Consider the following 220,617-nt stretch of genomic DNA (forward strand, 5'->3'; position numbering starts at 1 on the left):
CCCCCTTCACTTTCCACCCCTATTGAGTTTCTCACTTGCCATGGCTTTTTTTCAGCAGCTAATTATTGGCTTCTCTCTCTGGACTATTCTTCTGTGTGTCTGAGACTTGGATTTTGATCCCAAGCAACTGGAATACATTTCCCCTTTGTTTAAAGCCTCTCTGTAGGTAAAAACATTTTGCAAACTGAAAGAAGACTTAAATCAGCATTCTTTCTGTAACAGATTTCTCTCCTTTTGAGCACTGCTTTGATTTCCACAGTATTTCTTTTAAAGTCTTGCAGCAAGGTCTTGAGAAAATGGCAGATTATTGCTTTTGAGATAAACTTTTATCTTTTTTATAATTTAATATCCCTGCCACTAAGTGGAAAATTTCCCCATCAGTCTCTGTGCCTGTTGTGTAGTCTAGGAAGCAGCAATAACACTTACCCTGTCAGCTCCAAGACAGCTCAGATTAAACCACTTTGCAATTAAAGTGTTTATATATTACAGCCTTTTCCCTCCTTCCTCATTTCGGGCAATTCTATCAATCAACTGTCTTCTCGTTGACTGTTTTTTTGGTAGCTCTCCAGCACTGCCACACTGCTCAGGCTGAGGAGGTTTCTCCTTGGTCTGGTCGAACACCATCCCTCACCGTCAGCATCCTGAACTGCCTCCCCACGCCGCCCGCCCAAGCCCTCGTCCTGGGAGTCAGGTGGACCGACTCATCCTTCTTTGCCGCTTTTAGTCCTTTCTAGACTTGGCTGTTACAGCTTCATTTCAGCCCGAGGCCAACCAAAATTGCAAGCTTGAAACACCCTTTTCAATAAGACACTTTCAATTTTCAGAATTCTGTGGGAGCAAATCTTTTGTCACCCTGTGCTGAGCTTTAAAGAGCTTGATAGCTTTAGAGTGTAAATGAAGTGAGTTTACCTTGCAATACAAAGCTAAACAGAAAATAAACAGCTATAATAGCTAAATAGAAAAAAAGAAGTCTATTTCTGAGCCAAGCCCCATTTTGATGCTCCATCCTCAAATCTAGTAACTGCATGAGGGTGTTTTCAGATAAGGAGAAACAGCCAGCTATTGAGGGGAAAAGCAAAGAAGCATGGTGTGACTGGGCTGTCAAATGTACAAAGAAAACCAAGAGGAAACACCATGTTTCCAGCTTTGATCAGGTTTTGGTACTTTCAACGCTGTTTGTAATGGCCGTGTTCCTTTGCACAGGAGACAGCTCAGCAGGAAACCGTTGTCAAATGGAAACTGCTGAGTGATTGGGGCAGAATCACTTCTGATCTGCTCTGGGATGCACTCTGCTGTCAGAAAAAGCTACATTCCCACTTGCCTTTATCTCAAAGAGTTCAGATACTCAGAGGCAGGGAGGAGATTGAGGGAGACAGGCCATAATTACATTCTTCTTTCTTGTATGATTAAATATGAACAAAGGAACAACTGCAATGCATATCCCCTGCACCAAGATCCTCCTGCAAATGCACAGAGCTGAACTTCGCCAGCAATCTTCCCATTTCATCAGCAAACCGATGTTCTGCACATTAAAGATTGCCCAGGATTAGAAGAGAAATAAACTCCACAAAATCTGAAGAAGGACCTGACTGAGCTCAGCCAGACAGGGGGCTTGATTAATAATTCAAAATAATACTTTGAACACTAAATGGTCTTTTATGTTCCTCTAAGCCATAGTATAAACATAGGCTGAATCTTTTACAACAGGTTTGTGCTGGCTGTGACTCAGAAAAACGCGTCACCTTTAACGGGGTGTGAAGAAAGAGAGGAAACAGGGTTTTTTCTGCATGTTGCCTCTAGTTCCTTGCTGACTGCAAATTAAACCTTAAGGAACTGACATCGCTGCCATGCGTTTGAAAGGGAACCCCCCCACACACAACTGCAGATAACGTGGAGCATCAGTGTGGGGACCAAACGGCTTTGAGGTGACATCAGAATCCAAAATGCGTGGGTTTGGGATGCATTCCTGGCTGTCGTTTTTCAGCTTCTCAGTGCGCTGAAGCGAACAAAAGGCCTTCCCCAAGGCAGTCTGAATTTAAGTATAAGGTGAAACATGGCAGATGAATCCCTCCAACAGGAGGGTACCCTGCTGGTCTCTGTGCCCCAAGCCCCCTTTGCAGGTGTTTCTGGAGAGCACTGCCCAGCTGTGGTGGGCAGGTGTGGAAAACCCACTGACACATCTGTTTGAAATGGTGACAGGGGACAACGCTGGCAGAAAGACTGCTGACAGACTCGCCTGAAGATGGGTTGTAAAGGGTGTTGATGGAGAAGATAAGAAATGTGTTTGTTGCAGGGGAGGAGAAGGAAGACTGAGAAGTTCACAGAAAAGTAGAGTGGTGGAACTGATGAGCCAGGGAAGTGGCACGGTTTATTCTGGACAAGAGCGAAACAAGATTGCATCCACAGAAGCCAGAAAAAGAGCTGTGTGGTTGAGCCACAGAATAAAGGAGGGGCTGGATATGTGATTCAGCTGGGAGAGAGTAAGGAAAGGTTGAATCTTTCCTAGATGTGAAAGGAAAATGTGACTCCCAAGGCTACTGATGCAATTACCAGAGTCATTGAGAAAACCCAGCAAGAGGTCAGGGAAAGCAGCATCCTTTCAAGGCTAAATGATGCAAAACCACACACTCTGAGAAACATTTCTCACAGTTCAGGAATCCTTTGTAAACGCAATTAACCATAGCTTTGATTGTGAGAAAACAGCTAATGACTTGTGGAAAATGCACAAAGAACGGCTCAGAGAGAGTAAGGCCAATATCAGAAATACAAGGATAAATCAAGTAGTAGGGCTGTAGCTGTTAAGTACAGGCAACATTTACTTATAACCAGATATGTTAACATCACCGAGACATAGCACTGCAGCATATGGTAATGTCTCCAGAGGCAAAAAGTAACACTAGACCCCATGAAGCAGGCTCTGCTCTTCTGCAAGAATCAGTGTAAGGCTTAAAAAAAGCAAAGCACTGTTAGCACACAAAAACAGGACACAGAGGCTTGTGTTCAAGAGATGCTATTTATTCAAGGGCTAATTACAGTAGGCAAGAGGCTTCTTAATCCAACAGCGTAAAGGGAGAAAAGATTCCTACAAGAAGTACGGACAAATGACAAGGAAATTACCTGTCATATTGTGTAAATTCTTCTGTCCTTTACCATCTTCCTGCTTCTCAAATTTCTCTTCAAGCACTGTGGATAACTTATGTCCGTGCATCAAACTTTGAACCCCCTCATCTTACTAGCAGTGACACAGATGGCTCTAGTGAAGTCCACAGAACACGTTTGGTGCAGATGTCCATGAACATGGTTGTGATAAAGGGTCTACAGGCTCTTGAAAACTTGTCAGTGTTTTCCCACGGGTTGGGTTTGGTTGCCGGTCTGCTTTCAGGCACACAAGTGGGAGGCTCTGTGCCTCACAGTATTAACACAGGCATTTGCCTATGTAAATTGATCTTTAATCTGCTGCCTACATGACACAGTGTACTGAATGTGACAGTGTAATGCAGCACTGGACCACCCTAAAATCAACGTACAAGATTACCTCCATTCATAGATGCATCTTATAACAAGAGACAATTATTTCTGATGTTGTAATATGCTTGCAGGTCCTGATTATACAAACCAAGAACGGTGGCCTCAGCACTTGCTCCCTTCAGCTAATCCCCTCCCGCTGACATTGTCTTTCCTGCCGTCTTATTGTAACACACAAAGTGGTAAGCTCCTTTTGGCAGTAACCTTGTCTCACTACCTGCGAAGAACCACGCACGCCGGTCACCCTCTCCTAATCCAGACCCAGGCTGCGAGTGCATGGTCCTACACTCATCAAGTCATCTACCTCTGCGCATTCACGTTGCCCGAAGGCCAGGGCTGCCCTGCTTTTTGGGGGGCAGCTGCTCTGAGACAATTTGATGTACCGGAGGCTGCCCATCCAATGTCGTCGAGGCAACGTGGTCCCCGGGGAAGTGGGATGTGTTGCCGTAGCAACGCGATGCTCTTGGCTGCAGCCGTTGCCTCCTCCCATTGACACCACGGAGGGAGAATTTGGGGTTGCTGGAAGCACCGAGTCCTACTGGGGATGAAAAGTCAGGGTGACTGAAGGATGGATACAAATGTGTATTTGTAACCCTAATTATAAAGCAGTTGCATATTAAAGGCTCTGGCTGCTGCCGCGGCAGCTTTGCCAGTGCCCGCACTAGTGCACTGCTCTGAATGAAATTATTTATGTCACATTCCTTCATTGCTCATGATCACATGTTTTGCTTTATAGTTAAATTATGAATAATCTAAGCGGGATACATTTTAATGATGCTTTCACTCCTATTCTGGATATATTGATTCAGCAGGTTCTTTCAATACAGACTCTCTGACAGTTGGGCTAATGTAATGAGTGTTTTTAAATAACAGAGCAGTGAAAGGAGAAATAGGGAAAATATTTGACTATCTATAAAAACTGATGACAGCTACTTTTCCAGAAATTGTGGGAAATATTATATCACCCTCCTCTGACCTTCACAGAAAAAGTTCAAGGCTGTTCTAGCTCTTTTTCAGCAGAAGTTTCCTATTGTTCCAGGGTAAAATCTATTATTTGCACATTAGTAGTTTCCACTAGCTAGCAAGGACAGGACCCTGCTATGTCAGGTATCACCAAACCAGGAGAGAGCTCTTCCAGGGCTCATGAGCTATTGAGGAAAGGTTGGAAAGGGGTGGGTCATAAAACACTGCCAAGAAACGATGGAGTCCCCTCGGAGCCACAGAGTCAGTCATGGATAGGAGCTGTGCTCAGTGTGCATCCTTGGAGCTGTCCTACTCTTCTTCTGAGGCTGTAACACACAAATTTTAGGGCAACAAATCTTGTTAACCTTTCATAACATAATTTATTTGAAATAACTGCCTTTGAAAACAGATTCTAACAATGGAAATGCTCAAAACATGAACCTACAGGGAGTTTTCTAAGTAGGGAAGGACTTTTCCACACCAGTCTAGGACCAAGCATGGTGGGGCCATGATTCTAGTGTAGCTCCTGTGTGCACTATCCCAACATAAGCACGTAAGGCTAGCTGAAGGAGCAGGAGGAAGTACTGCGAAGGTGTTGCCTACGGAGCAAAGTGTACACTAACGACATGATTAATTGCTCACTGTCACCATTCATGATTTTCTAAAAGCAAAACAGCAAATCCTTTTGTAAAAACTTGGAATTTGTACAATATAAATAAATCAATATGAAAATAACTCATCATCATTGTAAAAATAAAGACAGTTCTTTATTAAATAGCTTTTAGTGATATAATGGAGTGTAATAAAGAGGTTTCTATCACTGAAAGACACTCTTGCTTAATTAAAGAAAACTAGAAAATTAGAATAATGCCTGACTACAGAGGTACAATACTTCATAAAATCTGTGTTGAATATTTATTGGTTCACAGTTGCTTGTATGCTCTGAGGAAAGAGAATAGAGATTGAGAGTATTTTGCAGGTATTCACATGATAACTTAAAAAAGGATAATATTTTTGAACGGCAAGGCATTAAAAGGTTTTCCAGAGCCATTCAGAACACAGACATCTACAGATGTCTCTGCATATCACAACGTGTTAAGTGGGTTTTTACCATCAGTCTCACCTACTGGCTGACCTGGTATTATCAATAAGAGGTCTTAATAACTACGCATGGAAAAAATCTTTAAAGATTTAGAGATAAATATTGCCAACAACGGCCGTGAGGAATCTAAAGATCTTTCTGTACGGACACTAGATGTCAATGGAGAGACACTTCAAACCAGCTGCAACAAAAGGCTGTGCCGCTGCATTCTCTAAAACCAGATTTTTCTTTTCCTCTTTTTCTAATACAACTCTTTTGGGCTGAAAGCCTTGGGAATTAAAGTCACAAAAAACCTCAGGAGAGGCACTGTACACGGAACACCCATCCAATTAGTTTCTGATACAGACATGATTTAAATCGCAGTTGAAGGCAGCAAGCGTTTTTCTGCCCTACAAACCAATTAGTTTTTTGCTGAGACTGACAATGATGGATCTAACCATGGTGAGGTGGCCTTATAATCCTCTGTCCTGGATGCTGAGACTACCTGTTTCCTTTAATGCAGACATCCAAGCTGCAATCAAACACCAAATACCTTTATAAAACTTAAGAACCTAGACTAAGTTGAAAAAAATAGCCTAAAAGTAAGAAGTTTCACATCCCCATTATCCTCCCCTGAGATATATAATCTTCTATCAACATTTTTATAATGTGTGCTAAAGCACAGAATGTGAAGAATGACAGAAAAATGCAATTGGAACTGCTCACTGATTTTGAAAACTGACAACTGGTTAACTGAGCTGCATGCTGTGCTGTAAGTTTAATTAAAACAAGTGCTAACAGCTGCAATAGAGCTCATAAAAGGGTTTTCATAGTAAAATATAAAATCTTGGGGATTTGGTGGAAAAAGCTCATTTATTACCGTTGTAACCTACAGTTAACACTGCAATTTTAGTACTGGGCATTAGTCAACACTGTTCTGAGCTGGAAGGACTGGTAAAACATACCCCTCACATAACATCCATCGTAGTACTGCCCTGTGTTTGTGTACAGCAGGCACTTGCGCGCATGGGGTGGACCTGTGGGCACCAAAGGGCAGGGGCAGGGACATAAACACCGGGAACAGTGAAATGTGTTAATGGCTTGCGTCTTGCAGTTACCATAAAATGAGGCCAAAGAGCAAAGACAGCGTGACTCCTGATTTGGCAAGGGATCAAGTGCTGCAAGAGGAGGGAGAAAGGCAGGCTTAGTCTGGAAGGAGGCTCAAGGTGCCCCGGGGGGGAGACGAGCAAGATGGAGCGAGGGAGAGATTATGGATTTGGGGCAAACCTCAGGGGTGAAGTATTGGGAATGGCAATGGTTATTTGATAAGAAGCTAGTGAAGATACATGACAAATGGGAATATGCCAAGTTGTGAGAAATGGTTAATAACATTCAGTGGACAGAGGTGACGATGGATGATGTGAAAACAGGAGCCGTAGCAATAGTGATAGAGCGATATGTGTCTGAAGTGCTCCATGGGACGGGTAGTGGCAGGTTGGGACCGCATTACAGAAATGCTGATAACCTCAACTGCGTCAGGCAGAAATGTGAGAAGATAGGGAGGGAAGGCGCAAGTGTTTACATACAGTAAAAGACAATACCAGATTTGCAAGCAAAGGCTCAAGGAAGAAAGGAATTTCAGAGCTCTTTGTGGGACACACCCCTTAACTTCAACAGACTTTTGTTTGAACAGGTTCTGCTGGAGAACGCAGAGAGAAACTGATACTTCGGATTCAGATTAGTTTTTGAACAACACACAGGCAGGTTAATTTTCTGTCTTCTCTTAAAACAATATAAAACCTTCTACCTTTATTTAGTAGCAATGCCCGCATCCTGTAACGCCAACACAGCCATTCCAGCAGGGTCAGGGCTATCCGGTGAGTGACTGGCTACCACGGGACATGCACAAAAGTCTATTCCCACCAGCTCCCTCTGCCCAGAATTCATACCAACCTCACCGGAGAAATTCTTCATGTGATGTTCTCAGTGCTGGGGACAGAAACTAAAGTACAACCAAAGTGGGTATGGTTTTCACTTTGTATGCAAGAGAACCAAATGATTAGCTAAGTTCTTACTTGAATATCCCCTGCTTGCACATCGGAGTGCCATTGCTTAGGGCTCCTCTGATGTGGAACCCACAAACTTTACATCTGCTACGTAGTGTTGCTCAGTGTAGTTTAAACAACACGGTCATTGCACATGTCTTATGTTGCAGAGACTACTATTTACCTAGATTCATACACACGCCATTTTACGTCATAAGTATGACGTGAGTGATATTCAGAGATAGTTCTTTTTATATCTAGGTAACGGCTAGGACAAATGTTTGACAAAATCAGGTATTTTAAAATTGATGTTTCCCGCTGCCCGAAAAATTGTAATTGTTACCAAAAGAACCAGTGTTTTCTGTGTTCATAAACTGAATTATGCCAATGAAAATCTGGACATTTGTAGAGATGTTCCTCCTAACTCAATACTTTGAGATTTATCAACAAATGCAGCAAAGTATCTTCCCAAGAATTATCTGAAATATGTTTGATGGACTAAAGGTAGTGGCAAAGTAACATATTTCAGCTGACACCGTTATTTATATATATTTATTCAAAAGGCTGATTTTTTTCTCCTGTCTTTGTACGAGTGATAGACAGTCCCATATCATTTATTGAAATACACAGTACTCAAGCTACTCACTCTAAAAGCTACCAAGAAAAATATATACTGAATCTTGCTTACTGCCACAAGCAAACTGGCTTGCTAGAGTATCAAAGCTTTGTTTCTGAGGTTTAGTCTTTCCTCAGAAGAAAACAAAACAGACAGGAGAAGCAGTTTTATCTTGCACGCTGTGTTGAAGGATCTCTGCATCCTGGTAGCTAAGCCCAGAATCACTCTGTCTTTTGTTAGTATTACTTCCCCTGCTAAAATGAAAACTCCCAAGTTTTATGTACGTTATGCACAAAGTTATATGATGTATATGCACATTTACAGCGACAGGAGCAAGCAGTAGGTAGAAAAACAAAGTCTGAACGTTAAGCATTGAAAATCTAAAATACAAAACTCAGCATGTTTTTTACAATGAGAGTGGTCAGCCGCTGGAGAAACAGACCAAGGGAAGTAGGAATTTTTTCATCTTTTTATATCTTAAAATGAAGACTGGATACCTTCCGTTCATTATGATGTGGCAGCCAAAAAAACCCCAAGGAAACGCGTTAGAGAACAAAACAGACAGCATCGTTTTTCTGTGTACAACCGTGGTGAGCGCACATTCTGACATGTGGAGACCAGACCTGCACACAGTGCTCATGAAAGGCATAGTAAAGTTGAGCAGGTACAGAAAAGAGCATTTAATGTGATCCTGGGGATGAAGCAGCTGCCTTTGGAGGAGAGACTGGTAAGACCCTGAGGCCTTAATTTTCAGAACGCTGAAGCAAGATAAGATCAAGGTTTACAAAATCACAAAGTAGCAAATAAAACACATGCAGAACCGTCATTCACGAAATCCTGCAATACCAGGAGCAGGGGGCATTTGGTAAATCTGGGAGGAGTGTTTCAAAACTGAGGAAAGAGAAGTGCTGCTTTACCTAGCAGGTGTTTAACTTCTGGAACTTGCTTCTGTGAGACATCCTGGAAGCAGACTACACTTGCAGGTTCAAAAGATGTGAGAGTCAAACAGCAGTGCTCAAACTGGAAATGGAAAGGAATAGCCAGGGATGTGCCCTCTGACATCCCTAACAGAACAACTGGAGATGCTAGAGGACTACATGGGGACCAGGCTGGAGACAGTAGCCAGGCTTATGTGCCCTCCCCAGGCAGAATCTCCTGCTGTCCTGCCTGAGACAGGGACAAACCCTGGCCACTGGCTTCAGCACACAGGGGGATGCTGAAAACGTGATATCCTGAGGTTTATAATGTTTTGCATAAGATTATCAAACAGTTCCGTTTGTTTGTCCTCAACTCTATGGCTCCATGATGTTGGATGGAGGGCTTTAAAAATCTGCAGTGAACTAAAGTAGTTACCAGGCAGGAAACACAGGAAAATGGGTAGAACCAACAAGTAATTCAAAACTAAAGCAACCACTGCATTTCAAAGCCAGTGCTGAATCTACTCCTCATCAGTTCACACTTTTTGTGCCAAAAGCATCCCACACGACTGAACTCCCCAACTCAGCAGGGCAAAGGCAGGATTTCACTTTGTTTGCAGAAGGCCCTGAACCTGGCTTGCAGGGAGGACTGCTTTGGGACATGCCCGACTTGAGAGGGCTTGCTACTGTGTCATCTGCAACAACATGCAAAAGCTATACTCTTGGTAATTAATCTAACTGCCCTTAAACAAGAGATTGTGTTTTCTAATACCAACCACCAGAATATTTAGTGTTTTCTTGCATTATCCTTGTACTGAATTACTTGCAGCGAATCTGAAGGCAAGGGTAATTAATCCAAGATGTATGTATGTTTATACAGTGTCTGAGCTCTGGCTGGTGCTGACAGGTTTATGAGAAGTAAATTATTACTTGTTATAAAAGGATTTATTTTACTTTTTAAGAAGCCAGTCTGGAGGTTTAATCTGATTATTTTTCCCCAGTGCAAGACTACACAGACTATTTTGCTTTTTTGCTTGCAACTTCACTGCTCCTGCTAGTAGGACAAGCACTGAAGCTCCATCATAGTTTCACTAAGGGTGCATCAAAGTCAAATAGCACTGGGTAGGACAGAGAAAGTGAAGGGAAGAGACCTCAACATTCGGGAGCCCAGACACATGATAAATATGGGAATAGCTTTCAGATACTAAGAAATTATTAGGAGAAAATATGATATATACTTTTTGGTAGGAATACTGTCAGGACCAACTTCATCAGTTACACAAGTCTTACCTAATTCCATAGTGGGAGCTGAATATGCCATGCAGCCAGCGGAAAGAAATTGCATTGGTCATGCTGCATGAATTAAAAATGTTATTATAAAGGCGATCAAATTAAGGCTGCAAGTGCATTTCCTAATTTATTTTCTACCATTCTTTTAATGTGGATGCTTATTATAGTAATAATTAAAAAAGCTATGCAAATTCAGGGTGAAAGAAAGCGTATGATGAGCTATATATGTATGCACAGCAGGCAGTATTACAATTAACTTGATCACAGACATGTCTCTTGCACATAGGTGCCATCAGTTCTGATGCTCACAAAATAAAAAGGTATATAAAGAAACGGGATAAACTATGGTGTATACCAGCTTGAAAACGTGCTTCATGTGACCTTGGATGCTTTTTATTTTGTCCATTGACCTTCAGAAAGAGGCTAAACAGACCTCTGCTGTTTACTTTCCTCTGAAGCTGATTAGTTATGTGTGGACATATAAATATCAGAAGGCTAACACAATGTAGCTCTTCAGAGACTTAACAATATTTACTGGTAACACATTTTTTCATATAAATAACCAGATTTATATCCACAGGCACAAATGAGAGAAAATTATCAACAAACATTAAAAGCTAATACAAGAGCTGACTAATGCCAAAAGCAGGCAATTGTCAGGTGGCTGGCTGTTGTGCAAGAGAGTGGGAAAGAAAAGCAAGTGTATTCCCCTGGAATTAGACTTTCACTTTCTTCCTCTGACCCTACTTGACAATGCTTTTTATTAGTATATTGTTTTTTCATTTTTATAGCACTTTTAAAATTTCATTTTTACCTCTGTACCACCAGTAGTATCTTCAGCACCCAACTGGCAAATGAAATATGTCATCAGAAATCTTAATTTTCTGGGGACTAACCAAATATGGTTTTCTCGCTGATCAGAACCATTTCCCTGTACCAATTCCACCAGTAGTTAAAGTATATACATTGAGCAGTGAAATGTGCTCTTGTGTTATTTGAGACCATGAGAAAGATATTATGGTAAGAGTGGTAAATGAAAAATCAGTATCATCTATTGAGAAAAGGGATACAGCAATCGTTGTGCCTGCTGTTGAAAAGAGTAAAAATGAAGAGAAATGGCTTCAGATGAAATCTCCAGATAAACTGATGAGAAGTGGCAAATCTACCTCCTGTGCTTGTTTTTAATTTGTTCATTTTGGATGGATGCAGGATGTAATCTTAGTCTGCATAAAAATATGGGAGCTGTATTACAGAGGACACCTTTTACGAGAGGCTGGGTACTGTAATAAGTGCCATGAGATTTCCAACTGGCCTCCCTCACTGAGAATAAATTCAGAAAAAGCACTGAATGGGTTGTTCTGGGATCAGCTGTTGCACCCTCCGTGCAACAGCGATGAACAGACTATCTTTGTATGGGAGTGTGGTGAGAACCATCTGGATAAGCGAGAGGACCCTTTGGCACATGAGCAAACAAAACCAAATCACACAGTAAATTGCCTCAGCCAATTCTGGGCTTCTAAGTGAAATTTTGTATTTTGAGTACAAGTTGATTCTGCCCTTTTATTGTTGAAACAAAAGAAGAATTAAATAAAAATATTTACACTGACAACACGCAGCAGCGTCACTAAGCCAACATCCCTATTCCCCTCGACTCATGTTTGCACGGGCCTATTTTCTTCCAAGACTAGCTTTCCAGCAACGTCAAACCTTAAGGGCGGATGGCTCCAAGCCACACAGCCCTTCGCCTACCCCTGGGCATCTGCCAAACCTCCCTTGTACACACAAATGGCTAACAGGTTTTGTACAAAGAATACAAGCAAAAATCTGAATAAAGCACATTTAACAACATACGGATAGGCATCTCCAAAGCTCACACGTATAAGCCATTAATCAGATGTTTCACTTTTCTGAAATTCCTCATCTTTAATGCTCTCGGGCACTGAGTATTAAGCAGATCAATACTACTGCCACCATTTCACAGATGGTGGCGTTATGGCTTTATTCAGCTTCTACCAAAAGGTGTGAAGACCTGCATGCTTCTTCTCTTGTGCTCACTAGTTTGAAGAATATTTCTTTAACGATTTAATTCTGTCAAGAAACCAGAGGGGTCAGAGGTCCTAAATCTAATTGCAACCAAGAGTCAGATCAAGATGCAGATTAGATCTGACCAAGGTCAAAGAAAACCTCCTTCTCCCGCTCCTGGGGGAGCTTTTAAACACCCTCACGGACACTGCGAGGAAAGAGAAGCAGCGATCAGCACGTGGGGTCACTGCTGTGAAAGAAGAAAAACAACAAAAAATGCAGCAGTAACGGTCTCCTGCCCGCTGTCCCCATCCACTCCCGGCCAGCCCAGGCCCTGGCTGATGAGAGGCAAGGGCCTGCACGATCACTCACGGTTGACCTTCACCTCTCCCCACACCAGCACAGGCAGCTTTGCTCCGAAGGTGTGCAACTACCACGCAGGGACCCCTCCCCCAATCTCCGTGACTGGTGTTCCATGGTTTCAGCCCGTTCTGAAGCGCAGGCCCTCAGCGCCTTTCCCACCAGCTGAACCACCCGCACAACCATCTCCCCGCCGTCCCCTCACCCCGGCCCGGGATACCCGTCCCCTGCTGGGGCTCCTACGGTTCCGCCCCCGTGTTGCTGGCGGACGCCCGGTGCCGGTGACACCCCCGCTCGCACCGCGCGCGCCGCCGCCGCCCCCCTCGTGCCCGGCTCCCCCGCTCAGCGCCGCGCCTCGCAGTGACGCACGCACCTGCCGGCTCGACGCTTGCGCGGCCATTGGCCCCGCGCCCGCTCCCGCGCCTGCGCAGCCGGCGCCGCAGCCGGCGCCGCTCCCGCCCCGTCCCTCCCCCCCCCGCCCCTACCCTCCTTCTCCTCCTCCCCGCCCCGCCCCCCCTCCCCTCCGGCGCGGCTCGTGTGACCGGAGCGGCGGGAGTCAGTCAGCGCCCGCGGAGGGAGGCCCCGAGCCCGCCACCGCCACAGCCGGCTGCGGAGGGAGGGTGACGGGGGGAGGGGTGGGAGGCGGCGGCCTCCTCCTCGGTCGCCGGCACCATGAGCATCGAGATCCCGCCGGGCCTCACCGAGCTGCTGCAGGGCTACACGGTGGAGGTGCTGCGGCACCGGCCGTCCGACCTGCTGGGCTTCGCCGCCGACTACTTCGCCCGCCTGCGGGATGCCCGCGACCAGGAGGCGGCCGGCGGCGGCCGCAGGGTGGTCAGCTTCGACGGGGAGCCCATGCAGACCGAGTCCAACGGCGAAGAGGAGCCCGACCGCGGCGACGAGGACTCCGACTCCGACTTCGAGCGTAAGTACCGGCGGCGGGGGGAGCAGGCTGTGAGGGGCTGCCCGTAGCGGTGAGGGACGGCGGCGGGGGGCTACCCGCGGCGGCGAGGAATGGCCGGGAGCCGACGGGGTCCTGCCCCCCCCGAGGTCGGGGGGGGGGGGGGGGAGGCAGCCCGGAAGGCCGGGCGGGCGCCTCCGCCGCCCCGACCTCGGTGCCGCTGCCCCGGCGGCTGCTGCTGGGGGCTGCGGGGCGAGAGCGGGCGGGATGGATTGAATGGGGGAGAGGCTCTGGCCACGTTCTCTCGCAGCGCGGCGGTACCGTGGCGGGTCGTGCTGGGCGCCTTCGGCGGGGTCCTTCCCTCGGCGGCTCTCGGCAGGGTGTCAGCCGTGCCGTGGGGAAGCTGTAGGCTTGCGGGAGAAACTCCTCTCGGGGGAAAGCCTTGCTCGCCCTGACGTTGGGCCCGTAGGCTCCAGTAAGAGGCTCTTTCCCCGGGTGGGGTGTCAAAAAGCAGATGTACAGAGCCGCCGTGTAACGGCCAAAATTGCGCCTGGGGTCTGACCGGAGTTATCGGAGTGAATCGAGCGTACTGCCAAGCATGTGATATGGAAGATCATGTGTTATTGTGCAATCTCTTCTGTACTTATCTTTACGTTTCTGTCTTTAAATTGTTGTGGACAAATGGTTTTTTCACCGAAGCTGGGGATGTTTATCGCCACTGTTGCGTGTTTAAAGTGGTTATTATAAAGCACTGAAAGAACTTTTTAATATGTTGCTAAATAGCAAAAATTCAAAACCGCCTGTATACTCCTGTTTACACTGAAGCTCTCCAAGATAGACTTACCTGACCTGGACAATGAAATGCCACTTGTGATACTTCCATTTTTATTCTGTCAAAACGTACTGTGTGTGTTGCGCAATGCACAGTGTTTATAATTTGAACTGTAATTGAGCTTCAATGCAGAAAGTTATTTAAAATGTTTGTGAATGGTACTTCTTGGCACACCCAGAATTTTGGACCGTAAATTGCTGAATACTCTCTCCTTATTAGAAGGTGACTTAAGGGGAGAGGGAAAAGCGAGAAAAGCTGTGCTTTCCCTAAACTTTCAGTGCCCTCATTTGGGGGCCTTGTGCCCTTGACCTATAACGTGAGTAAAGGCTTCTGACTTTTATTGACAAAGGATTCCCTTTTAGACCAATTACTGTATGTCACCTTGTGGATGTAGTGTGTTCTTACGTCTGTTCTCTAGTTAACAATTTTAAAGAAACAACAAGAAATTAAATTGTGGAACAAATTGTTGTTTTGATTAAGGAAGCATTGAGAGACCCGCTATTTTTGCAGCCCTTTTAGGCTGGGAGCTTTACGAAGTAAAACACAGTTTCTCTTTTGAAAATACATGACCTCAAATGGACACGAAATATGTGAGAGGACAAGAATAAAATGTACAGTCCAAATGAATGAAAAAGCAGTTTGCAGTTACTGTCTAGATTTGAATGATTATTTTTTCTAATGAGAGAGATGTTCTGTTTAGGGCATGAGGAAGAAAAGATGAAAGTTGAAGGGTAAAGAGGTAGACACTGGTAGTCACTGGATTGAAGTTAAGGGGATGTGCAAGTGTGAGCACAAATTTTGATAATAATTGCAAGTGATTTTGTTTGTCTTGCAACCCAAGTCAGCAATATTTTCAGGCATCTCTAAATATACAAGAAGTTATAGTTTCTTGTAAAATGTATTATTTTTTTAAAAAGTTCTAGATTGGAAAATTGCACTAAATAGTTGGGTGTAACTTTTTAAAATTTGCAATATCTCAGTATATAGTGTTTTCCTTAAAAAACCCAACCAAACTAACAAAAAACATAAACAAAAAAATCCCACTCCACCAGACCTTTTAATGTCATTGAAAGCAACTTTTCTCTTTCTTGATCAGTTTATTTTGTTTCAGGGTTTGAAAGACCTTGTCCAGGGAAGTAAGTGTAAAGTTTTCCTGGTGAACGTTGGCAACTGAAGCTGAAAGGATCCTCTGAAGTTAAATATTTTCAGATAAAAATCTAAAAACTTGATGGTGGCAAACAACTTTTCAAATACAGCTTTATGTGGTGAGGCTGTCCAAAGCAGGAGAGTGGTTCCTTTGCTTTAAGTTCCTGCTTATCATCTTTCTGTCTTAGTCAGAGAGAAAATTAAATTAACAAGGCTGGTCAGAGTCACTTGTTGTAGTCAGAGCCCTTTAGGCAAGTGGCACTGTCAGTAATGCTGTCTTGCTTCTTATCTGAAAACGCGTGCTATTCCCTCCTTGCAGTTTCAAAGACCTGGGGGAGGAAGAGTGCTGCCTTCTATGTAACAGCAGGCAAGGGTCTCCCTGTAGGGTCAGGGCAATGATTCTTACGATGTTTGTGTGGGTGACAGTCAACCATGGCTATGTGTTTTTTAGATTTCTGTTATAACTGTTGTCATAGAAGGCTTTATTAACGAGAAAATGTTAAGTCTGAGGTTTTGATATCTCTGTCTTCTGAGAATTTTATAGATAGGAAAAATACTTCTGCCTTGTTGTAGAAGACCAGATCCTGTGTGCTTATAGACTGGTCAGCATTTAAAGAACACTTAAAGATAGAGAAAACACACAAAATGAAAGAGTCTCAGATAATCTCATTGAATGGGCCCTAGTATTGTTTACTAAGATTGCATTTTTTCATCTTGGACAATTTAGGAAAGACTTTGGTTAATTTTGCTGTGTTTTCCTAGGTTAACATTTTGTTATCTTTGAGTTGTAAAGACAGGTCCAATGGATGTTTAAAAATGTTTCCATGTCTGTTTTAAAATATAAAGATGAAATTGAGCAGTGGTAGTTTTTTAAAGTATTATGTTAAAAAAATTTAAAGCTAGTTTAAATAATTAACCTGGTTGTATATGTTGGGTGTACGAAAGATGTCTGCACAAATAATGTGGTTGTGGTCATGTTTCTGCTTCTGGCACAGTATTAAATTTGTGTATCTCACTAGGCTGTAACTGCATGCTCTGGGTTAGAGAACACTTCAGGTAAGTTATCTGGTTTTTTTGTATGCTTTGAGTGCATATGGTAATAGAAGGGAGAAATAACTTAAAATCAGAATGAACTCTTGGCCTTTGGTGTAAACCACGTGGCAAATGTCTTCATGTAGTCATAGTGACACCAGTGGTTCCTTTTCTGCCATAATGGCACTCCATCAATGTGGTAAAAGTCACTGAAACTAACTAGACTACAAAAAAGACTTCTATGCTCTTGTGACACTTAAGAAATTACTTCCAGGTTTATGTTTATTCTCTGAACCCCCTGGGGTTTCATCCCTTGTTTTAATTGTTTTTGTATATCTGATCAAAGGACGTCAGGATGTGGTTGTTCAGCAGAGTGTGGAGTGTAAGGAATGTTTGGAAAGAAAATGATGATAGTAGGGGGGGAAACCTGCAGAAACATTCATCCAGTGGACTGTGGCAGAGAATATATACATACAAAGCTTTCCTCAGAGCCTTTATTTGATTGGTATAACTGCAAAATTGACAAGTTGATAGAGTTGGGAAAAGACGCAAAGTGACAATTTAAAAAATCAGGCTGAGGATGTAACCAAGGATGGATATGTATTCTTAAAATGTGTCCTTGACTATGACACTTGTAATTTTAACAAGAAAGCTCCGAATGGATGTGTTAAGGCTGTGAAATTAAAGCCACAGAAATCATAGAATCATAGAATCATTTAGGTTGGAAAAGACCTTTAAGATCGAGTCCAACGATCAACCATGCCCACTAAACCATGTCCTGAAGTGCCTTCTCTACATGCTTTTTGAATACCTCCAGGGATGGTGACTCAACCACTTCCCTGGGCAGCCTGTTCCAATACCTGACAACCCTTTCAGTAAAGAAATTTTTCCTAATATCCAATCTAAACCTCCTCTGCCACAACTTGAGGCCATTTCCTCTCGTCCTATCTCCAGCCACCTCACTACAATGTTCTCTCCATTGTTTGAGACCAAGTCATGACTTTGGGAAACCTTCTCTTGTGAGTAGCATATCTGAAGGAAGGCTGGCAGCTTTCCTTCCCTGTCAGTTGAGGCAATTGCACAAAGGTGTAAGGTGCTGCACTGTTAACTTTCCATTTTATGTCTCCTTGTTTGTAACAGTAATCAGTTACTTAAAAAACCACCTGTGTTTATTCTTGGAGATGTTAAGTATAACTTAACAGTGAAACTAAAACATTTTTGGGGTTATTTACTAACTTGAGCAACTCTGATATCTTAATTAATGACAGGTATTTTAGTGCAAATCACATTTTTCCTTCCCAGGGTTTCAGCTTGATACTGAAGGAAAGATTGTGTGCTTTTCAGCTGCTCCCTAAGCAAAAGAGAACACTTGTTAATATGTTGCTTGTGAAATAATCCTCTTCAGTATGCTCTGTTGTTATGAAGGAAGATGGTGCGTATGAATCTAGATTAACAGGTGAAAAGATCCTGTTTAGTTCTGCACTGAGCTTCTCAATTAAAATTCAAGGATTTGTTAAATGTCATCTTTAAAACATCAATAGGATATCTGAGCAGAAGGGAGTAGGGAAATGCGCTTTTACATCATTAGATCTTGGACGCGATACTGAATAAGAGTTCAGTCCCTCTTTGAAATATTTTTAATTGTTAACAGAATCTTTTTAATTGTTAACAGAAGTGCTTAATATTAAATTAAAACTGTTTCAGATTACTTACTACTGTCCTTATTCTTAAGCATCATTTGCTTATGCTTTCTTATTCTGTACTTGGCTGATATGTCCTGTGGAATTCTTCAGGAATAACTGTGTTACATCAGTCACAAAGAATTTATGCTCTGCCTACATCAGTTTACAGGTCAGGCATAACTCCTTGCTGTTTTCCTGAAATAATTCAAGGGAATTTATTGAACGATGGAAGTCAGATGATGTTGAGACTTTTGAAGGATAGAATAAGGAGAAGAGTGGTCCTTCTGAAGAATGCTGTTCAAGTTTTCAGATGTAATTCAGATTCATGGGTTATTGTAAGTGTTCCGGTGAGATACTGTCACCTTTAAAATGAAAGTACTTTTAACTTTTTAGTAGTTCTTTCACCTACCTACTTCCTCCATACATGTTAAGTTACTGGGAATAAAGCACAGCAGCTCTCTCCTCACTCGGTTGTTTTTTTGTTTTGTCCTTAACATTAAAAGAACCTCTCTTTGCAGAACATCTGTTTTACAGTAGTATCACATTGTATGATGCAAATTCAGTCCAAAGATTAGCTACTCTATTTAAAATCTAGGTAGCACAGTGGGCACTTTCATAATCTGATAATTACTAGTGCTACATCTTTTTTTTTTTTTCCTTTGAAATTTGACTGACTCATGTGGCTTAATAGTAATTATAACAAAGGTGTTTTGTACCTTACTTAAGTAGTCTCTAGATTTTTAGGGAGAGGGAGGAAGAAGCTCTAGATTATGATCTAACTGTATAAAGCCTTTGAGTTTAGTATACAAAGAAAGGAATACACATGCTTTCTTTATAATATGTTTTAAAAGGGTGTATGTGTAAGCAAGCCTAGCAACCTGAAGGTGTTGAAGCTTTAGAGTTTTATTTATTCTTGATCTCCATCAATAATATTAAATCAATTATAAAGCAAAGTATTAGTGATGCATCCATGTTTTAAGAGGAATATATTTCTACATTTAATTTTCTAATTTTAATAGGTCTTGGCAGGATAGGGTCTTGAACATGTTTAACTTAAAAAATACCAAGTGAAAGACTACTATTGTGCAGCTACTCTACTTGCACGTCTTTGCTTTTGCAGAGACAGTTCTCACTGACTTAAATCTGAAGGATTAAATAGAGTAACTGCTGTTAGTACTAATGGAACTTCACTCACTATATTTATCTTGTTTACACAGGGGAACTTTGAAGATAGTTTCTAAGTATTAAGGAAGACTGATTTCATTTCTCTTTAGTTACTTGGATAAAATATCTAAAGCTTTTTTCTGGAATTCTTTTTGCTTCTGTATTTGCTTATCACAAAAGACTTGCATTTCAGCTTTCTTAAGATTGTACTTACTCTGTTACAAGATTAGACTAGGACTTTAAGTGATGTGGTTCTAAGGAAGTCACCATTTGTATCTCAGTGGAGCCTGAAGGAAGGTTTCATCAGTAATCTTCAGTACAAATGAAAATTTAAGTAAAATACAGGTGTAATTGTTCTTACCTGAGGTAGTAAAAGAACTGAAAGTATGAAGTGAAGGGATAAAAACTGGTGTCTGGCTGAGAAACAGAGAATTGTAGATGAGTTGACTGAAATGTGCAGATATCACTGACTATTGCTAAATGTGTATTGGTTTACGTCAGGAAGGAGGAACTTCTGTGTTAATTTTAAAAGATAAGTTTCTTGCAATTCTGACACAGTATACTTAGAGTTATTTGTAACAACCTGACATCAGCACTGTTATTATTCCTATAGCATCTATTAGACAGTCCTTACAATCTCTCGAGAAAGATATCCTCTTATTCCAGTTTGCTCTTAGTGGCTTGACATAATCATTCTGGTTTCCTTAAGTGATCTGTACATCCTAAAATGTGAGGAAGCAAGCACTACCTTTTTTTTTATTTAAATTTCTTTTAAATTCATATTTGTGGTCTATCGCATGCTAGTAACTTTTCACTTCACTGTTAAGCTTGATATTTCCTGAAAGAGCTTTTGATACTAGCTATAACTGTATAGATAAATTAAATTCTAGACTCAGTTTCTGCTCTTTTAGTATCCTGCTGTTACTTTGGGCAAATAGAAACTGCATTACTCTGTGTACTAGCCCCTAAAAAGAGTGTAACTAACTATAAAGAAAGTGGATAACTAGCTTTTGTAAATGATTGCTGAATTCTTAAAAGCTTGTGTTTCCATGTTGAAAAAGTTTATTGTAAGAAAAATTGTATGAAACTTCCAAAATTGGATTCTTCTAGCTGGTTCTAAAATTAAGCTAAAGGTAATTATTGTATCGCAATACTAGATATTGTACTGAACGCTAGCTTCTTTTTAACTGTGCTGTTTTTTTTTCATTTAATAAACTAGTATTAGAGTGCTGAGACAATTCTGTCAGTGTTGCAGAGTGCCATCTTTCCCATTTTGCTAATACTGAAGTTTAGTTGTACCCTCTTACCTAAAATAGAAGAATGGAGATCTTGGGAAAGAGGAGGAGACAATGGAGAACAAGCTCACTTCAAATTATTCACCAGTCAGTCATTAAAAAGCATTAATGTTTAACAAAGAGCATTTGCTCATTATTCAAATGAAGACTGGAAGTGTAGCCAAGATGAGCTATGAATGTTTCTCACTGGCTTTAGTAACGTTTTCAACTTCATGAATGATCATTCATAATTTTTTGTGAAAGAAGAGGGAGACAATGACAAATGTAACTCTAACAAACGTACCGGCTCCTCTTTTAGAGGGATGTTATTCTTGCCTCTGTAATGGTCCTTTAGATGCCTTTAGATATGCTACTGCATTTACATCTTTTGTTTCATGCCTGGCTTTGCATTGTACTTCTTTGGTATGTAACAATTGTTTGGTGTTTTTTGATACATCAAGATTCTTTGATTCATGTAGGTTTAATTTTTTTCCTGAGGTACCATCAGTTCCACAGCAAATGATGTGTACTCTTCTGCACTCTGCATTTTTAGTATCTTTATGCATCTCTGTAATATGAAACAGACAAGGTAAATCATAAATCATAAGAACATCTGTTAGAAAAGTAACTAGTGGGGAATCTGAGAAATCCTGAGTGTGGATGAACCACCGATGTATAAAGGCCTTGCACCAAGATACTAATTCTACTAAAGGGTGTGTGTTTATGAGATCCTTTACTGCAAAAGGATCCTTTTCTTGTAAAAGTACGGATCTGAAAGAGGTACTATCAGGTGGAAACTCCAGAAATCTGTTACATAGAACAAGCAGCTACTTTGTGGTCATTTCTGTTTTGTCTGTGAGGTTGTGAAAATTGTGGTGATCATGGCAGTGTTCTCTGTGTGCTTTAATGGGTAGGATATTTAGAAGAGAGAGGAGATCAGAAGAAAGCAAGCCTGTCTTACAGTTACCGCACTGCTAGGATTTGGCCTCTGTTTCATAAATATACAATAAGTCAGGTATAATAAAGCCCAGCATTTTATTAGTAGCAGTTTTGCTACTAGCCCTTTCCATACTGGGGCATTTCTTTTCTATGTAGAAATTGCAAATGATGAGTAGTGGCAATCTGCTCTGAGTATAGACTTGGAAATTCCCTTTAGGGGGGAAGACATCTCTAACAGCTGGCCTTCAAGGCATGTGGGAGGGACTGCAGGTATTCCTTCTGTAGCACTGCTTTTATGATAATTTAAAAACAACAACAACAACAAACAAGCTTGTTTTTTATTTTTCAAAAAAATTTTAAGCCACTCTGTTCCCTCTTTCTATTTCCTGTTAACTTTCTGAGGGTGGCTTGAAGAACAGCTTTGCTTCTCCTCAGAAATGGTATATAGCCTGCAGGAACTCGGTTTCCAACTGGCATGATGTCAGGTTTCGTTCTGAGGTCATCTTACAAAAGTCTGGAACCCTGCACTGCTTTTTGGGTGTTGAAGTCCAAACCAAGGTGGTCTATGGTCAGGGGCCTTACCAGCAAAATTGAGCAAATTGTCACAAAATTTCTCTCTGACCTGCTGTGTGAAGAAGGATTAGAATTGCAAGTTGGAGATGAAGTGGTGGTTTTGGTAAAAAGATGTTGTTCCATCGGTAACTGTTTCTGTCCTCTGAATCTGAGTGGTATGCAGTAAAGGACTGCAAAGCTTAAAGTACTGCTTCTCTTGTTGCAGAGCAGTCTAAAAACATGTATGGAGTTTGTATGGGAAGTAAACTGTGTGGTTTTTAGGTGAAGATTGAGAAAGTACTGTATAGTTTTCCTGTGTATTTTTGAATAAACTGTAGTGCCAAGTTCCTTGTTCTTGGTGATTGTATATTGGCAGACTGTTAAAAAGCAGGATGTCACAATGGCCCTTCATTTCCATTTTGGTTCTTCCTCCCTTGGGATAGCATATTGTTTTCTGCTTCCTATTGAGAAAAAAATTCTGTAGAAGAGATTTTAAGAAAAGAAAAATACAAATATTTGTGTGATTTTTCCTGTTGGGGCTCCAGTAAACACTGCCATTTCTGTGACAACACTTGTACTAATCCTGATCATTCAGGAAGAATTGCTTCCTCAAGGACATGCTGTAGTGTAAGGAACTGGTCAGTCTCAGGTTGTCATGGATATGGAGAGTACCCCTCTATGAAGGATGTCTCATGGACAGCCCTGGAATGGAAATTCAAAGATGATGGTGTTAACTTTTTTTTTTTGTACATAAGTGTTCTGAAACAGTTTTTTAACATTTTATGCTATCAATGTTTCTAATTAAAATTCATAAGTATTTGTAAGAGTCAAAGCTTTCTCGGGGATAAGTTATGAAAGATGCCTCATTAAAATAGACTAACATTCAGTCTTCTCTCTTTGACACCTTTGGGGAAGGGTAGGGGAAAGATTCCATGAGTATTCTTTTCTAAAATGCTAAAAGTTAATACTATTCAGAGGGGTGATGTTACTTTAAATACTCTACTTTCTGAAGCATATAGAAATTAAACATTACTAGATATAATTTGTATAATGATTTGAATTCTAATCTTGAGATTGTGTAACTTTATGATAAACAGCCATAAACTGGGCTTCAGTTTCTCTTGTATTCTGTATGAGCATCTCTCATATCCCTGTGAAGTAATTTTAATTTCTTGCTGCTGAAAACATTTAATTAAGTGTTGTGCCTTGTGTCATTTTTTCACAGCACTATGGAACAATGTAACTTTGTATGATGTGTGCTGGTTTTGCTAGTGGTTTTCTTTTTCATAGCTTTTACATGCAGACACTGGTTGACTTTTCATAGCTAAAGGATTTGTAATGTGTACCATTTGTTTTGAAGTAGTATGTAACAGTGACTGTGGGGAGCTTCATACTAGAAGTAGTGCTACTAAAAATCAGTTCATGTGGAAGCTGAACCATGTAGGACTTGCCACCTGCTGCAGCTTACTTTGGTTAGGGAATTTTTTTTTTTATTGGTACTGGCATATTTATGTTAGGATAAATGCTAACTTGTGCCCTCTTGCAGGGACTTCAAACATTCATGAGCATTGTAGGCGTGGTGCTTAGGGACATGGTTTAGTGGTGGACTTGGCAGTGTTAGGTTTACAGTTGGACTCGATGATCTTAAAGGTCTTTTCCAACGTAAATGATTCTATGACTTCATAAAAGAGGATTTTCCCCGGCCTGGGGAGAACACACTGATTTTTTTACTGTTATCCCTTCTCAGGAAATGGGACAAATCTATCTGTCTTCACCCTTCCTCTTTCCCCAAGTCCTCTCCCTGTGAAAGTGCACAGGATGCAATTACTGGAAGTGTGTGTGTGAGGGTTGTCTGTCAAAATACTTTTTTTTCACATGGCGATTATTCTTTTTACAGCTATATGTTTTAAGTAAGCTTTGCTGCATGTTGACTTAATATTGTTAGATGCGTAAATCTGAAGGAAGAAAAGCTATAAAATACATAATTTTGAGATGTAGTACAGAAGTTATTTTTGATCATAATTTGGTTGTATATCACAACTTGAAGATTTCCCAGATTAGAAGTTGAACTTTTAAAAAATCTAAACCATATATATTTAGAAAGTACTCAAATTTATTTATACTGTATTTACTAAAAGAAACTGTTACCAAATTGTATCTGAATGGAACAAGATCCACTTGTGAATTATTGGTGGATATAATTGTACTGGTAATGAAATAGTACTTCATGTTTTATACATGTAGAATCACAGAATTGCCAGAGATGTGTTAGTAACTCTTCTGTAGAATCCGTGATACTCTTCTGTACCTTCAATCTCATCACTTTGTGCCACCCCTCAGTCCACTGGCTGTCATCCTCCCTCAGAGCTGAGGCTGTGCTACCTGCTGCAGTGGTGCGGAAGGGCTGGCTGCGATTCATGTTTTGTTGTCTCCCTAGTAAAGCACCAGGCAAGAAAATTAACATGAATTGTAGAGTCAGTTGTGCTCATACAGAGGATCCTGCACCCTAGAGATGAGGGGAAGCAAGGCAAAAAACCTGGTGTCCAGCACTGATTTCGAAGCTACCATTACAGGATAAAAATCATGTAAATCCTGTGTGTCTCTCCTATCACTACTGTAGATAAACCTGTATATAGGACACAAGTTGTGGGTTGGTGTGGGTTTTTTTGTGTGTTTGTTTTTGGTTTGCCTTTTTTTTTTTTTTTCCAACTGGGAAACCAATAAATTCTGTTGCAAGTATATCTACAACTTTTTATAAACAACTGACCAAGGTTTTCTGGCTTTGGTTATTAAAAAAAGTGATATGATGCATGATACAATTTTTTTTCTCCAAATGTATTTTTTTGAACGTACCACGTATGGGGATGCTAGTTCTTTGAATATACTTTTTTTATTTCACAAATCAGCAACACATCTTCGGTCTTTTTTAAGCACCTAATAAAAAAACCTGTCAAAATCAGACTTCAAGGAGAATTGAGCCAGCTCTTCAAATTGTTGATCTTTTGAGAAAGACTGGTTTGAGAAAGGTCATTCTCAAACTCTTTAGGCAAGAGTGAGTCTTCAGTGGTGATTACGTATATGGGATAGAGTGCTAAATCCTGGAAAACAGTGACGTGGGGAAGGATGCAGAGGTCATCGTAGATGATCAACTGATAATAGATGCCTTTTTTGACATTGGCTAAGAGGGCTGATACATATGTTGAGGTTGTCTGGGATGTGGATGCTTGTTGGCTTTTATGTGGCATTAATAGAATAAGAACTTGTTTAGTATGTTGCAGTAGGGTCATCACTGAAAATTTTTTAAAATGCCCAAGAAAGTGCTCAGTTTGCAAATACGGAGAACGTGCCCCTGGTAAGAAATTGTAGAAGCCCAGGCTATTTCTCAGCCTCTTCTCTTCCTCCCTTTCTCCCCTTCCCCCTTTAAAAAACCAGCCAAACAAATTAAACCCCAACAGCCCCAAACCCATACAATGGCTCTGTCAAAATTTATAGTCACCTACCTGGAGAAAGGATGTCTGAAACTAGAGGGTCCCTTTATGCATCTATCTGCAAATGAGGTTTACTTCTATTTGATTTCTTGCTATTGGAACTTAAACTGGAAGCAAAGTATGAGTTTTAATGAGCTGTTAGAGTATCTTTATGGAACCACAGGATGGTTGAGGTTGGAAGGGACCTCTGGAGGTCATCTTGTCCAACCTCCCTGGTTAAGCAGGGCTGCCTAGAGTGGTTGCCCAGAACTATGTCCAGATGGCTTTTAAGTATTCCTAAGGATGGAGACTCCAGAACTTCTTGGGCAACCTGCGCCAGTGCTTGGTCACCCTCACAGGAAGAAAGTGTTTCATCATGTTTGGATGGACCCTCCTGTGTTTCAGTTTGTGCCCATTGGCTCTTGTCCTGTCACTGGGCACCACTGAAAAGAGCCTGGCTCCATTGTCTTTGCACCTTCCCTTCAGGTATTAATAAGAGCTGAGCCTTATCTTCTCTAGGCTAACAGTCTCAGCTCTTTCAGCCTGTCCTCATACAAGAGATGCTCCAGTCCCTTCATCATCTTTGTGGCCCTTTTGCTGGACTGTCTCCAGTATGTCCGTGTCTCTCTTGTACTGGGGAGCCTGGAACTGACACAGTACTCCTCCAGGTGTGGCCTTACCAGGGCTGAGTAGCAGGGAAGGACTATTGCCCTCAACCTGGCAACACTGCTGCTAATGCAGCCCTGGATACCATGAAACTAGCATGTCTTGCCTAGCATACACAAGTGTACTTACGCCCTGATTTAAATGTAGATGTGTGAGATTAGGCTCTGAATCAGCTTGAAGTGACGCTTGATGCTGGTGTTTCTAATTGAAATTCCTTTTGCTCTTTTATACAGATCAAATCAGATGACAGCACAACCCATTTCAGCTTTGTTTTACATAAAAACATGCTATGTTTCATCATTCAAATCAGTAATGACAGTAGGAATTGGTAATGAAATTAGAAGTGACCTGACCAAAGCACTATGGGCTTTTATGTGTCTCCTGTTTTAGCTGTAGGATGCTATTCTTAAATCCTACCTAGGTACCTTTTAATTATACAGTCCTGAGCTCAGGTTGACCTGACAAGTATAGCTGTGTAACATCCACACCCTGTCAGTGTTACCGGTTGTTTCTGCTGAGCTTCAAATCTTCTCTTCCATATTTTTCTTCTAAATTGCTCTGTTTTGTAAAACTAGTTCAGTTATAGTTGTTGCTTACTGTCTGTCACATGAGTTACGGTACCTGACTGTGAGACTGACTCCAATCTGTTTTATCTGAGACTGTAAATAGCTAAGAGGCAAAAGGAAAAGCTTCTTATACTGCATCTCGTCCGTAACTGCCTACGTTAATTATTCCTTTCTGTTCTAATGCAAACTTGAGCAGACCAGCTGTATATCACTGATGAAAAAGCTAAGACGAGCCCTTTTTCCTTTCCTTTGAAACAGATTGGAAGTACTGCTACAATCAGTGGTTATCATTCGGCTCATTGTGCACTCAGGTTTGGGACTGAAACCTTGCTCTGTCCTCTGATTTTTTTCTGTGTTGCCCTTCCACCATAATTTGTTCTAAAATGGTGGTGGATGTGCAAGTACAGGCTTGAGACTGACCATGTGTGTATGCCCTGAGCACAAACAATTACACATTCCCCTTCTGTGTAATTCACTTATTTATGTTGGAAGCTATACTGAAGCTAAGCAGTATCCGTTAAGCCAATTAGTCTATCGGAGAAGGGCACTAGAGTTAGAGCAGTTGGATCGTGATGACTTTCTGTTCTGATGTTGCCTCTACTTGTGTCATTATTTTTGTGGCAACATATCAATATCTTAACGAGCTATGGTATTGAAGTTTCATTAGATTTGTGAAAAAGTGTTTGTTATGATACTATGGCAAAGATAGTGGGAGACAAATTCCCCAAGAAAATGTGTATTTCATGAAAAGCAAGTGTTGCTGTTCTTAAGTTCCTATGTCCCTTTTACCTACTGGAAAGATTTAAATACCTTGGAACATGTATAAGATCAGTTTGTTGGAGTAACAACTAGTTGCTTGTATTGGACAGATAACTTTGTGTGTATATATATACACACATATACTTCTGTCTATATAGATTGCTGATCGCTGCCCCATTTGTCAGAAACTTACAGAAGAGTACAAGCTGAAAATATGTACATGATTGTGAAAATGTAATTTTATGTTACCATGGTTTGGCAAAGATTTGAAGCAAATGATGATGCTATTAACTCAGTGTTGCTTTTTTCTTAAAAAAAGGTAACTATATTGTTCATTCTAGAATAATTAATCTGACATAGGAAAGTGTCTTAAATCACTGAGCATACCCGTTAATTGAATTCTTTTATTCAGGTGCTCTTACATGCTTAGCAATGTTCGAGTTTTAGATTTTTATAGATGCTTTGAGCTTCACTATACAATTTCAGTTGCACTGAAGTTCAGTTTTCTTTGCCCTCTTTTGTGTACAAGTTAGATTTGCTTAGATATCATAATGAAAGATGTGTTTAGTTGTATCAGTTTGTTGGCTCCCTTTGAAAATTATGGCTGAATATAAACTATTTTGCTTGTAAGTAGTTTAAGGTGCTAGTAAACTATATTAGGTATGGATAGCATTGTAGAACTGTTTCATGATAGCAAATATTTGATTTTTCAAGATACCTTTTATGTCCTGATACTGCATTATTTAAAGACACTATCAGTCTCAGTAGGACTTTATATTAAGCCTGCCAAGCAGCTGCCAAGTGCAGATAGCCAACATTTACATTCAGTGTTGTGTGATGGTAGCTGTGACATGATTCCAATTAAAAGCTTGGTCTGCACACTGCAGATGTCTTCTGAATATTAATGTGTTCTACAGACAGAGCAGATGGAATCTCTTTAAAATACAATGCAGTGAATGTAAAATTAAGCTTGGGTTTCTGGTGGAAACTGGGAGGCAGTCAAAATTTTTCTTTTTTTCTTTGTTTTTCATTGCTAAACCACAAGAATGTCTGTGTATCATCATCTTTCTTTACATATAGGAGGAAATCAACTCTTAATTATGCACCCAAACAAAAATACAGCATTATGCCTTATTGAAGTGGTCTTAAATGCAAAATTTTAGGAATGCATGCAATATTTGCTGTGCCTTCAAATATGCCTCTGCCTAAAGGACAGATATGAGGCAACAGGTAATAGTTGAAATGTAGGATGTCTATGAGTTATTTGAGGAGTTGTTAATTGAGAAAAGCTGTGTAAAAGTATATATAGGTGTGTGTGTTTAACTGGGTTTTGAAGATGTTGTGTATTGTGAAGTGTATTAGGAAAAGTTCATCTTGGACAGGAGGGGTGGTATAAAACTGGAAAATGAAGAGGGTGACAAGAACATCAGTGGTGCACTGCAGTGTAGCGTGTTGCAAACCTGAAGTTAGCAGTCAGAAAACAGCAGCAATCCAGCTGTGAAAGTGTGTGGATTAATTACTTAAGTATTTACCATGCTTCTATGGCAGTCCTTGAGATACAGAGTAAAGCCTTGGTAGGAATATATTAAGTCTTGGAAATAACAGGGTAAGTGTGGTATTGAAACGGAAAGTAGAAGGGTATCTATGTGAGCGGGAATTGTAACTTTCCTCTTTGCTGCTGCGGTTGTCTTATCCTCTCAGGCAGAATGCATGTGTGTGAGAAGGGAGCATGAGCTGTTGTGTACAGGGGGAAGAGGTTATAGAAAAGGCAGTGACAGGAGGTACGAAGTATGTAAATCCAGTACACTGTTTAACTCGCTAGTGTTATTACCATAGCTGTGACATGCTTGTCTCCTACCCTTTTCATACTTAATTTTACAATAGCTTATACCTGAGGCTGTGTAAACACTAAAGCCAGTGCCAGTGATAGCATTTTCTGCTTCACTCATATTACTTCAATGAAGATTTTCCCCCAGATCTACATTTGGATTATGTTTGGCTATTGTAGTTATATTGCCTGGCTAATGTTTCTCTCAAAGTTACTGGCCTAGCTGTAAAGAAGAGGCTCCTGGCTTGAGCAAGGTTACTTATTTGAGTGATAGATGCATACTTTCAGAGCAGCTGGCTGTGTGCTGTTCCTGAGGATAATACTCACTTGAGAAGAGTCTTTTTAAAATCTAGACCACAGTGAGACTGAGAGCAGAATTGCCCATGAGGTTTGGGAGAGGACAGCAGTGACTGGGTACTGTCAGAGGGAGGAAGAGCGGTGTCTGGACCTCACTCAAGCTGGTTTTGATGATGCTGTCCCAGACCACAGGTGTGGGTGCCATTTTCCTTAGGGAGGAGCGTAGAAATTGCCTCATGAATCTGACTTACCTGTCATGAGAGGCCTTTGGTGGGTTGTTGCTCTCACTAAATTTTTCATAATAATGTTTAATGTATTCAGTTGTTCAGGATGATAGGGGGACTTCTACTTAGGCTTCTGAAAATGGAAAAACAAGTCATTTTGGCTGATTTCACTGGCAGGTCAGAAGGAGTGACTGAGACTATGCTCTTTGGGGCAGTGACCTACATACCTTAGGCTTACACTTAGCAGTGGCTCTGTGCTGTGATAGAATGCCAATTTAATAATAGTGAAAAGTATAAGATTGTCACAAGTTTATGTAGGGGGGTTGTTTGTTTGTTTTAGCTTTATTCACATTGTGTTCACCTTATACAATTTGTTAATCTGTGGAAAGAGATTTATGCAAGAGGTGCAGTTGGAAATAATAAAAACGGAGTACCTTACTAGACACAGTTAAATGACATTTTTTGTGACTCATTTAGGAATTATCTCCAGGATTTCCGAGTGTGTTTGGTGAAACTCAGCTTTCCAAATAAGACAAAAGACGTTTAAGTGTTGTTAATTTGTAACATAAAGCAATGACTCTGCACCTTATAATCAATCAAAGGATAAAAATGTGGCCAAAAGTCTTTAGGGTTTGATGTTCTAAAAGATACGAAGATGTGAAGTTAAGTCTTCTCAGTGTCCTAGAAATCAAAGACATGGTAAAAAATCAGTTGAAATGTGAAAGTGTTGCTTTAAAAGAACTGTATTTGTCAGAGTCAAACGTTGCTTTAAACAGCACTTCTGAAGTTTCTACCTAAAATATTTTAGACAAAATTTGTCTTCATTACATTTCAAAGATCTTAAATACCCTGAAGTATTAATCCGTACGCGCACGCACACACCCCCATGTACACCCCCCAATAGCTGTGATTTCTGGTGATACGGGAGTCTGGTAAATAAAGAAGTGAAGATTGAAAGCAGTACTGGTAAGATACAAGGGAAGAGTCAAGAGACTTGGGAAAGGAAGAGGCTGTCCTTCCTTTGCCACTGCACCTAGACATGAGGACGTGTTGCCCATGTTTCTTACTGATTGGGAAATGCCTCATGGTTCCCTAGGTAAGATGCAACTATCTTGTCCTGTATGAACCATTTATTTCAAGGAAACTTGCAGTTATTTCTCCTTGGTTACTCTGTAGTCTCATACTCATCTTTGACCCTTTCTGGCTTTTTCATTGTCAGAGAATCCCTATGAAAGTCACTTCCGAATATGTTCAGGGTCTTTATTTTTTATCATCTACTTAATGTTGGCTTTGTAAGCCTAATGTCATTCTGGCTCTTAAAACTTTTTTTGCTCATGTGCTTCCCTATCTCTGAAATGCCTTCCTCTTTAAACTTGCTTCTAAAGCACAAATTTCCCTTTTTCACTTCTTATCTTCCCTTGCTGTACCCTCCAGTGTCTTGCCTCTTCTGACAGTACTTAGAAGAGTTGTCAGTTGCTTCCCAACTCTCCTAGTTCTTTGCAGCATCTTTCCTTTTCTGTGCAATGTATAATTTTGTCTTCATGACCCTTGAAAAAATTCCCAAGTCTTTCATTTCAGTACCTGACAATCTCCATTGTAGTATCAGCATACGGTTGTATCTTTAATCACTGTGAAATGTGTCCTTTCAGCTGAGGGTTGTACCTTAGCACTGGGAATTTGTCTAATTTCATGTCTGTAAAGCAAGTGCATGCCTTATTGCTATCTCTTTGATCTTCATAATATAGATTACTCTTATAAAAAATCAATGCAGAAAAAAGTGCTGTGTTTGGCTAGATGTCTGAAACATGTCAGCAACAAATAGGAGAGGGCTGTGTGGGTCATGCCATTGCAATGTCAGATAATACTGAGTGCTGGTTGATAGGTATTCATTCTCCTGTACTTAGGCTTCAGTCAGGCTGTATTAACTCCTGAATTCTGAGAGCGGGGTTCATTGCATAACAGGGTTGTGGTCTTTTTTTGGTATTGAATTAATATCTGCTGAGAAACATAATCAAAATAATACCATGCATGACTGTTCAAATTCAGTTGTGAAATGAGAATATTGAAATAGTGACACATTTTTCTAAAATGCCTTTAATTCAAAACAAACAAAACTCTTAATAGCAGTTCTTGACTAAGACGTTATAACCAGAGGTTCACCCAAATTTCTTTCAGAGACTCAAGTAAAGATGTATGACTTTCTTGAATTTATCAGCCATTTAAAGTCTGTCCATTCCAGACTGCATATTAATTTTTCTTCTTTGTTTAAAAAAAGCCAACCCAAAATAGCACAGCAGCTTTAATAACTTTGTAAAACATCTTTTTTTAAACTGACATAGATGCCTTGCTTGTTGACTCAAGTTTTTCCTTCAGAAGTATTTATTACATTCTTTCTATCAGAGGGGTTCTAAAAAACTCTGAAAGCAAGGATCAGGGCCTCCTGAAAGCATTTTTCCATTTTGTGTCAGTAACTTTTAAATCCAAATTAAAAAATCAATTGAATTGGAGACCAGGATGTTTTGCTACTTTTTTTTTTTTTATAATTTATTATCTCTTCATACTGATGAGAGCTATTTTTAAATATTGGGAATGAAAAGGTATCTATGCCTCCATTACTTCTCCTGTAGCAGAGAGGAAAACAGTGTTTAATAATAATGGAAAACAATAACAAAAATTACAACTTAATAGATGTAAAAGTCTCTTACAGAAAAGTAAAGTGTGTGTACACAGACAATCCTGGACCATGGTTTCCATTCTTCTGCCTCTTTTTTTTTTTTTTTTTTTAATGTTCCATGCTCCCCCTGTTCATCCTCTTAAAGAACTCGCTTCCTCTCTAGTGTTCCCTGACCTTTTTGTCTTTCTCCGAATGTCTGGCATGCTTCAGTTGACACCTTCAGAATCTCTCCTGCCTGACTCTAACCAGGTTCTGAGTTTCCATCCTCTTCTGGGCGGGTGGGAATAGAAGGAAAAAAACCACTTGGCACTTGTAAACTCTCGGCTATTTCTGTCTGGTTTGCTTTTCTGAAAGAAACATTGACACATGGACTGTTGGGTTCTAGAACTGCATCTCAAAAAACTGTCGTAGTTTGTAGCCCCACTCATGCTCCCCACCTGATCAAGCAGAGATGTGGAAGGGGTAAGTGGAATTTGCCACTGTCCAGCAGGGACATCCTGAAGGAAATCATGGATACGTTAACTATTATATTGGTAACAGTCACAGGGAACCCCATTATTTTACTGGCTGAAAAACAAGTTCAGATCTGAATTTATTAAAGTATGATTGCGTATCTGATGATGAAAGTCTTGCTTCTGCTATAGCATTACTTTTTAATTACTAGAAATCCTAAAAAGATACTTGAATCTTTTAAATTCTCACAGTTGTGATGGTTCATATTCATGTAAGTCCATTAACATGGTGTGTAGAAAAACAGTTTGACAGCTGTAGTCTAGCACTTCCTTATCGTAACTTAATATAACATTCCATAGAGACAGTCACGCTTCAGATTTATACTCTGCTCTGCCTCTGGTATTTCAGCTTTAATAGTTTATAGTGTCAACTCACATGTTGTTTGGATAATCTTAATTGACTTGTTAAGTAAAAGCAGTTTACATTCTGTTTCTCTTTTTGTTTCTGTTCACGTAGGATGATTTTGTGCAGTGATTTGATGGGAAAGTACTCTGGATATCGCTGATTTCTGCTCATTTGCTTTAATAAAGCCTGTGCTTTACGATCTCTGAGTACTATACTATGGAATTTATGCAACCTATTACAAACTTTGGTCCGTCTTTCATCAGGAAACCTTAAAAAAATTGTGGAGTTGATTAGAGTGTTACACAAAAGATCTGCATTGAATTTTTGTGTGCATGATAGCTTAACTTAGTCTGCTGCTATAAATTGCATCCAGTATCAGAAACAATCAGCATGTGGGGATTTTTTTCCCCCAATTGTAATTAGGAAGTGTTCACAGGTGCTAGTAAAAAGCAGAGTCCTTGTTGAGGAAGAGAAATAACGTTTTCAAGGTATCCAGTACAGAGTGGTAACATCTAGTACTCTAAGCTCATGCCTGGAATGCCAGTTCTTCGTTTGTCCATGAATTTTTTCCTGTGACCCTGAACTGATCTTTTGAGTTTTATTTATCCTTTCTGTAAGAATTTAATGTTCTTAGTATGTGTAACAAGAGAATAGCAATAGCTGGGAGAATGATTTTTGTAATTTTTCTGTTCATTTCAAGCTTTAGCATCCTCTGTAACTGTACAATGCTTATGAGTAGTATAGAGAAATAATTTACACTATTATGGTAGTAGTGTAACATTTAAAAAGCTTGCTAGTGTTTTTTGCCAGTCACTTTTCAGTACACTGACAAAGAAAGGATCTCACGCACTGTAGGAAAAGCATTCTTTTAGTTCTGATTTGTAAAGTTGGAGAGCAATTTCACTGTCACTTGTTTGGCTTAAATACTTTAATTGTTGGTTTGGTTTTGAAAGCAGGGGTAAAAAAAGGTAATATCTGTGTCCTTTTTCTTTTCTGTACTTTTTCACCTATGGGGCTGAGTCAGAACTCTTGTAAGTCAAGCATGGTGAGCCAAAATCCAGCATCAGATATTTCAAAGAAAATCTCAGTGCCAAAGCAAACTGAAGAATATTGGAGAAATTCCTGGTTTTTCACTTTTGGAAAGTATTTTAAAAGTAATAACAAAATCTGTATTAAAAAAAAAAAAATCTGTTTGAGGTCAGTGGTTCCCAGCATTATCGCATACCAGTCTCTGTTTCTGAAATTTATATCCCTAATTTTTCAAGTGAGAAAACCAAATTGAATGGAGCCACTAACAAGTGGTAGTATAGCTGCATGGCAGTAGTGCTGTTTGATGTAAGGTATACTTGTGAATTTAACTAATGGAATGTACAGTACTGATTTATTGCAAATGATTCAAATAATTCTTATTAAACAAATGGAATGACATACCTCTACTTTGAGGAAGAAAGGTTGTGCAGTCTTTTATTAGTGACTATGTATGTGACTAATTTTTGCAAAGTTAGCTGATTGAAGATATTGTAAAATATTTTTGAAATTGGGAAGCTGAGCACCTTTACAGCATTGTTTCTTCTTTGAGTGTTTATGATATATATGTGGGATTCATATATATATATATATATATGAATGAATGCCCACTATTTTGTTTTTTTTATTTTTTTCCTCTTTTTTCCCCCATGCAGGACAAGGAGAATGATGAGTGAGGTTAAGTGATACTGACATAAAGCTGATAACTACTTATTTAATAAGTATTTGATTTTAAACTAGAGAACAGACTGGTTCTAGAAACTGCAATTGTAAATAAAAAAGAATCCTACAGCCAGAAACCTGTAATTTTTTCAAACTGAAACAGCCCCTGTTAAGTGTTCCTATCTAGTGCTTAATTCAGTCTGTGCCTCAGGATGGTATGGAGAATACACACATGTTCAGCAGACATTTCTGACTTTTCTTGAACGATGGAGGAGGATCGCTGTTCTGAGTCAGTTCTGGCAAAACTGTGGAATGCACAGCTTGGTCTGCCTTTCCACTGCTGGTGTCACTTGCCTTTGGCTGCCAGGGAGGAAATTGAGCTGTTTTGATCTCTTCTGGTACAATGGTTTAGTACACCTCAGTTTTTGTTGTGTTTACCCAATTACTGAGTCTTGGCTCCCATAAGCCAAGTAAAAGCAGGGACTGTGCCAAAGGTATGAGACATTTTGAACCTGAATGTTGCTGCATCCGAGGTTTTGACATAATGGAGAGTTTGCAATGCAATCATCTTGCAGCAAAATCTTTTAATCTCATTATAATTTCTGCAATTAATGTATAACTGGCCTGAGACATGGCCCATTGGTGTGCAGGAGGGAAATTCTAAATGTAGGTACAAAAAAAAAAAAAGAATTGTTTCCTGTTTCAAAGCAGCAATTTCTTTTTATTGTTGAAGATACCAGCTCTACTGAGTGGTACCAGGTTGGTGTGCTGGATTCAGTGTATTCCTGTTACAGTGTAGGCAGAGGTGTGCTCTAATGGCTGTGCTGGTGTAAGAGGTTACTATTACTGTGTCCGTCTCTTGCTTTAAATTAGATGCCCTTTAGTGTTCAGTCTAGGAAATAGAGTATTATTCCCTTCCACCCCATCTAATTTTTTGGAATCTGTCCACATACTTATCTGGGTGTATGTGGGACCTTCAGGAGTTGTTCTCTCAGCTGTCCTTGATGCCAGGCTTTTCTCTGTGTACTTCAAATGACAAAACACAAGGATGCCATAGGAGTGGATATACTGTCTGTGCAATGCTGAAAATAGTCATAAACAAAGAGAGCTTTTCATTGGTAAGCCAGAACAAAAGAAAATGCTTATCTTCTGCAGTAAGAAATGTCAGATTTTACCTCTTTAGCATAAAAATAGTCATCTTCTGACAACATATAAAAGTGAACCTGAAATTTTGTACGTGTTAAAACTGTCACTGGTGTAAGGAAAGCAAACTATCATTTTAATCTTAAAAGCTTTGTGAGGCAGAATAATAGTGCTGTCTTAACTGTCCTTAAAAGGTTATGTTTTTCTCATTTTTAACACTGTGGAAAACATGATGCTGTTTTGATGACACTGAACCCTGCTATGGGATAAAATAACCAGGATTCTAAAAGAAGACATAGTCTTTGAAATGTGGATTTTTTTTTCTATGGTACCCAAAGTATGTCAGAGTTTCCTGTAGTATATTAATTCTGTTCAAAGATGTTAAAATGTTACTCTTAAACATGAGTAAGAAATGGGTGTAGTAGTTAAAAGGTGGAGAAGAAAGTCTGCATGGTTCAGTTCCTGAAATAAAATCATGTATTTACTTATGGGGTTGATTAGAAGTATCTGAATCCATATATGAGAGTAGTTAAACATTTAATTGAAACTGTAATGACCTAGATGAGGTGCTTTTACTGCAAACTTATAAAATTATGTTTTGAATTTAGTATTTCTCTTGTAATCACTTTGTAGCAGGAACTGAACTAATTGGTTTTCATCCTGTTGTTCTTCAATATCTTAGAACTTGTAGGCATCTGTCTGTGTCTCTAGTTAAGAAAGTAGTGAGTTTCCCTGTTTCTTAAGGTCCAAATTTCTCGCCAACTTTGAGTAGTTACTCAGTTAAACTAGCTCAATAAACTAGAGATAAGAATGAATGTACTGTTGCAGGGTAGATTAATGTCTAGAGCAGTATTCTGTCACCCCTGCTGGCCACAGGCAGGCCCATGTGAAAAAGTTAAAAACAGGGCAAAATGTATGAACATTTTCAGTTCAGAGAGTTGTATGAGTTTAATAAACCAGAACAGATCTCTGTTCCAAATGCCTGTCTTCCCTTAAGGTGATATAAACTTCTTGCATCCATGGTGTCCTTTGACAAGTGAAATATATGCTGCCCTTATTTGCAGGAAGGGTTGCTGCTGTCAAAAAGTGCTTAAAGATTTGAAAATAAAGTTTCTTGAATTCCCAGGTTTATCATTCAGTGGTTTTGAACCTCTTCAAGCTTGATGTATGAAACACTGCGTCAATGTTATTTTTATAAGGATTATGCTCTGTTATAGAAGTTTAGGTATCGATCTAAATTGCAAAATAGAAAATAATCTTGCTTTTAATACTTAGCTTCTTGTTAAGCTGAGCATTGTCTCCTTGTTGATAGATTTGGCTGAAAACTATGGATTTAGCCTGATTATTTCCCCCCCCAACCTCTTCTTTATTCTGATTTCCTTTATCATTACAAAAGAATACACAGTAATAACTCTGATATATATATTTTTTTTTCCTGGTATTATTCTCAGCTATGTGTTTTAATACAGACACGGTGGTTGTAAACATGTCAGAAGAACCTGAGTTCTTGTGTATTTGCTTAGGAAAGCATTGTTCTTCATCTTCTGGTGGTGCTGAGATACTCAAAAGTTTCTAACTTGTAAGAAATTATGGGATTATTAAGATTTTGTTAGCACGTGTTTAATAAATCTGGCTCTGTGATGCACATGCTTTAATGTGGTATAAAGGCTCACCTGATTCTTAAATGTTTAAAGAATGGAATAGAAAGGTCACTGGTTGTTTCGGGGAAAAAATGTAATTATCAGTTGAGGGGAAGAGGAATGGGAAAGCATGGAGCATTCAGAATAAAATTACTTCGGTTGTTAGTGGTGAAGGGGAACATGGTGTTTTGGTGGTGGTCTGGGTGAAGTTTTACAGGTTGATTGCTTTTTGTGTTGAGACTGCAGCAACTCACAAAGACAGTAACTTGGTTACAGTGAAAGGGGGAAAGAATACTAAAGGTTGGTTTAATGTCAAAATGAATGTGAATAGTGAGTGTCAGGAAGTTCATCCCAACAAATTAGAGACAAAGTTCAAATACCTTGTCTACCTAACAGCATGAACAAAGCAGCAATGAAACAATGGATCCTCCATCTCAGAATTTAAATGTGTGCCCTTATGGAAGATAGCCTTGGTCAAGGACAGATGACGAGTTAGTATGGGAGCACTGCCTGAACAGTTACATGGCTTGTGTTGTGTAGGAGTATAGAACGGTTTAGCTATTAAGTTCCATCAGCTTTTGATCTGTGTTAAGTAGGTATAGCTAACTTAAAGTGCTTGAATGTTTTGTAATAATGCTAAGTAAAGTGGTCTGGGAATTGATGATAGGTTAAGATTGGGTAACCTCTGTACAGGTATATTTTTTTCAGAATTGGGTAAAAAAACCCCAAAACTGCTTACCCTCCACCTTAGCGTGTAATGGCCTTTTGGAATATGAAGTTTTAACTTTGCGTAAAGACTTATTGGCTGGCAAGTAAGTGGAGGAAAGCTTTATATTGAAGCTTTTTTTAAAAAAGAGATTTGTATGGGATTTGTGTCATAAAAATATCATGATTATTTAAAATGATGACTTTGAATTGGTAATAATAAATAGCATTTGTAATTTTGATTTTTTTATTTTGCAGCTCCAGTTGTTAACCGATACAACAGGAGAGTATCAGGTATGATTTCCTTTTAAGAATTTAATGTTTCTGAAAAAGTTTTGAAATCTGTATTTGACTAAAGGAATTACATTAAAAATGACTTTACTCTTCATCACTGCCTTATTTCTCATACTTCTAGCAGTATTTTTATTTGAAATAATGAGAATTGTTTCTTAATTCACTGTAGAAACCAATGGGCAATACATTGAGAGCAGTTTAGAAAACAGTTCTGTGGGTGATCACAGACTGTTGAAGCAACTTCAGCAGTAGTAATGATTCTGTCCAGAAAAACTTCCCAGAACTTTTATGCAACATAATAATTATGGCAAAGGCTTGCTCTGTAGTGAATTGAAAAAGTGGCAGCTTCTTTCTGCTGGAACACATCTCCTAATCTTCCATGTTGCGAAGAAGTTTATCTCTGGTTAGAATACAGAAATATGGGGGGTGGGGAGTGTCCCCTGTTTGTTTTAGCCCCTTGCTTGTGCAACTGATATTTAAAGTTGTTGGAAATGTGTCTATTCACTTGTTCTGGAGATGCAGATTATACTTTTTTGTTTGTTTGTTTTCTATCTTAACCAATATTAAATGCTTTAATGAGTAGCTTTTATTCCCAACAAATTCTTTTTGAACAGTATCACGTCAACAAAATGTTATGTGTAGATGAGAAGGTATTGTATTATTTTTTCATTCGAGGTGCAGTGTGGATTGCTTTGCATATGTTACTTTTTTTTTCTTCTAATATTTAATTGCAGCATTTAGCTGGTCTAGAAAGTCATTATGGTTCTGGTTTGAAAAATGTCTTTATAAAAATGCCAGTGTGTTCAGTGTGTTCTCTCTAGTTTTCAGTTCAAGTCTACTCAGGTTGTAACTTTTGTATATGACCTCACACGTTCTTTGGTATGATAGTTATGGTGGGGCATTGTTGATAGTATGGTATTTGTGGTATATAAATATAAAGGAGATAAATACATGTTTAATTTTATGTGCAAAATGTCCTTATACCCATGCAGTTCAGTTGCTTTACTACTAGTTGCTTGGGTATGATTAAGGGTATGACTGTGTATTTATGCCACTGCATATAAGTAATTGTGAGTATAATGAGAACTCTTAAAAATTGACTGTGCTGGTAGTTTTAGTATGTTATTACATGAGAAATTTAGGCAAGACAAAACTGTATCTTGAATAACGGAGTTTGATAGTAAATATTGGAAGCCATACATTGTAGAGTATCTTAATCTGGAGAGTCCCAAGACATTTTCATTTCTCTGCTAATTAAAGTAGTCCATCCTGCAACCTTCTGATGGAGTAAAATCTTACAAATGAGAAGTGGCTACATCTCAGATTTAAGTTTAAATAAAGGCTGCTTCCCGAAGTTAGAAAGTTGAGCCTTAATCAGAGGGTAGTTGTAATCTTCTTGAATCTTCAATACTGAAATATAGTATTGGTACTGAGCTACTCTTAGTTAAAAAACAGGTTCCTTCATTGAAGGGGTCTAAAGGTTAATATGAACAACTAAACAGCAAATGTAAAATTGAATTGCTGACTTACGCAATTGGATTAAGGAGGACTGTTTAGATGCTTAATAACACTGCTGCTCCAAGAAGAGCTAGAATAATTCAGAGTGTACAGTACATGTTAGAATTGTCATGGAGACAAACGTTAATAGAATATGTACGTTTTACTACTGTGTGTTAAATACTTTTCACAATTTAAAAGAAAAACTTTTTCCTCCACTTTCTCTATATATACACCCTGTACAGGTCGTGATCACTGTGGGATTTGTTAAAATGCGGAGGAGATGTAAACAGCATCCATGCATATACAAGGAGACCCCATTTTCTTTCTCTTGGCAGGAGAAGCACAGAAACCTACTGGTTTGGGGTGGTGGGGATTTGTTTGGTGGTTGGTTTTTTTGCACTGTGTACCTGCTGTGTCTGTCAAGAAGTTACCCAAACAGGAAGGAGACTGGCAGGGTTCTTGTAGGTTATTGAACTCAGCCCCCTGCTATCATAGCCAAGCACATTTTATAATTCCTTGCATAAAATGAGTGACTGATTTGTTGGTTTTGGTGCTCTGAATTTGATTTTATTTCCTTGTTAGATGTGTTAGGTTTTAAGAAACTCTTCGTTCTGCAATTTTTACAAGATTTCTTTTTTTAATAAACCAACAAATAACAACAAATAACAAATCAACATTGCATTATGGATTACTCAGTGTACTATCTAAATATATCTGGTTTTAACTAATGAAGTAAAGCAGAACAAACCATGGAGAAGAAAAGCTGACACACAATTTTTTTATAATTGCATTTTGTGTATTCTTTTCTGGTCTTCTGTTCAGAAGAACTCTCTGCTAGTCTGTGTTGAACCTTGTCAGTCCTACCAGCGATTGTCGTGTTTCCAGTGCACTGTACATTTGTAAGGGGGGTAAAGAGCAGAGCTAAATTATTTGCTGGTATCAGGATTTACATGCACAAAATTGTAGATTTACAGTACTCTGGCCGAACAAATAGGAGAAGAATTTCAAAACTAACATTGGACATATTGAAGAAAAGACTTAAAATTCAAGCAAGAATTTTTTTTTTCTTTTATGCATTTGGCAGCCTAGGGAATTATGGCATTGTTCTCATTGTTCAGTAGGTCAAGAATGAAAGTTAGAAAAAATGCAATTCTAATTAAAGGAAAAGATGACAAAGTAATTGTCTACATTATACATACAGTTTAGGACAGGCTAATAATTGTTCTGGTAAACAATTCAACTAGATATATATTCTTGGAGACTTAACAATTGTTTATGACCCTTTCTTACACATAGCAGTTACAGAATCTCTTTTAAATTGCTTTATTCATGTCCTTAATATTACATTTGGAGTGTTTACTCCTGGTCAGTTGTGATTAGCTGCCTGAAGATAACAGCACGACCATGATTCCCTTGGCGGACTAATGCAAATTCTAAGGATGCATAAAGCCATAGAAAAAACCTGTTGTAATGATTACTGAATTTTCATTTAGGTGTTTATTTTTAGTTATGAAACATCTAAACCTGGGGCTCTTGACTGTACTGGCAAATATTGTTTTAATGATTGTAAGTATTTGGTTGTCATTCTTTAAGACTTACTCAAAATACGAGTCTTCTGATACATGGCGAGAATTGGTCAGGAAGTTTATTTTTGCATTTTTTTAAAACTTCGAGCAAATTAGTTTGCTTCTAGCTTATGCTGTACCTCAGTAAAATACTTAAAGAAATCAGGATTTAAGAAAACTGCTTGACAAATAGCAATCTATTACAAAGGTCAAGCTGACCTTGTACATTAAAATGTATCTTGTTTATATTCTTTTTGTCCAAAAGAGGAATGAATTTTATTCTACATTTCTCAAATCATTGACTGAAAGTGATGATACTGCTTTCATATCCCCTAAGTGATAGTAGCACATTCTCACATACTGCTGCTTTCTCACCCTGTAGTACTGAGAACATGGGGTTTCATTCTGCTTGCTTGTGCTCCCCATTTCTGCAACATTTGCTACTTACTCGTCTCCTAGGCTGATGTGTTGCTTGAGGGGGAGGGATAGTGTTGGCTTGCTTGGCATTAAACTCTTCCAAGCGATTCAACAGCTATAAAGGCTCTGCAGGGAATCCCATTTGCTTCTTGACCAGAGAAACATGGTTTTGTGTGCTGGTCAGAGATTCAGCCAGCAAAGCAGGGGTCCGTGGGTGGGATACTGAGAAACTCCACAGACTGTGCAGGAGGATCATCCTGGAAAAGGGGGCCTTATCTAATCACGTTCACAGAATTATTTATAGAAGTGCAGAGTGGTAAAGTAGTGTTCTCATTAAGAGAAACAGCCTTTTCCAGGAAATGCTAGGAGGGAGAAAGATAAATGAGAGCTTGATGTTCCCCTAGAAATTTATCTAATAAATAGATTATTTGTGTGTAGCGTGTTTGGCCATGTAACATGTTGAGGTTCCTCAGTGTGCACACAAACCCCAAGCGGTGTGTTGGTCAGTTCTTATTTGTATACAAGCTGGTGGCTGGCGAAAATAGTCCTCTCTTTCCAAAATCATAAGCTATCCCTATGTAGAAACTAAAAAGAAAAAAAACAAACCAAAAAACCAAACCACCCACTGATTTTAAAATCTCCTAGCTATAGGATGCCATAGATTGTGGTGCCATGGGCAATTTCAGTGTCGATTACCCAGCAGAACGGTTGTCTTGCTGCTGCTTTAAGTTAATTAGCAATGGCTGAGCCTTCTGCTAGTGTAACTCATGTTGCGTGGCTTGCTGACTGACTCAGTCTGCCCAAGCTTGGTTTGAATGGCCTGAAAACCATACAGATTCCTTCCTCCCAAAACTTGGTCTGTGTTGAAATTCATACTTGCTTGATTATGTTTCTTGATCTTCCTCCAAGCATAGGGGCTCCTGACAAATGTTGTTAGTCGCTTTTCTGTAGTGAAAGAGACTGCAGAGAATACCAGTGAGTATCTCAGCCCTCGGTTAGTGACTACAGGGTGCAGGGAGGTGGGAGAAATAAGTGATACCTCCTTCCTGAAAGTAATAATATCAAAGCTATTTCAAAACTAGAGGGAAGAGAGTGTTGATATTTGTCCCACTATAACAACTGATATGTAACATTGAAGAGAATTTTTCTCTGATGAATGAATGAAAGTTAATTGTGGTTTTGGAAAGAAGAGTGTGACGCCTACTACAGTCTCACTTGGGCATAGTTTCTCCTCTTCTAGTTTTAGCATGTTTCAGAAAAGTAAAGGTTTTTGCTAGATTTATGTATTGCCATTTCTAGACAACTTTGATTCATTCCACAGAACACCCACTCTCCAGCAGACTTGCTGACTTCTTCATGGGATAGAAAAAAATCTGACAAAATATGACACCCATACCATACGCATGTGGCAGAAAGTTTTCATCTGTTTTCTCTAATTATTTCTGTTTATCTGAGTGACCTCGTATAATTTATCTCTTGCACGTTCCTGTACTCCCTCCTCAATCTTCTTTTGGCCTCTGTGGGATAGGAATGAGATTACAGTTTTCACATTCACCAACTATATAAGCAGAATAATTGAATTATATAATCTAGGGAAGGAATATATGATCGTTATTTCCCTAGTATTTTTATACCAGCAAAGTAACATGACTGTCATGTTTTTTAATATAAAAAGTAATCAAATGAACAAGACTTGCTTCAGTTAGTACCTTTGGTAGAGCAGCTTTCATCAGAGACTCAGTGAAGTGAGAAGGATCAAATCTGCTGTCCCTGCAATCAGGTGTTATCCCTCTCCTAAGATATGATTGCTGAATAAATGTTTACATATGTAGAGGATAATTTTGTTTGAATGTTACTGAATCCTGTCTTCCTGTGTATAGTTAACGTTAACATTGTTGGGGACAGTGACATTTAACACTGTCGGTGTCCCCAACAAATGTTGGGTTTGCAATCAGTATTTTTGATCTTTTGCTTCTCTCTAGCAATCTGACAGTATGGTTGGCTTTTTTTGATTTTTTTTTTGTTTGTTTTGTTTTAATCCATCTTCATATAACATTTTAACATGCTATTTTTAGAGGGTGTAGGTATAGAATTTTGTATTGAATAATGTTTAAATCGATGTGCCCTGACAGTTTCTGGCTTTTTCTTTCCTCATAAGATGAAATTCCGTAAGAGGCCTGTATGACCATTGGGTCTTCAAACTCACTGGTTCTTCTCCATTTTGACTATGGGGGACTTTTAACCTTGAACACTTCATTCTTCTGGCTCCTACCAAAGATGAGCAATCATCTCATGAAGTAGATATGTTGTTAAAGTCTGATATCTCTCTGGGCTTTCTAGTGAGATACAGCATTTTCTTCACACCCTGGCAAGTTGAGATGTCAGGATATGATAATATTATGCATAGTAAAATCTTTTTAGTAGCTTTTAGCCTTTTAAAATGACAGCTTTAAAAAAAACATCTTCTAAGAAAGCTTTTATATTAATTATTGCCATGCAACATGTTAGTGTTTGGTAAAGAATACTGTTTTGGAATCCTGTTAAATTAGGACATCTAAATCGTAGCAATGAAGCAAGAAGCAACACTTTTTTTGGGAGGTTGTTTTGAGTATTTTCTCTTGCAGGATACTATCTGCTACTTCAGTGATAAAATCTCATCACTTCAAATCATCAAGTGAGGAAGACTGAGTGACTGACTTTCTCTGTGCCATTCTCTTTGCTTTCAACTTACCAGACTGTGATTATCAGAGGATGACTTGAAAATCATGATCTGGTTTCTTCTTTTGCAGCTACTTTATGAATTTCTATATTAATTATTCACCGTTTTACAAAACTGATGGCATAATAACTTCTGCTGAAAGGTTTTCAGGAAGATGATAAATTGTAGGAGACTTTTGAGTTAAAAAATTCACACTTTTACTAATAGCACAAACAGCTTTTTGGTTTCAACAACCTGATGCTTCTATCATTTTTTGCTAGCCCTAATGATTGCAAAACTGATATCATAACTAGAGTGAAAACAATTCATTTTGAAAAATGTTGATATGAGCAAAAGCCAAGTGTGTGGGATGACAGATGAAAGTGGTGATAAATTGTGTGGGAGCTCTCCTGTAGGAAAGTGCCTGAATCATTATTCGTTAAACAAAAAAAACCCCACTTGTTTTCTCTGTTTGCAATATTGGGACTTACTTAAAAATTCTTGGCATGTAATTGGCATTCAATGAATAATGAAAAGCTTATTTTTGGAAATTAACAGTCGTGACTTCACAATTACTTGGATTTCACACTGTTGTGAATAATTCTGCTTTTAATTGCTAGATTTTTTTATGGCATAAAGAGAAATGCAACATTCAGTGAGCATCCTTATTTAAAACTTAAGTCAGTGCAATACCTGGTCAGACAAAATCTGATCCAATCCACTCTATGCAAATATAAGTGCTACAGTGGAGTAGAATTCATTCAGTTTTCCTCTTTTTTAATTTATTCGTTCTAAATAATTGTTCATGCTTATAGTGTTAGATAACGATTAGAAGTTGTTCATCAGAAGTCAAATATTTTAACTCAAATTAGTCCTTATTATTAATTGGGAGAATAAGGTATAGCTATGCATGTTTATTAAGCAATTAATGCAGTAAGGACCAGTTTTCAAAAGTAGTCAGGTGGCAAAAGGTGCAGGTGATTAACTTTCGTTAATTCTTTTACATTAAAGATCTCTAAAAAGCCTACATAAATGCTAGTCCATATCTTCAGATACATAAATACTTTGGAAAATATCAGCCTTCAGGTGATTTTTTTTTTTTTTTTAAATAAAATTTCGTTCTTTCACTTTTTGATGGGTTGGAATTTAATTTTTTTTTTTTTTGAGGCAAGATGGAAAAGAGGAGAACTGCTTCCCCCCCCCCCCCCCCCCTTTGTTTGGAACCCAAACTGTTTTTTTACATGTGAATTAAAGCCCAAATGAAAATATCTCCACATGGTTTGTTGTGCACAAAAAACTGAAAGCAAACACACTGGAGGAAATCTCAAAATGTATGTCACGATACAGGCTAAAAAGGCAGTTTTACACTTAGTGCAAAACATGGTGCTGTGATGTATATATGTGGAGTGACCTTGGGTGTTACATGTGCTTTGTGTTTTTCTTGTGAATAAATCAGGCAGCACTTTATCCCTTTTTCAATATAAAGTTTTACACAAAGTCGTAGATGTTATGTTCTTATACTGATCAATACACTCATGGAAAGTTTAGGTTGCTGTCACTTAAGATTAAATGTGAAATGGATTGAATAGTCAGTGTAGAACAGAAAAGTTTAAATGCACCTGATTTAAATATGAAAGGACATCCCAAGTATTTTCAGAAACTTCGCTCAGTCATTTTTAACACTAGAACACCTTGATGAGACTCTGTACTCCAAATAATGCAAAGCTTTAGTCAGCATGCTAAAAAAACTAGCTACAGGGAATATAATGGGTTTAAAGCAATCTCAGTTAGGAATTGCTGTGAGCACTTTTATAGTGCTCTCATTTAAAGAGAGACTTAAATCAAGGCTTGACTTTGGGAGATGGCTTCTGCATGGCTTGTGCATCGCTGCCTGAAGCACTTACCTGATTTGGATTAGTGTGTCTGAATGTATGTTTTTCCCATGTTTCCAAAATTTGGGAGAGGAAGGAGTGTAATCTTCTTAAACTCACTTATCTTCTGTAACAGAAAAACACAGAACTAAGTGGTTACAAATAAAGCACACAAGTTCTAACTGATGAAGTTCTGCCTAATATTAGTCTTTTGCCAGACTACTTCAGCCGTGGCTTTCCTGTAAACCAAATCCATTTGTTCAGTGAGCCACTAAAGTCGAGAGTTGACTCACCCTGAAGATGAGTTGCATCAAGTCAAACAGTTATGCCTTCCCCATTACTAGCAATTACTAGCAGTAGCTGCACAGAAGTGGGGGTAGCTGGTGGGTTTTTCTTCAAAGACAGTAGGTTTCACGTTCCCTGCTTTGCTTACGCGCCAGGACAGGAAGCAGTCATTTCAAAGCACAGGGACCTGGGTGCTTCCACATCATTGCTCTGCACACAATCTTTTTGTGTCAAAGCCATGCTGGTCTTGTATTTTTCCCTGTCGCTACAGGTAAATAGGCATTACTTGTTCCATGAGGGGTAATCTGATTTTTAATCTACTTGGACGTTCTCTAGAAATCTTAAAAAATCTTATTTAAGTTGCTGAACCATTAATTTCAGAAATGCCTTCTAACACTTTGACATCCTTCAGTTCTCTGTCAGGATAGATGTCAGAAAGATGTGGGTAATTTTTATTGCTAAATATCTGCTCTCCTCTAACACACAAATGCTTCAGTGCACTTTTCCCAAGATGCTCGTGGTTCTTTTAAAATATTATGCACCTTATTGCAGGTTTAGCAATTCATGTATCAGAACTGCAAGTAAAAAAAAAGAAAAAATGCCTTGGTCTGGAAACTGAAAGAGAATTTCTTATTTCTAGAATGGAAAAAACACCTTTTCTGTTTTATTCCTCAGCTAGAATATCTTTTGTATCTACTGTTTGCAACTAAAAGCCTCTAAGATAAATGCCTTTTTTTTGGAAGGTATGTATTTGAGCCATTCCTTGGAACTTGGGGTGTTTTGATGTAAATTGAATGTAAAATGAACATTCTCCATGCTGTTTTTAACTGAGGTAAAGTAGAGCTGTGTTTGTCAGGCACGTAAACATTATTGGTGCTTAATTTCTGGTTTTATCTGCCTTGCTTGTGTAACCATTTAGAAATGTGGTAAGATTTATGTGATGGGCAAGATTTATGTGATGGGCTAAAACAGAAGATCATTAAAGCAGAAGCCTTCCTTCTACAATTGTGAATATGGGTGCTCTGAAATAGTAGTAGCATCATGTTTTCCAGGAGACCTTTTTTTATGGATGACTATCTCATCGGTAAGGCTCTCTTAGAAGGCTTGAACAAGGTCAGCAGCATGTTTATCCATTTCAGTCTTCTGATTTCTTAACTTGCAAGAATAAAGCTTGCTTCATTTGAATTTCTCAGGCTGTACCACACAGAATAAAAAAGTCTAATTCTAAAATACCCTGCTGCCATTTTAAGATTTTTGTTTAAGTGTAGTGAAGGGAGTTGGAAACAGAAGTAGTAAATTGTAAATTACTGTTTAAGGTCAAAGGGGCAATATTTTGGACTTGGTTGTGACCATGTCAGAGCTGTGAAATCCTTTGATGCTGCCACATGGAAAGCTTTCTTATTTTTAATTAGTCCTCTACCATGATGGAAAGCTTTTTGTTGTTTTTATTTTTCACACAGACTCACCTCTTACTGCAAGCTCCAGAGCACACTAGTGTCTGATGGGATAGTGGGCTCTACTGTTACGAATAGAGACATGGAAGCCAAAAGTGCAAGAGCCCTAGTTGTGGCTTAGCAGATGATTTCTGTGAAATCAGGTAATCTTGTCCCTTGGCTTTTCCAGCAGTACAGGAGAGACACTACTTGCAGAGTGCTGTATTTTATCTACAGAGTGCTTTCATGACAAGTCCTCTGTAAATTGTAGGATATCATATTATCAATAATTAAATTGTAGGATATCATATTATCAATAATTACAGTCTAGGAATTATGTAGAATTATTGGAGTCTATGCACAAATGTGTATTTAGATGATCTAGAAGCATTTTATTCAGTTATTTTTGCCAGTGTTTTACTCTGTGAAACAAAGTAACCTCATGACCTTATTATTATTATTATTATTCTCCAGCACCTGGCTTCTGTGAGGTGGGAGGGTATGACCCTTTAACCGCTTGTGAGCATGTAAAGTGGAAGGACAAGCTAACTCATACATAAAGGCATTAAGTAAAAGTTGTGCCTCTGTATAATTAGACAGCCAACTACATAAAGCAAATACAATTATAAATAGCTGTTGGTTTAATAAAAAAAAAAAAAAAAAGGCAAATGTCATGTTCATCTGGTTATACCAAAGAAGTAGAAGAGCCTAAAAGAATTCTATCCCCAGTCCTCCATTGGCACAAGTTTTTTGTTTTAATTGCTCCTGAGTAGCAGGAGGATTTAAATAAAGATACACAGGCTGAGGATTGTCTTCTGAAGTTTTCTTGCAGTTCAGTAGGATTGCCCTCCCCCAATTTGCCTCTTGGACAGGAAATGTCTTTCTGTAATAGATCCCAGGAGCAGGTTCTCAAGCATGCGAAGGACCCTTTGGCCTATTATTTGTCTGGTGCTGTATGCCCCTGCGATGGCTGTGGCAAAGCAAGGCCTGTCAGTTAACTGGGGGTGGTTTCCATGCTAGATACTGTATGTTGCAGGAAGAGTTAAGCAAAACAAAACAAAAAACCAAACCCTGAACAAAGCCTACCTAGAAATAATAATTAAGTAGTAATGTACTGTACTTTACGTTTGTCTTTAAAATCTAGTTGAAGCAGTGTTGTCTGCATGTGATGCTTTCATTATATGTACGTGAAGTTATAAATCTAAAAGAGACTGTGATTATTTACTTTCCATTTATTATTCTAGGTCTTTCATAATGAAAGTTCTCATTTGCCCCTAGAGAAATGTAATTTTAAATACTTGGCCAAGTCTTCCTGTAGTGGAAAATAATTTTAATTTGTGGCTGTATCATTTTAGTGGCTGTTCTGCTGTAACACATTGTCTAAATTGTTTTACTCTATAGCTGATATATATATATGATAAAGCCTTTTAAATAAACACTTAAAACCAGATTATTATTAACCTATACAAATTTAGTAAAAATATTTGAAAAATGCATTCAGAATATAGAAAACAAATGTACATATGGAAATAGATGTCAACCAATTGTCGTAATTTTAAAGGGCTTATTATATTGCCTGTACTTATGCATCTTGGGAGAAAAGATGTCTTGTGCATGTAGAGTTGGATTTCCTGCAAAGAAAAGACAACACATTATCATAAAAGGTGGCATTTATAATTGATTATGCAGTCTGTTCTGAACTCATGACTGCAATGTAGTATGAAGTAGGAGTGTGTGACAGTGGCATTACAGTTTTATCACAAGCCATTGTCACTGGAGCTGTTGCATTTCTGTCTTGATGGGAAGAAAACAAGCTGGAGAAGTCTGATTTAGATATGTGCTGCTTTTGGCTGGGATAGAGTTAATTTTCTTCATAGCAGCTAGTGTGGGGCTATGCTTCGGATTTGTGCTGAAAACAGTGTTGATAATACAGGGTGTTTTTGTTAGTGCTGAGCAGTGCTTACCCAGAGCCAAGGCCTTTTCTGCTTCTCTCACCACCCCACCAGCGAGGAGGCTGGGGGGGCACAAGAAGCTGGAAGGGGACACAGCCGGGACAGCTGACCCCAACTGACCCAAGGGATATTCCAGACCATATGGCGTCATGCTCAGGATGTAAAGCTGGGGGAAGAAGAAGGAAGGGGGGGACGTTGGGAGCGATGGCGTTTTGTCTTCCCAAGTACCCATTACGTGTGATGGAGCCCTGCTTTCCCGGAGATGGCTGAACACCTGCCTGCCGATGGGAAGTGCTGAATGAATTCCTTGTTCTGCTTTGCTTGCTTGTGTGGCTTTTGCTTTACCCATTAAACTGTCTTTATCTCAAGCCACGAGTTTTCTCACTTTTTACCCTTCTGATTCTCTCCCCCATCCCACTGTGAGGGAGGTGAGCGAGCAGCTGTGTGGTGCTTAGTTGCTGGCTGGGGTTAAACCATGACAAGACAATACCACTGGAAAGTATGTAATCATACTAAGGGAACGGTTATCAAAGGTTTCTGAAGGCAAGGATAGCAAGCACTGTAATACATCATCCAGTTCTCTTAAATGCCCCAACCTCCCTGGGCAAAAAGTCTATCCAGAATTGTGCCTTGGGGTAGCTGTGAACTAGAGCGGGTCCTTTCAAGCTCTGCCTGTGACCTCAGTTTTACTACTCTATTAAAGCAGTGGGCCTTGAGAAATATCAATAATCTCCACATCAGAGATGGGCATTTTCAAGTTGAATGAGGGGTATAAGCAAAGCTTTAGGTAAGCCAGGTGAAGTTTTTCACCTGTTGCTGTGTACGTACAACAGTACAGCGAGGCAACGCTGGCTTTTCACGGAGCTGGGTGAAACAGTGCAGGATTTTAGGGCCTTACAGGCTTATCAGTGTCTCATAGGCTTCTTTGCCTGATAAAATGATCTCTTCAGCTTTCCAGCCTGAGCAGGCTTTGGGACCATGTGCAGAGTTGCGCCTGAACCTGTAATCCCTGCTGGACTGAGCTGGTTTGGCACAGCCCTGCTGAGTGACTTTGTATCTTCGCAGTTAATCTGTAACGCAGAATAAGTCTGCCTGTGAAGAACCGAGTTATTTTATTTTAATTTCTTTTTAACTTTAAATGAAATTTGAAGCTGTTTCCAGAATTGAAAACCTATTCTTCCCCTTTGCCACCTAAATTCATTATTTCTAAATATTTTGCAACTGAAAAACCTTACACTTGATTTGACATATATGGCCATGCAAGTGGTTGTGTGTTTGAATATTCTGCGTTGGTATTTGACAAAGATTTGAGGGGGTGTTGTTTGCTCAAGTCCCAGTCATTGTAAGTCGCGTCTCAGTTATGCCTCCTTGAGAATTAAGAATGAAGTCAGGAGGTGGTACTGCTGTGGGTACTCCTGCATCTGGGGATTTTCATGTGGCACATAAAGTAAAAGAGGAAGACCAGCCTTTTAGGACCTGAGATCTCAGTTTTAGGCTGGTGCAATGACTTTCTTTTTAACTAAAAATTTACACTTGATTTCAGTCAGTTCTCATTAGTGAATTGAAGGCTGAAACAGCTGATTTTCCTGCAGATGGCTTAACTGTTTTTCAGGTTTCAGTGTTGCTTTTCATTCTAACTGTCATAAATGTGAAAATTGTTCAGGTAGTGCAAATGGGTGCAGGTTCTGTTTCCCACTTGCTGGATTGAGGTATGAATCTGTTGTCTGCTTTGACATGGTGAGATCTTTAACTTGGGAAACAAAGTGCAATTTCTGAACCAAAAAGTTCTGAGCTATTCAGCAATAGAAGTGAGAGGAAACTTGAAGTTGTTTCTGAAGTGCAGAAAATCACGTTGAGCTGTGCCAGCAGGCCTATGTATAAGCTCTGTTTAAGCTTCCTAAGTTCATCTCAACTTCATCATTTTGGAAGTGCCTGCTTTAGCAACTTAGCTGTCAAAGAGGGATTGACAAGGCACTGAAGTGGTCACCTTTCCAGCTGGCGTAGTGCTCCCAGAAGAGGCTATGCATCTGTCCCTTGAGAGACAGACTTAAAAAATGTTTGAAGCTTTGGCAAACTCAAATGCAAAGAATGCCTTAAACATAGTGCAAGATTACTGATCTGAATAAGTAACTAGAAAAGTTGTTCTGCATGTACTAACCTGGGTGGATTTTCATTAATGTGTCTCATAGGATCAATTGGAGGTAATGCATCTGCATAAGTAAAGACGAGCGAATAGGATTTCACTCTGAAGTACAGAAGGTGCTATCCAAAATTGCAAAGAGAATATGGCAGAGCATGTCTTTGCTACTTCTTCCAATAACAACAGAAATATTAACAATATATTCACCTTACATAAAACATAGAATTTTCAAGTCCAATATGGAAATTTTTCCTCCTCTTGTGTGTGTCTGAAGGTCTTCAGGCCCCAGCCTCTTGGCTACTGTTTTGAAATAAAGTAACAGTGATCTCTCAACTACTGGCATGGTATGTGTTTCTCACAAAGGCTTTATTTGCTTATGGGAGCTAAATGCTGAACTATTATGGAGATTTGCATAGAGTGCAAGGACTTTGATCTTGACAAAACACATATTTTGCAGAACAATATTATCCTGGGAGCGATTAAAACTTGCATAGACAAAGGTGGTGTTTGTACTGGCAAACTTTTCTTGCTACTTCTCATTCTCTCCCCACCCCCTTGCTTCCCCCTCACCCATCCACTGCTTATGTCATTGCTGCAGCTAGAAAGATCTTTGTTGCTTGCAGATGCTGTCACCTGCATAACAAAGCAGTGATCGAGTTGTATCATTTCTGAGCCTTCAGAAGTGTTAACAGATGTGCCCGTTCTTGAAAGCCAAAGAAGGTGCTGTAAGAGGAGAAAGCTAAACTAGCTGTAGAAGCTGCAGAAGCTAAGAGAGACTAAACGTAGATGGTAGGATAAAAGCCTGGATTTCTTTTTATCTTAAAGCTGCTTAAAATTGAAAACTGTTTTTTATGTTCCAAAGCTATTTGAACTATGTCGGTAGATTTGGAAGGAAGCTTGGTCTGCATGAGATATGCTGATATAGCTGTAGTATTGGAAATATGTAATTGGGGTGTGTGTCACACTTGTACATAACTTTCACTGATGCATTCATGCTTAGTGTTTGCTCAAGGGCAGAGTTGTGCTGAAAATCTCACATAGGAAAGGTGTGATTTCAGAAGTCACTTCAAATTATATCAAGATATTTGTGAGCTTTAGGTTGCACATGAAGAAAAACTTCTTCCCCAGGAGGGCAGTAGAGCAGGTTAGCCAGAGAGATGTGCAATCTTTGCGCAGGGAGGTTTCCAGGTCAGCCCCAATCTAGCACTACAAATAGTTCCCCTTTAAGGGGCAGGTTGGACTGGATGACCTTCAGACAGAGATCCCTTCCAACTGCTGTTTCAATGAGTCTGAAAAGATGCTACCAACCCATTTCTTCAGGATAATCCTGTGAGAATAAGCTTGCCTTGGAGTACCTGTTTTATTGGGACACTGAAATAGTCAATATGTGAATTCAGTCATGTATAAAATAGTGGGGCACGTATGTTTTCACTCTGTCAGGATGAAAGATCAAATCGTTTTTCAGTGGCACTGGCTGTACTGTAACCCACAAATGACTAACCTTTGGGAGTCCTGAAGTTAACTTCCATAGATTTCTGACAGGGGTTGGCAGAGTTTAGGGTAGTTACAGGGGTTCTTTTCAGTCAGAAGAATAGAGAAGCAACACTGTTTTTGAGCACAGATAACACAAAACATGTTGAAGGTAAGACTGACACATAGACTTTGACAGGTAATATGTTCACCAGTATGGACTTCCACAAGTAGTTTACCGATTAAAAACAGTGGAAAGAAAAATTAGATGTATTGCCATGTAAACCACAGGATGGTGTTGACGTAATGTTCGCCTTTTCTTTGCATTAGTCATGTTTTAAAATATTTGGAAAATGCTGCTGGTTGTTATGAGTAGGCTGAACAGCTTTCCGTGGGCTTTCCAGCATATCACAGTATTAATTTAAGCTTCAGGTCAGAATTAATCATTTTTGTCTCTCTCCCCTTCTTCTAACCATCCCACAACAGACACTTTGCATTAAGTGTTACAGCTCTGCCTGCAAGTAAAAAAAGTCCTGTCAATCAGAGCTATCAGTCAAACTCCAAAATGTCTGCCCTACCACTTCTACATGAAAAAAGAAATCCCAGCAGGAGGTTGAAGAATGAAAAGTGTAATGGGAAGGCTTTCTATGCAACAGCATGGGAAGAACTAGTATTTTTGCCACATTTTTGTTGTATTTCTGTGGTGCCCATTCATGGGCACTACAGAAGTGATTGATTTCCATATGTAAGGAAAGGGTACTAAGTCCTAGTCTGTATCCTTAGCGGGCTTTATGAAGCTGTTTTCACCCTTACTGGGTAAGACAAAATAGGGGAAACTTACATGTACAAATCCCAGCCAAAGCTGTTTGATCCTAAAGTTGCAGAGAACTGTGTTGTTTTGATTGCTGCATGTTTTAAGATAAGGTTTTGCTCTAATGCTGTAATCATAGCCGTGGTAATTACACTTGTTTTCCCAAGGAAATCTTGAAGACAATTTCCTCAATTCCAAAGCATATTCTTAGTAATAGCTTCCCTGCAGTTGAGGTGGGAACAAAATCTAATTTGCAGCTTAATATTGAGAATTTAAATGATAGAATGATATAGTGAAGTACAGTGATCTCTGCATTCATAGATACACGGCTTGAATGTGCTTATATGCCAGGGACTTTCAGAAACGTATGGAACTGCATTTATAGTACGTACTAGAGTGTATAGTAAAGAATTGAACTCTACTTACTGGTAAGATATGCTGGTTGTAAAGAATAAAGATACTTTTTTTTTCTCCAGTTTCGCCATACTGTTTAAACCAAGGAGCCTTTCTTCTAAGAAAACGTTCCTTATTAGAAAATCCAAAGCTTTCACAATAGACTTTGATCCTTACTGTAAAATGAAAGGAGGAGGAAAGCTTTCACACTGAAATGCTAATAATGTTCTCTTTGTTAGTTCCTTTTTATTGCATATTAAGTGGATCTTTGCCTGTCAGTCCAAATTCTGCTTTGTAGGTATCTGCCTTCCCATAATATAGTCATCTTTGGACTGTGTGGTGGACTATACTTTTCTTTTCATCTGGGTAAGAATGCTGTTTATCCTTTGTAAATTATCTGCCCTAAATGTGGGTGGACCACTCTGTTAAACTAAAAGCATGTGTTTGTTGTAGGTGCACTGTTAATATATTGTTTCCATATTCTTAAATGGTGCAAACCAGAAGAGGCAGTGCGACACCGGATTTATTGTATGAGCAATAACTACTCTTCAAACACCTAGTGATTACATGATTGGGTTTTTATGTTGTGGTTTGATAAATGGAATGCTTGTGTTGTATTCCAGTCTCTTCAACCTCTCTTCAACCTCTCCAGGAAAAAAAAAGAAATTAAAATCTAATTTGCTAGAAAGGACCTGTACCTTTGGGGGGGGGGGGGGGGGGAAGGCAAGTCTTTCCTAGCAAATTATGCTGGACTTGTGCATTTTTATAGTACTTTTGAAAGCATGATGACAAGGTCAATAGTCCTGTATGCGTTTTCAAGTTATTTGCAAGTTGCTGAATACTAGGCCTTCTAGATTTTTTTTTTTTTTTTAAATCTGCTTATTTTTATTTATCCTTTCTAAGTCCATTCAGTGGTTAGATGTCACTGCAGTGAGCTTCTGGGCATTCTGCCAAGTCTTCAGTATTGTCAGGATGCTGGATAAAAGTACAAAGAAAAATGCTTGTCTGTGTTTCCTTGTAAAATTCTGCAAGTAGTATATAGCCTCAGAAATAAGACCACCCTTACTGAAGTAAGAGCAGAACTAGATGAAAACAGGACTGACTCTCACTTTCTCTGTCTGTACAGCTAGGTAGAATGTAGAGTTCACTTTGACATGTAAGAACTGCAAATGTCCACAAATTAAGAAGAAAGTCTGAGCTAGAGCTGTAGGCTTTTGGCAGCCAAAGGTGTCTGTGTTTAATACTGTAAAATTGTGTAACAGCGTAACTGTTAAGATAAGTGAAGATAAGCCTTTTCTGAAGTATTGAAACCAAACAAAAATGTTTTGAAATTCTAGAAGCTCACCATTATCATTGCCTCTCCTAAAATTGATCCTGTAGTTATACTGACATGTTTCGCAGAACCTTGTTCCTATGCACTACAGTGTATGGTTTCCACAAATGTTGTTATCCTTCTTTTAAAAAAATCTCTTTGTGTATTTTTTTAAGTTGGTTTTATATTGCAACCTGACATTCATTTGAGTCAAACGTAGTAAGATATAGGAGCATATAGGGGAGGGCACTAAACATTTTCTTGTCTTAGAATATACTATGGTCAAGCTGATTGTTCATTTCCCAGGTTAATTTCTGTATAAACGTGATTTCTCTGTATCGAAAAAAACCCAAAATACAGATACTCACTTGCAAATCTGACTTGAGATGGAGTGAGTGCCACATACCTTCTTGTACTCTTTTTTTTAGTATGTTTTGCTGGATACATTGCACTGCAAAGAACAAAGCAATGTAGCTGCAGAATTTTCCCCCTGCATTTTTGGGAAGATATTTATAAATGAATCTGAATGGAGATTTTTATGCTTTGATAAGAATTGAAAGGAAATCTGTGTGCGTGCTTTGGACTACTCGCTAGGCAGATTATATTCTATTGTAAGTTACAGACTTTTTACGTGAGAGTTTGAGAACAGCCATGCTGTGCCTTCTCAGAGAATAGATAGGATTTAAGCCTCTGACACTATAATGACAAAAAAACAAAAGTGATTTTGTTTTTCCTGTAGGAAAATAAAATACAGAAGAAAGGAATTTAAACATGATTTGTTTGATGTTCTCATGTAACTGCTTCTTTTTACTAATTTCCTCTCTTTCTTCCAAGTTTGTGCTGAAGCTTTCAATCCAGATGAAGAGGAAGAAGATACAGAACAAAGGGTAAGAATGAGTGAATTGCATCATGCATAGTTCTCTCTACAGTTTGACAGGCAGATGTCTGTACTTCACCTTTTCCCTACCACTTGTGCATTTTGTTCTGAGAGGCTGTGTGGTATGCTGACATTGACAAAGTGACATTGCTCTGAAATTTAGGGCCACTTTGTCTCATGCACTTTTTGTCACTATAGCTTTAATATCATTTTACTTCAAAGGACTCGAGAGCTGTGCTTAAGTCTACCATCTTTAAAATTTTGGATATTTTCCTTCCTTAATTATCTTAAAGGCTTGTTGAGGCAGTTCCTAGAGCATCGATGCTATTGTGAAGAATTAGTTAAGCTTTACCACAGCTGTTTCTTCATGGGCGCTTAAAATTCCTCACATGCTTTTTACTGTCTTTCTGGTCAAAGCAGTTCTGCCTGGGTAGGAGAAATACTTTGTTGAAATATTTTGAGACTGTGGCCACCTGTTGTTCTATTGGTTTTGAAAGTTGGGAATTTCTAGGAATTGCAAGTCCAGATACTGTAATTGTATTTCTTTAGAGATGCTTTTATGTGAGCAAATTCTGTAGCCTAGCTGGTGAGGGTCAATGTTTTCCCTCTGGATTTCTGGTGTTCCTTTTCCAGATTCCATCTCAAGGATGCTTACACTTCTGCAATGAAAATCTAAGTCTAATTTAATTTCTCTTAAAAAAGAAGATACTTCATAAATAAGATGCTATAAAAAGAAAAAAAGACTATGATTGTGTCTTATCATCCAAATGTTTGTAAACCTGGATACAGTTATTCCATCAAATGTCTTAATTTTCCTGACTGCTGATTCAATATTAAATTTTCTTTTAAAACAAGGGTCTGAGATCTGCTCAACTTTGGACAATGAATTTTTATAAATGCCTACTAATGTAACTGTTTTTTGGAATCCTTGTTATTCCAGAAATGTAGTTAACCTGGTGAATGTGGGGTAATTAATATTTTTATATATGTTTTCATAATTAGCCCCCAACAAGCACATATATAAATGTTTTTATGACACAGTAAGTGTTGGTTCCTTTAACCTGACGAGAGGTCTATAACAGGAAAGAAGTAACAAAAAAAATATCTCTAACAACAAAGCTTTAATTTAAGTAATTTTGTTGGGGGGGGGAACACCAAACCCCAAACAACCCCCAAAACCCCTGCTGCTTAGATAACTTCTGTTATTAGATGGGCTGAGATACATATGTATCATAAATCTTATAAACTACTTGTATGCGAACAGTAAGTATATTGGGACTAATACAGCCAGAGTTTAGAAAGAAAACTGTTGACTTTTTCCTCTGTTCCAATCAAGCCTTGACTGTATCTGTGGCTGGGTTAGAAGGGAAAGGAAAAGGCATCCTCTTCTTTCTTGTCTTTCTTGACTGTTATTTTGCATGTGTTAATTGTCAGCATAATATATTTGTTATGTCTCTCTCATTCTGTCTTGCGTTCTATGTTTAGATACAAATACTGTTTATGCAAAAAACAAAAAAGAACTGTATACTTTGACACTCTTAAGTTGTGTTCTGTTTTTTCACTCTGAAGTGAAGGTTCAGTCTGTAACCATATTTCTTTGTTGTCATGACAGTTTTGTTTTACTTTGTTTTATAGGTAGTTCATCCAAAAACTGATGAACAGCGATGCAGACTGCAGGAAGCATGTAAAGATATCCTACTCTTCAAAAACCTAGATCAGGTAATATGATTCTAAGCAACTCTTAGCTGGAGTTGATGGTTTGTAGGTACAGGTAACAGCATGATCTAATAGTCCAGACACTTGTTTGCATTGTGATAGTTCATGATTTATTAATTATATGCGGGCTGGATTGGGACATTTGTTTGGAGATCAACAATCAATGAACAATATAAACAAACATGTCAAATTGTCAGTTACTATGATTGTCAGATCCCTCTCCCTGCAAATTCAATTTTTTTTTCTGTTAGAGAAAAGTTTGGGGGTTTTAAAAATTCTTTTGCTTGTCTTTCAATGTTTGTTGTTGGGTACCATTGCACGTGATTTTCCTTTCCCTAGAAAACAGTTCATAATTTTATGGGCAATGTAAAAAGGAAATTACTTACACAATTGTGATATTGAACACTATCCACATTTGCATTATGTCAGATTGCTGCACGTTTTTCTCAAATGCCCATATGTCAGTAAATTTTCTGTAAATGAATGTAAAGTAATGTTTTTAGGTTGTTCCTGTTTTTACTTGTCTTATTTTTATTGCTGAAGTTGGTTATTAACTACTCATTGCCTCAGCGTTGAGTTTTAATGATGAGAGCCTCCATTGCTTGCACTTAGTAATCTTAATTGGTATGAATTTTTTTTGATGAGGATCATAGGATAGTTCAGGAACAAACCTTTGGAGATCCTCTAATCCAGCCTCTGAGAGGCCATAGGATAAATGCATCTCATCTCTGGTCTGCTGTTTCCATGAAAACAGAACTGACATCTCTACTACAGGTTGGGGAAGAATGAAAGCTCTAACACCAGCGATGGTCCCTGCAGCTTCCTGGTTTGAATCATTGAACTTTGCCTGAGATGTGAAAGGATGGATGTGATAGCTTATGGTTTCAGAAACGCTGCTCAGCTTTCCTTGAAAACCAGGAAGTTCTCCCAGTTTTTGGTTGCTGTACAAACCCCAAGAGTCACTGAACTGCATTCTGAAAATAATTGTTGAAAGCTTTTGAATGCAGCAGGCTTGAGGAATTGACATTCTGTCAAAAAGTTTACTTGAAAGCTGTCGTTTCCAAGACTGGCCTTTCACTGTTCTGGGATTCCTATTATTAAGCCTATTTACTTAAGACATTTTAAAGGTTCCTGTTGCAAGTAACCTCATTATGTACAGTAAAAAATGAAACATATTTAAGAACATTCAGCAGCTCAAGGGGTATGTGCAAAATGTGATCACCATTTGAATTGAGTAGGCCAATCTTTTAGCTTCCAGTAAAATCACCCAGAAGCAAAAATTAATAACCAGTTTATATCCAAAGATGACTTTGAAAAACAAATTTGAGCTGAGAAGGTGGGCTTGGAAAAATACTTCCTGCGAAAAGCTTTCTAAGCAGCTGAGGGGAGAAGTAATGGAAATGATCTTAACTGCAACTGTTAAAGACTCAGGCTTTAAGGTAGCGCATGGCTGAAAAAGATGGCTGCAGTCCATATATTGGTTATAGTATGATAAATGGCACTTAGCAGTGAGGGGAGAGCTTTCCTAGGAATGGGTATAAAGGGAGTATGGAATTTGCATCCTTTCACCCCTCCTCCCAAAAATTTCTTTTTAACTCCCTCTGTGTAATGTGACTGGTTGGAAAGGTTGGCTGTAGAATACCCACTGAAAGGCAGAACGCATGACTGCTGCTTTTGCTCAGTGTATATTGTCCTTTAATAATTGTGAGGAACACTTTCAAATTAAGGCTCAAAATACGTTCTTTTGCTTCTTAACCTCTAAAGAATGTCACGTAAAACTGTTAAATACAAGCAAACAAACCCAACAACCATAAAAGTGCATAAAACCCCTTTAGGAGTAAATATGATTGTGTGACTTAAATGTCCTGGCCAAATTCAACCCTTGTCCACTGGTTGCATTTAGGTGAACTGTGCTGAATTTAGGCCCAGTGACTCAACAGCCCTTTTAAATGTCTTTACTTGCATGAATAGTTGTTGTAATACTTGGTATCAAACACACGGGAGCCAGTGTCCGGTGGATCACTTCTAGCAAGGTTCACGTTGAACTCCGGACTAAAATCCATTTGGATTGTCACAGAGTTTAACCCTAAGATTTTGAGCATCCCCAATGATAAACCTGATTTATGTTTCAATATAAAGTGCTGGGGAATGGATAACTTCTCTCCTGTTAAAAGCTCTGTGTGGTGTGATGTATCGTGTGTAGGCTCCACAGTGTCTTATGAGTGTGTAGAATCCTAGTTACAACTGAATTTTGTACTGGGTGAGAGCAATGACTGTTATCCTTACCAGCAAGGCCCCTGAGCATGCTCAGTACCCATATTTAAACCAAGAGGGTTTTTTTACAGTTCAGAAATCTGACAAAGCTTGTCCTTTTATTGACAAAGAGCTCAGTGTTTTATTTACTTAAAATAAGTCTTTGCCTGTTTATCCTCCAAATAAAGCATTATTGAGTTACAGTATTTTAAAAAATAAGCTTTTTAAAATCTGCATTGCTTGTTTTCTGACAGCTGTTACTTAAATGCATGCTGTAAAATATGTAGTTAAAATAAATGGCTTTCATACAATGATTGTTTGTTCAGTTTAAATATCAGGAGAGTTTTTAAAGACAAGAAAATAGGATTCTAGTGAAAAGATAGGCAATATTTTCAATGTAGTGGTGCCTACAGATGCTGCAATGATTATTCCCAACTTGAGGAGTGCAGTAAGTATTTCAAGTGTGTCTAGCAGCATAAAGACTAGTTTGCGTGTTCATGCAGTGTATTTTTAGAAACTCAGCTGTGATCTACATCTTCAACGTTGAACATCTGGTCATTGAAAATGCAGTGAAAGTCCATTGTTAATGAACTTTGGAATAACAGAGATGGTAAAGCAGCCTAGCATTGAAGCAGGGCATTTATACGGCATCATCTCTCTTGGCTTTCACAGCTTCCCTGGCTGTGCTGCCTAAAAAAAAGTTTAGTCATGGCTCATCAGAGAAACCTAGCTTGAGTCTGCTGTGCAGGCCAGCATTATCTCATTTTCTGTACATGCTCCCCATCTGTACCTACCTGATCTCGTCTTGTGCTGGAATTGCAGGTTCTCTAAGACACAGATGATCTAGGGAAATAACTCTGTATAGAGTCTTGTTCAGTATAGTCCTGATCATGATGGGGGCTCTTAGATGATGACAATATAAATAAATTACTAATAAATTGTGGTGCAGTTTCTAGACATGCATACATATAATGAAATATATGTGCTGTTGATGTAATTGATATGTATCCATTGCAGTGAAGCTGTGTCAGATTGTACCACGTGAGAGCTTGCTGTATGTGTGGAGTTTGGCACTAAAGTGATATGCATAAGTTAAGCCATTTGGACATAAATTTGAGATAATAGCTCTTCTATAATGGAAGTATCTGTGTTTGCATTATTGAACTTATATTAATAAGCTGGAATCAAGTGAGGTGCTAGTGGAAATCAACATTTAATATCAGGATTACTTGTATTTGCATACAGTAAAAATAATGCAATGCGTGTTGCAGTTCACTATACAGATCAAGTCAAATGAACTCACCCTTGTCCAGCAATAATGCTAAGGTGTATTTTTCAAGAGTTTTTTTGATTTTTAAAATTTTTTTTCTTTTCCCCCCTCCTGCTTGTTTTGTAGGAGCAGCTGTCTCAGGTCCTTGATGCCATGTTTGAGAGGAAGGTGAAACCTCAGGAACATGTGATTGACCAAGGTGATGATGGAGACAACTTCTATGTCATTGAGCGGTAAGCAGCTGTGTCTTTGAAACGTAGCGTATGTTTCCTTTCAGTTTCTCAGAAATGGCATGGAATGCTTACTGCAGGACAGTTTCTGAAGGAAACTTATTTTTTGCAGTCCTTGCCTCTTCCTTTGATCTTTCCATTTTCTCCTTTAGGCCCCCATTGACTTTTGGATCATTTGCCCAGGGGCAATCAAATTTGACAGAGGTGGACATTTCAAACCTGCTGGGTTTTAACACATTCTGTTTGACTGTGTAAAAACTCAGATACTACTTTCTCTAAGGGAAAGAACGCAGCATGAGCTTGCCTATGCTTTGTTTAGTTTAGCTTTTGTGCCCATCAGCATATGCATACCTTAAAACCAGCCATATTACATGCTGTTTCTAGACTAGGATGTGTTTTTTCTGAAGAAAGGAGGGGGAAAAGCAGCAAAAGAAACCATACCGTAAGGGAAGGGATAGGAGATTATTTCGGGGAAGGAGCATACAGGAAATAAAAATCCATGGTAGTGGCTACCATGGAACAACCTGCACTTTGTCCAATTAGTTTTGATCACTGACTTCAGAGAGACTTGTGCTTACTTTGCTTCTGTTGGTCATGTGATTTGCATTTGCAGAGTTTAAGGTGCCATTTTGCAATTTCTTGCATCAAGCAAATTCACATGATAATTTGTGGATCATATATATATGTGCAACAGGCATATAATATGTGTGTGCATGCACATTTTGAGTATCTTTTACCCTTTTGGAAGAAATTCTGGCTAATGTCACTTTTAATCACTGTATTTGAAGAACAATTAAGGACACAGATTTATTTCCTCCTGTAGAACTGTAATACCAAACAGAATATTACTGAGCAAATTATAAATGTCTGTTAGAACACAATCTTAGCAAACTACTTTTTTGATGCACTGGTATCTTTATTATCACTGAAATAATGGCACCATTAATATTGTATTAAATGCTTTCAAAGCAGTTCTTCAAGACAACATGTTGCCTTTTGAATTGTCATTCATTCTGTGTTTAAGGAATTTGCAAAAGAATTTCTAGGTTAGGAATTGTTCATTTTAAGGACATTCCCCTTTCTGATCAGTGGAATTACAGGACATAAGGCTACCTCAAATATATTCTGACCATGTGCCCGTTCCCCTGTCCTCTACCATACCATAGCATTAGCCTAAGCCAGTGCTGCATTTCTACGCTCAGTTATCTTCCTGAACTGCTCTGCCGCAGACCCATCCCATGTCTTTGACTAGATAGGACAAGTTCCTTCTCTTGCCATGTTCACTGGGGAGATCAGGCTGTCCCAGATAAGAGTAAGGTACTGCAGATCAGAACTCATGGGAGCCAGAGCCACCAGCTCTGCAAAGATGAGATGTACGCAGAGCAGTGGTTCCTAATCTTGAGGAAACTTAAACTCAGTTTGGGAGCCTCTCAAAAATGTTAGATACCATCAGCCTATTTTAATTTTTTTCTGTGTAAGGCTCTTAACCTGTTGGTTACTAAAAAGCTCTTCCTGCTATGAGTTTTAACCTAAAATAAAGAACTGAAGTGGAACCTTATCTTTGTTATTCAGGTAAATGTTTTTATGGTGTCTTTTCTACAAATGTAATGCTATTCCACAATGGTTTTTTCGATCATGAGATAGTTGGGTTGGAAGATTTCAGGTTTTTAAGTTTTTGTTTTGTTTTAATCTCAAGGTATAATACACCAGTAACATAAATATGTTGCCAAAAGTATGTGACAGAAAGGCTATACAGTGAGGGAAATTAAACTTGGTGTTGTCTAGCAGTAGAGCATACCAGCCTTTGCTGTAAACACCAACTCAGCTGCAACTCTTTATGTTGGCCATTCAGTTATTAGAAGGAATTCTACAGTTACGAATTTTCTGTCCTCTGCTCTCCCTTTCCAGTCCACCTCCCACACCCTTGTTTTTTCATGTGAAAGAATAGCAGGACACTGGTGCTTATGGCAAGCTACAATATTTCCACTTGCCTGGAAGTGCAAATTCAGAGGACTCTGGCTCTTTCAAGGCATCAGTACACGTCTTGTTACTCTAAGTCAAGTCATTAATGCCTGAATATCCCTGAGGATTAGTTTCTTCTGTCTGAATGAACAGTGACTTTGTGTTGCAGATGTAACTTTTTAGCATCTTGTCTGCATAGAAAAAATAGGCTTTCTGGCCCAGGCCTCTTTCCCTGCACCACCCCCCTGCACCCCCCTCCCCCAAGTCTTCTGGTTGTAATACTTCCTCACCAGATTACTTTTGTCTGAGTGTCTTTTACCATGCACAGGGGGACAGCAGGCAGGACAGATGCAACTTGAGGATGTGGCAGCTATTTAGTGCTTACTGCATGGAAGGGAGAGCTGGGACAAATGTGTTGCATGGCTAAACATTAGTATGCTCATCACTGCTGAGGAGGCACCTGATTGAGTCTCTGCTGATTGAGCAGTCATCAGTCAGGAGGGGAAGCATTGGCCTCTCTTGCCTCTTGGAACAGACTGATCCACAATCTTGCTGAGTTGCCCTCTTCTGCTTTTCTGCTTTTTTTTTCCTTGGGGTTTTATATTTTTTCATGTCAGTATTTTTCTTTTGAGTCCTTGAGCTCCTAACGATTACCATCTCAACAATTACACTTCGGTCTGTGTTTTTATTCTTCTTATCTTGCAGGGCTTTAGCTCACAGACTGTCTCACAGCTCAGCAACAGTTTTCTCAATAAAGCTGAGCCAAGGTCACGCAGTGGTGCCTCACCAATTTAGTCCTTGGGCCACAGACAGCTGAATGCTTGGCTGAAGGTTACGTGGCTATAGTTAATTGGACATAAATGGCACTAGTAAGTGACTTTCAGGCTGAGGGATGGGAAGAAGTTATTGCGTTTGCTTAATATGCTCACAGATGGCTCTTCCAGATCAAAAAAACCCTGAAGATTGTTGCCTCTGGTGCCTCTCAGAGAATCATTAAATACATATTGGACATTACAAGAATTAGTGAAACTTTCCATCAACACTAATTCTTACTTAGTTTACTGTTAGCATGCTGTCGGTCTCTGTCTCCTAGGTGTGAGTAAGCAGTGGAATGTAAAAAATGTCTGGTAAGGATGGTATGTGGTCTTCATGCCTTGCTTCTTCCTTTAGCTTTCTGGGTGACAAGGAGAGACTAAATTTCTTGGATCTTCTGACATGTCTGAAGCTGGCCCATCTACTGTTGATCCAGTAGCCAAACTTTTCTCTGGGTCTGAAAGTCTTTTAATACAGTAGACCCTCAAGTCATTGTGCAAAGCTTCCTCACTTTGATGTATTTTAATTGTTTGTTTGTTTGCATGTAATGTCCACTTTGTGGAATCTCCTACAAATGAAGCTGGCATAAAGCTGTCCTGTAGTACATACTTTTTTTTAGATGCAGCAGTGTTCAAAGATAACTAACAAACCCAGGGCTGTCCATCAGCAATGCTGAAAGACCTTCTGCTGTTAATACTAGGCAGGTCTCACCAATGAGTCTGTTCCCGTACTTGTTTACCATGAGAAGTTTCACCTGCCATTTCTGATGATTTTTTTTTTTCTCCTTACCATGCCTGATGATGTTCTGGGAAATAATACCATTCCTTCTGACAAAGATCTAAACTGCTGGGGAAAATTATGTGTGTATTCAGCTGCTTAAAGACAGGAAGGTGTTCCCTGCCTGCTTTTTTCGCAGGCATGATATATTTTGTAAAGTCTCATAGGCCAGTGGCTAGTCCCTGAATGATCTCTGGTGCCATAGCCAAGAATTAATCAAGCCTAGTCAAGGTATATTTTTAAATTATTTTTTTAAAGCCCCAAGCATAAGGCAGTTCTGAGGGTGTTACAGGCACTTGTTTGACTTTTAAAGGGCTACCTTTCTGTGCACAGCCTCTTTCTTCATATGCAGTTGCTATGGTGCAGTTTGATCCAGATTTGTGTCTTGAGCTTTGACTCACTGGACTTGTACCTTGCATCTTCATCAGAGTAGTCTTTTGATTCTTAGTAAATTCTGGGATACTGTTCCCTTAACTTCATTATAATGTAGGAAGTGTGCCTCTTGGAGAACAGGGTGAGGAGGCCTTTCCATTTTAAAGGTTACAGATCCCAATGAACAAGAAGTACAAGGAGGCTTCTGGTACTTGAACGTTTTCCTCTTGATCTGTTCAGAGATCCTGGCTAGAGGTCAGCAGTTTTAGAGAGCCTTCCTGTTTCTAGAAGTGAGCTATAACGAAGGAAAAAAAGAAATTAAAAACCTTTTAGCTTGGCTGCTTCAATTTGAAGCCAGTGTGACTAGAGTGGAACCTGTATGTTCTGCAAAACTGCTGGAAGTTACTTACCCATGCTTCCTAAGCTTGTGCATCCTACAGTGTCACCTCAGCACACAGAGCTTTGTGAGAGTCGAATGGATGCTCTTCAAGTTCCAACACTGCGTGCTGTAACCTGTGTTCTTCAGTAGCCACACCTCCATGAAAATGGTGATAAAATTGGTTGGTTCAACTGTCAGCATGCTTGGAGTTCCAGCATGGTATGAAGTTGAACTGAGCAATAAAAGTTTTGGTCATAAGGGAGCTATTAGACAAATACCAGGTGAGAAATGGTTGCCTCTGGACATCTGTGCTAAAGTGTGGAGATGTGGCATGTATAACATTCCTGAACTAGCTTGAAATCCTACAGCTTGAAGATCACTACGTGCTGCTCATAGTAAGTCTAGTGAGTTTGCACTGCAAAACTCAGTTAGTGTCTTAGGTATGGAAAGAAAGGCCCTTTCTGTAATCTTTGTGCTTCTATGGCATCACTGTTGTCCATACAAGAGCTGGATAGTTTGAATCTAGCATGGGCATATGCAGATACAAGCTACAGTTGGATCTTGGGGTTATGATATAGACATACCCTTAAGCTGGAGTTGAGGCAAAACTGTAGGAGCAGATGAGCAGTTGGACTGAGTGTATCCCAAAGGTACTGCAGCAACGCTGTCACTGAGAAAATGGGTATAGATGGATCCAAGTCACTCTAAAGAGGCCTCACTGGATAACACATGCTGTGAAAAGACAAATACTGTTAAAGACAATGAAACTACCTATCATCCTGGCCAGAACATTTACAATAGCAATGTGAAAATACTGTGCAGAGGGAACCAAGTGGATCTTGCCCAGATCTATCAGGAGTGAAATGCTTTATTAAGAGAGAATTATTGTGAAAATAGTGTAGATAGAAGCAGCTTAGTATCAGGCAATTGGAAAGGTTGATAAAGCATGTTCCATCTCACCCAGCAGTAGGAGGACTATTTGTATAGCAGCAAAAAGCTGTTTTTATGATTTGTACTGGAATGTTGTCTAATAAAAAGTGTCTATTCCATTGTTTTCCAGGGGATTGTATGATATCATTGTAGCAAAAGACAACCAGTCACGCTGTGTGGGCCGCTATGATAATCATGGCAGTTTTGGGGAACTGGCATTGATGTACAACACTCCTAGAGCTGCCACCATTGTTGCCACAACAGAAGGAGCCCTTTGGGGACTGGTAAGGAAAGAAAGTTGCTCTCGCATACTATTTTAAACACTAACTTGCAGTGCTTCTCTTGGTATGGCTCCTTGTGCTAATAGCTGTTTTATCATGATCTGTTATCTCACCTCCTGGCATAAGAGATCCATTGTGCAAATCTTTTTGGCCACCTTTCTAGAACAACTTTTCTGTAAAAACTACATCACTAGTTTTATCTGTCCCTTTATTATTTTGCATTTGCTGTAATTGTGGCTTTTGTTAGGGGAAAAAAAACCCTGGTTCTGTGTTCATCCTGCAGAGGACAGTGGAGGCATTAATGCACGTATTTTATGGGAGGGAGAAACAATATCTAAATGACGTTCTTTGTTTTCAACTCACCTTCCTACCATTTTGTCTGCTTTAAGGGGAATGGGAAGGTGTTAAATACCTTCTTGAGGATGTCAGTAATTTGAAGAGCTAGGAAAACTGCCCAAAGATTTGTTTTCCTTCAAAATAAACTGTCATGATGTTTCTGGTCCCTTTGTGTTACCCTGGAAGAGGTTCTCAGGTCAGCATGACCTATGAGATACCCAGCTAAATGATGGTGTTGCTTTGTCTCTAGCCCAGCAGTGTTGAATGTGAAGCTGTAGACATTAGTTTCCTGTTTTAGTTCTTTTCTTTGTACTATTTGGATAGGGTTATTTTCACAGTGCTCTCTTACTCATCTGTGAGGGATCACATGATAACCTGATTGTGTGATCAACAAAGCCTTTGAAGCCAAAAGTGTTGTATGCTTTCTGTGTGCACTGGGCTCCTCGGCAACTATCGCTGGGGGTTGACCATGTGTTGTGACCTTGATTGTAGGACTGATAAGCAGCTACACACAGTGTGCTTATGCAATCTCTGCGCATGCTGAGAGAACTGATTTCTGACGTCCCTTTTCTTTGTGAGCTGAAAGAAAAGATTTTGGTAAATCAACCAGGGAGTAGTGTCAGAATCTAATTTCTTGAACAAGACAGAATGAAGCAGCTACCTACAAACTGAGCTCATTCATAAAAGGAAGAAAATGAGAAGGTGATTCTTTGTTCCAGTTTGCCTCTGAAATGAACTGCACAAGTTGGGTTAAATTTGGGGGTTTTTTTTCTGTGATTACATTCACTTAATTAGCAAGGTGTAGTTGAAGGGGGACCTCTTGCTAGTCATCTGTCCTGTGGATATTTTATTAACTAAGGCTGCATTTTCCTGCCTAAAACGTCCATTATTTCTTCTAGTTATTCTGTTGTTGCCATGTTTTATTGTACTATGTTGTGCCTGATGTAATGTAAACATATTTTTATTAGTCTGCAGAAGTCATCGCTAAAGCTCATGGGTTATCTGCCGTTTAGGAAATGTGGATTACTCCTGCTGCATTGCAGACTTAGGCCAACAAAAAAGCCTGGAAGGCTCAGGCACAAAGCAGTTATCAAACGTGGGTCTCTTCTGGAGCAGAGAAATGTCCTCAGCCTTTGCTACAGAACATGTCTGGGGAAAACCTCACGATCACACACGCTTCCTTCACTGCTCTGCCTTTTTTGTTCAAATACTGCTGCTTCTCCTCTGTCATTGATATTCTCAAACAAATGAATTCTGAATTTTTTATGCTTTTGCAATTCCCCTGACTGTTTCTGTACCTTTCTGCTTTTCCAAACGTGTACATTTGAAGAGACTTCTGTAACTGAAGAACCTATTTTAAAAAATAAAGATAAAACAATCCCTCGTGCTTTATCATCTCTTGTTCTCCTCTGGAGTAATACCATTCCTCCCTTCATCTTTCACCTCCTTCAACTTTTATATTCCAGTAGTGTCACCTGTATCAGTCATCGTTTCAAGTTACAAGTATTTGCAGCCTGAATCCCATAAAACTGTTCACTTGCTTGACAATACCTCTTCACCTGAAAATATCGCTGCTAAGGAGGTATCAGTTGATGTTTTCAGAAAATGAGATCCAGACGAGTGGCTCTCAGGGCTTCGGAAGTTTCTGCAAATTGGTATATATGTAAACTTAAAAGTTTTGGGTTTTTTGATACCATTTTCCTAACCAAATTTCCACTCCTTTCCTCTGACTTTTTGGTTTTGCTTTTTACACTTATGGCCTCATGTTGTGTAAGGTAAACTCTGCAACTCGTGCTCTGTTCATAATTTAGTGCTGATCCCAACAGGGACCGTGGGCATTATTGTCATGCAAACACTAACAAAAATACCTGGTGGGCAAGTGCCCTTCCCCTTAGCCTGGACGTGCTGTTTAGTTTCAGCTCTCTTGTGGCCTTTCTCATCGGTGTTTGCCAGTAGTGGAGCCCTGCCTCTTCTGTGTGGAAATAAAAAGCATTTCGTTAAGATCTCTGACAATAAACCTTCAAATATGTCTGCCGTTGCAGGTACCGAGGCAGGAGCTGTGGTTAACTGGGCGAGCTTGCCTTCACTCGGGCACGTAGTGCCGCCCAGCGGCCACGGAGCCTGCACAGCACTAGCTGCTGCCTGGGGAAGAGATCAGAGCAGGAGGGGTGGCAGGGGCTGGGCGGGAATCTTGCCCAATATTTGGGCTTCAAAAACAATCCAAATAGTTTTTCCATCAGGAAGGTGCTTATGGTACATGTGGACAGCTAGCAATTCGGAAACAGTTATTGCAAAAAGCTGGCTCTCGGATCCTAGAAGGTGGAGGAGTGAAACAGCCTGTTGCTGTTTGATATTCTGTTCCTGATCTATTTGAGACCAGTATAAATATTCAACTTACTTTTGAAATCCCTGACTCAAGTAGAGGAGAATCCAATTCAGACTTAGTCCTGCAGTTGCCTTAACAAATAAGTGTTGGAAATTCCAATTCTAGGGGCTTCAGCAAGAAGAGTGTAATTTCTTCATTGTGTGTGTAAGCCTGAAAGATATATTAACAGCCAGCCAAACAAACCCCAAAAACTCAACCCTGAAAAACAGTACAAGATAGACTAAAAACAGAATTCTTAAATGCTTATCTGAGAAGGACCAGGTCTTACAGCTCCCTGTTTTTAAATTTGTTATTGCAACAAGTACTCTCACAAGAGCTGTTATGATCACCACTGCGATGGATATGGTGTAGTTTTAACAGCTGGCTTCTCAAACTCAGTGTTTGTTGCAAATATTAGTTCATGTTTGTCAGTTTTTTAAACAGGGAGCATTTTAGTGAAGAGGAATAATGTATTTCTCTGTGCTGTTTCTTGCAGGATCGAGTGACGTTCAGAAGAATTATACTGAAAAACAATGCAAAGAAGAGGAAGACATATGAATTATTTATTGAGTCTGTGCCCCTTCTTAAATCCTTGGAGGTAAAGCCTCTCGGAAACATCTGCATCAAATTCTTGTATTAGCATTAGCTTCGCAGTCAGTGTTTCTGCTATATCAGATGTCTGTGTCATTTTTGCTTAGAACAAAATTTGAAGAGCTACTTTGGAATCACGTTTACTGTACAACTTAATTTGCATTGTTGAAGTTGTACACTATTTTTTTTTCATATCTTTTATGCACGGTAAGCGATTTGCTGATTTTTATCTCAGTCTGTGTAAAGATTTAAAAAAATCACAAAAAACCCACAAAACAAAAAACATCTATAAATACGTCAGAGAACGGGTATGAAAGTGCAAATTGGAACTCAGGGCTGTGGTTTCCTTTGAGGGTGTGATATTGAAGTAATGATACAATCACTGGGATATTTGGCCTTTATCAGCCATGAATGTTTTTGAATTTGAGCCAAAGATGTGGGCCTTAGTAGGTCTTGCTTTAACCTTAACAGGTATGTAGGAGGTGAACTAAGAATAGGCTAAAGGGAAGCACTGCTACCTAGGAACAAAATGACAGATGTCATGCTGATGTGTGTGGTGCATGACTTCAGGAACAATGTGTAAATTGTCACTTCTAAGCTATTGATTCAGCCTGTATCTTCAGAGGGCTTTTGGAGCCATACCAAACTGCTTTGTAATTAGTACGTGTCTGTCTTTGCTTTGCACTATAACTTAGCTTTTCTTTGTTTTCTCATCATAAGAGTATTTTTCAGCATTAATCTTTAGTATTTGAGAAGAGCTTTTAATCCCTTTGAGAGATGATTATAGAATTGCAAAGTATCATTAGGTGTGAAGAGCAACCTCTAATACATATTATTTTGGACATACACTGGTAGCTGTGGAAGGGGTGAAATTGCACACCACCTTCTCCCTCAGTGCCTAGCTTAAACTAGTTCCATCAGTGTGACTTGAGCACAAAAATGACTCATAAATATTTAAAGATATAGAAAAATAACTCATTAGCACTGGTTGGCTTTTTGCATGACACACTGCAGTTGAATCATGCGTGGATCAGAATTAAGTTTCTCAAACATGGGCTAGATTAAGGTGCATTTGTGGAATGAATGGATTACAACTGAATCATCTGTGGAGAAACTAATTTTAACTGTAGGATTTTCTTCCTTTCTTTAATATGTTTTTTACACTGCTCTGAAGCAATAAAACTGTTTTGCAGTGTTCTAGATGGGCAGTGGGAAACACTGGAGATAAATTTAACTGTTCTTTCTCCCTTCCTGTTCATGAAGACTCAGGCATGCTCCATTGCATGTCAGATTAGTACCTCTTTGCTGCCCTTGCTGCTGGGCATCCTGTTGCGGTGCCTGCTTATGCTGGTATCCTTTTCATACCGCTTCCTCTCTCCACTCTTAAGAATGAGTTCTGGGACACAAAACCCCCCACATATTCAAGTGTGGTGATTAAAATATTTTGAAAATGTGTTGCTGGTGTTTCTCATTGAAGTTTGTTCTTAGGAAGTTTATGACATTTTTCTGAGTGTTTTCTTCAAATTTCAACTGAATCTTAGAGGAAGTGATTTTTTTTTTTTCTTTGTTCTAAACCAACCAAATCAGTTATTTAACTTTGGGGGTAAGAAAAGCACACGGATGGGACACTAGACAATTTTCTTTCCCTATTGATTATGGTAGTCTTGAAAGCTGTGGTGCAGTATGACAATGTCATTATAAGGGCTGTATTTTTCAGTACCCAGCTACTGTTGTTTGTGTGTCTAGGGAATGCCTCTTCATTTCAAGACTACAAAGTTTACCAGAGATATACTATAATAGATGAATATGTTTAATTTTCCTCTTTGTTCCAGGCATCAGAGCGAATGAAGATAGTGGATGTTATAGGGGAGAAAGTGTACCAAAATGGGGAACGTATCATTTCTCAGGTACTTGAAGTCTAAATTTCTCTTTGTCATTCTCCTTTCTCTGCTGCTTTTTTCCTATTCTGAATTGACTTATAGAATCCTATTACTTGGACCAACTCGGCACTTATTCTTTTAATACTTCTCGTTTATTTAACCACTTCTTGAATGTTTGGGGAATGGCCAGTATGTCTTTTTGCTACAAATTTATTACTTTTGCTTCTGAGTTTTTCTTCTCTCATCTGTTTGTTTTTTATAAATGGTCTTTGCAAGGTTTCAAGAGGAGTATGCCTTAAGAAGCTGAAATTAAATGTCTGTCTATGCAATTTTCCATGAAAGCCCCCAGCTAGACTTTTCATAGGCACCTATGACCAGGTTAAACAAGGAATCACAAGCATGTAGTAAAGGCATCTCTAATTCCTAGGTCTGACTAAACAACAAAACCAAAAAATTCAACAGGAGTATGATTGATTTGGATGAAAGTAAATGAAGTAATTGTGAATATTCCCTAGTTGGACTCAACTCAGTTAACTATTCTAAGAAACTATCAGGGTTAATTAAAACCACTGTTTTTCCTGATGCTCTTAAAAAGAGTATTTCAATGGTGGAGTAGTCTGGCTTCAATTGACAGCTGTTGGTTGTTGGTGTATCTTTTGTCTGCTGTAATAGATCAAGGCCAGAGTGGTAGAACATGAAGCTGGACAAACTCAAGCTAAAGCTGTGGGATTTTTTTGGCTGTGACACAAGTAACTTTTTGGAACACTGTTACTGATGAAACACTGGAATTTTGCATCAAGTTTAGCTTGGGGTTGCTTTGTTTGTTGCAAAAGTGCTCTTGTTCAAATAAAAGTTAATGCAAGAAAGTCCCTGGCTTACCTGAAATTGCAGGCTTTTGATCACAACCACCGTCTTGTTTTATAAACAGAATATGACTCCTTGATAAAGTCTTGAATAATTAATCTTTATTACCTTGAATGTCAGATAACTGAATGCAGGAAACCTTAGTTTGCTGATAAGCAAATACCACCAAATTATTTCTCTCCAAAAATACCCTCAATTTTATAAGTTGAAAATCTTGTTGCTTAAGACCCTGAGAAAACTGAACTCGGCAAAACCAAAGCTTATTAATCAGTCTCAGAACTGGGAATCCACGCAATCAGTGATCCAATTATGCAGTTGGTTTTAATCTTTTGTAATAACTGAATTAAGGACAAGGATGTAATTACCCTTAAAAGGAGGATTAATAGTCTGGATAGGTCTGGGTGATGGTAATACACTGCTAAAGATGATGAAATTTTGTGCTTGGAAAAGATGTGATAGCTTTTACATTACAGCAGTTGCACCAATACCGTAAAGCCCCTTTTCTCTCATGGATAATTTTACATTTTAATGATCTTTCTGGAATTTGACCCTTCAGGTAAGGGCAGTATACTTTAAAGCACTTAAATTGTTAGTGCCTGCTGGTGTTATGAGGATGTCTCCCACTGTTTTAATTCTTTTAAATAAGTACTCTTTCAGTACTTACTTTCAGAAGTGTGCTGAGTGTATTAGTTCATGTTGTGATAGATGGCAACAGTGAACGAAAAATTTTGCGCTGGATGGTTTATGACCATCCCCAGGAAGCTTAGCTAAGGGACTAACTTCTTCTGTAAGTCCATGTTTAAATCTTGCATCATCTTCTCCTAGCCCATGTTTCATACTCAAGTTGTAATCATCTCTCTCCATCCTTCCCATTACATTCATCCTTGCCCACTTGACTTAATGTCAGATTTATCTCTCTCCTCACATTGTTTCACTTTTTTTTTTTTTTTTTTCCTGAGCCACTCCCATTCCCTTACCAGTTCCTTATCTAGCCTCTGTCTCCCTGAAGCCTTTAGTCCCTTTGCTTCTGATTCATAGCAGGAGGCACGTGCTGGCTCTCCACTCTGACTTCCAGTCCTATACCAAGCCCACAAGGATTGGTATAGAGGGGGAAAGTCCTCTCTGTCACAGGTAAAACTTTCAAAATACTAAGTCCTGGCAAAGCTCTCCAGAGCAGATGTAAACTACAATCTGTTGAAGGTCTGCAACCTGATGCAGTTTAAATAGATATGAAAAAGGTTCTAGAAACTCTCACAGAATCACAGAACGGTTGAGGCTCAAAGGGATCTCTGGAGGTCACCTTGTCCAACCCCCCTGCTCAAGCAGGGCCACCTAGAGCCAGTTGTCCAGGACCATGTCCAGATGGCTTTTGAACATCCAAAAGGATGGAGACTTCAGAACCTCTCTGGGCAACCTGTGCCAGTGCTTAGTCACCCTTACAGTGACTTTTTTATAGAAACAGCTGAATTTGACTAAACCAAAATTTTTTTATTTCACACTCAGTTATTCAACACCACCTTGTGATATCTTTCTAGAACTTGATATAAAATGGCTATCAATTTTTATTTTCTCCCACTTGCTCTATGTCTCTTATTTTCCTTTAATGGCATGATGCTATTGAGTGCTTTATTCCTTACCATTCTCACTACCTGTACACAGCTGTTGCATCATTCCTCATGTAGATGGCTTGCATTGTGGACTTGGTTTTCTGTAAACTATCCTCCTCTTACTATGTTCATGCTCCTCAAATACGGCTATTCTTAGTTCTGCTGATCTCCCACTATCTTACCCTGGATTGACTGAGATCATAATTAGTTTAATGGATCCTTCTTCCTACTGACATCTAGAAATGTGGTCACTAAATTGGTGTTTTATTAAAACTTGCTTCTGGAAATTCCAGGCCTGGTTTAGTTTCACTAACTATTGGATACTTCCCTCAGGATCAGAAGATTTGCATTTAAGTGATTTTACTATATATTGTCAATCTCCTTTGCTTTTTCCTTTCCACCTGCCCTCCCACTGAATGATGTGTACTAATAGTTCCTTCCCTTGTGGGTTCCTCTGGTGTATTACCTAACCAGTCACCTTTTAATGTTAAGAATTTGAGTGTTTGTCAATTCTAGCAGATTTCTGCACAAGGCCTAGTTCAGAGTGAATGCTTTAATACCATTTATACATACTTTTACAGTAAACTAAAAAATAAATTGTTTTACCTTTTCCTCTTCACAGGGTGATAAAGCAGATTGTTTTTACATTGTAGAATCTGGTGAAGTAAAAATCTTGATTAAAAGCAAGGTGAGTTCAAATTGGGTGATTAGGCTTTAGGTGAATCCCTGATTTGATTGATTAATACAAGTGGTGTGAAAAAGCCTACCCTGACTTATTTTAAGATATTATTTTATGATATTTATTGTTGTCACTCATGTCATGTAGACTGTAAATCCCCATACCTGTTCTGAAGTGGCCAGAAGTCACTTTACTGAAGTTGGAAAGTCTTCTGCTTTTATCTGCTCCTCTACAAACTAACCTGATATATTCTCCCTGGCCTTAAGAGTGGAGATGAAACTTTTATTCTAGGATTATAGAAAACTGCAACTGACAAAACCTGGGGTCTATTATCTCTAGTGACATCCTAGATGTTGGCATTTGAAAGGATCTCTGTACAGTCTGAAGTAGCCTTAGGGAACAACATGTTGTGCATGGTAAAACCTGTGTTAGGCTAATGTAATAGCAGTTCCCAAAGCTGTAACAGTAAATATCTGTCAATCTCAAAACTCATGGGCTGGCATATGCTTTTCTTATCAAACTTCTAATTGAACATGCTCTTAAGGTGTTCTACCAGTACAGAGCATGACTTGGGAATTGCTAGTTTAAAAGCCCTAAACCAATGAGCTGTTGCACATCTGTAAGATATCTGGAATTAACTGCAGCCTTGTACAAAGACAGAACTGTATGCAAATAATTAAAATGTACTGTTTAACAGACTATGACGAGTAAAGAAGCTAACCAAGAAGTGGAGATTGCCCGGTGTCACAGAGGGCAGTATTTTGGAGAGCTTGCACTCGTTACCAACAAACCCAGAGCAGCCTCTGCCTATGCTGTTGGGGAGGTCAAGTGTTTAGGTAAGCAGATGTTCTGTATTTCTAGTTTTTGGTCTTTGCTTGTTTTGTGGACCATGCCTGAGTGAGCAGCTATTCAAAACTAGCAGCCTTTTGGTAAGCGGCAGTCAGACACAAGAAGCTAGGAGCATGGGCTGGAGCGGATCTCCACACTGAAGTCTGAGCAGCACTGCTCCTTCCTTCCAGCAGATTCTGTTTTTTCTGCTTGTGTGGCCTGTACTCTTTGAAGGGGTAAGTAGCATCAGCTTCTTGTCTACAGCTTGTCACACACAGCTTTCAGGTGATCTTTTAATGCCAGTGTGGTGTGTATTTGGCTTCTGTATTTTTTCTTGAGGTCAGGTGTGTATTTCATTAATCTTGTTTCTCCAAATAACAGTACAGAGGGAAATCAGAAATATGATTTCTGTGGCTTCTGTTGAAGCCTCAAACCCGAATGGGTTGGACTGGAGGTCTGTGTTCTGAGCTCAGAAAAGATTGGTGTGTGGTGTCCTTATTGACAAACGATCTTGTTTTCACTTCTGTTCCTTTGCAGTCATGGATGTGCAAGCATTTGAGAGGTTGCTTGGACCCTGCATGGACATTATGAAGAGGAATATAACACATTATGAGGAGCAGCTGGTGGCAATGTTTGGCTCTAGCATGGACCTGTTGGATCCAGGGAATTAGGCACAGGGTACCTCAATGCCTTCTTAGTTCAAGACACAGAAAAGCCTCCTATCAGCAACACAACTCACAAGGAAAACGGACACTATGGAACAGTTACTGCTGCTGTCTTCTTGGGCATTTTAGAAACCATAAACAAGTCTCAGCACAAAGGGATTGCTCACTCCCTGCCTCCACTTTGCTGCTGATACTTCATTATTAGACCTAGATTAAAGATGATTCTAACCCTATGTTCACTTACTTGGTTCAGAATGGCATCCGTCCAACAGTTCAAGTGCCTGATACAAAACCCGAAGTGTGCAAGATGTAGAAGCCTCCTTCCTTCTGGTGTTACTGTTGGGATAAATTTTCAGATCAGATTCTGTATTGGGAGGTTGCCTGTTCTGCAGAGGCAACCTGTGGAATATGAGCCTTTTATACAGGCTTATTACCTTCATCTGAAGCTTTCCTTACACAATGTCAGATTTGCTTTTAATTGTAGCATCTGGGTTTGAAGTTAAAATATCAATGGAGCCAATTAATAAGGTGGCACTGAAGTTTTCTTCTACCTGCTGAAAGCAGCAGGTGGTAGAGCTCTTTAAACCAAGTAAACCAAGCTGGGGACATGGGAGAGTCTGCTTAGCAACAAAATGCAGAAAATGAAGCATTACTGTATTTTAAGTGTTTTCTGAGCAGCAAAGAAAATTGTTTTACTCTATGCTGCCCAAAAAAGTGCAGTGGTTCAGACCAAATGGCCTGAAGGTGTCATAATTGTCATCTCCCCAAATTTGCTCCTTGTTCCTGACACTGAGTACATTTTATTGTGGTGAGATCACAATATATGACCTTCTCTTGCTTACAGAGATCCTTTATACTGCTAGATTTCCCAGGGCGCTGTTGTCGACTGGGTCAGTTTTAAAGCTTTTTAAGGAGGTGAATGTTTTGTAATTTAAATGAAGACTACTTCTGTACTTGTTTACAGGAGCTTCCCCCCCAGTCCTAACATTTCACAGTATTCTAACTTCATTAGACACTTGGATGCTTCCAAATACCATGTTGATTTGCTAAACTTTTCAAAAGTTGGCAACATTTGACTTTGTAAAGCAAATGTCTTTGCTAACTACGCAGTTGGTGTGTTTGAGGAGTCTGGTTTAAGTGATAACTAAGCTAATTATGTTTATCTAAAATACCTGTTAAATTTGCAGCATTTATTAGGTAGATTCTATTTCTATAGCTTTAATGACCTTAATTGGCATACTGCTGAGATTTTATCGGACTATTATCTAAATAAGAATCAGACCATAAGAAGGACATTTTTATGGTGTACGAACAGAATATTTATATTAAGACATTGAATTTGCAGGTAATAAATCTAGTGACCCTTTGAATTTGCATTCTTCTGCAGCTCATACAAAACTTACTGGCGTTTTATGGGGTTATAAAATTTTAATTGTGGATGTTAGTATAACAGAACCTGCTCTTTTTATTCATGGCCACATGAGCAAGAATAGAAGGATACTAATGTTGAATTCCTGCTTCTAGTTACCACAGTGGACATTTCTCTAAGGCACGAGATGCTTAGCTGCAACTCTTAAGTTGATTTCTGGACAATTTTTTTCCGTAAATGGATGAGCTCCTCCCAGTTCCTGCAATATGAGTAAGATGCAAACTTGGTAAGTTTGAATGGCTGTTGTCCAGTTACTGTAATTGGAGTCATATTTTTATATAATGCAAATGATTTGTAATGGACACCACTGAACTAGGTGTTTCCATATTATTAAAGTCCTGGTTGTGATGTCTAGTGGCTGTTCTAACTGCATGTATTTTAGAACAGTGAATTTCCCTTGCTTTACTGGGCTGGTTTTTTGTTGTAAATTATAGCCAAAGAAGCAGCCGGTGCTTCTCATTCATGCTTCCAACGTTTAACACCAAAGACAAAAGAATTCTTTTGATTACAGAATTAAAAACCAAACCAAACAAAAAAACCCCAACAAACAAAAAACAAGAAAAGATGAAACCTCCCTTACTCATCAGGTCCTTGCATTGACAACAGATAAAACTTTAAGATACTTTGGGCTCCAAGACAAGAGTCTTTCTGAAGCCAGCTTGTGACTGTCCTGTGAACCAGACATAAACTGGTCTCCAAACCAGTATGAGTTTCTGTGCTGCCTAAACTGTAATGTGAACTACAGAGAAACTTGCTGTGAGTAATCATCAGCTGGCCTTTGTTACTCCCAGGCAGAATATCCTCTCCTTTATCCAGAGGAGTCTGGCAGGTTGGGTTGCCTTGCAGATGGATTCTGGTTCTTACAGCCTTTGGTTCCCTGCAGGACAGGACTGTATACCTCAGCATATGCAAACATTGGCAATTGTTCTGAAGCTTAACCAAAAAACCAGGCAAGGCTACTGTTAGATTCTTAAGGGAATTCTGCCTGGAAGGGAGGATTTGATGGCTTCTGGAAGTCAAAGGAAAGGATGAGAACATAAAATCAAAAGATTGGGATCCCATGCAAGCAAGAACAAGCTTTTAAAGTTTTACCTTACTCTAGACTCCCTGAAGCAAATGCATACTGGGCAATGCCATCCTGCATCTGTGTGACATCATTCTGTGGTGTAGAGAAGCAACCTGACCTTGAGCTGAAAGAGAATGAGCCTGTAAGAAGGCTCATCCATTTAAAAGCTACAGTTTGCAGTGTGCCTCATCTAGTCTGGTCTGGTTTAACCAGCCTGTTCTGTACTATTTTGGAGCATGAAGATAGTGGAGAAGCTTGTAGTAAGATACTCAACATTGCCAGGTATCTGGTTAGAGCACCAGCGATGAGCAAAGTCAGAAAGTGCGTGAGTAGCGATAGCAAGACCAGGGAGTGAAGCGAGGCGCCTGTTTGTAAAGATCTGCCCGTGTCACTGTATCTCAGCTCATTCCTTTTCACTATGACTGTTCATCGCAATTGTTGTGGAGAACAAGCCCAGGTTTTTTGTTGTTACTGCTCAGTGTTCAGTAAATCTGCTGTGGAGTCTCTGAAATTGGCAGTAGAGAGAGATCTAGTTTTTAATAAAAGAACTCAGCAGCAAAGTGGGCAAAGAGGATAGTGTCTTTGAGACTTAGAGGGGAAAAAAGTTTCTTGTTTGTGATTCCCTGCTTGTGATTGTTGTGAAGTCAGTGAGAGGAGCTTTCAGTGGTCAAATATCCTGGCATGTGGTATTTCTGTTTAATGTCACAGCACAGGTTTCACAATGTAAAAGAACAAAAAAGGGCAAAAGTGCTCTCTTTTTTTTAGAAACAAAAGTGCAAAACTTAAAACTTTAAAAACAAAGTGCAATTTTGCACAGAAGGCAAAAAACCGAAACCCCTTTGAATGTCACTTCCATTCTTTCTTTTCTGTTGACATGTATTTGTAAACTAGTCTTGCCAAAATACAAACGCTTTGGTTTTTTTTTTAACTCCAGATAATTTTTGTTGTTATTACTGCTTATTTTCACTTTTTTCAAACCGTGTATTTTATTTCAAGAGGCCTTCCTTGTGGATTTCCTCCTGATGGTCTGCAGCACTACACTGCTATTTCAAGATGCAAGAGAAAGTCACTAACCTCATAGGAGAACACTCAACTCCGCTTAGCTGGCTGGAGCTAATAATGCGCTACTAATTTTCCTCTGCTCTGTGGGGCATGAGGGGAATTAAATTCTGCATAAAGTTGCTACCTCAAGGCTCCAAGTGCTTTTAAAGGTCTTTCACTTGGGAGAATTTAATAAGACAGTTCTTAAAATTGGTCTGTTCTTTTAAGTTAAATGTTTTTTTAATTGATTCATTGAGGGACCCTTATTTTAATTCATTTTATATTTAGTACTTGATTCTCAAAGGATGAACAGCTGCGAAGTTTGGTTCTTGCACTATAGTGTTGAACATGAAAGAAAAATATCTGCCATATAAATATATGGTTTTAACAAGTTAAACCACTCTGGGGTTCAGCTTCACTTTTGGTTAATAAAAAACTGACATGTTGTGTCCAGCCTTCCTGTACAATCCTGTGTGTGCTCTTTATTGACTTACTGCAGCTGACACAACCCCCCCAGTGCTTACATCAGGAGTGGACGTTACAGCAGCTAACTAGATTTACTCGGAGTGCCTGAGTTACTGTTGCTTGTGTTATCAGAGCCTTATGGACAACAGCATTTGCCCTATTGCAATAACCAAAAGAGATTTATACGTTACCCGACCAGCACGTTTTGCTGTTTGGTGATAAAATTTTACTAATATCTTAAAAATAATACCAGTTTCTGTAGATATTATTGCTCCCAATAAAACTGGCTGCTCTCATGTGTCTGCCAAATTATCGTAGAACTGATTTATTGTTCGAGCACTGTGCTAACTGGTTCTCACTTCCTAGGACAAACACGATATTCGTGAAGGTCTATTGCTGGCCTGTGCTTACAGCTACTGAATTTTATGTGGCAAGCTGCCTTTTTTTTTTTTTTAACCTAACTAACAATTTAAAAATGAAATTACTTTGGTACATCTGAAATTGCCTGTTCAAATACTCAATATTTGCTTTTGCTGAAGTTTAATTTCTAAACATTTAGTATTTTATGTACAGTTTTTAAATTAGTCTGGGAGGGTAGTTTAGATGGATTGTGGTGCTCAACATGAGAAAGCCTCTGCCAGAATACAGTACTTGAGCTTTGGGCACTTCAAGGAAGATACTGACACCTGAAGGGGCCAGAGGGCAGCAAGGTGATAAATATCTAAAAAATGTTACATATTACAGAAGGCTAAGACAGGACAATGCCCTCAGGGTTTGTCACATGTTAGGGTGCCAGACAACACCCCCCACCAGGAACTGCATCAGGACCACCAGAATTTGTTTAAAGGGGAGGCGATGGATCCTCTCTGCTAGCCCCTCTCCAACAGCATGTTTGTTACGGAGCACTCCATATTTGTCTTTCTGAAGCAAAAAGCTAGCGTGCAGCACTCGGAAACGCCATCTGTTCCCACAGCTTCCCGGAGATTAATTTCAGACCCAAAGACTGCTCGTTGCCTTCCTCCATCTGAAAAGCCACGCTCCCCTTTCCCCCAGGGCCTGCTCAGGGGCTCTGGGCACGCAGGCAGGGCGCAGCGCTGCGACCTCAAGCACCGACCCGCAGCCCAGCGGGGCAGCGGCGGCTGCTCTCCTCCCCGGTATAACGGGGAACCGGCCGTTTCCCCCGCATGGGGGTTCAGCGCTTCCAGCCCGCCCGGCGGAGAGCAGTCACCGAGCCCAGGCAGCGCGCCGCTGGGTCCGTCCGTCCGTCCCTCGGCCCCGGCTGAAGCAGTGCCGAGCGGCGGCCTTCCCCAGCAGCCGCCTCGGCGTGACGGAGAAGGCCCCGGGGGAGGCGGCGGCCGCGGACGCCGGGCCGGCCCGGAGGCGACGGCGCTCCCACCCGCCGCCTACCGCCCGCGCGCGCCCTCGCCCCGCCCGGTCGCCGTGACGACGCCGAGGCGGGGACTCGCTCTGGAGGGCTGACCCCGCGGGGCCGCCGTAGAAAGCCGGGCGGTTCCGCGCCGCCATTGGCTCGGCGGGTGGAGCGCGGCCTGGAGAGCGGATGGCGGGGGCCAAGCCGCCGGCCGCCACCTTCGAGCGGCGGGTGCTGCGGAGCGCCGCGGAGCACCACTACCTGCGCGTCCGCCTGTGAGTGTGAGAGAGACCCGGCTCCCCCCACGGCCGGCTCCCCGCCGCCGCGGAGCCCCGCCAGCCTGCTCTCTGCTCTGCTTCCCCGCAGGGAGCTGCCGGACGGCGGGGCCCGGCCGAGCGTCGCGCAGTTCAAGCAGCTGGTGGTGTCGGCGCTGAGGGAGCTGCACGGAGAGGTGAGGCGGGACCGGGGCCGGGGCCGGGCTCCTTCCCTCGGCTGACGGCTTCGGGGCTGGGCCCAGGAGGGCCTTTGCGGGAGCGGCCGGCCTGCCCCCGGCTTCCGCGGTGGGTTTTCTGTCGGCTCTGCCCCCCGAAATCAGCCCGCCTGGCTGCGGAGCGGTGTCGGAGAGGGGCGGAGCTGACGGCGGGCTGAAGAGGCGGCCTGGAGGCCTGGGCCTGCGCAGGTAGGGTAAGTGTCTTCGGTTTGCCTCTCCGTTAACCCGTTACCTGCTCTCCGGCCCGCGTTGTAAGTTGCTCCTAACGAAGCTGGAGTTGTACGTTTTGTCTCGGCATCTACAGTCAAGTGGCTCCAGCACATCTGGCTCTTAGAATTTGGGGTATCGATGCTTTTGCTGTAGGGAGACTTTAAAAGGAGAACTGTGGGAAGGGAACAGCTTCTTGGATGGGGAAGTCCACAGTACTATTCTTGCTCTGTTTACAGGGCTGCTGGGTGACTTTAAGCAAGTCACATCACCGCTGGGTCCCTGTTTCTCCAGCTGTAATGTGGAACTAAAAGTGGCTTCTATCTAAAGGGTTCTGAGAGGAAGAGTCCTGTATAAAATCTAGTGGTGGTGTAGCTGAAACACTCGCGTGAGATTTGAGCGTAACTATAACACTTTTAATGATGTCACATGCTGGTAGTGAATTCACTTGCTTATAAACAACTATAAGAGCATAGGATGGTACTTACTAAATAATGTATTTTTTTCACAGGTTGGAGCAGCTTTGCCTGTGGATGTCTTAACATATGAGGAAAAAACCTTGTGTGCCATATTAAGAGTTGTTAGCAGGTAAGGTACAGTAGGTACGCGCTTCAGGTACTGCCATGAAAATATTTTTTATAAGGAAACAGAACTCTTAAGCTAAGAACGGTCTTTGAAGAATTAAGCCTAACTTGCAGACATCTGCATAGAGCATGCAGAAAATAAATTAAAAAATCACTAAGATTTGGTAACCTACATGTATCAGTACATTATTCCTGCTTTAAAACAGAGTGGTCTGACAGGAACTAAGCACCATTGAAATATGTGGCTTTAAATCTCTTTTTATAGTAAAGATGAGAATGGTTACTGTGAAGACAGCTGAGGTGATTCAGGGGAAGAAGGAACGTAAATGCACAGAGAGGACAAGAACAGGGACAGTAAAGTGAACTTGAAAAGGTTACAGTACGTATCTCTGTTTGTCAAGGACAAGAGACTGCAGTCATTGCAATAACCCTTCAGGGCACAGTCTTGCTACTAGAACTCATCGGTGAAAGTACCTGCTGTTAAACTCCGTTAAGGTTTTGTTAATCTTTATGTAACATGTTTTTTATTTAGGATGTTTATGCTTCAGGAAAACTGAGAAAACCAAATTTTATTAACATATTTCGTTTTCTTCTTACTTAGTGGCCTCGTCAAGCTGTGGAGTGCTCTAACATTGCTGGGCTTCTACCAGAACAGGAGGTGTGCTTTTCGAGTGCTGCAGGTAAAGCCCTTCAGGGGCTGGATGGCTACCCCCAAATGTCAGTTCTCGGTCTAAGGTTGTCTGGCTAGCTGAGCACGCTGCCTCTTCATAGAAAGATGGCCTAGATGCAAAAATGTCTTGGTTTGGGAGTGAAATGCTTTTCAATGGAGGTGTGTAGGCCTGCGTTTAAGCAATTCCCATCTTACAATGAATCTTGTAAAATGTGACAGTAGTGCCTGTCTCATTACTTTATGGTTTCATTCCAATGAGAAGTCCTGATCTCATTAATATATCTGCAAGAAAATAATTTCTGGGAAGTTTTGTTCTTGGCCCACATCTTGGTCTAATCTTTCATTCCTGCTACCCCATTTCTTCTAATAGTTGCTGTCAGCTGACCTCATTTAAAAATGCATACATGAACATGCACTTCCAGAGCTTATTTTTTCCTGAGGATGCTGCTTAATAAAATGAGTTCCAAGAATTCTTTGTCTCTGAAGCCATGGCTAAACAAAAATCTGCTTGGGCATAGCTCTTAAGCTTTTAATTTTTTATGTAAAAGGGAAATTTAAGTATTTTCAACTTTGAGTGCATTTGATGGTGATTTTTTTTTTTTTTTCAATGCTTTAGTTTGTTTCTTGCTTTGGTTTTTTTTTTCTTCCCCCTGAACTAGGCATCTCCATTTCTTCTTGCGTTATCTGGCAACAGTAGAGAACTAGTCTTGGACTGAATGCGGTTGTTGGTTTGGTTGTACGAAGCAGAAGTCGCTTGAGATGTTGCAGCCCTTCAGGTGTGGAATTTCTAGAGGGGATTTCCGACAGAGAGCCTTGACAAAGCTAACGGTTATCAATTCACTGCTTGGACATCCCGTACTTCAGAGTTTACACATAAAAGTTGGAGACAAAGCTGAACTTACTAAAGCTTTTACACAGAATGATGTTGTTACTTTTTCTGCTTTAACAGGTGACACAAATCCTTTGCATTTAAATGAAGATTTTGCAAAGAAATCTAGGTTTGGGAGAACTATCGTACATGGAGTTTTGATCAATGGACTTATTTCTGCAGTTCTGGGTACTAAAATGCCTGGTCAAGGTTGTGTATTTCTTTCTCAGGAGATCCGATTTCCAGCTCCTTTGTACACTGGTGAAGAAGTCATAGCTGCAGCTGAAGTTAAACGATTGAAGGGTTCTATTGCACACATTTCAGTATCATGTAAAGTCAAAGAAAGTGGAAAGACTGTTATGGAAGGGATGGTGAAAGTCATGGTGTCAGAGAGTTAGAGCTATTGCTCCTATGCTGCTTTACTATAAAGGCCAGAACTGTATGGTTGGTTTTGACTCTGTCTTTTTATGTAACATCACTTAATCCAGTAAATTTGCAACAAAAAAACCCCTGCAAAACATTTCAAAGACAGTGCACAAACTTAATGTTGATAGAACTGCATTAAACTTACAGCTTTTCATTTTTGCCTGCGTACTGCCACGATGAAACCAATAGAACTACTGTGACACTTACTGTGACAAAAGTGGCACGTTTAGATAAGCCTTTGCTCTGCTACAGTGGGAAGTCTGGAGTGGCGGGGCTTATATTGAGGCTGTTCTTTTCAGCAAAATCGCAGTCCACACTAGTGAAGTTCAGTTAAAACTTGTTCCCTCTTTACAAAGTAGTTGTATTGCTAACAAACACTGGAAGGAGGGGACAATGCTGTGTGTTTAACAAGCAGAACAGAAGTGGAGGTATTGACATGTACTGCAAGATCCGTTGTAATCTCTGTGGTAGCTCTAGCTGATGGTGCAGTGTGCTCTTTTGCAATGTTCTAGCTAGTAAAGCCTTCCTTAGCTCTGCAAATAAGTAGTAGTCAGCTTTCACATAAGCAATATACTCTGCCTGGTTTAGCTGGAGATGTGGCTCTCACAATACTTCCATATTCTTTAGATACCTTACAAAACCTGATTATAAACAAAAAAGTTATCTTTAATGATAAGTGACTCTGAAGCTTGCCTCCCAGAAGCAGAGTGAAGGAAGCTTTTAAAAAGCTGTATTGTCACTGCTTGTACTTGTTGCCTCCTTATGCTCCTCTGGGGAAGACAAGCAGGGGCAATTCTGTTGAGTACTAACTATGGCTTCTCTCTGCTTACCTGACTCGTGAACATGTATTCCCCTTTGCCCACTGAAAGTACCTTGGTTGCTGGTAAAGTAGGCTTTTGGTGAATTCATTAGTAAATCATCTGGATTAAATTATTTTAGTACCGACATAAGATTATTATACGCTAAGAAACTTTTCAGGAATGATGGGGACCATCAGGAGTAAAAGCACAGGCTGTCTTCAGTTGGTGGGCTCATATAAATTTCTGGCAAAACATCTCCCCCATCTCTGCAGCAGAAATGAATTTGTAACTTTTCTTGACTGCAAATAACCTCAAAAGTTGTTCGCTATGAAAAGAGTTTGTCCTCAAACTGTGATGAAAGCTGCTGTTAAAACAGTTACACCGTCTGGGTGTGATGTCTTTTTCTTAAGTGCAGCTGCACTGTAACAACAGACCCCAGGTGTTAAGTCAAACTGGATCAGAGGGAGGAGTAATGTTTAAGATGTTTGACTTCACTATGCCCTCTGTTTTCAAAATATGGGGTTTGGCCTGTTCGCAACATGGAACCAGTATTTAGTGAGAGCTTTGCTTATTTCTTGTCTGTACGAGTTGCTTCACTTCCCATTTCCTTTTCTTCTGCCTTGGGTCACTGCCTGATCGCTGGCTTTTGCCGTCCAGAGCACTGTTTCTCAAAGCAGGGTGCTTCTTCCCTCAGGCCGTGTTCACCTGCCTCTCTAGGTGGGAAGTTGTCACATTAATGCCTATTAACAAAATGAATCAAATGTGAGGACAAGATGGTAGGTGAGGGGTTAGGGCCATAATTGAATCTGTATGTGACTTCCTGGGTAACTGTAGGAGTAGTTTGGAAAGATTGCTGTTCCAGCCCGAGGTTTAGCTGCTTAACCACAGCACGCAGCCCATTTTCCTGTCAACGTGGAGCTGCAAGACAGAGACGCGAGGCTATTTATGTGTTTGAAGTGTATGGCAAACTCAAGCTCTGCAGTCTTACAACATCTTAAGTGAGATTAATTCCCGTATGTGGTGTAAAAGGGCAAAAGGCAATGCAGACAACTGTTCACCAGGCAGTAGGTTCCCAAGTGCTAAGTAGTATTGAAATAGTTTTTTACACTGCTACAGTGAAAGTTAGGTTGTGGAAGTAAATTTAACAACAACTTTAAATCTGTGTTTGGGAAAAAACAACCCACCCCAAAACTGTAAAGTCTACGAATTGAGTAGATGATACTGGATGCTATTTGATTTTTTAATGATCTTTTAACTACAGCAACCCCTCCAAAAGGTAAAGAGCAGCAAGTGCGCCAGCCCTTTTAACTCTCTTTCCGGGAAGCCCAGCAGTGTCTCGGGGCTAATCCCCTTCCCGCAGCCCGCGCTGAAGCTACCGCAGCCGTCCATGCCACCTGGAGCAGGGCACCGGGCGCGGAAGACTTGGGCAGCGGCACGACTCGCCCGGTGCAGAGCAGCGGGCAGTCACATGCGCTCTACCACCACCCCCGCTCCTTCCCCCCGTTATTAATCCCGGGGGACGGACCGCACCGGGCCCCGCCGCCGCCGCCGCTCGCTCCCGGGGGCGGGCCTGCCCCGAACGGCCGCGCGTGCGGGCGGCGGGCGCGGCGCGGCGCCCCCTGGCGGCCGTCGTCAGTCGGTCGGTCGGCGGCGCTAAGGCCCGGCGGCGGCGTCGCGGCGCTGCCGTGTTGACAGCGGCGGCCGCGCCGGGAGCTGCCCCGGGAAGCAGGTTGGCGGCGTCGGGCTCCCGTTCCCCGCCCCGGTATGGCCTTCATGGAGAAACCGCCGGCCGGCAAGGTGCTGCTGGACGACACGGTGCCGCTGACAGCGCAGATCGAGGCGAGCCAGAGCCTGCACTCCCACACGGTGAGCGGCGCCGGCCGGCGGGCAGGCCGGGCCGCGGGGGGCGGCGGGAGCGGCCGGTGTCGGAGGTGGAATGGGATGGGGGGTGGGGGGGGCAGGGGGAGCGAGGTGAGGTAACGGGAGGGAGCCGGGTAACGGCGGGCGCGGAGGGGGGGGGGACACGACGTGTGCCCGGGGCGGTGTCCGGGGTGCGCGGGGCCGGGCCGGGGCACGGGGGGGGAGCGGGGCCGGGCGGGGGCCTGCGGCTCAGCCCGGCAGGAGCCGAGGCCGAGGGTAGCGGGGAGGCGGGCAGGGCTCCGGGGCAGGGCCCGGGGCACTCGTGGGGGGTGGGCTGGGGCTGTGCGGGGGCCCGGGGCGAGCGGTGTGGTGCTGGGGGGGGGGGTGCGGGGCCGAGACCCCGTGAGCGCGGGTTTCACCTCCCGGGCGGCCCCTCCGACGGGAATGTGGCGGTGCCGCCGTTGCCTGGTCTCCCGCAGCGAGCCGGGAGTTGTTCGGCCCCTTCTGCTTTCTGTGAAGAGGGTTTTCCTTCTGCAGCCTGCCACGGCTGCCGGTGACGGTACCGGCGAGGGTTTGCGGGGTGCAGTCGGTGCCGCCGGGGCTTCGGGTTGTCTCGGAGTGGCGTCCGCTCCGCGGCAGGCCTTGTGCCTTCTGACTGAATAAGTTGTTGTAATTTCTGGTTTTTCTCGGGGTCTGTTACAGCGTTTGGAGCTGAGATGGGTTCTGGTTGCTTCATTTCGGTAGCTGGGATGAAGTTACATTTGAGCGAGCTACATTTGCCTCCGGGTCCTACTGTGCGACTGTAGCGAAGGCTGTAAAACTGCAGAGACGTAACTGAGGGTGCAGCCCCGCTTTCTTTGTTGTGGGGAGTGATGATACTCAGCAGAACAAGCCCTGCCGTGACTTTTATGTCACAGATTAATTCTTCTGGGATGTCTAGCACACGTACATGCACACCGCCTCCAGAAGAATTGTACTGTCTTTGAGCACGCAGTAATAGTCCAAATTTCATAATCTCCTGTTTGCAGTTATTTTCCACTTTAAAAACTGGATTTACTTATGGTATGACCAAGCAGTACTATGAATCAGAGAGAGAATTGGCTGTCATTTCTGATTCCCACTTTAGCTGAGAGCGGGGATGCTAGGCTAAAAAGGAGGCCAGAGGTACTTCGGCAGCAGGTACGCTAGCAGGAAGCGTGTTTTAAATGGAGAGAGGGTGTTCCTTCTGCCCCTTACACAGCTCCGATTCCTGTGTTGTTGATCTGTCTTCCTGGTTGCTTGCATCTGGTGAATACTCCTAACCCAAGTGACAATAATTGTAGGTTCACCACAGGATATACAACTAATCTGTAGACTGTCTTATTAAATACTCTTCCTGTAAGCAATCTACACTTAAGAAGTGTCTTTTGTGTGAGGAACTCACGTTAACTCATGTTCCAGTCTTCCTCTGAATGGAAGTTACCTATGAGAAATTGTCCATAAGATCCCCTGAATCTAGCAGGCTATGGCTCTCAACTGTTGCAACTGCTCTTGTAAATAAAACTAATGAGGTTTATTTTCTGACAAGCCTGATACTTTTTACTGGTTTCAATAGCTAAGGGGTGCAGGTACCAAGTCCTATGGGAAGTTGTATAACTTCTAATACTGCCCAGTTAGCAGTACAGATTGCAGTTTCATTGTTAACTTGTTTCCATCATGCCTTATTACACTTTTCTGCTAGTGCAAATGACAATAGCTTTTTGTGTTCTTTCCTTTGGTTTGCATGATTCTGGTTAGAAAAAAAAAAAAATCACAAAATTCTTTTAGAATGAGTACTTGGAAGTAGTTTTTCAATCCAGACTCTGTGTTATGTGTGTTGTCTTGTCTGGGTGAGTGCGATAGCAAATGTTGCTCCCCCTCTCTGTCTTTCATATCTGTATTCTGTTACTAATGGATGTTCAGAAAAAATTCTCTGCTGATTTGTTCTGATCTTTTGTTAATAACAGAATGCTGGAGCACTGTGCCTTTTGATTTCAAATGTGTCTCTAAGATACATCTATTAGTAATTGTTTGTTTTACTGCAGAAGCCCTGTTGATAGTTGAAAGATGGCTTGAAGTGTGTGTAGCACAGATGGTTTATATAGAGGCAGTGTGGGATAGCAAAATACAGGAAGCCATAACAGAGTCTTGGTTTCTTATTTGATATAAGTCGACTATTTTGTCATTTTGGACACTTCATCTTATGTCCCTGGTATCTGAATAATTTGTTTATTGGTGGCTGATGCTGTCCCAGATTTGAACTTTCCTGGTTTAAATAAGCCACACAAATAGATCTTTGTGTTTGAAGAGGTGTGTAAATGAAGCCCTTCTAAGGAATAAGGGTTGAAGTGCTTTTATGGGGCATTAAGACTGTATTTTACTTTGTTATATTATAGATGTAAGGAAGTAGGTTGTCATTAGCCGAATGCTTTTTGGGTTTGTTCCTTATCCCACCTCAAAGCGATATCTTCAAAAGATGTAGATCTGTACAATTCTTCATCCCAAACTAATGCTTGGAGAACTAGGTCTTCACATGCTAGGCTTGTTCTAAAGCTGAAATACAAATGCATCCATAAATAAATTTTCTATTCTTTTGTCAGCAGTATGTATTAAGATTTTATAATGCTGCTTAGTGTTGCAAGATTTACTTTAAACTTGCATTTATAATTTTTTTCCTGTAGATCATTGCTTATAAAAGCACTCGCATGAAGATGGGTTAGGCCCAAGTTAGATGCAACTTTAATGTGGCAACTGAACTAGTAATAATGTAAACCTTCTATGAGGGCAGAAAATAGCCAGTCTTCTGGATAAGCAGCTAAAGAAAAGGTGAAGAATTTCAGGAAAAGCTCTGTAGACATGGTGAAATACCACGCAGGAGACCAAAGTTTGTGTCAAATGAATAGTTTGCTTGTCTATTGTTCTAAGCAGCTTCTGTTAATTTAAATTTAATACAATAGACTGGGTAAGCGTAAACTTAATAGCATTGAATCAAGGGCAGAGGCTGAGTTTCTGTTTCCTGGGGATGAAGGTGAAACTAAAAAAACAAAACTGAAAACAAAACCTGAAACTGCTACATACTTCCTGAATTCTCCAGAAACCTAAGAAGGGACAAAGCTAGTATTTAAAATGTACTTTTGAGGGCTTGCACTTTTTGCTTAGTAAGAGCATGTCAGCCCCCTAGTAAATGTGGGTTTTAGATTGTTAGGGAATCAACTGCAAAATTTTCTAATATGCTCACAAGCTCTTCATGTTTCTTTCAAGTCAGAAGAGCTCAGAAGTTCTTACTTGAGTTAGTACATCTCAGCTGGTACATAATCTCCATGCTTTTGTGTTGCAACAAAGAAATTGTCAGCTGAGGTTTTCTTTTGCCTATTTATTTCTAATGGTAATTTAAGATTAGAATGATGCCTTTTCTTTTTTACAGAAGATGTTTCCCCAGTTAAGTGTGTTACAAGCAGTCTGAGTTTTGTTGGAATGTGCACTTACATACAAATAATTCTATAGTGCAGTGTTTATGGAGTCCTTTTCATTTGAAAGCCAAATAAACTTATATTGCAGGCACATTCCAGTAGTACCTCACTTAATAGATTTGAAATTACATGAGCAAACGCTGTCAGCTTCATTTTGTCTCCTGCTATATGCTTCAGTCCCTAGCACTCCATAGGAAGAGAGAGTAACTGTGTAACTTCGGGAGGGTGGTGGGCTCCTTTTCATAGGTGTGGTTCAGTGCTCTTGGTAGGTATCTGTACCAACCGTTTTGCAGAAAATGAAGTTGTTTTGCTGCCATTGCGTTCCTTGAATTCAATAGGAGTGGAATTACTTCCAATATATTAAGCCATTTGCAAGTGTCTCATCTTAATGCCAAATGTTGTGTTCTGACAACAGAGGCATTTTCAGCACTAAAGCTTTAATGAATTTTGGCTATTGAACTTGCTTCATATTGCAATATTTCATCCATATATACACTATTTAAAAGTGGCTTTCTTTCTAAGCCTTAAAATAGGATGCTATTTTCTGCCACAATAATCTAGACATATTCCTTAATAAGAAATGCACGTCTGTACATATAAGTTTTAGAGCACTTTACAGCAGTAAAACTACTAGCAAGTTATACATATATTTCTGAACATTCCTTAATTATTTTCTGAAATTATTTTCCTTTTTCATGCATTTCATGTTGAAATTGAAGTAGTGAAACAGCCAATTTTGCTACAGTACATTGTTGTCTTAAAGGCATTTGGAAATGAACAGCTGAAATAAAATCCCTCTCGTAACATACTTTCAGAGTTTTTCGTTAAGCAATGATGAATGTTGACACTCATAGCTTTCAGATTAAAAAAATGTTGAAAAAAGCATTTACATTTTTCCTATATTGTTCTGTGATACAAAAATGGAGCCATATGTTTCTAGAACTGTAGGATTTATTTTAAAAGCTTGTAAAGGACTTTGGATGTCTGCTTCATAAGAAATTCAATCTCTGCAAGGTTTCCTTCACTTTGGAAAAAAACAAATCATGAAGTTACTTTTAGAGGTGGCTTTAGACAGGGAACTGTTAAGAGTTCATTTGTTTGAGATTTTGGAAATGCAGTTCCTCCAATGGACTTAGTAAGTAAGCTTGACTACCTCCCACCTGAGCTCCCCCAGCCCCAGCCTGAGCTCAAAAAACGTAGCTGTTTCATCACACCTGATTTTAGCTATCCCAACCTTATGGTTTCCACTGGTGAACTTCCTAAATTAGTAATGTGTTTGTAGCTCCTGCAAAGATTGCAGTCAAAATATTAGTTGCTGTATCATACCTCAATAAATTCATTGCCTTAGAGATCTTGCAGTGTAATTAGAATATTTTTATTGGCTACTGAGTATTTCCTGAAAAATACTGAGTATTTTGCTTTTCTGGTGAAGGCCATGGTGATGCAGGATACTGAAAAGCTGTTCTTGTCTCTCTCCAGATCTTTTCTTGTTCACTAAGTTTCATTACATGTAAACGTGTGTCCTATTTTTTTTTCTGCAGTTGTCCTACTTCATAGCTTTTATTTGTTGAATGGCTTACTCATTACTATACCAGTGATACAGTGTGTGTGGAACTGTATAATGTCCCCGGACAAACATGTGCATTGTTTAAGATGCAGGTGAACACTGTACCTCAGATGGGCTTAATGGCAGGTTGTGCAATAGCGAGTAAATACTGTGCCCTGTAGTGAAGAGGTCCCTGAGTCTGAGCAGCTTTCCTGATTTTGTTGCTACTTTTCACATGGGAGATTTTCTAAATAAACATTTAAAAGAGCTTCTTACTAGAAGTTGTTCCAATCCAGCCTACTTAAGCAGGGATTGTATTCATGCTTAATTAGGCTTTCCTCTCTTTAATGCTTGTAAAATAAAGCCCTTTCAAACTTTTAGTTGATGTGACCTGAAGGCGACCTGGATCTTTATAATGGTTGGCTTTTCAAGCCTGTTGGATTAAACAGATGTACAGCAGAAATCTGTGGAAAAATGGACTGACGCTCCTGAGCCAGAAATTTAGAGACTATTTTCTTGGGAAAACAGAACGTAGAGAGTCTCGCTAATATTGGGTAGTACATTTTATTTTATGAATCCCCAAATTCACCACTTGTTCTTTCCTATTTTGTTTCTGCAGAAGCCTTTCTTTCCTGTTTGCTTTCTGTTTCAAAAACTAGGAAGGATGATAAACAGCAATTGTTAAACATTTGGACATGCTTTGCTGTGTAACTTTCACCTAAGAATGTTAACAAAGTTATCTGAGCAGCTCTGAGCTGCTGATGCTGATGTTTTAACAAGTGCTGGAATACCAGGGACTAATCTTGGTGAATTTGGGGCGGAAAACCTCCTAAATGTTGGCTCTGCATGAAAATGGGTAAGTTCAGGATAATGTTAATCCCAGGCAGTGATTGTGAAACTGTTATTGGCAAAGGATTGGAGAAAAGCAGCGTGGTTGTCACTGATCCATGTGGATGTTTGGGAAATACTCTTTTTCAGAAACTATCCAGCACTCTGTAGTGGTAGGAGGAAGATTTTAGGAAATGACAGCGTGCAACTGGGGTCATACAGCTTTCCCTACTCCCGACCTCCTCCTCCCAGCACCCATTTCCGCTTTCTTGACTAATTGGGGCAGCCAGGAAATGATCCCATAGGTAAAACTGCTTTGCTTGGCATCTTTAAAAATGCGTATTGGAACTGCTGCTGGAATATCAAGGTTGTGGCAGGATCTGGCTTGACAGCATTGGTAGAAAGAGCAGCGGACATACAAACCTTACCTGTGTGGGAGTCTGGAGGGACTCAGGGAGGTTGTCTTGGGGAGTGGTTTTATGGCCTGTCTTGGTGGTGGCTCCTATGTAGTTGCTGCCAGTGAGTTTGCTGCCTGTGGGCAAAATCAGTAGCGGGAGGTTGTCTCTCTTCTGCAAGCTGAGACCTTTCTTGCCAACTAGCAGCTGTTAGGGCTTCTTTGAAATTGTTTGGTAAACTGAGGCATAGGAAAGATTTCAAGCCATTCATGTAGGAGTGAAAAATGCCATGGGAATTTCTGCATGAGTGTAGCTAAGTTAGACCTCACTGAGCCTGGTTGTTGATCCTTAAAATTGTTGGCAGGAGTGAACTCTGGTAATTACTAGCCCTTTCTGAAGCCTTTTCCATCATCTTTTCCTGTGTTAGATGATGCAGCTAAACAGAAATGATTCTGAGTGTGCCTATTGGCTTTCCTTAACGCTTTCATTTATTTCCTGTGGGCACAGTCTTAGTCCCACTATCAAATCGGGCTCAGAAGAACGTTGTCGTAATTCAGATTTTTTTCCTAAACAAAACAGAATTTGGCAGAGTAATAAAGGCTTTTGTGCATTTAGGCTTTTTCCTTGCAGGGTTGAAAGCTCTTCTTTGGTCCTATGGGAAGCATATATCAGTGGTGCTAATTATAATCCCAAGACAAGCTTGTTGCTGTGTGGAAGCAATAGGAAGTATCAACTTCTCACTAAAACTCAGCATACTGTGGTCTGCTGACTATGTGTAGCCATGGCAGATATTGGGAATGGGATTGTATTTCTTCTCATGGCTTCTCTACTGTAGCTATTCTTTGACTTTCAATCTTGTTACCAAGTTTAGGAAAAAAAGCCAGAAAACCACTTTAGGCTTTTTCATTAGTTGTATTGACAAAATAGTGCTGAGGTGGCCAATTCTTTGTTACGGTCAGTGCTGATGGAGAGAGCGTGGTGGGCGCTTAGCTTTTCCATACAGACAGAACTAATGACTGCATCTGGAGCGATGCTCTCTTCTTTCAGGTTGTGAACCCCCCCATGACATAAAGAGGGGGCTCGATTAGTGCTTTAGGGTGCCAAAGCAGAACTGGATGGGAAAATGCTCAAGTATATGTGGAAAAAATAGTTGTAGCCCAAATCTTTTTTTTTTAATGTAATCTTACCGTGAGAATGAGCTCTGAGCTCTGAGTTGTTTATCACTAGGCTCTCCAGAAGAGACAACAGTCATATTGATCAGAATGGTTGTATGCAATAAGATGCTTTGATGGTTGTCTAATGAATTTGTGTGTTCTGCCTGCCCGAGAGCATTTTCTTGGGGTACAATAGAAAAGGTTAATTGCTGGATAAAGAGTAAGTGCTACAAAGGATTGAGCAATAACTCTGCTTCTTTCAAAATCCTAGAAGAGATGAATGACTGAACATGGTGAATCATCACAGACGTGGTTTTTCAGAGAAACAGCCAGCATTCCTTTGAGACTTGCTGAATAAGCAGTTGCTACAATTTTTTGGCTGTGTGTGAAGTAGCTTCTTCCTACTTCCCAAAATGCAGCAACGATCACAAAACAGGAAAAGCCATGTTAGTGGTGAATCTCTGTTTCCAGGTGTCCCTTTAATTGGTTTCTGTTGCACAGTTTGCAAACATAATTACACTGGTTGAATTGCAGTCAGCTCTATGGATTTTTGTTACTATTTATGAGGATTTGGGCTTCTTGTTTTGCAGAAAAATACCTTAATTATAATTTCAAGTGAATAAGAGAAGAGAATATGGAGAGAGCATGTCAGGCTGACTTTCTGAAAATAGACACTTTAATTCCAGTATAATAGTTATGTGTTTTGGTTTGTGACATCTTGGATTTCTGTCGTTTCCAACTAAGCTGCTAGGACATGGTTTTCATTCTTACTAGTCTTGAATTTGTTCTCAAGGCTAGATGGTTCAAAATTGCTACGGATATTTGACAGCTGTTGATAATAAAGGATATTTTCAGTGAATTTTAGAAAATGGAATAGCATTTTTGCCTGAGCAGCATTGTGCTTTGGAAGGAAACTTCAATAAATAAATTCTGGATTAGTTAAGGTTGAACACACAAGGTAATGCCATCTGGTAAGTATTGCTTTTGCCTCTGGTCTGGAATAGTCATAATTCTTGATTTACACTACTTACTTTTCATGGTGGTAAATGTTAAATGAGAATTTAGTTCTACGGAGGGATTCTCTGATGTGCCTCACTTTGTTTGCATCCAATGGTATGTTTATGTTTTTCAGTAAACAAGCTTTTAATTTCATTTCATTTGAAAGAGGAGAATTAGTTCTGTGTGGTTCTGAAGGCAAATTCCAAAACCAGAAGACGCTTCACAGTACCTGAAAGAAGTTACTAATACACGCCTGTAGTGTATTTTTAACTGTGAAGCTGAATTTGTAATACTTCATGGATCAAACACTCCATTAATTGAACTATCTAGTTGGTATGCAGGTACATGCCAGATAGAGTTATTGTTACAGAATGGACAAATTTGGTATATAAACTCAAGGTGCTGGAAATGCCTTTGTTTATTTTTGTTATTTCATTATTATCTATGTGTGATAATTTGGAATGCAGCATTAATTTTAATATCTGAAAAAATTGTGCATAATGCTATGATCTGTCCTTTTTGTTTGTGTGAGACTCCTATTGATGTAAGCAGTTCAGCAAAATTAGGTGGCATTTGAAATCAAAAAATTATTCAGCACTTTACATACAATACGTCTGAAAGTTTGTACCAGGGTGAATGAAGTCATCTGAGCTGAATAACGAGTGATTTATCATGTGATGCTTGCTGCACTGGAGGCAATAACCGGGTGGGTACTCGCGCGTTGCTTGGCACAAATGCAAAGAGCTTTTAGCATGTTCCAGCTTAGAAATACTGGGAGCCATGGCTTGAATTTGTATTTGTTTCAGAATTTCTAGTTCTCACTTTGAATTTTGTAGTTGCAGGTGTGCAGTGCGACTGAGCGTGTTCAGTGAGGAAGCCTGGGGGATTTAGCGGTACTTTGAGCACTGGTAGTGGGTCCTGCCACCCCTGGCCAAGCATAGCAGAGAAGATGAATGTGCTTAAAAGGCGTTGGGGACATAGGCCTCTCCTACAGTGTCAGACTGATGCAGTTGGAAGGAAAGTGTAAAAGCATAGGTACCTGCGTGGCTTCTCCTCCCTCTGCTGACTCTGGGTACTCTCCGACTCTCTTCAGTGTTGGGATTTGCATTTTCTCAGGCAGCACGTTACTTTTTGGCTCTCCATTTTCATGTTTTTCAATGTAAATTATGTGGCCATGGGATTATCTGTGTAATAAGACTTTAAAAAGAGCTACATTTATAGAGCTTTGTGTATGTAAATGGTAAAGGAAGTATCTGTTACTACACTTAGCCCAGATTAATTTTATTTCCTTGCTAATTAAACAATATCTAGAATAGAGATTATAGGCTTTCTAGGAAAAGGACTTGCCTCGTTTATGATCTTTCAAATGTTAAAAGTGTTCTTAGAGCTGTTTTCAAACTTAAACAGAGTAGGGGTAAACAAAATCATGGCTTCCTTGGAGTATGTCTGAGTAGGTGTACAAAATAGTTGGTATCTATTCTTGAGATAATTAGATAAATCTCAAATAACGATATTGCTCTATTGACCAGGTATTAGTCTACAAAAGGTAAAGTGGAGCTTGAAATGAAGAGACTGAAAAGAATTGTGCTTTATGAATGTAATTGTGGTGGGAGAATTATTCTTAAAATTCGAAAGTGGTTCACTGCGATTTAGATATATCTGCATAGTTAATATATAAATAATTAACATTAAGCATGCATTATAAATGAGGAATTATCATCATGAGAAACTGATACATTCTAGTTACTCAAGCACACTACAAAGCTTTTGTGGTAACCTTTCTTGTACAAAAATAATTAGAGGTTGGGCAGCTGTGGGTATTTACTGGCATTTTATTATGTTATGATGGCGGCAGTAATTCCCGGGGGCTACTTGTTAGATATTGGAGGTGAGGTGAGTGGAGGTTTCTTCAGCTGTTGTCAGTAGGGATGTGTGGTGAGTATGCTTTTGCTATCTTTTTCCTTAACTAAATGAAACTGTTCAAGTGCTTCACAGGCCTGCAAGCTCTTGGACCTCTCTTTGTCTTCTACTTTGTGAAGCAGAGAGAGACAGCTGCTAGTGATGGGTCTGAGCAAACGCAGCTCTGACCTTCACCTAGGCACTCGAAACCTGGATCTGAATTTTCTATTTCTGAATGTTTCCTAATTTGATAGTGGTCATATTTGGAGAAGTGCCTAATAACTTTCTTCAGCTCATTAGTTCTCATTACTAATAACTTTTTCCTTTTATTAGGAATACATAATCCGTGTTCAGAGAGGAGTTTCAGCAGAAAACAGTTGGCAGGTAATTTCTTAAACTGTGGTTCATGTAACCAGGATGCCTTTTTAGGAAGAGTTTGAAAATGTCTCTTATTAGCTTTTTAAATTTGAGCTGGAGAGGGAAATGTTGGTTTGGAATTGAGAACATGAAGTGCTTGAATACTTTTGGTCAAAAACTAAGAGAAAAACAGTATTGCTGCCAGCTACAGAAGGCATGTTGTCTGCTGCTATTGTGAATATTCCAGGAAAAATGCCTGTCATGTGTTACTACTGTGTGTTGGTACCACCATTGTTTTTAAATGTCAAATGCCAGTTTGCCGCCTTTAGTGTTAAAATCACAGCCTTGCTGATACATGACCAGCGAAACCTAGAAGTAGTAATGAAGATGACTATGAAAAGTCGTTGCATCTAATATGGCAAAAATGCTTTGTTTGCAGACAAGTTTGCTTGCAAATATTTTCTTTTAAGCCCTTTTAAGATAGTGTTTAGACATGCATTTTTGTTCTGGTCGAGATGTGATTAAAAACTCTTCTTTGCTCTCTGGCAACATGACATAAATCCAGCAGTTATGCATTTGTACAAAAATGGGTAAAAGAAGAGGATTATAAATGGGAATTACTTTTCTCTGATGGGATTTTGAAGAGTAAAATGCTAATGGGAAAAGTAATATGTTTCCTGAACTTTGTCTTTATATTTTGCAGATTGTGAGGCGATACAGTGACTTCGACTTGCTTAATAATAGCTTGCAGGTAACTTTCACCCTTGATATATAAATATAAAATGTCATTTAGAAGGATATCTTTAAAATGGCTTGTGATATTTTTATATATTGCAGTGGAGAAAAAAAAAATTCACATAGCTGTAAAGAGAAACTGTGATTTCAAATGTAACTTGAATGTATACTTTTTTCACTCTTATGTTTTCTCTTGTAAAATTTTAATTTTAGCATCAACAGGACCAATTTATATAGAAATGGAGGAAATTGGCAGATACTGAATCTTTCCCTTCAGTACTGTGACTTGTTCCGGTTTTATGTGTTATTATTTGTTCCTGCTTTGGTTCGAAGAAAGCCAAGGCACATACCAACCTTATAAATTCAGCATTGAAGTGCTATGTGCCCATTATTTATATTCGTCTAAAAGCACTACCAGATGCTGCTTATCATGTGATGGTTTTCTGTATCACTAGAAAGTGTTTCTTAGTTAAACACTGGACTTACTGTGTGTTTTCTTTTGCTTTTTAGGACAACTATTTCTTTTTAGTTTGTGTGGGAAAAAGCAGGGTATATGAGTGTGTTTGGGAAAAGGAGGGAAGCAGCAGTGACTAGTGTCTACAGGAGTGAAACTTTTATGCGAGATTTCCATAGTCCTAGGCAAACGAGATAAAAAGCAAATGCTTCTGTAATTTGAGAATAGATTTTTGTGACTTTGAAAATTTTTTCCTGTTAAATGTTGTGTGAATTCAAGAGTTTAATACTGCTTCCATTTCCTCCCCCCCCATCAAATCAGCTGTCTGCTTGATGAACCTCAGTGAGCAAAAACATGTAAGGATGTTGAATTGTGCGCTCTGATAGTCTGCTATAACTGATTCCTGTGCTAGAAGGTGTGGGGGGAAATTAGTCATAATTCAACAGATGCAACGTGGTTGCCTTGTGGCATTATTTTATTGAATATGCAGTAGGACGTAGGAACTTTTATCATGACCTAGAAACCTCTTGTGTGATGTGCTGAATAAATGCAATACAAAGACATCTCCTGCTCCAGAGAAATCCAAGATTTAAGATTAGGTAAGCACCCATGGGAACACAAGGAAACGAGATGGTACTAGTCGTCACAGTACATAGTGGTCATTGTGGTCTTAACCATAGTCAAGTTTTGATAGAGATCACAGAGAAAGAATTTTGAGAAAGTTTTAAAAAACTGAAAGATTTCACTTTTGTAGCCACCTATAACAAGCTCCTCTTAAATGTGGGGAGTAGAATGTGTTGAGGCATGAAAAAGCTTTGTTGCCTTCTCATTTAACTTTCAAATGAGGCAGCTTTAGTAGAAAAGGCAATGGACCTTTAAGACTTAAAAGTCAGAAATGACAGGTACTGAAAGGTTAGGCCTAGGTGGAAGGTCTAGAAAGTGAAGGTAAATAGGTAGGTTATGTACGATGTAGTGCAGAAAGAAAAGGCCTTTGTATCCGAGACGGGTGAATGACAGAAGTGGAGGGTTCAGGAAATTATTTGACAGCAACTTGCAGAGTGGGACAAAGAGGAATTTGAAACAAGAGAGAGATTTTGCGGATATAAGATACCAAGATCTGGGCCAAACCCAACGTCAGCTGCTTGGATGGCTAGAAAAGATCAGAGAGAATCATCAAGACATACCTCTAACTTGGATAGGAGGATGTAGAGAGTGCAACTAAATTAACAGACTGTGTTCTTTAGCACTTGGTCACCTTCAATGAAAAATGAAAACTACTGCTCACCCCTTGATATTCAGACTCCTGTTTCTGCTTTCCACAGTCTGGAAAGCCAAAGATACATCTCTGCTTGGAGATAAGCTTTTCTGGCTAGTACAGAGAGCTGCCCCGATGGGTGTAATTCATTATATGCCCAGCAGAAGGGCAGGAAGAGAGTTTTTCAAGCCTTTATCAAAGATGCACAACTCTGTTTTTGACAAACACCACTGCTCCTCCAGCCTAGTTCCGTATGCCAGGGATTGAGGGACAGCAGACAGTAGCTGGTGAGGAGCATGTTAAAATTGCTTTTTTCTCCCACTGTTTTGGAGGTTTTTATAAATTGCTCTTTGTGATGCTGGAGCTGAAGTTTTCTGATCCATTAAGACATGCAACGGTCCTCATCCAGAACTCTAAGCAACAATATTTTATCACAATATTCAAATCCCATGACTTGTTTTTAAACTTTAAACTCTCAGCTTGTGTGTATTGAAATTAGAGTAGACAGACAAACAAACAAAACTCCAAGCAAAACAAACCCCCCCAAAACCAGCATAAAGCAGTGAGCAATAAGAAAATACCAAACCCCAGTCTCCATCCTTCAAAACTAAAATCTTGCTGGAAAAACTGCTGGAGCTTCTTTTGGGTGTAAAGCCCCAAGTTCTTTCAGTTCTTGTGGCATACTTGACCTCTCTGTAGGTTTGGGTGGTTATGTTTGAACACATAGCTGCAGTCGAGTTGGAATGCAACTTCTCTGCTGTTAATCTGGTGCTACCTATATAATAATAGTAAGGATTGAGAATTTCAAAACTGTCTAGGCTAGGGGATGCACTTTGACCGAACACCTTGGAAAATAATGAGAGCCGTATACCTGTGACCCTGATCTGCATCAGAAAGTTTCAAGCCAGATTCCCTAAACTCTCAGCTGTTTACTGGATTGAAAAGCTCCTTCCAGACCATCCTGCATTTCTTCCTCTTCGCTTATTTGACAGAGATGTGTGGAGATCATTGGCTGCTCTTCCGTTTTGTCAAGTGAACTGGTACAGTATTCACAGCAAGATATCTGGCTTTTGTGAAGCATTTTATTGCAGCTTTTGAACAGACATTCCTGAGCAGGCTGTGGTTTGAAGATAAGAATGTTAATTCCCAGGTTCTTCTGTGGTGAAGCCCATCCTGGCTCCAGTGCTGAGCTGGGGCCACTGAGAAGTACTGCTCACGTTTGAGAGCATGCCAGGTCTTCGCAAGGTCAGGACCTCAGTGAGGTGTTCTTCTGTGGTAGACAGTGTTCTCCCTGTGCTGTGTGTTTTGGCAGATTGCTACAAAAACCTGGGGGTGAATGTTACTTTCTGCTGAAAAATAGCAGATGTGTGGCTTATTGAAGTAAGTTTAAAACAAGTAATAGTGGTTTGAAAGCATTTGAACTGTAGTCCTTTTCTCTGATGGTAGCTAGCTGTTGGGTCAAGAAGGTAAAGGTGATTATGATTTGACATGCTTTTCAAGTGAGTAATACCAGAAATGGATTTAGTTTTTGTTTAGAAACTTGTTTTTGAATTGAAGTAAGAGTGGTCTGCCAAATTAAAGTTTTGTATGCCTCTGGTGTTGAAACTAATTTGGTGAATTACTGGCTGTAAGTGGTATGTTGTTGCTTTTGGGTTTATTCCTGGGGTTTTTTTGGTTTTTTTTTTTTTTCTCCCCCTTGGGTGTAAAAGAGCATTAAAAAATGCTCAGTGGATAGGATTATTTTTGTTAATATCTTTTGTAATTCAGATGTAGTTATAGTTCTTTTTCAGCCCATAATTTGTGGTCAGAAACCGGAGAAGTAGAAATGCTAGCAGGGGGACAACTCCTGTGTTCAAAAGGAGGAGGTAAAAAAGGAAAGGGATTGCTACTTCTGCCCCAGTTTGAACTAATTCTTTACTTCTTCCACTAGTTAAAGTGGAAGTTGTTCAAACACCAAAAGTCCCTGTCTTCTCCCTGGTGAACTGTCTGCTTTAGAAATGAGGTTATTGCATCTGGTGTAATTGATTCCTGCAATACACATTTCTTAAAGATAACTCCCATGGAGATTCAGCGTACCCAAGGCAGGTGCTTTGATCTGCAGGACAACGATGTGTTAACAACATGAAAAATTTATTCTGGCAATTGACATGACGTAATTGAATATAAACACTAAAGATGATCTCTTTGATCTGACTTACATAAGGCTTTGAATTTCTGTACATTTTTTCATCATCCTGTTTCGAAGTATTTCTCTGATTTTATCTGAAGTTTTGGATCACTTATGTCAACATAAAACAACTACTGTACATCCACTGGTAGATTGCAGCTATTTCTGGGTTGAAAGATTTGTAGCTGTTTAAAAACTGTACAGCAACAAATTCAGAAGAGAAAATGGAAAAGTTGCACCATATTTGAAATTACAGATTTAAAAAACTGACAGTAAGGGCTTTACATTACCTATAAAGGCAGTAGAGGCAAAGGAAAGTTACTAATCTGCACTTCATGAAATAAGAAAGCATTAATCTTATCTGGAGAAAATGGCAAGGTGTGAATTGTTTTTGTGCTGTGGCAGAGGAATGTCATAGAAAGGATTTGGCTGAAAATTGTAGCCATTTAGTATCTGAAAGTTTTGTGTAGTGATCTTAAAGGCATGACTCGGCAGCAAAAATTTCCCTCCTTGCATTTTCAGCGTTGTTCCACTTAGTAATCTCTTCACAGTGGGATGTGAGCTGTAGTCTGACTAGCTCACCCTGATAACTGTACTTAGAAAAAACATAAAAGCTTGTATATACACAGTACAAAAAGAGTTATCCAGTAGTTAGCTTGCTGCTGAGAGTCTTTTACTTTCTGGGTTGCTAGTTTATCTCTCTCTGAACAAGGTTAGTAATTTTTCCTCTCTTTTTAAGATCTCAACTCTAAGTCTACCTCTTCCTCCAAAAAAATTGATTGGAAATATGGAGCGTGAATTCATAGCTGAAAGACAGAAGGGACTCCAGGCCTATCTTGATGTAATTACTACCCATCACATACTGTCTAACTGTGAACTGGTAAAAAAATTCTTGGACCCAAACAGCTATTCTGTAAACTACACTGGTAAGTGAGGAATTGCAAAACTGCATTACAGTTTCACTTCAGTGTGTGTATCTTCCATTAATGCTGGCAAGGATTTACACTGAAGCATGGGGGATGGATGGGGGGAACAACCTTCAAAATTATCATACTGTGCATGTGATTATTTATGATAATGTTTCTGCTGCTCTGTGCATGAATCATGCTGCAATGATCAAATGTAAATATTTGAATTACTTTACAGAGGAGTGGTGAGGGTCAAGATCTATGTAAGCAGAACTTGGGGGAGGGGTGGTGGTGAGAGCAACATCTACTTTTTCACAGTTTGTGATAAATGGGGAGGGTTGGTGTTTGGAAATCATTTGTCTACCAGAGTGTAAAGTAGAGTTAAGTTTGTCAGCTCTGTGTTCTGTTAAAACAGGCGGTCTTCTGCACACTGAATCTTGCATTTGTCATGGTTCTGAGGTTTTTCAAATCAACAGGAACAATTGTGGTCATCTTGTCTACCTCCCACTATCACTTTGGGTTGTGAGACTTCCTAGAACTAATTGTTTGAGCTAGGTTGAGTACTTTTTCAAGGCTTGAATAAGTCACACACCCTCTTGCCCCAAATACTGGAAAATCACTGCATCCCTTAAAATGATACCCCAGTGATCAGTTCTCTTCATTATTAGATGTTTCTTCTTTGAATTTGTCTGACTTCAGCTTCAGCCATTGGAAATTGTTAAATATTTGTCTTATAGACTGAAAAAACGTTCCTCTTAGTGATGAAACCCACTCCATGAATTTAGTTTATGGGCAAACCGACTCATTGAAAAATGCAAAACTTGTTTTCGTAAAAGCACAGCCTACTGAAGCAGGAACTTACTGCTTCCTTTTCACTTCTTTTTGCTCTCCCTTTGTGTAACATTCTTGTGTCTTCAGCTTCAAAGTGCAAAGAACATTTCCCGGATGTTTATGATAAGCTGTGGAGGAGTTGTAAATTATTAGTAACTCTTTAAGGATGCAGTTTGGCTGGCTAATGCTGAGCAAGCAATTTAAATCCTCCAGGAGACACTGTGGCTTCTGTGTTAATTTTGAGCGCTTTCATCAAGACCATTTTTTCAGCAAGTTGCTGGGAAGTTAGTAGCAATCAAGTTATTGCCTATGGTCTTCGGAGATGCCGTCAGTTTGTCATTTTTTACATAGTGCAGCATTGAGCTGATATTTATTGCAGCGTTCTCTCTCTTTCTCCTAGCTTATTTTTAGAGAGGGGAGATACAGTGCAGAAAGATCAGTGCATCCTTACCTTTTTGCTGTGTTTCTATGCCAAGATAAGCTGCATTAGGGTAAACTCCTTGTTGGCATGATTCCGTTCTCAGTGAGAAGTGGTGACAGCAGGGGGAGATTTCCCCTCAAATTGCTTCATGAAAACCAGTTGCATTCGCAGCTGTGGGAGAATTCAGTAACCAGAAGGGTGTCCTCCCACCACCCCCTGAAATATGTGTGGGATCATGATAGCTAGCACAATACCTCTGCCTGCATAGAACATGGCAGAATAACACATAGTGAAACAGAACTGATTAGTTTACATAGTTTACATGTAGTAATAGCAATGTAGATGCACATTAAAGAGATGTGAAAGTTAGCACTTTTACAGGTGTAGCAGAAACATTTCATGATCTAATGTAGTGTACACCTAGTGTGGGAAATCTTAGCTGTGAGCATTGGATTTAGACTTGGAAATTTTGATCTAGTACAGATAGAATGCAGACTGGTAAGCTAAGTTTTCAAAGGCAGTGCTTTCTCTGTTTTCTCTCTGGGTGTGAGTTATCAGGTTAGAAATGCAAATTCCCTTCAACTGTGTTTTTATCTGATTTCCTTTTAAAGTGATTTTGCTGACTTTCAGTCTGAGTTCCTGCAGGCTTCCTACTGGCATTGAACCTTACCTAATATGTGGGTAATTACATTATATAGTCTCTGAGAAACATTTTTATCTCCCCCCCCTTTCTTTTTCTTTCCAGAAATTGCCTTACAGCATGTTTCAATGTTCTTCCGATCAGAGCCAAAGTGGGAAGTGGTAGAACCATTAAAAGATATAGGTAAGAAGACCATGTATGCATGAAAACTTGTCTGATTTTTTTTTCCAACTATACAAATTCTCCTAAGATTACAATACTATCTTTGCTTACAGACCTTATCCTGCCTGTGTGATTTAGTAGTGTTTAATTAAAGCTGCTGTGACTTTTTTTTTTTGTAGGTTGGCGAATACGTAAGAAATATTTCTTAATGAAGATTAAGAATCAACCAAAGGAACGGCTAATGTTAAGCTGGGTATATATGCTTCCATCTCATATTCAAGTCTTTCTTAATGAACCTGGCTTATTTCATTTATATTGACTACCATGCATGAGTGACAGAGATAGAGACTTAAGAGCTCAGGCTTTGAAAGAGCTTTGAAAAGCCCTGAGGTGGATATGTGGTGTGGGAACTTCTTGCGTTTCTTTCCTCTGGTGGCAAATCCAGTTTGCAAGTTTCTGTGCCTCGTCATTTGTTCCCATTCCTGCACCTTGGGCTTCTTTAGTTGTAATGACGTAGCTGTTGACCATAGTATAAATTTGCTCCCTGAAAATAACAATGTGATCCTTCTTAAAGTGTGAGTTTTCTTACTCGGATCTTTAGTTGTACTGACAAACTAACAGGTGAGAGAGGCATGAATTGCTTCTTTAAGGTAGACATGTATTGACACCAAACAGTTTGTTGTTACTAAACACTTGTTTATGTTCCTGTGCTGAAATGTGCTACCCTCTTAATTATCTCTTAATTATATGAGCATAGCTGTTTGTGAGACTTCACTGGAGAGCGGATATCGCTAAAGCCTGCAGCAGGAGGGAACTTTTTTTTTGCTGGAGAGGAAGAAGGTGGGGGTTTAAGCCTTATCAGTTCACGATGCACACAGTCCCCCAGTTTGGGGTTGGCAGAGTTCATTCAGTGATAGTAATGCACATCAGATACAGGGGAGGAAGGAGGCAATAATGCTTATTTATGGTCAGGTGCTTTGTATTGTAAAACCATGGCCTTATTCAGCCTCTTCAAGTTTCATTCTGTATGTGTAATTTCCTTCCTTGCTCTTCAAAATATACCTTCAAGCAGCTGTCTTAATTTGTGAGAGCAGAACATAATCACATTTTCTTTATGGAATGCAACATCTATTATGATGCCATTCTCTTCCTATTTATTTCTAGGCTGATCCTGGCCCTGATAAATACTTGTCTGACAAAGACTTACAGTATGCTGTGAAACTTCTTTCTTCCTGTTCTGTGAGTATTACTTGAAGACTTTTAAATTGTGCCAGCACAAAAGCGCTTGTCAAGGACTGATCTTGCCAAAGCACATGTGGCCTAGCAGACATAGTGTGTAATTTTAGAGTTGCTTTCATTTAAAGATGTGCAAACCTTTTAATTACATTTCCCACGCAATATCAGGTAATATATTCTCAGCACAAATAATAATCCTGCAGAATTATTATAGGCGATTCAGAGTTGTGGTTAACTGTATTTTTTTCTTCTTGTGCAGTATTGTGAGATCATGAGCTTTTATTTCAGCTTGTCGACACTTTTAGGCTGTTAACAATGACACCTAGACAGTACTATCCTAACCTGTGCTAATTGCTGGGGATATTCTCAGGCAGCAGTGGATAAGGCAGTGGAACGAGTTTCATCATTTTTTCAGTTCTTTGAACTTAAGACAGGAGTATCTTAGTAGAGGTACAATGGAGGCTGTACAATTTAAGTTCTTGTGCAGTGCCACATTATAAATCATTGCCACATTATAGGCATCTCTGAAAAACTGGCATTTGACTCCAAAAGGAGTTTCTCTTTAAGGATGTTAAGCCTGTGAGAGGCTGGCTGAAGTATTTAAACTGGTAAACCTCTGTGCAGACCTGGAACTCAGCAGATGCACATGACAGAAGAGGCTGAAAACCAGGCTTCTCAACCCCCAAACCAGACTGAAACTGATGTATTAAAATAAGACATGAACAAGAGGTCTTTTCCTAACTAGCAATTTCAATTAGTGTATGTGTTGCATGTGTAATTTATTTCCAACTGTGCTGTCTCATTTGGTTTCACAAAGTTGCAGGAAGTTGTTATAACAATTTCTGAAGACATGAAACTGTTATGACAGCTATTAATGCCGAGTTTCCTTATGTGCCATAGTTGTATAAAACTGTGAATGAATTTATTAGCTTAGCATGACTGAAACCTGAAGTAAAGCTGCTCATGTATAAGTGCTAATGGGGCTGGGTTCTTCATTTGTCTAAACTGCCAGTCTGTTTTGTTAAAAAAAGATAGTGGTTTCTTTTTTTTAATTTGTGTGGAAATTGACCAATGTCCTTGTGAAGTTTTCTTTGCATTTACTCCAGGTTAAGACTGAATAACTTGAGCAAATGTCACTGACAGAATCCAATTTATTACTTTAAATATACAATTCAGGCAAATCTTTTCTTTCTTGTGAATTGAGCAAAAATGAATTACAGAATCTGTCATCTAAAACTTACCTACAGTTTCTTCTTTTGGTAGCATCCCTATATTTACAAAATCACTTTTGCCACTGCCAATGAATCTTCAGCACTGGTTATTAGACCATTCAGTGAAAAAGGGACACTAAAGGACCTTATTTATAAGGTAATGTCTCCCCTCTGCCCCCAACTCAAATGGTAGAATGTTTTCTGGAATGACTATAGTATGTCTTTTATAAAACTATTTGCCATCTATTGCTAAGCAAACTAAGACAATTACTGGCTTTTCTGGGCATGATATTTGATTTTTTTTTTTTTTTTTTTTTAAAGGCAAAGCCAAAAGACCCATTCCTGAAGAAGTATTGCAATCCTAAAAAAATTCAGGGTCTTGAACTTCAGCAAATAAAAACATATGGAAGGCAAATATTAGAGGTATTTTCTTTTTTGCTTTATTTACCAGCCTTTATGACTTTTTTTTTTTTTGAAGCCAACTGGTTTAACTAGAAAAAGTAGACAAACTTTTGAGCACACAAGCTTTATTTCAGCAGCAGACTTAAAATCTAAATGTAAATTGAGATTAGCTGCTGGGAGTTGAATTTAGAGATGTATGTGTGAGGCCATTTCTGACCAAAAAAAAAAAAAAAAAAAGGTATGTGTGGAACTTAAGTGGGAGAGAGGTGATAATGTAGTTTCTTCCTTGTGGAAAAAGGGAAGGAAGTAATTCATAGCCTGCAGAACATGTGCCGTAAATTCATTGTCATGAATGTGTGCTTTTTTTTTTTGTTAGAAATTTTTATTCAAATTATAATATTCAGTAGAATTGTGAATTTTAGTTTCCAGATCTCTTTGGGAGGTGTCTATAAGTCTGCTTTGAGGATCAGCATCAAATGTTTGTTTTGTGAGAAATGTTAACAGTGAGATGGAAACGAATAGTCAGCCAAAGATGATGTAGATAGAAGATCAAGTTGAGCAAGCATTCCAAACAGGGGCCTCATTTATTATGTATCTGCTTTAGTATTGGAGCATTTAAGATCTTGAGATCATCAGAGCATCTTGTGACAGTGCTTCTGTATTGGATTTTTTTCAGGTATTAAAATTCTTGCATGACAAAGGATTTCCTTACGGCCATCTTCACTCTGCCAACGTGATGTTGGATGGGGACACCTGCAAGTTACTGGATCTAGAAAATTCCTTATTGGGACTTCCATCGTTTTATCGATCATACTTTTCACAGTTTCGGAAAATTAATGTAAGATTCAGACAATTAATTCAGCTGACTCTTATGCATCCCTTTATCCTCAACTTCTGTTTGTGGAGAACTGAGTAGAATGAAAAAAGCCTCTCTCAACCCTCTTTCTTTAACCTGAGCTTTTGTCCATCAAATCCCTTTTCTGCTTCCTCCAAGTCACTGTTTGGCTGCACAGAAGTTTTGTTGCAGCACACTGGAGTGAGGCTGAGGCCAAAGGTAAGCAGGTAAAAGGGGAGTGCAGGTGAGTGTTTTGTGACAGCAGTGCTGGCACAAATGGAGGTAAACTACAGTTATTTTAAGATCTCTTTCCACCCTGGTCTTGTATTTCATAGGAGTATGCATATTGTCTACCACACTTTTTCACTTGTATGTCTGTACAATGAGCGCAGCTTATTACTTGGTCTTAGCTGGGAGTAGTAATCAGCCTTGTATGTGGTGGATACTGTGAAAATTTATTAGATGCTTGCAGATGTCTAGCTATTAAAAACTGGTTTTTATTTGTTTGAAGCGTGTCTCTTAACTGCAAGCTTGCAAAGCAAAATATTATCTTCCTACAAAAATAAGAAAACAAATGTGCCCTGTTGCAGCAATACAGTCTTTTAGCCAGCATCTTGCACTGCCTTTAAGTGCTCATTGTAATAAATTCTGTAGAGCATCACGAGACAGCTGCTTGCTGACCTTGCTAAACAAGTTCTACTGTGTTGTCAAAGAAACGATCAAAAGTTCATGGTTAGTCCAAATCTGTTAGTGCCATCAAAGCTCTACCAGTAAGAGGAGCCATTTCTGTTTAAACATGATTCAAAAATCTCAGAAATATGCCGTCTGGGAGCTTAGCATGTATGTACAACTTGTACAAACCTAAGGAGGGGTGAAAGAGACTCTCCTAGGTTTGGTATGCATTTTTGCTGTCTTTTTATCTGCCTCCCTGTAAAGTGACAGCTGGTCATATTATGAATCTCATTCTTTGCTGTTTGACTTAGCTAGGAAAATGTGCTTGGTTGTGATTTGTGTCAGTTGTATGGTGCTCTAAACTGCTGTGTACAGAAAGAGTTTACTACTTCATGCATTTTTACAGAACACGACTATGCTGCTATCCCATCTGTGTCATCACGTACAGAAAGAGAGCAGTAGCTTCTTTAGCTTGAGGCGTTAAGATTTCATTTGAGCTAAACTTATGCAGGGAAATGATTGTGGTTAGGAACTGTCTTAATGGTTCATCTTTCCTATCTTCAAATTTAAGACCACTCTTTTTCTTTAATGGGTTATCGCATGTTTTCAAACCAGTTGTGAAAAACTGATTAGTTCTAGCAAGTTGTGTTTTTATTTTTTTGTTCCTCCACAGACTTTAGAAGGTGTTGATGTACACTGCTTTGGACACTTACTGTATGAAATGACATACGGAAGACCCCCAGATACGATTCCGGTAGACAGCTTCCCCCCTGCACCATCAGTGTTTGTTGGTTAGTATACAGTTGAGAAAATGTCAGTCTTGGCTTCCTGGGTGCTCTTACCTTTTACCTAAGCTGAAGTGCTGTGAAATAGCAGCCTAACTTCTTTGCAGCCTGTGACCAGAAAGAATTAGTTAGTAATTTATAAAAATAGACAATGTGTTCTTCCCGAAATATATGTAGTATATAAATAAAACTTTTTTTTTTTTTTTAAACTGAGTGATAAAGCAGTGTGTGGTAAGTAATTAGATGCCCGGATTCTGTCGCCTCATGTCTAACATTCTTGAAAAGTTTGTATGTGTAATAGTAACATTATAATAAAAAACACATGCCACAGAGCTTCCTCACTGCTTAGTTGATGCAATGCTTAGGGGAACATCACACAGCAGTGCCAGACGTTCATTCTAAATCATTTGCTGTCCTGCCGTGCAAAAATGTGTTCATTTGTATTCTTTCTTCGGTAGTGTCTGTGTTGGAATCCATTCTGACCTGTGAAGCTATGAAGAATGGCATGCCAACTGTTTCACGGCTCTTACAGATGCCGTAAGTCTTGTTTTACTTGTTTTATACTCAGCAATGTTTTTAATTACATTAGGAGGAAGAACCTTTTTGCTCTTTTTCCTTTTTAGAAAGATTTGCTCCTCATTCTGAGGGATGTACAGTGTATCCCAAATGAAGCTTTAAAATGGATAGGCTTTATAGAACCCATCCCTTGTGAATATGATAGACACTCATTTAACATTTCTCTGTCTCTTGGTGTGTTGGAGCTGTTATGAATGCATTTTATTTAGCATGGTGCTATGGTTTAACTTGATCCAGCTATTAAAGTAGTGCAAGCATGATTAAGATCATGTACAGATTGTTTTAAAGCATTTAGAATAAGGAGTCTTTTTCCGTGTCCCCTTCAGACCTACTTCAGTAGATTTTGCTATTAGTTTACTTATGACTAGCAAAATAGATCTCTTGCTTCGCTCAGCAGTGACATTTAGACTGGGTCTGGATATGAAATGTTGTATAGAAGTTTTGGCTGGTTTCTTGCAGGGCTGGCTTAGGGATTCTCTGAAGCATAGACAGAATAAATTTCTTTACAGGCTGTCCTCCCGGTGATTCAGGGAAGTGGTAAGGGCAGGTATAGGGCAAGACTAGGATGCAGAAAGGGAGCAATGTCAGTGCATGACTGAGCTGGAGATCATGTCTGTCTGCAGTGCCACCCTGCCTGCAATTAGGAGAGAATATTACCAGGGAAATTGTCTGCAGTCACTGTGCTGCACCCTGTCACCAGCATGCTGAGCGTAGAACCACGGTTCCTGGTCGGGGGTTCTTTTATTTTTTCTTAATATGAGGTGCCAGAGTCACGACCTTATAAATGACAGATTGTCCATACCTAAATCTGGGTCTGATCTCACAGTATACAGATTGCAGTACATTCAGAGCATGCTCCAAGATTCATGTTTCCTGGTTGGGAAGTCACTGCAGGCTTGTCTCAGCCTTCAACTCCTTCTACTCCTCCCTTCCTCAGCTTTTAAAGGAGGTGGGAGGTAGAGAGAAGAATGTAAGCAGGGGAGAAATACTGTAAGAAAACTCTGTGAATACAGGAATATACATGTCTTAAAAGATGTTGAACAAATGATCCGTGCCCAGCTGTATCTGATATGTAGGGTATTATACTGCATTCCCTTCATACCAATACTCTTCACAAAAGTGTTCTACATAGATGTGCAATTCAAGTAATATAATTTAAAGCAATTAATGTAATTTTAAATATTTAATAAGATTTATTATTTATTATAACCATATAAACTATGAGTTTGCTTAATTTTGCAAGGACATGTAATCAGAAAGGGTCAGAAAAATGCCCTGTAAACAAGGGGGGAACTTTTGTGGGTTTTTTAAAAAGTCTTTTAAAATTTGTTTTATTTCTGACTTTTTCATGAAAAACTATTCTTATAAACTTGATTCTACACTTGAATTTGTTTTCTTGAGTATAGGCCTGTGATAATTTTACATAGTGATCAGTAACAAAAGATCTCCCAAATATTTATCTCGGAGCCAGGCTTGAGGTCTCTTTCTGGGACAGTTTTCTAGTATGTTCTCCAGAACAAAGTATCTTGAAATGGACTAACCAGTTTATTTTCAGACTACCATTGCCCTCTAGTGTCTTTGTTTTGGATGGAAAAGGATTAATCATTTATGCTGTTGCTGCTGATACTACAGAGGGGAGAGCGAAAATATTAGAATATTTGCTTTAGTAGCCTTTGCCAGAGTACAGACAAGAATGTAGATATTTTCAAATGTTAAGTTCACTCATTGATCTTTCACATGGTTCTTGTTAATGCTAAAACAATAGTCGTGCTAATAGGGTTTTCTTAAAAAGAGCAATGATGATGTTTAGGCGAAATTTAAAATCAAGTCCCTGGTAATCTTTTGTCATTAAAGAATCCATATATTTTTAAGCAAAAGGCATTCTTTTTTTAGGGGAACCCTTCTCTGCCTTTGATAATTGTACCTGTTCTATCAGCTTTCAAAGTACTTCACACAGTCTTGCTTACTCTGCCATCAGTAGTGGCTGCATTCTGAAGGTTGAATGCTGCAAATTTTACAGCAGTACTTGGAAAATAAAAAGCAGTACATAAAAACTTGTGGAAAAAAACCCAACAGTGGCCTAGGGATGAGGACAGAGAAGGAAAAGGAGAAAGAGGGAGTTAAGCGAACAGTACCAATAGTATTCTTGCTGTGGTTCTCTCTGTCTCTTGGGAATAACAGTCCTTTTTTTTTTTTTTTTTCTTCTTTCATCCACTCACAGATTATTCAGCGATGTCCTGCTAACAAACTCCGAGAAACCACAGTTTAAGGTAGAGTTGAACATTGATTTGCTGATGTTTGTGGAAGTGTCAGGCTGTGGGTAGCTACACATTAATCAACGGGTAGGGTAGAGGAGAGCTGGCTTTATTTGGCTTTATGGCGATTGCCATCAGTATTTTGATTCCTTTGCTGAATTGCACCCAAGAACATTGTATCACCCCTTAGAAGGGGGCATGGTGTGACCCATGAGTGTTCAAGTGCAGTTCCTATCCTGGAACATGTTTGCATTACTAATGATGGTGCTCTATCTGAGCAGAGGCTGCTAAAGTAATGTGGATCCCTTGCAGTGAGAGGAAATGAATTGCTAAGACCTGTGGAGACTGATTTTGTTAGGTGAGACCATCAGCACTTTGTTGCCATCTCCAGTGCTGCAGTGCTGGGACTTTTGGGGAGCCACATCTGCTCCCACTGGGGAGCTGCCCCAGAGCACTTCTCCTGGAGGACGTGTGCCATGTGTCTTGTGTTGTCAGCCCCATGGCAATTTGGGGATGTGACTGGGTATCAAAATAATTAGCTGTCCCTGCCATTAGAGTATCCCTTCCATTTTTCAGTGTTTCTTTGTCCCTGCTGTTAGATCTCTAGCGAGGTTTGGAGTGGAAAACATGCATCTAGAGTCTTCTTTTCCCCTTCACTAAGGGAATAGTGTCAGAACTTAAGGCTTTAGATGAGCAACATGATCAGATGAATGGTGAGTTTTGAGCGTTGCAGTTGTGTTTTCCTTTATCACATTTTGTGCTATGATTTTTTTTTCCCCATTCTGTATTAGATTCCTACTAAGCTAAAAGAGGCATTGAAAACCTCCAAGGAGTGCATAGAAAAGCGATTAACAGAAGAACAGAAATTGGTAACGTATGCATTTCTTTACTGTATTTCCTACAGACATTCCATTTCCTCTTACCACTTTTACATGGGGAAAGTGAGTTTTAGTCAAAACTGATTTTGAGTAATAAAGGCTTTCATCAACAGATTTACTTTTCTAAAAATGCAGTATGAGGAGTTGTAGAACAGCTGTTGACTGTATGGCATTTCACTGTTTTAAGTGATGCAGTTTCACAGGCAGTGGCTCCTAAGTTAAGGGATCATTTTAACCGCAGTATGAAGCTCCATCCTCTACCAGCAACAGTAAAGATAAAAGCTAAAAATGAAAAAAGAAAATTAAACATGCAAAATGACTACAGTGTTGTCTTGTACCCCAAACATATGCCTTGTTTGAGAACATTTAAGATCTTAACATCCTCTTTTTCTGTTTTTCCCTTCATTTTGAAGATTCACCAGCACAGAAGGCTGACAAGAGCTCAATCTCATCATGGCTCTGAAGAAGAAAAAAAGAAAAGGAAGATCTTAGCACGAAAAGTAAGCAATATTTAAATAGGTTCCTCTCACAGAAAAAGATGTGTATCTCTTGAATGTTTAGCATGTACAACTACAGGTACACTGCTCTATTCCATCCTGTGTTTTTCTGTACTACTTCGTGATTGTTTTCACTTCTGTTGCTAAGCAATAGACTTCCTAAGAAGTTTAAGTTACAATGGTAGCTGACTTGCATATTGGTTTAACCTCTTTGAGGTTGCTGTATGAAAACAGTCTTAGTTAACACCTCATGCGCAGATGACAACCTGTGCTGCTTCCTGCTCCCTGGTGAGGGTATTGGAGCCTTTTTTAGTCTGCTCCTGCAGCATGCTGTCTGCATTTCTCTTCCTGTTTGGTGGGTCAGTTTTTCTGCCTTTCCCTTGTGGTCAGAGGGCACTGGAGTTGTCCTGGTTGCTTGCCTGGAGGTATCTGAGTGCAGAACAGCCTTGCTGCTGTTGTCATCATGGCAGCCCATGTTGGGTGTGGGGAGAGGGATGTTGGGCATTGATAAACCTTGTGTGATACAGTGGGTGGCTGTTACAAATCTGTGTGTCAGTTCAATCCTTATCATGAAAAGCGATTATTCATTCCCATCTTCTGTTTCTTCTGCTCCATTTTAAAGAAGTCAAAACGCTCTGCCTATGAAAGTGGGGAAGAACACTCAGCAAAATACAGCAACTCAAATAACTCAGGTAACTACAGAGAGAAGAGCTTGCCTCCACACAGCTATGTCAATGTTTTTGTTGTTGCTGTCATTTTCTGGCTTAAAAGATCCAGGGTCACCGTCATTTTACACATTAATATGGGACTACCAAAGCCTGATACCACTGGTTTGGGTATTTAATAATAGATAAATCGAGGGCTTAAAAATATTGTCAGCGTTAGATTTTCAGCTGCCTAATTTAAAGCAATATGTCCTCTCTTTTGTGCCCTATTCCTCAAAAAAAAAAATCAGTCTTTTAATTGTGTTTGATATTTGAGTGGAATAATAACAACATCCATTATTTGGGTCATTTAATAATGCATCCTTCAGGGAGAAACTCTGTGGTGAGTAGTAAGGTGTTAAGATGAATGAGAAAATTATCTGTTTAATTGCTGCTTTAGTGCCAAAATCTAAAGCAACAGAGCCTTTGAGAGGCCTTCATTTAGTTAAAAGGAATGGTCAGTACTACTGAACAGTTTAACAGAGTTGACTTGCTTGGCTAAAATGTGTCCAAAAGCAGCCTGTTGTGGAATAGTCAGATGTCAGAGTAACTTGTGGAGTACAGCGACTGACTGAAAATCATCTCTTAGAAGGAGAAGTGGGGTGCCATCCATGCAGTGGCACAACTCTTAAGGAGAACAGAATTTGGACGCTGAAATCCAACAGCCTAAGCAACAGAAAAGAAGTGTTTCCCATTGAGGAATACTGTTGAGTGCCCTTCTTATGTGTTTGGACCTCCTCTGATACTGTGTACTGTAAAGACTCTCTGTTCAGATCGGGTCTGAGTGACACTGTTCCTATGAATGGGAATCTTTCCCAAGATTTCAGTGGAAGCAGGATTGGATCTTCAGTCAATAAAGCCGGCCTGTTTCCAACAATCTGTCTTGTCTGACTGTGTTGAATTTTAATGTCACAGCTTTAGTTACTAGACTGTTGTTTTATTTAGCAGGCTCTGGGGCGAGTTCCCCATTAACATCTCCATCATCACCCACTCCACCCTCTACAGCAGGTAAGTTCAAGAGCAATTACAGTGTTTGTCTTTTTCTTTCTTTTTTATCCTCCCCCTCCCCCGCCCCGCCCCTCAACTGTGGGTGTTATTCCCAGGGATGGTTAAGGGATGGTGGTTTTCAAGGATGGAACACAGAGACACAGAGATAATATTTATCTTGTGTCAGCCTGAGTGTGGGCATGTGCTGTCTTTTGAGGGCCATAGAGAACCTTTTAATACTGTTCTTTTTCATTTAATAACCTTTCTTGAGATATACATGATATGATTTACCCATAGAGCATAAGTGCTTGCTTCAAAGTCTCTATTACTGCAGTCCTACCGATATTGCTCGTTTCCAGACATTTTCTGGGCCTCATGTTGCAGTATGCATTTGTTCTCATGTTAATGGTCTGTTGACTCTGAAATACTGCTTGTTGATCCCTTGTTTCTGTGTATTGTCTCTTTACACCTGTACTACTGCGATGTAGTTTCAGGAATTTTGGGTGTGACAAATTCAGTGGCTTAGGCTGCATAAATCTCCTCAGTTCTGCTACAGCCCATTGATAACAGCAGTAGAACTGGTAGAAACAAGTCAGAGACTGATTTGGTTTAAAGATAATATCTTTATTATTTTTGGCCAGTTCTGTCTTCTAGTTTGCTGGGTAGCTGTGCAAACAGTTTCACTCACATTTAGGACAGGTGGTGGGAAGTGGTGAAGAATCTGCTTGAGTGGGCAATAGAAATGCTCATGAAAGTTTGATTACAAATCTGAATATTGAGTGACAGTGGATGTGCTTCAGTCTGAAAGGCTGGAAGACGAGCACTGGCAAACATTAACAGCAAAAGGTGTTAATGGAATACGTTTCTAGAAGGGAAGCAGTCCATAGCATTGCTGTTTATGATGACTCATGCCATATGGTTTCTAGTCCCAGGAACTTTCTACACAGCACAACTTGTTAACTAAAGCGATGCAATCAAATTTGTGTTTGCTGTGAATGGCCTTTCAAAGGACACTGCAGTCTCTGTGATGTAATCCAAATCAGTTATGCTGAAATTCAAGTTAGTCGTTTCTCCTTCAAGTTGAGTGTATGTTGAAGTGTGTATTTTATGAACTAACTTCTCCCAGTTAGTCTAAACAAGATAATTACTGTTATTGTGTTGCACAATAACAGTGCTGTTCTCTGGATGTACTGACTCTTAGCTAGAGGGTTTATTTCAAGTTCTGGATGCTTTAATAAGGAAGTAGCTGAAAATGCAAAAGAAAACCTTATGCCTCCAAAATGGACAGATGTTTAGAGAACTTTTTTTTTCCCCTGCAATAAAACTACCTTTTACTTATGTTTTAACTTGAACGTGTTGGAACTTGGTTGAAAGCTTTTTCAAGTTTTGAGCATCTGTGCAGGTTTATGTGTAGATGTGGCTCAAATGGCTAAAAATGGCTCAAGTTTGGGCTAAAAACTTGGCTCTGTTGTTCAAACCACATTGTCACAGTGAGTCAGTCATCTTGCTGCCAGCGTGCTCATGATGACTTGTGGTGATCAGCCCCATTTGACGTGGTGCACGTGGCCCTACCCACATTCAGATTGGAAAGTGCTTTAGTGTGCCGATGGCTTTGATCCTTTTGATCGGGTGTAAAGGCAAGTGTCACCGTTTCAGGAATGCTTTGTGAGTAGAATTCATAGAAAAAACTTCAGGTGTTAGTTCTAAGAGAAAAGCTAGTGTGCCTCATTTTTTTCACCAGCAACATTGTAGTTTTAGCCATTCTAAGCAAGTATGCTATTACCCAGTGAAAGACTCACTGGCCCCATGGTGGGACTTTATTTGTGACAAGTGATGCATCTGTAGCTTGTATCTCTCCCTTCCAGTTTCCTTGCACTTACTAAGGATATTTACCTCTGAACCAAAATTGCTTGTGGTATCAGTGTGGTGAGATGACTCTCAAAAGGGGAATGAGGCTGTCAGTCTGTCTTTCTGGTTTGGTTGTGGTTGTGTTAGAATCATGGCATCTCAAAGCATCTTGCTGATACGATGCCATGGCAAAATGAAGGCTGACATGGAAAAGTGTACCCAACAGAAGCTCTTGCCCTTGTCCTGGCCTGTAACCAACCAAATCAATGTAGTGCATGGGTATGTGCAGAGCCAGAGACACTGATGAAATGGGAATGGCCTCCAGTCTGACATGCCCTGGGGAAGGAACATCGTTCAGGGTGTTTCTCACACGTTAGAGAGAGAGGTGCTTTGTCTCTGAACAAAGACCTTGTGAGACTTAGCTTGCAGCAGAGTGCTTGGTATAGTTAATGCAAAACATACTAAGAAATAAAATGATTGCTGGTTTCAGCTGTCTTTGTAATAACAGCTGCAGCTGCAGGATTGAATGCATGACCTGCTTTGAGGGGAAAGGTGTCTACTAGAAACGTAGGCTTTCATGGGCTTTTCTCATTGACTAGAATGTTTTGGGCTGGTTTTGTTGCAGATACTTGGCTAAATAACTTCTTTGAAATACATTGTTTACATCGTGGCAAGTGATTCTAACATAACTTCCCGTGTATCTGACATTCTCCCTTGAACGTTTGATTCTTTTTTCTCCACTTGCACAATTCTTTGCTTCCTTGAAAATATGTTATTTTTCTTTGCGGCTATGAGCTGTGGCTAGGATCAGATGGGATACAGAATACTGTGGTATGGGTTACTTAAAACTTCACTGCATCTTCTCTAAATCCAATAAGCCCATAAAATACCAGCAAGCTCTCTTATACTAGAGGAAAGTTTGGAGGGTGCCATTTTTGCTTCCCTGTGGGAATAAAGTGAAAGAGTTGTACTTAACTTCAGCTTTCTTTTTCTGTGCCAGTTGTTCTGAATCCTTCAGTATGACATGTGTTTCATAGACACCCATATGGTGCATCTTTTCTGCCCTTCACCTTTCTGTAAGACAATTTGAATGCTTTAGTAGGTGCTCTTCTTGAGTGTCTCTGACCCATGCAGCGTAAGTGTAAATACAGGTGTTAGTACGACAGGAAGTGTTCCTTGAACTGAACGGATTTTGTCTTCTGTGGCTAATCTTCCTGCAGATTTCTTGCTAAATCTCTCTAAATGCACTTTAATCCTGTAAAGCTTGAATTATGGCATGTGCAGCTGAAGGCATGTGTGTTGTATGTGTTCATCAAGTATAATGCTTATAGCATGGAAAATTGTGTTTTGTTACTCAGAATCAGACAAAGTGTTGTATATGTAATATGAAATAGTCAATCTGCTATCCTCATATTTGTCAGTGAATAAGAATGTATTGATTTTTGTACTAACTTTTCAGCTAACAGTATCTGTTTTTCTTACTTTGACACGAGAACCGGATGATTAACTTGTGTCCTCTCTCTTTCTCTGCTGTCTTCAATAGAGCATGCATCATTTTGAACGTGAATTTTCGGAAAAGTAAGCTAATGCTGATTTATCTCTTTAAAGATGCTCTGTTTCTGTATGGGAAACTTGAATGCAAATCTTGAACTTGCTTAGTATTGGGAGGGAATAGAAGAAAAAGATCTGAACTTTCTTGTGGATTCTTTTAATGAAATACAGCATCTTTAAAAACTCTATCACTAAAATGATTTTCTTTGTTTGCATCCCATTCTCAGCCAAGTTTTTAATGCTGTTTGCACAATTACTGTCACTTTAAATTCATAATTAAGTTTTTGTTTCAATTCAGGCATCAAGTTTACAGCATCTGATTTACTTCCTATTCCTTTTAACACACTCTTTTAACAAAAATGTCCCTGTAAAAAACCCTTGGTAAGTTCTTGTTTGAGTGTTTTATTCTTACAACTGCATGAATGAGTAAAATGTGTGTTTGCAGGCAACTTCTTCCAACATGTGTATTGGAAAGGTCTAGTGATAACTGAGCACTTGTCTCAAATGTTTTTTTTTCTAGTAAATACAGGAGAATATTTCACTGTTGGGCAGAACAATATAATTTGTAGATATAACTGCATATGAGTACACAAGTGTGAACTAAGATTTCCTTTGCACCACTCGTGTCAAGAAGGGAAGGACAGCTTGGTTTTGATTGACTAACAAATGAATGGATTTGAAGATTTTCAGAATCATGCTCTTAATTAATAGGTTCAATATGTAATGCCCATAGCTAGTCAGCTATGATTCTAAAACCTGTGTGTATTTAAGGCAGAGCTCAGGTGTAAGAGTATCATTGTCTGTAATCGGTCTCCCAAGAGTTTAACTGTATGATGTTGTCAGCAGCTCAATTTCAGTAATAGTGAGTCCTGAGGAATTTAACAATTTTCCAGGAAGGAAGGTGGCCTCTCCCCCTACTTCCCTGTCTTTTCTACACCCATTGTAAAATGACCAGACCAAAATTTGAAGATAACACATGGAATCTTGGCCTAGTAATACTTAGTGATCCAAGCACTTTGTGGCTTTTATGCCCTCCTCTCTGTTAAATGTGTACCTTCTTTCACTGTGTATGTTACTGTTGTATTTGTGTTCCATATGGAGTCCTTGCCACTGTTTTCATGGTCATTCCCTATTGCATCTTGTAAAACTACTTGCACAGCCTCTTGAACCTCACCTCGCAATTCCAGCCAAAAATCTTGTCTTTGTTCTCTGCAGTTCTTGCATCTCTTTCAAGCCATTTCATTTATGATTAGCTGGTCTTGGCTCTTTTACAGCAGTTCATCTGATCAGTTTGGTGATAGCATCGGTACGCCAGTCCTGCAGTGTTCTGCTCTGACCACTTCAACCACAAAAGTAGTTACTTGAACTGTTCTTGGTCTTGTTCTTCCTTTGGCAAAGCGTCAAGTTTTGCTTTGCTGTGCTTTGGTGGCAGTCCGTACACGTGACAAACAGGACTCTAACCTAGGGGATGGTTTTCCAGTATTTCTAATAGTAAATGGAATTCTACGTCTTTGGCTAGTGTAAAAAGTAGATTTGGATAGGTTAGATGGCCCCAAGGCATCAATATGCAATTTATTTCAGTTTGTGCTAACACTGTGTAATGTTTTGCTTACTTAAGAGAGCAGTTGATCCACATGCAACAGGCATGTTAAATTGTTTCAATTGATCTCTGATATTTCTACTAGGACTTGAGTATTTCCTCTGGAAGGGAGGAGAGTGAAGATAAGCCCAATATGTACTTCCATGTTTTGTTGTCACAGAAGGTTTTCATGCCAGTGAGAATTTCTCCTGAAGAGTTGGAAGTGCTACAGTCACAGCATGTATTAATGTACACTGGCAAAATTGGATGCTTTGTGTGAATATTCCTCATTTTGCACTTGCTCCCATCTGGGAAATAGCTCTCTTCAAAGACTGGTATAAATAGAAAATGAGGGAGCTTTGAGTTACGACTTTCATCTAGTATAACTGCTTTTTGTATTTACAGCAGTTACTTTTTTACTATTACTTGTTAGTCTGAGAGCAAGTGTTACTGAGGAGCGCAGAGAACTTTGCCTGCTTTTTGTTTTCTGTAGCTGAGCTTTATCCTTCATTGAATACCTCTTGAGTCTGTGTGGCATAATGTCCTTTAACTGCTTGGTATTTGCTTACTTCATAGCAAGCAGTTTTACTTCAGTAAGCATAGTCTCTTGGTTGGCCTCATGTTGTTTTGCTTTGTTGTCCTTTAGTATCATAGTTCTTGCCACTTACCAGTATATTCCTCTTCGTGGGTTAGAGCTAGCTACTGGAAGCAAGTGTGACTATAGGTACCATTTGTTTCTTTAGTCTTACTATGGAATAATGATCTAGGTGATGGGAGTTAAAATTCATTGTTGAATAGTTCGAAGATATTAATCATTATGCCCGTACTCATTCCAGAATATGTGAGACAAGACAGGCCAATCGTTCCCCATATAGCTGGTGATGGGCTGCAAATGCCACCTTCACGTGCATGTCCTGTGGAATGGCAAGTGGTCACCTCTGAAGCCTTTTGCTTTTACTCCTGCCTGGATCTTTGATTATACTTGTGTAGAAATGATGGTGCAGTGTGCAGCAGCAGAGTTGCACAAGATCAGGGTGTTTGGGAAAGCTGCTTGGGGCAAATAAGGCCACCTGCCTGGATCCCAGCTGCCAGGAAGCACCTCCATGCAGGCCCTCGCTGCTGGGCTAGCTGCCTGCACGCACCGCTGTGGGCTCTGGCTTCCCAGGGGGTCAGGACCTGGAGGCTGAGGCATGATGAGAAGCATGAGATGGACATGACTGGGGTAGAAAGCAAGGGCCAGAGTGCAAAGGTGACTGGTGGGAACGTGAGAGGCAGGCAAGCGGTGTGAGTGGCAGATTGTTGTGATGCATTCAGCCTGCGAAACCAGCATTTGTTACAACATGTTTGGAGAAAGTCTGACAGTACTGTGGAAGTGTAAAACACTTCCAGAAAACTCTATCTGCAGTTAGTACTTTAAAATAGGAGTATAATCTGACCAAGCAGTCATCACAAATACTACAGCGATGTGGTCCTTCCTAAGAATGTAAAGTTAGTCATGTAAATAAGCAAATCTTAGTACCTGTTTTTCCAGTCTTTGTTACTGTTCGTGACCCAAAGAGCAAACTGCTTCACTGGGGACAAACGAGAAGCTGAAGCTGGGAAGTCCTGTTCAGTGATCTCCATTTCCCTCAGTGCAAGATCACATTTGAGTCATGTTTTGCATCCCTGAGTACTGAGGCACTTTGGGTTTCATTTCAGAGGTGTCTCAGGTGACACGACTCACCTGCAGATAGAGGGATTTGATCACTGGCATTTTTCATCTGTTCTGTTCTTCACACTCCACTGGCATTCAAGGAATGACGTGACTAGTACAGGACTGACCAAGTCCAGCTAAGCAGCCGCAGTCCTCTGCGGCGGGACCTCCTTGGCATAATCAAACTACATCTTCTCTTCTCAACTCAACAGGAGCATCGTCGATACCCCCAGCACCGCCACCGCCGCCCCTGCCACCAGCAGCTCCTCCTCTGAGTACAGAGGTGCCAACGCAGCCAAACCCGCAGCCTGATGTCAGTGCAAGCCGAGGAGCCTTACTCAGCTCCATTCAAAACTTTCAGAAGGGAACTCTGAAGAAAACACAGACATGTGACTACAGTGCTCCCAGGATCAGCTGAGGCCGCTGGTCACACCAGGATTGAATTCCCTCTCCCCCTCCTGTGCTGTCTAGGAACCAGATCCTCCTGACCAGCGACTGATCCACCAGCATATAGCGGCTAATCACGCTGTAGCTCCGTTGACCCCTATTTCAGCTTTCCTTGAGTAGCAGCACTGCCCTGTCTGAATTGCATTGCCACGCTGTGATAAGTACTCCATTCTTTACTTGGTTTCAAGAACTTTGTTCTCTAGCTACAGTTTCAGGGGTGCAGCAACTTCTATATAGCTGAATAAAAATCTGAAAATAGGAATGACCACGATCATGGTGAATTAATGCTTTTTTTTTTTTTCTAGCTCTATTCCACCCCTTTTTTCAAATTGCACAAATGTAGCTTTAGTCTGCTCAGTTTTTCAACTCTTTTCATGCACTTGTAACTCATCTTAATTCTTGCTGCATTGAACGAGCAAGTTTTGTTCTAGATAATCCAACCCCTCCCAACCCTTAAAGTATACTGCACAGGTGAGGGAACTAGAGAATTAAATCTTATTCCCACCATATTTGCTGGTGGAGTAAAAATGCTGTCTCATTAAACTTGTTTAAATGGACATCCTACCTGTAACTCTAAGGGAAAGTGTTTTTAAATGAGGAGACAGTTAAAATGGGATTTAATAGGGCACTGGGTTATTATTCTTGATTTAGTTAAATGCAAAGTTACTTCAAGTTTATTCAACAGCTTAAACTTTATTGAAAGATCCTTTTTGATTTAAAACCTTAAAAAAATTGCACTTTAAAGGATTATAGATAATCCATTTTTTAAATTCAAGTACATCAGTGTTTTGTTACTATGCAGAGAATGTCTGTACAAAGTTTCATGTAACCTGTGATATTCAGTCATTTTTATTAAAATGTTAATGGAATTCCTTCAGCAGTGTGGTGGTGGGTATATTCCGCTAGGATTGCACCTGCAAGCCAGACTTCCTAAGAACCTAATAGCACTTCTGCTAAAGGAAATACTCTGAAAGGTATTTGTAGCCCTTAACTAAAGTAGGACCCGAGCTCTTCTGTCTACTTACAGAGGTAAGTAGCTCCTCTCCAACAGTTCAGTGGAAGGGCAGCCTACCTGCAGTATAGAGCAAGCCACACTGCACAGGCTCCTAGAGGCAGCTCTCACTCTGTACCAGAAGCTGCTGAACAAAGGCTAGCGGAGCTCTCCCTGCCTGACAGGAATAGCCCCTTAGCTAAACCCTGGTATGTGGTGATCTGCTGAAAGGCTGCTGCTGCTGTTTCCCAGCCCTTCAAACACAGTCCATGCGGCTGCTACGTCAGACCCAGGCTCAGTGCGTGTGCGTAAAATAACTTATTTTGCATTGTAAGAACTGTAGTTTGAGCATGCCATTGTTAGCCCGTATGATGAGTTTAAAAAAAGTAATACATAAAGCAAAGCATCTGGGCAAGTATTTTTTTTATCACTGTATGTGGCAGCTAGTGAAGAAAAATTCGGTAGCGTTTCCCATCACCTACTGAAGAGGATCAGGATCTTTATTTAAGCTCTTGGGCAGAAGCTTTCCTGCATGAGTGGAGTGCTCTTCGAAACTAAACACGTTAGCCATCTCTTAACCCATACCGCAGGCTTCCAAAACCACTTTTGTACAAATAGTTGCATTTAACTGTTGAACTGAAAAGCAAGGCTTCACTCACTCCAGTTTGATCATTCACCTTTAATAAGCCTTGCGACCATGGGCTCCTAGAGAGCTGTACAGCATTCCAGGGCAGGACTTGGGGCCCCCTCTTGCTCACTGCAGTTCTTCACTCAACCACCACTACAGCTAACAGTTTAACACAGCTGGTCTGGTAATTACAAGCCAAGCAGAAATGGAGGATTTTTTCCTCATTCTGAATTTAGAATAGGATTTCTCCACATAGAGTAGCACTAACCCACCTGTACTGTTGAGCGAACAAGCATTACCACATCGTTGCTTACATGAAGTGTGGCTTAGAGGGTAACCCCATATAAATATTCTGGGAGGTCACTATACTTTGCCCACTGTACAAAAAGTTCATGTAGCTATACAATGAAAGTTACACATACAACTTGCCCTACACCATTAATACTTTGTAAAGCAGGACTTTAAAACATGTATTTACAACTTAGATATTCAAAGTCTTCTTCACTGCAAATATTATATCCTTCACTTGAGGTATGCAATTATCTTCTAAAATTTTTGCGTAAGGCATAGGAACATCTGCACCGGTAACACGCACGGCTGGAGCATCCAAGTAGTTAAAGGCAGATCCTGAAACAGAAAACAGTTGTCAGGTTGCCATGCGCTACGGTTTTCTCTCAATTCAATTTCTTAATCTTAATCCATTTAAACAATTTTGTTCCTGCAGCTCCAATATTCCAGACAGCTGTTCCTGCTTGTTCATCTTCATGCACTATGGTTTAGACAGAAAGTTTCCATCTTCTCACACAGTCGAGTTTCTGGGATAAGAATTACTCGCAACAGAAGACTAGCTCAATCTACCCTGTGAAAATCTCTAGAGCAAGACAGCTAGGCTCAACCTCCTCAGATACAAACCCCTAACTTTGCCTTCATCTGGCTTTATCAAGAATTTGTCAGGATTTAGACTAGGGAATGAGATCAACATGTATATTGCAAAACTCGGTACCTTCCATGATCCTGGCACAGATTTCTGCTCCTACTCCAAATTGCGGCCAACCTCCTTCTACAGTTACAAGATGGTTTGTCTTTACAACGCTGGCTTCCACTGTTTCAATATCCATTGGTCGAATGGAACGCAGATTTATAACCTGGGCGGGGGGAAGGAGGAGAAAAGGGAATGTGCGAGTTTTGCTATGATTTAAGCTTGTCGGTTACCACTGTTTGGGTACAGTGCCCTTTAGCACTTTCATCTGTTCTGACTTTGAAGACAAGACTTAAAGTTAATAAAATTTCTAACTTTTTTCTGGCAGAGACTGTGCGAAACAGTTTCTGCTGGCTCCTGGAAAAGCCCAAGTAGGTGACTCTTGCTCTATCGAGATACAACCATACTAATACATACTGTCATTGTTCTGCTTACCATACAACTGGGTCAATCTGAAAATCGTTAGTAGTTCTGCCTTAACTTTGTGATGAAAAGGTCAAATGCAGAAACATGAAATGCACATACTGTTAAGGCATCTACAAATATAAGAAGCTTGTAGTTAATAACACTGAAGTTTTGCAGAGCCTGAACAGGAAGACCCTCTACTTTTTTCCCCACTTCAGGGAAAGAGACAAGCAACAGAAACCCCACCCACCTCACACTCTACACCTTCTTTGGCAAGTACAGCAGCTGCTTCCAAACAGTGTCCAACAGGTCTTGAGTGTGACACTAACGTAACATGGGTTCCTAGAACAGAAACAAGTGTTAAAAAAGAAAAAAACCCCTAAATTTAAAGTTCCTTAGATTTATTTGAAATGCTAAGTATTCTGCACAAAGAGTGGTAGCGAAGGACTATGCTAAGACACAAACTTTACCCTTTAATTCAGGGAACTGAAGATATATTTAATATAGTTTCTAGATTATCCTTTTCAAACATTCATGTAATTCAGTGGTAAATTATAAACAAATGGGCTGAAATACTACAGTGATCTCTTTTTGCATTTTTGACAAACGTTACATACTAAGGTGAAGAAAAAAGTTTTTCAGGTATCACCTACTCCATCTCTATACTATAGAACAAATCCTTTAGAAGGGTATAGCTTTAGATAAGATATAGAGAATCAGGTGATCTTTCCTTGTATGGGCAACAGAACAATAAAGTATACTACTGGATAAAATAACATTGGAACATTTAACATTTGAAACACTTTTCTGTGTCCCATGACAGCAGTATTCTGAATAGCTAAGAAGTTTAAAAAAAAGTCCCCAAGCAGTTTGGTTAATATGGAAACAAACTGTATTCTCAGCTTACCTTGCCTTTCTATTTTAGCTTTTCCAATTGGAACAACAAAATCCTTTGACTGTGCCTGTTCAGACATTTCAAAGGGAACACCATACAGTAATTCATTTTCCAGCATCACAACTAGAAGAAAACATACTTCAATTAACATGTACATCTGCAGGCACAGGACTGTACTTATGATTAACAGTACTGCAGCAGACTAGTTCAAGATACTAAGCCCATCCAGACAACAAGGACTTGAGTATGTTTGCAGAAGCAATTAAAAAAAAAAAAAATCACAGTCTTAATGCTGAATTATTTAAAAAATTGTCTACAATTAGTCTTAAATGAGATCAGGTATTTAACTTCTGGTATGTGGATGGTAGAATCGCGAGTCTTAGAAAGGTCTTAGATTTTGCATGCATATTTGTGAAAAATAAAGAGAAAGGTTGCCCTGCTTTTAATTAATGACATTCTGAATTTATCATCTGAACTTCATGATCTGTAAAAATGAGTTACATAGACACTGTATATGCAGGAACTCCTCCTGACTCATCTTCATCCTTTTTAACCCCTTTACGATAGATTCATAAATGCTTCTATGTTTCCTGATTGGTACCAAACTAGCAGTAAAGATATGTAGCTGGCAACAGCACAAAATTAGTCTACTGCTAGCAAGGCAAGTGACTATTAGGAAAAGAATACATACTTCTGTGCCTTTGTAAGTACCCTAAAGCTGCAGTAAAGCAACCTTAAGTATTTTAGGGCTTAACAATCTTTTGTTTGTTTGTTTTAAATGGGGCAGGAGGAGAAAACAGACATTCTTTTCAGGATCGAGTGCTAGGTGTTGTCATGATCTGCCTGTGTTCACCTGGATTATCATCCCGTATTGATGCCTTCAGCAGACCTTTGGCATCTTCTGAGCTCCAAGGACTAACAACTTTCAGTCCTGGGCAGTGCCCGTACCAAGCAGCAAAGCACTGCGAGTGCTGAGCAGCGACTCCAGCTGATGCCCCGTTGGGGCCCCGGAAGACGATGGGAACAGCAATTGATCCTGCAGACATGTAACAGGTCTTGGCAGCAGAGTTTATAACCTGATCGATTGCTTGCATGGAGAAGTTGAACGTCATGAATTCACACACTGGTCTCAACCCTGCCTATTAAATATGTTAAAATATGTATTAGTATGTTTTTACATAAAACCAATTTATTTTTAGTTTTTAAATCAGAAGGAGAGGAATGCAAATTTACAAACCATAGCAGCACCGACAGCGATTCCCGTGAAGCCCATCTGAAAGAGAAGGGAACCAAGGGGTAAGCACGGGGGGAGCAGCTGATGGAAGGGATCGCCAGGGTAGAAGACAGGGCAGCCTCACCTCCGAAATCGGGGTGTCGATCACCCTCTTGTCCCCGTACTTCTTCCAGAGACCCCTGGAGATCTGCAGGGCAGGAGAGGGGAGTCAGGGCCCGCCCGAGGCCCTTTCCCGGCCCGGTAACGACATCTACATACCTTGTAGGCGCCATCGTACTGAGCCACCTCCTCGCCCAGCAGAAAGACGCGCTCGTCCCGCTCCAGCTCCTCATCCAGCGCCTGGTTGAGCGCGTCCCGCACCGTCACCTGCGAGATACCGGCTGCCGGGCAGGGCGGGGGCACGGCCCGCAGCCGCCGGGCTCCCCACACGCCAGGGCCGCGGGGAGTCGAGTCACCTCACCTCGCCTCGCCTCGCCGCCCACCCGCCCCGGGGCCGGCCGCCTCCCCTGAGAGGGACGAGCCCCCTTCCCCCAACCCCTCCTTCGGGGCAATCCTAACTCCCCGCGGCGGCCCCGCTACCTGTATGGCGGCGGGCGCGGAGAGGCGGATCCCCCTGCGCTGCTGGAGCAGCCGCTCGGCGGCGCGGCCCCGCGACGGGAGGCGGGCGAGGCGGGCGCCCAGCGGCGCCAGGTGCCGCAGTGCCGCCGCAGACGCCGCCATCTTGGCCGTGTCCTCTAGCGCGGAGGGAGCGGGGCGCCGCGCGCCGCCGGTGACGACGAGGCCCCGCCCCCCGCGCGCCCTGCCCGGCGGCCTCGCCCCGCCCTCCGCGCTCTCGCGAGAACCGGCGCCCGCGACGGGGGGAGACGGGCGGCGCGGCCTTTTCACGCCACTTCCGGTCCCCCCCCCCCCCGGCGGCGGCGGCGGCGGCGGCGGCGGCGGTTGGGCCCGCCGGGGACAACCGTCCGCTCGCCCTGCGTTGGCGGGGAGGCGCATGGCTCGGGCTCGAGCGCCCCCGCCCGCGGCCACGGCTTCGCCTTTTGGCGACGAGGTTTACCCGGGCCGGGCCCCTCTCAACCCCCTCGGCGACGCCGACGTCCGGGCGCGGGGCCGCAGGGCCGAGCGCGGCCGCCCGGTTAGAGGCCCTGAGGTGAACGGGGGCGGGCGCTGAGGCGCTTGGCGGCCCCCGCCCCTCCCCCCACACCTACCGGAGGAAGGGGGCGCGGCCTTGGGGGTGGGGCTTGATTAGGACACACCCTCGCTCCGCCTCCGCCCGCACCGGCGGCTCAACTCCGGGCTCGAGCTCTGTCGTCCCCGCCGCCGCCGGGCTCTGCCTCAGCTGCGCCCGTGAGTGCCGGGCTGGGCCGGGCCGGGCCGGGCCGGGCCGGGCCGGGGGGGTGCGGGGCTGAGCGCCCGGGGCCTGCCCTGGTTCGGGGCAGCGGTGAGGGGCCGGGCTCCCGGGTGGGGCGGGGTGCCCGCAGCCTCCGTGGGGGAGCGCCTTAAGGCGGGACGGCCGCGTCCCGGGTGGGGGGGTGAGGGGCCGGGCTCCCGGGGCCTTTTCGGTGCTGGGGGAGGGCTGCGGGGCGGCAGGATGCCGGGGCCGCGGTGTTAGGGTGGGGATGGTGCCTGGGTCCTCGTCCCGGTTGGGCTGGGGGAAGGAGCGGGGAAGATGCCGGGGTGGGAGCCGGCGTGCCCGGCGGTGATTTCTGGCAGGGAGAGTTTGGGATATGCGGGCTCTGTCCCGCTCTGCGAAGGGAGTGGGTCCTCCTGCCCCACCGGGGAGTGGAGGCAGAGCTGGGATACTGGTTTGGGGTGGGGGTGAGGGTGTGGGCTCTTGGGTCACTTGCAGGGGAGGGGAGGCAAAATGTCTGGGTTTGTTTCCAGCATCTTTGCTGAATCATCGTGATCCTGGGGAGGGTTCTTCCACCATGAGCTCTCTGGCTCCTCTGTGATGAAAACTGGCACTTCCCAGCTCCTGCTGCAGGCCTGGGCCCCTCTCTGGCCTGGGCTCACAGGAAGGATTTCTGCCCCTGTCTTGCTGTCACTCCTTGGTCCGTGCATGTGCTGAGCCCCATTGGTGTGTGCGGGGAGGCTCAGTGTTTCTGACCCCTGCCTTCTTCCAAAACTGTTTGGAGACACGTTTCCACATGGAGACAACTACCGGTTAGTTTCACAGAAGCAAAATACATGGGTAAAACCCAACCATCATCATGGGTGCTGAAAGCCTGGGTGCCTTGGGTTGCTTCAGCAGCGCAGGACCAAGCTAGATACAAGTGTCTTCCTTTGGCTCTCATGAGAGGAGGGCCAAAATGATATCGTGATGTGGGCACTTCAAACAAGTAGCAATTAAAATAAAAGTTGGGAACCTGGACTTAAACCAGGATGTCATAGAGCTCCTCGGGGAAGGAAACTTCAGGAGCTTGGAATTTATAGTAAAGCAATTAGACATAAAGGAATGAAAATGCTGAGTAGCTGGCGTGAGCGTTTTTCCCTCCTGCCCGAGGTGAAGCCTAAATATTAGTAAAAAGTAACTAAAGAAAAGCAAGAACTAAGTTAATTTTTAATAAACTTATGCTAGTCATTATAAACTCAACATGTGTAGAAGGTGATGGATGCTTTCTTTAGTGAAGCTGATGTGCCAAATTACCAGAAGATTCGGTAACTGGTGGTTTTAAGAGCTAGCCTCTTCCTCGTTCCCTTGGTTAGAGTAGTGTGGTGCTGGAGCCTCATGGGTTCACTCTGTAGACTGTCGTCTTGCTGTACAATTTGGTGGAGTACCGTCATCACTGGTGCTAGCTTAGTTTCTGTCAGTTCAGGTGAGTCACCAATAATGATTTACAATAAAATCTTGCCTTTCAAATGTTATGACTGGCTGGGGAATAGAGAAGGCTGTCCATGTACAGCGTAACTGTGCTGAGGGCAGGAGTTTCCTCTCATCTTTGGAGATCTAAATGTGAGAGGCAGGGAGCTTACTACGTGGGTGAGTAGCTTGAAATACCAAATATATTTATCTGTATAAGTAGAGTGCTAGCTTTGCACTTTTTAATTTTTAAGTTGCCATTGGTAGAATTCCTGTCAACTCTGTATTGACCTAGAAATCTAAGGTAACTATTAAGGTTAAACAGTTTGTGTGGAGGTTAAACAGCTTGTGTTGTAATATTGACACCAAACTGTCCACTGAAGACTAGTGCCACAAGTAAATCCTTTAATTCTTTTGTTGGAAAAACTAGATGAAAAACATTCAGAGCAAACTGGGTGGTGCATGCCTCTCGACTTTTAACTGTTAGTTGTATTTCTGCTCCTCCTTCAAGTAACTGCATATGACAGCAGTGCAGTGGTTTTCTCCAGGTGCAGTGTGTAGCCTGTGGCCTTGACCAAATGCAATGCATGTGGTCCCAGCAGCGCAAACGCTTGGCAGTGCTGCTGGCATCCCCTGGCCTGTCCTGAGCCCGTGTGTGTTTATTCACAGATGCAGATGTTCAGCTGACTCTCATTTGCTTTCCCTGAATTTCAGCTTGCAAAATGTTTGCACGTTAGCACCTCTGTTCTGGGAGAAGTCCTGCTGAAGTTAATGGAACTACCTGTTGCAGTAGTGTTGCTGGTAAATAGCCTTGTAATCCTCTGAGTCATAACATATGAAACAAGAGTGAGTGTTCTATAAATGCAGTTATCCAATTTGGTGTATTAAGTATAAAATGATCGCTTGAGTGCTTTTCAAAGGTACTTGCTTCTCATTGTGCCTTTCTAGTTTTGGATGTGCTTGGTGCTGGCCTACGGCAGCAGCTGTGATGACCATGTTAATGCTGCATATCTTCTCCCCGCTTGCAGAAGTAGCTTAACGAAAGCAGGACTGTGGTTTGACACAATCAGTGCACTTCTGCTCTTGGCAGAGAATGACATCCTGTTTGGCTTAAATGGTGTCAGCAGTTTGTCTGGCTGAATTTCATCTTAAATGAGTATTTCTTATGGTTATTAAAGGCAGGCTGTCTTGGGATATGGCTACATGTCATCTGTTATCTGCTGTCTGGACACAAGTAGCCATGTTAGCGAGGCTGTCCATGGGTGCGGTACGTTGTTGTGTGACACAGGGACAAGAGCTGGCTTGAGGCTGCCCATCCTGGGGTATGGATGAAGTGTGTCTGCCCACCCCCACCGATGCATCACTGTATTTCATTCATGAAGAATTTAAAGCATCGTTGAAAGAGTGTATGTCATGAAGGGCGTACGTCCCCACCCTTGTTGTGATGTGGTTTGCTAGTCCTTATCTCGGGTTGTACCTAAACAGAGCTATTTTTGCCTGTGAAGTTGTCTAGAAATTCAGAGCTCCTAGGCTGATGAGGGAAGCAGCGGGTAGTTGTGATCACACTCAGGCATTTTGGGATGGCATCCTAGTATCATCCCTTTGCATTGGTGCATCTCGCTCCAGCACTGGCTTTGCCAGAGAGGTTTGTGCGTATCTAGTGATTCTGGATCCTTACACAAAGGTCAGTGAGACTTCTCGATGACACTTATATGTTGAGGGCTGGGTTTGTTTCAGGTAATTGCTTTCGTAAATTATTCACTCTGGTGTTACACAGCAGTGCTGTGATCAAAGATTAGTTCATGCTGTTGTACAGACAGGTGGTGTCATCTGTTTCTTTCCCTGATAAAGAAAGTCTTGATTCATCTGTCATTTGGACTTAGATGCTGGCCAAAATCACATAGTATCTGTTTACCAGTTTAGATAACTCTGATGGACATCTGTCTGCCTTTGAAATATTCTGAATGTATAATTCCAGTTAATTTTGTTAAGACTGCAGAGCTCTTCCATCATGATTACTGGTGAAGTTTCTGGCTGGCTGCATCATTTCACTTTCAAGTGAATGTTCTCCTTGAATATCAGTACCAGTCTCTCCTACGTTTTCAATGCATCTGCATGTTATACTGGTGTTGCACTTGAACAGAATAACACCTGTAAGTGCTGGAATTTAAAAGGTCTGGGCTGTTGATAGAAGTTAATGAGCTGTACTTGAGTGACAATTCCAAATAAAGAAAACCTGAATGAATTCACTTCTTGATTTGTGAGCAGTTAAAAAAAATAATTACAGAGGTTGGCAAAAGAGCTGGCATTCCAGGTTTATCTGCTGTCGGACGGGGGGGGGGGTGCTTTAATGTACTTTCTTGAGGCATGCTCCGTCTCTAATTTGTAAAAATAGGATCCTGGTATGACTAGTTCTGTATCTTAGTATTCCTTAGTCTTCTGTTGTCTGACCTCACGATTTTCATACACTGATTTTGTTTTTTCTACTCTTTAACACATCTGAGATGCAGCTGCAGCTGTGGTCGTGCTGCCGGCCCCCGAAGGCTGGACCTGCTGGATGCTGTTGTGCCCAGGCTGTGGGTTTGGGCAGGGTAGCAGAGCCCATAGAGGTGGGGTGTGCTGCCTTGTTCTGTGGTGAATGAGACCAACCTCGTTTGCTAGGAATGAGAAGGGCAAGTAATCTTTTTGGTTGGGAATTAACAGTGAACGTTCACTTGTTTTGGAACGTAGGGCTCTGGCTTGGCTAAATCTTTGTGCTGCTTTTAGCTGGGTGACTATGTATTGAAGTTTGCTAGTAAAGAGGATGGGAGCAGAAGTCTTGGTAACTGTGTGGTCTTTAAGATGTAAAAATAAACAAAGCTGAGAAGCTGTACCCTACTTAAAACAGACTGACCTAAATTTTCAGCAATTCTAGCAGAGAGGCAGGCTCTGGGTAGGTATAAAGGCTTACTGATGACTGGCTTCCTTGTCCATGCATCACTTGACATGGTTGACAGACCACTTTTGGAAGATCTCCACTGGTGTCTGGGGTCACTCACTGCCCGCCCTCCTCTTGAGTTGCACAACCCCGGCTGTGGCTTTCCGTTGCTGTGCTCGTGTAGAGAGAGTCCCCTTGTTATGCAAGTCAGCAGTTCAGCATCTTCTGGGAAGTTATGGCATGAACCACTTCTCAAATTGCTTTTGTTGGAGCATTGTTGAAAAGATGTTTGATGTCCTCTGGCTGGTCCCTAAAGAGATTTTGTTCGAGAGTGCATATGTGTCTGTGAGGTCCATTCATACTCTTTTGTTTGTAGATTGATGTTCTTGCTATCAATTGCAGTTCTCCACTACTGAATTATTAATTCCGCAGTGAGATTTTTTTTTTTCTTCTTACTCTTCGTTGACTTTCATGCTTGATTTATTCTTCTGTGTGGTTTGAAACTGGAGCATGGGAATTTTGACTAATACTAACAGATCACACGTATGACCTCAATGGTGGCTAAATAAACTTTTTTAATTGGGAAAAGGACATCTGTCTTTCAAAGTACTCACAGTTGCCCAGGTGAAAGGTTGTCCTTTTGTGAACGTATATTATCCTCAGAGGCACGTTGCTTGTTATTTAACGAAACTGGGATGGTCAGACAGCTGGTGGAGTGATTACCCCTGTGCTCCGGAGGCAGTCCTATGGGTAGTGTGAAGGGAGAAGGAGGGAAAAGCTTGTTTGTAGATTCTTCTGCTAATGTGGCTTTGTAGCTGAATGCTTTCATGGCAGAGAGCCTGCCTTTGATTAGAAAGCATTCCCCTCGGTTGTTCTTGTAGGTACTGATGGTCTGCCATGTTTTGTTCTTTGTTTTGCGTTTCTGTGTGTGCTTTTTCCTGCAGGGAGATAATAGGAGGCGAATCGCGTATCCTTTCGGCAACCTTCTGTTAAACTTGGAATACCACAGTTCAAGCAATTGAACAGATGGATAATGGAGACTGGGGATATATGGTAAGTGAGCTTGTGTAAGTGTGTGCTGTGCAGTACAACTGGGCTTTCAAGATCTTGCAGTAAGAATCCTTCCAGATCTGTGTAGATCCAGAGCTTCAGTCATGTGAGAAGAAAAACCGTGCATGTTACAACAGCTTGCTTACATTCTCTGGAGTGCTTCACCTTGCATGCTATTTGTGGGGAGAGCTCCAACTCATGTTTGCCAGGTGCAATCAGTGAGTACTTAACTGACACCTTAAGCTCACTGTTACCATTTTCCTAACATGCAAAAGCTGAAAATGGTTTGTGCTTCCTGTGTATAATTTTAAGGCCTTTGTAATTTTATTTATAAAGAAAAATATTTTTCCTTGTAAACCCTGTGTCAAACTAGACAAACGCATCTTATTTTTTGCCTGTTCTCTTTCTCTAAACATTCTGCTGCCGTGCATATGTCTCTTTTCTCTGGCTGGCCTCAGTCCTGGTTGTTAGGGTTGGTGGCCAGATGGGATTTATGTTCCTTTCTCTCTTGCTTCCTCATGTGCTATCTGGAAGCTGATGCAGACTGGTTTGTGCTCTGCCCCCCTCCTCTACACAGCATGCTTATTTGCTAAGAAATATTTCTTTTTAGAGTTAAAAGCTAAAAGTTCTTTTTTGTTTCCTTGTTTTAATGATGCCTCTTAACCAGAGCATGGATGATTTTGATTGTGAGCTCTTGGTCCTGTGTCTAAACTTGCACTGTCATCCTCTTTTGAAGGAGAGAAAGAGGCTTAAGATTTGTTCAGCTGATTTTTTTTTTTCTTTCTTTCTCTTTTTTTTTTTTTTTTGTTTTGTTTTGTTCTAGAATGAGACAGATTGTGAAAGTAAGGAACACTGATGGGCCTCATTCAGACTAACTTGTTCTTCAGGAAATCTCTCTGTTCTCATTTCCCCATCTGTAGAATGGGAAAAAAACTTGTTGCCCAAATGCAAAACTTGCTTCTGTGACAGTAGCGCAGTTGTTAAGATTTCTAAAGCATTCTGGAAATGTGCATTCTGAATGTTAAGTATCGTCCTGTCTAGTTGCCAGTTGTGCCTTGTTGCTAGGTGGCTTGGATTTGTTTGGGTTTAAACACCACTTAAAGGCTTCGAATGGGAGAAGCGTGATTCTCTGCAGAGCCTGCAGTTTTCAAACAGTATTTGCCATGTGTGTCAGTGAGCCGATCGAATCTTCTTGTGGTGGCTTGATAAACTCTGCGATTTCTCTCTTTCTAGATGACTGATCCAGTCACGCTAAATGTGGGTGGACACATGTACACGACATCCCTCACAACTCTAACGAGATATCCCGACTCAATGCTTGGGGCCATGTTCAGGGGAGACTTCCCCACTGCCAGGGACTCTCAGGGCAATTACTTTATTGACAGAGATGGACCACTTTTCCGTTATGTTCTTAACTTTTTAAGGACCTCAGAGCTCACTTTGCCACTGGACTTCAAGGAGTTTGACCTACTTCGGAAGGAAGCGGACTTCTATCAGATTGAACCGCTAATTCAATGTCTTAATGACCCCAAGCCGCTGTATCCCGTGGATACCTTTGAGGAGGTGGTGGAGCTGTCCAGCACCCGGAAGCTTTCCAAGTACTCCAACCCGGTGGCTGTAATCATCACGCAGCTCACTATCACGACAAAAGTCCATTCGTTACTGGAGGGCATTTCAAACCACTTCACAAAGTGGAATAAGCATATGATGGACACCAGGGACTGCCAGGTTTCCTTCACTTTTGGGCCATGTGATTACCACCAGGAAGTATCACTCAGAGTCCATCTGATGGAGTACATCACAAAGCAGGGCTTCACGATCAGGAATACCAGAGTTCATCATATGAGCGAGCGTGCCAATGAAAACACAGTGGAGCATAACTGGACTTTCTGTAGACTGGCACGGAAAACAGATGACTGATTCTGACTCCGCAGGAGCCACTTCAGTGATTAGCAACTTAACTGGACAGTAAACCCAGGAGAGTCTGGATTTTGACTAAAGCAACAATGTGGGCTTTTTTTATATGACTATTTATTGTTTATCAGTAAGGACTGGAGGAGTTTCGTTCTCTAGCAGCTCTGTCCTTTTGTCCTGTTCAGAAAAAAACCGTGCATGTGCCTGTTCAGTCAAGACACCTTTTTGTTTGAAAGAGGGAGTCCGAAGAGTTAGTACAATAGGGTATTTTGTGTCATTAACACAATTCTCTGACGCAACTTAAAGTGCTAAAATTACCTCCGTTTAAATGGTTTCTAATCCATCTAATGCTACGACACTGGGAGCAAGAAACAAAAAGAATTTAAAATGCAGTTGGGAAAAAGCTGCTATCATGTAGACTAATTTAGTTTCTAAATCAATAAACACTATTGTAATATTCTAGGAAAACAAATCCCACCCTTTAAAAGTACTTGATAAGTACAGTTTCTTACAGTTATGACAACTGTTTCTTTCTATGCATATAAATCAAGCAACCAAATATTATCTGTAGCCATGGAAATATGATTAGAAATATTTATATTGGATTCTAAATGCAAAATGTCCCTGTGGTAGAATTCATATTTTTAATGCCTGGTGCAATATTATTCCCAAGTGTAATGCCTGCCAGCAAGAAGCTAATAAAAATGTGAAATACAGAATACTATTTTGTATTTTCTTCCCGTCTTCTAAAACTTTTAATAGTTAAAAAACCAAACCAAAACAAACAAAAAACCCCACCCAAATCCTGTTTTTCTGTGCTGCAGAGTAGTTCAGATGCTCTGGTTCCATTCTCCTCCATTACTGATGTACTTTGTTCCTTTTTATATTAATCAGTTGATTCAGCTGTCCTCATTACAGAAAAGGCTTGTGTTTTGAAAACTGCATTATGACTAACAGAAAGATGTCAAGTATTTGTACTGGCTAAAGGGATAGGGATGGAGGGAACACAGAGCCTAAATACTTGGAGCTGCTCAGTAGCATTATCTGGTTTGTCAGCAATTTATCTAGTGACTATATAAATTTTAGCTGTAGAGTGCTGTTCCGGATGATGTTCAAGTCAAGGCACTCAAGTTTTGTGTTTTTACTCAATTTCATACAGCCTTTTCTGTTATCTTGGGCACTTTGTCGTAGTTATTAATAGAATTTCTGGTTATGCTCTAACTTGAATGCTGTTGGGACTAAGAGAGTTGATAGCCATTTTGATGAATGGATCACATTCTTCCATGAAGTTCTTGTCACAGGTAGTCCTTACCACAACTGCTTTGCTCTCTGGGCTGTGCGGACCACAGCTCTTTGGGGATGTAAGAGGGGGTCTGGATTTCTATGGTAGTTGCTGGTTCTTGAAGGTGGGAGCTTTCCATCCCATCTCTCACTCAGAAGGCCTGTCTCAGGGGTGTATTCCTCTGTCATATTTTGTCTCCCCCTCTTCATACATTGCAGGGTTTTTGACTTTTGTAATAAGAGGCAGTAAGAGCTTTATTCTTCCTATAAAGGGGGAAAGAAAAGCTCAACTGATGAAGCTCAGGAAAAGTGGTTGTGTCTTTCCTGCAACATGTGGTAAGAAATATCTGTGTTAACTGGCATTGAATTATAATCACAAGATGTTCTCTGCAACACTTCATTTACTAGCAAATTAATGACTGGCCTGGATCAGCCTGCCCTTTCCATAATTATGAAATATAATAATTAGAGAAGCATTATTCCAAATAATACACTTTAGTGGAGCCAAAGATTTACAGGAAGACAATATGAGTGGCTGTTAATGGGAAAGTAAATTCTGCAGACTGGAGTTGGCATCAGTTTTGTCTGAATCTTCATTAGCTAGGAACACTCGACTGCTGAGCAAGTTAAGAGCTATTTTAATTGTCCAAACAGATGTACTTTCTAATATACTTTTTGATCTAAGAGCACAAGTTGTTCCTAGAAACCAAGGACCATAATTTTACCTTCCTTGGATTTTTCAGTAAAGTGTTGGTTTTTTTGTTTGGTTTTTTTATTTCTTTTTTTTGAAGGCAATGTACAGTTATAACACACTGAGGGGGACCTCATAATGTGTTTTGTTTGGTTGGTGTTTTTTTTCCTTAATCATCATATAGTGGATTTAGAAAAAGAATAAGAAGGCCAAATGGCATGGTTTTAATGCTATCAGGATACTTCAGGTTAGAAAACAACAAACCCTAGGCTGTTTCTGACTAGATTGCCTCATAGCAGTGGGTACTGCTCAGCATCGTTTGGCTTCTGTCTGATTAAATACAAATGGCTGGCTAAGAATCTTGTTTCATACTTGTTGCAACTGCGAGTAAGCAACTGATTATTAATTCTGATTAATCATTACTGATGCTTCATAAATATACTGCTGCACAAAGAACAGGAGGAAATGTGTGGCTTCACTTAGATCATGGTCTTCATAATTTCGATAGTGTCTTGTGAAGAAGTGGCTTCAAATACCTGTCGTAGGCTGGGCTCATCTGTTCAGAAAGAGAATGTGGAAGGGAATTAATGGTAATTAAGAAGAAGGAAAAGGCTATAATTTTTTTCTTCAGAATGATCTCTGAAATACAGAAAGCTAGACTATTTAAAAAAAACCAAACCACACCAAACCACCAGCTACTTCAGCTATGTGCAGGATCTCTTTCCCTATAGTACGTGTTGTCCTTCATAACTAGTACACAATACTCATCCCAAATGGGACAGCATACTTCAAAAAATATGCTTGGACTTGAATGTTTGCTGAAGGCAAATTTCGTGTTCAGCTGTAGAATTTCAAAGGGTTGCTGATTACCACAGTAAAAATCTCACTTAAGGCAAAATGAGCTTTCAAACAGAGCAACAGCTATTTACATCGTGCAAAATTTTACATTACTCCACAATACGGATGAATTAAGAAGTGAAAGTAAAGTGCTAAAGACCATGAAGGATGAAATTGCCTTGTTTAACGTTTATACTCTTTTTGGTTAAACATATTATTAAAAAGATTTAAGTATTGCACTAGTAAAAGCATAGAAAATACCCTGCATTTAGCGGCTCTTGCAGCCATCTAGTGTTGCTCCATAATATGTAAACTATGTAAAAAGACTTTTGTTTTAGCTTATTTTGTACAATGTTACCTCAGTGGTTAAAAAACAAAACCACATTGGTGGCACGTGACAGTCCTGCTCTCTAGTACAAGCTCTAGTACTCTGGGGGCTGTAATTCATTGTTAGGTTAAATGTCTGGGCTAAGACTATAGGTGGCATAATTGGAGTATCACAGGTCATTGTTCAGAGTGAGATACTAAGAATTAAAAGCTCTTATTCCACTTTACTTTTATCTGTGTTGCTTTTATTAAAAGAAAAGCAAACAACTTCTGCTCTAGCTAATGCAGAAGTTGCCTGGCTGTAATCCAGTGTCCATACCTGCTTGTTGGTCGGTGACTTCTGAGCCCACTCGTAAAGCCGTTGGTAAACCTGTCCATCGTAACTGCCAAGCGCAGAATTCAAGGTCTTATCTGTGAAGTCAAAAGCGTCCACTAGTGGAACAGCGTCCTTCCTATGGAGGAGGTGAGCAACATTCATATTACTGAAGCATGTATTGCTTTGTAGGGGAGGAAAGTAAGTCAAAGGTAAGCTGGAAAGTCAGTTGTCCAAGTTCCTCAGTCTAAAATGCTTGTGCCAGTTTTTCCCCTTGCCTAGACTGTGGGGAAAATCCTGCTTGTTTTGATTCCTCAGAGGCATGTTCTACTAACGCCCTGAGTTGTCTGTACTGTTGAATGGGTATTTGCAGGGTCTCGTAATCATCTGGGGTCTGTCCCCAATTCCCTAATTTAGGACTCAATCTCATGTCAGATGTTTTCTCAGCAGGCTCTGGCAGTTTTTGCTTTTGGTTTTTGTCATTTGTTTTGCTTCGTTTCCTTATGCTGTATGTGTTTGTCTTAAAAAATGGAATAAGGTTGCTGCTAGGTGGATGTGCTTTGCTGATCTTCATCTACTCTGTTCTGTTACCTCATCGTGGGGTGTCAAGGTCTTCTCTCTTTGTGTCCGTGATAACAAAGCAACCCAAACCGCACCAAGGGCCCATCTAGCCCAGGAGCCAATCTGACAGCAATTGGCAACAGATAGCTAGAGCATAAGGACAAGTATGTAATGCCAGCATCTTCTCCTAAGCAGGAGATGGTTTCTTTCCTTGTCCTCCCATCGTCCTGGGTGTAGGAAGTTGTGCTGGCTGTACCCCACACCTGACGTACAGGGGTACAAAGCCGTTTGCTCAAATGTCGGCATTTGCATCTACCAGTTTCTTTTGGGGAAGGGCTGTTTGGGGGTTTGGGAAGGGCTGGGTTTTTGCTACAGGCTGGGAGGCGTTTGTATCCTTTCTACTAATTGTAAGTAACTGATGCTAATCACCCAGGTAAATACCCACTCCGTTCTTGAATCCTGTTAACAAGGCATGGACTAACACAGAGATGTTGCAATGAATTCCAGAGATGACAATGTGTTAGGCTTTTGAAAATGTTATGTTAAGCTTATCGCTTAACTTGAATTCTGTGATCAGTTCTGAAAGTGCTTGCTGTTTGGCTCAGTCCTGTTCAGCTCTTGGTTACGGTGTATTCTTGTTTCTCTCCAGGTGGCTTAAGTAGAATTTTGCATGCAGTAGCAACTCATTTCTCTGCACCGTAAGTTAATCTGTTCTTAACAAACAGCACTGAGTACTGAAAGATGAACCCTTTGTCAAAAAGCCTTTGTGAGTGTTGTAAGTTAAAACCTTAGCATATCTCAGAATTCACATAGTTAGTAATAAATGGTGTCGAGCAGACGCATCTGAACTGGCTGTAGGCAGGACTGTTTGAGTACCAGTCGCAACTTGGCCATGGCAACAGAGTAGGCTGTATTAGCTGCGGCTTAAGCAGATTTTGCAGTGTATGATCGGTTGCTGTGGCTGCCTCCTGCCAGTGCTGTTCTGACTACGTATTTTCCTGCTTTTTCACCTACTGCAAATGGTAGAAAGTGTTCAGGATTTATTGATTTATAATTTAAGATTTAATGTCACGGAACTTTAAACTTAGAGATTGCAGAGGAACTGGACGCTTAGGTCTGTTTTGCTGTGAAAACGAGCTCTGTGTAGATGTTTCAATCAATTTCTAGTGCTGCCAGGCAATGAAAATAAAAACCGAATGAGGTGAATTGACTTCAGAGATGTTGCCATAGGTACAGCAGCACTGTTTTATATCTATCACAGGGACAAACTGAATAGCTGTATATCTCCTCTCATGCTAGAGCAGCTCACCGAATAATAGCCAGGAGGTCCAGGTATGATGCTGTGACCATGTCCATTTGAGCTCCAGATATGTATCCGTCATGCAAGAAGACTCCTGCATTTGAGAAGATCCCGTGTAACGCAAAGAGGTCACAAAGATGTTTCATAATCTTCTGGATGCCAGGCTGGGTCTCGAGTTTTTCCACAGTTTCTGCGAAGTTTTTCACTGTGATGTAGTGGCAGTGAGCCTGGAAAACAAATGCAATCAACAGTGAATGCACCTCAAAACACTTTTAGTAGGCCAAGTGACTCACAAACGTTCTCGCAAAGAATATAAAACCTTTTCATTTCCCTGGCACTTTTCCAGTCTTTTTCTTTGTTTGTTGGTTGACCAGGCCTTTTGCATTCATGTCTTACAGCGGCGGTAGAGGAGAGAATTGGGGGTTTAAACAGTCAACACTGTGGTATTTGTAAACTCTAGAAAACTGCTTCAGAAATCATGGTAGTACTTATTCTAAATATTTCTGATGAATACCCCAAAGAGTTAGTGTGATGGAAACACATTGGAATGTGCTTGTGTTGGCCCCTAGCGAGTGAATCTTGGTTATACATCAACAGGAGAAAACTCTTTTGTTGAAGACCTTGGGCTCATGGTACATTGGGCTCAGCTCTGCAAATATCTGTTGTCACAGAAGAGGAACCACACTTATCTCTCGCTTTTGTGGTTTTAGGTAAAGTGATGATTTCTGGGTCAGACACCAGCAGAGTGTCTTACAGAAATATTAGCTGAGGCCCAGAGCAAATGAAGCAAGCTGTCTCCACCTTGTGGGGGTGACTCTTGTTATGCTGATGTTACCGTGGGTGGTTGGTGGTGTGGTATCGGTGCGGGTTCACTCCCCTGCTGTACTGTTCTCCTCCCAGCTGTGGGTGTAAGCACGGCACACCTGTACTGCAGCTCTTCCTGCAAGCATGGTCAAGCAGTGTGGAGGCCAGCGTGGACTGCAGAACCTGCCTGAGAAGTTGGCTGTCTCCTCAAGCAATTAACCAGGGTGGAGTCTGTAGCAAAGCCGTACCCAGCGTCTGAGCCACTCAGCTGAGAGCTGGCAGGCATCAGTTCGTAGAGCTGCCATGTCAGTCGTGTGGGTGAGTCTCCGGGGAAGGTGTGGAAGAAGCAGTAAAGGCAGAAGTGGCCCAAGAAGGCCGCAGGCTATCGAGGTTTTAAAGTTATGTGGAAAACTCAAGGGTTTTGGGTGACTCTTCCTTTCCCTGAAGTATCTAAGAAACTTTGGGGGCCCAGATCCCATTTTCTGAAGAGTCTAGCAGCACAATCGCCACTGACAATACCACAGCCAGCCCTCTGCATATGTTGGGCTCTTCAGAAATTGTTTATTTCTGACTAGTCCCGTGTCTAGGTTCTCCTCCCTGCTTCTCAGAGAGAGCTGGATTCCAGCTCCTCCTCTGACACGTGGTCTCCCCTGCTCTTAAGTCCAGAGATCCCGGCCACCCATTTGAGTGGGTGCAGGAGGGAACAGCTTGTTCAGGTTTGTGTGCGGGGAGTGCTTGTCAGAGCCTTTTCTAGAGGTAATCTCAAATAGGAACATTTTGCTTCAGTTTCATTCCACTAAAAATATATTTACATTTAAACAATTATTGGGAAAGTAATTTTTAAAAGTCACTTTGTTTATAGGAGGTCTCCTTTATTTTTTGAAGCAATTCTGCTTACAGCATTGGATACTTGCTGCTTCCATTGAGTCTGTGTAATTGAAAATGGGGGCTGATGCACAGCAGACAGGTGACCACAAAAAATGCTGCTGCTGAGATCAAGCCTTTGCTCCCTTACTCAGTGAGTTCTTGCTTTGAAGGATTATAACTGTGCTTACAGGTATGAGCAGATCAATGCTTCCACTGGTTTTGAAAGGATCTCGGCTGTTGCTGAGAGGCTTTGACTCGTCAAGGACTTCATCTAATTGACTGACTACAAGGGAGCTGTTCCCTACTATGGAATCACCAAGAAGGTATCACCACAGTTAGGTACGCGTAGGGTTCCTTTTTCCCATGTCAAGGGCTTCTTGTGAAGTCCATTTCAATTTGGGTTGGCTCTGGCTGAACAGTAGATTACAGCAAGATGCTTTTCATTAAAAACTGAATGAAGTTAAAATAAGCTGTGGATCTGTTTCAAAATTTTCCTTTCCTTAGCTTAGGAAGGAAGGAAGACTTTTACCATAATTGTAGAGGAATTACATTTAATTGCATATTAAAAAAAGAGTTTTGTTTTTTAGAGATACTGAAGTATCGGTGGTTTTGGTTTTAATTTAAATTTAGGGCTTTCCTCCCTTACTGCTTTCTTTTCTGCTTAGTTCTGTACTAACTAACCCCTGTTTTGGGGAACAAATGCTGCTGTCCTGATCCTACTTCAGCTGAAGGCATGCTGGTTGCCTGTCTAATCCATGTGAACTGGGAGTTGGGTTTGAATCTGTTATTAATTTGGCTTTGATTTGATTTTTCTTTTAGTAGTAATTAACATTGCACTTATCGCTGCTTTTCCTTGTTTTCCCTGCAGTTATCTTTCCTTGTGAGAGTGGTAGATGTAAGAAATACCAGGCATGTTTCACCCTTGCTGTGACTCCGACAGCTTTCAGTAGGTTTGCTTTGGGGAGGCTTTCCTCTGGGAGCCAGAAACGCTGGATTCTTATAAAAAGATGAGCATTAGCGGAGATGGTGGGTTCCTCTTGCAGGATATGGGAGGTCTGATTCTGCTAGTAGCAGCAGCATAATTGAATGTTTGGGTTTTTTCTCCCTTTCATTTCTATTCCCTCTAGTCTTTTTCTACCTGGCCTATTCATATGGCAAATTCTTCAGATCAGGAATTGCTTCTTACTACAAATTTTCCACCATGCAGACCACAATGGTGCCCTGGTCTTTGTAGTGTCTCTTAGATGCTGACAGAAAACAATAAACAGCGCTGAGACTTTAAGCTAATTATGCTGTTTCTGTTGCATATTGTATCATAAAGACAAACATCAAATAAGCAGATAAATTTTGCTAACCTTCGCAGCCTGTGCTAGCTGCACTGTGCACTGGTTCCATGCGTCATGCTTTTTGACTCCAGACTGAATCAAGTCCTGTAGTTTAGCTGCTGTACTGCTTATGAGCCTAGAAAATTGAAAAAGCATATTGTATATGAATGTGGCAGCCCACATGCACTCATTTCATACTCAGACTCGTGTGTGATCGTATGGCAAAATGGCATTTCTGAAATTTGAAGTTATCTACGCTCAGTATGAGTGAACTTAGATTATGCAAAAATCTAAGTACAAACTGGGAGAAGTACCCAGACCACCCTGGTACTGAAGGATTTCTGCCTTCTCAGCTTCCAGGGTAGTTTACGAGGGGGTCTGCTGAGTTTTTCTTGGGTTGTGTGTGTGTAAGGAGAGTTTGCAAAACAAGATAAAGTGGTGATAATATTGGACTGATGTTATGTTACATGTCTACTTTTCTACACAGGGATCCAAATCCTGCTCCCATTGACACTGAAGCTTTCAGAAGAATGGCTGTTTTTACACTGATTTGAATGACAGCAGGGTTGTCTATCTGTTTACCTGGTTTTCAGAGATGACACCTATATGGCCCATAACTGTGCACATAATACTAATGAGACCACTCATGATCCCATTTTTATTTGTGTAGAGTAGTTGAACGTGTAGTTGAAAGGCTACAGACAGAATGAGAAGCTCTGTGTTTGCTGTGGTGTTAATTGAAAACAAACATCAGTTTCAGAGGTATGTGAAATTTCAACTGTATAGAATTGCATAGGGTCCAGTTGCCTAAAGGTTTTACTGGATGGCAACCCAATGATGTGGTCAGGGATATGGAATATAATTGTTAGTTAGGTAGCACGTTCTGATGTTCTGAACGTGAAAGCTTCATATTGAACATTTGGCATGGCTGTTAATCTGTGTGAGTCTTCCTTTTCTCTTCCAGGAGCAGATGGTATCAATTCTTGAGTAACTTATATTATTTTACCTCCCTTTAAAGCGAAGAAGCAGCTGAGCTCTTAACATATTTCTGATGTCAAAGAGAGAAACCGCTTCTCCCATCCTCTGTACTGACCTGGCTGCCATGTGTTGATAGGCCTCAGTGTAAATATCTGGACTGAGAAAATCCAACTTGTTCTTGGCTGGACATTTCTCCGGTGTCACTGCAGCCAGATAAGTGACAGATGGTGGAACAGGCTGGCCAGTGCTGGCTGCCATGAAGCACTTAATCAGGAACCTGGGAAGAGGGTAACAGTCAGAGCAGGGTATGGTTGTGATCCCCACGCAGCAAATGGTCATGCAAAAAGTAAGGTGGGCTTGGGTGAGGAGCAGCAGGGTGTGACCCATCCCATCAGTGGTCCAGAATGGACTTGAATAAGTAATGACCTTTTGTTTTGCGTGTTGTTCACAATAACCTGATCTGTGATGAGTCTCAGGTGTAGCCTGTCTACCGTATTTAATGCTACAGCAATCTGTAGTGATGAATTTTTAGGAAGAAACTTGCTGTGGCTATTAGCAGTCTCAGCAGCATGGTGATTAGATACATTATCAACTTTGCAGCCTGAGTCTTAATGCTCTGGGAGTCTTAATGGTGGCTTGGTCCTACCCTCTGTGATCCCCAACACATTACGTTAACAAACATGAGACCCGTTCTTGGAGATAAACATGTCCAAGGAGCATTCCTCACTCCCTTACTTTTTTGGCACCTCTGCTATGACCTAGACTGACCAGGTCTGGAAGTAAAAGGTTACAGCATTTCTCTTGACCTTGGTATTGATCTTGCAAGAAGAGGCAGGAATGAGTGCAAGCACAGAACTACGTGGTAGCACCTCTGTCCCTGGGAAGTGTACTGGTTTAATCCTTCTAGTAAAAATGCATGTTATTAAAAGTTCAAGCAGCTGTGGCTTCTTTCTCCCATATTTCATCTACTCTGGATAATCATCAGTCTGTGCGTTCGGAGGAGAGTGATGTTCTTGGAGCATGACTCGTCTGCTTTCAGTAACCAACAACTTTGCCTTCTCTGAAGCAACCTCACTTACCAATATTGTGTTAACATCAGTTGCTTAAAAATCAACTGCAAAACTTGTATAGCAATGCTTTTGCTGCACTACTAGACAAAGAGGAAAATGAGGTTATGCAGAACAGCACCTGCATATGTCCCAAAACCAAAAAATAGAAGAGATAATCCGATTCCCACACACCTCCATGCATGTTAGACAGAAGACATGAATAGTTTATGTCCTGAGCTGTATTTTTAGAAGGTGCTGTGAGAAAGGAGTAGCTGGTTTTACTGGTTTTGGAGAAGTGGTAGAGGTTGAATAAATGAGGGGGCAGGCTTTTAGATGAACAGATTTGAATTGTTACCTGGCAGTTTGCAGGAGCAAAATGGTGTTTTCCCCTTCATAAATACAAGAGGCAAATATTTTAGTATACAAGGAAGGGAGTCCACTCAGCAAGGAGTAACCATGTCCGCCGCATGCCTGGAGGCAGATCTCCACTGCTGAAGTGCCGTACTGAGTAATCATGGCTTTAAAGCCAGAAGAAAATGCATGGAGCTGTTTTAAAAAAAAAAAAAAAAAAAAAAAAAAAAAAAAAAAAGGAGGCAGAGTGTTAATGGTGAAAGTGTTCTAAACCAATCCTCAGAATAAGTTTCCTTTTTTATTTTTGTGCAATTTCTGGGCATGAATTCCCTGTCTGATCCTCCTTTGCATGCTGGTGTAGCACCCAGCTCCCTGAGTCTGGCCTTTGGTTTCTGCCTGGGATGCTGTACACCCTCGTGCTGGGCATGCTGTGGTCAGTTTATGCATTTTAGGGTTTCTCTCAACCAGTAGTGGCTTTGGCTGCCCTTGTTCAGAGTGTGTTTTCATTTCAGGCTTCTAGTTGCAAAAATCTTATGTTCTATCTAAAAAGTCACATTTTTGGTTTTGGCTCAGAAGTGAGTATTTATTTGCATGTGCTTTGTGGATGAAGTTGTGAAATAACACTTTGTGCCATCAGCTACTTGGAACAAGGTTTTATCAAACAGATGTGCTTTTCAAGGACTTTTCACTCTGCAATAGTTCCCAAAATGAGAAATTTGGGGTGGTAAAGCAAATGCTGTTGCTGACTGGTTGTGGACCTAGGACATGCCATTTGATCTTAGTGCTTCCTCTTTCTCCAGTTATCTAGTGGTGAGAGGAATGCTTGTCCCGTTTGCTAAAATACTTTGATATTCAGAGATGAGAAGTGCTGTACGTGCTAATTGTGCTGCAGCTCACCTCCGGCAGCATGTCAAAGTTCTTCCTCTGGATCTCTCTGTACCCCCTGTTGAATAGCTCCTGCAGGTAGTCGCTGATGAAATAAAAGGCGTAGGCTGCTGCCAGCTGGGGCAGCAATTTCTCTTGCTGAGTCTGGTAGTCAAGGATTTTTGCTTCTTGTTCCCTGTTGGAAGACAGCTAATGAAGCAGGGAAAGGCAGACGTGGCCATAGCTATTGTTAGTTTACCTATCGCATAATGAAAAACGGCATTTTTCATTACCAAGAAGCAGTATGCGAACAGGACTGAGCTGATGTCGTGGCAGCAAATCTGCCCAGCTAGCTAAGCTGTTAGAGAAACAAGCCTGACTACGAAAAAAGGGATTTTTCTGCTGTTTTGGTGAACCATCCTAACAGAGTAGAAAAGGCTCTCTGTGATCGGTCAGTACAGAGGGGGAACAGGGACTGTGGGAGAGGATGAGGATGAAGCCTTCAAGGACAGCAAGTTGTTAGGTGTTATAGGGGACGTGGTGGCATTGCACCCTGAAAAACTTTTGCTTTTCAAACTGGATCTTTGTGGTCCTGGGTGTAGATGGGTTTCTGTGAAAATATTTGCGTCTAAATTATTTTAAGCTTTCTGAGCTTTTTTTGGATGTTCTTTACCACTTCTGCTGTGGTTAGTACACTTGGGACTTCAGATGATGGAATTCATTATTACAATAGTTCAGCATGCTGTGCTCTTGTATTTGGTTTGTGTTTGAACCAAACCACGTTCTCATTAGGATCTCTATGCTTTTGAAAGGAGATTTAAGTGGAAATTTTTGAAATCCGTTCAAATGAAAATACCTACTTAAAAATTACAGGGATTCTTACCAGACTAATAACATTCAGTGTTGTAAAGTGTGGATATTGGAATTGTGGATGTTGGAAGGTATTTTAATGTGGCACCCACTAGTAGGACGCTATGGAATAGGAATTCAACAACTTGTCAGCTTTGTCTGGATTCTGCTGAGTTATGGGATTACATGGGAAGGCCAGTTATAAGAAAAATAAGTTGTCTGTGTGAACCGCTGACCTATTCGAACTATGAAACTTATCTTAGAAAGAACTGTAAACATTCTCTTGTACTTTGACTGAAGCCCGTTAATGTAAATAATGGGGAAGCATGTTTGTAATACCCTATCTGGGCCAGGAAATAAGCCAGTAATGTGCTGAAAGATAAGATGAAAAGTAGAAATACAGACTGGCATGGGGGAACATGGTGTATGGTCCCCTTCCCACTGCTGTGGACTTGTGTGGCATTACCCGGGCTTTAACTTGGACTGCCGGCGAACCACAGAGTATCGGATGGCAATGGTGCAAGCTTTCATTAAAGGTATTACAACTTCATCTGAAATGAGGGAAATGCGCACTGTAGTCATGGTGAAATAATTAATCTTCTGTGACCCCCGTCTTACATAGGTGCCATCTGGTTGAACCTAGAGTAGAGAGAGGATGTTAGATGCCACCTTCTTCAACACTAGGATGGTTGTGTAATCTCTATGCATAGAATAAAACGGACATCAAAATCCTTCACTGAATGCAAAACTAAATATTTTTATGTATAATGGATGAAACATATCCATTTGAAGAGACAAACTCTTACTGCTTCTGGCTCAGATAGGTTCTGCCTGCCCTGTGATCCCCAACCTTTGAATGTGGAATTCCTGACACCGAGTTTCATTTTGGATTCAGGTAACTTCTGCCCTTGATAAAACTGCAGAGACTTGCAGACACCTCAAAGGAAGATTTTTGTCCTAAATTTAGGCAGGTCACTGTCATCTCTCTGGCTGTGCAATGAGAGTCTGACGGGCAAGTCTGTGATGTGAGTCTGTACATACCTCACAAAACTTGCTCAGCATGTTCTCCCTGGGGACGCGCACGTTCTGCAGCATGAGGTAGCCGTTGTCAATGTGTTCAAAATTCATTTTGGGACCTATGTCTCCTGCAGTTATGCCTGCAGCAGGAGAAAACATAGCCTGCTTACTTCCATTTGAACTTTTTTCTCCCCGTTCTGTGTCAGGCTGGGGATCTCAAAGGAAGGGCACGTTCAGCTCTGCTTCTTCCCCAGCATGGGTGGTCTTGCCCGAGGGATGAAACAGGCATTTGAATGCCTTGTGGTAGTTTGTTCCCATGGTCCATCTGTTACCCGTGTTGGCCGGGGTCAGAACTGAGGTGTTAATGCAGAGGTGGTCAGAGCAGCCCAGGCTTCTGGTTAAGAAGGCAGTTTGGTCTGGATATGCCTGAGGATACATTAAATCTTCCTTCAGATAAAAAGGTTGGGGTTAATGACAACTATGCCTTGGGTATCTGTCTTGGTTTGGTTTTGGCAATTATAACTCCCTCTGCCTGGGCTCAATGTTTTAGAAAACATGTAATGGCAAAGTAGGCAGAGGACCTGCACAAGTGCTGTGATGTCTGGGGTCATTTACCTGGGCAGAGTGAATGGTCCTGAAGGCTGCGTATCTGCACGATGAAGGGATGCGGACCGTAGCACTTCCCATTGACATACAGCTGAGCAAAGACCACTGTGTGGGTTGCTGACCTTCCCACTGCGAGAAGAAAAACAGCCCCATTCCCTTAAGACAACGTACGGTACAAACACTTCCACAGTTAACAGCAGTCAGTGCTAATTGTGTGTTAGGTCTTGCTAACATATGGGTCAGCACAGGTATGATCCACAGGTGCTGGAAGCTGGAGATTGCCTAAATCTGTACCCTGAGCCTGCTTTTGGCTCTCAGAAGTTGCATCATCCTTCTGCCTCTGTCGCTGCTCGTGAGGCTTGGATGAACAGTTTGCATCAGCAGATGAGAAAAAAAAAGTAGTTAAAGTTCATGCAGTGCTGAGAGAGTGGGAAGCGCTATGGCTGTTAAGAGTAACTCCAGTTATTTTCTGTGAAATACCTTCCTGAAGGGAGCCATGAATTTCACACTTGAATACTTTATGCTGAGACTGGCTGATGACTTGAATCCTTTATGCTGATCCTTTATGCTGATGACCTCCCTGCAGTTTTTGGTTGTCTGAGTATTATTTACAAAGGAGAGAAGATTGATTCCTGCAGAAGCAGGAGTTTCCCTGAGCAAAGTCCTCCAGCCCTGCCACCCAAGGGCTTACGATGGATGATGGTGGCTCCCTTCTGGCCTTTGAACTTGTACAAAACCCTTTGGTTTCTTACTTGCCTCTTGACGTATGCATCTCTTACTGAAGTCCTCTGCTAGTACCTGGGCCCTCAAACGTGGAGGTTCAGCAGGGCAGACTGAGTAACTGAAGGAGGCAAATGAGGAAAACCAAAATATTTTGTGTGGTACTTACTGTCTCCAGGCCACCACTTCATGGCAGAGATGTTTGGTGTGTTCAGTACAAACTCCTGCGTAGTGATATCAAAGACTGCTGTTGTTTCCAAACCCTGAAGATAAGTTCCTTTAAAAAAAAATAAAAATAAAAATGTGTATCTCCTGGTGCATCAAAAGGATAGAGAGAGTGGAGGATCCTTGAAGGCTGGTGTGGGTATTACTAGGGTTTTGTGGTTTACCCTCCTGACAAGAACTGTGGGACAATGCTCCCAGCAACCCCACACCATCTCCTGCAAAGATCTCGAGCCACCTGGTACTCAGGCAAGCTGCTTGGTTTGAGGTGACAACCATCAACTTGGGCAAGCTGCCTGGCTGATCCCCTCCACCGATGGTGACTGCCCGCTATCAAACTACGAGCTTTCACCTTTGCTTTTGTTATTTTTTCCTCATTGGCAAAACCAAAGCCAGCACGTCTCCAGCTTGCAGAGGAGCGCTGAGAACATCAACCTCTAACGCAGGTGGCATTTCCCCCCAGCCACCCCTGCCCCAGTGAAGCATGGACAGCTTAAACTCAAATTCCCCTGAGAATCTGGGCCAGAGCGTTTTGTCCTATGGAAAAGCTGCATTTTCTTTACAGCCTTACCGTGCCCCAGTTCAGTCTGGGCGTAGCTTCCAATGAGCTGATACTGGGTGGCGAGAGGAATCCATTTGGCGATCTGTTTGTCAGAGCCCAGCACCGAAATACTTCTTATGAAGATGCGGTGAAGGAGAAAGGCGAGGTCTCCTGACAGTGCCCTGCAGAGACAGCACAAGGGGTATTTTTACACGGGTGAAGTTCCAGGGATGTGATGAATGCGGCAGTGACGCTGCGGCAGTCACCAGACAGTACCACCTCCACTGCCTTTTGATTTCTGCGTTGTCATACCTTACCCAACCTCCAGCATCAACACAGTATTGCAGGAAAAGTGCTCTTCTAAGCTGCTTTTGTTCCTTCTTTCGTAACACAGTGTGCTTAAGTGTTGCTAGCTCATTATTTCACTTGCTCTTGGAGGAATTATCTGTTCTGAGTAGCAGATGCTGAGCTCCTAAAAACACAGCCCAGCTCCAAACCTTCTGTGGCTCTGGTAGTTTGTGAGCCCTTCATATCTTTGTTTTACTTGATAGGATTTTTTTTCCTGATTATTTAAGTCACATTTTAAGGCTGAGCTAAAAAATCCCACCCCCCTACCCTAAAACCCCCAAATCCTGCCAATTCACTATGGGGCACATTAGACTGAATTACATCAGCATCTGTAGGCATCTGAGACCTGGATTTCCTGAACCTTCCCATTCTGAGGAAATGTCTCGGTACATCGGGTTTGTTGCTGGACTATTCCCTGGGTTTTTGCTGTCAGTCACTGCCAGTGAACAACACTGGGGTTCATGGAGATTTGGCCTCACTTGAGATGTTTCTTTCCTGTGGAAAAATTCAAATACATCCTTGTAACACCTGGTTTATTGTCTGGTCAGGTCCTTTGCCATCGCCAGCTGATAGAGCTGTACACAGCCTAAAAAGGACTATTCCAGAAACTGTGTATGGGAACTTTGGTACAGTAATCTGCATGGTGCAAATCAAACTCATTTGTTTTAAGCTTTTTTTGTGTGTGAGAAATCCTCAGAAAATATGAGGAATATCGTCCCTCTTCCTGGGTTTCTTCAGAATATGGTTGAATCACCCCATGGATGTAAGTACGTGTGCTCTCACACATAAAAATAAATGGCTGTGCTGTTCTCAGTAGCTTGTATGGCTGTTAGCACGTTGCTTTACGGCAGTGCTCTAGTGAGCATCTCATTCTAGATAGATACCTTTTATTGTTAACAAATGACTACGACCTTTCTTTTATACTGGCCCCAAGAGAGAATCAGTCATGCTGAAAATGTGTGTGGGGGGAAATATGAACAAAGAAGTTAAAGGGAAATTGCTTTGATTAACAGAAAAAAACTTAATGAACCCTTGGCAGCCCATCCAGAAATAACATTACTTTAACTGCAAGTTTAAAAAACTGGCTTTTAGGTGTGTGCAAGTGATTCACTGTGTCTGGCAGCAGGAGGCACCAGGACTTTGTCAGTAAGAGCTTGGTGCTCACCTGGTGTTTCATCAGACAAGAGCTGTCCTGTGAGGCAGGCTGTGCTCTTAATCCAGCAAAATGTGGTAGCACAGGGCTGGCCCTGCTGAAGCCCTTGGTGTCAGGGGGCCTGAGAAAAGCAAGCCCAGGTGGGAGAGACGGTTGTGTTTTGTCAGGTTTTTAAAATCTTCCAGGATTTTTTTTTCTTCTGAGGGAGGATTGGAGAGCTGCTTTTTATTGGGAATATAATGATCATGTCCAAGAACTCTTGATGGAATATTTCCTCCTTTATCAGTCCCACTCATTCTAGGCAGCGAAGAGCTTAGCATAAAAAATTATAATCTTTCATGTGATGAAATATTGGAAAGTGACTTTGAACATCAGTGGTGTTTTGTAAGGTGCAGGCGTTGCACTTTTGAGTAATGCTTTTGAACTTGCACCTTCTTACTGGGTATGTAACCCCACCAAATCACCAGTGTGCACCAGGCAACAGCAAGCCAGTAATTTGTTTAGCAAAGGGGGAAAGGAGGGGCAAGCAATTAAAATGTGGAGCTCAACCCCATGCAAAGTGTTAAGAAAATTTTTTAAGGGAAGGATTATGTGAAGTATTTTATTCCATTTACCTACAAACTAAGGTTGTTTGGTGGTTTTTTTTTTTTTTAATACAGTATAGGTTTTCTAGATAGAGCAAATGTCATCTTTAATTTATTCGGAAGTCAGTAACGTAACTAAACCAGCACCACTTCAAATTCTGCTTATACATTTAAAAATGCCTGAGGAGTGGTATGCAAGTTGTAGTACAGGTAAGGAGCGCTTCCCAAAGTGGATATATCACACTGAGGATGTGAACTGCTGTGATCTATCACGCTGTACCTGTGTGCTGCTCTTTGAGAAGTCCCCTGCCGTGTATCATCATTTTCCCTTTTCCTGAGCATGCCGCTAAAGTAAAAACCCGCAGCACGTTTGTATCAAAACCTTATCTGTCAACTGTTGGCCTCTCCCAGCCTCTGCTAAAGCTGATTCTTGTTGGCATACAAAACTTTCAACAAAAAATTAGCTGTACATTTAAAAAAATAAATAAAAATCACCTGTAAATGTACTTAAATTCAGGTCCATCGTCAGTCCATCCCATCTCATGCATCTTTTTCTGGAGGTGAACAGCTTTTCTGACTGCTGCTTCGTACCTCTCATTCTGGCTCTGGAAATACTGATTTTCTCTGCTAAACACAGGGTCGTGTTCGATAGCTTTGACTGCAAAGCGACATAGAAGAGTTGGTTCTTCTAGGACTGGGGAGGTGCAGGCAGTGCCTCGAGCCCTGTTTGGGAGGAGCGGGCAGGGCTGGGATTGTGGATACTGATGCTGTGACTTTTTAGGGTGACTGCAGGCAGGTTTTATTTTGCCAGTGCTGGCTCTGATGGCTGTCACGCCTAACTCTGAAAAGCAGTGGGTTTGGGCAAGGAGGAGGGGAGGGGAACCCAGTTGGCCTGAGAGAGGGGTCTGTTGAGTGGAAATAGTGACCCTGCAGGGTAAGGCACCGTCCCTGGTCAGGGCGTCGGAGGTGACTTTGTGCCTCAGGAGGAAAATGCCATGGATCCCTCTGTCTCTAATTGCTGTTCCCATGATGTGACGGGAGCAAGACCTGCGGTTAGCTGGGTTTTGCCCAGAGGGTGGCTAATGGCCGGAGCTGCCATGTGTCCCACTTGGCACCAGTGCTTTGGCTGGGGACTTTACCAGTCCTTTGCAGCATTGCGAAGGAACTCTTGGGCTCGCTCTTTCTGTGTCAGCCTGAATGTTCCCGCTGCTCCCTTTTTGCCTTGAAACCTTGACACCGTTCACATTTAAGGTTATACTGAACTCCAGTTGCACTGTGAAGCGTGCGATCCCAGTGGCCTGTGCCATTTTCATTTGGTAAGGGTATAATATGGATGTAGTTACAGAGACAAAAGAGACACTTGGGTATTTTTTTCCCTGTTCCTTCTCAGCACGCAGTCATTTTTCAGCATGCCCATCACGAGTGAGAGCAGCTCAGCCTGGCTGACCCAACCCACACAAGGAATTCCCCACCTGGAAGAGCCTGATGTGCTGAGGAGGGTTGCTGGCTGCGGTTCACACATGGCATGCATCGCTGTGCAGCAGCACTAGTCCCTGCACGCATCCCCCTCGCACAGAGATGCTCGCCTGTGTGACCCTCAGTCCTTGTATTGCAGTTTAACCAGTCTTGCCAGAGATACTGGGGATGGGAGCAGGGAAGGGGAAAAGCTTCAGACAGAGGGAGTGGCTGCGGAGGAGTCATGTTGATTTACACTAACAGAGGACTCCATCTCCACGCTCCCACTTTTTTAAGAGATGGGTTATAAGCAAACACCCGGGAGCACAAAACCCGTGCACCGTGCTGCAAAGGAGGAGCAGAAACAGCGGGGACGTAGACATGCTCCGTACCAGCCCGCGGCCAGGGGCCTCGCAAGGCTCACTCACCCACCGCCCTCCGTAACTGAGTGCGCTCCGCACCGCCGTCCAGCCAGGCCGTCAGCTTTTCCACGCTGAACGAGGCTGTTTGCCTCTCGCTGGCGAGGTCGGGATTCACGCTGCCAAGGACCGAGCCCTGCGAGTACTTGCCGGTCTCCATCAGAGCCATCCTGGAGGCTGAGCTGCTCTGGGAAGGGATGGGGCTTATGAGGCGCTGGCACCCCTTCAGTGGGTGGTTGCTGAAGGTGTTGGGTGCAGCAAGGAGTGGTTTCTGTAAATTGGCCAAGATGTTGCACAGAGGTTGCATGAATATTTAGGCACTGTCTTGTCCTCATTGTGATGATACGGACAATGACAATTTAGGGCACTTTTAAGAGCTCAAAATGCAGGGTTTATGATTTTTTTTTTAAACATAAAATTTTTTTTCTTTCACCCGTTCGCCCCCAGTATTTTATGAGGAGTTACCGCTGGAATATCCCACAACTATGTGTTAATGTTTAAGGGAGTTTCTGGCCCTGGCCCATCCCTGCCCTCACAGTGGGTGCTGCCACTGCTGCCTAGCCCTCGGGTGCTGGCCAAGAGGCTCCCAGACCTGCACTTGCAGGTGCTGGCAGCTCTGCCCATGCTGCTTCCATCCTGCTTCCCATGGGGCTCAGCTTTACATTAACCTTGTAATTTCCCATGTTAGCAGGATTTGTCACGGTATACTTGTAAAAAAAAAGAAAAGTTGTGGTGTGTGGAAAATAAAACAGAATTTTTCCCTTGAAGAGGCTGCCTGCCTTCCTGAACTATTTTTAGTACTATAAGAAATATAAATTCTGGAAGGTCTTGCAAATATGTTCTTAATTCCTGCTTTTCTGATGTTCAGACTTTTAATTCAAGGTGTCTTATTGTCCTGCGCGTGAGAAAAGCCTCAAAGCAGCGTGCTGAGTACACATGGTTGGAGTAACCCAGACCTGCCCTTGAGCCATCCAGGAAGCGCTGGACTTGGCGCTGGAGCACCGAGACGGCTCAGCTGCCAGCTCCCTCTTCCGTGAGGCCGCGTAAGAAAAATCTGTGTGTCTGTCTGCTATGCACAAACGTGAAATCCCACGTACCTTGTCTCACGCGTCCTTCGGGGAGCTGTCTGGCTGCTGCCTACCTGCCTGGGCTGTGGCTCCCGGCGTCCCCGCTGCAGGGACCTTGTCCCCGGGGCCAGCGGAGCTCAACCCGGCCCGTGGGTGTTTCTGCGTGTGCGCGGTAGCATGCCGGAGCTGACCTCTGCAGGCAGTGGCCTGTGTGCCTGCTTGCTAGGCATAAAATCAAAAGGGCTGGAGCCTCTGCGTTTAAAAAAAAAAATTGCTATTTTTCTGATCTCACTTGAGGCTACTTGTGCATTGGAGGCTGCACTTCCAGCTCTGTCACTAAAGTGACGCTCTGCCCTTCTCCCAGTATTTTTAAATTTTTTTTTTTTTTTTTTTTTTGGTAGTCTGCTCAGGATGGAGGAGAGCACCCCTCAGGCTCTCACTGCTCCTTGCCTGTGGATTTTACTTGCTCAAGGTCTTCCCAGCTCAGTTATGGCACTGCCCTCAGCCCTTCCCACAGTTTGGGGTGCAAGCCAGGAGACCGGGGATGTGCCTCGCAGGCTGGGTCATGCCGGGGCACAGAGGGAGGTTGCCACGGGGTGCGTGCTGCCTTCATCTCTGGCAATCTTGAACGGCAGGTCCCTGCTGCAGTCTGTCCCGGAGTCTAGTGGGCAGGAACTGGCAACTCACACCCCCCCGGCTACATCAGTGTGAACCCGATGGAAAATGAGTCCCTCCTGCCCGCAGTTCATCGATGAGTCTGTGCTGCTGCTTCAGACCTGCTTGTCTCTCACTGGAAACCGCTTTGTCAGGGAAGGAGGTGAAACAGGTGGGATTCACTGTACCATAGAGTTGCTTTAATATAAGAAGTTAAAAAAAGGATGGGAAATCAGATGTAGTTTTGCATAACTATAATTTTAAGCTTGAGCCTGAGTGAACCAGGCAGCCCAGCAGCTGTGAGGAGCAACAATAAATCAGAACAGCTGACTGTAAAGGAATGAGTGTGCTCACGGGCTGTGGATGGTATGTTAGGGATGAGTCTGGTAGATTAAAGATGCTGTGTGGCTCTGTCACCCTGCCAGAGCAATAGGGTGTCCTATGGACATACTGCTTGGTATTCCAGCCCGTACTGCACAGCATTACATCCTGCGGTGTCTCGGGGTTGCCAGTGCTTGGGAGGCAATAACACCTTTCTGAAGTTATCCATGGGCTTCCTCTATTTGCTCTGCTATTTTTTTCTGCTGGATTCAGAATCACTCAGCCTTGTGCTTCTCAAGTGCTGTTTGCAGTTCAGCTAGCAGATCTGGGTCTCCCAAAGGAAGGGCGAGGGATGACAGGTTGGAAGAAGCCTGTCCCTGAACCTGTTTGCAACCTGACGTTCATGCAGGCTTATATTTGCGCAGTCTCGGGTGCTGCCTGGGTCGGTCATTGCCAGTCTGTGTTAGTGAAGTCTGAGCTGGACTGCCACTGGAGCTGTGCACTCGGCAGCATTCTCATACGCCTCAGCTCCACGTGCCTGCGGGGTGCCCAGCGAGCTCATGGGCTGTGGTGGGAACCAACAAAATCCACAAGAGCACCTGGTTGTGGTGTGTTGGAACACACCACAATTATTATGTTGCTGATAATTTTGCATTTTTCCCCATTTCCATAAGCCTGGATATCCCCTGTATCATGGTGACTCACAGGTTTCATATGATGCTTTTATCAACACAAACCCAGTCAGTCTGTGGCAGTTTTAGATAATTTGGGGAAATTATCTAAATATAGAGAAATACCTAGGATAGGCAGAGGAGAGTTCCCGAGAAGGGGAGTTCAGCCAGTGCCAGCCTGAGGATACCACTAGCTTGAGAAAGAAAACCAGAATTTGCCATTTCTGAGACAGTAATGAGAAGTAAATGTGGCAGTAAAATATAAGGATTCCCTGTCAGGAAGTTCCACTGCAGCAAACTATCCAGGAGCACTTCAGGAGTGAGTGCGTAGGAAAAGAGATCTCAGCATGACATGGATAAATTGCAAAGCCGGTATTGAAAACCCTGGCAGTAAGAAAAAATCCAGGCAATGGAGTAGTTTGTGCATAGCTAAAACACAGCATATATTTAAAGAAAATAAATGATTGTTTCTTACTCTCTTCCATAGAAGAGGAACTGTCATGATATGAATGACTGCCTTTGGCATCTGTGTGTGAAGGGAGGTATGTGATTAGTGTAAGCAGTGTCGGGGCATAGCCCATCGAAACCTCGCTGGTTGGGGCTGTGAAAGGTTGATAAAGCATTTTACAAAGTCCTGCCTGAGTCCCCTGATCTCGTGTCTCACCAAAGGCCACCCTCTCCAGCAAAGACATTTCCTTTTGTGTGGTTTGCACCAGGAAATGAAGTATGCAACCCACCATGGTAGGATAACAAGTGAGCTATTATTGTAAGAGGCAACAAGGTGGGAAGATGTTTTGGAAACCTGACCCAAAGAACAGGTTTAGTCAATGAGCCCTCATCCCTAATGATGAGCTGACTGCCGACTCCAGTGCCGCCGGGTGCGGAGGGTCGGGAACGCTGTGTACTTCCCAGTGTGGCAACCCCAGTGAATATCTGGTGTCAGAGGAACGCATCCAAGCACCATCTCTGCCTTGTTCTGAGTGGGAAGTTGGCGTCTCTGCCACTAAGGATATCGTTAATGAGTCAGAGAAGTCCTTTTTGTTTGTTTTGCTGCATTCAGTTTTAGTCCTGGCTCTCGGGGAGCATGGTGTGTGTGACCTGCACGTGTGAAGCATCCTCTCTTTTTCTTATCTATTTAATCTGTGGTCTTTGGTTGCTGATAAAACACTTTAAAAATGTTTAAAAATAATGAAGTGAGCTCACTAGTGTGAGGATTACCTTTCAGTTCAAAACTGAGTTTTTAAATTAAAGCCAAGGGCAATGTGTTTCCTTGGCTTTGTGGGTCTTACCCTATGAGGCAGATGGGCCTCCGTGGCCAGTTAGAATTCAAACATATGGGAAGTTTCAGTGCACAAAGCCTGATTCCATAATTTTTGTGCCCTTAAACTTTTAGCGAATTGAGATGAAGTCTGGGGATAAGCAATGGATGCAGCACGGGGTGCAGATGATGAGTAGGTTGACATGGTACTAAAAGAATTTGCTGTCAGACTTCACTGATTTTTATGTTCATTCAGTTTATTTGGCTGTTGTCTGCTTGCATCCTCAGAGCTTTTTCAGTTCCTCATGGAAAAGAGCAAAACATACAATCATTGTTCAGTTTATTTCTTCAGAAGTGTCCACATTAAACAGCGTGAGTTAATTAAGTAGAGTTGCATGACATATATTTTTATATAAACGTATAAACATCAACACAGAATATAGACTATATACCACATAGGCAACATACACAGTGCAAAAAATTGTCTTCCATCAATACTCTGATAATCTGTATCTTCTGGATACACCGCATTTATTCAGGAATGTGTTTTAGGGGCACAGGGAGGAATTCATTTAAAAGAAAGAGAGACACAAAGTTACCCCAAAATCTTCCTGGTGATGCCTACACTGATGTTTTTTCAGGTGCCACCTCCACGCTGCAGTGCCATGAGGCACAAAAGCATCGGTGAAGGTTGGACAGGCTCTGGGTCTGAGCCCAGCCAGGGAGACGGTTATCGGTTCGCAGGGGTGAGAAGAGCTGTGTTGGAAAATGCTGTGATTTTTTAAGCCAACACTTGAACAGTAAAAGCATCATTTCCCGCATGCTGTCACGGAGGGCTGGAGCCTGCAGCTCTTGCTGGGGACGAAGCACCATGTGTCCCGCTGTGTGCCATGGGGCTGCTACAGCCCGTCCCGGCTCCGTGGGAGCTTGCCAGCACCGGGTGCTTGTGGCCAGTTTGGTGGGTCCGTGCGTGGACGTGTGGCTGGGTCCCAGCTTACAGCCCACGGTGTCCCAGTGGGCAGCCGGGTCAGGGCTTTCTGCTGTCTCTCCACTGCTGGAAGGATTTCTTGTGCTCTATTAGCTTAGCCAGAGTTAGGACAGTATGATCTGGCCCTCCCTTTCCCTTCTGGACACCTGCTGAAAATGACCCAGACACCCCTTAGCAATCATGGACTGCGTTGGTGTGCAGCCCCCTTCTCTGCTTGGTGGACACCGAAGGGAGACACTTTGATCCCCCCTCCCCCCCCCCCAGGTAATATTTGCGTACTCAAGAAGACCGCAGCAAAATATTTTCAACCTTTTCTGAGCACTCAACTTACCCAGACCTTACCAGATGGCTTTCACCCAAGGACTTGCATAAATGCCCCCATCCCAGCCTGGGTGAGCTGATAACACTGATTTCACTGGTGCATATGGAGCGACAGATTGCCTCTCCTGGAGTGCATTTCCATCTGTGGCAAAATTACAAATTAATTTGCTGAATTTTTTTGAGCTTTTGATCAAGGTTACTTAATCTGTGCCATAACCCCTCACAAAACCCCAGCACAGTAATTCTGGCTTGTTATTTAAACCGATGTTATCTATGGAGTATCATACAGCATTCTTTACAGCTGTGTACAAGCATCCTTAGCAACACCTTTCTTTTCTTGGAGAAATGTGGCTTTTTTCCCCCCTGAAAAAATGGTTGATGCTGCTTCTTCCTTGTGGTTTTCGTTATAACCTATATGAAAAGCTTCACAGTTCAAAAGGACATAATAAATCCTTTCAGATCTTGTTTGACCCATAATGACCATATGCACTGGATTTTTGAAATAAAAACTTCTTTAGAATAAGCATGATGAGCAAGGGGCTTAAAAACTACCACAGAGACAGTACCATGAGGTGGGGCTCTCAAGGACTGAAACTGAGTTAAGGGCTTTTATAGTCTGATCTGTTGCAGAAGCCCTGTCCCTGTGTCACTGCTCTTGACATGTGATGTGGCTCAGATGTTTTACTCAAGCTGCCAGGTCGAGCAACGGCCCTCTGAAATGAAACACCCCATGGACCAGGGAGACTAGGGAATGGATTAGTGACTTTTTAATAAATATGTGATAAATGCCCCGTTTCCCTTAATTTACACATGCATCCACTGAAGATGTGGATAGTAGATATTATTTAACCAGGTATTACTTTCCCAGCTGACTAGGTCCATTGAGGCTTGCCATTCAAAAGCCAGTGTTCAAAGGCAGTCGGTGAGTTATGCTGTTTAGGCTTTGTATCAGGGCTGATGTGAGAAGCAAGAAGCTGAGATCTTCCGAAGGTGCAATTTTAGCTCTAGGTGTCGACACCTCAGGGCATGGGTGCCCCATAAATGTGGTAGGCTCTGTCCATACATGGTGCAAACGCACCATCTATCTCAGCTTTGCTATACCAGCAGCAAGAAGAGTTTTAGCTTTGCAAGGTGGCAACTGAAATGAGGCAGCTCTGACCTCTGGAAAAGGGGATGAGAAGCACTGACAAATAGTTTTCCATCAGTACCTACGTGCCCCGTAGGCCCTGGTGCCTACAGATGCCACCCGTGCGCAGGGTGGTTAACAGGACAGCAGCCTGACACCGCTATGACACTACCACATTACCACCTCTCAAACACAGGATGGTTTTTTGTGGGTCCCTATGGTAGCACATGTCCAGCTGCTGGGTGAATGGCTGAAGCTCAGTAGTCCAGGGGCAAGAAGCAGTTTGTCTGTCTGCTACATCCACAGCGATCTGCTGGCTGGTCGCTGCACGCTTCCATGAACACCCATGCTGAAAACACCCAGCCTTTGCTTTCTGCACAGAGCATTTGCCTTCCACTTGGGGCATTGGTGGTACAGTCCAATATATTTTCTGCCTGGGCATGGAACTGCCTAAATAGCTATTTTCAAACAGGTTTGAAATGCAGTTTAAAGGCGCTCATGAAGAACAGTTGCGCCTGCCTGTGCTGCATTGGTATGGGCACACAAAGGTTGATTTTTCTAATAGTACGGGTGTGCTGCTGGGACACACAGCCTCAGCCAGGCTTGACACACACGCGTGCCATACCAGTGACCCTTGGGAAAGCCGCTATGGTCACCTGGGCTGTTCTCAGTAATACGCAGATTGTCCCTTTTAGTTACGACGCCAGGTTTCCAGGAGGTTCTCCAGAGCTGCAGCCGCCCTCCTGTCACCCTGTGCCTGGTGAGCCTGCCTCCAGGAAGAAGCAGGGGTCCCCCAACCCATTCCTCCACAGACTTCCCTGGCTTAAACAGTCACTGTGTCTCAAGAGTTAACCAAGAGTTAGCTGGAGGTTAGCGTGCACCCACAATCTGGGGGGAAAAAATAACGTCATTTCTCTCTGCATCTCCTTGTGTGAGTACTTGTTTGGTGAATACTGCACCTTTTCCACAGTGACAACTTCCTGGGCTAGGAAAACCTTTTTTGTGCCTTCTACTGGAGCAAGTGTTAATAACCATAAGTAGCCCCAATGATGTGGCTGTGAATGTCCACCATGTACAGAGATGTCAGCGTGTAAGTGTTAGCGCTGGCCTTGGTAGGATCCCTGTTGAGTTTTGGCTGAAGCTACGCTGCTTTCTCGTCCCCAGTCACCGTTGATGTTCTTCTCAGGTTTTCCTTGACTTTAATGAATTCTGGTGCATGGTCTTCCTGCTTCTCCTGCTCTTTCTCCAGCTGTAAGAAAGAAGAGTCACCATTATCTGTGCATACTAAAGGACAGAAGTGCATTAGCTACATTAAAACGGTGGGCATCATTATTGCTGGGCGTCCAGTTATTATTGCCCAAAGTTGAATGAGTGTGTAGTGCACCTGTCCGTGCTCTCATTTTCCAAACCATTGTGCCAGAGCCATGTTCACCCTTAGTCTCTTTTTCTGGCCCACTGAAACATTAATTATTTTTTTCCCGCCAGGGAGGAACATCTCCAGCAGAAAAGCAGGGGAGTGTTTCACTTCAGACCTAGCATGGAGGAAGGAGGAGGAGGTTTGAATTCTTCCCAGCAAAGGAGGCCTGTTAGCCTGGGAAAAGCTCTCAGCACTAGGTTATTGTCTAAGGGGGGTAAGTTGTTGTACTGCCTCACTTTTATATGCAAAGTCTTTAAGAATCTGTCCCTAAACCACCTTGTTTGATATTCCTGGTTCTTCTCTGAGAGTGCTGGGCTTTGATTTTCAAGTGATCTCCAGCTTGGCTGATGTTTTCACAAGGGAGCTGTTGTGTCATTAATTAAATAAACTAGTTTCATCCATTTGCAGTGCAAATACTGGCAGGGAGGACAGGGAATGACTTTATTTTCAGTGGCAACAAGCCTGCTTGCTGCTTGCACTGGTTTGGGTAAGAGGGCAGGTGCAGAGCACCCGTGGCATGGCTGTGCTGTTGACAAGCCCCATGCTGAATCTTGCTCCTCCCAGGCATATTTTTGGCCAGGGTACATGCCAGGAACTGCTCCCGAAAGCAGCTTGGGTGTGATTGCAGCAGGGTTTGCACCTTCCAGCACTTCTGCAGCCTCTCACTCTGCACCCCAGGGTCCTGAGCACCCCTGTGGTGGGTGCTGCAACAGCCCCTATGGTATTTGGGGTGCTTTGAACAGGAAAGCACACCCCAAAGACACCATGTAGAACCTGGAGGAGACCCAGGGCCAGTGGTGCATGGTGGGGTCCTGGGCGAGGTGGTACAAATGAGGTGGATCCCACTGTGAGGATGAGGGTGCTGCAGCTTCATGGGACACCAGTGAAGGAGGTACTGTGGCTCGCATTTTATGGTGGGGTAACAAAGCTATACCTTGGGTTGAGCCTCAGCCCACCCATCTCCCCTGTGATCTGTGCCTTGCACAGGGTGGTTAGGATAACCCAGGGATCACTTCTACCTGATCCAGTCTCTGATGCCTCTTTAATAGCTCTTTTTCAAAAGGAGACTGCAATTTCTTTGCCTCTTCCTCTTCCTTCTTCTGTCTGATGAGCTGGTTTCGCCGTCGGTGCTCGAGCACCCGCTGCAGCTCTGGCTTGCTCTCCATGCCCAAACCTCTGTGGATAAAAAGCAGATAAATCAGGGCCAGGGTGCCTACAGCCTGGGGTGTAACCGCTGCCAGCCCGGCAACCCCCAAACTCTTCTCAGTCCTAAATGGAAACATGGGAGACCTGGTCCGTTAACCGGTCCTAGTCCACAAATCCATCCACAAGGCTTTGAGGGTGTTAGTGGGAACACCTTACTGCTGGGACACCGCCTTGGGCTGCCTGCCTTGGGTGGGCACAGCGTTTGCTGTCCATGTGTGGGGCTTGTGATGCTGGAAGTTTTGCTAATCCCATTAGATTGAGGTGTTACAGTTCTCTGGGTCGGTGTGGGAATGGGACCTTCTGCTGGCTCCCGCTGTTACTAGTTTTAATTATGTCAGTGACAGATTCAGCTGCGTTGAGGGCGCTTTAAATAATGACGATTTTTTTTCCACCAGCAGGGGTAGTCGTTGATCTGCAATAATAGTCCTGGCAGTTCCTTTCCTCCCCGTTGCATCCCAGCTTTGCTTCAGAGCTGAGGGCTAGGGATCTCCGTGTTGACATGGAGAGTTTGGGTCAAGAGGCCAAGACGAAATGTCCTTTTCTTCTGGAAGCCAGAGCGTTTGCTGATGGCACAGGCACCTGGCTCCCCTTCAGCCACCCGAAGCATCTCAAAACGAAGCGGGGCTGCTCCAAGCCCTGGTCTGTGAGGGGTGGGATCACGGGAAAGGACAGATGGCAAGGACATGCAGGTAAGGCATAAATACATGGTAAAGAGATGAAAGAAGTTCTCCAAACAAATTTCAGAAACCTAACACTTTGAATATTGCCATGCCTGAATTCAGACACTAAGATTTACCTGCTGCAGCTGACTCCGGCCACCTTCCCACCAACTTCTGCCCCCTGGAAGCATGGGAGTAGTTACGGATGTGTGGGGCTATAGGTGAATGTGGAACAAGTCCAAATGTGCTCCTCTGTGGTTGTGGGACTGTTCCTGCCCTTCCAGGATAGTGGTTTGACCAACTCATCTTCTCTGTGCCGAAAGGAATCTGCCTTCATAAAATCCATCAGCTTCCTGGCTTAAATCACTAAAAGCGGTGACTCTCTGCCCCGCTGAGCCCTAGCCAGAGCGAGGCAAAACCTGAAGCTGCTGGGAAGTTGAACATTTGCTGAATTCAGGGGAGACACTATTGCAACTGCACAAAGTTTCATGTCCCTGAAGAACAGATTATTAAGAAGTGGTCAAGGCCACATTCATGCAGGCTATCTTCTGCAATAGCAGCTGGAATGTAAGTAATCTTGTTAAGAAAATACAGGACTAGAGGTAGTTGACTGAATTTATATTTTTGAGGAGAAGGAGTTGAAGACCTTGTAGCTGTCACACACAGGGAAGGAGCGGGGCCTGACCACTTTCGTGGGCTGGCTTTAACACTCATTTAAATCAATGGGCTGAGAGTATTTACAAGTCCCATTGTAAAACGTGGAGTGTTTGGTGTTCCTGTGGGTGAAGGTCTGTTTTGAGGTGAGGTGGGGACCTCCCTGTATCTGTGCTAAGGGCTTGCCCAGGGCACAGCAGGTCAGGGTGTGCTATTAATGCAAAGCTCCTCCTCACCACTGGGAGGTTTCTGTTGACCAGAGGCTGGCTGGTTTCTGCTAAGGTCGTTTGAAAGCAGAGACATCAAACTCTGTGGACTACGGAGGTTTCTTGACAAGGTGGCAGGTGCTGAGGTGGTATCTCACATCATGAGAAACTGAACTGGCAGGCAGGAGAGGGAAACGCTCTCCGGATGCAGCAAACCTCTGCGCTGTCACAACGTGGCTGGGGACCAGTGTTTGCATCCTTCCAGTGCCATATTTAACAATGCTTCCTATTGTAATTTCTTTTTTTGCTTTATGATAGGACAAAGTTCATGGCAACATCAGTGAAGGTAGCCATAGGGTTGGCTCCAGAGCTTTCATGATGGGTTTTCAAGGCAGGAAGAACTTGGATGCTGCAGAAATCCTTTTCCCAGGGCTCGAGAGAAGGCAAACCTGCCTTGGCTTGCTGGAGACGCAGCTTGCAATGTTGCCTGTGGATTTGTTACTACTCTGATTTAATCAGCCTGTGTTGTTAGTACCCAGAGGTGTTGACTAAGATAAGGGTTTTGTTGCACAAGCTGCTGATTAGAGTTTCTTCTCCCTGCTACTTAAGGGGAGAACCCAACAGCAAAGCAGAAACAGGAGCAAGTCCTAGATCCTTCTCTCTCCCCTTCTTCCCTCTCTCCCTCTATAGTAACCTGTAGCAGGAGGCAAAACTGGTGGATTCAAGAGTGACAAGAACCCAGCAATGATGGATTATTGCTTGCAGTAGGGTTTGTTTCACATATTTGCTGAAAAATATTTGGGAGGCCAGAGCCAAAGCAGGTTTAAACTGATGCCTGAGACATACAAGACTATAAGGAGAGGGGTCAGGAGATGCAGGATGGCTGCAGTGGAGCTGCCTCCTGCCAGTATCCGATGGCACATGTGGATGCAACATGGTGACAGGCACAGAACTAGAATACAAAGTGATGATGTACTTTTTGTTTGCCAGTTTGAAGTTTAGCTCAGTCTGATGCTGTGGGGTCTGTACCCCATCTGCCACTGTTTGTCTCTACTACCTCCATTGCAGGGATTTCTTGATTCTTTGTTCCATCATGGTTAGACTGGAATAATGTTCTGTGAGATCAAAGCCAATGCTGGTGGGCGAGCCTTTAAACTGAGCAGTAACATTAGGCAGGATATGGTCACTCTCAAGCCAGAGAGTTTTAAAAATATCTGGCTGTTATAGTTACCTCTGCCTTCATGCCAGATAACGGCCTGGGTATGGTCCCTGTAATTCTTCTGATTCTGGGAAAAATCAAATCAAACCCAAGCCCAGCCAGTGCCAGTATTGATTAATGCACCCTGCTGGCAGGCTTGACTGTTTGCCAAATATGTGTCTGATTCTCATGATGACTGTAGTCCTTTTGAACGGAGGCTGTGCTCCTTTTAATTAAATGGCCAAAGTGCTATCATGTCGGAATATTTCAGGGTATTCAGAAAATGTCAATATAAAGCCAGCAGATTTCTTGCTGTGCTAAAAAGCCTCTGAACTGAATAGGCTTTTATTGCACTGATGTTCAGACAGTTGCTGCAAAGGAATGATGTAGTTGTAGGTTCTCAGTCACTAGTGTCATTTTCCTGATGTTGTATCTGTACCCCCAAAGAGTTAAGTTGGGGTGATGGGGTAGGAAGTCAGAAATGTGAATTCTAGCTTATCTTTATCCATTTGATTTTTAGGGAGACAGGGATTAGCCGTGTCCTTGTACAGATGATCTCACCCTGGTACTCTCCCAGCTTTCAATGGCTCCCCCCAGCCTACACCTCTTACTGCCTCTGGGTTGACCTTAAAGCACACAGGGATGCTGTACATGGCTGGGGACTTGGCAAGTCAGTGTTGGAGACAGAAGAACCAGGACCAGGGAGAAAACATGCGTGGGACACTGAGAAAGGGGCTGTAGGGATGCCTCGCATCTTCTGGCGCTTGTGGCTCGAGGTGGGTGGAAATAGCAAGCAGCTCTGAAAAGTGCTAGCCAATGCTTCAGGATGGCAGAGCAGGGGGCTTTTCCTTCTGCTTTCATTTTAAAAGAAGCTGTCACATCAGAGAAAAAAGGAAAGAGCTACAGTGAGTTTTATGCTGTGTTCATTTGCAAGTGAAGGGATTTATCATGCCCTTCCAACTCGCAGGCTGTTGCTGGTACTTGTGCCTCAGCTGCTCAGCTCCAATGGCTTAGCACCTCTCGGACCACTCCAGTGGCAGGCTGCGACCTCCTCTTACCTTTTGTGGTTCATCAGCAGCTCTCTGTGCAGCTCTTGATGGCTCTTCGAGGCTTTTACAGGATTTAGGAGCTTTTTAGGTTTGATGAGGTCTGGGTTTCCATCTATGTAGTCTGGGTGAGTCAGGATATTCCCACTGTCTGGTCGCTCCCGCTGTATGTCAGTGTACATCGATGCTGGAAGAAAAGAGAGGTGTTTGCATGAGAAGACTGACCCTGCTGTGGTGTGGGAACTCGCTGGAGCTCTCCTCCCTGGGCAAGGCAGAGAAGAGACGGTGCCTGCCCTGGCTGCTCGACACCCGTGTCAGTGTCTGCGTGCACGTGCCTGCATGTGCTGGTGCGAGTTTTTCAGAGGTTTTAAAAAATATTCCCTTTGCGTTGTTGATGAGACACATATTAATTAGATCATTTAAATTACTTGCCAGCCGCTCGCTTCAGTGGCTGCAGCATTTAGTGCCAAGGATTAATTAAGGCAAGATAGGTCTAACTAAAACTGGAAACAGCCATGGGTGTAGACTGTGCTGAGCTGCTGATTTGGTCGTCCTGGCTGAGGCCATCGGTCCCTTAGCACAAGGGGATGCTGTGGGATTTGAGGGGCTTCCAAAACATGGGCCTGAGGAAGTGCTGCTGTATCTGAAATCTCTTGTCAAGGAAAGGTTTTGCTGATATCCTGCTGGCTTAATAATCAGGATCGAGCCCAATGCCAAGAAAAGCATAATTTGCCCATGCAGTATGTGATCGTGCTGTAATAATTTGTATGTATGTTCTGGATGTAAGAACAAGAGCCCACTGTTTTGGAAGTGATGGCAGCTTGGATTTCAGGCAAACCACAGGGCATGTTCACTGTTGGTATTTTCCAATTGCTCTACACTTCTCCTCTACAAAAAACCCTATACAAAGTGAGTGCAAAGCACAAGTTTTAAGACAAACTGCATGCAGTGGGCTGTGTCTTTAAAGGTGGAGCACAGTGGGGCTGCCTACAATTATTCAGTGTACGGTCTAATCAGGGGCGCAGAAAGAGCAATTTATTCCTGACTATTCACTTGAACAATTTGGAAGTTTACCAGTAAGAACAGAAAGTTCCAGGAAAAGGGTGTAGGCAGCTCCATGTCTGTAAGTGTCTCTATTACAGTATTTTGGGGGGCCTAGTGTGAAGTTATATGGGTTGGTGGAGCAGCAAGGAAAACAGTTGTTCAGTAAAGTTGCCTCTCTCTTATTGCAATCTCATGTGTAAAAGCAATAAAACCCTTTCAAAAGAGAAATCAATAAAAAAAGGCAAGAGAAAGCGGGCTAGGTCATTCTTTCATAGTCAGTAAGTACTTATCAAATGTGAAGTGGATTGCAATCAAACAGAATTGTGTAAGGAATAATACCGCTGAAGAAATGATTCAATATCAAACAACTTCTCATTGAATGTTAATGTGGCCAGTGCCCTACTGCTTTGGGAACAAAGAAAAACAAATCAGAGCCCATTACATGAGTGTAATTGGGGTGAATAGTTCAGTACATATTTAAAGGGCACTTGGAAGCTGGAACCAGTGATTTCTTGTATCAAATTATTTTCCTCTAGGATCATACATCACTGCTGGCAGAAAGGAAGGTGGCGTGGTTTGATGTTTGACAGCAAGTGCCAGGCTGAGTCAAACCCCTGCGGGGCTGGACTCCACAGGCTGAAACTGGGTGCTCAACGTTGCCTTCCAGAGAGATGCAGGGACCGAAGAACAGCCAGGTTTTCACTGGGGTAAAATTGCTTTGTTTTTTTTTCTTCTTCTACTTCTTCCCTTTTTTGGTCTTTTTTTTCACAGGAGAAGAGGCAGAGAAAAGACAAGGAAGGAAGGTACAAAAGCAAAGGTTTGTTTTGGCATGAATGAAATAGATGAGCTCCCATTTCAAACGGCAAAGCAATGTCTTCATCCTTCAAACAAAAAAGTCTCTCCCTGGAGTAACTTAAATAAAATGTCAGGTGTTTTTAATGGAAACAGCGTTTTTGGACAGCTATACTAATGGACTAGCCTCAGTGTCACTGTGTCATCCTCTCACCCTTTTCCCACAGTTCCTGTGCCATCATTTAGACCAGAGCTGCCTCCAGTGACAGAGATGCCTGCACTTGCTTGTGTGCTGGGTACCAAATCCTGCTGCATGGCAGGAGAAGGGCTGGGGCGTATTGATCTTGGATTTGTCCATCTTAAATCCAGCTGTTGTGCTCTGCTAGGGGATAATGCAGCGAGCAGCAAGCATGGAAGGATTATGCAGCCAACCAAGTCTGAATGACCAACCTGGAGTCTGTAAATGGCTGTAACGCTAGTGACTTTGGTGTTCTTTTTCTATACTAAGTAGCTCTCAGGCCCTGCCACTAAGCTGTACTAGCTCTTGGGGCACTGGTGCAGCACTGTTACTTATAAAGTACTGCTTTCCCTCTGCCTCCGTGATATACGGATTTCCTTTTGCAACTCAGGAGTGGAAGTCCCTTCCTCCCTACCACCAAGACACAGATTGCAGGAGATTTGCTTGGGGCAGGCTGTCCCCACATCCACAGAGGGCTAATGCCCAGCAGCATACAACACTATTGGATGGTGTCATCCAGCCCTTCAGTTTGGTCTTGTGGTGTTTCCACCCCCCAGACACCCAGGATGATCAGGGAAGGTCCCCCCACCTCCCGCCTTGGGGGATCCTCTGCTTATGCAGCATTTTGGGGGAGCACCGTGGCGAGCCTGGAGGTTTTGAATTGGCTAATGTGGTTATTTTCAGGCTGCAGCCATCTAATGTTGCATGGCTGAGGCTTGCTGCTACTTTGCAATTTATTAACCTATTTAGTGAAGGCAAAAGGGGAACTTTTCCCCAAAACTAGTAGAAATGGAGAAAATACTGGGAGGGAAGGAAGGAGTGGGAGGAATTGAAACCTACTGGAAGCATTTCTGCCCAGAGGGCTGTTAAATAGGCCTGCAAAAGTCCTCGCAATGAGTGCAATTTGCCTGAACAATACTTCGAGGGCCAGGATACAGCAGGTAGCTCTGAGCTTGGTTTTCACTGTGCTAGATGTGCCTAGGGTTGTGCAGACACCAGCCTCGAGGATTTGGCTTCCAGCGGGTGTCCGTACTGCTGCCCCAGGGACAAAGTCAAAGCCCTGACCTTGTCCCTGACCAGGTCTAGAAGGAGCCTTGAACCTCACTACAAGAATAGCACTTTAAACCTTCAGAAGACCTTAATCTGGAACAATTCAAGGAATGTCTTCATTTGCATTGAGCAGAAAAAGAAAAATGAGAATATAAAAATACTGGTGCTCCTGAAACACAGCTTGGGGTTATGCTGGGAGTAAGGACGGGGCATCCTTTCTCTTGCAGGTTGGCAGATAGGGACCCAGTGCAAAATGTTTCTCGTGGAGTAGATCTATCATCTTCAAGACCTGATGTAATTCATGTCTGTGTAAGGGGAGACAGACTGATATCAGGCTGCTTTTTGTCATTATTTATAATGCTGGAGGTATAAATCAAGCCAGGTCTCTGCAGTGGATTTACAGCAGGATGTCTGTTTTTGCATGATTCAGCTGTAGATCAATGAACAAGGCTCTGCTCTGGCACCTCCTTGGCCACCATCATAAATTAGCAAAAGGTGTTAGACATTTTTATATTGTTCTTGGCAAGATATAAGCAAAAAAAATATACGTGCATTTTAATACCCTCTGCTGTACTCAGAAAGACAGTGTGACCTTTTAAATAGATCTGCTTTGGAGTGTTGCTTATAAAAAGTAGCTGTGTTTGCTTTGACATACTCAGTCTTTTGCTTGTTTTTAAATATTTTTCCTTTCCTCATTTCTAGAAGCCTGAGGCTTTCTAGGAAAGGTACGTTTCCAAGTGACTTTTCTGTAAGTAAAAAGCCAGGCTGCCTGGATGAGGAGGCCAAGGCCACTGGCAGGTACTTGGACTTCACACGTGGCATTATCTCCTCTCCCAACCGTAGCTGTGAAACGAGCTCACAGTCTTGATTAGTTTTCTAGGAGACCCCACAGGGAATATTCGGCATCTTTGAGATGGCCCAGAGACCAACCACCCTCCTGCCCCAGGGTGTGGGACTAGCTGGAGGAGAAAAATGACATTTTAGTATCTTGGTCTGTTCTGACCTCAAGCAAAGCCCGAATTCCTGCTCAGACTGCCTGGAAATGCTTATAAATCCCCCAATTCCTTGGAGACTTGTGATAAAATCATCAGTCTGCAATCCTGGGGCAAATTGTTTCCACTTCTGATTATGGTCAGCCCCAGTCTTTTGGGGAACAGGATATCAGGCAGTTTTGGTGTAACATTAAATGCCTTTGAAAACCTGAATGTCGCAGATAATAAATTAAATATACCCTACTAGGACCGTAAAACATGGTGTGCTCCCTGAGGTGCTGAGTGGCTTTTGTGCAGCCCAGGGCAAGGAGAAAGGTTTTAGCCTGCTCCTGGAGAGGAGGAGGAGGAGGAGGAGGAGGAGGAGGACTGGTTCATGCCTAGGGACAGGCATCAGACACAGGTGCTCAGCTGTGGCAGGAGCTAAGCTATGCTTCCCTTTGCTGCTGCTACTTTTTGTTTTTCCCTCACTCATAGGAGATGCCCTTCATAAAGCATTTGTTTAGGATTAAGTGAGTTGTCTCTCCGTGGTGGGTTGCCCTGCGAGCCCCTCTCTGTCAGGACTGTGTGCCATGTGCTGCTCCCTGCACTGCTGCTGGCAGCCTGCATCACTGTCCTGTCGGGATGGAAATAATCCCCCAGGAATGTTAAGGGGATTAACGGCCCTGGAAAGGGCAGGTAACCCAAGGGGTGCAGCTCTGCTTACAGCTGCCTGCATGGCTCCAGCCATTCTTCACAAGGGGAAAACCAAAAGAGATTGAAAAGAAAATTAATCCATAGCTGTTGGATTTAGAAAGCTGTAGGGTGGAGGTCTGGGCTTCTAGCCAGCACCTCTCGGCTTGCGACTGTATAGGAGAATGGAGGGTGCAGCAGCACACCAGCTGCTTTTTGCAGGTTTTCATGTGAAATGCCTTCTCCCCCTTGACTTGTTTTGCCAAGCTCTCCTCGACGTCCTGTCCCTCTGCGACCCACTCGTCCTTCCCTTGCACATCCCTCGGCCCTTTTCCACCCCATCTGCAAACCGAGTTTCTCTTCCTTCAGTGCCATAGGCAGTCCCGCTCTGCAGCATGCCCTGCCCCATGTGATGCTGCCCAGTTGGTTCTCAGCATCCTTAACTCACAAAGCTGGCAATGCTGTCTTCTGCAGCACAGGTCAGCGTTTAGCTGTAGCTGAAATCTATAAAGCAAACGTAGCTTGCAGTCTTTTATTTCTGCTCTCTATGTCATTTGAGAACTGATTTTCCAACTGGAGCATCTCAGGAGAGGTTTGTCAATAGGGGCAGATGACGACCAAACTGCTCTTGTTAAAAATACTGTATGGGCATCTCTTTCTGGGCAGAGAATGGGCCTCTGTGAAATGCCATCCATGTAAATACAGGCAGAAGGCATTATTCTGGGAATGGCATCCAAGCTCAGAGGATATTGCTATTTGTAATTCTGTGAAACCCTGTACCTGGTAGAAGGGATGAGACTGAGCAAAACCCCAGGACACCCAGGGTCAGAGCCCTGGATCTGGGTTTGTAAAACCACTGACCTAAGGGACTGTTTCCTGGGCAGAAATGATCACTTAAAACTGTGGCTACAGAGAAGAACCTCTGGTTTTCTGAATGCCTGGGATTTACTCATGAATGTGTCTTTTTTAAAGAGCTGACAAATTAACGAAGGGCTGCTGAAAGAAGCTGGTCATACACATCCTGCAAGCAAGGCGACTGCAAAACCAACACACTCAATACTGGTCAGCAGAGCTAGTTTAAAACTATTTACACAAGTAACCTGAGCCTGGGAAATAACATGGGTTTCTGACACATTTAACGCCAATCATGGGGGGAACCTTCCCTTTCCTGGGCTACGGCCCCCGATGGCATGCGCTCCCTGGCAAGCCCTCTTTTCCCCAGGATGAGGGTACCATCCCTCACACCTCTGCTCCTTGGGAAGGCTGAGAGGAGCAAGCCTGTCCTCCCACCCTGCAAGGGTCTGCATGTGCAGGTGGAGGTACATGGGATCTTTAAACTAGCCTCAGTTCCTTTTAAGCACTGGTACACGCACGCTTCTACTTGTTAGCCAGAAGTTAACATTTTTTTTATTTTAGAGCATGAACTTTCAGTCAATGCATTTCCACTGTCTGAAGTGGAGTTGGAGTTTGGCCCTACAGCTTTTCCCATGAGAGTGTAATGGCAGAAGAGGTCATGCTGTATGTGAAGTCCTACAAAGAATTAAGCTGAAAGTTTGTCTTTTGTTTTGGATTCTTGAATTTACGGCATTTGCTAATTTGCATGATTTTCCTAATGTTAATTAATTGTATTTTAGAAAGACAGAATAGCTGGGGTTGACGTCATGGAGCAGGGAAACAATTGTGTGTCGGTCTCCACGAGCCCCAAAGCTTTGTGCAGTGAGAGCAGCTTTTGGGTGCGCAACTGCATCGTGGAGAATCTGCTGCCAGGAGGACAAGTGGTTTGACCTCAAAGCCGGGCACTTGTTTTTGGAAGCCACTTTCTGCATGGTCGGTAGGTTCAGGGCAGAGCGAGGCACCCAGGTGCCAGCTTTAGTGGGTCAGGTGTGGGTGCTGCCCGACGGGGGGGCTCGCGGTGCCTGGAAGCCCTTTGGTGGGTGAGTCCCTGCAGCTGAGCCTGCCAAATGCGCCTTAACGCCCCAACTAGTCCATGTGTCGCTGTTACGGAGGTGAGCCCAGAACAAAATACCTGTCATTCCTTCACATTAGCTTAATGGCTGCTGTGGCTTACTGCCCTGGTGATGTTAATAATGATGATGATGATGATAATAATAAGGCAAGCGCAAAGATTGGCAGATATTCATTGTTACCCTTCCTGGGTGAGATGGTACCAGCTCTCATCCTCACTGTGATTTTTCCTCTCCTCTGGCTCCTGCCTTGCCAGCAGCTTGGGAACATCTCATACTGATGGACCTGGCACGCTCCCCCATGCCTGTCACCAGGTGACCGTATCACTGATAAATGATACGCGTGCTCCAGAAAGGAGGCAAAGAGCCTTTGTCTGCTTTTAATCTATAGTTTTAAATAATTAAGCAAGGCTAATTCTGGTATTTATAATGCAATACGGTGAATGTAACTCGATGTGGCCGCCGTGGGAAGCAGTTCCCAGCTATCGGGTGGCTGCCTTGGGACAGCAGGCGTGCGTGCCCTGGGTCCCCTCATGTTCCCTCAGCCCTGACGTTCAGGAATAAACCCCATGATGTTGGGGGGTAGGAAAGGGAAAGAAAACCCTAACGGAAATGTGAAATAGGGCAGGGCGACACAGCCCTGCAGCTCCTGGCACCACTGCCACATGTCACCACTCTTCCTGCCTCTGCCTCTCTGCTGAGCATATGTGGGGATGGGGCTGCCCACTAGTACAGCCCATGCTGCTCACCAGTACAGCCTGAGCTCCCCACCAGTACAACCAGTTCTACCTATCAGTACAGCCAGCGTTCTCCCACCAGTATAGTCAGTGTCCCCAGTCCAGCCAGTGCCCCCAGTTCTGCCCACCCTTGCCAAGCACCATGCCAGCGCTGCAGGGCTGGGGTCCCCATTTGCACCAGCATTGCACCCGCATAAGAGCACAGAGCAGGCACTGGCTCAGCCCGTGCTGCTCACGCACCACCAGTTGCAATCACCCCACATGTAAGGGCCCCTGGATGTCACCATGGTCACCCGCTGAGCTTTGCACTCACGCACATGTATTTGGAAGAGAGAAATCCCGGCAGGTTTGGGGCTAGCTGAGCTGTCTGTCGTGTAGAAGTTACCGGTACCCTGTTTTGTGCTGGCTAGTGCTGGAAATGCTTGTACAGTCAGGCAGCAGCAAGCTCCCCCCTGACTGCAGGCAGACAGGCTTGGGTGTGCTGGTTAATCATCTCATTTAATTACCTTGGACTGTGATAAGCAAAGATAACAAGGCTGGGATCCCACTCTGTTAGCAATCACCAAGGGATGTCAGCCCCGTACCTTTTGCAAGCGGCATGTGGAGCGGCTTGTTTAGTTTTGTTAAGCAGTGACAGATGCTTAGCAGTCTTCCTCGATAATCACAAACTTACTTTTAATATCTCATCAAATATTTGCTCTGTGCATTTGCCTGCCTTTGATAGAGATGCACATCAATCATTAATGAGTGTTTTAAGGTAGCTCAAAGGTATTTTGTTGAATACAGAGAAAATCCTCCCACGTTGATTTGCAGGGATTGTATTAGCAAGTGCCCCCTGTCCAGCCCAATGCCTCGCCAAGAAGGTTTGAATCACAGCATGGGTTTGCTAAAGGAATTTCTTGCGGGATATGGGTCCGTTTTGAAAGGCAGAAGCAGAAGGGCAGCTTCTCAACCAGCTACTGAAGTATTAAAGTAACATGGCATCTCAAATAAAATTTAAAACAGGGTCCAAAGTCACCTGTGCGTAAACATGTATGCAGCGCAGACTAATCCCACGGGGGCTCAGCGGCCCGTCCCCGCAGAGGGGAGATGGCAGAGAAGCAGGGACCCCCTGGGGCAGCTCAGGGGGCCCTGGGCTTACCTGATTTCCGCAGCGTGGCCCTGGGGAGCCCGGGGGGCAGGTGCTGCCCCGCGCCCCACGACACGGGGCTGCAGGGGCTAAGGCTGCCGCTTCTGCCCAGCTGCGCTCGCGCCTGCATGACTTTTGGCCGGGTCCAACGAAGCCGTCTGCCTCCTGCCAGGTCTCTCCGGTGGGAGCAGGGACGGAGGGTCACGTGGAGGCGGCTGCTGCACCGTCGCTCCCTCCCCGCTGCTCTCACCACCCCACGGGGACCCCACTGAGGGCTGGAGCTCAGCCGGCAGCAGCCGGCGGCCTTGCCCGCTCCTCAGTGCTGGTCCCAAAGGTCTCTCTGCCACCCTGAAAACTTGCTCCCTTTGCTCTTCGCTGCTGGATGATGTTTTCCCAGGGTGGATGAATGAGCTAATCGTTTTTTCCCCCCAAAGCAAACAGCTCCAAGTGTGCCCAGGCGCCCGAGCAGCCTGCTGAGCACGGCCGACGTTGCTGGCAGAGAGGTCACGTCCCTGCTCCACGGAGGACGATTTCTCCTAAGCGTGCCTTAACCATGCTCCCGGAGAAATCAGATCGCCCCAGAGGAAGCCGCACGCCCACTCTCTTTAGCAACCACTGCAACAGCCAAGCCCGGCACCAGGGCAACCGCTCAAGTTATCGTGATTATTCCCCGGCGTGTTGCAACACCCTGTCATCTACTAACTGCTGCACGGTCCAGGGGGAGCAGCAGCTGCACCCCGCGCGTAAGGGCTGCGGGAGGGAGAAGCAGCCCCTGCACGGGGGCCACGGGCATCCTGGTGGCACCAGGGCTGTGCGATGCCACTGCATTGCTGCCCCAGGCTCCCGCTGCCCCAGGTCTCATCCTGCTGAGATGCAGTCCCTGCCTGGATTGGGCCCCTCGTCCCCCATCCTCGCTGTGGCTGGAGGTACCATGTTGGCTGTCCCTGAATTGCTATGGCCTGAGAAACCAGAGGCTGCAAAGCTGGGGGAGGAGGAGTTAAACCACCCCAGCAGTTCCTTTTGGCTCTTTAGATGGGTGCCGTGGTCCAGCTCTGCCCAGGTTGCCTGTGCCAGCCTGCAGGTGCCCAGTGTTTCGGTCCCAGGAGGTGGGCAGGGATGGGGCAAAACCATTTCCACCCAGAGGAAGGGGATAAGGGAAGCCGGGTGGCACCGCCATGGTGCCCAGCCACATTCACATGCAGCAGCACCCGTGGGTGCACGCACTGTCACGGTCACATCCTGGCCTGACATTCCCAGCCCCGTGAAGGACTGGAGAAAGAGGCCAGGCTGCCATGGGCATGGGGGTGCTTATTCACTTATTTTCACCTCTCCACGTTTTGCTCCTCTCCATGTCCCAGCATTTTGCCCCATCCCAGCTGTGTTTTCCAGCCAAGGGCTCAGCAGCACCGGGTGTGAGCAGAAGCCCCAACCTCTCCCAGCTCGCCTGGCAAAGCCCTCCGTGGGGCAGCACCGGCTGCTGGCACTCACCCGAGCCACCGCTCCTGGGCTTCCCGCTTCCACTCGGACACTTGGGCTGAAGGGAATATTCTTTCTGGAAGAAAAGACAAGGGAGAAATGGGAAAGGACTGTACAGGTATTGCTCTGTTACAGGAGATGAAACGTAGGAGGAGTTGCCAGTCATTTGCTACTAGAGACTTAAAAAAAATTATTATTTTTTTTTAACGTCCTGACCAGGAGCTGTTAAATTTAATTGGCATGGAGCATCAGATGCAGGAGACAAGAGGCCGGCTGGTCCACATTCCCCGGTGTGTGCTATGTGCGTACGTGTGCTTGCGTGAGTGCGGTCAGCCCGTCCTGACCAGCCGTGGGTTAGACATGGGCAGGGTTTTGAAGATCACACGCAGTTTTTGCCCCAAGACCAAGGCTGTGGTGGAGGACAGGGCTTTAAGTGGAGAGGCTGTGCAGTTTGTCTGCTCAAACTGCAACCTGCCTCGCAGCCCACGTGTGCCCCATGAGCTTTTTGTGGCCGTGCAGATTCCCCTCACATCGCCCATTGCCCCATAGCCTGGCTGCTCACTTACACCCTCCAAAAAAACATTTGGCTCGATTTCCAACTGAAAAAGAGATGGATGCACATCTGTCCTACTCCCCTGAGGTTGCCTTTGAACAGGCTAAGGGGCAGGTGGTGAGCTTCAGGTCTGAGTTCACTGGAGATGTGTCAAAGGGGGAAAAGAGCATAATTTTGAACCTGCTTTAAGCTCCTGAGTAAGTGTGGTTATGGCTGATAGATGTGCGAGTGGAAAAGGGCTGTGATCCATCAGCACCTGCTTTCGACTGAGTAAAACAAATTGGAAAAAGGCAAGCTAAATTTTTTGGACATACTTCTGTCTGATATGCCCTGGTGCCTGACCAGCTGCACATCTGGGCTCCTCTGTGCAGGGAAGTGGATTTGCGGGGTGCTTAGGATCTCCCATCCTGAGCCAAAGGACTTTCTATGGCAAAGCTGTTTTCCTAGGAGCTCTTCGCACAACGATTCTCTTTGCTATCTAAATTAGTAAGCAATCTCACCCTGTGCTCCTGAGTCTTTGGGATTAACAAAAAGCCTTTGTATTCCCCCTGTAGCTCCCTGAAGGTTACTGTGTGAAGGCAGTTGATTGCTGGGTGATACTTATCTGGAGTGGCTCCTACAGACAAGGAGTTGCGTCATTCACCAACTGCCCCCGTGTTTCTTATGAAGTGGCTTCACGTCCCAGGAGAAGGTGACAAGGGGAGCTCATCCCAGCATCACTCATTGCGTCTCCTGTGCCCTGCACGGCCCCGTGTTGCTGTGAATGCTGTGGGGGTTTTGCAGAGGGGGTCTTGTTTGGAGGTGCCACCTCCAGAGGAGCAAGCCCAGGGGAGTCCCCGTGCCAGGAGGTGGCAGAAGAGCCGGCTCATTTCTTGGGACTTGGACTCTGCCCTGGTGAGGAAGTGACATGTTTTTTTCATTCAACGTGCATGTAAAGGGAAAATAACGCTGTGCTGAATGTGCACCTGGAGTGTCACTGATGGGTGGCTGTGCAGTTAATGAAGGAATGCTGGGAAGAGGAAGATGGCTCTGGGGGAGCCCACAGCCAGGTCCTCGTTACTGTGGCTGTACATTAGATTGACTTTTAGCTGCTGAGTTACTTTGCTAGCGATGCTGGCTGTCATTTCTCTAGCCAATTGCTGTGGCACCAGGAGCTTTCTTGTGTGGACACGTCTCCTGTGTATTAAAAAACCCAGACATGTCAGGTGAGTGCCCAACACAAATACTGGCTTTTCCATGCTTGTGTAATGCAGCCAGCTGACGTGAATGCAATGACAAGGAGATAACACTGCCGCTGAGATGGGCTTGCCGTCCACCCAGCCACACCGCTGGGGAGCCTTGATGCGAGCTGTGAATTACAGAGCAGACAGCTCTGCCTGGCCCTGCCTGCCTGTATCTTTATTAAATCTCCACTCTCAGCATGAGGTTGGGAGCGCAGCATCGCTGCCAGTCATGTCCGGGCTCCCGATCCGCAGACAAAATTCTGGCCTTGCTGAAGTCACCTGGGGCTGGGACTTGAAGGCAGACAGCATTTCACCTCCTGCTGCAGGGAGGTCTTGGAGGCTGGTTAAACATCTCCTCGGCTGGGTTAATGCTAGACATTGGCTCAGGTGCTGCTTGTGGTGGCGGGGACCGGCCGGGCAGCCCAACCCTCCTTCCCACGCTGTGTGCCCTGGCCCCCAGCACAAATTTCATGCAATCCCACTACAGTCTAACAAGTTGTGCTGGCTGCACTGTGGTGGCGACCTTGGCGGTGGCAAAGCCAAGGGCAGGGGACGTGTAGGCTGGTCAGAGCTCTGCCTGGTCCCCAATACCCGGTCACCTCTGTGGCACAGGGTGGCTGGAAACACACTCCTGCTAATCTCCACTCGAGCCATTAGTGTGTTTGCAGAGCAGGACGGCTTCTCGCACCTCTCTGGCTCACAGGGGAGAGTTAATGATTGCCCAGATGATAAGAGATTTTTGCCTGCTCCTCATGAAACAAAGCGGGTTACATGACTCTGTCCCCAACCCAGCTGGGCGGGGGGACGGGTACCGCAGGAGTCAGAGGACTTTGTTTGTCACAGTGAGGGCTCAGACGGGGAGGGTGTATTACAGTAAAAGGGCAGAAAATGCCTGCTATTTCCTCAAACCTCCTGTTCCCATGTGAAAATCACTTCTGTGTGCAGTGTGACTGCATCTTGCCAGGAGTAAGAAGTAGTAATAAAATCTAGCATTGGATAGTAACACTGTGCCCCTCTGCAGGTAAGCAGGACAGATGCAAGTGTGCCAGGCGGATGAAGGAGAAGCTGCCCCAAGCCCACCTGGTGCTTCCATCCATGGCAGCAGCAACCAGCCGGCAGTGGCCCTGGCCAGGGAATTTCTCCAGCAAGAAAGGAAGGATCCTGAAGACCCTGCTGATGAGAGCAGGTACCACTTCCAACCCACAGGACGGCTCCTCTGGTATCCCCAGCCTGCTTCGACCATGTCAGTCAGGACACCTACCACTTCAGCTGGAATTAGCCTGGCTATTAAGTGGGGTTAAATGCAACAAAGCAACATAAAGTATAAATAGTAAGTAGTCTCATGTACTTTTACTGTCCTATGTTACTCGCAAACATCCTGGGCATCATTATATCCCAGCAGAACCATGCCTGGCCCCAACTCTGATTCACAGCAAAGAGCTCCTGCGGCAAATGTCTGGAGGCAGTTTCACAAGTGTAGGCTGCTTTGAACCACCAGCCCTAACCAGGCATCCTCCTCCACGGCTCCCCGCTCAGGGAGTGCAATGCTCCTACTGCAGCTTAAAGCCAGCCTTCCTGTGTAAACCATTAATCACTGTTACTTGTCCTACACATGGGTGCTCTAATATTTACTTGCAGCAATATTGATAGCCAGTAATTTTGGACCATGTCTGTGCTTTGATGAAAGCAGTTAGGGAAATGAGCTGTCAGTGTGGTCAGAGCGCAAGCCACGGAAAGGGCGAGGAGGATGGCTTCAGGCAGGTTCAGATCAATACAAGTGCCATTAAGGTGCAATATCATAACATCTATATTGCACTGTAGCCAAAGTCTGAGTGAATAAATTAGGCAAGAAATTGCTGCAATCAGATCATGGTGATAAAGAGGTATTAAAGAGGTATATAAAGAACCCAGGCTGAGAACTCATGTGAATCTCCCACAGACCTGGTTTTGGGAGGGAGGCACCATTAGCAGGGTTGGAAATTGCCCAACCTATTTGGGAGTAGATGGGCTCAAAGAAAGGTACTTTGTCCATAAGGTGCTGTAGCAGCTGCTGACATTGGTGTTCAATGAATGAACACATCCGTTGATTAAAATAGTCTTATTGCTTAACCCAGAGGCTTTGAAAGAAGTTGTCATCCTGGAACAAGGCATTGATGGTTGGCAGATCGAAGCCAGCATTTCTCTGTGTGATGAAGCCACAAAACATGGGATTTAGAGGTTAGCCAAATTGTACTCTACCACTGCTTTCAATTAGCCCCAAATACCCTCTTGCTGCTCCCAGTGCTCTGTATGAAAACGTCTCTTACATGCTCCTGGATGCTGAGACACCGTCTAAGCTGTTGCCCAAATTTCCTGTGTTATTGCTGAATTCTGGTCTATCTGTGCTCATTTGCAGCATCTGGGACTGATCCAGAGACCTCAATGAAATCATCCACTGGAAGAAACTTTTGAGGATTAGTAAGACTTTTTCCCATCTGTGATGTCAATGCACAAAAATCTGTCAGCTTGATTGTTTTGCTGCAAAGTTTTGCCATGTGAGGCGTTGAGGCTTATTTGATTCAGCAAGCTGGTGCACATGTTTGCCGGGATGATACCATTTTCTTGTTAAGGAGAAACAGAGAGAAAATCAGCAGCATGCCCCAATGCCTAGTCTTGCTGCTAACTCCCTGCTGGCCTTGGCCGGAGGAAGTGCTGCAATTTAGATGAATTTCCAAAATTTCTTGAGGGCTCGGAAAGGCAGTAAAACACCCCCTCCCTCTGGAGCTGGCAGACTGGGCTCTGCCTTCCCAGTGGAGGTCGTGACGTAGCTGCTATCGGGGCTGTTATGAGAAACTGTGGGTTCCTCTCTCTTGCAGGGCAGAGCAATGCTGGGTTCAGGAGAGTTACTTCCCGGCGGGGAGCTTGACCGTTGTCCTGGTTTCAGCTGGGATAGAGTTAATTTTCTTTCTAGTAGCTGGTATAGTGTTATGTTCTGGATTTAGTAGGAGAATAATGTTGATAACACACTGATGTTTTCAGTTGTTGCTAAGTAATGTTTATATGAAGTCACGGATTTTTCAGCTTCTCATGCCCAGCCAGCAAGAAGGCTGGAGTGGCACAAGAAGTTGGGAGGGGACACAGCCAGGACAGCTGACCCAAACTGACCAAAGGAACATTCCTTACCATGTGATGTCATGCCCAGTATATAAACTGGGGGGAGTTGGCCTGGGGGGATCGCTGCTTGGGAACTAACTGGGTGTCGGTTGGTGGATCGTGAGCAATTGCATTTTGTATCACTTGTTTTGTATATTCCTTTTGTTATTATTGTTGTATTTTTTATTATTATTATTATAATTTTCTTCCTTTCTGTCCTATTAAACTGCTCTTATCTCAACCCACAAGTTTTACTTTTTTTTCCCCAATTCTCTCCCCCATCCCACTGGGTGGGGGGAAAGTGAGTGAGTGGCTGCGTGGTGCTTAGCTGCTGGCTGGGGTTAAACCACAACAACCATGCACATTCCTCCGCTCCCAGCTCATTACGGGACACTATTATTTTGGCAGGTTTTGCAATCGGGGCTGGCAGGCACCCAGGAGTCCATGTCCAGGCACATCGCAGAGCTCCTGAGCCAGCAGCTGTGACATCTGCTGCCACGGCACTGCCCTTGTCATGGGAAGGGGTCTCAGCAGGGTCTCCGAACCACCACGGCATCCAATGCTCGTTCCAGCCCAGCACCCAGCCCCATGGCTCCCTGTGCCGGGCTGCCTGCCGCTCTGCCGCCCTTGTCCAGCCCTCCATACGCACCTGCCCGGGGGTGAGCAGGTTTTTCAAGTGAAGCTGTGAGCTTGTATTACTCCTGGTCCCTGGCCACAACCATAGGTGATTTCACTATCGTATTGCAAAGGAGTCTAAGAAATATCAAGTTATTGGTGTAACATTTCATTACTGGTCTCTTGACCTCTACAGATCTGCAGCATTTCTTGGGGTAAGGCAAAGCTGAGGGCAGATGCTTGCAGCCACTCTTATGAGGGCAACCAGGCACCTCGGGGATTTTTTGACAACAGCAATTTGTAAATTTAGGCTTGCAGAAGGAGGCTGGGCTCTCCGTCTGGATACAGGGCCAGGCTCATGTTACTGCAGCTCCAGTGCCACTCTCTCGGGGAGCACCACCCAGGTGGCCACTTCGCTGCCTAGTCGAGTGGAAAATTGCAAATGCTTCAAATAGCACTTGGTGTTATTTTATTCATAAAGAAAACATGATTTGACACAGATGAATGCTGCCCTGACCTCCGCCTGTCTTTGTCACCAATGGCACTCCCCTCCCAAATTTGCCTGGCAGGGCTGGCCCCAGAAGGCAAGCACAGCCCTCCTGCGGCCCTGAAAGCTGGCAAATTGAGTCTGATTTCACGGACTTTCAGAAAAAAGTGCAAAAAAGCTAAAACCGGGAAGCAGCAGCATGGGAAGGGGAGCTCGCTGGAGCCACCAGCCCTGGGACAGGGATCCCCACCAAAATCCCTGGCAAGCACGGGGCCCTGTGGCTGGGGAGATGGAGTGCGATGCACCAGACCTCAGCCAAAAATTTCCTGCAGATTAATGAGAGCAATCAGTGACAGGGCTCAGCCCCATGGCAGCCGGTGCGCAACGCTCATTCGTTAGCATTCAAGCTGCTGTGAAGACCGACATCCTGCTGCAAAGGGCACAGGGAGGCACTCGGCAGCTCCCCAGCACAAACTGGAGCAGCGCATCCATCCATTGGCGTGGTGCCGATGGACCTGCTGTTCTCCCTTGGTCCTAAGGAAATCCTTGCCTGCAGTTCAGTGCTTTTTAATCTGGTCCTTTGCAATGTGCAGAGCACATAACGCTGCTGCATGCCAGGGCAAAGCCAAATTCTTGCCCTGCTCTCTGTTGGCAATACCTGCATCGCCCACCTCAATGTTGATAACAGCAGTTAAGCTGTTGCTATGGATAAACCATTTTTTACCTGTCTCAGGAGCTTGTTTCTGCCCTGTGCTGGAGGTGTGGTACCACTGATGATGTGAAAGACTGCTCCACTATTTCTGGGGATGCTGCTGACTGCATGGGAAGAGCATCAGTCACCGGCACAAAAGGGCTCCAGCAGCTCCGGAGCGAATTGCTGTCATGCTGCAGAGGGACCATTAAGACACCCTAAAGTACCTTGAAGAATGGCATTTTGCAAAAATGGAGACTTATGCCACATGAATAATAGGGACACTATTTATTTCTGGCACTGTGCCATGCTGAGCCACCAGGCTGCAGTGGCATCATTACTCCATTTCACAACTAGGGACTATATGTTAAGGGCCAAGGATAGTGCTGTCATCAGAAATCTGCTCTTCTGACACCACCTTGTTGTGCTTGTTACCTGGCCAGTGTCACCACAATTGGTCCTTAGCTTGGAAAAATGGGGTTTGAGAAAAACAAGGGCAGAAATGCCCCACCAGCCCCAGGCACTGCTGGTAGCAGGCTGGCAAGGCAGAGCGGGGTGGTCTGTTCCCTGCGGGCAGTGTGTGCCAGTGGCAGCTGGCTGGGTCCTGTGCAGGGGGGACCCCAAAAGGAAGGGGCCAAAAGGGAGGAGTTCTGGCTGTTATCTGGGACAAGATGCCACCTTCCAGGCTGCCCACCACCACGGGCTGCAAATGGAGGAGGCAGCAGAGGAAAAGGTGAAGCGTCCTGTTGTCGCAGGGTTCACGAGAAGGCAGCAGGCACCACTCGAACAAGCTCCCCACGAGCAGAGTGAAGCAGCGAAGCAGTGAAGCCTTTAATTGCTTTAATCCATTTTTATTTGAGGACCGCTGAGCCATCTCAGACCTGGCGGCTGCTGCATTTCCCATGCAGTGATCTTCTTGGTCTCCCCATGAGTGCATCGTGCACCTCCCTTCAGTCTGAGCCCTCTTCCGTGGCTCCCATGCAGCCCCAGATGCTGCAGGCAGCATTGGCCGGTGCCGGCCAGCCTCTGCCCTTCCTCTGGAGTGGCTGGCAGCACGCTCCTCTGCGTCCTGCCCAGCACCTTCAACCTCGGATCAAACCCCTGTGTCACAGCTTCTCATGCATGGACTGGTGAGATGTGCTCGGTTGCCTTACTGGCCTGGGGGGTGCGTGTTCTGCACTTGTGTGAGCACCTGTATGCTGCTTCGGGGCAAAGTCAGCTGTCTGGAGGGTCGGTATGGATATCGTGGCAGCTGGTTTTGCACAGTGATGAAGGATGCAGCACGTAGGCTGCTGATCCAGCACAGCTGCAGAAGCAGCAGTGCAGGTTGGGGAAGGCAGAGCCTTAAACTGGGGCAGCTGTGTCAAAATTAATTCCCTGCCTGCACTGAGCCCATATAAGCCCTCTCAGGACCAACACATCAGCCTCTCTGGAGGTGGGGAGCTGGTTACATTAAGCGTTGGAGCTGGTTTATCTGTGCTGTCTGGGTACATGGGATGAAGAGGTAAGAAATAAAGCTGTGATCTCTTTCCAGGAGCTAGAGCAACCCACTGTAACGAGTTTGGCTTCTGAGGGCTGGGATGCTACAGCATTTTATTTTACTTTCTTTGAAAGCTACAAAAGCCTGGAGCAGTGTCTCTGCTTAACGAGAATCCCCAGATGTCACCACCTGGGGGACTTTAAGGGGTTGAAGAAGAGGCAGGATAAAGTCACCTTAGAGGGCTTCTGTGCAGGTTTTGGGACGAGCCCTGGCCCAGCTCTCCTGCTCTGTGCTGGGCTGTGTCAGATGGATGAGATGACTTACAGGTGTTTGCTGTCTCATAAGGCTGAGCTGTTATTTTCTAGGTGTATGTTATTTTTGCCCAGAAATGGGCTTTTCATCAATGATCTCACTCTCATGAGGCACTTGGGATTTTTCAGGTGTGCAAAGTCATCAACTCTTGTTCCTGTCCCTCTAAACCAAGGCTTGTTGCAAGCAGCACATGGCAAACCCTTCTCCCCAAGCAGTGCAATGCTCCACAACAGTGAAATGTTGTGGTTCCCAGTTGCCTTCTGATTTTTGGATTTGCTCCCGGGGCCAGTGCCACCAAACAACTGGTGGCATTCAGTGACTGTCGGTGGGACTTGTTCTGCTCCTGGGCCTTGGCACCTGCAGTCCCTCTTGCTGAAAGCAGAGCGGCAGCCCTGGCTGGCAAGGGGGGACAGCCACCGCTCCAGGGGCAGAGCAAGCAGGGTCCCACGGAGGGCCTTTGTGCTGCCTGGGCACAGGGATGCTTTCAAAGAGCTGGCAGGGACACTGTCTACCAGCTTTCTGAAATAGCTGTCAAGGAGAGCCGGGAAAATCCCACTGTGCCTGCCAGTCTGTGGAGCACGATGGGGCAGCGGTGTCCCAGCCCAGCGCCTCGGAGGGCTGCGTCCCTATAATGTCCCCTCTCACACGAGAGGGGCTGCTGCACCATGGAGCCTCTCCTGGGTGTCACAAGCTGCTGCATTTCGTGCCTCCCTGTCTTTCTGTGGTTGAGCTCTTCTATCCCCTCTGGGAGCAATTTGGGCCTTATTCCTCATCTCATTTTTGAAGCAGTTTCAATTCCAGCTACTGCCCATGCTGGTAGCTGAAGGGAAGATGCTGGTGGTGACAGGTCCTGGGACTGCCTCCTTTGGCCTCCTGTGATCAGCATCCCCGTACCAGGACAGCCACCGTGCTAGTCCTTTCGTGGCAGTTTCTTCCCTGTGCTCTGCTGCACTGGCATGAAACAGCCCTTTTCTTTCTCATTATAAACCTCTCCTCTGCCAGCCACAGACACAGCTCCTCTTGTTCACCTTATTCACTCCTGCGCGTTCCAAAACAAGGGCCCAGGATTTTTGTAGTCAGGGTAAGAGTTTCTAAGCTCTTGAATGGCAAGAACCAGCTTTTTGGTCAATCTGTATCTTTCATTTAATAATACAGACTTCCTGAAATTTCCCTTTAAATGTTGCCTTGGCATTTTGGAGCTCTGCTCCCTGCTGGACCACAGTTTTTGCAGTCAGTGCTAGCCAAGAAAAGTGATGGTGCTGAGCGCAGTGGATGCTGCTGTAGCTGGAGTTACCATGCATGCATGGACCTCGTGCTGAGCTGATGCCAAGCAGGATACATGGGTGCAGAGCTGAACTGTCAGGGTTGGTCCCACAGGAGGGATGTCTGCTTTTGGGTGTTTACTTGTGTGGGAGGTCTGGGGAAGGGAGTCCCTTGCTCAGCATTAAGTGATGCTGGGAAGATATGACTGCTGCTTCTTGCCTCCTTCAGGATGGGTGGAAAACCCTGAAAATCACAGCTTTTATCTCTTATTCTCTCCCTGCCCTGTGACAGCAGCAGACAGATGCCTTTTTAAGACTAAGACTAGTCTCCTGACAGACAAGATGACTGACTTCTACACAGATGCTTAGTAGGAACATGACCCTGCTATTACCCACAGCAGAGCTGCTGGAAGGACAGTGGCACTTATTTATCTGTTTGAGAGCCTCCTCCTGCCAACAAGGGGCAGAGCAAGAGAATTATTCCACCTCCCACCCTCTTGCAGAGGAATTTTTTTAGGACTTGCTTTTTATTCTGGAGCTGAAGTGTTGATTATTTTTTGTAGCCTTCACTTCCCTTGTGCCCTGAAGAGAAGGGTGGATGAAAGACCAGAGAGTATGTCCTGTGTGAGCTGGGACACAGGTGAAAGCACTTCTCCGGCCAGGCTGTGGGGTTACCCTCGCTGGTGGGGTGAGTTGTGTTCGTGGGGAAATCCCACCAGCAGCTCCCAGCAATGCTGGTCCTATCCTTCTGCAATGCTCAGATGGAGGAGTTTTAAAGGATGCTCTCAAAGCCACAGTTTTCAGCATGGGCAGCCAGGTACTTCGGTTTGCCTGAACAAGTGGAACCTCTCTCCCTGTCGCTGGCATGCTGCCTCTTGTTGTTTTAAACAAGCTGCAGAGCAAAGCTCCCCACTCAGCAGCAAGGCTAATCCGGGCTCATCTGACATTAGTGTAAACTGACACTCTTGGGAATTTGGGGACAGAAAACTTTCCCTGGGGAAACAGCCACTATGCAAACCCTGCCTTGAGAAACCAAGGAGAAAAGCAGTGGAGAGGTGCAGGTGCCTGGAAACAACCCCCTCCGCTGCTTGGGGGTCTGGGGGCATCTGCCTGGGCACCCTGGGGAGCTGCTGCTGGGGAGGCTGTGCTTGCAGGATTATTTGAAGGTGGTTTGCTGTGGTTGGAGGGATGTTAGCCACATTCCTGTGCCCAGTGGGGCTGGTGGTCTGCAGAGCTGAGGAATTGGCACGGGCTCTGCAGCACCCCTGAACCGGCCCCTGTCAAAGTCCGTGCCTTGAAGTGAAGGGTACCCTGGCAGGCGACTGTGTTTTGCTGGAGCCCTGCTGTCGGCTTGGACCCAGGGGACAGTGGTGATACCAGAACAGGTTTTTTGGGAGCAGCTGCAGCCTTTGAAAGTAGAAATGTCCTTGGAGCCCCACTGGCAGCCTTTCCGGTCCCTTTTGTTGTGGAGCTGGGGATTGCCTTGCACTCCACAATCTGCTACTGTAATCCCCTTGGAGTGCTGCTCCGGTCTAAATTTAAAAGGGGTGCAGCTGAGACTGCTAATGCAGGCAGTGCTGGCGAGGGGTGCTGAGCCTTCCTCCCACTCTGCGCTCCCGTGCGGGTCCTCTCTGGGCTGTAGCTGGTGGATGGGGTCATGCCTGGCAGATCCCCGTGCCCTGAGCTGTGCTGGTTCTGCGAGGGCTGGGGGAAGGAGAGCTTTCCTGCCTGTCGCCTGGACCCAGCCTGGTCTCTGGGAGGGCTGGAGCCCACTGTTCAGGCACACCCTGGAAATGCAGCAGAAAGAGCTTTCTTGTTTCTATCCCCTCTCAGCTTCAGCCTAAGGGTAAAGCACTGACCCAGGAGCTGCCAGTCAAACATCCCTGCTTGGTGCCAGCTGTGCGGTGGCACAGCTTTTTGTCAACCTGAGCGGCGTTTGGGAGGCTGAAACAGGAGTGAAATCTCTGACCTTTTGGTGCCCATGAAAGTAAAACTGTCTCAGAGCTTTTTGGGGCTGCCAGCGAGCTGGTGCAACAGGAGATCCTGAGCTCCCGGGAACATTTCAAAGCCAGGCCATTCAGTGCTGGGCTGTGGTGGGATCGTGGTGTTTTGGAAAGAGGGAGCAATGGGAAAAGCTGTCCAAAAGCCATCTGGTCTGGTGGTCGGGAGGCCGGCGTAGATTGCTTTGTATGCAGGAGGGCTGAACTGGGTGGCGCTGAGCCAAGCCTGACCTAACCAGCTTATTTCCCTGCTTTCAGTAATGCCTGTACAAATGCGCTGAGGCCTGAAGGTCACGGCCACGTGAGCAAAGGTCTGGGGATTAGCCGTGGGCAGAGCACGGCTCCTCTCGCGTGTGCTGTCGTAGCCCTGAGCCCCAGGAACGACCGTGGCTCCCCTGTGTGCTGCAGCCAGCGTGGCATCGGCACCTCGGATGGGTGTCGGAGAAGCAGGGGGCTGGCTGGGAACAGCACCTCCTGTACCTGGCATTTCTCTGAGGTCCGGGAAAATAGATAAATGTTTACCAGTCCCACATCAGCCCTGATTTTCCTTCCAGGTGTTGGTAACACTGGCCAGCGGGTTGCTTTTATGCATGTTACCCCTGCAACAGTGTCTGTCTCTGCTTTTGGAAGAAAGCCCAGCAGGTTTGCAAACTTCTGAAAGGCACCTGGTTTGGATGTGCCCACACCTCTGAAGGCCACAGACCATGCTTAGCTGGGCATGCAGGGTGCCTCCTGGGGCAAAGTGTCACTGCTGTCCCCACTGTAATAGAAGTTATTGACCTAGTGTGGTGCATGAGTGCATTTCTCTTGGAGCTGGGAGACAAGCTACAGAAGTCTAATGCTGCATCGGGGCATCACAACTGAATAGTGATGATACGTCTCTAGGCACTGATGTCATCAGACATGAAAGCAAAATGACATCTAACAGCATTCTCAGCACAATCATCTCTAGCTGCCTCTGCATGGCTCTGACTCTATAAAGTCCCATTTCCTTTTGGAGCTGTTTGACTGCTCTCCCTGGGGGATTTGGAGGAGAGGGAGATGCGTGTGGGTGCCAAGGGACCTGGCCCAGCTCCTCCCTATCCTGGGAGGCTCCTAGCAGCAATTCACAGGCCAAGAAATAGATGGGGCTTGCTCTGTACCACATCTGTGGGAAACAGCCCGCAGGCTGCCGGACGGGCTCAGAGCAAGCCTGATGTTTCTCCCCGGAAAGCCAAACTTTGCCTGTCCTGCTGCAATGCTCTGATCCCCTCCTCACTGTCCTGAAAGCCCCGGCAGGCCCTGATGCTGAGCCCATCAGGTGGAATTACTTAATCCACCTCTGACGAGTGACACCCACACCCAGGAGCAGGTCCCTCTAATCCCTCACTGCCATCAGCCGCCTTAGCACATGCAGGGCAAAACAAACACCATGTGAGCAGATGGTGCCTTCTCCATCATCCCGCCACTGCTTCAGCAGCCCTGAATAAAACTGCCCAGTTACCTTTTTCCCGTGAGCCGCCCCCATGGTCCAACGTGTTGGCTGTGCTCCGCTCACCCGGGCTGTGGGACCGGCTGGCTCTCTGTGGTCACTGGCCCCGTTACTCCCGGGGGGATACGTGGCCGTGTAGCTTCTGGCCCCTCGGCGGCTGCTGTGGGGAGACGTAGGTGAAATCCAGCCTGTCTGCAGTGGGGTCGGGCGGGAAAGCTTGCTTTTCCTCCCTTCTCCCAGCACGTGGAGAACTCATTTTCTTCATGCACCTAACGGCTGGCTCGCGCCCAGGCTCTGCCCGGGCACAAAGGCAGCTTTCATGCTGCGGATGCCCGGTTTCTAAGCCGGGATCCGTATTTTGAGAGGCTGTGGAAGATTACAGTAATTGCACTTGACAGGGCAAGATGTCACAGGATGCGGATTCGCCCGGCTGCGGGGCCCCGGCACCCGTCGGTCCTTGCCTGTGGCATCCTTCCTAGCTGCTCCTTTGGTGCTTTGCCGAAATAAATCCGTACCCCCAAAATAAAGGAAGATTATCCCTCTGCTACCTATCTGCATTCTGGCTCTTGGCTCCCGTTGCAGCACTGGATTTTGCAAACTTTGCTCCTGCAAATGCCCCAGGCTGCCTGTTTGCTGCTGCAGTGCTGGAGCTCACCATGGCCCACAGGTGAGCCCAGGTTACCCGGAGCTGCGTCCTGGGAGGCCGGTCAGGTCAGGGCTTGTGTTTGCTGAAGTCTATGGGGGATGTGGCACAGTGAAAACCAGCCAGGTAGGTGCCTGTCTCTGCAGTAATACAGCTTTCGAAATGCCAAGGTGCTAAAAAACCTCATTTGGGGATTGCTGTCCCTGCACCCACCGCCCTTTTCAGATCTTTCTGAAAAATGAGCAAGTTAAATTTGATTCCCAAAGCCATATTTATACCACTGCCTTTCAGACTCTGGGCTTTTGAAAAGCTCCAATTTATTTATCAGGCCACAGTGGCTTTAGCAGGAATGGTTCTTCAAAACACTGGCTGCTGATTAAGGTCCCTGCACAGGAGTTGCACTTTTAGCTCTCCCTATTGTATTGAAAATAGTGATGTACCTTAGTAACTGCTCCGTGATGGATTCAGAGCTGGTTTTAACAGTCTGTAGCGTGCTGAAACAAATTTCCTTTATTTTGGCTTTAAACCAGATTTCTAACGCACATTGCAAAGGGCTAGGAAGAGTTTCCTGTGGCTGAACGGGGCTGGTTGTTTTCTGGGCTGCAGCTGATGCTGTGTGCTGGTTTACCTCATGCAGCCGCCTTTACAGCTCTTAGGCTGTTTTCAGTTTGGCTTACGAGAGAATCTAAATCCTTTGAGGGGGCTTAAAATAGTTGGCATATTTATGCTAGCAGTGCAGCAGGGCTGTGTGATGTGAGGGCTGTTGTGTCTGTTGCGTTGTGTTATTTCTCGCTGCTGCTGCGGGTAGGGATGATTCAGCGCTTGGGATTAACCGCTGCTGTTGAAGCAGATTTAGGGATTGATTTATGGAGGAGGCTTCCCTCGGTGTGATCAGGTGCATGTTAAGAGCACAGGAGGATAAGCAGGGATAAAATACTACAGCATTGGGGAATTCCTCTGTGATGGCTGTTTGGGGGTTTTACTTCAGTTTTGCCTTTGGAAGTTCTTATAGGGGTTACACAGTTTGTTTTGGGATTTTTTTCTTGGTTAGGGAAAACCAATTGACTTGCTGGTTTTGGACGGCAGTGCTGGGTTTTGGATCCAGGGTTTCATCCCTAAGGTGGCCGGTCCAGGACAGGCTGTGTCTCTTCCTGGCCTTATCCTGCCAATGCTCCTCACTTCTGCTCTCCTGGGGTGACCTGAGGGCTCAGGTAATGGATGAGAACCGCCTGTTAGAAGCTGTGCTGGGGCAAGCCCTGCCGTTACAGGCAGAAAAGGCTGTGCAGGATAGCCTGTTATCCTGCGCAGCTCCAAGTGCTCCAGCAGAAATGCTCCACTCTCATCTTCTGCAAAACTGCTAGTCTGCTTTAAAGAATGGGGAAAAACCAGATTCGGTCATAGGAAATTAAAGGCTGTATATGATGCAAATTTGTCCCTGTCCATGATAACAGATAAGCCCAGGTCATCACCCATGTAGCTTATCTGATCTCAGCAATGCTTGTGCTCGGGAAGGTTTTGGGTACAGATGGTTGTTGGGTGAATGCATCCAGACACGAGCTGGGGGCAGATGCTCCCCCAGGACCATCTTGGTGTTGGGCAGCAGCACGGGAACCACCCTGGAAGGAGGTCTGCGGGGCTTTGGCCTGCCTGCATTTGGGCAGGGAGCTCTCCCCTGCTGGCAGCGTCGGCCGGGCCCGGGTTGGGGTGCAGCTCCTGGAGCAAAGCGGGTGTGTGGGTGCCCGCAGCGGGGTGCCAGCCAGGGTGTGTTTTATCGCTCCAGACTGATGCTGGCTCCGGCTCTGCCGGTAAAAGGCTCCCACCTATTGGTTATGCTGCACAACTTCAGCTGCCTGAGAAACTTGGACGTCCATCCCTCCCTCTCCGAGGGCAAAGTCAGATTGGCACGTCCCTGGCATTATCCTGATCTTTGATGGGGACATGCCACGGAGGATTTAGCTTGGATTTAACCCAGGGGAGGTTCAAGTGGGTGGGGGAAATGCTTTGGTCTACAAATATTAACCTATGTTGCTGCAAGCCATCCCTGTGGCCTTCTGGCCTTATTGTGGCTGTAGGAGGCAGCGGAGGGTTGGCAGGAGCTCCAGGGGGAAACCACCGAGGTCTGAGCATCCCCAGGGATCACTTTGCCCTGTGCCATGTGGGGAGGGGGATCCCCCATGTGCAGTGCCCTGGGATGGGTGATGGTGATGCCCAGCTGGTGGCAGAGGACATGGCATGCTGTGCCTGCAGGGAAAAGCATGGATTATGCTTGAAAATGGAAGTGAGAAGGTAGTGTTTTATAATACAATATCTTATTTAAGAAATCTGAAAAACCTTCTACAAAGTTTTTGGTTTAAAGAAAGAAAAATAAAATACCCCAAACTGACCCATAGATGAGGACAGCTCAGCTGAAACCTGGCTGGGCATTTGCTCAGGCTCTGCAGGCACTTGTACAGCTCTTCTCCAAGCCCCGCGCAGCCCCTGATGTGAAATGGCTGGTTTCTGGGAGTGGGCAGCCACTGCTGGGCTATGTGACCGGGCAGTGGTGGGGCTGGGGTCCCTGCGAGACTGGTCTCGCCTCCGTGGCAGGCTGAGGCTTGATGCTAATCCATCTTTCTGGGGGCACAGCCCTCCATCTCCAGCATCTCAGGCCAGCCATCGTATTTATTTTTCTTCTCATTATTTTTGATGTGCTGCAGGAAAAAAAAAAGAGAGAGAGAAAATGAATGAGGAGGTTGGTGGCACAGTGCAAGTTTGCAATGTGGCAAAACTTGCAGCTTGGCTCGACATGGGGGATAACACCACTGGCCCGTGTCTTCTGGGAACAGGTAGGTGAGATGCAGCTCAGGAGGTGCTACTAAGAGGGTGGGAGCCTCCAGAGCTGGTGGCAGGGGAGGGCCACATACCTCTTCAAAGGGGCTCTTGTTCTTCAGACCTTTCGCTCCCAAGAAGACCCAGTTGTCCCGGAAGCCCAGCTTGCTCACGTGGCTGCTGCCCAGCTCCACAAATTGTGTCCGTACTTTGTCATTCATCCTGAAAGAGGGCAAGAAGGTGTTAGTGTGGTGCCAGGTGGCTGTCCTCTCCTGTCCCCTCTCTGCTGCTGGCAGCGGCACCTCCAGCTCCCCTCAGCTGTGGGTTTTTGGGGAGCCAGGTGTTGATCCTGGGGCCAAACTCACTTTGTGGCAGCGTCATCATAGCTGGCTGTCAGCACGATGGTGCCATGCTTGATCTCTTGGAGGAAGGTATCCAGTTTGTTAATGTCTGGGAGAGAAGAGCATTAGGGAAAGGAGCATTAGCAGGGACTGCTGCGTGGCAGCTGGGGGAACCACCTCTGGGTCAGTGGGAAATATCCCGACTGTGCTGGTGCTGGCCAGGATTTGGGGTCATGGGCTTGGGGAAGGATGGGCTCCCAGATGACGCATTCCCCATCTTGTGTTCCCACCTGGGCTTTTCCGCAGCACCTAGGGCTGGCGTTTTCCTCCCGCCAGTACAACTGCAGAGGGGAATTTGCTCCTCAACTTTGCTCGCTAACTGTGAAATCTGGTTACACGAATTTACTTCTCAACACAAGAAATGAACCCGCTCGGCCGCAGAGCTGCCTGCCCTGCGATCATGCCTTCAGCTGTATTGCGGGAATTATTCCTCATCCTGCATCCGTGGGATGCTCGAGTCCAACGCCCCATCTAGTGGCACAGGAGCTGACTGACTGCCTTCTCCTTCCCTGGGCCTCTCCCACCGCACGCCTTGCTTGCAAACTCAGCCAGAAATCTCATGATACTGGTGTTTCTCCTTAAAACTCCAGAGTTACCAAGAATAGGCTGCAAAACCAAAAAGCAGAAAGGGTGATTGATCCTTGGGGAAGGCTCAAACAGCAAAGGGTAAATCAAAAGCACTATAGGGTTTGATTTAGCATGTGATTTTGAGGAGTTCTGCCAAAATTCTGGAGAGGTTTGTTAACAGCTTTGCAACAATGGTGGGATTTGTAGCATCCTGCAAGTCAGTGCCAGCTGGGCTGTGAGTGGGTGCTGCCCTGGCTCAGGGCATCTTCTTGCTGGTAGGAAGATTGTTTGAAGCTGTCAGGCGCAGGGACGTGGTCTTTGCTGCCACCAGGCTCTGCTCCACATGCTCAGCTTTGCTGGGGCTGGGGGCCGCATCTCACCTGCCATGCCCAGAGCTCCTCATTTATCCTCCTGAGAAAGCCAGGGAAACAAGCAGCTGCTCAGCCACCACTAGCTTTCAAAAACTGAGTTGAAAGTTGCAAAATCTCAGGATTAGTGTAACTACCTGATCTTAGAAAGTAGCCTGTCTCAGGTCTCAAGCGCCCTGGTTTATTCAGTTTAGTGGAATTACATTTTTCAGGCTATTATGCACATGTAAAAGGAACAAGAAGCCAATGTCGGATGCAGATGCATTATGAGGATTCCGGGATCAATGGCCTCAGAGAAAGCTGAGCTTTTACCACCTGAGCTGGCAATCCTGGTGAAAGACTACTAGACTTTATTGTTAAATACATGGCAGAGGAGCAGCCTAAATTGCTGGCAGCTGGTAGTGCTGGCGTGAGCCCTGGCTGGGAACCACCAAGCAGCAAAGTGACCACGCTTACCTCCAGAATACATGTCGAATGTGTCAGTTTTCAGGAGCTGCCCACTTGTTCCTGAAAGGTTAAAATTCAAAACAAAGCACAGTGAGTTTGCACTGTTGTGGCTCCAGGCTTTGCCTGGCCACCAGCTTGGGGTTCTTGCTGCAAAATGCTTTGCTCTTCCCTCAGTGTGTCATATTTGCTGCGATGGCAAATGTGTTGCTTGGTGGAGTTCATGGAGCCATTGTGCATGACTCAGGTAGGTTTGTTCCCATCTTCCTGGCAGTGCTCACAACTATAATTGTGGATGTGCACCCCATGCGACACCGGACTGATGTGCTTTTGGCTCAGCCACGGTGCCTGGGATGGGGTCCCTGGTGGCCCATTCCCTCCTGGGGGAGGAAGGGACCACAGCCATGGCGCGGGGTTAGTGCCCACCCAACTCACCATTCACTAGCGCGATGTTCAGGCCTCTGCCAACGTTGTTTTTCATGCTGCTCATGAGGCTGGAAAGGAAAGCAGAGAGCACCAGTAAGCACAGGGATGCCCTAGAGATGCTGGTGCCAGTGAAACTCTGATGGGGCAAAGTGGCTGAAGACAGCAAAATATCCCCAGAAGTGGTTGTGAAGAAAACTATTTCCAAATCTTTTAACCACACATGCACCATGATGGCCATTGACATGCTCGGCAGAAGCCAAACTCGCCCTATTCAAGCCCAGGCCAGCCACGGCTCCCCCATCCCCGCTGTGTGCCGCTTACACCATGTCATCGAAGCAGATGGAGGGTCCCACCACGTTTGCAGCGCCGCTGATGATCTTGAAGGCAAAATGGTCCTCGGAGCAGCTATTCTTGTTCCCGCACTTGTGCTGGGGCAGCTGCTTGCCTGCGAGGGAGGAGCAGAGCTGCAAGCCATGGTGTTGGCCCCACGGGGGGACGCTGGCCGTGTCCCCGAAGGGCTGAGCAGGGCTGGCACTGGGGCACAGTGGTCCGCAAAGGGGGCAACACCTGGACCAGCTTCTTGCATGAAGGAGGCTTGTCCTGGGGCTGGGACGAGCTTCTTGTTTGAGGTTTACGGTGCCAGGGCTTGGGGTGGGGTGGGACGAGCTGGGTGCTGGTGCCGCTCTGGGTGTGAGCAGCGGGACGGCACCGCTGATGCCATGGGGATTGCAGAGGGGTGCGTGCCAGGGAGTGTTTGGAGCTGGCACTGGTTCAAGGCCAGCCCCTTGGGGCTTTTCTGCCCGGAGCTTCCCCATTCTTGGCCAGGGTAGGGACTTGTGCCACATGGCACGCACAGGGCCCGTGACCTGCTTTCTGCCGCAGCCTGTGGCCTGGGAGTGTTTCTGCTAGGGCAGGGGGATCGTGTGAATGCTCGTGTGCTTGCAGAGCCCGCCAAAGCCACGGCTGCTGTGTGCAATAATGAAATTCCTCTGTGTTTGGGAGGGTGGGATTTTTGCCTTGGGAACGGGGCTCCTGAAGGCAGCTATCGTGCTTCCACCATCACCCTCAGCCCTGGAGCGGTGTTGGGTGATGGAGATGAAGTTGAGAGCGGTACTCACTGCTGGACTTGTTGATGGCACCTGCGGGTACCAAGCAGGAGGGTTAGACACCTCGGAGAGCTGCTCCTCTTCCCCAAGCCAGGAGCAGCTGTTCAGGCACCAGCTCTCCAAAACTGCTCCCCGTGGCTGCAAGCACCCCCGGAGCCACCCGCCCTGGTGCAGCTTCCCAGTGTGCTGTCCCCTCCCTGCCCCGATGGTCAGAGCTGGTGGCTATAGCCTTGGCCAGGGACTGCGAGTGCAAGTGTTCGTGGCGACTATATGCAAGCTTGCAATGGGGCTGCCTGCACCCTCCCTCTGGACCCGGCTGGACCCCTGCCGGCACCTCACCGAGCCAGCTTCGCAGGCTGATGGCTTTCCAGCTCCGATCGAAGAATGTCTGCACGATGAACCATGTGCTCAGCAGCGTGATGAGCAACACCGTGTACCGGATCACGCCTGCAAGGGGTGGGAGAGGAGCCAGGTGAGAGCAGCAGCAGCATGGGTCAGGGACTGGAGCATCCCTCTGGCTTCTCGGGGACTTGGTCCATGTGTCCCCACGTTACAAAGCACAAGGTGACAGCCGGCACTTGTGTGGTATGGGAAGGCAGCTAACACTCCTTCCTTCATTCTCTAAACGGACTCTGATCTCTTAATTAATATCTCTAGAGCATGTGATGATGCTCAGATAGGCATTACCCTTCTACTGGGAGGCACTATTCATATTTCTCTCTGCATTAAAGTAAATCTGATAATTAGTCAGAAAGCTACGTAAATCCAAATATTTCTTACCTTCCCAGCGCTGGGAAGGCTGCTATCGCCCAGTTAGTCACTAGCTACAGCCAAGCGGCTGCTAATACAAATGTGATTGGCATTTGGCTTTAAAGCACTGCTCATCAGAGCAAAACATTCCAGTCCTGCATGGAAAGAGAGTAGAAAAATATACTTATATTGCAGCTGAATGGCTCTTATGGAACCAGGAATGTCTCACTAGCCATCTCTTCCCAGCCACAGAGGGTTTCACTGGGAAAAATACAACAGGCTGAAATCTACACAAATCTTTTAAAAACCTCATGCTTATACAAAGGCTCTTTTCCCTGCCCCTGGCAGGGGAAGGTCAGGGTAGCTGGGCTTGGAAGGGGTCATGTAGATGAGAAGGAGGCATAAAGAACTGTAGAAAAATGGACAGAGAAAAGTAAATCTCTGTCTCCCTCCTTACCTGCAGCCCGCATGGTGGTGGGGAGAGAGACTGCAACTGAGGGGGTGGCCAACGGTCACAGGTCACCCTGAGAAAAAGAATTAAATACCATAAAGTATTCCTGTAACCCACCAAAACCAGGCAGATATTAGATGAAAAAATAATTGTTATGTTTAGGTATATTTGCAATAACTAAAAGGTCATTAAAGATGTATAAATTCCTATCAGGCACACATGCTCAGTCCCACCCTGATGTTGAAGTCCTGGCTTCCATACATTGGAGCAGACTGCACTGATTGAGCTTGCTTCATTTTTAAGCCCCTGAACTCTTCACTGTGACTGTCCGCTGCCCTATGTGTTCCTGTTTCACATCCTTTTCTCAGTAATAGATCATGCTTTTCTATTCTGCTGATAGTGATGAGCTCCAGGAGTGTGTTTTCAATCATGGCTTTGCTGCATTTCATTCTGGGATGATGCAAAGTAGGTTTCAAATATTAGGGGCTGCAAAATGCCACCTGAGGACAAGCTGTGATTTGGCCTTGCCCAGTCAGGGGAATATGAGGGAACAAGCTCGTCCTCCTTAAAATCAGAAGGGGAAGGGAAGAAGGGCAGTGCTGCTGAGCTGGGCAGAGCAGCCAGGTTTGGGGACACCTGACTTAAGAACAGAAATATTTCCACTTGTCCAAATCCCGCAGCATCTTCACCCATGTGAATGGGGAGTGGTTGTAATTTGGAGTGTGAACTATTTCCTACTTGAGCGAGTCCATCTGCCCCCTCTCTCCTGCTGCCGCCCCAACGGTTCGGATGGGCACCTGCCACCCCACGCACAGGGCTCCCGGGGCTGGGGACCTGCTCCTACCTTTGAAATTCGGGGCTGCAGCCTGGTGAACGTCCGTCCTGGAAACCACCCCGCAGTCCTAAGGCAAATTGTTACCTGTGAGATATGTGCTCAGTGTTAAAGAGCCTAATGTTAACTAAAGCAGCCCTTTAGCGAGGCTTGGCATAGAAAATTTGTAAAAGAGCTATACTGAGAGTTGCTTTTCCTGTTTGAAGGGTAAATAAGGAGCAATGGGTTGTAGCAGGGCTGGGCTGAAAGTTGATTTCAGGCTGCTGCGTCATGAGGAAGGAGAGAAGAGCTTTGTCTCCTGCCCAGCCCTGCTCCGGGTCCCCTCCCAGGGCTTGACTTTAGGGAAATTGCCAATGGCTGCATGATTGACCGTGGCCGTGGTGCAGCATCCTCCGCTGGCCCCGGAGGGACTTTGCAGTGGCCCCGGGTGGCCGGTGCCTGGCCAGAGTGGCAGCCCTGCCGTGACATCTCAGCTGTCCGGAGCCCGGCACTGCTCCCCACGAGACCACTCTGCTCTGCCCACGGCTGCTGTGAGGCTGTGGCAAGGAGGAGCTGCCAAAGGCAGCTAGCGGCTTCCCACAGGAGAGCAGCCTCGTGGCTTACCTGCATTTTAAAGGAAGCCTTGGAAGGTATTGGTGTACCCTTGGTATCGCGGCAGTGTGGTTTTGATAGGGTAAGCACACTTGCTTCCCAGCAGCATCTCGCTTCTCTCTGCAGCTATTCCTCCCAGGGGAAGGTGACTGTGAGCAGGAATCTGTCTCTGCGGGAGGTGGCACGGGGGTCTGTGATGCTGGCAGCCCTTCCCCGTGCCACCTTGTCCTGGTCCATCCCAGCCCCCTGGCACAGTATCCCTGAAATGGGTTTTAAACTCGTGTTGGACGTGGTGTGAACAAGCCCATTTCACTGAGCTGGTGGAAGAGCCACAGACCTGAAAATGGACAGTTTAAAGGTTTTGGGGTACAAATGCTGCCTGTGGCTGGATCTGGAGGGACAGCCTCCTTCTGCTCCTTTCAGCATGAAGTTTTGCTTTTTAAATGTAGGGAGTCTCTCCCACACCTGGCTTCCCAGCCCAGTGCCTGATCTGGTGATGGGTGTGATGGCGGCAGAAGAACAGTCCTTAAAATCCCCCTTGGCAAGTTGCAAAGTCTTCGAAAGTGGTATTGGTTTGCTTTTGGAGCTTGTTGAGTTCCCCCTCAAATGCCATGAGGAGACCCTGGAGCTGGTGAGGATTCAGACCTGCGCTGTGATTTGGGCACAGCGAGTGGAGCAAAACTCCACTGGGTTTGCAAAACCGTCCCCATTTGGTCCCCGCCATTGCAGGGGACGCCAGCCTCACCGGAGCCTGTTGCACAGTGCTCTCCTTTGCCAAACTTGTGGTTTTCCTGTGCACATATTGATTTCATTGCAGAGGAAGAGAAATGGAAAAATAAACAGATAAACGGTACTGCTTTAGGGAAGTCGTGTATTTATTTGGGCTATTTATCTTCACCTTAATCCCAGGTAAAAGTTATTGGGTGAAGTCCCTGGGTGGTGAAATACCTGGAGCCTGACTGCATTACAAGAGGGTAGCCCTGTCCTCAGATTTCTATTATATTCTTAATTGTTTGGATTTCTTTTTTTTTTTTTTTTTTCCCCTAAGGCTGTGCCAGAAAAAGAGACAACTGTGCTCTGGCATCTGCCAGAGAGCGACTTGCAGGACAGGAAGAAAGGAAAGAACCGCAGTGGGTGATAAACAGAGTTATTTGTCTAATAAACCTGAAATATATTTGCTTGAAAACTATTCCAGGAACAAGAAAGTTCTCAGACAAACATTGCTAAAGAACTCCGTGGTGTTGTAAGGCAAAGGCTCCACCACGAGCCCGCTCAGGACTGAAGTGCTGCTTGCCAGCGCTGAGTTATTGCTGCCAAGAAGAAACCCAGGCAGATCCCTGCCCTCGCAGGGAGGTTTTCCAGGATGCAATGGGCGATACGTTCCTGTTTCTTCCCAGTGCTGCAGGAAAACTTCACTTTTCTTCCCCAGAAACTTCTGTCTTTGTTGGGTTTGGGTTTTGGTTTTTTGCTGCTTTTGAGCCTCACATGTCCCTTTCTCTCCATGCAGGTCCCTGACCATGAAGGAGATATCATTTTGGTGTGGGGTGGGGATGCAGCTCCAAAGACGGCGTCTGCCAGATGTCACCTATGCCCAAACCCAGTGAGTCATCCCTCCAAAAGTCAGGGTTTTCCTGCAAAACTGAACGCAGGGATGCAGAACAGGGGCCGGTGTGGGGTGGGTCCACAGTCACTGTGTGTCCAGGGCTGGTCCCACCACAGGGGAATGGAGGATGCTACAATGCCATTTTCAGTCTCAAAAGAGGTCAATCTGACTGAGCTTTGCTGAGTTACTCAACAGGAGAGCACTGTTTGCCGGAGGGCTTATAAATTCCTCGGCTCATAAAAATGCTTGGCCAGCTGCTGCATCCATCAAACAGCTGGAGGGGGCATCTTACGGCAAAACCGCCCCCAGCACAAGTTAATAGTTAACCAGGGTGAGGCCCTGATCCTGAAACAGAAGCCAAGCAGGATTCATGGTGGTGGTGGGCAAGGGTAAGGGGCTAAATCACTATGAGCTTGCCTCTCCAGTGAGGTTTCCCCAAGCAGTGAATCAAGAGCTGCAGCAGGGATGAGAGATGGAGGGGAGTGATTGCATCCCCTTCAGCATGGGAATGGTGGCCGGCAGCTCGGCGGGGATCCCTGTACCATCGATTGCAGATTGTACCAAAGTGGCCTGTGCCAAAACCCCAGGGCAAAAGGAGGGACACAAGTGTGGGTGCTCAGGGCTGGCAGCAAGCTGTCTGCCGGGAAGAAGCACTTCTTGGGGCCAAAAGCGCAGGGTAACTGTGGGCCATGTGGCAGTCCCTCCACTGGGAAGCCATGGTGAAGGGCTCTGGTTTTTAGTAATTGCACATATGGAAGGACCTGAAATGTATCTTTGGCAGCTAGCAAAGCCCTGGGTGCCAGCACCCTGAGGGCTCCCAGTCGGTGCCTGGGTGTCCTGCAGCTGGGGTTGTGTGCTGGAGCGTTGCATAGTGAACACCCTGCAAATTCATCCAAAGCCATGATAGATAAAGGGGTTTGACCTGGACCACACATCGCACAGCTGATTCCACCGTATATCCCATAACGGGTGGAAACGTGGATTTAACTCATGCTGTTGACACAAGTAGTTCATTAATTCTGTCTTTGAAACCAGCACAGCTGCACCTCACAGAAAGGATGCCAGCACGTGGGGTTTCCCCTTCACCTCCATGCTACGAGAAGGAGGAACAACTAAAACCTTTCCTGTGCAACCCTCTAACCTGCCAGCAAGTCAAAAGAAAAGTGCTGCAGAAAGGCATTATTTCAGTCATGCTCTAGAGACCTCATTTCCGCGGTCAGGGATGGGACAAGCCTACATACCGCTCAGTGTCCCGGGCGCGCTGTCCCTCTCTGCAGGCTGTGTGGGTGCCGGGGCATCCCGGGGAGCTGGGGCACCATGTGCTTGGCAGCGTGACGGTGTGGCTGCCCAGTCCGGCCCAGCCCTCCATGACTCACGGCACCTCCCTGAGCCTTATCTCGCTGCCCAGCATGGGGCTGGGCGTCCTGGTGTGCCGTCCCACGGGGCACAGTGGCTGGCAGTGGTTGGGAGCAGCGGTCCTGTGGGAGGGAAAAAAAAAGCCATTCCTGTAGCCGTGAGTGCATGCATTTCCTTTGGAGGTTTTCTCCACTTTGGCACTTGTTCTTTTGCTGTATCAGAAGAGGAGAAATCTCTCCCAGGGTGGGCACCAGCCTGACCATCTACATTTGCACTAAAACAGAACATTGTGTTTGATGGGGCAGCATGGCTGGTGGAGGGTACGGTGACGGGAGCAGGTGGGCATGAAGCCAGGACAAGAGCGTCCCTCTGTGGGATAAATCCAGAATAACCCGATCTGTTGGGTTTTCCCCCTGGTTGCACTGCACGTGTGTGGGCCAGCCCTGAGCGACGCTTCACTGCCTCTTGTTTGCAGGAGGCTGGAGGTTCCTTTTTCAGATAAGCATTTATTTATCCAGCAACAGTCCTGAACTCCGAAGGAGTCCTGAGTTAACTGTAGATATAGATTTAGGCCTTTTTCGTTTTCATCATTTATTGTTATTATTATGTTTCTGAAGGAAGAAATCATTCCTTGGAGACTCCAGCCCTGCAGTTAGCACTAGAGGCCCTATACATTTTCCAGAGCTGAACTTCATTTAACCTGGCAGCCCAGAACAAAAGTGTTCCCATTCCTTTTTCCTTTTTCTTTTCTGTTCCCATCACTTAGAAGAACCAAACCGCTTCTCTTGGAGGTTTTAAAGCAATTTTCATCCAAGAGCCAGTGGAGGAGATGTGGGGCCAGCAGTGGCGTTGCTGCCTTTGGGACTGCAGCTTGCAGAGGGCTGAAGCAGAGCCCCTGTGGGACCAATGCTGCTCCCTGGTAATTAGTTTAATACTTGAGGGTGCTTTCTTCATAAAACTGCACTGAGCTGTTCTTCGCTTCCCGCTGGCTCTGGTCCCCAGTACTGGGCAAAGGGTGCAGGATGTGACCTGGGTGCTGGGCTGTGCACCAGAGGAAATTGCAGCCTCTGCATTAAAACCTTCCAGACAGGGAGCAGAAAAGCAAACACAGGCCTGGGCTTTGCATTGGGATAATTATCGCCCTCGGAAGGAAATTTTAGCTGCAGTGAGAGTCTGAGCTTAAACAGCGCAGTCTAAATCAGAAACCTCCTCCTTCTCCGGGGAAATATCCTTCCTATTAGTTTGCTCAGCTGCTGGCAATAACTGGCTCGGCTCAATAACGAAGAGCCCCAAGCCCCAGTGTGCTGCAGCACACGGCTCTGCTCCGTCCCCCCGCTTCCCACCTGCGCAGGAGCCAGCCCACGGCACGGGGCGTGTAGCACCCTGGGGGAGGCCTGTTTTGTGATTAATTTCTCCTCCTGCTTCAAGGGACCTGAGGCCCCCCGGGGGCCTCTATGGAGCTGGAGACGTTGCTGCTGCTTGCAGAGGAAATGAGCAAAAAAACCCTCAGGGGGGCCTCATCATCCCAACGAAGAAACCTTGTGTGCAATGCTTCTGCTCTCTGGAACTGCACGTTTCACCCAAGAGGTTTCCCTGAAACCACAGGAAAGGATGGGGAGCTGTGCACTTTTCTCATGGGCCATGGCTGCGGCACAGCCCAAGTGCTGGTGCTGGCGTGGGCAGCCCTCGCGTCCTGTCCTCGCATCCTGCGGTAGCCCAGGTTTTGCCCATCCACTGTGGCACACAGAAGAAAGGTGCTTTTAAAGCACACATGATGTTAGTGAATACATCAAGTGCTGGGAACAGGGCATCAGCTTGGTTTCGATTCAGCAAATAATTAGCCGGTGCAGTGCAATGGAATTGCATCAGTCTCTCCTCCAAGTTCCCCCGGGACATTTCTGCATGATACAGAGAAAGAGAAATTAAGAAAAATGTGATATCGAAAAGCTGCAGGCTGGAGAACGAATAATCTGTGGTGCAAAGTCACCACACTCTGATGAGCACCATGGTAGGATCGGCAGGAGCAAGCTGGTGGGCAAGGAGCTGCTCTCCTCCTCCTCCTCCCTCCTTGTGCCAGTGCTGGGTGCTGTGCGGGGCCGCAGCGGGTGGTGGGGAGCACTGGGGCATTTGTGGCTTCTGCTAAAAAAACCCAGTGGCTGCAGGACTGTCCCTCCCAGGAACTGTTTCCTATGCACTGGGGGGAGGTCCCCCCTTGAAGATCCCTTGTCCTTGGGCCTCTGCAGTGCCTGCAGGGACACGCTGCTTTGCAGGGAGGTGCTCACTGTGATAAATTCATGACAAGTTCTCTTAGGAAAGGCTTGGCCACTGCCACTTTGCAAACATTGTCCTGAAAAGTGCTGTGGCTGTGTAGTTTCAGATTGCTTGTGCCGGGCTAACCCAGGTACCGCAGATGTTAAATGTAGCAACTTTAAAAGGAAACAGCCTTTTGCTTCTCTGTTTATCTAGTGTTAACCACCACCTGCATTTCCTGCACACTACATACGAGAGGTGGATGAGGAGTCCAAACCTGCCTGTGCTGCCACAGGGGATTATTCATCCGCCAATAAACCATCCTGCTCCGGTACTCACCTCTCCTCTCCCACTTTTGCGTAGGTTAATAAACAGCAGTACTTCCTTGACCGAAGAGTGAATCATGCCAGCAAACTGATGACACATCCCATAGGTTTCACCGGCGTCCTGATGACCGAGCGCAGCCCGAGAACCCGGGAGAAACGCCGGCGGGGTTATCTTGTGCCGGCTGGGCTGGAAGAAAGGTGGGAGGACAAAGTTTGATAGGAGGGGTGATAGAACAATATTGGCCAAAAAGGTAAAAAAGCACTTTCACATGAGGAGAAGGGTGGTGGTTGATGGCAAGGGGGGTTTGGCGTGCCGGTGGGTCTCGCCTGGCAGCACGGCGGTACCGGCTATTGGGGGTGCTGTTGTGTAGCGCATCTGCTGCGCCCGCTGCAGCCCTGGGAGCGCAGCCCACTGATGCTGGCTTTGCTGCTAGGAGAGGAAAATAAAGAAGGGAGATCATAACTGCTTTTACTACTAAAAGAGAAATTAGCTCGCGCGGTGCTAAGCCGCCAGTCTGCAGGCCCAGCGCAGCCAATCTGTTTTTATTGTTTTGCAGGACTCCTCTGCAACGGAACGATGACAAATACCGCGAATTAGCAGAGTGTAATTACTCTGTATTAGTTGAATTCACTGTATAGACACAGATCGTAAACGGCCATTGATTATTCCTAATTTCACATTTTTAGCATTCTGAATTGCAGCAATTATGCCTGTCCGAGGGAACTGTCTTCTCTTTAAACCCCTCAGGTCCCCAGTCACTCCCCTTCCTTTAAGATACTTTTTTACTGCTGAAAAAGAGGACATTTAACACAAATCCCACCCTACTTCCCCAAGAAAATGCCCCACCTCATCCCCAAATCCCTCTGGCTCTGCAGCCCAAAAGTTGCTTCTTTCGCTGCCAGCTGCTTCAAAATGCAGATGGGTGCCTGGTGTGGTCTGTAACCCCTGGGCCACAGCTCATTGCACGTAGGTTCGTTGCAGAGGCAATTAGCAATGCTGGCTCTCGGTGCGGGTGTTGCAGGGATGGCCACGGGAAGGGGCCTGGGCAGCAGCAAAGCTCGCCGTCCATCTCCTGTTGCTGCATGGTGCCCTGCAAGCAGCGCTCATGTTTTAAGCATCCTCTCTTTTTTGAAACATGGTTGCAGGCCAGGACATGATTTCCAAATGCTAATTTGCACCTCCAGTGAAATCTTGCTGGGGGCCTCTTGTCTCCAGCCTGGTAACGACTGTGCCTTCTGCGGACAAGATCTGTGAGAGGGGCTGGTAGACCTCAGTATTTTCTTGTTACAGGCTACAAGCAGTAGTAAAAAATGAATGTAGATATAAATTATTAATATTTGCACGGGAAATTTCGAACCCTATTAGTATCATATCATTAAATTTGTTTCTTACGCACCAGCAGTGATTTCATTACAAAGCGTAGCGGAGCATAATGCCAGCTCTGCAACGCTGATTCGGTCAATTAATGACGAGAGGGGGAAAGATCCCAATGTTTACTGATGGCAGAGCCTTTGGGACTTCTTTTGCTTTGCCCCTAGTAAATACTGAGGGATGGTGGGTGACCACCACCGGCCATACGCTGTGCTCACAGATGTGCTGGGGTGTTAGGCTGTGCACCCCGTGGCTGTGGGAGAGGAGTAGGAGCAGACGGGCTTGCTGGCTCCCTGCCACAGGCCATGGGCTCCTGAGTTATTGCAGACACTTTGGTCTGACCCACACAGCAATTCTGGCATTTTTATCTATTTTGACATGATTTGCCCACCCTGGGCTGCAGCAGTGCAAAGGGACGAGGGTCCGACAAGCCTCTGGTCCAAAGCACTTCCCGCTGCCGGCATTGGGCAGGGAGTTATTTATTCCAGGCAGCGGCTGCTGCCACCAAGCAGCAGCAGTAGAAGTTTTTTATTGCACCCATTCCTAGGACACTGAAGAAGGATTATGCATGCTTCCACCATGCCAGCTTTTTATTAGATTGCAGGCAGGGGTTAAACTGATCCTTGTCAGCACAAATATAATGCCTGGGGTGATGGGAGCAGCATAAATTGAGGACAAGAGGTGGCGGCTTTTACCGCTGCTCTCAAGAATGCTCTGCTGTTTTACTGCATCGTTCGCTTTTTAATTGGGACATTTCCCTCTGGCCAGGGGTTGTCTTTCCTTTTTTGCCAAAGAGGTGCAATAAATAAATGGGCTAAGACACAGATTCTGAGGGGAGGTGAAGTGCAGAGGGCAGATTAGTGGCTGTGCCAAAGCCCTTTGGATCTCCCTGATCTGCCATGACGGCAGAGATTTTGGTACACCTTGCCCAAGCTGGGGACACAGGGGCTGTCCTGCGGTGGGCGAGGGGTCTGCAGTAGTACAAATCACACAGGTGCTTCATCTATTTGTCACCTCCATTTTTTGTAGGGTACTCGTGTTAGCAGGAGGCGACAGTCTTCGGTGCTGTGTTAGGGGGGTGAGTTTATTTGTGGCCAGTTCTGATATGTCTGTGCCGTTGAGAAGCAGTATTCGAAGGAGCACACGGTAACCCTGCGCGCCCGGCTGGCCAGATTTGCTTATCAGTTATGGCAGAGCAGGACTATGGGGATGCATCATCTGAATGCTCCAAAACTGCCTGCTATTTGCTGTAATTAGGCAGAGTGAGCCATTACAGGCTGCCTCACGCAGGGAACAGCAGTGGGAAACATGGTGACATCGAACGTGCGAGCCTGCAAGTGGAGACGTGGTTTGGGGGGGCAGACACTCTCTGGGCCCTTGGCTGGTCTCCTGGCCCCGCAGGAAACCTCGCTGGGGTGACAGGGAGTGCCCCAGCACGCTGACCGGCTGTCGGAGGGGGCTTTGGGGGGGTTCATTTGCTCCTTTATGCCTCCCCCAGGAAAAGCTCGTGCAGGCCAGGTCTGGCGTGTGTGCAGGGACTGCTGGCACCTGGTGCTGGCAGCAGGGGCAGCAAATTGCGGTAAAATATATTGTAGTTATTGACAGATGTATCTTTTCTGATTTGGTGGATGAGGTAGAGCGAAGCCTTCAGAGCTGACCCATCGTCCTCGCAGGGACTCCTCTTTGGGGGAGAGCGCTGCATCCTCGTGAGTCTTGTGTAAGCAGCCCATGCTGGTTTGAACACCCTCCCTTGCTGCAAAGGTTACGTGGGGGATAGAGTTTCCAGCTACAACACTATTAAAAAGACAGCATGTACACACAAGTTGCAGAAACCAGAAAAGCCTTCTAATTGCAGCTTCCAGGTACATAGCTCATTGGGACCGTGGTGAATTGCCACCTTGCTCAGATGAGTAAAGAAGTCTGGGTAAGTAGGTAAACCCACTGACCATAAGTGGTAGGTAGCTTGGAGCAAGGTAACAGCCCTCTTCCCTTTGGGAGTTGTTACACAGGCTTTGGATTTGCAGCTGGAGCCAAGGTGCATTGACTCTGGTCTCTCTGAATCTGCTTTACACTAAAGCGCAGCCTTGGAGCCTGTGGCTGCCAGTCTGGGTCATGTGCAGCCCCCAAACCCCTGCATGCCATGGGTGCCTGGCACACAGCCACCCCGGTATAGGACTGCAAGGCAGTTGGGGGGTAAATAAGGTACTCATTCAGCTGTGCTGTTATTTTTATTTGCCTACAGTAGTAGCTGATTAGTTAGATATCTTCCACCCCCACTCCTCCAACCTCCTTGTGCTTGCAGCAGAGGAAATCCTGCTTTGTGCTGCTAATGGACCTCACCAATCCAGTAAACCATTACAGTGCAGACAAAACATCTCTTTAAAAAGTGCAATAGAAATTAAAGCTCTCCACTGAGAACAAAGCCAGTAGGGCTTTTTGCATCTACTGTTTGTATTGTATTCTGTAACATTTGTAAAAAGTAGATCACTTTTATCGAGAAAGCCTATCTTTTCTCCCAAGCTGTAGTTCCTAGACTTCTTAAAGAAGATTTCTGCTCACAAAGGAAATAAAAGATAGAAATATGGTGCTCTCTGACATTTGAACACGCTACTGAGAATCTGAATAAAAAGGAACAAACTCAGAAAGTATCATTTATACAGCAATCAACTTTAAAAAGTCACCATCTGCTAAGAGTTACCACCCAGTGTAACTGTGTCTTTACTGCCAGACAGAGAATAGGAAATAACTCCGGGAACTCTTCTGCACCTGCTGGGTTTTTCTTGGTGCCGTACACACACTGAACTGCAGTGGCCGGTATGCCGCAGGCTGCCTGTTGCAACTCTCCTTTTACTCCAACTCACTACAGAATATAAATCTGAATACAGGTGCTATTAGGAGGAATGATTTGGGGTTGTTAAAGTTATAGCGTAGTGTCAGCTTTTTGAAAAGTCTAAAGGGCAAAAGAAATGTCCAGAGCTGGAACGAGGGACCTGGCTTGGGTTTATATATAGAAACTTGATTTTTTTCTTGCTTGCTGCTCACCTTTTTGCTGCCTGCCCCCCACCCCAATGACATTTCCTGGCCTCTCAGAGCCCTTTCTAGTTTTGTCTTCCTATTTCATTGTAATTGATCATAATATTACCAAATTCTTTGCCCTGTGCAACTTGAATAGCGCTCACCTTGCAGTTTTTTGCCTCATTTTGGTCTTCCACTGCTCACAGTCTCCTAGAAAGGTTGTGAACTTTTTGATACAAAAATTTGCCATCAAATTTTATGTCTTCCACCAAGCCTGTTCTGTGTTCAGCTGATGCTTAGCATAATTTAATCCTTTCTGCTGCTACTGCCCAGCATCACTCTTTCTGCCTCAGCAATCATGATGGTTTCCCTCCTACCTCTCCATGCACAAGACTCAACTATTGCAGTACAATTGTGTGCAGAACTTCAAGTCTTCTGTTTCTTGGAGTCAACTGGGAACTGAGGTACATTCACAGGGCCTATCATCAGCTGAAAAAGCATGGAAACACTTGTGCAAGTTATTTCTGCATCGTCTGCCTTGAATTTTATACAACAGCACCAGACGCTGGGAAGATGCAATGGCTTTTCCCCACCACGTTTCCCACCCATCACTGTGCAACATTCACCATAGAGTCTGCTTGGGTCAGAAACAAGGAAGCAAGACTGGGCCTGAGATGCAAATAATAAACGTGATAGGAGAAGCAAACTGATGCCCAGAGGTTTGAAATGGATAAAGGAAAAAACCTGTGTACTTGCAAGTTTCCCTTGTGTCTGTCCCGTCACCAAGCCCCATTGCTGTCAGTGCTGCTGAGGGGTCAGTGATCGCATTTTGAGCTGATGCACCAACACAGACCATGGCAGGCAATCGTACTCCTCTCCCCTTTTAGGACTTTTAAGCCTCTCATCCCCATCCCTCAGGAGGCCACTCTGTCCTGTCTCCTTTCCAAGGTCTTGTCCTGTTGCAGAGGCTGAGTCAGGGACAGTAGAAAGTCTTTGGTGCTGTGTTGCTTTGTGCCTGGTGGGGAAAAGTGTCTTTTGCCATCACCCTCAGTTACCCGTTCCTCTGTGTGTGTTTGTAGCATTATGCTGGGCTTTGGAAATGAGAGTGCCTGAAGTCCTTGTCGACTTGCTTTAAGGGTTTTAACGGCATTTAATCACAATGGTCTAATTAAAGTTTGGAGGCCTTATTTGAGGGTAGTTAGTTAATAGATAAATTAGTTAAATTAATTTTGGTTTGTTGTGTACAGACATACCCTTGGTTAGGCAGAAGGGCAGCCAACATGCTCTGATGACAATTATTTCCAGCCTGACCTGTGAGTCTGGAGTGCCCGAAGCCCTGGGGTTTGATGGCCGGAGTTGCAAGATGAGGTCCTGTAAGCGTCTTCTGCTGGCTTGCTATCATCACCATCACTCATATACCCTCATTTATTGTGAAATGAAATAACTCTTTAAAAGCTGAATAGGAATCTGGTGTGAAGCACATAACCAACTTGCACAGGGGCAATCGCCAAGTGCTGAAATGGTCTGTTCAAGGTAAGTTTTACATTTTTAAGCTTCTATTAAGTCAAGGATAAACCTCAGGAAGTTTCAGAAAGTACAGTGACACTGCCTTGAAGGACACCAAATAACATCTCTATTTTTCCCTGTAAATCAGCTGCCTTGGGAACCCACATTACCATTTCATTAGTGACCTGCTTTGGATTTATCACCAGGAAAAATCGACATGCACTGAATTGTCTATAATCCTTCCTCAGATGGAGGGGGTTGAATGAGCTGGGATTTTGTTTCTTTGTTGAGATGAAATGTAATTACTTTATGGGATTTGCATGGTGTGTTAAATTCTGCCAGTAGTAAAGCGTGATACAAGTTATAGAACTGTGCCGGTTGCTGGAGATTTATGGAATAAAAGGTATAATTTCACACTTCACTGCATTTTATTTTGAAGTTGGATGTTGACGTGCTTTTCAGTTGTTTAGATGTGTTTATTTAGCCTTTACTCTTGGTTAAGACAAGTACACCAAGGGATTTGATGAGCAAAAGGCTGGAGTTGCCTTCCTCACTTTCCGAAGGAGGTGTCCAAGAGAGCATGAAGCTCGGTGCTGGAGCCCTGGCCACAGCGTCCCTTACAGTGAAAACGTACCAACAGTTCAAGCGTTGCGGTCTTAGAGGGTGAAAAGTCTTTCTTCTGCCTGCTATATTTCAATAGTTTATGTTTTCCCAATAGGTTTGCTGTACACAAGAGGATGTTCATCAGCGATGCAGTTCAAAGCCATCAGAGCAGCAGTTTGGTCCCAGAGGGAATGGCTGATGCTACTAAAGGAAATGGTAAAATTTGCAAAGGTGTAAATTCCTCCAGAGGTTTTTCAGGCCAGACTGGCCAAATGTGAGGGGCATTTGTGTAACACAAATTAAAGAAATTCCCTCATGACTAAGGCAGTGCAAGATGCTGTTCTCCCATCAAGAAATGGCACTTCTAGAGCATCCAAAAGCTCACTGCTGGGCTCTCCTTACAGCTGGTCTCCTGTGTTTGACTCTAGAGAACTGATGCCAAAGCTAATGGCTCTCCCTAATGAGCAAACACACACACACACACACAGACAGTATAGCTATGCCAAGCAGGTTGCAAACTGCCTGCACTTCTGTCTGCATTTCTTTGAAAACTGTGTGGCTTTAATATCCATTAACTTCTACGTAGCGCAGCACCACGACCAGTTCATTTTTAGGAATGATTCCACATGCCATCTGGCACTGCTGGCTAATTGCCTGAAAACCTCTATAAAGAAATTTTTTCATGCAGCTCCACAAGAAAAATCCAGCTTTTTTTTTTTCTCCTTTTCTTCCCAGCTCTGACAGTAACTGAGTATCCATCCAGGAGCTGCATGGAGAAGTGGTGCAGCTCCTGAGGCAAACTGTCCTTGCCAGGCAAGAGTCAAGGCCTTCAGGCTGCCAGGGGTCCCTCACCACAGGTCTGTCATCCTCGGGAGGGGAAAGTGCTAATCCGGACTAAAGACACTCATATTTCTTCAGCTCATGAATTCCGAGCCCCTTACGCTACATGGACTGTGGTGAGCTGTTGTTCTTCACGCCTCAACAATTCTTTCCCAAATAACATAACTTTAAAGACACTGTCAAACTGCTGGTGAATAACTGATGTCCCAGCACATGAATGACGTGTGGTGGGGAGCAGCGCTGTTTGCACCAATGCTGCCGGCTGTGGCTGCATGGGTGCATCAACACGCAGTGCACCAGGTTCAGCCCAAACCATTTCCCCGGGGCTCATCAGCATCTTTGTCCTTCGAGTGACTCTCCCAGATCTGGCTTTAAACCACTCTTCCAGGAGGAACACCTGCTATTTCAAGAAAGACTCTGCTTTTGGCCAGGACTGACTAAAAAAAAAGCCCACACCTAAGCAGTCGTTGGTGAGTTTCCAGCATGCCTCAGCCGTAAAGCTGGAATGCGAGGAGACCGTTCCTGGAAGAGCCGTCTCATAATGCGGCGCTGGAGGAGAGTTCCAGGAAAGGGCCACCCTGTTCCTGGCTCTGTGTCCACAGGAGGACAGCAGGTTTAGGTGACAGCAAGCAGCAACCTGGCCCTGCAAGAGCCTTGAATACACATTTGTACAGTGGTGTGGGGCTCTCTGCTGCTGTGGGGCCGTCAGCGCTGCCACCACCACCTCCTCTCCAGTGCTGCCCGTGCAGCCGAGCTGCTCCCCCAGAGCATCCCGGGGCTCTCCTGCCCGGCCCGCCGGCACTCACACACGCCTAGCTGTATAAGTATCTATATAGACACAAATCTATAGATACTCACTGCTGGGTCTGCTTCGGAAAGGAGGTCCCTGAGCAAATCCAGTGCTGACTTAAGTTGAACAGAAGCTGCTTTAAAATAAGGGGAAGGGATGCTGTGAAACAGGCGCTGCAGCCATGGGTGAGCACCGTGCCTCCGTACTCACTCATTAGGGTGTTTGGTGCCTCTTTACAGGTAATAAACAACTATTATTGATATACTTTTCATTTTTCCCCCACTAATTCCCTGAACTCATTAGCCTTTTCTGATAATAAGATTCCTCCCTTGTGCCCTGTTTCACCTGATTTAATACTACTTCATGGAGATTGTTATCTCCTAGAAGACCTTAAACTTGGAAGGCATTGCAATGCACCAGAAAAATGTGGGGTAGAGGTCTATGGGGTATGTACACCCACAGCCCACTGGCATGTTTCTGCCACAGGGATCCCTCCAAGCCAAGCCATGCATGATGTGCTGATGCTGCGCTTCACAGCAGCATCTTGATTTTAACTATTTAATAAAGGTTCACAACTGTTTTTTTAGAGAGCCTGCATCTATAATTATTTTCTTCACGAAGTAATTTTGGTTTCACAAGTAAACACCAATCTCAGCAATTTCCACTTTTAATATACAATTTGATTTAGGACTAAACATCCTCTGCTTGCTAAATAGGTATTTATTACAATCAAGCCTGCCCGACACCCTTCCTCACCATGCAGTTTTTTTTCCCCCATATAATAATCATTGTTTGGGGGGGGAATGTTACACCACATGCCTGAGGGGGGCCTGAGCACTTTAACAAGGTTTAATTACAACATTAGCAATGTGGGTGAGGCATCCAAGTAAACAAGCCATAAATCAGCCCATAAAATGAGCAAAATAACCCCCTTCCACCCACACTGACTGCAGATTGCACTGAACAAATGGTGTCCTGGGTGTTGCTATATGCTGATTTGGGACACCCAGGTTTGCAGACACGGGTGCCATCGGGCTGGTTACAGCCACAAATGTCCCTGGGTGCTGGGTGTCACCTCCTGTCTGCCCCGGACCTGACCCTCCTGCTCGCGGGGATGGGGTGCTGCCGCTCACCTTGTCCCACACAAGACCGAGGCTTTTCCCATGAGCTTGTGGGGTGCCAGTAGGACTAAGGTGCTTCTGCCTGCTTGCCCGTGGGCTATTCCGTTCATCAACCCACTGCAAACGGTGTGACCTCGCTGGCTTGGTTTTCCTATGGAAGCGGTACCGGTCTGCAACACATGGATTTGTTTTTCAAGAGGAACTTTGGGAATTTCCATGGTGACGTGGTAGCAGGTGGCATGCTGCCCATGGGAGGGAATTGGCATCAGATACTCATCCAGAACCACTGTGGTCAATAAACTGTGAATTAAGAAGGATTTACATGATAGTCTGTGAGAGCTGCTTAAGAGTTGTTAGAGTATGCTCAGTAATCCAGTTACAAAAAATATGCCAATACATGTGCTTGATAAAAGACTGTAACTGCTTTAAAATATAGTTACAGGCTATTGCACAAAGGAGAAGCAGCAACTTAACTATTCACAGGCATTGAATGTGCTTGACTTTATCATGTGTTACAGTGATTTATACGAGACATAAAAAACAATTGTCAAAAATGTGGAAGAAAAATTCAAAGCCAAAAGCACAGCCATTCATTTTGAATGGCAAGATGTTAATGCAGGGGAAGAGAAACATCAGCGCTACAAATGGAAAGGGACCGTTCAGCAAACTATAATCTTCATTGGGAAAAAAAATCCACAGAATAATAATTATCCATTAGTTTCAA

General features: G+C 43.5%; 9 protein-coding genes and 1 long non-coding RNA gene across 28 annotated transcripts; 5 read left to right on the plus strand and 5 right to left on the minus strand.

Annotated features, from left to right (window-relative positions):
* Positions 1-8,152: 8,152 nt before the first annotated feature.
* LOC128137694 (uncharacterized) lies at positions 8,153-13,125 on the minus strand. Its single transcript, XR_008233796.1, has 2 exons — positions 13,025-13,125; positions 8,153-12,667 (listed from the first exon to the last, which is right to left on the minus strand). It is a non-coding gene; the product is annotated as an uncharacterized LOC128137694 (long non-coding RNA).
* A 221-nt stretch (positions 13,126-13,346) lies between these two features.
* Positions 13,347-82,676, plus strand: PRKAR2A (protein kinase cAMP-dependent type II regulatory subunit alpha). Its single transcript, XM_052775951.1, has 11 exons — positions 13,347-13,744; positions 39,116-39,151; positions 57,833-57,885; positions 59,511-59,594; positions 63,241-63,347; positions 68,708-68,861; positions 72,056-72,157; positions 73,983-74,057; positions 77,124-77,189; positions 77,878-78,016; positions 78,546-82,676. The coding sequence occupies exons 1-11, from the start codon at positions 13,492-13,494 to the stop codon at positions 78,677-78,679; spliced, it is 1,203 nt and encodes a 400-aa protein (XP_052631911.1). The 5' UTR covers positions 13,347-13,491; the 3' UTR covers positions 78,680-82,676.
* Positions 82,677-84,122: 1,446 nt separating this feature from the next.
* On the plus strand, positions 84,123-86,896 carry RPP14 (ribonuclease P/MRP subunit p14). Its single transcript, XM_052775960.1, has 5 exons — positions 84,123-84,318; positions 84,410-84,494; positions 85,252-85,328; positions 85,926-86,004; positions 86,654-86,896. The coding sequence occupies exons 1-5, from the start codon at positions 84,233-84,235 to the stop codon at positions 86,708-86,710; spliced, it is 384 nt and encodes a 127-aa protein (XP_052631920.1). The 5' UTR covers positions 84,123-84,232; the 3' UTR covers positions 86,711-86,896.
* Positions 86,754-87,446, plus strand: HTD2 (hydroxyacyl-thioester dehydratase type 2). The gene has a single exon (XM_052775959.1). The coding sequence runs from the start codon at positions 86,754-86,756 to the stop codon at positions 87,258-87,260; it is 507 nt and encodes a 168-aa protein (XP_052631919.1). The 3' UTR covers positions 87,261-87,446.
* Positions 87,447-89,737: 2,291 nt separating this feature from the next.
* On the plus strand, positions 89,738-127,212 carry PXK (PX domain containing serine/threonine kinase like). 13 transcript variants are annotated; one of them, XM_052775948.1, is made up of 19 exons: positions 89,738-89,954; positions 100,591-100,641; positions 101,318-101,365; positions 105,965-106,151; positions 108,131-108,208; positions 108,367-108,440; positions 109,352-109,426; positions 110,687-110,791; positions 110,956-111,057; positions 111,713-111,874; positions 113,217-113,334; positions 113,787-113,865; positions 116,126-116,174; positions 116,951-117,028; positions 117,451-117,537; positions 118,157-118,226; positions 119,184-119,246; positions 122,617-122,651; positions 126,109-126,240. In XM_052775948.1, exons 1-18 carry the CDS (start codon positions 89,853-89,855, stop codon positions 122,631-122,633), a joined length of 1,545 nt encoding a protein of 514 aa, XP_052631908.1. In that variant the 5' UTR covers positions 89,738-89,852; the 3' UTR covers positions 122,634-122,651; positions 126,109-126,240. The 13 variants fall into 13 exon arrangements, with proteins under 13 accessions (XP_052631908.1, XP_052631910.1, XP_052631905.1 ...); XM_052775950.1 differs by having other exon boundaries at positions 119,187-119,246; XM_052775945.1 differs by lacking the exon at positions 122,617-122,651 and adding an exon at positions 122,923-123,005 and having other exon boundaries at positions 126,109-126,220.
* On the minus strand, positions 127,017-132,258 carry PDHB (pyruvate dehydrogenase E1 subunit beta). The gene is made up of 9 exons (XM_052775953.1): positions 132,055-132,258; positions 131,734-131,841; positions 131,600-131,662; positions 131,479-131,514; positions 131,095-131,380; positions 130,254-130,364; positions 129,597-129,688; positions 128,966-129,107; positions 127,017-128,589 (listed from the first exon to the last, which is right to left on the minus strand). Exons 1-9 carry the CDS (start codon positions 132,193-132,195, stop codon positions 128,444-128,446), a joined length of 1,125 nt encoding a protein of 374 aa, XP_052631913.1. The 5' UTR covers positions 132,196-132,258; the 3' UTR covers positions 127,017-128,443.
* A 141-nt stretch (positions 132,259-132,399) lies between these two features.
* On the plus strand, positions 132,400-140,872 carry KCTD6 (potassium channel tetramerization domain containing 6). 3 transcript variants are annotated; one of them, XM_052775956.1, is made up of 4 exons: positions 132,400-132,819; positions 134,987-135,073; positions 138,134-138,242; positions 139,473-140,872. In XM_052775956.1, exons 3-4 carry the CDS (start codon positions 138,216-138,218, stop codon positions 140,157-140,159), a joined length of 714 nt encoding a protein of 237 aa, XP_052631916.1. In that variant the 5' UTR covers positions 132,400-132,819; positions 134,987-135,073; positions 138,134-138,215; the 3' UTR covers positions 140,160-140,872. The 3 variants fall into 3 exon arrangements, with proteins under 3 accessions (XP_052631916.1, XP_052631914.1, XP_052631915.1); XM_052775954.1 differs by lacking the exon at positions 134,987-135,073; XM_052775955.1 differs by lacking the exon at positions 132,400-132,819 and having other exon boundaries at positions 133,645-135,073.
* A 1,038-nt stretch (positions 140,873-141,910) lies between these two features.
* ACOX2 (acyl-CoA oxidase 2) lies at positions 141,911-160,858 on the minus strand. 4 transcript variants are annotated; one of them, XM_052775934.1, is made up of 15 exons: positions 160,713-160,858; positions 159,625-159,802; positions 158,237-158,399; positions 155,687-155,838; positions 155,063-155,170; positions 154,183-154,302; positions 153,592-153,707; positions 153,017-153,189; positions 151,735-151,897; positions 150,842-151,032; positions 149,553-149,714; positions 148,490-148,595; positions 145,473-145,690; positions 143,609-143,741; positions 141,911-142,681 (listed from the first exon to the last, which is right to left on the minus strand). In XM_052775934.1, exons 2-15 carry the CDS (start codon positions 159,782-159,784, stop codon positions 142,619-142,621), a joined length of 2,028 nt encoding a protein of 675 aa, XP_052631894.1. In that variant the 5' UTR covers positions 159,785-159,802; positions 160,713-160,858; the 3' UTR covers positions 141,911-142,618. The 4 variants fall into 4 exon arrangements, with proteins under 4 accessions (XP_052631894.1, XP_052631895.1, XP_052631893.1 ...); XM_052775935.1 differs by having other exon boundaries at positions 159,625-159,797; positions 160,713-160,842; XM_052775933.1 differs by having other exon boundaries at positions 159,625-159,886; positions 160,713-160,837.
* A 2,964-nt stretch (positions 160,859-163,822) lies between these two features.
* Positions 163,823-196,070, minus strand: FAM107A (family with sequence similarity 107 member A). 2 transcript variants are annotated; one of them, XM_052775958.1, is made up of 5 exons: positions 195,737-196,070; positions 182,511-182,574; positions 172,420-172,594; positions 168,458-168,614; positions 163,823-167,270 (listed from the first exon to the last, which is right to left on the minus strand). In XM_052775958.1, exons 1-5 carry the CDS (start codon positions 195,758-195,760, stop codon positions 167,163-167,165), a joined length of 528 nt encoding a protein of 175 aa, XP_052631918.1. In that variant the 5' UTR covers positions 195,761-196,070; the 3' UTR covers positions 163,823-167,162. The 2 variants fall into 2 exon arrangements, with proteins under 2 accessions (XP_052631918.1, XP_052631917.1); XM_052775957.1 differs by lacking the exons at positions 182,511-182,574; positions 195,737-196,070 and adding an exon at positions 181,035-181,826.
* A 2,764-nt stretch (positions 196,071-198,834) lies between these two features.
* Positions 198,835-206,630, minus strand: FAM3D (FAM3 metabolism regulating signaling molecule D). The gene is given in 14 exon segments (XM_052776532.1): positions 198,835-199,057; positions 199,271-199,397; positions 199,541-199,625; positions 200,968-201,018; positions 201,391-201,449; positions 201,703-201,826; positions 202,500-202,520; positions 202,827-202,934; positions 203,695-203,733; positions 203,736-203,761; positions 204,533-204,590; positions 205,162-205,197; positions 205,200-205,371; positions 206,331-206,630. Coding segments are annotated over 14 exon segments (1,296 nt in total). The 3' UTR covers positions 198,835-198,967.
* Between the last annotated feature and the right edge of the window lie 13,987 nt (positions 206,631-220,617).

Source organism: Harpia harpyja, chromosome Z (assembly GCF_026419915.1).
Source record: "Harpia harpyja isolate bHarHar1 chromosome Z, bHarHar1 primary haplotype, whole genome shotgun sequence".
Classification (NCBI taxonomy): domain Eukaryota; kingdom Metazoa; phylum Chordata; class Aves; order Accipitriformes; family Accipitridae; genus Harpia; species Harpia harpyja.

Excerpts from the sequence above, each read along its gene's own strand:
- PRKAR2A (XM_052775951.1), top strand. The coding sequence starts at position 13,492 with ATGAGCATCGAGATCCCGCCGGGCCTCACCGAGCTGCTGCAGGGCTAC. Across the intron at positions 13,745-39,115 it reads CTCCGACTCCGACTTCGAGC|CTCCAGTTGTTAACCGATAC; the intron begins GTAAGTACCGGC and ends TTTATTTTGCAG. Across the intron at positions 59,595-63,240 it reads TCTTCAAAAACCTAGATCAG|GAGCAGCTGTCTCAGGTCCT; the intron begins GTAATATGATTC and ends CTTGTTTTGTAG.
- RPP14 (XM_052775960.1), top strand. The coding sequence starts at position 84,233 with ATGGCGGGGGCCAAGCCGCCGGCCGCCACCTTCGAGCGGCGGGTGCTG. Across the intron at positions 84,495-85,251 it reads TGAGGGAGCTGCACGGAGAG|GTTGGAGCAGCTTTGCCTGT; the intron begins GTGAGGCGGGAC and ends TTTTTTTCACAG. Across the intron at positions 85,329-85,925 it reads ATATTAAGAGTTGTTAGCAG|TGGCCTCGTCAAGCTGTGGA; the intron begins GTAAGGTACAGT and ends CTTCTTACTTAG.
- HTD2 (XM_052775959.1), top strand. The coding sequence starts at position 86,754 with ATGTTGCAGCCCTTCAGGTGTGGAATTTCTAGAGGGGATTTCCGACAG.
- PXK (XM_052775938.1), top strand. The coding sequence starts at position 89,853 with ATGGCCTTCATGGAGAAACCGCCGGCCGGCAAGGTGCTGCTGGACGAC. Across the intron at positions 89,955-100,590 it reads AGAGCCTGCACTCCCACACG|GAATACATAATCCGTGTTCA; the intron begins GTGAGCGGCGCC and ends TCCTTTTATTAG. Across the intron at positions 109,427-110,686 it reads AACTTCTTTCTTCCTGTTCT|CATCCCTATATTTACAAAAT; the intron begins GTGAGTATTACT and ends TTCTTTTGGTAG.
- PDHB (XM_052775953.1), bottom strand. The coding sequence starts at position 132,195 with ATGGCGGCGTCTGCGGCGGCACTGCGGCACCTGGCGCCGCTGGGCGCC. Across the intron at positions 131,663-131,733 it reads AGTACGATGGCGCCTACAAG|ATCTCCAGGGGTCTCTGGAA; the intron begins GTATGTAGATGT and ends CCTGCCCTGCAG. Across the intron at positions 129,689-130,253 it reads AGCTAAAATAGAAAGGCAAG|GAACCCATGTTACGTTAGTG; the intron begins GTAAGCTGAGAA and ends TTTCTGTTCTAG.
- KCTD6 (XM_052775956.1), top strand. The coding sequence starts at position 138,216 with ATGGATAATGGAGACTGGGGATATATG. Across the intron at positions 138,243-139,472 it reads ATGGAGACTGGGGATATATG|ATGACTGATCCAGTCACGCT; the intron begins GTAAGTGAGCTT and ends CTCTCTTTCTAG.
- ACOX2 (XM_052775934.1), bottom strand. The coding sequence starts at position 159,784 with ATGGCTCTGATGGAGACCGGCAAGTACTCGCAGGGCTCGGTCCTTGGC. Across the intron at positions 151,898-153,016 it reads CAGTCCAAGTTAAAGCCCGG|GGAACAAGAAGCAAAAATCC; the intron begins GTAATGCCACAC and ends GTCTTCCAACAG. Across the intron at positions 143,742-145,472 it reads GACCTCCTGGCTATTATTCG|GAAGGACGCTGTTCCACTAG; the intron begins GTGAGCTGCTCT and ends CCTCCTCCATAG.
- FAM107A (XM_052775957.1), bottom strand. The coding sequence starts at position 181,152 with ATGCAGGCGCGAGCGCAGCTGGGCAGAAGCGGCAGCCTTAGCCCCTGC. Across the intron at positions 172,595-181,034 it reads GGCCACGCTGCGGAAATCAG|CATCGATGTACACTGACATA; the intron begins GTAAGCCCAGGG and ends CTTTTCTTCCAG. Across the intron at positions 167,271-168,457 it reads GGCATCAGAGACTGGATCAG|CTGGAGAAAGAGCAGGAGAA; the intron begins GTAGAAGTGATC and ends TCTTTCTTACAG.